Source organism: Anas platyrhynchos, chromosome 1 (assembly GCF_047663525.1).
Source record: "Anas platyrhynchos isolate ZD024472 breed Pekin duck chromosome 1, IASCAAS_PekinDuck_T2T, whole genome shotgun sequence".
Lineage (NCBI taxonomy): Eukaryota > Metazoa > Chordata > Aves > Anseriformes > Anatidae > Anas > Anas platyrhynchos.
This window is the reverse complement of record NC_092587.1, coordinates 55,102,700-55,387,753: the sequence shown is the minus strand read 5'-3', so window position 1 is coordinate 55,387,753 and position 285,054 is coordinate 55,102,700. Positions and strand designations below refer to the sequence as shown.

Below are 285,054 nucleotides of genomic sequence, written 5' to 3'. Positions count from 1 at the left end.
TCTCTGCCCCTGGTGACTGGGAAGGCCGTGGGAAATTCCCACTTTTCCCAAAACTGGGATATTCTCGCTCCTTTGTACTCGTGCTCCCGAAGCACCGCAGTACACAGGGCTCCCTGAAGCTGAACCCGCCCTGCCCCTAAATAAAGAGCTCTGAAGGAAACTGGGACAAATTTCTGCTCGGTGCCTTCCCTGCTCCGTAATTACAGGCATATGCACCAGCTGCCTTCCCGCCTGGGCAACCCACCTGGGGCTCATTCCTCCCCATTAGCATCCAGCCTCCTGCTCCTAAACCAAAGCTCTCGCAAACAGCAGCTCAGGCTGGTGAGCAGCCTTGCCTGCCTGCCCTGCGGTGATTTTTTGGTACAGAATGAAGAAAAAAAGGGGGGAGGAAGTGAAGGTGCAGGCTGTGCCTTGGCCAGCATCTACAATAAGCTCCTTCCCACCCTGAATATTTTCTAAAAAAAAACACCAGTAAGGGTGAATTTCCCCCATAAGGGGCTGCAGCATCCCCGATGTCCTGGGTCAGCCTCCAAACCCCCGGGGCAGCCAAAGCGGGGGCCCCACAAACGCTGACTCGCCCTTTCCCCCATATGGGCGTTCTGCTGAGTCAGGGTCACACCAGGCCACGGTATCGCTGAGTAATGCTTTCGGGCAGCGGTGGGGGGGGGCTCTTTTTGCTGAGTCACGGTGCAGCGGGGCCACGTGTGGCCGGATATCGGGAGGGCGGCTTCAGGCCGACGTGCTGAGGTTGCAGCCGCTGTTCTTGGCCCCGCGCCCTTTCCTCGGGACGCCTGGAGAAATCTCCAGAAAGAAAAGCCCCGGCTGGCCGCGGCGGAGGATGTGCAGCTCCCGTACCCCGGGGGAAAGGGGGATGGAAGCCCAGGGGGGGCAAAGGGGGGCTCCCTCTGTCTGTGTAGGGCTCGGTTCCTGGTTCACCTCCTCCCCTCCCCTGAGAAAGGCGTGCGAGCTGCGGTGCAAAGTCCTGCTCGGTGCCTACGTGCGGTTTTTCAACCCCAGCTCCTTGCTGCTTGTCCCGTCCCGAGCAGGGCGTGCTTTGCTTTCTGCAGGGCTGTAGCACGGCCACGATGGAGGCGGCTCGGTATCTATGTGCCGTGGCATGCGTGTTTCCATGCAAATACCTACATTTCAAGTAGGTATTATAATCTGTGCTTCCCGTTTCCACCCAGCTGCTTCGTTTATGCCCGAGAAATGCACGTGCACATCCTTCTCCCTCCACCTCTGTCCCTGTTTTTTCAGTGCAGAACTGCACTGTCCGTCTGCAGGACCCTCCTGAAGGCACACCCCCCCCCACACACACACACACCCCATGGGGATTTTCAGTGCCTTGGGGTCACAGCCTCCGTGTTTCCACCTGCATCTCTGATCTCGGCTCGGATTGTTCCGTGCTGACGGCAGCGAGCACAATCAGTTCTGCCAGGGCCGGGCAGCCTCCCTCTAGTAAACACCAACCCACCCACAGCACGTCCCATACCCTCCGGCAGCGACTCCCCCCGCCGGGAAGCCAATTTAAGCGGATATTGCAACTTCATGTGTTGTTTTGTTTTTTTTTTTTTTTTTTTCTTGTTCCTTTCCCCTTTGCACAGCAAGTTCTGGGTGCTGAGTCAGCCTCCCCTTCCTTGTCAGGCACTGCAGATTTCTGCTGTGTCACGGTCTCAGGATGCCCATGCTCCCCCCCTGGCCAGCCGAGCCTGGCTGTCACCAGCCGGCCCCTCCTCGTCCCCCTGGGGACCAGGGGCCAGGGGCAAGCAGGGCTCAGGGCTTCCAGCGCGGGGCTGTGAGCTCTGCTCTCTGCACAAGCGAAGTTTCTGCCTGCAAAATCCACAAGGAAAATCTCCCCACCTCACCTCCCTGCCCCTGAAAAAAATCACTGATTCCTCAACAACTCCTTGTTGTTAACTCCTCATCTAACTGATCCCCTGACTGAAATATTTTCTCAGGGGCTGGGACAGGCAGACAGAGGCTTTCAAGCCCAGCAGGAGCTGTTACACATACCTGCCTCGGGCTACCCGATTCAGCTTTGCCACAAACCTCCAGGGCAATCTCAGCAGTGCCCAGGCACATCACAGCCCTGGCACCACCCGCCCGCTGCTTGCTGGCAGGGTAGGAGATGAGGGATGGGACTTTTGGCAGCTGTGGGGGACACCACAGGGGGACACTGCCATGAGGTCCAAGCAAAATGCACTAGTGCCCTGGGTGAGGGTGGCTCACTGTACCCTGAGTGTGCTGCTCCAGGGGCTGGTTTGCTTATTTCCACAAAAAGCACACGTCTTTTTCCCCATCCATCATTCGTCAGCATCCATTTATGAGGTTTTCTTCTAGGAAGAGCAAACCTCTGCCAGCACACGGGCACACACAGTGCCCTTAAAGCTTCCCTGCACTGCACAGCAACAGCAGAGGGGAAGCAATACAAGTCCGCGCTGCTGAGCACTGGATGAGGCCAGAAAAGCCCCAGGCAAGTGGCTGCAAACTGATGAGAGCCCACTTTCAGTTCTCCTTCCATCCTGCTGCAGGGCCTCTGGGCCTTTCCGGAGAGCGGGGCCCAGTTTCACAGCCCCTTTATCCCGAATAACCCCGATACCAAATAACCCCTGCTTCTGGGGTGCAGCTTGCTACCCTGCACCTCTGGAAAAGCTCACAGCAGAGGGGAGCTGCAGGAGGGACCTTGTCTCCTGTGACCAGCCCAGGAGAAGGTGAAGCCCCCAGATTCAGGAGATGCACTTGGGGCAACTCGGAGCAAAAAGCTGAGGCTGTCCTGGGACAGCGTGGTGGTGAACCAGGACTTCTTCTTGGCAAGAAGTACCCTACCTGGAATGGCAGTGACATGGCTGGGTACCCTCTCTCATCCCCTCAGTGTCTCACATCCACATCTACATCAACTCTGGAAGATGGGGAAGGAAGAGGACTTCTTGGATGCACCCCCAAAGTGCTTTTAAGCACACCACTTTGGGAGAGCAGGCAGGGGACAAAAGCACTCCTCTAAATGCAACTGGAAAGCCCTTGGGGAGGAATAGGACACACTACCAGAGCTGCAGGACAGAGGTGTAAGGAGGAATAGGGCTTGGGGGTGTTTTGTTTGTTTTTATTTCTTCCCCATATCATTTCTTATTCATAAAATTAATATTATTATTCGTTTTCACATATTTTCTTCTTCCCACCAGCAGAACTGCAGGCTCAATCTGTGCTCCAGCTCAGGAGCTGTTTTGTGTCAAAACAGGACTCACTGAAAACTGCACATGAGCTTCTAGAAAGTGATGTCAGTGGAAAAAATCTCATTTTGGGGCCAGTCCAGTGACAAAAAAAGCATCAACATCTTCAGGCAACGCTGGCCATGCTGCCCTGTGCTCCCTGCTCTGCCAGCGGACATGTGGGGCTCTATCACACTTCTTTCGAAGTTTTGGACATCACAATACATTTATTTTATAGGAAAATAAGCAGGCCAGCAGCAAAGTCATGTGAGAGGGTGTAGGAGAGGAGCTGCCAGTTTTTGCTAGAATGCTCTGCTGCTTTAACGAGAGGAGCCCTACAGGAAAAGCCTGGCTGAGTCAGGGTGGAAGCGCTGAGTAATCCTTCCTGAGAGCGTACCAGATGTCTGCCCCGGTCCCAAAACAGGCGTGGGGGCACGTTTCCTCTGGGACAGCTCTCTAGTCCCCCAGTAACGAGCCCAGCTGGGGTGTAGGTGCAGGGACAAGGCAGCACGTGAGGTGCACGGCTTGGCTGGCAGCGCCTGCCTCTGCAGCGCCGGCTTTGAGTGCCCCACTCTTTTGGCTTGAAGGCAAAATTTGTGTTTTCCCAAAGCACAGCTGCACAGAATCTTCCATCCCGGCTAGCTGTGCTTCCAGCAGAGCTGCAGATGGAAAAGAAGGGCCCCACTTCATCTGCTGGCCGCCTCCTCGACCACCGAACCAGACAAAACAGCAGAGCCGCCAGCTGCTGGCAGCGGCGCCTTGACCAACTCTCTTTTGCTAAATCAGAAATGATTTGCCTTTGCAAATCTCTGCACGCTTCCTCAGAGTTTACCCCAAGTCTCACAGCAGCTATTTCCAGCCATCTGGGTGTGGAGGAGATGGAGCATTACCCTCCCGAAACGTCCTGCACATGGCTGCCACACAAACAGGGTATTTTTGCCATCCTACCAGAGCACAGAAAGGATTTCTCCATGCGTTGGTGCTGGCTCTGTACAAGGAGACAAGGCGAATTCAGCAGGGTCTGGTGCTGTGCAAGTGTATTTGTGGCACTTGCAGACCCAGCAAGGGGTCTTTGCAGAGGGATGAGGAGCAAGGGGGCTTTGCAAGGGGAGCTTGCAGAGCTCCTCATCCCATGGCCAGCAAGTTCCCTGAGAGGCTCTACGATGCTCGCTGCCAGGGGAAATAAAACATTTGCAATTGAGTCTTGCAAGAGCGGATTAGGACAGATGTTGTATGATCTCCAGAGGCGGAACACAGCTGGGACACAGCTGGGTGTAGGGAGAGGCAGCTCCCCACCCTACCACGGGCATCACCCCCATAAACCCACCCTTCCTTGCCCAACCCCGCTGCCCCAACACCAGGAGCCCCCCGGGGAAGGAGAAGTGGCCGGGCATCTTCTCGTTTGTGCTGAGCTGTCACGAAGCATGGGGCGACTTCCTCCTGCCTTCCGAGGCTGGCCTCCTTTTGGGGGGGAGAGGCAGCAGGGCAGGGCGACAGCCACGCTGGGAAGGGAAGTGCAGGCGCGTGTTGCAAGAAGTTTGTGCTCACACTGAGGTCAGCCGTTCGGCTGCTCACGTGGCTCCTCAGTATAAAGCTGGATGCGGGAGCTGGGCTGCCCAGCTCAGACGCTTCGCCGTCCTGGGAGGAGAAGGGAAGGAGGAGCACAAGCAGGAAAAACAACAAGCGCCAAACAGAAAAACGACGTGGAGAAAACATGGAAACTTCCCAGAAACACGGCTCTGAAAGGTGAGAGCGGGGCAAGGGAGAAAGGGTACATTTTAGTCAAAAAAGTAGTGCATTGCTCCTCCTGCTTTTAGGCACGCTGTTCCTGTTTGCTCTGCAGGGAGCAGCTTGCTCCTCCTCTCCCCTCTGGATGGAGTCTGTCAGTATTCCCCGCTTGGGACAGCGACTGGGATGCTGGTACCCCAGGCTCTCGGGATCTCTCTGCTCCTTTTCCTGCCGTCCCAGTCCCCCTGCTTTTCCTAGACAGCTGGAGGGGAGCCACAGCTCTGATGCCTGTCCCGCTGCTTTTCCCCAGCATGTCTCAGGACCTGTCGGAGCTCCTGAAGGAAGCCACCAAGGAGGTGCACGAGCAGGCGGAGAACACACCCTTCATGAAGAACTTCCAGAAGGGGCAGGTGTCCCTCCACGAGTTTAAGGTATGATAATAACATCAGAGCAGCATGGCTTGGGTGCAGGATTTCCTCACCAGGAAGCAGGCTGGTGGATGGGGCAGGATGTGTGGGGACTAAAGGGCGGAGGACGGGGGCAGCATCAGCATCTCCTGTGCAAAACAAACCACAGCACCCTCCTATCCTGCCTTTGCTATGCCTTTCGGGATGGGCAGCCAAGTTGAAGCAGGAGAAAAAAAAAAAAAAAAGACAGTAAAATTGAAGGGATTAACCTAACTGCGTTTATCTGCCTTCATAAATGCCTGCATGTTAATTAGCGGCAAAGGCAATTAATGGAGACGTAACAATGCGCAGATACGTGAGTGGCTGAAGTGTCACGAGTGGAGCGGGCTAAATTTAGAGCACCCTAAGCAGTTACAGCTAGAAATAATGGTGGGATAGCGATAAAGTGAGGCTGTGAGATCACGTCTGGCACCAAACCTTGCAGGGGTTTAGCTGTCACTTGGGTTATAGCAGGCTGAGATCAGGAACAATTGCTCAAAGGCAGACTGAACTTGGGCAAGCGGTATCTGCTGCTAGCAGGTAGGAGCCTGTTGCTTTTCTTGATATATTAAGAGTTATTTGCAGTTACTAGTCTGTGCCTAACCTGGCTATAGGGGATGCCTGGGATCTGAGCTACATAACAAAGCCATGAGCAAAACCAAGGCAAACACCTGGGCTAGAAATTCCCGGCAGGCCAGAGGAACTGACGCATGGGTTTGCAAATAACAGCCAGTAATCTGACCTGTGGCTTAATTATTTTGTTGTTGAATCGCTCCTTGATAAATAAATCCACAAGAACAGGCAAAAGACTACTTACTCCTGACAGGTTGTATTCATGATACTTAGTGAAGCATGAATTCAATCGCAGGTGCTGGCTTCCTGCTGTTAGGGACGGGGCATTTGTTAGCCAGTGAATTTGAGACAGGCTGGCATTAACAAAAAAAAAAAAAAAAAAGGCCAGAAATAGGCCTCTAAGATTCAGGAGCACAGCTCGGTTTCCCAGAAACTGTTTACACACTGTCAGGGGGAGTGAGAGGTGACTCTGGGCTTTAAAAAGTAATGATGATTTTTTCCAAAGCCACGTTTCCCACTGACCCACTGGCTGCCACCAAAAACAACGGGTCAGGTTAAATTTTCTTAATTTGTTAGGCAACGTTCCTGTATGTGATTTCTTTTCCAGTAAGCTGGAAAATGGGTTATCATTTAAAAACCTCTTTTTTTTTTTTTTTTTTCTGTTTACCCTCCTGGCAAACCCATGCATCAGCCCCGATGCACAACTCCCTAGGATCTGAATATCTGTTTCCCCAACCAAGTCACTGCCTGTGTGTATATCAAAGTCCTGTTTGCTGACACAGGGGCGTAAAGTTGAAACGGCACCTCCTGTCCTGCAGAACCGATAGCTTTGTGGGAGAGTAAGCTGCTTTCTCTCCTGACATCGGTGTAATCCCTCTTCAGACCTGACTCACCTGTACTATGATACCTGTGTGTTTTACCCCTTGCTGTCAATAAGGGATTTCAGTGTAAGCAAGAGGTGTTGTAGGTGTAAATACGAATACAGCTTCTGCAAACAGAATCCCCGGGGAAGGGAAGAACACAGCTAGATTGTCTTATGCCACGTGGAAAAGTTGGCAGACAGAAGAAAATATCGCGTAAGCTGGGAAAAAACAACAATAACAATGGTTTCAAAACAGAGGGATGAGCACATAGCCTCTCAGTGATCCTTCACAAAGGCGTTTGTTTTTCAGAGGCGGGCTGTGCCTCCAGCCCCCTTTTAGCTTGTGTCCTCAGGGTAACCAAGAGGCAACGCCATTTCCAAGACCAAAAGAGAGAGACGGGGTGCCTCCACTCCTGGGCTGGTGGGCTGCCAGCTGAACAAATAGGTTGCAAAATTAGCAGGGTGGGTCGTCATCTCACAGGGCCCCACAAAAGAAAGCCACATCTTGAAGCATTCAGGCTGTAACAATGCACCAAGCAATGTACCCTTGGGAATACTCTCCATATTAGCTGGGGGAATGAAGAGAATAGACCATTGAGTGATTTCATAAGGCTCTAGTTTCCATTGTGTCAAGCTGCAAGAACTTTAACTTGAAGGTGAAAGCAGCAGCTTTTAAGGGCAGGTAAGACCAGTACCTGCTGGAAATGGCTTAGGCCTTACCTAAAAAAGCAGGCCTTACCTAAAAGCAGGCCCTACCTGCTGCCTAAAGAAGGGGAAGGGCTAGATTGGTGTCTCACTGTCCCTTGCAACTCTGTTTGCCACATAGGAAACCTGTACCATAACAGATGTGCGTGATTAATACTGGGTGTGCGCATGAGTAACCTTTTTCTTGGTGGGATTTGTCCCAAAACCCTGAAGAGGACAGCCAGATGCACCTGTACCTCATCCCCTTCCTTCTGTTTCAGCTCGTTACAGCATCCTTGTACTTCATCTACTCTGCTCTGGAGGAAGAGATTGAACGTAACAAGGACAACCCAGTTTATGCCCCTGTTTATTTTCCGGCGGAGCTGCACCGGAAAGCTGCCCTGGAGGAAGACTTGAAGTACTTCTACGGCAAGAACTGGAGGGAAGAGATCCCATGTCCTGAGGCTACTCAGAAATACGTTGAAAGGCTCCACTACGTCGGCAGGAACCACCCAGAGCTCCTGGTGGCCCATGCCTACACTCGCTATCTGGGAGACCTGTCTGGGGGGCAGGTGTTGAAGAAAATCGCCCAAAAGGCTCTCCAGCTGCCCAGCACTGGGGAAGGGCTGGCTTTCTTCACCTTCGACGGAGTCTCCAACGCCACCAAGTTCAAACAGCTCTATCGGTCCCGCATGAATGCCCTTGAGATGGACCTTGCTACTAAGAAACGAGTCTTGGAGGAGGCCAAGAAAGCATTCCTGTTAAATATACAGGTGAGTAACAACCAGCCAGCCCTGTCTGCCCACACCCTCTCTCAAATAAGATAACAGCTTCAAGGGAATGGCAAAGCCGGTATTTCTGCTGTGGAGCCTAAAGGAAGTTGTGGGTTATGGCAACCTAGTCGGAGTTGGATGGCTATGCTTGTCCAGACTGGGAGCCTAGCAAGCAACTGGTCTCTGAGGGGCTCTTCTCCCTCCTCTGGGGTTTCAGGCTCTTCCATGTGCCATTATTCAGATATGAATGTGTGCTTATACCGGGAGTAGAGATCACCACCTTTCTGTCATTCCTCTTTAGTGCAGCTTGATAGGTCTGTGGATTTTGACCAGCTGCACTGTACACCTTGCTTTCCTTCCCACCAGAACATGGATGGTAACCTTCACCTGAGCTGGAAGCTTCAGGGGAAACCTGTAAAGTGAACAGGCAGACCCCACAGGCAGACTGTTCTGGGCAAAAAGTGGCAAAAAGAGACTTGGGTTGGAAGCTTGTAGGTTCCTTTTGTTCCTAAAGTGCCTGGGGCAGGGGCAAAGGGGGCAGTGAAAGCCAAAGAGCAGAGGCCACATAATGAGACACTGTTCCTTCTTCTCAGGTGTTTGAGGCGCTGCAGGAGCTGGTGTCAAAGAGCCAGGAGAACGGTCACCTTGTGCAGCCAAAGGCAGATCTTCGTGCTAGGAGCGTTAACAAATCATATGAGCACGGTAAGACATTTCTAAAGGCTGTTGTTTAGCATTGCCCCTTGTAGTTTTGCTATCCTCCCTTCCTCTGCTGTTGTTTGTAAAAGTCACTGAGAAATATGTGTGATATCCTTGCCCCGTCTCTTCACCAGCAATCAGTACTTAGTGCAAAGGCAGGCACTGATATGGGGAAAACTTCTTCTAGACATGACAGAGCATGAATGACATACATGGGCTCTCCAGAAACAGTGTCAGTGAAAGAGCTGTACAAGAAGACACTCTGATCTCATTCTCTTAAGTTTTAGTAACTCATTAGCCACATGAGTTTCAACCACAAGGAAACCCGGCCTTAAGGTCACAGAAACAAAGACTACAATTTGGGGCCCAGCATATCAACTGCGATGCTGAAGGAGAGCTCTTCCACACACTCAGCCTTGCCCAATGGCCTGTCCTTTCGGACAAAATCTTTCTCTGATCATTTTCCTGCCTTTCAGTTTATTATGCCCTCAACTTTTTGTTCAAAACACTTCCTGAAAGTGCAAGGGGTTTATAATGAGCATGGTTCTGGATGGTAAATAGTAACCAGCTCAGACCTGGTGAAAACAGGCTGCCACTCAGTTTTGCAAAAAAAAAAGCTCCATCTACTGGCAAGTGCTGATCATGAACTGGGTATAGCCCGAGCAACCGAGGCTATCCCTTTTTATGCAGATTTGCTGACTGAAGTAGGAGTAGGCTCAGATGTTTACAGAAGAGACTGGTTTCCCTGATAATGTGTGCTTCCCATAAGAAAGCCCTTATGACCTACCCATTTTGGAACCAAAAGGGAGATTTTTTTCAGTGCATACTGGATTGAAGCAGTTTTCCCATGGCAAAGAATGAAAAGCATCCTGGTCTTGCGCATCACCAGACAATGAACCTTAGAGCAAGTTCTCAGAGAAGGGCAGTAAAATGTCCCTGTGAATCTTTGCTGCTCCTTCTCCAATTGACCCACAGAGATAAGATTTTCAAAAGTGCTTGGTGTTGGATGAGGAATCCCATTCTGAGGTTGTACTGGGACAATTATTTGTCTGGTGTGCTAAGGACTACCTGTTTAAGGCCATAAAATGCTTAACAAATGGGAAACAGGAGACAAAATGCCTTTTAAATTCCGGTCTTAATTTTTTTATTTGGCTGTCTTCTGCACACATCAGGGGTCTGAAGGAGTCCCTTGAGGAGCCAGGCAAAGCACTTACAAGTCAGAGAGGAGGCAAGGGAAGAAAGAGGCCAGTCTCCAAGCACAATCAGAGGGGTTGTGAGCCTTGTGATACCCAAGTCAAGTCATTTGCTTCCCTGGCTCACCTGCCCTGAGAGAGCAGAACCTGCTGCCGCTGTTTCCCCCAGCCTCACAGGGCTCTGGGCCCTCTCCTCCTTTCCCTTGATGGCTCCAGCAGGGTCTGCCCCAGCACACCAGCATCAACTTGCCTGAGCCCATCCTCATCCGTGTTATTTTCCCTGCTTGCTCTAGGTCCAGCGCCTGGGAAAGAAAGCGAGAGGACAAGCAGGAGTCAGACAGACCTGGTGGGCACCTCTCCCCTCGTGCGGTGGATCCTCGCGCTCGGCTTCATAGTCACGACAGTCGCCGTGGGCTTGTTTGCTATGTGAACAAGCAGGACCTTCACCTTCTCTTTGTGCCTTCCCTCACCCTGAACTAATCCATCTTCCCCAGTCCCTTGAGAGAAATTCCCCTCGACTGGGTACTGTGATCTTGGCTCTGCCACTAATATTTGGAGACCTTTCTCCACAGAAAGCAGAGAGTGCTGCACGGGGGTTCAGGCAAAGTCTTTCCTGTGCTTGGTGTGAGCTCTCCTTGGAGACTATATCACCAGAACCAAGGGCAGGAAAGGTCTAAAAACAATGGCCAAGAATTGTGGTTGCTTTACAGCGTATCTGCAAAAATCCTACAGGATCGGGATCAGAAATGTAGCTTTGACACCTGTCTTGCCTCAGAAATAAGCAGTTCCCCGGAGCTCTGTTTGCTCAATATTTCATACTGCTAGATAATACTGTGATCACTGTTTCTGCGGAGCCGCGCAGCTCCCGTGGGTTATAGACTGTTTTATATGACACTATCAGGTCTTTGTTAAATCTTTTTCCAATCATTTTTTTTCCCTTTTTTTTTCTTTTTTTTTTTTAAACAGACGATGCTTGTTGAAGATACAGTGTTGTTCTTTTGTCTGATTATATAATTTATATACAGAATAAAATTTGACGTAAAGTCTTTGAGCCTGATGTTTCGTATTGTTAAAGCCTTGCCTGGGAAGAAAGGAGGTGTCTTTCCTTCCTCCCCGTTTTATGTCTTTTGGAGCTGCTGCCTCCACAGACGTGGCAACAGAGGAAGGTGGGAGTTGTCAGAGCCAGCCTCTGTTCCCACTCAGTTCTAACAATAACCTGTCGTACAAGCTGGGGCAGGTTTCTTCAGCTCCTACACGCTGGTCTCCATTTCTAGAAATGGAACAAAATTCTGCAGTTGTACAAAGCATCTTTAAGGGGTGGCCACTGGGTGTCAGAGCTGGCTGCAGTCCTATTAAGAGAAAAATGTGATGAGACCTTCAGCTGGTCCCAAAAAGGACAGCTCTCCCTGGCTGTGGCCAGCTGAGGGTTTCATTAACTAGACTGCGTTTGTGAGAACTTCCCCATGAATCAGAAAAGCACTTGGAAATCAAATGCATGCTAGGCTTTGACCGTACCTGACAGCTAAATGGGGAACAAGCATGCAACAGCATGCCCTCACCTAGGTGAAGTCACACCAGCCCAAATCACTCCCGGAATTTGGCACACGTGAGGTGATGCTAAAGACAGTCCAGCTAGGTGGCACTGCTGGAGCAGCCTGTGCACAGCTCTTTTCGCTTCCCTTTTGCCATATGAGGTCTGAAGACTTGGGCTGGGGGCCAGCCATCGTCCTGCCTGCTTAGGAGGGTCTTCAACTCCAGGAGTCACTGCAGGAGGGGCTGTTTTTCAGACCCAGCGTGGCCATAACCTCTCAGCTCAGTCCTTTCCTCTGCTCCGGCAGTGACTGTAATCCCAAGAGCAGAACCGTGACAGGGAGCAGGAACCAGAGGGCAGGTCCTGCTGAGGAGCACCAGCGGGACAGGGAGTGATGCTGTCCTCACCCACCCCATACCCTTCCAAAATCCCCATTAATACTTCTTCTCTCCTAATTAATAATACCCGTTTGCCAACTTCTGGTAAGAAAACTAATGGGTAATTCTTCAAACAGGTAGCCAAATATTTGAAAAGCAAGAACATGAGACACAACGGATACTCAAATATAGCCATTTATTGAAATTCATGCAGAGTTCCACCTATCCAGTGCTCCAAGGCATCCCATATACATCACTGTGGTCCCACCAGCCCTAAGGAAGCCTTTGGAGGCTGCAGCTTTGTCCTTCTTTATGGCTAACCCCCCCCCCACCGCCATTACACGCCCCCTGCCCGAGATGGTTTCACCCGTTCCCCCCCCCCCCCCCAGCGGGGCCAATGGTCCCGCCCGTCCGCCATTTCGCCTTCCCCCCTCTCCTCTCCCCCAGCCTCTCGCGCCAAAACCTCTCCCGGCACCCGCGGCCAATCGCTGCCCGCCGAGGGCGGGGCGGGAGGGCGGCTCGGACCAATAGGACGGCGGCGCGCCACGGGCTGGCCAATGGGGAGGCCGGGGGCGTGTTCCCGCCAGCTCTCCGCGGCGCGCGCTTTTTTTTTTTTGCCGCGAAACAGCCGCGGCGCGGGGGTACCGCGGGGCGCGGGGGTTTCGGGGCGGGTGGGCGCCATGTCGGGCTTCGACGAGCCCGGCATCTACTACAGCGACAGCTTCGGCGGCGAGCCGGCGTCCGACGAGGGGCAGGTGCGGAAATCCCAGCTGCAGCGGCGCTTCAAGGAGTTCCTGCGGCAGTACCGCGTGGGCACGGACCGGACGGGCTTCACCTTCAAATACAGGTGCTGGCGGCACCCCTGGCGCTCCCCTATAATTATAATTATTCCATATATGTATGCTTTTTGTAAAAATATTTGGCTTTTTTTAATCAATCAGCGTTATATCTCACAGTGTCACTGCGAGTGCTGCTGTCCCTGCTTTACTCCCACATTTTAAAGCCTTTAGGGTGCAAGGTTTCCCCAAATCCCTGCAGGATTCCCTTAATTCTCCCCCTATTTTCCCCATCTCCCCTCCGAGCCTCTTAGCAGAGCCTGCCTGCTCTGCACCCAAAGTCCTTGTGGGTTCCTGGTGCTTCCTGCCCTGCAAACCTTCCCCCCTTGCTGCCTCACAGGGATGAGCTCAAGCGGCACTACAACCTGGGACAGTACTGGGTGGAGGTGGAGATGGAGGACCTGGCCAGCTTCGATGAAGATCTCGCTGACTACCTGTACAAGCAGCCCGCGGAGCACCTGCAGCTGGTAAGGATGGAGGGGCTGGGTGGCTTGGTGCACTGACATCGTCGTGCCGTTACACCCTCCTAATAGCTGAGCTGTTCTGTTCCTAGCTGGAAGAAGCAGCAAAAGAGGTTGCAGATGAGGTCACCCGTCCTCGTCCTTCAGGGGAGGAAGCCCTCCAGGATGTCCAGGTCATGCTCAGATCCGATGCCAACGCAGCCAGCATCCGCAGCCTGAAGGTGAGGTGGTCCGCTGCTGCCTGGGTGGCAGGGCTCACCCCTGTGTGATTGCAGGGGAAGCCTTTGATGCTTAATTGCGTAATTCAGGATGTGGGTTGCATGCTAACTTACAAGCCAAGGGTACTTTTGCAGCTTAAATCTGGCTGCAAGGGACTGGTACCCCTGGTTCCTGCTATGGGGACATCAATGCTGTTAGTGATAGTCTGCATATAGTGAGTGTCCTTTCATGTCCTGGTTTAAAACAAACACAATTTAAGTCATGCACCCACATCCTACTACTATACAGCCAGATATGCTGTCAAGAAGCACAGGCTATTTTATTCTGGTACTATAGTCCCATAAACGTGGGGAGTGTATCCAAGAAAAAAATGCTTCCTTGACGTCTTGACTCTCCTATCCATCTTCCAAGTGTTTTTCTCACCTCCCCTTCACCTTTTTCCCTTACAGTCCGACCAGATGTCCCACCTTGTGAAGATCCCCGGGATCGTAATTGCGGCAACCCCCGTGCGAGCCAAAGCCACCAAAATAGCCATCCAGTGCCGCAGCTGCCGGAACACCATCAACAACATCGCCGTGCGCCCGGGCCTCGAGGGGTATTCTCTCCCTAGGAAATGCAACACGTAAGGACTGACCCGGGGCTGTGTGTGGCAGGGTGGTGGGGGAAAAGTCAGGAGGAAAGGACTCCAAGAGGTCTTTAGTCCAGCCTCCTGCTCAAAGTGGGACCAGCTCTGAGACCAGAGTGGTTGCTCAGGGCTTGCTGTCCCAGCACAACTGGTCTCCAAGCACAACTTCCTAATCGATCATATTCCTATAAAATCACCCAGAGCCTGAAAATAGAGGTTCAATAAATCCCTCGGTAGGTTGTTCCAAAGCATCCTATGAGGGCTTCCACATGCAGTAATGCAGAGGGTGCCTCTGCTGCCTCACATGAGTGTAAATCTCACTTCAGCACACTGCTAAAGCTGCATCTCTTCCTCCAGCTCCTTTTGCACAGGGTTTTGCTCCTGTTTTGCAGGAGACAAGATCCTTTATATACCTGTATTTCCTGTGCATCCAGCATCCCTGTTGCTACAGACAGAGAAGCTTGCTTTCGGCTTTCCTTCTTGACCTCTCCCTCACCCTTTTCACTCTCACACTTTCATCTCTTCCATTAACAAACAAGATGAACGAAAACCCTTTCTGCTTGTCAGGCTCCTGTGCTGGCTTCTGCTTATCACAGGCTTACTGAAGCAGCTTTGGTGGCTGTTGGGAGGTCCCCCTTCCACATTTCATAGTGGCTTTGTCTTTGCTCTCCGCTGAGGCTGGCTGTGCTAAAATCTCCTGTGACGGGGATTGTTTGTTATCACTCCCTAAGCCATCTGCTGCCTAACTTCGCTTTCCCCTATTGCCCTTTGTACCTAAAGGTTCATTCCTGCCTCGAGTTGCCCCATCATACTGCTTTAAGCTCCTGTCCTGGCTTCCTTAGTAAGTTTTTTATCTTACTCAAACTCCTTGCTTCCACGTTCCCCCTCCCTGGTGGGCTTTTCATCACCTTCTGTAAGGACGCTCCGCCACTAACTCCCAAATCCTGCTTCACAGCTTCTGATGCCTGCGTGAACCGCGAGCATTAGGCTGCCGCTGTGCTGCAGCTCTCACGCTAGCTGAGCCTGACGGATTGTGCCTTTGAACTCGTGCCTGCCAGTATTTATTTCCTTTGCCTTATCTCTGACACAGCCTGAGCGGTCTTTGGGATAGGCATCACTCCTGGCTCCCCATCCTTGGCTGCACGAGTTGGTCGGCACAGCTCTGGTGCAGCGGGGCTGACGCTCATCAGGCTTTTCCTCCTTTGTCTCATCCCTCCAAAAAGCCCTGCTGCTGCCTGCCTGGAGTCAGGCAGTGACTGCAGCGTGCTGAGGAGCCAGCAGGATGCAGAGGTGCTCCTCGTCCCCGGGAGCCTGTAGCCTCACAAGGCAGCTACGCCGAGCTGGCGTCTCGAGAGACTCCGGGGTTGACAGCAGCCTTGTCACGCTGCTAATTGCTTTCTCACCAGGAACCACTTAACGTTTGCCTCGCGTGCGAGGTTATAAAGAAATATGTCCTGTCAAGTCATTGAGTCTATGCTGTTATCTCCTGCGTAATTAGTGAATTAGCTCCCTCCTTGCTTGTAGCTAGCAGGGGAGAGGGAGGTGGCTGGGAGAGTGTGCAGGGGAAGCGTCACCGTGTCTTTGGCTTGTTGTGGTGCTCTGACCTCAGTGCCTGATTTTGGCAGCTGCAGGAGGTGAGACAGAGGGTTTGGTGAGCCTTTGCTCTGGTGACGGTGTCTTTCTGACCTGGCAGAGGTGGGCTGCTCTCGGCTGTGACCGCTGTCCCTTCTACAAGTGCCAGCCCCCAGCTGACTCTCCTGATTGATCTCTCCACACAGAGAACAGGCCGGCCGCCCAAAGTGCCCGCTGGACCCTTATTTCATCATGCCAGATAAGTGCAAGTGCGTGGACTTCCAGGTCCTGAAGCTGCAGGAGTCCCCCGACGCTGTGCCACACGGAGAGATGCCCCGGCACCTGCAGCTGTACTGCGACAGGTACCAGCAGGGGCTCTGCGAGGGCTGTGGCCGTGCTGGTGATGCTCTTGGGGTGATTTTTGGTGGTTGGTGGTGAGGAAAAGGATGGCCCCACCAACATCTTTTGCTTTCACCTTTCTTCTCTTAGGTACCTGTGTGACAAAGTTGTCCCAGGGAACAGAGTCACCATCATGGGCATTTACTCCATCAAGAAGTCTGCCCTGATCAAGAACAAGGGTCGGGACAACGTTGGTGTGGGCATCCGAAGCGCTTACATCCGCGTGGTGGGCATCCAGGTGGACACGGAGGGCTCAGGTGAGGGCTGCTTTTGGCACCTGTCTGGTCTTTGGGGATAGCCTGGTGTTGGGAGAACCCCCTTCGTGAACAGGGCAGTCCCTCAGTGAGATGTGTACGAAATCACAGCCTAGGCTCTTTTGCTTACGCAGTGAAAGGTTCAGCCCTGTCTGGGAGGTCTGAGGTCTGGCTTACCCTGGGTGCTGTAAACTCGAGTGTCCTGTGTGACTTTGTTTCAGAGATATTAAATGAGGAGGCTTCAGCCTGAGTCCTCCAGGGTATTTAAGTACTTCCATCTTATTGATCTCAGTGGGAATTCACTAAGCCATCCCTGAGGATCTGGGCTGAAGTCAATGGTTAAAATTGAGCTATGCATTTACAACGTGCTCCTGACTCTAATTTCTCCCTCTGGTTCCTCCGAACCTTGCTTTTCTTCTTTTCCTTCTCCTTCCTTCATCCAGCCTGGAAGCACAGAGCACGCCTTGCTGGGATAGCAAATTGCTCCTTCCACCCTTCAGACCTGGTGGCATTTGGCGTGATACAAGAAGGGCTTTTGGTCGCAGTGGATGGGGTGAGGGGAATAGCATCCCTTTCTTCACAGCATCCATCTGTTCACCGTCATTCTGTCCTGCCCCACGTAGGACACAGTTTTGCTGGCTCGGTGACCCCTCAGGAAGAGGAGGAGCTCCGTTGCCTCGCTGCCATGCCCAACATCTACGAGACGATAGCCAAGAGCATCGCGCCCTCCATCTACGGCAGCGCCGACATCAAGAAGGCCATTGCTTGCCTCTTGTTTGGAGGCTCTCGCAAGAGGTGGGGAGAAAAAAATCATTTCAGTGCCACCAGCATCTCGCGATTTGTCGCAGTGTGTTGGCACTGAAATAAAGGCTCACCATGTCTCCTCTGTATCTTTGCACCCTGCTGCTCTAGGCTCCCGGATGGGCTGACCCGCCGAGGAGACATCAACTTGCTGATGCTGGGTGACCCTGGCACGGCCAAATCCCAGCTGCTGAAGTTCGTAGAGAAGTGTTCGCCCATTGGGGTAGGTGATTTGAGGTCTCTGCTTACGGTGCAGCTCATTTTTTCCTACTCCTCCCTGCGTAGCACTGCAGACCGTGGTCCCAGCAGATACCTGTCAGTGCATCCCCAGCTAGAGCAGCTGGTGGAGGTGCAAACTACAGCTTCTGGTGCTAGCAGAAGGTGGGGTACAGGACAGGAGGCAAGAGAGGGAAGGGGAAACAGGTAGTGCCTTTCATTATGATGTGAGCCAGGCCCTTTGCAGTATCCAAAGACATGACCAATGCTGCTGTTTGGTTTTGAGCCTCAATCAGCAGAGAGGCTGGCTGGCCAGGACAAATGAAGCCGCCTGCATCTCAGGCACGGAGCTCCAGCCTGAGCCCAGGCATGAAATTATATTTTCAGCTGTGTTTTCTTGTAACCTCCATTAAAGTCAGCCTCTGACTGCGTTGTTTTCTCGGGGGGGAAAACAAAGCGAATGCAGCAGCCCACCAAACAATGAATCACGCTGTGCTCTGTGCTTAATACCTGTGTTTGTGTGTCTACAAGCCCTTGGGTACGTCACAACTGCTTCGTCCGAGGCTTGGGACTGCACAGTAATCCTGTTCTGCGTGCTTTTGGCATGTGCTGAGGGGTTTTCCCCCAGGGCTTTGCCCTTCCTCCAGCACCTCTGGCTATGGTGCGGAGCTGTCTCGCTCCCCAGTGGTGGCCGTGGGCTCCCGGGTCGTGCAGTGGCTGATGTGCTGTCCCCTTCCTCGTCCCACACACCCAGGTATACACCTCGGGGAAAGGCAGCAGCGCTGCTGGCCTGACAGCCTCGGTCATCCGCGACCCATCCTCAAGGAGCTTCTTCATGGAGGGGGGAGCCATGGTGCTGGCAGACGGCGGAGTGGTGTGCATCGATGAGTTTGACAAGGTAACGTGGGGTGTGTGGGGCCCAGCGCTCAGCTGAAAGCCACCGGAGGTAACTGACAGCAGCTCTTATTTATTTTCTTTCCCCCCACCTCATTTGCCACCTTGTGTGAAAAGATGCGGGAGGATGACCGCGTGGCCATCCACGAAGCCATGGAGCAGCAGACCATCTCCATTGCCAAGGTGAGAAGCCTTCTACAGAAATTGCCTGGCATCCTGGTGCCAGACCTTCTCTTAAATTGGGGTTTCAATTCTTTTCCACTGTCCAACTTCTATTTTTGCAGCTTCCCTCCCTCCTCATCCCTCTGGCTCACTCCTGAGCTGTGCACTCACTTGTAGTAGAACAGCCACCACAACTTGTCCTTGCTGGTCATGCTTACTTGCCCCTCCTAACCTGTAAAACCACAAAGAGGTGTTCAGCTGCATATATCCATCCACCCCATCCATCAGATCTTCTTCTGCCTTCCCTTTGTGAGACCCTGGGCACTGTTCCTCAGCACCCAGGAGCACTTAACCTCAGTTTCTGGCTCCACTTGCAAACTTGAGGGTAGCCTTGTATGTCTACCCTTGATGTGAGGTTTTAAATGAAGTTATTCAGTGCTCGAGTCTCAGCCAGTCTTTCTCCAGATGGATGCATGGGTCCAGCCCCGTGCAGCTCCTGTGGTCACCCTCTCCAATGTCGGAATCATTGCAGAGCAATTGGGTGCCGCTTAAGAGGGCTTTATCTAAATGCTTGAGGATGAGCCCTTGCAAACTGCTCTGGAGCTCTTCCTATGAGTTAATAGCCTCCTAGCCCTGCTGTTTTGTGGATGTGACCTTGACCCTGTCCGTTTCTCTTTCCCTGCAGGCAGGCATCACAACCACACTGAACTCCCGCTGCTCGGTGCTTGCAGCTGCCAACTCCGTCTTCGGGCGTTGGGATGAGACCAAAGGCGAGGAGAACATTGACTTTATGCCTACCATCCTGTCCCGATTCGACATGATCTTCATCGTCAAGGATGAGCACAACGAGGAGCGAGACGTGGTGGGTTGGGGCGTGCTGGCTCTTGCGGTGTCGTCAGTGTAATGGGAGCAGCAGCAGGGCAAATACCTGGGAACTTAAATAGCTGTAGTGTGGGGATGAGTGTAGTGTTGAGCCAAGCCCAGCTGCCACCCTGTTTTTTGGGAGGGTGGCATGCCGTGGTCAGGTCAGAGGGAGGATTTCTGCTATCTGACCGCCCCCCGCTCTCCTAGACGTTGGCCAAGCACGTGATGTCCTTACACGTGAGCGCCTTGACGCAGACCCAGGCCGTGGAGGGCGAGATCGAACTGAACAAGCTGAAGAAGCTCATCTCCTTCTGCCGCACGTGAGTGCCTGGGTCACGCCGTGCTGCTCAGGCCATGCCTCGCAGCGGGGCAGCTGAGCTCCTGGCTCTGGGCACACGAGGGACACCCTGCCAGGGGCACCTTCCTGGCAGTGCCATGTCCCCTGTCCCTTCCTGCAGGAAATGTGGCCCCCGGCTGTCGGCGGCAGCGGCGGAGAAGCTGAAGAACCGCTACATCCTGATGCGGAGCGGCAGCCGCCAGCACGAGCAGGAGAGCGACCGCCGCTCCAGCATCCCCATCACCGTCCGGTGAGCACCCCGGGGCCTGGCTCTACCCGGGGCTGCCGTCATCCACCCAAACCTATGGGGTTGGGATCAAGTCCTTGTGTCACTTGGGATAACGCTAGGGGGTTAGTGGGGTGCTCAGGAGAGCCCCTTGTGAATGGGGCAGCACTGGGGGTGCCTTGAGGGGTGAGTGGTGGTGGGAAGGTGACCCCCTGGAGCCCCAGTGGAAAGCAAGGAGCATCCCCCTCATCTTGCAGGCAGCTGGAGGCCATCGTGCGCATTGCGGAGTCCCTCAGCAAGATGAAGCTGCAGCCCTTTGCCACCGAGGCAGATGTTGAGGAGGCCCTGAGGCTCTTCCAGGTGTCCACGCTGGATGCAGCCATGTCGGGCAGCCTGTCAGGTGAGCATGGGTGGTGCTGCATTTATTTACAGTTTCCCTAAAGATCTCTGGGATGTGCATGTGTGGTAGGTGATATGGGATAAGGGAGCTCACACAACCTCTCCCCCCAGGGGCAGAAGGCTTCACGACGCAGGAGGACCAAGAGATGCTGTCCCGCATCGAAAAGCAGCTCAAGCGCCGCTTCGCCATCGGCTCGCAGGTGTCAGAGCACAGCATCGTCCAGGACTTCATGCGGCAGGTGCGATGGGGTTGGACCATGAAACCAGGCTCCCTAGGCTGCTTAGCCATTGTGGCAGATCCCTGCTGGGCTGCGGTGGGCTTTTCCCTGCCAGTTTCTCTCACCCTGCTCTCTTCTTCTCCAGAAATACCCTGAGCACGCCATCTACAAGGTGCTGCAGCTGATGATGAGGCGGGGGGAGATCCAGCACCGCATGCAGCGCAAGGTCCTCTACCGCATCAAGTGACCTGACCCCAAGTCCCACCAGCAGCAGGGAAGAGATGGTGGTGGCTGCCTGGCAAGAGCCCTGGTGCCTGGAAGATTTTCCTTGGGGATCCAAACAGCCTCGGGCCCCTTTAACCACTGTTTGGGGCAGCCAGGCTTCCCCTTGGATGCTTCACTGTTGTGTCATTTCAGTGTTTCTTTAATCTCTAAAAGCTTTTAGTTTGTATAAAAATAAAACCTGGTCTTGGTACCCTTGCTTTGTTGCCTGGAGGGAGAGAGAAAATAAATGTATCCTCCCTGTGTGGGAGGTGTGGGATGGGGGTTGGAGGGTTTATGAGCTGCTCTTTTGAGCTTCGAAGCTGCAGTTTGCTCATCCCTCCTTCCTCTCTAATGCATTTCGCCTCCTGAAACACTTATTCTGCAGTGGGGACTTGCACAGCCCTTTAGACTGGAGAGGGGAAAAAAAAAATCCAACCCAGGAGCACACAACGCAGGCTTCCTTAGTGGAATAAGTGTTCAGAACCAGCAGAGGGAACTCGAGCCTTGAGGATGCTGGGCTGCACCCTCCAGGGCCTCAACAGCATCCTTGTGTTTTTTGGTGTCTGTGTTGGGAGAGGCACATCGTGTGCTTGGGCTGGGGCCAGCGCTGGCTGGGGAGTTGGGGTGTCCCTTCTGAGGCTGCACTGGCCTTTGTGGGGCTGGCTGTCCACCGGAGCAACAGTCTTCTGCTCTCTATCTGCTGTTTTTTCAGACTTCTGACTCCTGCAGAGGATGGGAGAGGAGAGGAGGGTGTCCTAAAGGCTCCACACAGTGATGGGTCCCAGGCTGTCCCAATTCCTTGCTGTAGGGCCATGGGGTGTGCAATGCTCCCAGCCACCTTTGTTTTACCTTACTTTGCATCCTTATAGGGAAGAAATCCTGATCTTCAGTCCCTCAGGGAGGAAGAACTGGGAATAACAGGGCTGCATCCTCCCCTGGAGCCCAACATCCCCCAAATTGCCAATGTCCAACTGAAAGCACTCTGCCTCCCTCACAAGCTCTCATGGCCCTGTTCAAGCACTGTGTCCCCTCAAATACCCAACACAGCCCCCAAAAAACCATAGTATTATGGTTATTTTCCAGCCACGTGCTGTATGTAGCCCACACAGCACCGTAGCAGGTGTGCCCTACACATCCTGCAGCCCCTGCCACCCCTCCCCAGTACCACCGCCACTTCTTTGGTGGTGGCAGGTGTGGAGGTTGATCACATATAATTTTTTTTTGTTGTTTCTTTTTGGTTGTTTTCATGACATGATACGGAGCGGGAGAGTATTTCTGTGACGGGGATCAGAATGATTGATCTCTTCGTGCTACGAAATGTGTTGATTATATGGTACGAGGTTATGTAAGTGTACATACAGCTCGAAACAACGCTATTTAGCAATTAATGCATGCAGCTCCATCACAAGAAGCGGAGCTGGGCTACGCACAACTTTGACATTATCTTCAAACTCAGCATTGCTGATTAGTAAAGGCTTGTTTTGAATTCACGCCGCAGATGGAAATTTGGGGGGGGGGAATACCAGTTCTCATTTAGGTAGAGGGGTAATTCGTGGGAGTATCTACCCTCATAAGGGTTCAGTGGTCCCCCTGGTGAAGAAGACCAGACCTTTCCTCAGCTTCTAGCCACTTGATAAGGACAGGTGATGTTCCTGGTGAAGGTGATTCTTCTCAGCCATCACTGATGTTCTGGTGCTCTGAGACTTGGGACAAAATCATCGGGTGTCCTTGGATGCCCAAAACCCCTGCTCTTCACTCCAAGGCCAACAGAACAAGTGAAACCAGACAAGCTTAGCCACCTCGTGTCTCAGCAGTGCAGCGTTCCTTCGCCTAGCCTACAGAGCTGACTTTGTCCCCTTTGTCCCCCTCTTTGGGCCAGAGGAGCTGTGCCCTAACAGCATTTGTTCCCTCTCCGCTGACTGTGAGAGGAGGCCAGGGCAACCAGCTCGGGTGGGTGTTTCTGCATCATAGGCACCAAACAGGAGGTGTGCAGATCCTCCCTCTCCTGTGCTGCAATGCGGTATTGGAGGAGAAGGGCTTTGTTGAAGGCTTGCGTTGGGCTCCTGGCCCTGAGGCAGCTTCGCTAGGCTCAATTCCCTGTTGTCCTGCACTAAGCTAACCAGAAGGTTTCTGGGGAAATGTCGGTGGAGCTCCACTACCGCAAAATCCAGCACAGCTGAGTCATCACATCTGCACCACTCGGATCTGCTCCGTCTCCGCGTGAGATGAGAGCTGTTGCAATGCAGCCACATAACCTCTGAGCGTGTTGTGAGTGTCACTTCCTCCGCAAAATAAAACAAAACCCAACTGCAGAGCCCTAGGGGCCATTGCTCAGGGATGCAAGATAAACAGTGGCAAGCACAATATGCTGATATGGGCAACGTGAGAAGCAACCTGACGTGGTCTACCAGGCACTGACCTCAGACAAGCAAAGACCCCATAGAAAGGCACAGACGTGTTGTAGCTTGGGGTGCCTGCAACGTGGTCTGCTGGGGAGTGTATCGTGCTGAGTTTCCGTCCCTTTTGGAGGTCTGAGTAAGTCTGTGATCCCCTAATGCTGGGCTGGGTTCCCTCAAAATCCCAAACCATTCATCGTCCCACAGCCATGAAGTACAAGTGCCTGCTACTGCACTTCATCCCATTTTGCCTATCCATTTGCAACATATTCCCCACCGCTTCCTGCACACCTCTGCTCTGAGTCTCTCCCAGCAATGCCAGTTACCCCGTTTTCTCCTTCTCCACCCCACCTCATGCCTCATGCTTGCTCTCTTTTCCCCTCCATGGCCATCCCCCCATTCACCTTCCTGGCCATTGTAATGTGTCCCTGGCCACCTTGTAGAGCTCCCAGTGCATCTCCTGCTTCTGTTTTCAGGCCTGCCAGCTTCAAAGGCAGGCAGGACACTGGGGTAATAATGTCCTGGATCAGCTCTCAGGGCGTTCTGGTAGAAATGGGACACCAAGGGACATGCATCAGAGAATGTCCCCTGGACCATCTGCTGCTTCTTGGCCATTGCTTTCCTCCTGCCCTTCAGCTTTCATCTGGCCAAACTGTTCCATGTCCTCTCCCTGGTCTTTACCTCACTTCACCAGCCCTTTTGTTAGTAATCTTTTTTTTTTTTTTTCTCTTTTTTCTTTTCTCTGACTGCTGCATGGGAAATCTGGCAAGAAAGCACAAATCTCTAGGCAAAATGGCCAGGAAATACCTGATTTATGTGCCTTTTGTACCACAGTTTTGGGCTCTCAGAATTATCTGCCTGTTTTGATCAAAGTACCAATGAAATACTTGCTCAGTGGAAAGCAGGTCTATCCACAGCTGGCCACATGCTGTGCGCTCATCAGCAACCAGTACCTCTGCGGTATAAATAGACACCTATAAATAGATGTGTAGGCATCTTTCCTGTCTGGAAACCTTCACCTGATGGAATCTGTCAAGTCTCAAGCTGCACCTGGTGCTTTGTGGGCTTCGACTGATCTTGAAGTTGAACTTCATAGAATGAAGTTTTATTGACTAAAGAGTTCTTTGTCAATATTCTCTCTATCAAATCCTTAGTCAATAGAAGTAAGGAGTTAAATGCACACTGCTTGAGATATTTTTCATTTTTTTAGAGGGACTGTTGATGGGTCATCTAGCATACAGGCAATATCACCATCCTAGACCATCATGTCAGAATAAGGAGCACAGTCAAGATTCAGTTACCACCTACTTGTGTTTCATGTTGAGGAGGTGTCTGATGGTCTGACCAGGATGCTGTGCCCAAATGGAGTGCAAGAGGCTGTCACCAGTCTGGAGGTTTGCTTTGCCATCTGTAGGGGCCCAGACGGTGAAGGGTGATGGCCTGGGCTGGGGAGAACTGAAGGTTATGAAGGGAGAACAGCTTGCCTAGTGCCACATGGCTCTCACAGGCTGGTCTGTGGCAGAGTCTTGCATGCCAGATCTTTTGGCAGTAGAGCTGTTGTTACACAATGCCCGAATACCTGGCTTCTCCTGAATCAGGCAATTAAAATATCATGGTTTCCACAGCAACATTGCTACTGCCACGCTGCACCAACATTTTACTGCACTGTGTTGGGGTGCTGATGCAAGTTACAGTAATAGATGTATCACAGGGAAAGAGGGTGAAGCTTCCCCAGTATTGAGACGAACTGAAACTTGAGGTGTTGAGGGTCGAAGGCTCCTTTAGGCCCAGCTCACCTGACCTCCTGCAAGACACAGGCCCCAGAGGTCTGGCCAAGGAGTCCAGTAACTTCAGGGCACCCCATGGGCAAAAATTCTCACTGGCTGCCTTCATCTAATGTACTGCCTTCTTAGTTTGCTTTCTAGAAGGGTGAAAAATAAATACTCTGAAGTGGCCAATAAAGGTTGATGACAACAGAGCTTGAAGTTTTTCCTGATGAGCATCACCAATTGGCAGGGAGGCGAAGCGCAGAAGTCTGCCTATTTGTGGACAGGTCACCACAACACAGCCGCGTGTGGTCCTGCAGAATCAGACAAGGCAGATCCACATCTGTATTTCATGTGACCTGGCAAGCATGTTGCTGCAGTGATTCTCCATGGCATGCTATCCAATCTCAGTGGGGAAACCAGGACGTCTGCTCTTTTGTCTTTTGCACTGGACAAAAGGGTAGGATTAGGTCAGAGGACCAGCTCAGAGGGAGAAGCCCAGCATTTAACTCCCTGTTCTATGAGAAAAAACAGAAAACCTATTTGTTTGTAGCTCTTGCTGCATGCCCCAAACCCAGAGACACACGATTTACAGTTGTGACCCCTTCACCTTTCTTGTTCCCCAGAGGATAAAATAGTTTCCTGTTTATTCCAATGGGCAGATGTTGTATCCACAGGGGAGAGCAGCATTCATGGTTAACATGGCTTAGGTCCAGATACATTTTACACAAGTTGCTTGGTTTTATTTCTGGGCCATCCAGCAGCTGAATGTCATGCCTTTGGGAACAGGAGAGTCCCAGGCAATTCTCAGATGCTTGAATATGGGAGAGGACTCGATCCCCCCATGCTGGCATGGGCAAGCAGGGAAGATGTCCTGAAGGTTTCCTCAGCCCCTACAGCAAATATTATGTGTTGGAGCTAAAGGGTCTCCCCCTCCTTCTGCATCTGGTGCAGCTGTGCTCCAGGGATGTTCTGCATCACCCAAGGGAGAGCACAGTGCACTGTCCCAGGATCTCATAACCTTGGCCAAAGCTTCTAGTAGTGAGCTGAGATGCCCAAAGAAGTGGGACATCCAGAACTGGTGAGGAAAACCCCCCGTAGTCAAGTTCTCTTGTGCCTGGACAAGAGAAGTCTGTGGAAAAAAGCAATCCCTGGAAATCATCAGAGAAATATTATCACCATGGGAGTCCCTCCACAAGCTGCTTTTGTGGTCACTTGGAAGAAGAAAGTGTCCCAGGATGCAGAGGATACAGCCCCTGGGGAGATCCTTGCCAGACATATGATGGCCATGGGCCATTTCTGGTCTTCTCTATCAACATGGAAGGGGCAATTAAATTTCAATGCCCTTGGGCAAGGAGCATCAGAGACAAATGCAGGAGAAAGACAAAGCCTTCTGCCTCCTGCGTCTGTATGTTTCTCTTTTGACATCTCATCTTTGCTTACCATTTTTACTTCTGCCTGGCAGGGCTGTGTTGGCTGTTTGTATTTTTAAATGCTACAATGACCCAGATTCGAAAGAGGCAGGTGGTGATCCAGGCAGCAGGTTTCTATTTGTCTCTGCTCATGCAGTCAGCTATGAATTGCTGAAATGGATAGAAATCAAAACCTAATCTCCAGTGACCCATACACGGGCATCAGAGTCATCATTAGGCTGGAAATGGGGCACTGAGACACGGGCTGCAAAGTGGAGACATGGCGAGCGAGCCCAATGAATCAGCCATGCCCTCTGGAAAAGCCATAGCTGGTACTAACCCTGATTGCACTCGCTGGTTTTGCTTTCCAGCAGCACCTACAGTGTGAATCTGCAGGTCAGGGAAGATGCTGGCTCACAGGCAGTGCATGAACTAAGGGCTTGGGAGAACCCCTATTGAAGTGATGATTTGTTTTTAGCATGTAAGCCAGCTGCTGGTAAGTAAGAAAGGATGTAAAGGGTTCTGTTCTGGGCCCCACAGCAAGAGGTGGGTGAATTCTCTACAGCAAAGATTACTTGTAAGGTCTTCTCTCTTAAAGATGCTCTGAAGAGTTTTGCCTGGCTGATCTGCATTTGCTGCGGCTTCAATTACGTCTTCTGATGAAATTAAAGCTACTTCTGCTTGTGCCATTGATACCGGTTTGTGACAGTGTGGTGTCCCAGATACAACTTTCAGTCCCTGTATCAGCTATGCACTCCTCCCGTGCTGTTGTCCTATTGCCACTTCTGGTCTGCTTTCATCACTTCTTGCACCCTGTATGCTGCCTCCAATCCCATGGCACATGCACGGCCTTATCCCATACATGTCCTCATCATTGAACCACCTAGCCACCCCCTTTGGGGCCTCCTCCACTACTTGTTTTTCAGTTTCAGGGAGAGTGTGGATCGGGGCCCTGCTGCCTGGAAAGAAAGGAGGAGTCCCTGCTTCGGTGCATTTCAGGCCAAATACGTTGACAAATAGCAGAGGTGAGGACTGTGATGTGTTAGCTAGAGAAAAAGTGATTGCAGTGCTTCTCTGCAGAAGGTAAATGGGTTTCTATTTAAGCGTAAGTTAAATATCAGAGGAATGATGATCTTACAAATGAAACACAACACCTCCAGGGGCTTATTCCTATATGAGCCACTAATTTACTGTGTGACCTTCAACAGTTCATCCAAACTCTCTCTGCCTCAGTCGCTTCTTGTGTCAAACCATCCCCGTGACAGATTCCTTCCTTGGGGAGGTCTTGTGAGGACTATGCATCTCCACAAGATCCTCGAGGGATACATCAGAGACAAAGCGTTACCTCGCTGGGACCGCATTTAATATTCCCCCTGATGTAATGTGGCACATCAGCTCGCCTGTGCTAAGCCTGGAGCCTCCCACTCAGAGCCCGTCCCACCTGCCTCATGCGAAGGCGTGTGTTGCCCCTTTGTAGCCACTTCTCAGCACCACTGCTTCCTCTTGCCCTGCTTTTCCCGGTATCTTTTTAGCCTCCCTAACACCTCCTCTCTTTCTATAGCCTGCCGGTCTTCAAAGAACAGCCCTTGCCTTGGCACAGAGGGGCACAGCCTATCACTTCCCTTCAAAAAGAGATGTTGCCTCAGCAACCAAAGTTTTGAAGTCAGGCAAAGTTCTGGAAAAAAAAAAATGTACACCAAAAAACAACAATTGCGATGGGAAATGACACTCAGGAACAAATGTACGACGTTGCCATGGCAGCCTGAATACTTGCATGGAACTTGGTGTTTTGAAAATATAAAAAGACTGTGCTTCAAGTGAGTCCAAGTAACTTAATGCCTTTGTCAGGTAGCTGCACAATGCCAAGTGTCTGGTGTTTATATTTTATACCTGGCGTGCGAATGACTCTAGTGCTTCTGAAATGGGAGCGACTTCTGCTCTCAATTCGATGGAGGACTATTTCAGACTGCAGGCTTTGCTGGGTTGCCTGGCCTGGTATTGATCTGTTGGGGTTATTTCTGTCGTTTGAAGTCCGTCGGTTCTTGGTTGTCTTGGTTTCCATGTCTGTGTTTTATCTGTTATTTCATTTGATGCACTTATCCGACAACGTCTGGGAAAAAAAACAAAACAAAAAAAAAAAAACAGTAGGTGAATTGTTCAGAAACATGGATTTTCTTCCTAGTCCCACAATAATCCATGCCTTGCCTCTGAGCCATGAAGTGCATGAGAGGCTTTCAGGGGGCACAAACTGCTTCATCCAGCTCCTAGAGCAGAACCAGAAGTGATTTTTCTCTGTCGGATAGGTTTCTTCCCCTAACTGCAGTGAGGAAGAGGAATAAGTAGCCTAGGCTGTATTCCAGTGCCTGTTTTATGGATGGTCTTTGCAAACCCGAAGGAGGGAACCAAGGCCACCTGAAGTTCTGCAAGTCTAGAGGACCAATAATCTGGAGCTCATCACCTATCTCTAGATAGGCTTGAATCTCCTGGCATTTGACATCTATTTGGTAGGGCTTTCTGTGGCCTTGAAGGGCACAAAGAGAGAAGGAAACCAGGTTTTAGTGACCTCTTGCTATTATCCTTCACCATCTCAGGGAGACAGCCCTCTGGTAAAAGCAGTGCAGCTAGGAAAAGGTCTGTGTGATGCAGAACCAGAAAAGGGCTGATATTATGTGGACCAGCCACTAATCCAGTGCTGAGAAGTTTAAATCCTACATGATTGACAGGAAAGGGAGGGGTTCTCAGCACCTAACTGAGAAACAAGCTGGGACCCCAACACTGCAATCTGTTCCTTTTTGGTAGACTCTTACTGAGAGGTGAGCACGGGGATAGTTCTCCCAGCAGGGCAGATGCCTTTGGCAGAGCCAACCCACTGCTGTTGGGTGGAAAACAGCCTGGCTGAGGACTCACGATGCTGTGAGTGCCAAGAGGCCAGCAATGGCCCACTGCGTGCCATCCCGGGTTGGGTACGTGCACAGAGAACCGTGCCATGGGGACTTCCCACTCCAGGCTGGACCACAGCTCAGAGGTCACGTTCCACCATCATCAGTGAACTCTTTGTTTTCTCTTGTCTACTGGAGAGTACGTTTCTATTGCCCAATCCGTCCTCGCCTTGCATCATCTCTGGTTCTGCTTTATCTGTGCTGGCCTCCTCCCCGTTGCCCTGGGTGGTCTGGTGTTGGCTGCTCTCACTTGCAGGCTGTGCGGGAGGGGTCTAATTTGGAGAGGGAGCAGGGATTTCTGTGCATCTTGGCAGGAGCTCAAGCCATGTGCCCAAAGCCTGCATCTCCCGGGCTCTCTTCCCCGGGCCACCACACTGAAATTCCCACTCCCCTGGTCCACACGCACACCTCACCCCGCGCTGCTCCTCTCCAATTAGAGCATTAAGAAGATAGTTTATGTCAAGCACTTTGGAAAGGACGTCTCTGTTCTTAACTTAATTATTTGGCGTTACAAAGGTTTCTAGCCTCTCTCTCCCCCTTGACAGTTTTATTATGGAAATATTTTTTACTCTGGGCTCTCTCCTTTGTGTTTCTCTATGGCGTTTACAATAGGGGCTTCTCAGTGCTTGTTTTCAAGTAGCTCAAACGAGAGATCAGTTTCAGACAAAACACGCAGCTGGCTCTGAGGAGAGGAACGGAGAAATGCTGACTGTTTCACAGAGACATGCTGTGCTCAGCTCCAGCACCCCAGCATCCAGTCCCCACACCTTCCCTTTCTTCTCTTGGCCTTGATGCCTGCAGCAGACTCAAGGGAGAGGACCAGCCTCGTGCTCTGTGCCAGGTCTCTCTTCACAGCTATGCCCTCCCAATGTTATTTGGGACCATGGGGCTATGAGCTTCATCCCTCATGGGAATGCCCTGCGGGTATGAGTCTGGATCTGAGCCCTAAAGGCTTCTCCAGAGCCATACCCACAAGCACTGCAGTACGCTGAGCCTCCTCCTAGCAATGCCTGGCTTCTGGCAGGAAGGACATATCAGCTTTTGGAGCTGTGCTGCTCTGCCTAGATTCTGCTTCTTGCCTACGGTGTGTGCAGAGCCATGCAAATGGGCAGAAAGATGTGGTACTGACCAGGCAGATGAAGATGGGTTCCAGGGAAGGGTGAGAGAAGAAATGGAAAGTGAGGTCACTTTAAATGTTTACTTGAAATGGAGCCCTTGATCTGAGCTTGTTTGATGTCCATGGCAGTTTTCCTGGAGATTAATTCCACAGTTACACCATAAAAACTGTATAAAATCCATAATCACCAGCACATTTGGGATTGTGCCACTTTACAAGAAGAGCACTTGCTTATGCTCAAGCCTACAGTAATTCCACTCAGGAGACATATTTTGTGCCATAAGGGTGAAATATGTTTCTGAGACCCATACTTTACAGATTTAGAGGGACAGAAACCACTTCTCAATCTACAGAAAAAAAAAAAATAATAATAATAAAAAAAAAACAACTACTTTTGGCAAACATCATTTACTGAAATTAAAGTATCACCCTTCCCACTGCTTTTTGTTATTTTACATACAACAGGTTTGTAAAAGAGCATCACAGTTTGAAGGACAGTATGAAGGACGGGGCGTTAAAAGATGATGGTATGGACCATGGCCTGAGCAGGTCATCCTGCCCCAGCAGTGAAAGCTTGCAGGGAGCAGAATTCATGCAGGGCTTTCAGATAAGGAGTGAAGGTCGATTTCATGTTGGTGTTTTTCCTGAGGTTGTAGTTTCTGTCTGGATTAAAAGGGATGAGTAAATCTGAATTGGTGGGAATGAAGCAGAAACAGTTTCCTAGAAAAGTCCCAGTGGATCCATGGTGGTTACTTTGCTAATATTTTATTGCTCAGGGTTGACTCATTCTGTCCAGAGTGGACCTGATCGGCAGTGACAGAGTCTGCCTTGCAGGACAGAGCCTGGTGACGTGGGTTTTTCTGGGATGATGGAGATGGCCATGTGCCATTGCCTTCAGCAGTTCCTCACAGGACCTGGAAGTAAGGCTGCTGCAGGTAGGAGGTGTTGTGTTACTAAGCAGCTGCCTGCAGTTTTGGTGCATTGGTTCATTGGTTGTGGTTTGATGCATCTAGCATGCGCAAATGTGCGTGCATGTGCATGCTTGCACTCATCTTTAAGTCATAAATCACCATGCCCCTCAGCCAAAGGAAACTGTCATTCCCAAATACCCCAGAGAACTGCCAGCTGAAAACACTACCAGCATAAATAACCATGGAGACTTTCAGTTTCCCACATCCCAACATAGGGATATGGCTACAATTTCTCACCATCCTTAATTTTAATTTTAATTTTAATCTTTTTTATTATTATTAAAAAAGAGCACCCATGGCTGAATTAAACCCTGCTTTCTGGTCTCAGCAGCTGGCACAAACATTTATTTATAGTGTGTATAGAGATGTGCAGAACCAGCTGTCAGCCAGCCCACAGGCTCTTGCAACTCCTGGATTGCTGCTAAGCTGGAGCTGTAGAAATTAACTGTAAAGTCATGGAAGGCAGAGAGGGAGGCTGAAGGTCACACCAGACCTTGGCACCAGAGGGGAGAGTGGCATCGCTGATAGTGCCAAAAAGAAGGAAGGGTGGACGAGGGAGGAGACATTAGGTGTTTGTTAGTGGTTGCCAAAAATTATGCAGGAGGAAATATGAGAAAGGTCATAGGAAACCTAAGTCAAGAAGGAAGATTGGGAAAAGGACACTGCAGAGATGTCAGAGCAAAGGTGGTAGATGAGGGGACAAGACCAGGGTTGTAGTGGTGGAAGCAGCCAATGCAGGTTTTGGATGAGGAGTGAGGCAGGTCCAGCAGACTAAGGCAGGGCTCATTACCATGTGCCCTCAGGCTAGTGTAGGGTTGTCCCAGCTGTGGACAGCACAGCAGTCCTAGGACAAACATCAGGACATAGGACCAGTGCAGGCAAGCGTATATTTGGAGCCATGGGTCACAGACCACCTTGGATCAGCAGGCTGTATCTGGTAGGACTTGGTGTCCAGGCTGGGGAGGTAAAACTAGAAGACACGAGCAGTGACAGAGCAGTGTGAGCAGGGTTGGGTTGGGGCCAAACACAGCTTGCAACCATTATAAGAAATGCTGCTGCATGCTCATGCTAAACAGATGCCAGCTTTTGGCCAGCCACATGGATGGCTGAGTTAGAACAAGTGCCAGCACACACCATAATAAGCACACCACGGAACAGCACGCTTAGTCCCTGGCCTCCTCTACATCACTGGGGCCATTAGTCCTTAAATGTAGGGACACTGGTTACCAGGATATATGGGGTCCCACTGGACATTTGCTCTCCATCTAAATCTTATCTATCCTCCAGCAAGGCAGGATACAATACCATGAGGTAGTAGGGCTACATACAGAACAGCTCCTTGCATCCAGGGCACAGCCTTTACGGGTTGGACCAGGTGATCTTGGAGGTCTTTTCCAACCTTAATGATTCTATGATTCCTGCTTCTTGCTTATGTTCCTGAGGGCCTCTCATCTGGCACTGCACTGGTCTGTGCTTCATTTGCAACCATATGTTAATGGCCAGTGTGAAATGCAATGGTAAAGTGGGGTTTCCAGCTACGATTTCCTCAAGAGCTCTCATCCCAGAAGACAAGCCAATGTCTACTCTTGGGACTGGTTTGCATCCAGCACTGAGCCCAAAAACACTGTGCAGAGGTGGTGGCACCATAGCTCTCCACATCCAGGAGAACTTGTGGAACATGGCAGGAAAAGACTGAAGTGTGCTGATGAAGATAACATAAAGGAAGACCTGAAATCAGAAAGGAGGAGGGAAGCATTATTGCTAAGTACCTAAGCCATCAGGATGGACCTGGAGTACAGCAGAGTGGAACAAGTTACGGCAGGTATACTAAAATAAATGACTCAGAAAAAGGTCAGTCATACTTGATTTGCCAGAGCCAATTTGTAGGCTGTGACACGCAGCAGTGACCACTTTCAGATGATTCGTTTTGAGGCAACTGTGAATTTATTGTCTTGGGAACCATTGCCCTGAGAGGCTTTCAGGCAGTGACGTCTAACTGTGAGGAGAGTGAATTTCAGTACAAATGGGGTGAAGGGAGCACAGGCAGAGGCCTTTGCATTGTTGGTAGATGACCCTGGTCAGCAAATGAAAAATTTCACTGAATTTTAAAAGATTTTTTTTTCCCCAGAACCTTCACATTCCTAATCTTTACTTCGTACCAGAGAAGAGAAATATGCTAGGACTTCAGAAAACAAAACAGAATGAAAGAAAACAAAAAAACAACAACCCTTTGTAATTTTCAATATCACATTTTCCACCAAAACCAGGAATGAAAATTGGTGAAGATGGCTATCCATCTTGGCAGGAAGAAAACAGCTCATCTCTAAACATTTTAAAGGAAATTCAGATGGCTTTTCACAGCAGTGTTTTACCATGCCGTGTCCCACATCTCTCATCTTGCACAAAGGGTCATTCCAAGAAGACCCACTTAGGACACCCTTTGGTAACAACATCCTCCCAGTAGGGTCTTCCTAGGACAGCCCAGATAACAGAACAAAACATTTCTTCTAAAAACAGCTCTCAGACAGTCTCTGGGCACTCTCCGCCTGGTTATATAAGTGGCTTTTGAGTACAAAATGTGGTTTGGTCATTGCAAACTCCCATCCTTAAAAAAAAAAAAAAAAAAAAATTACGTTGGTGCTTCATGGGGAGTGTTTACTCCTGCTTCCCTGAGTTCCAGCCGTCAAACAAATGGGTTTTGCTTAATGAAAAGCACTCTGCAGAACAGCTCCCTTAGCTGGGAGATGGGGGGCGAGGAAAGGAAATAAATAGGGAAAGAAGAGATGTATTTCTTCTTCTCTTTGAACTGCAGATTTGTAGCAGCATCCCCCATTCTGCAAATTTGTTATACATGGAGTTGTTTGACTGCAGAGTTAAAATCCATAAAACAAACTAATTCATTTTAAGCTTCTCACATGGATCTCAAAAAGAACAAGATATTCCTTGTGTACTGCAGCACAACGGGGAGCCTTTTGTTATTTAATTTATTTATTTATTTATTTTTAATTCTTACCCTGGCTGGGTGGGATGCATTTCTGAAGCTAACTGTACCCCTTTCTTGTCTGATCAGGACTCTTTGCTTCATTGTAGAGAGTAAGTCCAGTTGAGCGGAGCTGGGAACTTTAGGGAAAAGGGTCGTGTTGCCAGACAGCAGAAAACACAGACTTAGCAGAGGGATGGTTAACATCAGCCCTGACCCTCTAAATGAATGTTCTCAAATATAAATATCAAAGATTTAAAAAAACACAGATCTTGACTATTAAATGGAGTCAGACTGTTTAGGAACTGTTCTGAAGATTGATGCCGGTGTTGTAGCAGCCTTCAGACAATGGTTCCCAGCCCTTTTTGCTCTTCCACTGTGCTTGCTCTGGCTCTATGAATGGTACTGCTCACACAACAGTCTCAGCACAGCCATACTCCACATAGTGTTCTCCGAGATCCTACATACTGAAGGAATGGGAGCAATTACTGAATAAAACTACATAAACTGATAAAGAGTGGTTGCATTCAAAGAAGTGAGCTGCAAGATGAAAAGAACACCATTTAGCAGATCCATTCTTCTCCCTCTATGCATCCAGTGTGGTGACAGAAATCAGAGCCAGGATTTCCAAAGCAAGTTAATGTTATTTGTATTAGAAGAGTTGATGTAAATGTAAGATCACACCAACAGCCATAGTGGTGCAAACCGAAGACCCAACTTTCCTTTGTCTTTACCATTGGGCAATTTTACATGCATAGGAAAGAGTAGAAAATGAGTATATCACGAGCGCTCTTGCACAAGGAGAACCCTGCCAAAAAACAGTGGTTATGGGAAATCCTGAGCTGAGAGGTGCTTCTGGGTGACTACGTTTAATAATCACTGGAGAACCCTATAGCTTCCACAACACCTCAGCAAGAAGTTCCACTGTGAAATAACGAGCACTTTTTGCCAAGATTCAGAATATTTTTGCTGACGTCATTTTAACTATGATTTTATACTTGACAGTCTTGAAAACATTGTAAAACTATAGGAGAGCAAACTGGATGCTGTTCTGCATGTGTCGGATTGTGAACTGAAATCAGGGTTCCAGCTTAGACACTTTATTGCTAGAGACAAAAATATGTCAGGCTGAGTTACCACCCAGAAGCCTGGTGATGAGCAAAAAAGCCTCCCAAACATCGAGGGGACAGAGAAAGCAAATAACTCCAAATCCTGTTATTGTTACTCATAAATTAGAATATTTCCTAAGATAGAAATAGAATATTAGAATATTTCTAAGAAACAATATGCAAAGATATTTTCATAGAGTGTTTTTGCACAGCACATCAGTCCTCAAATTTATTACCAAAAAAGGTGTTTCTTGGTGCTTTTGAAATGTTTTTTCCCAAATCCGGGTAACACAGGATTTTCAGGTGGTCATAAATATTTATTTGGCCAGTGAGTGCATGGGATGCCAGTGTTATGGAGCCAAATGACATTCCTACAGCTGGTACTGAGCTTAGCCATGCATGCAGGTGAAGGCAGCTGTGGAGCTTTCATCTTATGAAAATGTTCCTAGAGAGATGGAAGAAGGAGAGCTTTAAACAATGTTGAGGAAAGAGGGTCATGTGGGAATGAAATGTTTCACACGATAAGCAAAATCAAAATAATAAACCAAATGTTAGAAATGAACAAAGCAACAGAAAGAAAAACAAGAAATATTTTGAAATAAGTAAGTGCATCCTCATGGAGATGCCCTTTACACAACCTAGAGCCATGGGTTTTGCTCTTTGCTCACCATTTAAGGAGCTCTTTGCATTATCTGTGCATCATTGCAACATTGATCCTAGTATGCAATGAGTAATTTTGTTTGCTTTCAGTGAAAAGCTCCAGCCCCCTAGCTTGGTTACTACAGCCTTGTTCTTGTAACCACTCTTGAGATGGTGCCTGATATTGTTCCACTTATTCATTAATAACATGTGTTGTGGCTTCTTCTGATGTAAACATTAGCAAAGCTTTCATGAAGTTTTTAATAAACTTATCCACCACTGCATGCATTAAAATGAAAAATTATCGATGACCCCTTTTGCAAGCCATTAATGATGACATGCAATTTAGCTGATGAATCACAAGTTTGCTGTAGATTTAGGCTATGTTTGTGTCCGTCTCAGTGGAGTCTGTCCCCTACTTCTCCATGGTAACTGCGCCGTCTTTGACATCACTAGCCAAAATAGAGCATGGAGGTTATAAAATCCTGAGGGGGTGTGGGAAGGGGAATGGTAGAGGCAGAATGAAAATACAATTCAATAAAGGAAACTTCTTAATGCTTAAGGCACTGGACTATGTCAGGCAAGGGATGTCTGAAATCTGAGAAATGGGGACATCAGCATTACAGGGCTAGAAGTTTGAGTACGGTTATTGAGACTAACATGGAAAGCAAAATAATCTGTGACTCCTTTTGGAGAGAGTCATGATTCATTCAATACATATGATTTTCTTTTTTGGCATGAGAAATCCTCTCCATCACAATGAGGGTAGAGGGCCCCATGTTGGGAGTCAAGAAAGCTCTTTGGCAACTCAAGACAAGACAAGCCCAAAAATCTTAGAAAAAGTGCCCTAAAGCAGATACCAGTACTGCTCAATCATTATCATGAATCTTGTGGTCTGGGATGCTGCTTTTCTAAAATGTATACCCCTAGAAACCAGGAGCTAGATGACCATCACAACTTCAATTAAAAAAAAAAAAAAGATGGAGTTTTGTGTCAGATAGGAGAGACAAATCTGACAAAGACCAACTTACTTGGCAGTTCAAAATCATAAAGAGAAGAAAATGAACCCAAAGTTGTTTTGTTTCAAAGTTGGTACTGCAATTTGGATGCTGTTGGGCAACAAATGAGCTTAGAAGATGTGATGTGGGGTGGAGGAGACAGTGGGCATGGGAAAGGGCCGAGAGGATGGGTAGATGTTGAGGCTCATCTCTGTTCACTTTAACAAGGCTGTCAGTCTGGGGAGGGTTAAATGTTTCCAGGGGAATGGAAACTCAGCTCCAGCCTTGTCAGAGCTCTGACGTGTCAACACATATAAAATAAACAGACGTGGAGCGCTAAGATAATGCACATGCACCAGGTCTGTGCAATGTCGGGATCATTTTGGTTCACTTCACAAAACTATTATCCCTTTTTGACTTGCACAGTAAGCCAATTTTAAATGTCCTGTGGACTGTTTCATTTAGGAGAAATAAAGCTGATAATGGAGCCCTGTATTTCCTTACTGTAGCCCTGCTTTATTTACAATGAAGGTACATGAAACCCTGTGTCCTTGGACAAAGCAGGAATGAAACAGCAAGAAACGGCTCCTTTGTTCACAATTGCGAGTTAGCATTTAGTCTGAAATCTTTTTCTCTTATGTTCTTTCATTCTTGTCTTTTCCCTTAGCACTATGTGTTTTTTCATAAACCAGATGAAAGTAGAAGTTTTGTTTACTTTTACTTAAAAACAAAAATATCTTCTAGGAAACTTAGGAAGCAAGCTGTACTATGAACAGCAGAAGGAATGTAATGAGAGTTCCTATAAATTTGTACCCACTGTCCCCATAGTTATTTCCACTCAGAGCCCAGACAACACAGACACTGAACATCTGGCTGATATCCGCTCGCAGTTTGATGTGATGGTATACCAAACTGGATAAAAAGCTGTTAAATGCACACTGCGACATTTTCCTCAGCAAGTTCCTAGCTTGGATGCCTTTGTTTGGTCACTGATTTTCATGAAACTTGGAAGAATTTGTTGTCTTTGTGACTTTCACTGTATAAAGTAAAGAGACTGCTGGACAGAAAACCTTGTCTCATGTCTTATTTCCTTAGGAAAGCAAGATGAAAATGGATGAATAAAAAATAAAACCACCTTTCTTTTTTATTAATATTATTTAAATCAGCTAAAGAAACAAAGAAACAATAGAAGGAGGAAGAGAGAAAGGGAGGCAAAAATACAGGAAATGAAGGAAAAACTACATTTGAAGCCAACTTGAGAAGAGAAAGAAAAAAGCAACAGAGGAGAAATCAAGATGAATAATCAAAAATAATCTACAGATATAAATTAGGTAAAAGAATTTTACTCTGCTTATTTTATAAAATGAATTAAAGCTGCCTTGCAAATAGCAGTGCAATTAAATCACATTTTTCTGTTGAAGTCAAACATAAAAGAATAATAAAATTTAGTTGTGCCATCTGCAGAAACAGCTGTCAAATGTCTGCTATCTCTGTTTATTTTGGTAGAAATGAGCGAGTTGGGGCCATTGTCTGTAAGTACAACATATATATAATTAGATTAAGAGGCAAGGTGTCATGATACCATCCTTTCTAGAGCCTGTTTTTGCCAGGTGCTTAAATGTTCATGTTCCAAAAGGGTTTTGGCTGAAAAGATGCATCTCACGCTGTGGTCAAAGACCCAGTGTCGAGGTTTGCAGCAGGGCTGAGGGCAGCGGCTTTTCCAGGAGCTGTCAGAGAGAGGCATCGGGTCCAGCCCAGGTTCTCAGCTCAGCCCCAGCCTGATGGGCTGCAGGGCCAAGGGATCTCCAGTCACCTCTGTGCTCCATCTTACTTCTCTGAGATCAAGGCCTGCCATGTCCTCCAGAGTATCTGCTGCCACAGGGCTTGGGATTCAAGAGAGGGAGTGCCACAACTGCTCCGTGGGGTCACAGAAAGCAGCACCTAACTGAGTAACGTGGCACACCAGTACCTGAAAACCAGGTAGACTTCTAGACTGATCATTGAATGTTGCTGCCCATCTCAAAGGAGAACAGAAGGCTTGTAGCTCATTGGGGTCAGCTGTCTTGTTTCTCTTCAGCGTGGGCTTGACATAAAGCACTCCTGAGGACACCTGGTTTCTTGCTGTCGTGGTTGGTTCACTCATTGCTGAGTTGCCCAGAGATCTGACCAGCTTCATCGTGTCCCCATGTCCCATAGCAGCCTCAGCAGAAGGAGCTTCCAACTGCTGTTGCCTGAAGTGGTGAAGTCCCCCTTGTCCTGGGTGAAGATGCAGTTATCTCAAGTGATGAACGTGGGTGTGCTCCTGTCATGTGATGGTGAATAAACCCTGGCTGTATGATTCACATTGCTCAGATGCTGTGAGATGAGTGCTGGGATGCAGGGGCTGCTGCGTAGGTCAGAAGAAAGTGGGAGAACCTGCAAAGTAGTATCCTCCCTGTCAGGTCAGGAGAAGGGTGCTGATTAAAAGATGTTTGATTTCTCAAGCCTGGTGGTTTTCTCCTTCTCAATTTCTGTGCCCCCAGGTTTGTGATCTGCTTCATGAGATGTGCGTTGGTCCAGGTTTCACAGCGTTATTGCTTGATTTCGTCAGTGAGTGCCAGGCACACGCTGGTGAGGAAGGTGGGGTGGGATTTGACCGAGTCCTACGTGAACAGCAGAGTTAGACACAAACAAGGAAATTACAAAGAAGACAGTGAAATGATCTTAACTGTGGCGCTTATGGATTCCCTGGTGATTTTTGTCATCTGTGCTCAATATTCCCCTGAGGCAAAAGCCACGTTTCTGAGCATGGGGTGGAAAGGCTGCTGCTGCCTGGCTGGGAGGAAGGCTCTGCGGCTGCTGAGGGCCAGATGCTGCAGCTTGGTTGTGGAGAAGGTGCTTTGGGAAGCAGAGGATGCCCACGAGCTGGTAGGCAGAGGAGGATGTGATATAATAGCGTGGCTCTCCGCCATTGGACCCAAGTTGTAGCAATTACTGCAGATAATTACAGGTGTTGCAGTTTTATCACTATGCTTCTTCCAGAACTGTATATCTTAGCACATTTCAGAAGAAGCAAGCAACCCACAATCAGCATGCTAATTAGCAGGGAGTGATGATAAGAAACACTGAAGAGGAGCTGGAGAAAAAAGAATAAAATGCTGCAAATCGCTCACAGGACTGGGCATCACTGTTCTCAGCCAAACCCAGGTGCTGCGGTTGGTCTCTGGGCTTTTTGGGGTGAGGTTTCTAGTTTTTGAAGTAACATTTTCTCTTGACATCCTCGTGTGCTTGCAGATGCCCCCACGCTGCAATCTCTGATGTGGCAGAAATGGCTGCAGATGGGCTCACACAAGCCATACCTGTGACAGAGCAGAGCCCCACAGTGCTGCTGTAGCTGTGCTGCTGGCCTTTCAGAGTAGCTTTGGGCAAGCCAGGCCAGGCACACAAGACAGGTTCCCGTTGGAAACCTGTCTCCTGGGAATGCCAGGAGGCTCCTGGCTGGTGGACAAGGAACCTCACTTTGGAAATGATTCACAGTTCATTTTCCCATAAACCACACAAATCTTGCCCTTTCTTTTAATTTCTTCTGTTTCCTGGGCTCTCTCCCAAATGCTTCCTCAGAATTTCCATGAAAACTAACTCACAGCATAATGGAAATAAAATTAAAAAGTACATTATATCTTTCACCTCTCTCCTCCCCCCACCCTCCTAAAAATCTAGAGGAATTTTTTTGCTCACTGCATTTTTTTAAGGTAAAAATGTCATGATGAATGAATGGGGAAGTTCATTTTCATTTTAATATTAAACTGCAATGGAGTGGGGCTCCCACTTTTTTCTTTGAATGAGCCACCATTTGCTGAAAGCTGTTGTCTGTAGGTATGCCTGTACTAAGTGCATTGAACTAACTTCAAATCTATTCGTGGTATAACTAAACTTCTACCAATCTCTAAGGGTGCCTACTGGGTGGATTTGCAAAGTCTAATGTTAGACTAGCAAAGACAATCCCTCTCAAGGAACTGCCCTTATAGCCAAAGGACAAAGGCTCTGTTTAAAATGGTGGAAATCAAGGCTCTGACAGGGACTGGGTGAAAAAAACATCCTTCTTAATGTACCCTTTCAGTGAGAAAAGTACTGACTTTTCACATCATTAAGGAGGAGGAGAAGTAAAGAGAATTGTCTGGGCCAAACTGAAGGAGAAAGTTTTACATACATTTTTCTTAACAAACAAGATGATTGTTAAACAAGATTAAAGATGGTGTTTCAGATCATCCTGAAGCCTTTCTGCTGAGCCCTGGAGGAAACACTTCACTTTTGTGTTGTGTGTCTTCTGAAACTCTTCCTCTTTCTTTTTTCTTTCTTCTTCTTTTTTAATTTTTTTTTATTTTTACTTTTTGTAGTTAACAGAGAAGCGAGTCAACAATTCAATCAAAAACAGCTTTGAAATTCAATGGCTGGAATGTTATTTGAATGTCTGAAGTCAGTCTAAAAAATGTTGATGCAATTTAGACTTTTCCAAAATGGAACATCTCATTTTTCACATATCTAAGTGACATCGCCTGACATTTTCAAAATTCCTCCTTCTCTTCACGCTTTTCCTTTCCCAGCCAAACTTATTTGCTGGATTTGACCCAAATTTGCAAGCATTTCCATTTAGTATTTGCCAGAATTTTTCCAGATGATCTGGTTGTTCTAGGGACCAGAAGAAGCCATGGGTTGGAATAACGAGGGCTGTGTGAGAAAGGATGAGCAACCTGGGTGGTTGACCAAGGGCTGACCATTGCTAAGGGCCCTGGCCACCGTCCTCACTGTGGGTGCTCAATTTTAGCCAAAGGTGTGTCACAGCAAGGACACCTTTTGGGGACAAAGAGCTGGGAGGAGAACCTGGAGGGCAGAAAGTGCCTGGGGAAGAAATGAGGGAAAATAGAGTGAGCTAACCAGGAACAACCAAAACAAACAGCAAGTGTATTCTCCAGTAACAGTAAAGCTGTGATAATTTGTCCCAGCTTGGTAACGAACTGAATGCAACAGAATTGATCTAAAGCAGACTCAAGGTCTATTAAGAGGGTTCACACAAAGGGTTAGGCTCAGCCTGTGGAAGAGTATCTTCACCTGAGCTAGCCCAAATGGGAAGGGGGACAGGGTGAAGTCCAAATTGCAGGCTCAGGGATGCTCAGGGATGCAGACCAATGCAGGCAATGAGAAAAGCCTTGTTCTCCTTGTGGTGCCAGAAGAAGACATGCAGATAGCACTGCTCAGATCTGCCTCCCCTCAGATAACACCAAGCTTCCTGAAGATAAAGCTCCTTTATTCAGATGCCAGATGGGTTCCTTCTGACCCTGGGTCTTGGGCCAGCCTCCTGCAGTGAGTAGGCAGAGCCAGCCCCATGGCATGCAGCAGAGCAGGCTCACGGAGGACAAGAACAGCTGCTTTTGCTGGTGGTAAAGGAAACAGGAGCAGGACACCTGAAAAATGTAGAGTAGAAAATCTAGGAAAGAGTTCCAGGAAAAGGTATCTTAAAGAATAAGCAGTGAGTTTCACTCTCTTCTATTTTTTCTGGCCACTCATCCATCTAAGCCTGCTGTCCAGCTGAAGGGTCAGGATGGGAGCATCTGCTGGGGCTACATGGTGCTGGGATGTCACAGCAGCTAGAGACGGGCAAGTCCTCTAGGCCCATGGGGACCTGTCCTCCCTCCTCTTATTTATGCATTGGGCTGGCTTCCATGGTAAATGACCGAATCTGTTTCTCTTCACATCTGTGTTCTGTGATATTTAAGCAGAAGAGATTTATCCATGGGAAAAAGGACTTAGCCACAGGGCAGGGGGAAGCCCACATATTTTAAGTATTCCTCAAGGATACAGAAGATATCCAGGGATAAAGGAAGCCTGGCAGCTTCAGATTTGTATGAGAGGAGGTGGAGAAAAGCAGGTCACCAAAGTCCTGCAACCAATATGAAATTCACAGTTGCCTCACTTTCCCTTGCTGCAGGCCAAGTATCTCATGTACCATGCATAGGGCATGACACTGGCTTCTCCTTCATCACATCCCCCTTTGTGTTAAATGGAACTGGACATCTTGGGTAGCTTCTGATCCATGGTGCTGAGGATGGGAGGGACAGTGCAGTGCAACACTGCTGCAGGGAGTACAGCATCTTCACAGCCCCCTCCCCATCCTCCTTGATACACTCGATATGTGCCTAATCACACAACGTGATCCATCAAGCATTACACAGGATGATGCTTAAGAGATCTGGGCAAGGAAGATAGAGCTTTTACTGAATGGAGGGGAAAAATGCTATTTGTCTCTTCAGGGTTAATTGGAGAGAGTTTTTGCAAGCTATAGTTTCCTCTCCGTGTAGAGGAATAATGGGGCAGATCCTCAGCTGGAGTGAATCAGCATTGCCACACAGCCAAATGAGCATCCCGCACCATGTACAGCGAGTTGTTTTCATGCAGAGCCTCCTCTGCCAGTAAACCCAAAGCACCCCTCTCAGTTCAACATACAATTAAATCTCTAAATCCCCGATGATGCCATTGCTCCAGCAGCTCCATATGGTATCCATATGTCCTATGTACAATGTCCTCATTTCCCTGGTCCTCACGGGTCACTTTTCATTATATGAAAGCCTTTCCAGTGAAAACAGCAAAACAAGTAAACAAAGAGCTCTCGGGCATGCTCAGAAGGGAAGGATGACCCCATGGCAAGGGCTACAGTTTGGCCACACCACACTTAAGTTTCTGCTATAAACTCCCCAGGCAAATTCCCCAGCTTTTATTCCAACAAAATAACCTCCTGAAAAACAGCAGCTGGAAGCACAAAAGCCCAATGCTGTGGTACACTGAAGAGTCTCAACTCAGTTGAGACTCAACTCAGTTGCCACCTCATCCTACAAGTATTTAAGTGCTGTTCTGCCCTGGCTGCATGGTGCTTCATCCACAGGTAAAGGCAATGCACCTTCTGGAGCCTCTCATCAGCACCAGCTGGAACAAAGAGCTAGGCTGTGCAGAGATTCATGTTGCACAATGCTCATCTCTTAAGGAGGAGATGCTTGGCCATATGCTTGGCTTAGGGTGAGCACAGAACACGATGGCCTCAGTAAGAGAAAGAGACAGTAGAGAGCCCAACCTGAGCTACAATTGTCTGGAAATGTAGAATTGAAGAAGGACTAAATCATGCTGTATTTGCTTTCTGTATTTATGAGCAGGGAATGCCAGGGGGAAAAAAATGGTAGAAATACGTCAAGGTTAAAATGAAATACCTGACTGATGTGTTTGTAAACAAAGTACAAAGTACAGAGATCTGGTGAAAAAGGTAGAAAAGTTTTATTTCTGAAAAAGCAATGCTGCAATCCAAGCTAGCTAATTGCCTAGGCAGATCCCTTTGGTTAAATTCACAAAAGCATTTTCTGTCATGACAGCAGCTACAGGCACACAAGCCCAGCACTGTGATGTGGTGTAACCAGGGAATGCCTTCCACTGAGGGGGAAGTCACGATCCTCTGCAGCCTGTCCCATACTGTTCTGGCATGCACTGAAATTCCTGGTTTGCTAATCTGACTCACTAAATTGGCAGAAAATTGGTTCAGCCACAAAATACAAATGGTCAATCTGCTGCTGAAGTTCTATACAGGACCTTCATCTGTATGAAGGACATAAATTCAGTGCTCCCTTCCCATCCAGCACAAGTCCACTGCTGTCCTTCACACATGCCTTTCTCCTCAGGCTGCAGAACATGGCTTCAGGCCATTCTGCCTGGCTTGGTCATGTCCCCTCCTTGTCATGCTGGGGTATTTCTCTCAGTAAGGTTACTGGCGAGCATTAAGCCCTATTCTCTCTGGCAGACTGGGAGGATTCTTCTGTCAGTCCCAAGCTGCCCATGTGTAGTTGACTTGAGACCTTGACCTGGTGCTTCCCATTCATCACGCTCGTGCATCTCCTTGACAGCCTCACTTTCCTTGGAGTAACAAAGAGGTGCTTCTCCCCCGCCTATTGCGTAGAGCCACCAGGACAAAGGCTCTCGAACAGAAATGCCCTTAGAGCAGTTACACAAGCTTTTAAACACAAGGAACACCCTTCCTTTCTGAAAGGGCTCCAAGGACATCTTATGCTGTGTGCTGCCACAGTGGTTTTCAGTCACGATCCAGGAACAATTAAACCATTAGAATTGCTTCTGTTAGTTTTGTTTAGTCCAGCTCTATGTGTATTTTCCAGCTCCTACAGTGGGAGAATGGTGAGGGGGAGGAGGTTAGAAAATAAGGTGTTTTGCAGTCATTTCCCTGGCCACAGTCTGGTCTTTCTCAAGTACCAAGATGGTACCATCTACCATCTCCTCTCCCCTCCTCAGAGGGACTGGGGCTCATCTCATCCTTCAGTATGCTGGATTAGAGAACAAAAGCAGTGGATATACATATATATATATATATATATATATTTATGTATATATATAGATTTTTTTTTTTTTCAAAATGCTGAACTGCTAGTCTCTCACGTTTGCCAGAAACTGCTGAGGTTCCCTGACATCTTTCTTCCCTCTCTATATATATTCAGCAAAAACAGTCATATTAAAACTGAAGATTTGTCTTTTGAGAACAATAATAATCAAACCCTCAACAATGCAAGAGATTACAGGTTTAAGAGAACCCTTACAGAAAAAAAGGATTGAATTTGGGGAGTGCTAATACTTTCCTCTGCCAGCCACTCATTCAAACCCAGCCTTGGTCATTAGCAACTGGAACTGGTTCCTGTCTGAGGGATTTTTCATCAAGCTACATAAAAAGAGGTGGAATGGAGAGGATCCTTAGCCCGATGGCCAGATGCCAACATCACAGCCCCTGGTACTGTCTTCAGCAGAGCTGAATAGATCAAATGGATTATGAACGGCACCTTTTCCACTCGGTCTAAACATTTTCCTTCAGGGTCCTCTCCTGGTGGTGAGTAGCTTGCCTCACTGCTACTGCAGCTGTAGCTTTTTTTTGTGGATAAATGGAGGATTTCACTCTTCTGGGCTGCCAATTAGGTGGTTTTTGCTAACAGCTAGAGCCAGAGGAACGCTTAAAATGAAGTGCAGCCTTTTGTCCTGTTCTTTGCAAAAGGAACAAGCAGCCATTCAGTGTGAGACTAGAGACTTCTCCCTGCAAACTGAATGATGGAATAGAATAACTTTCAAAATGTTAGAGATATATATTGATTTTTCACAATTCTTGTCTCCCATTTAAAGAAACTGCTTCTCTTTTTTGTATGACCCCTGGCATTTTTATTTGACTGTTTTGCCTTCCTCCTGTACCTCCACTCACAGTATTAGCACAGTTTTAGCCTAGCTCTAACCCACAAAACAGTCATTTCCTGCTACTCAGTGTAAATGTACAATTTTCTGTTCTCAGAAAGGCAATGATATCTTAAATCGGAAACTGACGTTCCGGTATCAAAAGACCTTCTAAATCCTGACCAGACAAAAAAAAAAAAAAAAAAAAAAAAGTATTTATGGTCATTTACAAACAAAAAGCACTTTCTCAAAGAGTAGCTGCCTGCTCATATCCTGACCAGATCCCGGTCTGGTAAGCTTGAATTACAGCTTGGGCTGGAATATTCTTTTTCACTCCCAACCCTAAAGCTTTCTGCAGGCTGTGAAACAGATGCCACATTTCATACCAGATGTGAATTTCCTCAAGTAATTCCTGCTGTATACAGGGAGGCTGAATCTAAAGCCTTTGAAGTAAATAGTAAGACCTGCTGTTGACTTTGGAGCACATAACTATGGGCTGTAATAAGAAGACCACATAGATGCTGAACATTGCCACAGGCCTGTAGAAGAGTCTGTGATTCATTTAAAATGAGAATCTCCTGCCTGGTCTCCTCAACGGGAGATATATTTCAGACTAAATCTGGAGAGTACGTGTAGTTTTCCACCCTGAAAAGTTTTTGGAGTTGCAAGTGTTCTTCTCCTGCACTGATACAAATCAAAGGAGTTTCAAAGGCTTCTGAGGAGAACGTGTATGTCCCAATGTGAGGGACAGCCGAACAGGAGCCCCTTTGCCAACACACAAGCTTTTCTGCCGTGCTTTTCCTGATAAATCTGGTGCCAGAGCCAGCAGGACATAGTATCAACAACAAACATTCATCAAGGAGCTGGACACCTAACCCACCACAAGGACAGTTTCATCCCAAACAGCATATTCCTGCAACAATTCCCTCATTTCACTGAATGGACAAGGCAAGATAAAAAGACAAATGCTTTTTTGGAAAATTCCTGACCAGAAGTTTTGTTTACAGACAGTTCTGAATAGAAGCGACTACTGAGAAGGAGACTCAGAGGTATTTGGCTCCTGCTAGGCATTGTTTCTCAGTTTGATTAAGCTCTTAATCTTGTGTTTCCTCCGTGGGTATCAAGCTCCAGGAAACTGCCTTATGATAAAGGATTCGGATGCCTAAAGGGAAATAAAATTCAACTTCAAACAAACAATAATCACCGCTCCATTTTTGATCGTAATCTAGGGGGAAATGTATCATGAAGCACCGCGGTTCAATACCTCCAAAAATCAACTTTGGGAGTCAGAATTTAAGAATCTGTCAAAGCTAATCACTTCAAATAATGCTGCAATAGAAAATCGGACTCGCCACAAGAAGCAATTGCAGCAGGAGATAAAAAGATTACATGCTGAATGATCTGATGTGAATAGGAAAGATGCTATTCTTAAAGCCCGGAGCTCCCATGATGCATTATTTCAGCTTTGGGCTGAAATGGTAAAGCTAAAGTAGAGCTGTGCACTGATAACGTCAGAGCAATCAGCCGCTGGGATGGGAGGAGAATTCCTACTTCGAAAGCATTTTTTGTTGAATTGGGATTATTAGTATTTAAAACACAGCAGCAACTGGAGTCACTGAATCCAAGCTACACTGTGCCAGGCTTTATTCCATACATTATAATGCACAGCCATCGCCCCAAGGAGCAGGGGTGTGTAAACAGAGAAAGCAGACATATGGTTGGAGGGGACACGGAGAAGAGATGATCTGCCTAATGCTTCATAACAAATCAGTGTCAGGGCCAAAAACGCGATACCGGGTCCTAGTGTTCCACCTGCTCCAGCCAAGCCTCTCCCAAAGCTGTCTCCCAGCGAGCATTCACATTTTACATAAAAGGGATCTCATCATGATGAGACTTAACCTTGGCAGAAAAGGGGAGGGAAATGGCAGCCGCCGTGATAAGGTAAATCCCCCCGATTAATTACATGTGAGGCTTTCACCTCTGAAATGAAAAGCCTCTTGGAACAAAAGGCACTCCTAAGGGAATAGGGTTTGAGTCCAAGCCATCCTAGCATATATGTGGGCATCTCTTCAGGAAATTAAAATTGCATTGCAGATGCTCAAACAGCTGAAGGGCGGTGGGTATCAGCTGTGGTGAAACCGGAGCTGGCAGGCTGCATGCAACCCTAGTCAAGCCATGTTCAGGAAAGATGAATTCAACATGTATAGAGAAGAGTTCTGGGGGAAGGCTAGGGAAATGGAAATCCTGTCATGTCAGAAGAGAGCAGGAGAGATCTGTTTAGCCTGGTTCTAGCTAAACACAGCAGGAGGAAAGTGCCGGGTTGGGAGAGCAGCTGTTAGAGCTGCCGGATAATGTTAACAAAGCAGCAAGTGAGTAGAAGTTTTCCACTAATGAGTTTAACCTTATAGCCATACCTACTGACAGGACTAGTAGGGCCAAAGCTGCTACTGCTTTTAAAATGGAGCTAGGAGAGCCTGTGAAATGGGTATTTGATGTGCTTTCCGTGGAAAAGGAGACGGAGCTAGCTGGCCCTCCCAGGCCTTTGTTTCTTAGAAGATGTTACCTTTCTTCGAAAGGTGTGTCTGATATATCTGGGAGCATCTGATAAAGTCTTTGAGAGGCTCTTGTGATCATGAAGACAGTTAGTCTTTTTTTTTTTTTTTGTCTTTTTTATTTTTTTCTCAGCTAGACCTTTCATATTGTCAAGAATTATACTTTTAAATCCTGAATCCTTTTGGCCAAAAAAAGAACACCAACTTTTCCCCAAATGCAGGCAACTGAAAGAACAACTATCCCCAACTGAAAAGCAAGCTGGTGAACCACAGTTATCCCAGAGCTTGTAATAGGCATATTTATAGCAATCTTTTGACCCCCCCTCAAGATGATTCATTTTTTTTGGAGAAAGTTTTAAGCCTGCCTTTAAAGGATATTTTCACTACTGCATACACCCATTTCTGTTGCCTCTCAAAGAAAAAAACACACCTCTATAATACAATGTGTTATATTGGTATATTAATCACATGTATGTGATGATTATTCTTGGTAATACAGCTTAACAATACAATGCAGCATTAAGGTAGGGGTCTGATTACTTGTCATTCAGCAAGGGTTGAGCCACTATATTTAGATGCTGACTAATTTGCGTGTATCTGTGTTCCTGAGGGATTTCTGTAGCTCCCCTTTCTGAGGCATCTGAAGACTTGATGGTCTCCTGGGGGTTTCGCTCCCAGTGCTCCTGCACAGATGGGAGATGCTGACCTCCCCAGCCTCAAACCTGCCTCCTAGGGCTCCTTGCCTCCACAACTTGCACGTATCACCCCTTTTCTTGACTTTCCCGGGAGTGACAAAGCCCTGAATGCTTTGTCCTCACTCACAGGTGTCATCTGGATGCTGCTCTGAGGGCTGAACTGAAGGGCACATCCAAGAAAGCTGTGTCTGTGGTATTGCAGATCTATTTCCCTGCTAGGGCATCGCCCAGAGGTATGCTTGTACTGTATGTCCTAAAATACTGGGTTGACTTAACTAAGTCTGATTCTCGGCACTTTACTTTTCTCCAGCAGCGTGTGTAGGAGGGGAGGACTAGAGAGCTCTTGAGTGGGTGTAAATGCTTCCATTTACATTCCCTTCACAGTGCCCCAAAGTGTATGTATTTCCAGCCTAGGGCTCTGTGTCTATCTGCAAAGTACCTGTAAGGAGGCAACCTTACAGATCATGAGGTCCCCATGTCCATGCTGCTGCTGAGATAGGTTTGCTGGGGGCTGACAAAACCGCTGGTCTTGGAGATGAGGAGCCAGGGCTGCAGTCGCTCAACTCAAGCAGTTGCTTCCTCAGCCTGAAATATCTCCATGCTTGGGACAGACCCAGGGACTTGTAGCCAAGACCTTTTTAGGAGCCCGTGAGCTGACCATGCAGGCAGACCCATCAGCAGGCAAAGCTGGAGGAGGCAGCAAGAGGTCGGCAGGCAGGTTGACACGGAGAGGCTGCGGGAGGGGAGCTAGACCAGGAGAGCCAGGATCCGCTCATCACTCTGCCCAGAGCTATAGCAACGCGGAGAGACAAGACAATCAATCTTTCTAACTTACTTGGCTACACGATCGAGGAACATTAAGCACCACATCATAAGGTTGCTGTACTTGGAAAGGTATTTCAAGTCCACGGTGTTACTGAGCAAGGCTGGGTGGGAGATTATCGACTGCTTCTTACAGAGGCAGCTACCTCCTCGGTGCAGCAAGAAAGGACCACACATAAAGATCACGCATACGACCTATGCAGCTCTTATGCCCGTTTAATCATGCTGCAGGCAGTGAAACACATCCGAGTTTCTCTGGCAAGAACGCGATACCACAGAGCCCAAAGACAGCCTGGTGCACACAAGGTTAGAGATGGCTGAGCCAGAGGACACGGGAACTCAATCTCGCTTCAGCACAAGGACCTGTCTGTCCCTGCTTTGTAACAGGTGGAAGACCAAATAACAGGATCATATTTGACAGCTACCCACAGAAATGTCAGGTCGCCACTCACAAGGGCAACTGGGTGAAAATGAGCGTGATTTTCAAATCACCACCTTTAGCTGGGATTGAAGCTAGCAAACAAAAATATGTAATTTATTATTATTACTATTAGTTGTGTGGTTTTTTGCTTTTTTTTGCTGTTAAATTGCTCCTCTGGAAAAAAGAAATTCCTTCCCTTTGGCTACTAGACAGTCAGATTTGCAGCTGATTACAGCCAGGAGAATAAACAAGATACTTACTTTTGCTAATCAAGAGAATAACCTGTATGCATGTTTAAACATGTTAATATATTGGAACTGCCCTTCACAATTATCCGAATAGGTTGTTGTTGTTGTTGTTGTTGTTGTTGTTGTTGTTTTAATTTGTAATCTATGTAAAGATCATTTGGGATAAAGACTAAGAAACAGCTGAGAATCCAAAAAACGAACATTTAAACAGATATTATTAGCTAAGTCAAATGGCATTGCATGTACTATATAAAAGTCACTTATCAAAATATTTTACATTAAAACATACGGTTTGTTCTGCAAAGGAAACATGCTAATGAGAATCAGCTTCCTCTTGAGTTTCACCAGGGCTGTAGAATTGGTAGATTGCAGTCTGGTTGTTGGTCCTAGCTTGGAAGGAAAAGCAAACTCCCTTTTTCTGATGTCTGTACTCTGTCTTACCTTCGACAGCACTGACTGTTGGACTGAAGTAAACTGGAAACAAAACAGAGAAAATGTTAGTCAGCTGCAAAAGGGATCTCAGTTGTTGAAGTGATCCACCACCTCGGTAAATTCTCATTCCTGGCAGTCAGCCAGTTCAGCTATTTTATTTTATTTTTTTTAAGTTAGAGCTGCTCATATCCCTTGACAACTACCATTTTTAAACCTTGGCCCATCACCCCTCTTAGCCCCCAGAGCAAACAGCCCAGGTCTCCCAGGCCAACAGCAGCCTTCACAGCCCATCCCATCCACATCCCCTATGCATTGCTGGCACCTCTTGTGCAGGCAGAGGGGAGGGGAAGGAGGAAGAAGATGCTATGGGCAGATGCTGTAGGAGAGGAGGGGACAGCTGCCCACCCAGCCCACCCTGAGTGTGATTCCTAAGCAATTCATTGGGAGAATTAAGGCCTGCAATGTTTCCTCATAGAATGAGCAAAATAGTGCCTGAACTAGCCCATACGTGCTTGAAAATTGAGGTATGGATAAATCCAACCCCAACAAACAAAACATCAGATGTTTTGCTGACAAAGGGGCTGGTGAAGTGCTGCGAAGATCAAGGTGCTCAAATTCCACTGCAAGAAGCAGACATGGCCTCACTGCATTCTAAAACGTGTACGTAACCATGACTTATTTTTGTTCTGAAAGCAACTTATGTTCTTCCCATATGGGTGTTTTTGAACACAGCCCCAAAATAACAACCTCCAGTTGGTTGGAAGTGAGAGTATGAGCGGAACAAGCAAAGATGCAAGCAGCCAAATTCTCCAGGAACATAAGTGGCAGTTAGGAGGTCCTACTCAGAGGCTACTTCAGGTCTTTACAGGCACTATTAGACTCCTACAGGAGGAAGTTTGGCTTGGGAGCTCCCCCGTCTCTGTGATTTCCTCTGGCAAGTAAATCTCAAGTGCAAATTACATGGTGTCTCACCACCGAGCCTCGGATACTGGGAGAACACTGGCTGTCAGCTGCTGAGGACATCGGATCAAAAGCAGCTCCTGCAGATTTGGAAGGTGCATAAAGCTGCTATGGGGACTGGTAAGAGTGCCCATGGATCACCCCCAGGCTCATAGCAAATGCTCGACTCTCTGGCCAGAGAAAGGGAGCTGCCCATATGAGAGTGGCCTGGCTGCATCTACATGGCATAGCACTTAGCCTCAAGCATCCTCAGGCACCCATGTGCATTAAAGACACGGTTATTACTCCTCTTGTGTTCCCTCTTCCCCAGCCAACCCCTGAGCTTTGGAGTCTGAAATTATACGAGAGCTGTGCTGCATCCCACCACAGTTTTTTCTTTTTCTTTTTTTTTTTTTTTTTTTTATAGCTCCATGCTGGTTGCATATGTTGCATGCCTTGGAAATGAGGATAAGGGACATGTAAGCACGTAGCGCCTGTGGGGACAATGCCCTTGAGGAAGCCAAGTGTGGTGCAGACTCCACCACGCTGCCTGAAGGGCAGAGCTAAATGTCCTTAGAAGGACACCCAGCTTTTGCCTCAGAAGCAGCTGGTTTATCCATTGCAAAAGAGAGGCCAGGAGCGAGCTAACGTACGTGCGGTGTGGAGGATCCCATGGCCAGGACGCTGAAGCAAAGCTGGGAGCTGAGTTACTGCCAGTACAGACACACTCTCTGATGTCCTGTCCTACAAGTTGGAGGGACCTGACACAGAATCACACCAGTCCTGTCCCACAGCTGCTCTGTGCTGCAAAAGGGTTGATGGCCAAAGCAGCAGACGGTTTCTCTGTTCAGATCTTGCAGCCTCCTGAAATGCAGCTTAATATTAAATCTTAAATCTTAATATTAAACCTTAAATCTCTCCCAGGAAAGCTGAAGCACCCTCTGCACAACGCCAATTGGGAGATGTCAAATCCTGTCTCCCTGCACACCCATAGGCAGTGCTCAGAGCCACGCCAGCGCCAAGCAGAGCTGTTCTATCCATCAGCCCCACGTATTTATTTTCATCTGTCAGAAAACATATCTGAGCCTGAAGGCTCCCAGGAAGATCCTGGAATCCGGATCCAGGCTGTGATCAGGAGTAGAACTCACAGGTATTTATATTAGCATGCACGGCTTTGTGCATGTGGAAAACATTTTAAGGAAGCCAGAAGTATCAGACATCCAGCAGTTTTTTTCTGTATCTTTAGTGTTTAACTCTGCATTTGTGTTCAAGTTCAGGCTATTTAATGTGCTTTTTTTTTTTTTTTTTTTTTGGTCCTGGTGTTAGAAAAGGCCCTTTCAGTGAAAAAAGGGGAAAAACAAACAAACAAACAACAAAAAAAAAACTGTTCAGAAAGAATAGTCTGGTCTATTAGTGATGAATACAGAGAGAAGGAATTACAGCTAACAGGCTTTACCAGTGAGGAAGAGATACAAACTGGGGAGGACCGCCTGATCCCCATGTCCTGTTTAGGACTGGTGGCAGGATTCAATCACCTCCAAATTCAAAGTGTACAAGGTAGCCTACCAGAAAGGACTCCAACAAGTATTTCCATGTATCTGTGATATGTCTCTTCCCAAAAGCTTTTGCTTTAATCCTCCCTTTTGCAAAATACGGTATACATGTAGTATTTTCCTGGACTGTACCAATGCACAGACCACTGATGAGCCAGGCTCTGTCAGTGATGCTAGGCTACAAGGTTCATACAAGGCTTGGGTCATGGACATGGCTTGTCCTGATGGAAGTCACAGCAATCTTTCACCAGTGGGCAGCTAATTCCCCACAGTATATTGGGATGTCTCACAGGTACTTTTGAGGTCAGAACTGGCTTCTGTACATAAACAGTGTCAGTCCGTGCATAAGTCCTGCATCCTGACTCTAAGAGTAAAATGAAAGCCTCTTAGTCCCTTGCAATTAACATCTAGTGTAAACTGTGAATTACAAGACTGCATATGTCTTCCAGGGTAGATTAGCAGGCTCTGACTCTACCTTCTTCTAATTCAGATGGGGATTTGCAGCTGTGTAAATGAAATGAGAACTGCATCCATATCTGTGCCAAGAAAATGTGCTAAATATACAAATAGGCTGAATTGAATATGATTTAATCTTCAAAGCAGACACATTTTGAAGGATTTGATTTCCTTTCCTTTCTAAAAGTCAGACTCTCGCTCTGAGCCTGCTTCTACAGAAGGAGGCTGTTTGCAGGGACCCTTTAGCCCCCCTTTGGCTTAGGGAGCATGAAAACCCACACCAGCCAGAGAACAGAGCAGTCTCTGTCTCAAGGACCTAATAAAGAATGGGAGGATCTCAGAGGAGCTTGTTGGGCAATTTTATTCCATATTTCACTAAGTATTTACCCAGGGCCAGGAGCAGAAACCAGATTCACCTCCAGCTAAGGAAAGACACCTAGCAGTAGGCTGTAATAAGGTTCCCTCTTTCTGGTCATGATGGAAAAAACTATGGCATTGCAGTAGTACATATGCTGTGTTAACAGATGAGCATGTACAGATTTATTTTTTAATAACATTCAGCTAGCCCTATTGCTCCCCTATGGATCACAGAGGCAGTATTGGCACATCTGCTGCCCAGATAGCAAAAATCAAAGAGGGAAGAGTCCTTGATGTTGAGTTGAGGAGGACCTTTTCTGATACAGAAGGGACAGGTGGAGGTGTGAACAGCAGATAAGTTGGCAGCCTAGCCTCTCAGGGGCAGACAGGAGATGAGAAGGGATAAATTGTGTGGGAAGGGTGATTTGGGATTTTGGAGGCAGTGACCATTAACTTGGACAAACTATCACAGAGAATGGGAGGACCAGCAGCAAGACCTCAAGATCCAGACCCTGGACCTCAGCTAGAGTTGGAGGTAAAAGGGATGGTATTACTGGGTTGAGTATAATGCAGAACAGACTGTGATTATTTAAAACACTGTCTTTGAGCAGCTTTCAAAGGAAGAACCTACTCCGCTAGGCTCTCCAGCCTGCTGTACTAGACAACTTGCTACTGCCTACCCCAACAGTGATGAAGGAAAATCAGAGGGAGATGGTGTCAGAGGAGGAAAAGGAAGAGGCCTGAGACTGTTCATAAGAAGATGCATACCCAGGGGTAAATTGACAGCTGCCTGCTATCAAATATTGATCTGTAACATAAAAATCCACCAGGGTGGGATGAGAGACAAAAATCCTTTCAGCAGGTTGCAGAGTGCAAAGAGATGTTGCCAGTTTGGAAGTGAACCTGTGACCAAAAGCTCACAAGATATAATTTCTCAAATGAATCACACAAAGGGAGGTTTAGGACAGGTGTCACACGCCCAGCCTGGATTAGCTCTGGTACAAGGATGCCTGTTTCTCTGTATCACGGTGTTTCATTTTCTAGAAGCCGAGGAGGCCGCGGCTCGGTCAGCCATGCTCTCGTGCCCTTTCTAGAGACACATCAGAGCTGGGCTTGTGGCCATTCTGGCAGTGTTGGTGGCTTGAGTTAAATCCGCCTGTTTATTAAGGTGACATTTGCCTAAACATCCTCCAGAGCTCTGCCACCCCTGTCTGCATGAATGGTCTCTTAGCATTTCTGCATTTTCGCTGTCTAACAGAGATTTTTGTTTGAGGATGTCCCCATTTGGTTGGAGAAGCGGGTGGGTGGGCAGGAGAGGGCTGTCACCCACCCACCGAAGTGGATAGGAGGCATTTAGGGGAGTTTCTGCTGCATCTGTGTGAACGCTGCTTATGCCTGATAAAGCTTTTAGCTGCGAAATGTCACATTTCTCAAAGCCCAATCAGCCGGTCATGCTCTAGGCTTTAACAGCTGTAACTCTAATTGGACCATGAAAATTAATTGATCTGCAGCACAAAAACACAAGACTGCAAAAAAAAAGAAAACAAACCAACCCTAACTGAGTTTGCATGGTGGGATGATGTGTGCCACGTGGGTGCTGTCTGTCCCCACTTCACTGCCAAGCTGGCCTCGCCAGCCTCCCCTGCTGATAGCCCGCTCTGCCTCCCAAATACCCCAGCCCCTGAGATGCAACAGGCACACCAAGCTGCCCCATAAATATATGCAGTTTGATTTACTGCTCTCAGCCAGCTGGTGAGCAGCAGGACAGCCAGCTTGGCCAGGATGATTCGCCTTCCTGCTGCTGGAAGGGCACGAGGTCAGTGTCATCGAGGGACACAAATGTTGGCTGACTCCTTCCCACCCTCACCTGGCTGCTGCCTCCTTCCCGGGGAGAAGGGCACGCACTCCGTGTCCATGCTGACAGCATCGCACGTCATCACTCAGCAAAACTCATCCTCCTGCAATATTCATCTCATGGCACCAACGAGAATAGCTGCAGACCTCGGAGTGGGGAGGGAGCTGCACAGGGTCAGGTTTTAGAAGCAAAGAAAATTCTTCCAGGAGACAGATGGGCAGCCTTCCATTTTGAGCTGCACATTCCTTATTTATTTGTCCTTGCCACCATGGACCAAACCTGGAAATTTGCATGGAGATCCACCCTCAGTGCTGCGTCTGAGGGCTGAGGTGTGCTGCAGGCTGCCCTGGGAGATCTGCTGGGTCCCCATCATGGGGCTGTCCATCAGAGGCAGAGCCGTGTATGCTCTCTGGTTGTCTAGGGGTCAGGAATGAGTTCATGGCGATGGCATGTTCTTTCAGAGTCCTAGAGATGGAAGAGGTGCAGAGATGGTAACTCCTTGCCAGAAGAGGACTGTATGTCCCAGTATCTCAGTCAGTTGAAATGCAAAAGTGACAAAAAGCGATTTGTCTCTCGCCACTTCCCCTAGAGATTAGTCCAAAGCCAGCCAGCTCCCAGCTCCCAGAGACTGTCATAACATCAGACTAAATGTCCTGCTTTCAGATTCATGGCAAACAGTTCTCATTTTTCCCTGATGTCTGCATTCTTGGGGTGTTTTTGGACTGTGGTTATATCCTCTGTTAATCTGTCTCTCTCAGACACGTCCCATGTGTGAAGGTCTTGCCACTTACAAAGGGACAGATTTACAGCTGTTATCCCTCTTGAATCAACGGGGCTGGTTAATCTGGCACCAGGCATAGAAATTGTTAATGCAATCAAGGCTTTTTGACACAGTCCTGTATGTTTACCAACAAGGTATGAAAACCTGCTTCTGCACCCACAGCAGGCATCATCAGATGGGTGAGGAGAGCTTCTTTCCTCCTGGGTCCAAAAAATCTTTTAAAGAGAACGTAACACAGAAGCCTCTTTCTCCAGGCTTTCTTCAGGGCCATTCTCCCCTCCATTTGTTTAGGTTAATGCCTTCAGATATTGCTGCCTGTTTTTCACAGGCATGCAGACTTGCACAAAACAGTAACAGTCAAAAGCCTCCCTGCTGGCATCTGTCTTTGATTTGGACAGAAGCACCTATCTGTATCTGAGGTAGTGGATGCTCTTTTTTTAATTACTGACTTCATAAAGGAGCTTATCTACTATCTTATAGGCTTTATGGGTGCCTCATACATAAAGCTGCATAATTCCTTGGTTTGCTGAGGTATCACAAAGACCTTCATTGGATCCACATGAGCAGCTCAAGAGCTGGCTAGAGAGAAAAGGAAAAGGAATTGCTCCAGGGTCTGCTGAAGAGCTGCTCTGCTCTCAGCAGCAACAGCTTTTTCAGAGAGCTGGACTTTCAGAGAGCTTCAGCAGGACCCAGGGGTCTTCAACTCCTGAATTGTTAGGATGTGAAAGCCCAGTTCAGTCTGTGCTCTAAACAGAGCAAAATGGGGATCTTGAAAGCAAGTTTCTCCCTTTGCAGCTTCTTGTGGTGGATTCTGGCAGGGTGTAGCAGAGAGGACAAGGAGATGTGGCCATCTGTGAGAAGAGGGTGATCTCAGCTGGGTTCTAGGCAAGGAGTCACAAGGCACTCCATCATTCCCCAGGACCTGTTTGGTAAAGGAAAGACCACACATGAGCTCATTTTTCCAATGGATGGCCAGAGTCATGTAAAGAGAAAGTATTGCCTTTCAAGGCTGTGACAGAAACCAATGTAGGCCAAATTGTTTGTGTTTTGTTTTCTGGCTGACATACATGGCCTGCATAGCCAAGATCAATTTGCTGCCCTTTATTTCTCTCAAGTGGCTCTTTAGCCACTGATGCCTCACATTTTTATCTCCCAGGGCTCATCTATGCTTTTTGCTGCTTCCAAGAGCTAGCATTTTACACAACGTGATCTTACTGTCCTCTCTTACCTATACCTCCCCTCTCTAGGCTGCTGATGTAACCGTGGCTGATGCTTTCGAACCTGGATCGGTGTGCACATCCCGGGGCTACTTGTGACTGCAGGCTGGGCTTCAGAATCAAGTGCTTTGTTGGGGTCCTTTCTGAGAACTGGAGGAGGGCCAGGTGTGTCCACTTCACCGTGCAGCCATCCATCTCCCCGGAGTTTCATAATAATACCCATCTGTTCTTTAGCTTGCTTACGAGAAAAGGATCGTGGGGTTACAGTGGTACCAATTAGCACATCTTGTTGAGGCTGTGTTTAAAAATATTCGCTGCCCATCTGTGTGGAGACAAAAATCCATTTCTGTTAATGAGGTTGTTTTTCTTCTGATGCTTGCTGTCTGCAAGTACTGAACTTGGTACAATGAGTCTTGGGAGAAAAGGGGAGCCTTGCACCAAGAGAACCAGTGCCTACCTTTGAACAAGACTGGCCAGAGCCAGCTCCGGGACATAAGAGGAAAGTTTTGGGGGAAGGAAAGTGGCAGAAGAGCATGAATTAGGGCAAATATTTGTGATTTTCCCCCTCCTCACCTCCAAATCCCACTGGAGACAAAACCTAGAAAGGTACGGTGCTGTGCTTGGGGTGTACTATCAAACTGTTAATCGCACGCTCACTCACATCCCGCTGACAATAGAGGGACTATGAAGAGTGGTTTAGTGGTTTTCCACAACACAAATGCCACCCAGACCACAGATTAGGATCTGCGTGTCTTACAGAGGCCCTTAAAGGTCTCGTGGCAGGAATGCCAGCCATTCCCCACATCCACTGACTCCAGCTCCGTCGTGTTTGGGCGCTGAATGTATGACCGTCTTTTACTCCCCCTGACAATGGCAGGCTACAGAAAGCAGCAGAGATGTGAAGGAATTTGGCCGTCCTCTCATCTGAGGGCAGCCTTGGCAATCAGGCTAGGCTCAAGAAAATGGCTGGCACGGAGCGCTTGTAAACCACAGCGCGAGCAGAGAGGCCTCAGGGAGAGCAGAACAATGAGCCCCATGGCTCCGGTGCCTTCCCCCCTCTAGGAGCTATTTGTCCTTTTTTAGATTTATCCACTGATGGCTTCTTCCTCAGGGCTGGAGCTCTCTCTCCAGCGGCAATGAAGCACTGTGAAGGCACCGGCAGGGCCTCCTGTAACACCTCTGAATGCCTGGGATTTGGCTTTCTAGTCGCAAACCAGGTTTGGCTGCGTGGTCCGTGTCTGCCAGCCAGAAAACTAAATGTAAACCTGGCCAACGTTATGCATCAGTGCCTGTCACAGCCCCATGAAAAGCCACAGCTCCTCTTTACAAGAGTCTGTCCCGGATGTCTCCATCGCCATACAGGTGATATTCCAGTGGGAGAGTTAGGGAATGCAAAATGTGTAGCTTAAGCAAGAGTTAAAAACTGGGTTGCTACATATTTCTTGGCTATTTATGACTTGTGTGATCTCAGGGGAGTTGGGAGTGACGTGCTTCAGCCTTAGGTCTGCTTAGCTTCCTTCAGCAACAAGCAGAGGGGAGGTGACAGTGCCTGCCGTCTCACTCTCATGCCTCTCTGCAGTTTTCATCTTTGTGTCATAACACGGGCTTGATCAAAAGAGTAAGCTGAATGAAGCTTACAGACCCAAACTACTGAATCTGAGGACCATTTGGTGCAGGCTGGCCCTGTGCAGGCTGGCTGGGAGACAGGAGCTGGGCAGAGTGTGTCCCAGGGCCTGGAGCATCTTGCTTTTGTGAGACAAGAGATTGGCTCCAGCCCATCACACCAACCTATTTGTGATAGTCTTCCTTGCATTGCATCTCAAGAGCCTCTTCAGCTGAAATCTCTGCTGGATTCGTGGTCTGCATTTCTGACAGCTGTTAAAGGACATTTGAGGTAGCTTGTATAACTGTTCCCCTTCCACAGGCTCATATGGATTTATACTGCCAGGATAGCTGGGATGAGCTTGCCGATTCCTTCTGTCACCTCTCCCTGCTCCCTCCTTTCCAAAGGATGAGAAATGCCTAGACATGCCACACAAAACAAGTGTATGCACTAGCTTTACACCACCAACCATCTAACATATGCCCTGAAGCTCAGTGTCTGGAGTGCTAGAAAACTGCACGCCAGCTGCAGGTAATTTCCATAAAGAAAAAAGCTGTCCAGCCAGAGAGCAGGTAGAGAGCAGGCTAAGCTTTGCCCTGCCAAACGCCCCTCACGCCCTCTGATGATCCACTGCTGAAAGAAGCTCAGCCAGGTTCATTGCAAAGTGTAGCAGGGCATGTCTGGCAGGCAATGGCACCGAGGGATAACAAAACAGCACTATCTGAGCAGCCAAGTCTTTATGCTTATGTGGTGGCTATGTAGGAAGTCCTAGCACCTCTGACTAGGTGTTAATGGGACACGGAGGGTGTCTGCAGCCACGTTGGTACTGCCTTGCCAAGCATTTTGAAGCATGAGTCACCTCTCCCAGAATCACGAGACTGGCTTGCAAGTTATTAATATTTATTTTCTAATTGAGAACTAGAAGAACCTATCTTTAATTCCAAATGGTTGAGTTTGTGGGGTTAACTGAAATGACACTTGACAGAGTGATGTTTCTGTAAGCACGGAGACTTTGGTTTGTTGTCTTTGTGTTGCTTTTCCTGCTTTAAATGAAAACTGAGATTTCTCTTTCTCATCACATGGACCCAAATCTGGGAGGACTTGTATCGCATCAGCTGTTAGGAGATTTACCATAAAATCACAGGGATTTGCACTGGTTATTGAGCAGCCATATGCTAGGCTCAGTGCAGTGCCCTTTTGCACCTCTGGCCAAGCTGCCTGTCTGTCCACTTTAAGCCTTTCCCTGCTGGCAAGGGTTTACACTAGTTCAGACAGGGTGAGGACATCAGATCTATTCTGCATGTGCCCTTTTCAGTATTCTGAAATAAGCATGATAGATACAGTTGCTAGTGGTGCCTAAAAAACTCATAACTGAGGTTGCAATGAGCAAAGGCAGTTGATGAAAGATCTCCAATCAAGCCCAGAAACAGCTATATGATGGAAGAGCCACTCGGCAATTCATTCCACAAATAAAAGCCCTGGCTTATTGCCACCTTTCGTACGTGGGAGGAGAGAAAAGGTTTTTAGCTCTTCACCTGCAAATGCTTAGTGCCTAAAACCTCCGTGCTTCCTATAGGCCACGAGAGCAAAAAGCTGTCATGAACACTCTTCATCTTTGCACATACACCCTTGGAGCTGCAAAATTGAATTTGGGGGTGGAAATTGGAGTGCTGGGATTTGTAAGGGTGGGTGTGCCGTGGCCCACCAAGCACTGCAGCAGAGCAGTCGGGTTCCTGTCATAAGTCCTATTTAGGAGTGCCCTGTGCATCTGAAGCACCCTCAGTGGGTTGCTGGAAGTGGGTAAGAGCAGCAAGCTGGTAACAAAAGTTTCCCAGGTCTGGCTGGGCTCTGGATGGGTGATAGGTGGCCTGAAAGGGGCTTTGGCAGTTCCTGATGTTGCCCAAAATCTTGTGAAGCCCACAGAAGAAAACGCACAGCAAGGGCAAGACTTTTGGGGAAGCACAAAGCCCTGGCAGGTTGCTGATACCCACTTAGCTGCCCAGGATGTGAAGCACTGGCTAACGAAGCTCACCTTCCCAACCTGCACACGGTTGCACAAGGCTGAAACCACAGAGCCTGAGGTTGCCATGCCAACTGGCGTCCCGAATTCCTCCCATCCATCTCCCCATCTGAAGGAGCAGGTGCCCACTCTGGAATGATCCAGACACCTTGCCCCATGGGTGGGACAGGACCTGGGAGGTGTGTGTCCCTGTCGAGGCCAGCTGGCAGCAGTTCTGCTTCGTTATCCCCAAGTGTCTCACCTGTGCTGCCGAACTGAGTTTTCCGTCCTCGCTGGCAGCGCTGTGCTGTCGCTCACCAAAAGAATCACAAGCACGGCATGCATCCGTGTGCCTGGTTTCCTTTCTGCGGCATTAAAATAGCGTAAAGTGTCTATCAGAGACAACAAGACGGAGGCATTGCTATTTTGGGGTGCTTATGTAAACCGTCTTCAAGTGAGAAAATGAAAAAAAAAAAAAAAATCAAGCTCCTTATGTTCTTCCCCTGCCCCCCTCCCTTACGAGGGGAACTTACAGAATTTTACTGTATGTTAAAAGAGTCAAACCCTCGAGACAGAACAAAAACGCAAGGTGGCTTAGGTCTGTACTGCACGGAAGAAGCTGGAGGATGAAGCAGCTCTGAGGTTTTGCATCCGATCCTAATTAGCAGTGATTTCCAGCAGTGAACGAATTCTTGTAGTTATCCCCTTCCCTTCCCTGGCTTTGTTCAGCCTGCCACATAAATCACAAGCCATTCTCTTTGCACTCCGGCACTATCAGGAGTGGGAATCCTGATGGGTGAGTTTGCCAGTAATTAAATTTGTCCCTTCTGTTCGTTTCACAGATGTAGTTGCCCTCTGCTTTGAAGCAAAGTGCAGGTCAGAGCCGATGGGAGCCTTTAATAATCCGGTCGTCTGATCCGGTGCTGAAGGCGGAAAGTTTTCTTGCTAATTGGATTGTTGTGCGATTATCTGAGGAGGAACAAGCTCCTCTGGACAGAGGAAGGCTGGGAGCATACAGAGTTGTGGTGAAGGTAATGGGCATATTTATACTCCTGCACACGTCCTCGGAGCCCTCAGCCAGAACAAACACATAGAAAATGCCTTGGGCCTGATTTCCTATGCCTCAGCAGCTTGCTTAGTCATTTGCACCGGAGTAAAAGCGACTTTGATAGGCTTCCATGTCAAAACGATAGCTTTTTACATCACTAAAAGCAGCGTGCCAGAGGGTCTGCAGCCCGAGCGTGCTTGTGGCAAGGCCAGGCTGGTGCCATTGAGACCCCCGTGAAAATACTCAAGTTTAGTCCGAGCTCTGATTTTTTAGTTAAAAAGTAAGATACTGCTCCTTTCTGCTGCAGAGAAAACCCTGACCCTGCAGCACCCTGAGGGCTTCGTTCCTCTTCTTCAGTTTGTTTTAATCTTGCAGTTTTTCAGTCCGTTTCCTGGTTTTGAGGACCTGATATACATTCATGACGAGCTCGCAGAAGGCAACGCTGCCTTCTAAAAGCCGGGCCAAAGCAGCTTTTTTGCTCCAAGGGCACGGACGAGGTTATCGATGCATCCATTAACCACACTTCCCGGGGAGGTTTTGGTGCTCCGCAGCCAGCGCTGGCTATGCACAAGTCCCTGTGTGCCATGCCACCTCCCGGCCCTCGTGCTGGTGCCCAGGAGGAGCAGATGAGGGCTCTATTTCCAGCCTGGAGGCTGTTATCCGCATGGCCCTTTGTAGACAGCTACAACTCATTCTGCTCATGCTCCGGGCTGGCCCAAAGCCATGCGGTCTCTCAGCAGAGCTGATTAGGCTCAGCAGCTCATTAACGGTGGCTGCTCGGTTTCCAGCTCCTTCGGAGTGTGGGTAGAGGGAGCTCACGGCTGGAGATGCTCACCTGAGTCACCTGGGACTCGCTGCTAAAATCCTGCATGCACGTTCAGTTTTCTCATCTGTTAACTGCTGAAATATTTATGCTCCAGCTCCACGGGAGGGACGGAGCCTCGCTTCCTTGGTATTTGCAGAGTGTGCGGAGGTATTAGCAGAACTTACACCAAGAGTACATAGTATTAGCATTATTATTATTATAATGGATTTCACTTCGGATCTTGAGTACATGATTGCAGTCCTCTGAGAGAGGAAAACTGAACAAGAACAAAAAGAAATATAAAAGAACAACCTGTCATTCTCACCTGTTCTTCACTATGGAATTATTCTCATTCACTGGCTTCCTTTGATTATAAATAAAGGTGTATAATATCTCTTAGATCAAAGGGATAAGACATTTTTCAATCCCCCAAACTTCCTTTTTTTATTATTTTTTTAATGAAAGCAGTAGTAAAAAAAAGAATGACTACTGTAATTGCTCAGCACAGGACTGGCCTGATAGGTGGAGGAGGGCACAGCAACAATTAATTTTGTACGGGGTACACAGTGCCCAAATTCATACTGGTCATAAGCAGGTTGCTGTTATTCTTCTGCAAGTAGCCCCAGCGAAGCCCAGAGCCAAAAAAAACCTGCACAGGAGATATAAAGCTGCTTCCCCCATGAAGCTCCATGGGAGGTGACCAAAGAAGACCTCTTTGTACTTGCACAGTTTGGAAGCACATCCCCACAGTCCCCACAGTTCCTCAAGGGGCAGGTGTAGATGGAGGGGATGGTGCAACATGAACAGACGTAAGAAACCAAATCCTTAGTGAAGTGATTTTTTTTTTTTTTTGCGTGCCACAGCTTGCAAGGTGAGGAGGGCTTCTGAATAGCAGTGTTTGTCTAGACCCAGTTGATCCCAGGTATAGGGGTGAGAGCCAGACTTGTAAATGCCAGTTCTGAATGGAGACCAAAACAGAATAACTGCTCACAGGTAGCACCACGTGCGCTGTAGAGGGCTCAGGCTTGTCGGTCTCCATTTCATGCATTTTTCATGCATCTCCTCTTGTTTCTGTGCCATTTGTTTTGTCCTTGTTTTCAGCTGTATCTAATAAGCCTTCGCTGTGCTTCTGATCAGAGGGTTTGCTGCGAAGGCATGCAAGGCTCTCCTCCCCGGGCCTCTTCATCTTCCCCAGCTCCTCCTTCCCCTCTGCTCTCTTTTGTAGTTTGTATTCCCACTGCAGGTAAAAGTCTTCTGGAGACAGTCATCAGCCCTGGTAAGAGGATCAGGACAGACGAGGGAGAAATAAGGGCGTTTCTCAGGGTGCCAAGTAGCAGCAGTGAGGGCACAGCCATAGAAAAGTCCCCCAAAGGATCTTTTCTCTATATATTTTGGAAGCACGGTGGTGGTGTCATCCAGAGGAGAGCCTTGGGAGCCTGCTGAATGACCCCTTCCTACTAACATAGTTCAGAGGAGAGACGTGGTTGGGCTGGCTCCCAGCTGTGCTGTTATCTACCCGGACACAGGGTCTGGCAGCACCCTGTGAGATGGGATGCAGAGCGGGGACTGACATTGTGATTTCTCCCTGCGCCCACTGCTTCCTAAAAGACTGACACAGCACCCTGTAGTCATCGTCAGGTGAGTGTGTGACTTGTCCTCCAGCATGGGCAGATGTGGTGGGGTGGCTCTTCCTCCAGCTGGCCATGGGAGACTGCACACCAACCCCCGTGGTACTCACCGAGCACATAGTAATGAATTATTATATGCATCATTATTTTTCCCTGTGTTACAGACAATATTGAATCCTATTTTGTGTTTTGTTTTGTTTTGTTTTGTTTTGTTTTTCCAGCTTTAATCTTGCTTTTTTAAAGCTTTAAAAATATTTTTTTTTAGTTTCTTAAAGATGGGGAAAGTGTTAAAAAGTTTCAATGGCAGAATGAAATTGAAAGGGTGTGTGCATGTCTGGTGAGCAACTCTGGACGTGCTGGGTCCTTAGTGGCAAAAGGAAAGAAGGGAGCCCAGAAGTCTTTTCTGAAAAATATTTCATTAAAATGTAATTAAAAAAATGATTCATAGCGAATGCAGCAAATAAGAGGTGACTTGGATGTCACCAGCTAAGCCATGCTTTTCCATTTTGCAGGGATCTCAGTAAATATTATTAACCCATTTTGCACCCTGGGATGCTGAGAAATTACAGAGTCAAACACAAATGCTGTGAAGGGAACAATAATACTAGCCAGACCACCATTTTCTCAAATGTGTGCCTCCTCCAGCTGTATTCTCCTAAGTGTTACTGCTCTCACTCACAACTGATGATCATTACTTATTTTCCTTGTCCCCATAATTCCCCCGGAGAGCACTTTGCTGAGTTTAAATGCCCAGGGGGTACAGGTAATGCAGGGGCAGGAGTATTTGTGTCTGCCCATCTACGTGCTGTTCAGAATATGACTTGGTACCTGCAGCTTACAGGCTCCTGAACGCTAACTTTCCAGCATCTCTTGAAGGGAGGGGCACCACGCAGGAGAAATGAATGTGGGAGGGAGGGAGGGAAGGTGAGGGGGTGGAAAAATGAGCCTGCATTACTGAATAATGAGCAGCGTGAAAATGAATGGGAAAAGAGAGAGAAAAGCTGGTTTAAATATTTAATCTCTGTTGCGTTTGCTTTTGAAGAGGAGACAAAAGCCGGAGAACATCTTTTGTCTTGAACTAATTCTGACCAGAGCCAAACGGCATGTGCTTGTCACTTCTGTCATTTTCCTTAAGGTGGAGAGAAACAGATTGGTCCTGCTGCATCAGCCCATCACAGCAGCCTCCGCCGCCAGCTGCGGCCAGCACCTGGAGCTGCAGAAGTTGTAAATGACTCCAGATGGTGACATCTCAGCCCCAGGAGCCCACGCTGCCCCAGGTCCTGGTGCTGGGGTGGGTCAGCGTGTGTGCCCCCAGGAGCTCACTTCTCAGAGGGGAGGGAGCTGTTGCTGCACCAAGGCCATTTGCTTTGAGTTATTCTATGATATCCAGTTGACATAACTCATCTGCTACACTTTCTGCTTCTCTTGCCCATCACCCAGATGGGAGGACCACAGCATTTCCATGCCCAGTGCCACCCAGCCAGTCAGGCGTAGCCCCTGGGAGTCGTGGTGGTTCTCCACAGCCACAGCCTGCAACTCTCTGAGATGGCATTAGCCGCATAAAAAAAAACTCATTTAGGCTTTCTTTCTGTACTGGAGGTGTAGGAGGGAGAAATGCCTCCAGAGCATAATTCATTGTGTGCCTGACTTTTAAATTGGTAAATATCTGCAAGCCCTAAGAAAGGCTGATGGTCCCTGACTAACCAGAGAAAAACCGCTGAGATTGGGAACTTTTTCTCTTGTTTTGGCAATGGCTTTGACACTGATTCATTTGTTCCCTTTACTACCCTAGAAGCAATGAGCTGCTGCCATCCCTGCTTCCCCAGTGGGGGCAGGTACAGAGAATTAGCCTGACTTCTCCACCAGGGACCCTCAGGAAGTCATGGGAAAAGCGTGGATTTTTGAGCCCCAAAGGAAGTCCTGGCCTTTTGTCAGTTCCTGAGCACAGCAGGAAGAAAAAAAAAGTACCCAACAACAAAGCTACAGCAACATCTCGAGCCTCTGAAGGCTCATAGTAAGCAATTATCTTTCAAAGGCTTACTTCAAAAGTAATTTACTATGTCACTAGCCGATTGCTGAGAGATCAAATAAAGCCAAGGTGCCGAGGTAAGAATGTTCCCATTCTTTTTTGATATAATTTGAGGAAATCAACTGGCTAGTTTAAATGCTGGAGAAGACAGCTGAGTGGGCGTATGGGCTTGGTGAAGCCAGCTAGGCAAGAGTTTTGCATTTGGTTTACAAAAGAGCTTGAGTAGGCTGAGATTCCAGGCTGATGAGATGGTCTCTAGGATGACTACTCTTCTTTCTTTTTGGCAGAGAACTCTTACATTTGTGTAAGCTATAGGGATGAAAGAGTATTTTCTGTAACACTACAGGATTTGACTTCTCTGTTAATTTTGCCAGCAGCAATTCCTCCCATGGCAAAGATATCAGCACGCTGATCATTTCACTTGGATCTGAGCTACACAAACTGTTGACCAGCCACCAAAGATGACAGGTTTTGGTCCAGGTTTGATGTGAACAAATGACTTAGGGATGAAAAGCATCATATTTTACTTCAAAAAAATGCCTGAGCCATAAAAATGCTCCTCTACTTTGTGCCAAAGAGAAAAGACTCAGGAGCTGACTAAAGAGTCCTGGTGCTGTGGTCTAAGAGCTGAGTTCAGGTCATGCCCCGTTACCAGTTCACTGCCTCTTGGAAGAAGCCAGCAATATTTCAGCCACGCTATGCCAAGCTGTGCTCTTCCTTCCCAAATTTAAAGCTGTCTATATGAGGAGGAATCCAGGAGCTTCTGCTTCCAAAAAGCAAAGAATCTAAAGAATTCCTCCAAAACTACAGGAATTCTTGTGGTGGGGGGTCTTAAGAAAAAAATAGACAGTGTAGTTGGAGATTTATTTTTCTTCAAAGAACAAATTTGCTTAAAGAAAAAGCAAGAGAGAATTTTGAGAGACTTGAAATTATATTCAGATTTGGGAGATCATGTATCCCTTCTGTGTTTCTTTTTTTTTTGTTTTTGTTTTTTATTGTCAAAATATCTCAAATCTTAGTGTGGTTTTCTTTTTCTTTTTCTTTTCTTTTTCTTTTCTTTTTCTTTTCTTTTTCTTTTCTTTTTCTTTTCTTTTTCTTTTCTTTTTCTTTTCTTTTCTGATTAGGAGTTTTAAGTGGGCAATGCAAAACTACTTCATTTCAAATCTTTCTGAAATCTTTTGAATCAGACTTGTAAATCTAAAAAAGGTGAAAAACTAGAGTCAATGAATGATCAAATAAATTGCAAACACCATTTTTCACTGAGGGTAGAGCAAACTGCCTGAATTCAACCTATCTTTTCTTTGTTTCTCTTGTTTGTCTGCCTCAGCCCCCCACACTTTCAGTGTGCTTGACCTTTTTTTTTTTTTTTTTTACATTTTTATTAGCCACAGCTTATTTAAATATTAATGAAAGAGCAGCAGTTGCACATTATCCCTATTTCTTAATCAAATCCACCAGCAATCCCAACACAACATCATCAAGGTTGAGGGAACAGGGGACCGTATTCCATACGGCAAAATAATTACAGGAATGCTGGACAGAAAGCCCCTACTTGGGAAATGAGTCAGTCCACTTCTGCCTAGCAGAAAATATTGGCTCTGAAGTATAGAAGCAGCCTTTAGAAACAGCTTATGAATTTACAGCTTGCAAAGTAACTGAAGTCTGTGCCTCTCGTACACGTACGCTGACTCTCTCCCCACACATGCATACGTACAGGTCTCTGGTGGGAAGAAGGGGAATGTGCAGTCTGGAATGCATGCGAACTTTCTGCTGAAAGAAGGAAAAAAAAAAGAAAAGAAAGATTTTTTTCAATAGGCACAAAATCCCACCCCCTCAGCACCCCTCCTTCCCCTGTGTCTGACACTGACTTCAAGGGAGGAGTTGAGCCAATTATCTGTGAGTCCTACAGAAGGAAAATCTGCAATTTGCCAGTAGTTGCGAGAGCCAGGGAGAGACAGGCAGGGAGGGAAGAGGGAAGACTTTAATTGGCAAACGTAAAGAAAAGCCCCTTCTGTCCTGGAAAGAGAACGTTGTAAAAGCTGATCTCAGGTCAGAAGAAAAGAAGCTCCTGGGGGGGGAGAGGGGTTGTGCCAGGCAAGACCTGGGGAAACGTAGGCTCACCATAGACGACTTCCCTGCCCTCATTCATTTTCCCCATAGGGTCAGAGGTGGCATCACGGCAGGGTGAGCCGGGTGGATGCCCCACACCCCTGCATGATCAAGTGTCTCTCCAGAGACCTCCTGCCCCCAGCAGAGCCTGCGAAGCACACCTGGCCAGAAGAGCTGGTGGGAGAGGGAGAGACCCTGCCTCTCCTTCTCCTCAACTGAGGCTGGGAGGAGAAGAGCTCATCTCAGCAAGGGGAAAAGCTGCCACTGCTTTAGAGACACTTCTTTAGTCCTCGCCGGTCGCCTGATCTAGTCATTGCCATCCATGGGGGGACGTCCTCTGGAGCCCTGCGGTCCCTCCCATTCCTGCTAAGTTCCCAGGAAATACTGGTGAAGAACTGAGCCCCGAGCAAGCGACGTGGGATCCAGAGAACCGCAGCCTCTTAGAGCAGCAGCCGCCTCTGATCAAAATTATCAACTTCACCGGACTTCACCAAGACCCAGGACTGCTCCTCCAAGGAACGAGAGGTAAGAAAGCAGCACGGAGTTTGGGATGAAAGTAGGAAACATCCCGCAGGAGTGATTTTGGTGTGCATGAGAACCGAGGGGGTACTAGGAGTGACTAACAAGTGGCAGGTCTGTTATGCACGATGCAGCTTGCATCTGCCTGTGTTCTTTTTAGCTGGATGCAGTGAATTATATTTGGATGGCAAACAGAAACACAGACCGTAGCTAAAGACCACGGAGTGCAAGAGAGGTACTTGGGAAGTCTGTTCATGGACGGGGAGTTGTAGGAAGGATAACCAGGTGTCATGCATCCCCTGATGGGAGGCTGGAGAGCTAAAGGTGGGAAAGCTGTAGGCAGGTTGAATGAAGACTGTCTTCCTCAGATAGCCCTCTCCAGGTGCTCAGGACCAAATCTGTCAGCGCCTCGCTGGAATTCAGACAAGCGCTCTTCAGAGCATGCAAACGCAGGTGCCTTGTCATTTGTTCCGATGTGTGCCCACGAAACAGGCAGCAGTGGTGAGCAGGTAGAAGAAGATACAGGGAGTCCAAAGAAACGGGGTTTAATGCTGATATTGGACAGCTGTTTCAGCTCTCCATGGGCGTATGAGCCTTTCCCTTTATTAAGTGGAGATAACGCTGCCTGCATTTCTATGACGTTTTGAAATCCCTGTGCTCTGTACCACTATAAAATACTAATGCAAAGTTTCTGCCGTCAAGCCAGTGCATAAAGCAAAAGGTACCACTGGGAATTAATCTATGCTTAAGCATTTAATAAACTGGAAGGAAAAGATGTAGATTAAAGCCAGCTGGAGGTTGTTTGTCTCTTCATTCTCTTCTGATTGATTTTGCTTTATTTAGTACATGAACATGTGGTCCCTTTCTATTTCCTTGCTTGTGTCTTTAATCTTTTTCAATATATGAGTGCCTGTGCTGGGAGTGAGGGCTGAAGTTTCTTTCCTGAGGAGGAAAGAAGAAAGATTGCACTGAACCAGGCAGAAAGCGGAGTGGGGGGATAAGAAGAGAGCACGAAACACAAACATAAGCTCCCGGCTCAACAGCATGCTCTGAGTCAGATTTGCAGCAGAGGGGCTGAGATGAGTAGAAACTCCAAGAATCAAAGTGCTGAAAAGCATCTTTCGACTCCGTGTGAAACAAAAGGCAGACAGGAAATTACAGGAGTCCTCTTGACTGAATACCTTGACAGGCAGAGTGAGGACAGCATAGAGTGACTATTTAATCATTCAAATCTGCGTGTTCTTACACCTCATCCTCCTCCTTGGTACGTACACATCCTTGGGGCAGAGCGTCCTGAAACGAGTGAGTCTGCAGTTAGGGTTTTGCCTTTGATGCGGGAGGGAGGCAGTGTGATTTAGGGGCCAGAGATGCCATGGTGACAATCCCTCCTCCAAGGCATTTGGTGTCCAGTGGCATTAACTGAGGTCCAAGGCAGTGGTGTTCATTTCCAGGAGGCGGACAGAAGTGTGTTTTGCCCTCAAAGTGACAAACCAGCCCTCTGCGTAGCCGCAGGGACCCAGTTCCCGCTCCCTTGCTGCACGACAGGAGTTTCTCCCACTGCCAGCAGCTCAGTGGTTACCCGTCAGACAGGAGGGATTCAGACAGGATCAGGTCCCCCAGTGTGCACATCTGGATGTGGAAGGCACTTGCCTAAAAGGCAAGACCACGCTCAGCCCTGCTGCTTCCCCACGATGCTGGGCACGATGTCTCCTAGCAGGTGTGACCCACCACAGCCTGCCTGCCCTCCTGCAGCCGCACCAGTTCACCCCGGTCCAAGGAGCTGACTCCTTTCTAAGTCCTGAACCCGGGCTGTAGAGAGCTTTGTGGTTTTTCCCACAAAATCCATCTCCTTGCTTTTCTCTGTCAGCTAAATATAGCCTGAGAGGGTGAAAGGGATTGTCCCAAAGCAGTTCTGTTGCCATTTGTCTGGCAAATGGATGCAGGACAGTGTTGGACCACTGTGTAGGGGAGGACAGAGCCGCTGTATGTGGCACCATTGTTTCAGAGATGAAAGGTGGTGTTCCTGCAATATTGGAGATGGGTCCTGTTCTAAAGAAAAGTCTGGTTCAAAACAGTGTGCTCCTTGCTGTCACTTGTTCCACAGCGATCCCAACAGCTCTATAACTCTCTGTGTGTGTGTCTGCCCATCCAAAGCGATAATCTGACATTACTGTCTGCCTCTAACATTGTCCATCCTTGCCCTCTGTATATAATTCAGCCTAAGACGCTCTGAGGAAAGCACTGTGTTTTCCTCCGTGCTTTATATAGGGATGAATGTGCTGTTAGCGTGCAGCAAATGAGAGCAATAATAATAAATAGTCATGTTTTGCTGTTGCCTCGGGCTATAACGCAGAGCTTGTAATGATGCTGGATCCGAATTCCAGAGACTTCTTTATTTAGCAGTGGCCGTATCTTCACTTCTGCTTTGGTGCTTAGTGCATGTTAAACAAAGTAAAAGATTTTAAGTCTTGACTGAGATAAGTGTCAGCTGCATAAAAGCTTGGGAGATAAAATTCACTCAGGGGAAAGATAGGAATCCAGATCTGGACTCAGAAATGATCTTTCAGTGTACATAAAGTACTCAAATTGTAATATTAAATAAACAGCACCTAAGTTAAATAAACGGCACAGTGGGAACTTGATTATTCTTTAATAAGATCCTAGTAACCAAAATAAACTCTGTCCAAAATGTGCTTTCTTTGCTTTAATGGCTAGCTTTCCCCACATTGGGGTTGTATTTTTCCTTTCAGCGCACAATGTTTTTGAACTGGTACATGTAAAATGTCTGTGCAACCCTATTTTTTTTTTCCTATCAAAGTTTCTTGCATCTGGGTGCTATGTCAAAATGGGATCGCCAAGGTCTCGAGATTCATTTTACTTGTCAGGGGTTGGAAATCCTGTCAGATAGTTATTTAAGATGGCTGTCCTTCGTCCTTTCCCCAGGCTGTGCTTACATCCTCGATGACTGTGATACCCATAACAGCTGTGTTTGTGCAAAACTCCCACGAAATTTCTGTATTTCTGCAACTTTTCTCCATTTCTTCAACTCTGTCCATTGCTGGCCATCCTGCTGCAAAGTAGTGATAACTGCAGTGCTGATAGCTTGTTGGTAGGGAGTTCACACACCACCAGTCCAACTAGCTAGAATAAATTCTGGTTTCTAAAAGGTCACCGAAGGCACAGATCTTAGAATTTATCACTACTCGAAGCTATTTTGTAGCACAAACTCCCTGCATCAGCACTGTAGGCTGTATGGGACCAGCTATTTAAAATTACTGAGATGTCTGGCTTCCATGGATGTCAAGCACGGTTCCTGTTTCTCTCTGACTTTTGGTTGATCTCAGAAAATGAATACTGTGAAATGCTCCTATTTAGGCAACCAAATGAAGTGGTCTAAATCCTAACTGATAGCTGCAATGGACACAGTATATTGGGAAGTCTGATGGTAGCCTCAGTGGGTGCAGTATATTGGGAAATCTGACCTCTGATCTCTATGTTTATGCATCTGACAGAGAACCAAGCTCTGCTGAAAAATCTGGTAATGTGTAAGTGACGCAGATGGGGTGGGAAGGAACCTGGTGTCCAAGTTGAAGTACAGCTGACAAAATTAGCCCTTAATGTTTAAGTGAAATAGCAAATTACAGTTCAGAAATATGCTATCTGCGGTATAAATGCCTTCTTTTTGATATGACTTTAAAAGTAAAAAAATAAAAATCACTCTCTGGAAATGAGACTGAAGAAATGGAGCCATTTTCAGTGAGAAGATTTCTGTTCAGGCTGTTGATGTGCTAGCCAGGACCAGATATTCTGCTTTACATCACAGACTCACCCAGAGCATTCTGACCAACCTGTGGCACAGAGCTGTGTTTCACCATCCTTTGTCTAGTTTCTGGTCTTTCCTCCAACTCTGCCATTCCCTCTTCCAGGTCCAAGCAATGATGAAGACCATGTCCACTGGAAACTGCACCCTAAATGTGCCAGCCAAGAACTCGTACCGCATGGTAGTGCTGGGAGCCTCCAGGGTGGGGAAAAGCTCCATCGTCTCACGCTTTCTCAATGGCCGGTTTGAGGACCAGTACACTCCCACCATTGAGGATTTTCACCGCAAGGTCTACAACATCCGGGGAGATATGTACCAGCTGGACATCCTGGACACCTCTGGGAATCACCCTTTCCCTGCTATGAGGAGGCTTTCCATCCTGACAGGTGAGAAAGTCGTGAGGGAAAGTTTGCAGAGAAGGAACGGTGGGTGAAAGATCATCATGACAGGCAGTAGCTTGAAAACTGTAGCCTGGATTTGACAGTTTCTCAGGGATAAGATGCATTTGGGAGGTAGCTAAATGGGCTGTGGGGTTTTATTGCAGGATGCACTTCTCTGGAGAGATATTTCCTGGATGGCATGCTTCTTACGCTATAGGGAGTGCATTAGCCACAGAGGAGAACCCTACTGGGTGAAGGTCTGAAATCAAGATTTCCCCCTAGTTTATTTCTCTCCTCTGCTACCTACCCCTCCTACAACATATTTTCTTACTGCAGTCACAAATGAATGGTTGAATAAAACCTCGTGGGCAATAAAGAGCAGCAAGGGACAAAATAAGCATGTCATTATAAGACACAAGCGGTGAACAGCAAATGTAAAATGTACAGGCAGGGAATTCAAACCAAGAAAAGCTCTTTCTTTTTTTTTTTTTCTTTTTTTTTTTCTTTTTTTTTTTTTCCCTAAAAGTTCCAGCCTGATTTTCTTGATTTGATATTCCAGTAAAAAATTGTTCTTACCCTTTCTTCTAAGTCTATGGTTAATCAAATGAGTTAAAGAGGGAAAATGGTGGACTCACTTTGTACATCCTCATTGTCAAGCAGTTCCATTTGTGAGCTAAGATGTGTTCTTAACCTATGAAAGTGACAGTGGAGAAATATTCAGCCACAGCTCACAATAAACCTACTTTCTGGATCTGCTGTATCGCCTTCTAGCTAGCCAGTGAAACATGATGTTTACATCAGACCAGGCTAGTATTTGCATTTGCTGAGGTCCTAGGGCCAGTTTCAGGGATGCAGATGTGAGCTTTTGTCCCTCAAATCTCTCTTAGCACTTTTGACATGACTGTCATGCAACAGGCAATGATTTGTGTTATTTTATATTTTGCAAAAGGAATTTTAAGTCAGGAAATGTCAAAAGGAAATGCCAGGGGATCTGTGTCATTTATATATTTCTTTTTTTTTTTTTTTCCATGGTCTATTTCTCTTGTGCAAATGAAATGGCAGCAGAATAGTGAACACTGGGAAACCTCTCATTCCTCTCTCAGTCGTTTGGGACTGAGTAGCTATAAATCTTCTGTTCAGGTGTTGCTTCCTGTATTGTATAATCAAAAGGCCAAGGTTGAGTGGTTACTAGTTCTCCACTCTTCCTGGTGTCAGAAAAGGATGTGTTTTACACATATAGACGAAAGGAAGAAAAAGGAAAGCAATGCAGCAGAGCTGGACAGAAACTTGTTTACAAAAGAGAGTACAAATGGGCAATAACCTGCAAGTCCAGTGGAACCAAGGATCACATAATCAGATATGGCTGAAGTAACATCAAAGCCATAAGCCTTTTCCATAGCACTACAGAAAGGAGTGGGGATTTGGGTTAGAAGAACTGGAACTAAAGTACGGCAGAGTGAACAGATTGAAAAGGACTGCACAAGAAAAAAAAATACAGGGAGAAGATGACAAATAAACCTACTGCTTTTTTAAAATCTTCTCCTCCAACACAGGTTATGATGAACAAATATTTACATTTTCATTTTTCAATTGCAGGGGATGTTTTCATCCTGGTATTCAGCTTGGATAACAGGGAATCCTTTGATGAGGTCAAGAGACTCCAGAAACAGATCCTTGAGGTGAAATCCTGCCTGAAGAACAAGACTAAGGAATCAGCTGACCTCCCCATGGTGATCTGTGGCAACAAAAATGACCACAGTGAAATCTACCGCAAAGTGCGCTCGGATGAAGGTGAGAACCTGGTCTCCAGCGATGAAAACTGTGCTTACTTTGAAGTTTCAGCCAAGAAGAACACCAACGTGGATGAGATGTTCTACGTTCTCTTCAGCATGGCCAAGCTACCTCATGAGATGAGCCCTGCCCTGCACAGGAAAATCTCCATCCAGTATGGTGACACCTTCCAACAGAAGTCCTTCCGGATGCGACGAGTCAAGGACATGGATGCCTATGGTATGATCTCTCCCTTTGCTCGCCGGCCAAGTGTCAACAGCGACCTGAAGTACATCAAATCAAAAGTTCTCAGGGAAGGCCAGTCAAGGGAGAGGGAGAAATGCACTATCCAGTGAAGAGGGTTTGCCCCTTCTGGCAGAAGTCATCATCCGCATGCAGTGCCTTAAAGAAAATGGTCTGTGGAAGCACAGGATGGGCTCGCTGGGCTCATGGAGAACACCCAACACAGAACAAGGACAACACTTCCTGTGGATTCTGCTGAGTCACGAATGTAAATAACATCGTCCTTGTAAACAACTGGGGAAAAAAACATATGTCTGAGGGTGCATTTCTCCATCTTTGTGATGTAGTTCATCCGCATTCCCCTTTTTGTCTAAAGAACAGAGACTTGAAAAGTAAAGAAATGTCATCCTCATCTTTGCAAAGGAAGTAGGTCCAAAATGCACGGAAGGCATTAGCAGTTACCCAGTGTGCAGCACTTGCTAAGAGAAAGGAGGTTATGTCTGTGTGTGTATGTTTGTGTGTGTGTGTGTCTGTGTGCATGCATGTGAGGAGCACTCCTTTTAAAAATGGGACTTGCATTTCAAAGGACAACAGTCTTACTGAGGTTTCCCAGATTGGGAGTGGACTCTGTGTATGGACACTTGACTCTACCGTGCTTCTGAGGGGACCTGCATTAAGAGGGTCTTGATTTGACGTTTGCTGGGACAGCTACCATTTGACATTGACATGAATGTTGTTTTTGTATTATAGATTTTATTTGGGATTTGCTTTTTTATTGTCTGGGGGTGGGTTCTTGGCAAAATCAGATGGCACGTGTGCTTGATATCAAAACAGTGTCTACTTTTTAGAAGTGAAAGTTGTTTCCCATCTGTAAAGCTATGTAATCTGTACATTGATTGAAAGTGAAATTGTTCTGCAAAAGCCAATACATTTGACTGCTTTGAAAGCCTGGTGTGATAGTTTCTCAAGGCAGCCACACCGACTCTGAGTATCATAGTACAGATGGCACTCTTTGCCTGCTGGCCACCAGAGCAATGACTCCTTCCCTCTGCCTGTATCAGCCAAGAGTGACCAGATCCATATGTTGGCTTATACCACTTTAGAGGCAGGACTTGGTTTTCCTCCAGAATTAAGAACTGAATGGTTGTAGGCTCTTGATCATGGACCAGCTCCATCACATTTCTTCTCTTAACACACCTCTAATCATTTTGTTCATTGTTTTTCCCTGCTGTCTGATAAAGGTTGCTTTGATGGAAACCTTTGCACTGCAGAAGTCCTCCAGAAATGAAGCTTTGTGTTGGCTGTCCAAGCAGGGCTGAACTGGATAAATCTGGGGCCATCATTCACTTCTTGCCTTCCTCAGATCAGTCCAAGCTTCCATGTCTTCAGCTCTCTCTCTGTCCTGCTTCTGGCTTTGTTGTTTGTTGTGCTTCTGTATGCCCTCATAGCCACCTGTATCCCTTAGACATAAGCCTGCCACTCTCGCTGACTGGAACAAGAGGTGTGCATGCATAACTGTGGGCAAACATGGCCCCAAGAGTATACACAACAGCAGAGTATGCATGGTTTGTATACCTCAGAATCGCCTTCAGGTACCTTGTCGTTCCCTCCCCCTTAAATTCTGTTCTTGGCTGTTTCTGCCTTGCTGTGCCCTGGTCAGAGCTGTGAGCTAGTTCATGCTGTAATTTGACAGGAAACCAGGAATGATGGTTGTCTGTGAAAATTAGCCGCTGGGACTTAAAATCCCATATTCATTTATCAGCCCCACCCTTCACTGGTACTGTACATCAAGTGGTAAAATGCACTGTTCTTTTATCCCCAGTGCCAGGGCAGCAACTTTCTGACCATGTCTTCCCCACATCTATAAATATGTACAACGTTTATGATTAAACCTGTTTTATTTATTAGCTGTGTCCCAGACCATTTTTACTTTCACCAAGAACGAGGGAGGCCCTATTTTTTGTCTTGTGCAGGTGCAGCTGAGCAAGTGAGGTGTGGGTTGAGAGCCCTGACGAGATCTCCAGTAAGTTCTGGAGGAGCCTTTTACATCCTCCACCTCCACCACCAGGGGAATGACAACAGTTTGTCTGGAACAGATCTGCATCTATATCTATTTTCTTTTTCTTATCTACTTACTTTCTTTTCTTCCTTTCTTCCTTTCTTTCTATCTCTCATCCTCACCATCAACATCTGTATACAGATATCCCCTCAGGCAAAAGCAGTCTTCCCAGTGCAGCACTAGAGCACACTCTTTTTCATGCATGGAGCTGGCATGCTCATCCCTGGTGTGATTTAACGTGGTCTCTGCAGAGACATCACCTTTTCTCCCAGCAGTTTCCCCATTTCACCATCTGCATCCCTCCACTGTATGAGTCTAAGGCCCCCTGAGCACTTGCCTGCCTCCCTGCAGTCTCTCAAGGGCATGACTACTGCACATGATCAAGCTCTGGGACTGATGAGCTGCAGAGACATGGGGAGAGGGTTGAAGATGGAGTGGGAAAGGCATGAGCACTAGAAACTGGCTGGGACTCCAGGAAAATAGAGAATACCTGGGACTATAGCCCATGTGCTGTGTTACTGAGCCTACGTCTGTTCTCCCTCACCTGCTGGATAAAGCTGGGTTTTGTAAGTGCCTTCACAATCATCAAGTCTCTGCCCCTGTCTTACTATTTTCCCTACTGTCTTTCTGCCTTCGCAAAGACCCCTGCTTTTCTAACTCTTTCATGTCTTCCCATCTCTGTCTTTTCTGGAATATTTATGAAGCCACTGGGTGTGAAAAAAATATTGTGGGGACAGCAAAAGCACAAGGGTAAGGGAGGCCAAAGGCCAAGGAGTGGCAGCTGGCAGAGATATGCTGGATCCCACAGGATGGCTAGAGAACCCCAGTTTCAGTGTCCAGCTTGGTCTGCCAATGCTCAGAGTGAGAATCATCTCTGAAACTCGTTGGGAATGAAGGTGAAACTGCATTACACTCACCAACTGAAATGAATGACAAAAATCAGGTAATCTTATTAAAGTAATCCCAGTCTTCCCTCTGCATTTTGTTACTGATGGTAATTGCTTTTGAAGTTAGATTATCATGCTCCTGAGGACATTTATTGTTTTGCTTTTATTATATCATTACAGTCATTCTATTAATATTCATATATTATTTGGGCTCTAGAAGTGCTTACTGCCCCTAAGACAGGCAGAATGTGTCTCAGTTGTTTATTCACAGTTAGCAGCCATTATGTTCTGGGAAAAGGGCTGGGGCTGGGCAGAGGGCACGAGTAAGGCACAAAGAGGAAAGGCAGATTGTTTCGTCCATGCTAGCTGTTTGTACCTGGCTGTAAGACACATATTGGGAGCTCTATTAAGTACGTGCAGAGACTGTGAGAGCCAGGAATTAGCAAAGAACAAACCCACAGCCAGGTCTTGAAGGCATTTAAAAGGCAGATGATTTTTTTCCCCTTGGGATTCAGGAAACCTGCGTACAACTTAGAGTAACCCAAGAAGTCACCAAATGCACTGGACTAAATGCAACTCTAGAGGAAGAGGTCCATCCTGCAAAGATGCTGCAAGCACGTGGAGAAGTTTGTTCATAAACCATCTGTCCCTAATTGGTCTCACCTAGCATAATTCAGCTGCTTTATTTCAACGCCTACCTTGTTCTACATCGCAGTCTGTAAAAACCAGCATTAGTGATCCAAAACCTCGCTGATGCTTTTTTTGTGTGCTCACTTTCAGGGCAAGGAGCAGGGCCATATACCTGACTTAGGATCAATCACAGCCCTGGAACGAGACAGGACTGAGATTTATTTTGTACATTGCTCTTCACAGCAAGAAAGTCCTTGTCCTGAAGAAATTACAACTCCATGCATTATAGGAGCTCCCATAAATAATGAGGAAAATCTAATTAAGCTACAGGGTCAGCACAAATCAGGAAGGAAATAGTGGCCATGGTGAATTAAGTAAAAAATAAATTGAGGGTTGGAAGGGCAGAGTGAAAGCCTGTTTTGACATCCAGAGGGCTAAATTAGGCTTCTGTTCTGAAGGATCCCCAGGAGAACTGCTGCCACCAGGCCAGCCTGGTGCTACAGAAAGGCTTTCAGGGTGCAGTCTCACAAACAGCTTAATCTTCTAAAGACCCCGGGATGGAAATAGGAGGCTGGGTAAGTAAGAAGAGAAAAGTTAGGCTGTATGCTACGAAATACAGCTTTTACCTTTATTTCATCTTTCTCTGCACAAAAATGAAACCTGAAGAAATTTTACTTAGTTTTGTCCTTCCCCATCATGTAGGACACGCAGCCCCACCTCCCATCACACCTTTTGCTGCCTTAGGTTCATCCTCCTGTTATGTTCCATACCTCAGACAATCTTGCCAGCCCTGTCCCAGTGTCTTGGCTAGGGTAGAGGGTTATGGGCAGAAGTGTTTTTGAAATAAGTGATGATGATTGCATTTTATTTCATGTCATTGCTGCTGCTTTTAGGGTTTTTATTAGCATTATTGTTTCTGCAAAAATACACGGTGGCAGGCTCAGATTAAAGGGTCTCCTTGGAACAAGATATAAAACGTGATAAAATGTACATTTTCCCCACTGGTTTCTATAGCAACAGTCTTCTCTCTGCACTCAGAAAGATCAGAGAATTTGCAGGGGGGAGATGAGTAGCAGCAGAGCTGCCCTAGATCCTTCTCTCCTCCACCTCTGAGTCCCCACAGGAAGTTCTCCTCCCTTCAGTTTCTGTGATGTGGAGAAACAAAAACCACCAGCCAGACCCACACTGTAGGCCACTCGTCACGCCTGGTAAAGCTGGGGGGTGGATATGCTACCACAGTTAAGTAATTTCCGTGGAATTATTGCAAACTGGAGCATTGCTTACGATACAGTACCTGACGTGGGGAATACACATCGCTAACTGCTATAAACCCACCTTCTGTACTCAGCTTTGGTGGGAGCTATGAGCCTTGCTCAACTTTTCTCTTTCCCGTGTCTTTACAGCCTGCCATCTGGTAGAGTCAGAGCCTGAGACTTTCCAGAGAAATATTTCCTTCTGCTCTCATGACAACATCAGCCAAAGACCTTTCCCTGCCCCGACCATCATCAGCCATCCTCAGCATGCAGAGCTGCCCTGAGTCCCAGGCACCACGTTCCTAGAAAGTTATCAACTGTTTGGCAGGAGGCCAAGGACCAGCAAGAAAAAGCATTTTATGAGCCTAGAGGGATCGACTCGAGTAAGCCTCAAGGATAAGTCTGAAATTCTGCGCCACGTAGGTAAACAAAGTCTGAGGGAGGCTGGCTGGAGACCCCGAGATGTGCTGGGAAGGTGGAGATGACAACAGAGACAGCACGATGTTTAGAGCTGGACAGAGGGATATCTCAGTGGGAACGAGAGTATTAAGTGGGAAGTCACAGACGAAAGAGCAGGGCAGACTTCAGAGCAGTGGAATCTATTGGCAAATTTTCTAAGGGATGTCATGGAAGTCCCATTAGGAAAACACTGGGAGAAAAAACACTGAAATCTGCATAGTCAATGTGGGTAGCTTGGTGTTGTCCGTGGGATGGACTGGCTGAGCTAGAAGATTATTTTGATCCCCACAATTCACTTCTGTAATGGCGCTAGGTCCAAAGCCTGCTTCAAAGCAATTTCCCCAGCCTGCCCATCCTCACTGCACTCTCCCGACCCCCCAAGTGGAGGGTGGGTAGGTCGCTGGTCCCCGCCAGCCAGACCACTAACAATAGGGACAGGGCTTTTTACGTCAGACCTGACTTTTTAGACCGTTTCCACAAAGACCCTGAGCTGCTTGCAGCAAAGAGCTCCTTCGGCATATTATCCCTGAACGGTTTCTCGTGCGCTTGTTTATTGTTCAGATGTGTTTGATGCATGATTTATGCAAACGTGTGCTGTGCTGTGGCTGGGGTGGATAACTGAGATTAGCTCAGATTAAACACGGAAACAAGGAGAAATGAAATCACTGGGTTTCGGGACATTTTGTAGCAAAATAAAAGAATAGAAATGAAAAAAAAAAATCCAACTGGAATATGTGTCTTCACATCACTTTGACCTAGAGGGAAGCAAGCTTCCTTTCTACCCCATTCTTCCTCCCTTCCAGGCTCTTGAAGGAGGGATTTCACAGGGAGCATAATTATTCAAGAGTGTCCTCTCACACGCTTTTGACTTTCAGCAGTTAATATAAAACAGCTCACAGCTGAGAGCACTGAATATTTTAGATTGATTTCAGCAATATGTCGAGCCCATATTTTTATATTAAAATTAAAAAAAAAAAAAAAAAAAGGAAATTTCTGGCTCCAAGAAACAATTCCTTCACACACTGAGAGCTTATCTGTAGAAAACCATGCAATTGTATTGAACTGGGACCGGTGGTCTTTCTGGGTTAGACTGGGAACCAAAGCAACACAGAAACACAAGGCACACGCTCCCAGCAGTGGGGCCAGAGCTTGCGTTTCAGATCCCATTACAATCAAAGCTGTGACAGATCCCACCTAGTTCCTCAAAGTCTTTGCAAAGCTCTCCAAAGCTCCAGTGTTAAATAAGCTCAAGTTGCTCAAATACCTGGGTGTTACGTACCGAGGGTTTGTGCTCTGCTCTTTGGGCCAGAGACCTAACAGCCCAGAGGAACAGCCCGACCGATTTCCAATCTCTTTACACAGTTCAGCATCTTGGTTTCCCATCCCTGACACGGGGCCAACGGCACTCGTGGGAGAGCTGAGAGAGGATAAACGCCTTCTAGATTGCGAGGCACTTGGGTACTGCAGTGGTGGATAAACACGTTAAAGGCTGAAGAGGCAGACCGGAAACAAATATCACCTCAATCAGGAGCTGAGCCGTGGCAGCGCCAGCTACACAGGGGAGCAATTACGTTTTGCATAATCCCTGATTTCTGCGCTACCTACGGTCTTGTTCTGCTCAGCATCCACTGAGCCGGCGAGTCCCGGCAGCCTCAGGATTAAAATCACACACTGGCCACCCCCTGCTCTTCAATCACTTCCCACCTGTGTGCTCAACAGTAGCGTGCTGCAGAAATGCTTCGGCTGGGGGAGCCTTGGAGGGATGCACGGCATAAACTCCCCTTTCACCCTCTCGCTGCTGGAGAAATGAGTGCCTCAGGGACACGCAGCCTTGTTAAATACAGCCTGGGGGGTTAGAGGACAGCACAGGGAAGATCAGTGGCATTGCTTTTGGCTGGTCCAGGGCAGAGTGTCTCATCTTTTCTGCCACAAAACAGTTTGTTCCTTGCCGGGTGGCTCGCTGCCAAGGTAATAAATACAAGATTCTAAAAAGAAATAAAATAAAAAGGAAAAATAAACACAGAGCAACGACTTGTTCTGCAAATTGACAGGAGACCTGCCTGAGGCAATGGATAAGGGGTGACAGGGACGAACAGCTCTCTTGCGGAGCCTTATTAGAGAGCGGACCAGAGCTCTTCACAGATACTCTTTATGAGATGCTGCCATCTGGGAGAAATCCAGATTGGCAATTATCAGAGAGAACAATTCCAGCTGGTCACAACACTGCCAAAGCAGAAATTATCCCCTTACACAATGGCACTGACTCAGACTGCTTGCAACTTTCATCAAGTTTGGGGCAGTTACACAAGGTCTGTCATTAGTCACGGTGGTATTTATTGGTGTTACGGAGCCCTGCCCACAGGACAGGACCCAATTATGCCAGACAACACACAAACACACAACAAAAAGAAAGTCCTGATGTACACAAAAGCACTGTTTCCAAAATGTTCAAGGGATGGGAAGATTCTTCATTATTCTTGCACTAAGAGGTGATTCTTTGACATCCTGGTGAGGAGAGATGTCTTAGGTGGAGGCAGTCATGGCAAAGGTCTACGGGCAGCCCTGTCCTTTAGTGACCAGGTGATGCTTTACGAAACATCTGCTTCTCTCCTGCCTGTGAGCTACTCTAGGACTTCTGATAACTCTCAGAAGAAATAAATGGATCATATACTCCTAGGAGCAGGGTATCTACCCACGTCTGAAATACAAAGTGATTTATAGCCTGTAAAACAGGAGAGATTTTTAGCCACTCGTGAGTTTTAGAGTTGAAAGCAATGAAAAAGCATGGAGAGGATGGAGAGGATGGAGAGGATGGCCACTTTCTACTGCTGTAGCCCACACAAGAGCATTTACTTGCCCTTCATATCTAAGACAGCAATAACTCTGGCATAGGCTTTGGCAAAACATTTTAAAGTATCCTAAAACATCCTTTCCTCCCTCTGTAGCATGGTGGCTGGAGAAAGATTTGCTCTCAAAAGGATGGTAAAACCCTTCCAAAAAATACAAAGCCATGCTGATGGAGAGGACCCCTGCTGTAGCAGGACACTCTCCTGTTCTAGGCAGTGAGCAGATGAAAAGAAGTGAACACCCTTAATAGTGGGAACAGCCTTAAGGACGGTTTTATCCCTTCTTCGTGGGACTGGAGACGTCTTCCACACTGCATTTTCTCTTGTCAGACAAGAATTCTGCCAAAGAAGAAGATTTATGAAAGCACCTCATTAATTAAGGAGTCTTGAGTTTTGCTGAATTTTCATGAGGCTTTAGACTCTGAATTGACTGTTGAAAATGAGATAAGCTTAGGCTCACTTAAGCTCTTTCTCAACTTTGTCCAAATTGGTTGCCTGAAGAGGGATCATTTAAGGTCTGAGATGTATCAGGAGGAAGCGTTGTTCTGAACCAAAATTCCACTGAAAGAAAACTGAAAAGACAAGTAATTTCGCATGAGAGGTGCTTGAATTGGGAAGGTTTCCTAAGTAAAACAAGAACTGTCTGAGAGGCCCTTCTGCTTTCCCACTAATTTGCATTAGAAAAAAGAGGAATTTGATGTTTCTTAAAAGAACTGAGAAAAGGAACGTATTCCAGTGATGTACTGCCACATAGTGAAATGTTTTTGCAGCTTTTTTTTTTTCCCATGGTATTGCAGAATCACAGAATGGCTGAGGCCAGAAGGGACCTCTGGAGGCCGCCTGGTCCAACCTCCCTGCTCAAGCAGGGACACCCAGAGCAGGCTGCCCCAGACCATCTTCAGGTGAATTTTGAAGATCTCCAGGGAGAGAGACTTCATAAGTTCTTTGGGCAACCTGGGCCAGTGTTCAGTCACCTGCACAGTAAGAAAGTGTTCAAGTTTGTGCCCTTTGCCTCTTGTCCTGGCACTGGGCACCATCAAGAAGAGCCTGGCTCTGTCCTCTCTGCATCCTCGGCCTTTCCCTCACTGGCTAAAGGCAATTTTGAAGCAAGAACAGATAAAAGAGCTGGTTTGTTTTTGACTAAAGGTGTGTGGTGGGCTCCAAGAATTCCAGGCAGTAGGAAGAACAGCATTACTAATTGGGTGGCAAAAATTGTCCAAGCTCTAAGTCCTTGCTATTCTCCTCTAGAAATGGTCTTGTTGTCTTGTGCCCTCCTCCAGCCTTTCAGAGAAAGTCCAAACAGGGAAATAAAGTATCTGCTGTTTCTAGCCCTCCAAAACTTCAGATGAAAATTTGCCGTTCCTTGCCTTTACGCAGAGCCAACCAAAAAATAAAAATAAAAAAAATGTCTCTTCTGAGTTGTGTCTATACTGCCAGATATTCCCCATGTTGCACATCAGCCCCCATCCTCTGACTGTTGTCAAAACCTGCAAAAATGCAGTGCCATGTTGGTGCCTTCTTGATGGCTTTTAGCACAAGATCTCATTCAAGGCTTCTACCAGAGGCTGCATGGACGTAGTTTCCAGAGCCTATTCCCTTCTGGCACCTCTAGGAAAATGGCTGTGGTGACAAAGACTTTTTGTCTCCACAAGTAGGGCACAGTGACTCCTATTGTCACTCTCACTCTTCTCTGCAACCTATTGTGTCCCATCTCACAATGCCATCAAATGTCATTTCACTCCACGACAGCTAAACACAGAATGACAAAAGATTGCCTGAACTGAGTTTCTTGCCCTGGTTTTCCTCCTTCACCTATGCAAGTACTGGTGACAGGCAAAGCATTAGAAACAGTACTGTAAAGATGTAAATTGAGATTACAGGAGTCTTTCTGAATTTCCATGCCAAGGTGTTTCTCCTATCTGTGTCCCATCTCCACATCAGGCACGTGCCAGTCATCCAGACTGTGTTGGTCTGCAGAGACAGGAGACCTGTGAGAATACCCTAAAAGGGATTTGTAGTACACTTCAAGGGATGCTTGCTGTGTCCAACATGTGTGTTATGAGCCGCAGCCCATCCCACAAATAAATGCACAACCAGCCAGAATGACCTCACTTTCAGAAACGAGAAGTCAAAATGAGAGCAACGTGGAAGCTTTGCAGTGCTGTGTGAGGTCTGTTATGCAAGGCTCACTGAATAAATTGCGCCGCATTCAAACAGCTTGATCCCGGGGTGCTTACAGAAAAGCCCAGCTGAATCCAGAGCTCGGGGTCAGTAGCCTCAGAGACAACAAAGCGTGTTGGCACCACACTATGAAGCTAGCAAGGTGACTTTAGGGACACGCTGCTGTCTGCGTTGGCTCGCTGGAGGGAGACATCCAGTGACCTCGCACAGTCCCGTTCTTTGATACCACGCCAGCAAGCCAGCAACCTCACAGAGGCCCGACGTTTGATAACCCGTCCAGCAGATGTCTGCTGTGACAGGAGACGTCGAAGTGGCCTATGGCTTGACATGACTCCAGCTGAACATGGGCACTTAGCCAGACGCTGCTCTGTGGTGGGACGTGCTTGCAAGCTTGCCAAGAGGGCCAGAGGGGAACTGGAGGATTATATTAAACAAGGTAAAGCCAAGGGATGGCAGGAGTCAGTCTCTAGGTTCCCCCAAAACACATAGAGTCCATGTATATTCTGCAGCCTGGAAGGGGCAGAGAAGAGATATTTGAAGGAACAAGCAAAAACAAGAAAAGACAGGGCCGTCATCGGGTGAAGTCTGTCCTGTGGACAGGAAATGTTCCTTTGAGATTGTTTTAAAAGTTTCATTTTCTGCCTCTGCTCCAGAGGCCAGAGACAAGGAGCCTGACTATTTTTAAAGATAAGCCTGACGCACTAGGAAAGAGCTTGTGTGACATGATAGGCTGCTATAGTCAGGAAATGGACACCCTGACCCAGGGGAGGCATTCCAGCGCTGCGCTCCTGAGCTTGGACTCTGGCCGTCTGCAGGCTTCAATGCTTCTTTTCAGGAGGAAATAGGAAAAAAAAAGAAAGAAAAGAAAGCCTTTAGTTTCAACCCAGCCTCACTCCTGAGGAAACCAGGAGGCCTGGGGAAGCAAACCCAGATTAACAAAGTGTCAGAAGAGATGAGGATGTCAGATGTCTCCTTTAACTGACTGACTGGTACTGCTATTCCTGACACTTGGGAGTTGACACCCTGCCAGCAGTAGTAGTTGGGCACCCGTGACTTATGACTTGCTGGGTTGACATGAAAGCAACAGCCCACGCTAAGTATCACAGAAGCCTGCGCCTCCAAACTAGCTGTAAGAACGCGTTGACAAGGTGAGCCCATACTAGCATGTAATATGATGCAAGCCCAAAAAGCTGGAGGTAGTGATCTTTGAGTGTCAACCAAAGACACTGGAAACTAACACTCCAATGAATAGCTCTTTTATATCTGATCAAAAAAAAAATAAATTAAAAAAAAATAATAAAGAGAGTAATGGTTAAAGTGACACATTAATTGTTTGAAGTACAGGTCTCAGCATCAGCTAGATGTCTTGACTTCTCCCCCTAGCCTGGAGAGCACAGCTTCCCAGCTCCTGCCTCCCCACAGGAACAGTAAATGCACCTTCACAAAGGAGGAGACTAAGAAAGAGAAGCCACAAAGAAAGCTGGAGAGGTTCCCACATGGGCAGTTGCAGTCTCTTGAGTGTCTTCCTGCAAGGAGGTGAAGCAACACAAGCCTCAGAATGGCAGATGGGGACCAACTGTTTGGGAGATTCCTGGCTGCTGATGGTTTTTGCTGCCCTCCAGCAGGGCATATACTGCCTCCATCTTCCTTCTTCCCAGGTCCACTGTCACCTCTCACCCCAACGCAGGGGTTTGAGGAGGAGATTTTGTTAGCAGGTTTGCAAAATCAAACGCTCAAAGGCAAGAGGCACCTTGGACATGACTATTTTAATAAATGAAATGGTTCCTAGGTTCTGGAACTGAATCTCCCATTCTGTTAAACTGTAAATTCACTGTCACAGTTTTGGCCCACAACAAGAGGGTTCCCCCAGACAATTCCCTCAAGCCATCTGGAGTTTAGCCCAGGCAAGGAACAATTCTTAATAAGGAGCTTGGAGGCAGCCACCCACTTCTGGAGGGTAATGAGGTTTAACAGAGTGTCTGCAGACCTTTCCATTCCAGTTGGTTTCACTGCCAGAGAAAGAGCAAGTCTGTAAATACCTCTGCTGTAATCTGCCCATCATGTGAAACATCATCATCCTTCTTGTCTCTTCAACAGAGCTGTGGATGCTTTCTTCAGCTCTACCTCTCTACAAAATGGTCCACTGACAAATTCACAGGAAAAACAAAACAAAACAAAAAACCTAGAATAGGCATGAAACTCATCCTTTTGGAAGGGACTGCGGAGAAACAGCAAGTACATTTCTACATCTAGGTCTCTTGACTGGGAAAAGAAGTGGTAAGGAGGAGGGAAGGAAGAATGCTTAAAAAGAAAACAAGGAGTGAAGGACTAGGCTGCTTCAAGGGTCTCATGCCAATTCACATTACCCTGCTGATGCTACACAAGACGACTAAATGTAGTTGAACAAGTCAAGTTACAAACTTTCAGCTCCATTCATCTTTTGCATCAGAAGTACTTGAAGCACAACAGCAATAAATTAGTGCCAACCCTCCTGCTGAGATAATTCAAAGTATCTTTCCCTGCCCAGCAGGGCCTGATATTTCATGTCGATTACATATTGTTAATAATATGGAGGCATTTGCTTGGGGAGGGAGGCTGACACAACTAAAACCCTCACCAAATAGGGCTTTGGGGGAAAATTTTTCCTTGTTTATTCCTCTCCACTCAGTGAACCACTAATTTCAACGAAGAACTGCAGCCAGCAATAGGCAGTGATACAAAGAGATTGATAGAACCACTTTATTTCACCCTCACATACCTATTGGGGTACGTGTAAATTCTGAGTGAGGCTTGTCAATCCCCTTCGATGCTTGATATTGTCCCTACCTCCCACACTGCTGATTAGTGTCACTCACCGAATGAGCAGGAAGGGCGCGGAGGCAGATTCTGCCAGCAGTAAGAAACTTACTTCAAATCGAGTCTGCGAAATACAGCCTGAGATTTCGTGCCATGTAGGTGGAGGTGGGGGGAGGAGAGGGAAACATCTTATACTCATAGCTGCTTATATTGCTTGTAAAAAAGAAAGGGTCTAATTTACTAAAGGGAAAGAGAGAATATAGGATGACTTTAGGAGTGCTGTGTGATGTCTTGGCAATGAAATGGTTCAGGATCAGGGGTGGGGATATATACTGGGAAATTATGTTACTTGTGGGGGGGTCCACGTGAAGGGAGGTGATCAATATCAGTCTGGCAGAGAGAGCTTGATTGTCTTTATGGGATTAGCTCCATGTGGCAGGAGCCCAAGAGACTCTGCAGTAGGACAGTGAGGCAGGGAAGGAAGGAGGAGGGAGAGGGGAGGCTGATTTTCATGTCTGCATGTTGACAGCCAACATCTTGGAAGCTCAATGCAAGAAGGTTTTGCTAAAAGTTGGTCTAAGAAGAGGTGACATCCCTTGGCTAGAAATGGTGCTGAGCTGCAAAGATCTGGACTAGAATCTCTCCAAAACTTGAGTATGCCTGGGAATTGGAGCTCTGGTCACTGTCTTGTGAAAGGGCTTATTTAGTTATTGTAGAGTTGGAAGGTGAGCTGTGGGAAGTCCCAAATGAAACCTGGTTGAAGACAAAAAACAGCATTTTATGTCTCAGGCTACGGTGTTACAGAAACATCTGTGTTGCTTAGTGGTTATTCAGTGCACTGGAGACAGGACTTTTGCAGCAAGTGAGGGAACGTCCTGTCTGCAATAGGACAGAGATCAATAGTATGGTATGAGTTCCATCTTCTGCAAAACTAGGCTATTAATACTGCTGAGATAGTCACTGAAAGGCTTAGGAATGCTTACAAAAGTGTACAGGGGATCCCAAGTGCCAGTCCCAAAAGATACCTAGATATTAGACAACAGGTGTTATGTTTCATGTTGACAACCCTATGATTGTGTTGGACTGGGCTTTTAAAAGATCCCTGTCACTATTTCAGCCTCCTGAGCTTTGCCATCTGTGGCATGGGTTACCTGGACATGGTCAATCTTACTGTGGAAAGGGAAGAGTTAAGGAGAGACGTTGTGAAATGAGAAGGAAGGTGGGGAGAGAGAGCTCTTAAGGGTTGGGGCAGATGTTCCTGCAGTCAGTCAGGGGAAAAGAAGAAAAAAGAAAAAGAAAAAAGAGAAAAGAGAAAAGAGAAAAGAGAAAAGAGAAAAGAGAAAAGAGAAAAGAGAAAAGAGAAAAGAGAAAAGAGAAAAGAGAAAAGAGAAAAGAGAAAAGAGAAAAGAAAAGAAAAGAAAAGAAAAGAAAAGAAAAGAAAAGAAAAGAAAAGAAAAGAAAAGAAAAGAAAAGAAAAGAAAAGAAAAGAAAAGAAAAGAAAAGAAAAGAAAAGAAAAGAAAAGAAAAGAAAAGAAAAGAAAAGAAAAGAAAAGAAAAGAAAAGAAAAGAAAAGAAAAAGGCAGTAAGGCAGGAGCTCCTCTTCCTACCATTAGTCATCATCCCCCACTTCAAATTTTGTGGGAGACTCAGCCAGCCTCACCCCCACAGTCAGCAGCAGAGGTGGTGTTGCCTGACATCTCTTCATCAGACCACTGCTCAAGGCAGCTCTGTTATGCCTGTACGCAGATCCACCTCAACTTGCCTTTCCTGTAACACCTGTAAAAGCAACAGATCCCGTGCTATAGATCCCTTCACAGCACCTGACACGTGGGAGTCCCCCCCTCCTTGGGGTTCTCACTACAACCCACAAAACCTCTGCCACCATTAAAAGGCTATTATCTGATGACACAGAATTAAGCATTACAACAGAGATTACATCTTCACGCTCTGAAATTGCTGACAAAGCCTTGCTAGGGCAGGAGTCCTTTTCAAAGCTGTGATGAGGCTCTCCCACGTGAGATTCACACTTTGAGGAACTGATCATTTCACTGTCAAACAAAAGCCATATGGCTGGATGCTGTACACAAATGACTCCATGCAGAAATAGATGTCCAATTAAGGGAAAATATGTTTCCAAAATCTTTTTGTCTCCTGCAGTTTATAAAGTGTTGTTTGTTGTTTTTTTTTATTGACTTTTTCTGTCAGTCAATTGTTTTATTCTTAACTGAATTAGTAAACTCCTATGCACCAAAGCCTCTACTTAGAAAGAGCAGTCTCCACTATTTGGTTTTGTTGCTTTTAGTAGCAGAAAAGCTACCTTTTTTTTTCTTTTTTTTTTTTTTCCTACTCTGTATTTTGCCCCAAAGCCTTTTGTGCTATTGTAATTCAGTGGATGTAAGATCTATTTTTAAGGAAACCTGCAGAGGTTCAGAAAACCTCAAAAGCAGGCCCTGCAAGCTTTCCAGTGCTGTTAAGGATGCTAAAGATAAGCCAAAAGTTTTAAGATGAGATAAGCAAGAATTATAAGATAGGAGGAGATAGTGCAATGATGTAATTTATACCACTTAGAAAGTACAGTCCCTGCATCAAATTTAAATGACTTCTAATGAGGAAAAAAAAAAAAAGCTGAGTTTGCAAAGCAGATCTTTTTTCCCAGCAGAGATACCCATATACCTCATACATAAGCATTACTTAGAGGTTGTAAAGGCAGCATGATGCATGGAGAGAGGAAGGGAAAAGTGCTGGGAGCAGATGCGTGCTGGGCAGGTCTGGATGGCTGGGGTGTTTGGGTGTCACATCGTTCTTCTGGGCTTGTCCATCCCAAATACCTCAGTGTTACCATTCTGCAGTGGGTGCTGAAGTAAAGATCCCCATCCTTCCTAGCCCTCGAGCAGGACGTGCCACATTTAGGCAGCTGCAACTGACTGGGGTGAGAGGGGCAGGGACTTTAGCTCATTTTCTCCCAAACACCATGCCCTGTTGCACAAGGAAACGCGACATTATTTCACTACAGGACATCACACAGTCAAGGCAGCTTTATGCCGCTCAGAAGCATCACCACTGCTGCAGAAACAAGGAGGAGACCCAGCCACAGGGCAGCGTGTGGCAGGACAGGAGCTTCAGTGCAGCTTCACCAAGCCGAATATCAGCGTGGCAGCTCAGATGCCATCTCTCACAGTCTGCCTCTGGAAAAAAAGATAAAAATAAAAAATAAAAATGTGGTGACAGGTCGAGGTCCCGCCCGGTCCCGCTGCAAGCCCACCCGAGGCCGCCATTGCTCCCCCCTCGGCAGCTGTGGCGGGCGGCGAGGCGGCAGGACGCCATCTTGCGGCGCCTCCCCACCTCGGGCCGTCTCGTCCTTCTCCCTCCTCGTTTGTTTCAAATTCTTAAGGAAAGGCAAATTCCCTCCTCTCTATCTGTTCCTCAGGTTGTGCTGCTGTTTCTATCGAAGAAAATACTACCTTGCTCTGGAAAGCAGCTTGCTATCAAAGCAACATCCAAGTCTGGGTTTGCATCAGTGCAAATGTATCCTGGACAAGTCTTGGTAGGATCTTTTATACAAACTTGTGCTCTGTGCTGCACAGTGGACATACACACACCTTCTGGCATAGCATGTCTTAGTATATCACATCTCTTTGGACATGTTTCTTTTCGTATATCTCACATCTCATAATCACATTTTCATGTTTTGAAAACATAAGGAGCTGCTCCACATACCCTGCTTTGTCTGCATCCAGTCCTTTATCCCCTTTAGGATAACTCAAACGACAGTCACTGTAAGTGCTATAGTGGCACTTCGTGTCTTAAACTAGAACAAACAGGTTGTTTTGTTTTGTTTTGCTTGCTTTAGAAAGCAGTAGAGATCATCTGTAAAGTCTGAGGTCATCTTGTCTGTCCTTGAGTACAGTGTGGCTAAAGAATTTTCCTCTACAAACATCGAGTTGAGCCCTTAATAAACTAATGTCCAATGTGCTATGATTTTTTTTTCTTCTTCTTTTTTTTAAATCAGCAACTGAATTACTGTATTCAGTGTTATTGCATTCTTCACCTCCCCTCTCTGGCTGCTTCTTCTAACCACTTCAGGCTGCCTCTTCTGACACCTTCTACCTAGCTTAATCAGTCTTTGAAGTCCTTTGTGTTATGGTGCCTATACCTACAGCTACTGTTGTCTTTTATGACCACTCAAAGGAGTTGCATGAAGAACAGGCAGATCCATTTGAGTGTATTTTGTGTCTGAATGGTGTTGCTTCTGTACAGTTTAAAGCAATGACGAGTATATGTGGTAATGTAATGAAATAGAGCCACATTACCTTGAGCAACAGGACATAGATAGCATTTGGAAGCAAATGAGCCAAAGCCTGTCTGTTGCTGAGGTGAATGGCCTTTCCTGGAGCACATTACACCTACAAGAGAAATGGTGGAAACCATTTCAGTTTTGTCCATGCAAAAGTGAATGCCCAGCAGAAAGCAGAAGGATAGCTTATGGAATGACAGTCATGCTCATCACATTTAATTTTACCTTTTTTCTCGCTCATGTGGAGTGAAGCCCCTGGAACATTACTAGCGGATTGCTCTTACCTCACTGGGAAAAGGTCATGGTGCAGGCCTCACTGGCAAGAACAAGCTGGCTCAACAAAGTTGTCTTGGTCTCTGTGGAGCAGGGACTGTTTACCCTTTGTGTTTTGTACCTTGTCCAAACACACTGTCAGCCCTCCACTAATTGTATATGATAAAAGCAATTCTTCAAGCAAATCGAAGGCCCTTCATTGAGGAGGGATGATGTTTCCTTCCTTGACAGACAAATGACGCCTTGTGGGAGGCTAGGGAAGATGCTGTATAATGAAATTATTCAGCCAGTCATCTGAATGCAGACCTGCATAGCCCTCTGCTATGTCTGTGGTCAAGGAGCAGGTTGAAATGGAAGATCTGAACTTCCTTCCCCTCACCCCACTTCTTATTCCAGTGTAAGTTCTGTTTTGATGTTTTTGGGCTAGCAGCTGGCTCGGGACATTGGACAGTAACAGTGGGAGAAAGAATATGAACCACGAGTCCCATCTTGATAGCTGTCTTGGTTTGAAAATGACTTTGGGATTTACTTTGGGGGTTGGGAGCAAGAGGTCCCTTGTACTTAGACCAAGCAGTATCTCCTCCAGTAATGCAGCGGACAACATCCCAAAGAAACAGAGAAGAAAGGAGATTTCGCTGCCAGAGTTTCTCTCTATTTTCATTTATCCTTGCGTAGTGTCCCAGAGGACTGCTTCTTGAGTCAGCTGTGCTGTGGTGCCAGGTGTGACTCAAACTGCTACTTGACTAATATTTGGTACATCATTCATAAGCTTTCTCTAAAGCTTGGGTGGGCAAATATGTTTCCCATTCCTGTCTCTGTCATAGACCAAATCCCAATTATTCAGATATATTCTGGGGGGGGAGGGGGAAACAAAAACAAACAAAAATAAAAAACACAACAACAAACAAGTGATGCCATGACAACTAGTTTAGGCTGCACTGAGGCTTTGTATTAATTACTCAGTAAAAAGGAATTTTCTTAGGAGACAACAGTCTGCAACTCAAGAAGTGGAGCAACACTGGGCATTGTATGACCTCAGCCACCCCTCTGAGCACACCACGATGTTAACCTGTTTGGCAACTGCATGGTCCCCTCTACCACCACGGTGGGCATCATATCCTACAACGTGGCTGCAAGGGGAAAGCTGGCCTGGGGTGGCACTTCAATCTGGTTGCATCATACTAACAGGAGCTTATATCTCCAGGCATTAGCCTGATAAAGCTTGGTAAAAGACTGCAGAAGTCACTTCGGACTAGCAAAACCCAGATACAGAATATACCCTGGGAGGAAAATAGCTATACTTCTTCCCTGTCGCCTACACCTCTCCAAACAAAAATACCCTGCTGTTGCTATGGGCTTAAATAGTTGATTCTCAGCCACATTTTTTTTTCCCTTTGAAAATGTAAAAAGGTCTTCATGGGGTGGATGTGCCTTTCAGGAACCTTTTCTTAGCGAGCATAAATTTTGTTTGTTTTTGTAACAGCCATGTCGCTATGCGGTCTACAGGAACAAGACTGCAGCCGTGATGCGGTGATGCTTTATAGTAGTGTGTATGGTGCTGTAATTCTTTATTTCTTGTTTCCTGTTTGAGAGTGAGATCAGTTCATTCATGCAGGCCCTGGTAAGGTGGGCAAAGTAGAAAAGCAGAGCGACAAGACAGTGGGGAGAGGAGACACGGTAAGGACAAACCACTGAGGACACCACTGTGCCTTCACAGAGCACATACCTAGTGCCACTTTTGCTCTTTCCTCCCTTTGCTCCATTCCCACCCCAATGAGAAAAGCTTAGCAGGCAACAATTCTGATGAACATGAGCCTTGGTTTAAACAGGAATTCGTAGCCAAGCCTTTACTATCCAAAGTTCTTAATAGCTCTCCATGGTATTCTGCCAGGCTATTGTCCAAGCAGAGAAACCCTGCACTTGGCCAGCTCTGACACCGATCAGTCTAGTGCAGAGGACCAAAGTTAACAGAATGGTTGGTAAAGAAAAAAAAAACAACAATGAAACGTCTCAGCAGTTTCTCCTATAAAAGGATCTGTCTGAGGCCCTTGGTTTCCTGCAGTATTTACCCACCCGTGCAGCTTTAAAGTTCGTGTTTAAGGACCAACTGCTGAGCTGAGAATGAGTTTGCTGGTGTTAACTTCAGGCTGAGGCTGGCAGTCATGCCACGTGGATTTAGCCATGATGTCTCCGAGGATGCAGAGATAGGTCACAAGACCAGAAGCGTCTCCTTCTCCTTGGATGCCCTCTAAGGGGAAGAAATGAAAGAGCGGATGAATATGAAGCAGGGAATATAAATTGCAGCATAAGTTCCCCAAGAGACCTTCCCTCCCTCCCTCCAAGCCCCAAACCACTGAAAAAGGAACCAAACCCCGTCTTCAAGTGCCAGGAGCTGGGTATTTGTCAGTGATTGCGATGAAGCCTGGCCTTTGAGCATCAGGACGAGTTCATTTTGCCTCCCCTCCGTGGGTATCTGCTTCTACTACATCTGCTGCAGGGGACTGCAGTGTGAAGGCTTAGCCCTTTAAATAGATCGCAGCTATCGCCACAAAAGGCAGCAATAAAAGGGGTTCATACTGCAGCTGATGAATAAATGCAGAGCCGGTTTCCAACTTCCTCCTGCATCATGAGCAGAATGAAATGAGTGGTCCCAAGCCTGTGGCAAAGAATTTGCTGTTAGCATCCTGCTCTCTGAAAGGTCTCACACCCACTGAAATTAATGAATGCTGAGAGGCTGTGTACCTTTGGGGCTGCAGAACAAAACATTTAGTTCCGTGTGCTAACTATAGGCTCTGTGCTGTACATACACACAAACACCCCCACACGCACTCTCTCGACACAGAATTAATTGTAAGCTAAGCACTCCCAACAGGAATAAAATCAAATGTCCGAAGAAAGATTATACTTTAAATTTATTTCTAAGATGCTCTGCCCTCAAGATACAAGAGATGTATGCTCTCTCTCTCTCTCTCTTAATATATACTCTCAAGTAAATATTATCTCTTATCTCACCAACTCCAGTGCTTGAAAGGATGATGTACTCTGCAGCACTCGCTTACTCTGTTTTGGTCTATTTCTAATGTTGAGAGGCTCTAACACACTTTTTTTTTTTCCTTTTTTTTTCTTTTTTTTTTTTTTTCCACAGACATAATTAACCCCTTTACTGCTGGCATGGCTGCAATATCAAGACAAAAGGTTTGTCTGTCTCCAAGCTCACTGTAGGTGGAAAAGAAAAAAGCACTACTTCCACTTCCATCTGTTTTTCCCTACTGCATGCTGCCAGCAGAATTGGTAGTGAAATTGTCTCTGTTCTGAGCCACGGTGTGAATGAACGTGGGCACGGTGACGTTAGGAGAGGAAATGTTTCTTGACCATTGTGCACGAGATCTGTGACTTCCTTCCAGGCAGGCACAGCTGTGAGCAAGGCTCCGAACAAAGCAGTAAGGAAAGCAAACACTCTTCTCCTGTTGCTCTCATCCACAGAGAATCATGAGTGCGGGTAGATCCAGATGTTACTGTCAATAAGGTAGGAGGAGAAGCTGTAATCATAGCTCAAACAAACAAAACCTCTCCGAAGTCAACTCCCTCAGAGCCTGAGCATCCCTGGGCTGGGATTCAACCTGCTCTCCTGAAGGCAAGCCCTTTCCAACACTGACTGTGAGGCACAGCTCATTCTGAAAAGACCAGAGCTGGCAGAGTGCTCTAAGCTTTTTTTTGGAGGTCAGATGTGGGCAAGGTATGCGTGGATTCTGCTAGATTAGGCAGAGGAAGATCACATCTGAGGATCTGAGGGACTGGTTTAGCCCCACCCAAGCTGGTAGAAGATCGGGACATAGCAGAAGCAGAATGTCAGAAACCCACAGGGTTTTTACTGATGAAAATGTAAGCATGTAAAGAATTATGTGGGAGGATTTAAGGTTCATACACTTGGATTTAGGGGCCTCATTTCTGCCAGTAGCCTGTTTCAGATATTTCGTTCCTTTATGATCTCGGTCCAGGGCCTTTTGCCGTGGAAGTGAGAAGATTAGCAGTGCCCCAAGTGGCACCGTAGCGCGTTAATCTCCAGAGCACTTCATTCCAAGTTCAGCCCAAAGGTCTTTACACTGCTTTGCTTTGTATACAGCATCTGTAATCTATCTGGGCGTTTGCACCACACCACCGCTTCAGCTGAACATCTACATACAGGATGTCCTTTGTCAGCTGCTGAAAAGACACCACATCAAAGCAAGGACTGCTTTCTGGCACATGGCACAACTTCACGTCCCTTCCTACACAAGAAGCTCACCAACATCCTGCCTTGTAGTCTGCAGCCTGGCCTAAAGGACAGCTGAATGACCAAAGCATGAAATAGGGGATGTGCTGGTGCCCAGCTCTGCCTCAGTTTACCCTCTGTAAAATGGGGATAATTGCACAGCGCTGTAGATGGGAAGCACAGGTGGGTCTCTGTCTAAAGCCTAGGGTGAAGTCAGTATAGAAAATAACACCGACATATTGTTAGAAGAGTGTTCTTTCACGCAGGACATTTTATAGAGTGATAGTTTTAAATTGGATCAAACAGTTCTTAATTAGCATTGCACATCGGAACAGAGTTTGTCCCGGATGACACTCACAAACAGCCAACAAGTTTCTGATCTAAAACAGACAAGGAAGATACAGGACAGCTGAACTAGAAAAAAAAAAAAAAAAAAAAAAAGAACATGGGAGGAAATATGTTGAAGATTATTTTCTAATCATTCATGTTGTTAAGAGCTTGCAATTTGTGCCTGTTACAAAGAACTCCATTATGGGAGAGAGGATTTCAACTGGAAAGGAATGGTTTTGTGCACTGAGAGATCATTTCGGCTGTAGAGGGAACATGCCAGAAGACACAGGGACAAAAGCTTAAACGTGACATGCTGAAATTAGCCGGGGGATTAGCTGGGTTAGCAATACGTGCCATTATCACGGCAAAAACAAAGTGCTCAAGAAGTTTCTTCCCCATGATTTATGGGCCGGCTTTGAGAAAGCATCCTGCGCCAGCACCATGAGAAAACTGTGAGCCCCTCTTTCTTCCCATACAGAAACACACCATTACCAGCTCGTGTGAGGAAACTCCCTCCATCCCATTTCAGCAGAGGGGCTGTCAGAGCGATGCTATTACTCTTCCTAAGGCACTGACAGCCACAAGCAGCCTTTGGGCTTTGGTGTCTGGGCAGGGGGTTGTGCCTCCATCTTCCCACCTGCGTTTCATTTGCCATTCCTCCTTGCAGACCCCGCAGACCCGTCTGCCCATGGAGAGGAGTGGCACATGCTGCACGCTGCCTGCTTTGCCTCTGTCGCTGCACAGCTTGCCTGAGCGTGCCTGGCACAAGCCCTTAGCTCAGTGCAGGCTCTCCTACAGATTCTGCAGGGACACTGGATGGCTGGTTTGTTTGTGTTTGTGTTTTTTTTTTTTCCCTCCTTTCTCCCCAACCAACTCACAGTTAATCCATGACACACTACATCCCTCAAAGGGCACCAGACTATTCCTGTATGTGTGTATCCAGCTGAGAGGTGAGTGAGAAGAGGCAGACCCGCTTCGACACCCTATCAGTTATCTCTCCAGATAACCCCAAAGCTCACCAAGAGTCAAGAGGACAAGGCTGCTGTCATGCAAGCCCTGGGCAGAGCAATGCCAGATCATAGTGAGGGTATCAGCTCCAGGAATTTTCCACCATTTTGGTGAGAGTTTGGGTGATGGAATTTGGCTCGAGGACAGAAACAGATGGGCACGTTGGGGGAAGACAGAAAAACTTCAGTGAATTAAAGCACCATTACTTACACACGCTGAAAAACCACGGGAGGTCCACAAGCTAAGCATGGAGATGCAGACAATTAAATGCTAGCAATCTAGAAGCTCTTCCAGCCAAAGCTATTCTATCACTGGAACATTTGAACCTGCTGTAAGGAGAATCTAAAATAGGATCAGGCACTCAGAGGCTGCATTCATACCAAGCTTCCCCTACAGAAGAGGAACAGGCTTCATCTTCTTTATGCTGTGCCCCAGACATAAGGCTGCAGCTATGATACACATGCCAGGATCAGCTTTAAAGAAGCCGTCCTGGATACTAATAACAGCCCAGCTATGTGGTCACAGCCTCCTTCTCAGCCCTATAGCTGGGGGAAATTCACAGATTCCTAGACAAGGCTGTATGTGTTGCACTCATTTTTAATACCTTTAGGTAGTTAAAACAGACACGGGGTCACGTCTGCTGCTGGGTCGAAGGGCAGCGGTACTGGCAACATCCTCTTCTCACCAAATTCAGCAGGCCAGCCCCACAGCCCCATGGCCCTTACCCGAGCCAGGGCCTGAGATAAAGTGGAATAGCTTTGCACCTAGGCTGGCCCCACTGACCTCAAAGCAATTGTGTTTGGGCAGGCATAACCCAAGTGGCCCTACAGGCAGCTCAGGGCCACCGAACTGCTGCTTGTCTCAGCACGAGGGGCTTTTCTGGGGGCATGGCAGAAAGGACAGGCACTCCAATACCCTCCCCATCCCAAATACACGTTGCCTTGTCCACCCAGCTTCCAGCCAGGCTGGTATGCCCTGGAGCAGGGTCTTCCTTGCCCAAGAGAGCCCCCAAGGTGCCCCCATCTGCCACAGCTTCCCACAGATGGGCTCTGCGGGGCTGGGGGTAAGGCGGAGGCTGTCTCTCCTCTCTGTTTGTTTACGGGGGATGGAAGCCAAGCTGGGAAAGGACCTCGGTACAGTGCAGCCAAGTGACTATAAAATAGCGCTTTAAAAAGCCACAAGGTCACCTTTCCTGACATTTGGATAAGGATTTTATAGAAGTCACAGGACTGGAGATGGACTTGTCGTGCCGCTGAGCACAGGGGAGGGAGGGAGCCGTGTGCTGGCTGAGGAGGTTGCATTGTTGTGACTGTCGTCTTCATTAGTGCTCATTTATTAGTTTCTTGGATATAAGGGGCTGATGGGGATTTCTCTTCTCTTTTACTTAGTTCCAGCTGGCTTCCCTGACTTTGCCAGCACACCTGCATGAAATTTAACAGCCCCCCCCACTTACCTGTGCTCTCCAGGTGCCGTGCCCTTGCACAGTCTGTCTTCTCACTTTTCTTGCTCACACCTTAGCAAACCTCGGTCTTGCTGCCATATTTCATTTAAGCACAAGGTGGGAGCTAACATATATCATCCCCTTAAACGAAGAACCGGTGCACAAGCACGCAGGCATCTGAAGGATTTGGCCAGAGGATCTTTGCTGACGATGTGTGTTGTGATCCTGGTGCTTGTGTAGAGATGTGTGTGTGTGTCTGTGCATGTGTGTGCTCAGTCCGAAAAGCAGCACAGACTGTGAGCACTGAGCCCTGCACAGCCCAAACGATCAAGGATGCAACCTTGAGCAAAGCTGAAATCAATGAGTCCAGGAAGGAGGAGGACATGCTCGGATCCCATGCACCTTCAGGAAAAAAGGACGTTATAAGGCAGGCAAGGCCACGTCAAAGAAACACTGCCTCCACTGCTTTCTATTCTTCATAACCTACAGGACAGGTTTTGGTTAGCTGGTAGAATAAATGGGACTCGTGACAAAAATACCCCTGGTCTGAAAGCATGTGCTGTGACTATTTGAGTCTCCTTATTAAGCTACACTGCCACGCAGACATGACATCCTTAAGATGCTGTCTGTGCTCCAGCCAGTCCCCAGAAAGCAGAGGTATCTGCTCCGTGACCATGAGAGGACTGGAAATTTCCTGGGCCTTTCCTCGTGTTAGCCCCACAAGGAGATGCAAGCATGAAGAATGCCACAAACTTCATGTGAACGTGCTAAATATTTAACACAATTTGCCACTGGACTCTCAGCACAGCCACAGTGCTGCTGCAGCCCATTTGGGGCAGGCTGACCCGTTTGTGAGGTCCTGCTCCCTGAAGCCCTGTTGTGTCTCCGGTGTCTGACACCATGGCCCGAGATAGCTCAGGTCACTGGCTGGGTGCCACGGGGAGCTGTGCCTGGCGATGAAAACGCACTGGGAGAAGGATGGCTTGTCGAGCGCAAAGCCACAGGGATGTTTTTCAACCCAGGGGTGGGCGTGTAGCACGTTTACCACCAGAAACAGCATTATTAGTATAAAAGAAATGGTGGGAGCGCATGGAAAGTGTAGGACTGCCACCAGGCCGACCTGGCTGCAGTGGATGTGTACGTGCCGGGGCAGGGAGGCTGGCAGCCATACAATCTGCAGCCCGTCCTGTGACCAGGAATGTGTATGTGACACCACGGGGTGCGAACGGGGAGGGGGCTGGGAAAAAAGCCCCTGGACCCGTCCTCCTCCTGTGAAGCTATTCCTGGAAAGGAGGCAATTTCTGAGCTTACGCTGATATGGTTTATCTCCACTGAGGGGCTTTGTCCCACACATGAAGCAGAAATCCTACATTTCCTTGGGAATGTAGCATTTGGAAAGGGTGACTCCAGCACAGACACTCAGAAGATCTCCATCAAACCCTTTTTCCTAGGAAGCTTCCCCTGCCCCTAAAGCTGGGGCTGTGCAGGAGCTTTGCAGACTGGCTGTATACACGTACCTATATCTCTGCGTGATGCCAGGCGTGCAGCCGTGGGCACGCTCAGGACCCCAAGCAGCAAAGGTGCAGGTGCCTGGATTTCACTGCAAGCATCCCAACCTTATCTCCTGCCAGCGATAAGCTGGGCTTGTTCAGCCAGCATACAGCTTTGCACGGATTTTAGACCCGTGGTTACTGTTATCTGAACTTGCTGGTTCATCTTTACGGGGCCGTAGGCACAAGACATCAGGCCCCAGCACAAGTTTTGGGATGGTCCCTAGCAGGCTGGCAGAGTGGGCAAGGCAGACTGAGCAAAGGGTCAGGGCTCCCAAAGGCCCAGCAAACATTCCGGGTACCAAATAACCCGTAGCTAGGCACAACATGTGTGCAAATCCTCCCTCCTCCTCCACGCTGCCCTACATAAAAATATCTGGAGATGTCTACGGTCCCGCTCGGACTGACAGAGGCAGCTGCCACAGCAGAGCTTTTAATCCCAAAGCAGAGCCTGTTGTCACTGGCAGGAAATCTTATTGTGTTGGACAGGCAATCCTAGACCTTAATTAAATAGGTTGCCCTTCCTGCGAAGCCAGACGGGCTAGACTGGAGTCAGAAGGAGCGAGTTGCTTAAGCCAGGGACCACCTGGCTGTAACTTCATCTATGTGACACCGTATGCTTTTGTGACCCGCTCGGAAAGGTTGAAACCCCAAGCAAGCTCCCAGAGGTAAAGTGAGGATTTATAAAGAGCAAGAAATCAGAGATGCTCTGTTCTGGGAAGGAATTCGTTCCTCCTCCTTTCAGAGACTGAAATTTTGTGGCCTTTGCCCTGACCAAAGACCCAGCGGATCACGCTGGTTCAGGATTGATTTTTCAGGGAGCTGGCGGCTCCTGCTCTGCCTCCAATGCACGCAGACCAGCGGGGAATGCTTTGAACCAGACCCTGCTGGTAGCTCCTCGTTTGGAGCACCTCATTTTTCTTTCTCATGCTTGCCCTCACGCTGTCTCTGTGAGATAAACCACATTATCTCCACAGCAGAGAAGAGCAGCGGTGTCAACCCCATGCATTTCCCCTAGCCAGGACCCAGCTGCTCGCCTCTGCAGCATCCCATAACAGTACAGAGACCCAAGCTTGGATCTTAAGGGCACCCACTCCTTCTGCAAGCTTCCCCCCCAGGCTAAGCAACCCTATTGCTTCTTATCTCCTGCAGAGAGCAGCGCACGGTGCTGTGGCTGGGACCTGAGGCTGCTTGCATGTGCAACCCCCCCCCGTAAGGAGCAGGGCGCAGCAACCGGCTCCCTGCTGCACACAGAAAAAAGGCAGAGCACACAGCTGGCCAGGGGCCATCCCCTCCACGTCCCCTCCGCTCAGCAGCGGCCACAGCCTCGAGTCAGGGAACGCTTCTCGTGCAGAATGAGGATGCTCTTTTGGCACCCTGAAGTCCAGGAACCAGGTCGTGACCCCGTGGTGACACACGTGTACCCGCCCGCTGGCGGCCGTGTGCGTACACAAAACACCTCCTCCTCTTCCTCCATCTCCCCAATTCTTGCTGGGGCTCCTATGGAGCAAGGAGCGAACACAGGACACCAGTGCGGGAATTTTTTATTTTCTGAGAAACGCATACTTCACTTCCCAGTGCAACACAGCCTCACATGCATAGCGGCAGCTGCCAGAAACCTACGGCTCACAGGGTGTACTACTCGTTATAGTTTTGCTAATGTGAGTTCAGCGAGTTGCCAAGCTGGCAGACCCCAGAGACTGACATGCTCTCACCCCCACGAAACAAGCTAACACCAGTGACGGCGCGGAAAGCTCTCCACCATAACCTGCTAACAGTCTCACCTGGGGGAGGAAAGGGATGTGGTGTCCCCACTTCCCACCCTGACATCCCTTTTGCACCACTTGAGTCATTCCTTCACCCTCCTGTTCACTGCACTCCTCAACACACCCCTTGTTCCTCCACATCCCTTCGTGTCCTGCCATGACATTCTCCTCTCAGATGAGACTGGGTTTTGGGGAGGGGGGAAGAAAAAGGGCATAGGGATAGGCAGAAGCTGACAGATAACCCCTTATATTATTTTTCCTATGAAAACAGATTATTTCTCTTGTATACGTGAAGCCAGGAAAGGACAATGGTTTATCATGGACATCACTCTGAGTGCCTCTGCTCTGCCTGTGGTGACTCTCGGCCTCTTGTCAAAGCGTTCCCACACGTCTTGGATGGTCGATCGTGAGATGTCCAAAACAGTGCTGGGGAAGCTTCTCTAAGATGCACGGCCAGGCCTCCGTCGTGGTGTCCCTCTGTGCGGATATGCTAACCCTGGAAACCGAACTCCTTGTACTTGCTGGCCATGTCATTTCGGAACAGCTCCAGGGCCTTCTTCATCGCAGCCTGGGAATCAGCCCCAAAGTCTGCAGAGTGCTTTTCAGCAATGACCTTGATAATGACTTCAGAAATGAACTGTGAGGAAGGAGAGAGAGAAAGAAAAAAAAAAAAAAGAAAAAGAAAAAAAAAACAGAAAGGACGCTCAGGGTTTATTTTCAGAAAATCCAGACTAAGAAATAGGTTGCAGAGCCTGGAAATATCTCCGAGCTAATTCAGTAGCCCTTCCCGCAGTCTCTGGAGAGACACTGTGGTCTAGCATGCAAGGAGCCTGGGCTGGGCAGAAGAACTGGGCTCTGTTCCTAGCTCGGACACTGATCTGCTTTGTGACCTTGAGTAGACCGTGGCCCTTCCCACTCTTTGCCTGCCTTGTCCATTGAGGCCCAAATTCATGCCTGTGTTTGTGCAACACTTAGTTCTGTGGGGTTTGGTCTCCAGTGGATTCTCCAGGGCTTACTCTAAAATTGTACATCCCTCGTGTCCAGCCGCTGGCAGTTCTTATGTCGTGTAGTTTCCCAGGCATGCAGGGGCTGGTTTATTATTGTCAAGAGCGTCTCAGACTGCATATGGCATTTGGAATGGGAAATCTAAACTTGGAGATTCACATACCATGAGCTGAGCCCTTTCTGTGCCTCTTCTTGTCTGTACACAGAGGCCTTGGACTTGAGAGTTAACTGAAGTCCAACTAGAAATCACTAACTAAAAGCGCAGGACACAGCTGTCCTGCACACATCCATTACACATCAGACACCAAGATTCCCTGCCCTTTTCCATACCTCCAGATATTTGACTGGGATTTTGTGCTTTGTGGCATGGGTTTGAGCCAGGGGCTTCAACTCTGCTTCATGATTACCCTTCTGCTTCAGGATTTTGCCCAGCTGGGTGAGGACGGTAACTCCGTGCTTCTTCAGATCTTCGGAGCCCTTCATCTGATCAGGGGTCTTCAGGCCTTTGAACTTTTCAAAGCGATCCAAGGTCTCAGGGTGGTCCTGAAAGAGCCTGTGGACAGAAGCAGAGGGACTTGTGAGACTTGACAGAGCTGTCATCCAGAACAGAGCTGAGGTCCAGCCACTCCAGGTGTATATGGACAGGAAAATGTATCAGAAACTGCTTCCCTCCACAGAGAAAGCTCTTGGCTAGTCCCTGCTGGAAGCGGCTGCTTTCACCTGGCAATTATGATGCCAGGTGAAAGCATGCCAGGTGAATTAAGACCCTTTCCAAATTGTCACCACTCACAGTCGCTCCATTTAGCGTGTATGGAAAGCCAGGAAAGCAGCTGACCCTATTCTAAATCTGTGTAGGTTGTTCTTCCTCTGGTGGGTTGCTCCACAGACAGATGACACTCTGTGTGCAGAAGCTTCTTTTACCACCTCTTTTGTCCAGGCTGATTTTTATCATTAGCAAATGATAAAATGCCTCTTGTCTTTGGAGGGCAGAAGCTGCTGATGTACCTCCCTTTGAATATTGGATCTACTTTAATCCCATCCTTTTACACATGTCCTAAGGTGATCAACCCATCTCTTTTCCATTCCTTCTGGCTGAGACAGAGACACTACCCTAACCAAGTCCAACTGGCATCAAAAAAAATATCCTTTTAAAAATTATTTTTATTTTATTTTATTTTATTTTATTATTTTATTTTATTTTATTTTATTTTATTTTATTTTATTTTATTTTATTTTATTTTATTTTATTTTATTTTATTTTATTTTATTTTATTTTATTTTATTTTATTATTTTTATAGCTGTGCTAACCCTTTGCACCAGTCCCTGGGGTATGCCAACTGTCCTAGGACAGACACAAGAGCCAAGGCTGGTCGTGGCACTGAGAGCTGTGTTCTTGCATTCACCTGAAGGCAAAACAAAACCAAACAAAAATACCTGTCCACCCTGGCTCACTCTCTCGGAGCTAGCCTGTATTTCCCCCATCCTGTCTCCCTGCGAGGTACTGTAGACCTGAGCCCATCTCTGCAATGACCAGGAAAGAGGCCCCAGCCTCACGTCCCTCACCTTCAGGCTCAGGTGTGCTTGAACATCAGCTCAGTGGGAGACCTTACAGTGCCCCCACCCTGTGAACACAGACAGAGGGTTTGAGTTTCTGCCCTTTTCCCTCATGCCCCAGCCCAGCCTGGAGCTGGCAGTGTGGCTGCTCCACCTGGAAGCACGGCACCCCTGAGAGTCCTCGGGAGCAAGTGGGTAAGAAGAGCACGGGGCATCAGGCACTCGGCGGTGCCCTGCCACTCCGTGCTATACATAGGCGCGCTGATCCCAAAATGGAAATGAAATCAGGAAGGCAGACGGGTGGCTAAAAGCCAGGCTAGTGCTGTCCCCCATTTCCTCCCTGCCGCATTTCCTGGGAGACAGGATGCTGACACCACTGGCAACCAAACTGGTAGGAAATTTCATTCTTTTCCCTGCCAGAGTCCTAGAGCCAGGGTGAAAGGGGGACGCTGGCTGTCCTGGTTATTAGGAGCTGTCTAATAATGAGGTGTTGAGAGACACCGGCTCCCCTGCACAGGTTTATTTTCAGGTATTTTGCGCTCTGATGGGCATAACCCAAGCAGCTGAAGCAGCAGAAGGGCAGTGGCTCGCATCCATGAGGTGGCTCACTCAGGCTGCCCGCTGCAGGGTCTGGACCCTTGGCCCAGGGCTTGCAGCCACCAAACCAGCCTCCTTTTGCAGGACAGTGGTTACTCACTTGCTCTGCCCTTGGGAAGGTGCTGGTCCTGTGATTTCCTAGGGATTGGTCCCCTCTGGAACTAAACATGCCTCCTGTTAAGTGGCCATTTGGGTGAGGGCCAGGCTCTCTGACATCTCATGTAAGCATAGGTTAGGCTACATTAACAAATACCTCAGCCACATGGAAAACAGAAGCTGTCCTGCTGCAAAAAGCTTCTATAAATGAGTGATCGGTCTTTGCCAACATTTCCCTCCAAACATTTCCAAAGGACTTCTGTACTCTACCAAGTGCTGAGCACGATGCACGCCTTCTCTCTTTTTTTTTTTTTTTCCCTGTATCTTTCTATGACAAGGGTTGTCTCTCACCCAGGGAGATGAGGTTGCCCTATGCAATGGGATGGAGTTATTTCCAAAAACCTCCCTCCATCGTGTCTGGCTAGGGCTGAATCACGCCAAGGGCAAGATACTCCTGAGACCTTTGAATATTCTTCCGAGGAATATTTTGTTTGTTTGTTTCCTTTGGAAAACATCCACTTGGATCGGTATTTTCCTAAACATATTCCAGGATATGTCATCTACCTAAGAAGCCTTTAACAAGGCAAAAGCAGGCACATTTCTAAACTGAGAGACACCTGGGCTTCCCCTGTCTCTCCCCTCCTTCAGAAACCCCTTGAAGGAGCAAGAAATGACCTGCATGTGTGCCGATGAGCACCGAGTCACACGTCACACGGGAGGGGGGTATCACCTTTAATGCCATGGATTGGCATTTAATGCAAATGCTCAGCCTTCGGTACCTGGAGGAAAAGCAGCATTACCTGTGCAGTTTGGGAACTGCTTTTGTTGTCTCGTGGCACTTTCAGAGCCACCTCACAGAGGTGGTCAGGTGGGGAGGGCTCAGCCTTCTGCTGCCCAGCACCCCAGTATACCTGCTCTGGATCACATCAGCCGAACTGGTCAGAATAAATAAAACACCCCTCTGGTTTGGCTCACCTTTGGAAAAGTTTTGAATGGACTGTGGATTTGACCATCAGTGTGGGGTCCTCCCTTTAGCTGTGCTTGAGATGGGAAACCCCCCCATGTGAGAGCCACATCCCCACTGCTGTCCACAGCGTCCATACCCTCCTAGCATACAGTGCTGAGCACAAGCTGAGGGGACATCTGGAGAGGGTCTCCTTGACATCTCCATCCCTTCTGGTCTTTAGGGACAGGGTAGGATACGATGCTGTTTCCCCCTCCACAGCCCTGAGACCCCCTGCAGGCTGCATTTCTGTGATTTGCTTCTGTTTCCCGGGGTGTTCCTCTCTTGGGGGGCAGGAGTGCAAGGACAGTGTAGGGACGGGGGTCCTCTCATATGGGGACCTCACGAGAATGCCTTCTCTGACCTTGGAAGAACAGGGATGTGCCTCATTTGACACCCAGACCCCAAATTCATCAGCAGGGAGTGGACAAGTTTTACTGCCTGGATTTCTGGGGGGTCTGGCCAAAAAGCAGGATGGGGTGACATCAGGGTAGAGGGAGGGAAACAGGTAATTTATACTCAATTTTACCAAAATCAGAGATTTCAAGAGAACTGCCAGAGCTGATTTTCTTCCCCTCTCCATCCCTTCCTCCCCACGCCCTTGCTGCAGAGCACCCGAAGGCCCAGGGCACACAGTTTGCTCCAGCATTTCACACATCAGTGCCTGGGCAGTGAGCATCCAAGGCAGAGCTTCGCCTGCGGGTCAGGTAGAGGGAGCAACAAAGTGCCTCCATCCTTCAAAAGCAGTGCAGGCCTCCTCCTTCCCTCACAGGTAGAAAGACAAAATCTCAGCCCCTTCACACAGTGAGCCATAATTTTTTTTAGCCAGAAACCATAGCCGTGGAACGCCACCACCCTACACGAAGAGAAATCAGCCTGCTGAAACGCACAGTGCTGAACACGAGTCCCCGTACGCAGCGTTCCTCAGTCTCTCAGCTTTGCTCTTAGGACCAACGCTTCTTGCCTACCTCATCAAAACTGCATGCCCGTGGCCGGCGAGGTCGGCCTCCACTTTCCCCCAGATGGTGAGGACCTGCTGCCATTCCTGGTCGCTGAGCCCCATGGTTCACCGGAGGCAGGGGAAGATGGGGGCGGACGGGTCCCGAGCGCTGCCTGCAGTGGTTGCCTTTCCCCAAAAGGGTGGCTGGAGAGCTCACCCGCGGGATTTATAGTCCCTCCTCACAGACCTACACCTGTTAATCGTCAGCTGGACATCTTGCTCTCTTTCAGGCTTGTCTAACCTAATCAGCCTCTCTCTTTTTTTTTTTCTAGGAAGCTATTTTGGGTCGGGTGCTATTGTGGGTGCCACTGATGGCATCATTTCTGCTTTTCGTATTGGACTGGCACACGGCCCGCTCTCGACAGAAAGGGCACTGCCCAAACGCACTGCCAGGAGCCTGTCCCGGCTTCCCAAGGACCCAGCAACGGTGTCAAGCTGTGCAGCAGGAGATTCCTGAAGAGCACTGTCATCCGCAAGGCCAGCCCGCCTCCCACGCCCCTGCCTGCCAAAGGCAGGGAGAAGCAAGGCCAGGATGGCTGCTGGCATCGCTCCTCCCCTCCAGAGGCCTCTCCTTTCCCCTGCAGGGGTTGAGGTCTCTCATGCCAAGTGTCAGCATCAGGAGGAAAAGCCACCACGAGCCACCGTGGATATGATTTTGGACACCTCCCAGGCTATCTCCTCAGCCTCCCTCAGGACCGATAGCAGCCTGGCGTACCAGCGGGATGATTAATCCCTTCCAAGGGCTGAGTGCAGGCAGAGCAGGGCCCGATAACGAAGCCCAGCCAGCACCCTGCAGCCTTTCCGAAGGGTAGGAAGGGTGGCCAGAGGCAGGTGGAGGTGTCGGCTGGTCACCAAGCCTAAAGGCAGGAGAATTTCTCCCGCTGTGCTTAGCAAGTGCCTGTCAGCCAAGCCAACCTGCGGTCCTCTGCTTCTCTCCTCTATGCACCACTTTGCCTCACACCCCAAAACCCGCCTCCTAAACGCTTCCAGGCCAAGATTTCATCCTGATTTCCCCATGCAATCACCGGGGCACTATCAGTTGCCCAAACTAGGCTAAAGTGATGGAGGAGCGCTTGGGAGCCCTCCAGCAGAGATCACATCCCCGCAGCCTCGCTCCTCGAGTCCTTATCACACCAGACAAGCATTTGCGCCGCCCCACGCTCAGCCTTGGGTAGGATCCTGAATGCTGACCTTACAGGCTTACATGCACTTCAGACACGAGAGAAATGTGTGCTCCTGGTACACGAGAGACGGCTGCTTATGCATCAAGCTCCGTTGCATTCCTCATGCTGAAACTGCTTGGTCACCACAATAACCTCATTCGAGTTTGGTTGCCCCATGGCCGTGAAGCCAACAGTCTCTGTACAGACATTAAATGGACAAAGGCCTTCAAAAGGGCAGCCATAGTGTTTTTTCTACAAGTGAAACGGCAATGAAATGAAATCGTAAGCTCTTCCCCATGGAGCATAAATAAATTTGGCCTGCAGAATGACTGCAAGCCCTACAGCACACCACGGCCATGCGGACGCGTGCCTCGGCCCTCTGGTCATCCCCGTGGGCAAGGCCTATGGCTGGCACCACCATCTGGGCAAACACCAAGTGCCGAGGGCCGAGGGCTGACCTGTCGGTCGTCACCTTCACGTGGGCGATCAGGTGGCCTTTTCATATGGCCACACCACACCTGCATGCCTGTGGTCGTCCATAAAGCGCTCTTGTTAAACGAGCATTAAATCATTAATATTTTGGGGCACAGTGAAGCGAAGCACCAGCAGCCGACGTGCCACCATCACCAAGGGTCTCGCAAGGCTCTGGCCGTGCTGTGAGGTCCCCAAAGGGGATGATGGAGATGATCAGGCCCAGACCCCAAAACCCCCCGGTGCTGCTGCTGGGGAAGCCCTGGTCGAGCTGCAGCAGCCTGGAGCTGTCGGCCAGGGCTTGCTACCATCTAGTGGCCACGGGCGACAGAGCCATGCAGAGGGGAGGCCACATCCCTGTCCCCATGCAGGATCCGCAGGCTGGAGGGGGGCTGTGGCCTTTCCTAGGGGCTGCAGGGGCTGGTGTCTATCCAAAAGGTGCTTAGGAAAGGATCCCCCCTCCCTGAAGGGCAGGGGAAGAGTCTCTTCTGGCAAAACAGCTCCTTCCTTGACGGACAGCAAACCTTGCCATAGGTATCAGTGCATTTAGACCTTGCAGCATCCCTGCAAAGGGGAAAGCTGCTTGTTTCCCCACTTGTAAGCAATCAGAGAGGTTCAGCCCCTGGGATAGCCAGGGGAAGAACGAGGTCTGGCTGCAGGGCACGGCACTAGGAGCAGCAGCCGGTGCCAGTTCCTAACACGGGGCACAGGCAGGGCTGGAGTGCCCCGGTGGGAATTGCATGCCGGCAGCAGGGATGCACCAGTTCCCTTTTTTTTTTTTTTTTGGCCAAATTCAGTTTTTCTTAGAGTATCGCTGTTGCAGAGAGAGAGAAAGCCATCCATGGGCTGTAAAACGAGTGCCAGAGAGCCCAGCAGTGCCCCACGCTGCCTTGGCAGGTTAATGTAGCAATGCTGCAATAATTTCCAGCTCTGTCTTCTCTGCAGCCAGGGCTGCTGCAAAGAGGGAAATGCGTGCCTGAGAGACAGGCACTGGTAGGAATCACAGTGATGGTTATTTTCATTTTAAATACGCTTATGAAATGCACTTTCCAGCAGGAGGGAGCGAAGGATGCTCCAAAACCATTCAATTTTAACACCCCAAACCATCTGTGTTTGCACAGCAAAGCAACTCAGAGAGGTGAACAAGGGTTTTTGCAACAACCAACCCCCCCCCCCCTTTTTTTTTTTTTTCCTTTTCAATGAACCTTTTTCCCCATGCTGCAATTAAAAATAAAAACCCCCACCTGGGAGCAGGGGACGGCTCGGGGTGACGGCTGCAGCCCCGGCTGTGTCGTGCCCCCGTGCTGCCTGGTGCCAGCCTGGCACGTGCTGCTCTGCCAGGGGAGCAGCCATAGGGGAGGCCGGCACGCCGAAGAAGCCGGGCGCCTTATGCAACTCCAAATTACATAATTGGGTATTGCATAATGCTGGGGGAAAGGCCTCCTGCAGCCCAGCTTCGGTTTCTATGGCATTCTGCTGATCCATGGCTTCTTCGAGGACCGTGCGTCTGCGCTTTGCTTTCGGAGCCTGCGGCGCAGGCTGTGCAGACAGACGGACGGACAGACAGGTGGCACACTGCACTCCCGGCAGCACTAGCCAGGGAGAGAAGGGGAATAGCAAATCCTATAGCCACAGCAAGGCAAGAGCATTGTTTGCTTTATTTTCAGGCTCAGAAGGCTGTCAGAGAAAGGCGCTGCATGCATTGCATGTCCTCTGCCTCTTGCAGGAGACCTGGTGGGGGCTGACTTGTGCTGGCAGCAGCCAAATCTTTTCCAGGCTCTCTCCTCTCTCCATCTCACCCTTAAGCTCTATTCTTAGCAGTGCCTCCAGGCAGGGCTCCCGCACACTGATGGATTTCAGCAGCTGGGAGGTGACCCCAGCGCCTGCTTGCAAGGAAGAGGAATGATTAGGAGGAGATGGCAGCACCAGGGCAAGGTCTGGGCTGCGGGTCTGCAGAGCTGTGCTGTGCGTGGAGCATCTCAGTATGGGGTCAGGCCCTGTACAAGCCAGAGGGAGCTTTACCCTCACTTCAGTACGCACAGGATCTGACCTCTGGTGACTGTCAGACACGACTCAGTCATTTTCTGCCCTCGGAGGGAGCGCAGGATGGGACAGAGCCATGACACAACTGATCCACAGCTCCCAGGCCCTCGGCTAGGCAGTGCCTGGATGGACCATTGAGCTGGGCTAAGCGGGGTGCTCATTGCAGGCTGGCACTTGGATCTGGTGGAAGAGTGAGCAAGAAAGCAGCAGGGCAGTCCAGGACCAGAATATTTGGGCTGTGAAGTAGGAGCTGACAGGGGAAGTGACCTCTGCTCCTGTGGAGCTGCAAGGCTCTCCTTTGGGGCTGGGATACCAGAGCCCAAAAGGGCTGAGGATGTCTGTGGGAAAACGCAGGTGCCATTAAAGGAAGGAGGAGGAGGGTTAGAAGGCAACAAGCAGCTTGTAAAGCATTGCCCATCCCAGGAGCAAAGGGAAGAAATGTTTGTTTGTTTTTTTTTTTAGGTAAGAGCATGGGTTATACCAGCAGGAGCCTGGAGACCTCTAGGAATCAGGTGGATTAAAACTCATAACACCATCGTGGCACCCAGGGATTTCTGTACTATGTACTATGTACAGACATAATAAAGCAAGAGGGGAATTCTTTGCTCTTATCTGCCGACACTCAGCACCGTACTGGCAGCTGCAGCCTGCTGAGGGACAGCTGGAAAAGGCAAGGGCCAGAGAACATGTGCGAGGGCACCTTGGGGGGTGCCTCACCTTGCACGAGGGCTCAGGCACCTGCAAATGAGCGAAATGGTGAAAACTTCCAACGCCAGAGCTGCCTCTTGAGGTAGGGGAACTAACCAGGATACAGCATAGGTTGTAGGAGAAATCAGACCCACGTCTTCATTCCCCTTGCCTCTAATCCCCTGAGCACGGGGCTTCTGCAAGATGAGAGGCCACGGGGAAGCCCAGATGCACGTTTTTGTGCTGATGCTTGCACTTGCCTTTTAACGAGCCCTTGCTTCCAGCTGCCCTTGGCCACTTCCAGAATTGATGCCCCGTTCTGCATTGTCATTCCCACATGAGGAGAGCGACCACAAGATCTTTGTCCCTTCTTGGGAAGAGCACCGATGTAGGCAGTCCCTAATCCAGCAGTGCTTTCTGCGATCCAGTACTCTTACAGGGGGGAACCGATCCCTCTGCAGAAAATCCTGGGCAAAAAAATGAATGTTTTCTTCAAGCAGATCAACACCGGGTGGCAGTGAACACCCTGAGCACTGCACTGGTGGCCTGGCTGCAGGAGCAGGGCATTTCCCTCTGGATTTGGGATGGGATTTGTTCTGCATCTTCTCCCTGTTGTTGTCATTCCTGCAGTTTCACCTCATCTTCATTTCCTGCAGATATTTTGAGACAGCTCAGCTCTTTGGGGTCACTGATGGGTGTCCCAGGCTTTTGGAAAACCCACCTGTAAGCATCTGACACACACAGGATCTCTGGACAGCTAAAAGCTCATCTCGCCTCTTCCCCCAACAACATCCAGAGGCAGAGGCAGAGTGTAAGGAGCAGGAACAGCCCTACTCCATCGCAGCAACCCGAGACTAAGGGACTTCCCAAGGCTGTATTTGCATCCCAGTGTTCAACAGCCTTAGGCAGAATTCTCCATGGGTTTATAATTTTTTAATCCTCTTATATGTGCTCCCCCAAAATGTATTTCAGACGTGGTCGCAGCCCTACTGGGAGAAGGTGTTAAAAACCACCAGAGACTTGGTGACTCTGCAACAGGTTAGCCAACGCGCAAGCCCCCAAATTCACTAATTGCTTTCCAACCCTTCACAAACAGTTTCAAGGCAAGCCCATTTCAAAAGGAATAATGAAAATGGAAAGAGAAAAAAAAAAAAAAAAGAAAGAAAAAAGAAAAGAAAAAGAAAAGGAAAGAGGAAAAGGAAAAGGAAAAGGAAAAGGAAAAGGAAAAGGAAAAGGAAAAGGAAAAGGAAAAGGAAAAGGAAAAGGAAAAGGAAAAGGTGAATTCCCCATGCACCAGGCTTTCATCATTCTCCTTCATCCACGTGCCCTGGTGCTGGTGACTCAGTGATCAGATCCAGCTGGTCTGCAGCAGGATCTGCCTGGAGATTGCTCATCGAAGCCTGGGTCCTTTTCGTTCCTTCCCCGTTGGGTGCAGCAGAGGTCTCACCAGATGTGGCACCTCTCTACTCCCAGGCAACCTGTGCTCCTCTGGGTTTGGCACTGGCATCTTCCAGGGCTTTCTGGTGAATCCAGGAGTTCTGGAGAGCCCGCACATCCCACCAGCCCACCACAGCCTGCCATGAAGCCATCGGGGGCTGAGGGCTGCTCACCGTGCAGGGGAATGTCCACAAGAGGGAGAGTTGGTGCCAGCCTCGGCCCTGATCCCACGGAATCGGCCCTTGGCCTCCTGAGCATGGCAGAGCCATACCTCGTGCTTCGTTTCCCCCAGCAGAAGTACGTCCTTCCCCTCACAATTTTTTTTATCGTGTTCCCCTGTGGTCCATAAGCAATTCAGAGGGCAGCATCACCTTTATCCAAAAGGAGCCCAAGCAGCAAGTGATCCCTTTCTGGAGCTGCTCCCATTTTCTCTTCATCCAATTTTTTCCCAAAGCTATCCTGGTCAAACATCCATGGTTAGGAATATTTTGTGGTCTCAGCCTCAGATCAAGTAGAACGGGTCATTTTCAATAATTAAAAAATGTTGTGCTCTGAGGCAGAGCTCCCCTAGCACCAAGTTGAGGTCCACGTGGAAGCTCGCACTCATAGAGGCTCCCAAAACCAAATCCCCAAACTTCAGCGCATTTTCCCCAGCAGCTCAGCTACCCGCCATGCCCTTTGAAGTAATATTTTAGACTTTAATTTAAATCCTAATCCTCCTTTCTTACCTTTAGTGTCTCCCACTATCCACGCAGCTACGACTGCCCGCCCTGTCGGTTTGTGACCACCCTGCTCCATCTCTCCCCGCACACCACCAAGTGCCCAGTTTCACCAGTTGCCATCCCAGTGCCCGTCCCACCCAGCTGGGGGCAAAGGGACCCCCCCCCCGTTGTGCCACCAGGATGCTGCCTGCTGGCTCGCTGCCTGCCCACACCTCTCATTTAGGGAGCAAAGGGTCGGGGGAGTTTTGGCTTTCCAGGAGCCAAAAAGAAATGCTTTCAGGCTGAATGAGATTGACACCAATGTTTTATTTCTCTCTCTCTCAATTTTTTTTTTCCACCTATGAACTCACAAGCAAACCAGAAGCTGCAGTTTTTGCCATGTCTGCTCAGGAGTGAAATTACAACAACAGTAAATGCTTTTCAAGTGCCTCAGTGAAGTATGAAACTTGCTCCTTCCTTTCTATCTTTGCCCACGCGTGCATGTACCAGCCTCCCTCCGTCCCTGCCAGAGCGTGACTTCGGGCGCCCTGGTGGCAGAAAAGCATTAACCCACATTTGCCCCAGACCTCCAGCATTTTCCACAGCTGTGAGGACCAGGGCTGTGCTAAAGGGATGCTTGGGCAGTGTCCCAGTTGTACCAAGTTGAGGGGACCTGGATGGGGATGGATGGCTCCGCGTGGCCGGACACCACACGGGGTCTGCGCGGCGAGGAGGACACAGCGCTGAGCAGCCCGGCCACGGAGGGCTGAAGTTTTTCCCTCACCTCCGTGCACACAGCTGCAATATCCCAGCACATCCTGGCTTGGAAATGGATGGAGATGGTTGTCACAGCGAGAGAAGAAAAGAAGAGAGGGCATTTTGTGAAGGCCAGCTACCCTCACCAGCTCCGCAGACACGGTTTGCTCACCACCCGTGTGGTCCCACCATGCTTAGGCAGCCAAACACTGCCTTCTTGTTCATAAATGAGAAATAAATAAATAAATAAACGGCATTTTGAAACGAAACAATCTAATTACGGAATAAATATTTAGCTTGAGATGAGCAGACAGACATTCAAAGCCACTTTCTGACATGACAGATGAGCCGCGCGGAGCCGCGCCGCGGGCACTGCACGCTGCTCAAACCCGATTTACAAACACACGGCGTAGCAGCAAAAATAGACACGACCCGCAAACATCGCCTCTCAGACAAACATCTCCTTTAAAACGCCGTCGGGGATTTGGGTGGCAGCCGGACCTGGGAACAGCGTCCCCAGCTCCGTGATGGACCCGTGCCAATGGCACCGCAACAGCACCCGCTGGTGGGGCTGGGGAATTCGGTAACTGAGCATCAAATGACCCCCGCGTTTTGATATCAGAAATAGGTAAAACCACAGCGATGGCAGGGAAAATGTGAATGTGAATGGCTCCTTGCAGAAGCAATCTCTGGAGCACAAATATCGCTGAAGCTGACTTCCAGCGTGCGGTACTAGCCGTGCTTTTCAGGTTTAGGTGAGGAGCAGGAGGCACCATGCGGGGTTGTGGGCAGGAGGTGATGTCCCCAAACAGAGCCCACAGCCCATCAGACCTCCCAGCAGAGGGGACCCAGGTGCCTCCCCAGTGCCGTGCTGCCATGCTGCACCATCCCTGTATCTTTCAGTCACCTTCTGAGTCTACTTTTAGAGTTAGGACCACCTCCAGGCCCCCAGATTTCCCACCTGAGGGCTTGTTCTCTTTGCACGAAGCAGCTGTGACCAGGCCACCAGCAGCCAGGTCTTAGCCCTGTTCCTCAGGTTGGTGCTCGGTGGCTCTTGCAAGGCTGAGGAGGAGAAGCAGGTCCCGTTCCCGGTATAACCACAGGCCCTCAGCGGGGCAGCACAGCTCTGGCTGTGGAAATGGCCATCCTGCACCTGGAGAGCCAGGAGATCCTGGGATACCACAGCCCCAGGCACCTTACCGTGATCTGGAGAGATGAGGGCTGGTAACACCAAGCTCTGGGACCTCTCCAAGACATTTGCAGGAACACCGTTTAAAGAAGAGACCATTCAAACACCACCAAAATCTGCCTTTCTGCTGCTCCTACCTCGGATCGCCAGCTCTTCCCAAGCCGCATCGTTCTCATGGGTCATTCCTTTTGGGCACACTCATGGTGTGCACTTTCTCCGTCTTGGATGTGAAATAACCTTTAAAAGCAGGTCTGGAGTGAAGTCGGGGCCAGAACGAAGCTGATGAAAACACCGCTGATGGCTCTGGGCATGACAGGACTGTGTCCCGTGGGGACAGCCTGGCTGCTGGAGGGTGCAGGTGGAGGTTTGGCAAGGACAACTCCCCCCCGCAGCCCCGAGCAGTCAGGGCAACGAAGCAGAGCTGGGAAATTGGGAAATGACTGTGGGCAGTGCACAGGAGAGGAGATTCACCCCTCACCTCTGCTGTCCCCACGGCAAATGTCCTTGTGTTTTGGGCAGGGATGCTCAGAGCGGGGTAATTGAGAACTACAGGGCCCCGGGGGAGCTGTGCAGGCACGGCTGCGGGGAGGCAAGGGGGTGGCTGCACGTGGGCACTTTGGGGCCTCTCGGGATCCCTGCTAAAAGCAGAAGGGCACACGGAGCCACACGAATCCACAGGGCTTGCAAGCAGGACATGGAGGCACACACATACACCCCACTGACAGCAAAGAAGGGTCTCCGTGTGCCAAGGGGGGATTCACCACTGCTGGGAGAAACCCTCCCTGCTCCCCGCTGCAGGGGAACACCCCTGAGACCCTCACCCCTGCATTGCCCAATTTGGCCCTCAGGACACCTCCAGGCTCCTCTCCCCAGCACCACTCACACCATGGCATGAACAGCACGGTGCCTCCCACCTCCTGAGGGTTGGGATCAGGCCAGGTTTTCCCTTTCCTTGGGTGCACTGAGGGGGAAAAGCAAAGCCCTGGTGCTTGCACCGTGCGGAGAGGTTCCCCAGCCTGCGGGGCGGGGAGGACGGGGGCACCCTTGGTAAATAATGGAGGAGGGCAGTGCTCTGGCTCCGTGGCATGAGGGCTCCGGCTGGGCACGAAGGCTATTTTAGCAGCGATGGAAACACGCAGGGGCTGCTGCTGCTGCTGCTGCAGGGCTCCGTGAAATCAGTGATTTCTGAGCCAAGTTCAGCTGGAGAGCGCCGCTGCTATAAAAAGCAAAGTGACTTTGCGCTTTGACGCTTCCTCCCGGCACACACACACACACACACACACACAAAGTGATTTGTGATTCAAAAGCTGAGGAATTTATCATCAAAAAGAGCCGGGGCAGAGCTGGGTGTTTACACATGGAAGAACAAGACAGGCACCGAGAGCAGATGTATTTATATCCATCCATTAATAAAGAGAAGGGAAAAAAAAAAAAAAAGAAAAAAAAAAAAGCCAAGTCAACCATACCTTTGTGCTAAAGTTAGAGCACGGCACTCGGCATGTCCTTAAAAAGGCAAGAAAAGTTTCCGCAAAGTGGGACAGCTGCTCCGGGTGCCCGCGGGCTGCAGCGAGGGAGCCGAGCGCCGAGGGGCTGCGAGGAGCCAGGCGAGGGCTCGCTGGGTGCAGCATGCCAAGGCCGGGCTGGGTTTGTGGGGCTGCCTCCACCAGACAGCAGAAAAAGGACCGGCAGCACCCCGGGGTTGGGGCTGGAGGCTCCCTGCGAGCCCAGGGTGAAGGGCTGGAGCTGGAGCCAGGCCCGTGGGTGGTGCACCCGCAGTGAAGGTCGAGGCTGGGCAGCCTGAGGCACCGGAGCTCGCGGGGCTGGGTGACATTTAGGAATTCCTCAGCAATAACTCACTGCAGCCAAGTCCCTCCGTCCGCCCGCGGCGCGTAGGGCTGGAGTTTTTCTCGCCTCGAGGCCCGAACGCCAGGGTGTGTTACAGCCCTAGGAAAAGCCAGATCTCTGCGCCTTGTAAGGTGCTTCCAGAGAGCAGTGAGTGATCCTTCTTTTGGGGGAATAAACAGATAGGTAGCTCTTTTTATAAGGACAGAAAGGAAGCGTGCAGGCAACGCTCCCTCCCACAGCAGCTGCTGAGGTCTTCCCATCAGAGGGATGCTCGGGCTCTCAGCCCCGCGGCAGTGCGGGCAACAGGAGGCCAGCAGCAAACCCCTGAGCACAGGTCGGCTCTGCTGCTGGTCAGGGCTTCTCCCTGCATTAGGATTTGGGGTTTAAATCTTTTCACTGAGCAGTTTTGGGACCGCCGGGACTGTGGTACCTCCAGCCTTTGCAGAAGCTGCCCACGCACGCCGAAACGCGCGCTGCGGCTGGGGCTCAGCCACAACCGCCTCGTGAATCATCCATTATTTATTGTTATTTACACTTGCAGAAGGGAAACGCTTTAAGCCGGCAGCACTCTTTTCCTCAACCAACCCGCAGTCTGTTCAAAGAACCGGTGTCAGCTTCCTTGGGCGAGCTCCGCTCCCGATGAGCCCGCCTTGAGCAATGCGACACCTTTAAGGGCTTGTTAGCCCATTCCAGGATCAGCCATTTTATTGCTTTGCCTTGAAATGAAGGCAGGTTGATACGTACAACACCTTTACTTCACTTTTTAAGATCACCCCTGCCTTCCACCTTTGTCCCGGCACGGAGGGGGCTTCGTTTCGAGACCCCTCCCGGCTCCCCCAAACCAGCTCCTCGGTGACAATCACCCAGCCCTGACTTCCAGGCGTCTAATTTTAGCAGTTTCTGCTGAACATCCTCCCGGGTTATTGTTAGAACGAAATGAGCATCATCTGACAGGAACACACTGCAGCTCCTCGGTAAACACCGCGGAGGAATGCTCCGGGAGCGCGCTCCTCCCCGCAGCGCTACCCACGGCCCCGCCGCCCGGGGGCACCCCGAACCCCCTTCCCTTTGCGCCCGGAGTCCTGCAGCTCCAAAAAAAATAAAATAAAAATAAAAATAAATAACCGTGTGCTGCCCTCAACTGTATTCGGCCTGCTCCGCTGTATCATTTCACTCGGCTGTGTTTCCATAATTACTTGCAAATTGCCCACTGGGATTTATTATTTGTTATTTTTAGGATCGTTTCAGCGGAAAAGGCATCTGATTATTTGTGTATATATCTGCACGGCATCTCTCACTTGAGGATCTCGGAGCGCTCCACGGAATATGAATGAAGCTCCCCTCGTCCGCCGCGATGCTCCTTTTGCAGGCAGGACAACGGGAGCGGTGATTAAAAGCCGGGGCCGAGCTCCCGGCGGAGATTTCTGCCCGACACAAGCGTGGCGGCTTCCAGCCGGGCGCGTTAACGATCAAACCCGCGCTAACGCCAGCAGCGGGAGCCCGGCTACACAGGCATGAAAGAAAAAACACCGATACTGCCACTGGAAACGGCCACGTGGCCTTCCAAGCTGACGGGTTCAAACACAGATTAGGTTTGGGGGGGGGGGAAAAAAGGCTCCCTATCGCTCGGCAAACACCCGGCGCTTTCTGCTAACGGGCAGCGGGGAAAAGAGTGGGGTTGCTTGGAGCACGAGCACACCAGGCTGAGGTTTTGCTGGTGAAGCTTGCCAAGGCTTCGCCCTTTCTTGGTGCTACGACATCTCCAGGCTCGTTCTTCCAAGCAGCTCCCCCCTTTCTTCACGTGGTGGCCGGCGGGGAGATGGATGGCACCAGCGCACCTCACCTGGGGCACAGCAAAACAGAGAAGAGGCAGGAGGCAGCAGGGTGGTGTTTCTCTCTTTTATTTAAAAACAGTGCTTCATTACCATTTGCAAAGGGTTAGGAAGGGTTTCCCCCCTTGCTTAGAGTTTATAAAAGCCAGCAACATGATCAATAATTTATACACATGGATAGTAATACAAAAAAAAGGAATAAAAGCTAAAGATCTAACTACTCCGACCTTCACAATTCCAGCTACTTGATAATAATAGGAATAACCCAATGAATACTGTATGGTCTGAAAGCTACTATACAATATGATACTTAACGAGGGGGGGGCGGGAAGTTAGAGGCTGTCACAAAGCCCTGGGATGCAGATACTGCTTCTCCAGAGTCGGCAGGGAAATGGGACCCTGGGCAAGCGGCTCGGGAGTCCTAGGAAATGATCCAGGGGGAAGGGACCGCGTCCCGCGGGGGGACACGTCCTGCTCCCCGGCGGTACCTGGCAATGGGAGGTGCTGGGGAGGCCGCGTGAAGGGGCGAGTCGGTCGCTGCCTTTGGAGGTGCTGCGGCATCTCAGCCTGGCACGGAAAATCTCCAAGTCTCAAGTAGATCAGCCTGTGAGGTCAGTAAAATGCTCCGCCAGCTCCACGGCGCTCTACGGCCCTGCCCTGGCTCTCCTTCGCTGTCAGCCCCAGGTTTTAGCTCCAGCTATGTACAAGCAGGATTTATCAGATTTAAAAAAAAAAAAAAAAAAGGAAAAAAAAAAGAAAAAGGAAAAAAAAAAAAAAAAGAAACCAAAACAAATCGTATCCCCTGGGGTAAGAGAGGATTATTTCGTCACTTGATAGCGCAGCCGAACCAAGCTGCCAAAACTACACCATGCGTGCGCACACAAAATAACAGAAAAATAATAAAAAAAAAAAAAAACAGAAAAATAAAAAAAAAAAAAAAACATGAGCAAACCGAGACTGCTCCGGTGGGAGGCCTGATTTCTGGCTTCTGTAAGGAACTGGCTCCTGGGGGAAACAACGAGCCCCTCCAGCGGCGGAGAGCTGGCAATCTGGCAGGAGACTTATTACTGACCCACTTCAGGGAAGGAAAAAAAAAATTAAAAATTAAAAATTAAAAAAAAAAAATCAAGATGAACTGGCATTTTGCTGACTGCCAGCCAAAAAATGACTGTTGGGGTGGACGGCTTCGGACACCAGCCATCTCCTGGTGAGATGGGGCGAGGCTTTTGGCTGGAGTGCCCTTGTCCCACCACGTGCCAAGAGGCTGCAGGGGACGCGGGTGCCGGGCCCTGCAGGCGCTCAGCCCCGTGCCCCGAGGGCAATCGCTGCCAGAGCTTTCCAACACCCCAAAAAATTGCCTTCCAGGGTCAGCAGCAGCAACGGAGCCGGGAGGTGGGTGTCCCCACGTCCCGCTGGGTCTGCTGCTGCTGCTGTGTGCGCTGCAGAGGGCCGGGGGCTGTCCTGCAAACTCCTGGCTAGGGGAACGCGTACCAGGGAGAAACCCCAGAGCCTGCTTGGGAAGGGCCCCATTTCGCACTCCGGCCATCGGCCTCCTGCTTGCCTGGGTGACTGGAGTTTTCCTTGCAGAAGAGGAGTTTTACCGGGGTGGAGAGGGTGGAGAGGGCAACCGGTAAGGTGGGGGGGAGGGAAGAGGCTTTTCAGACATTAACATCACCAAAAATAGTGTTTTATGCAACAAAGAATCAAGTCTCACTGGTGTATACTACAAAAATGTTGGACATTTTTTTCCAAGAGCATGACAAAATAAAAACAGAGAAGTCTACATCGGATGTTCATCGCGTTCACTAGGTTGGGTTGCTGCTTCTTGTTGGTTTTCTCCCCCCCCACCCACCCCCCCACAGCCCCATCCTATATTAAAACAGTGCAAACAGGTAACACGCTTCACACATCGCCCCTCCGAAACCGGGGACAGCATCCCCCGACCCCACGGGCATCCTTCCCCTTTGGAGCCAGACCCAGAGCTCGCCCCTGCTTTTCCCTTTAGTCGATTTCTAAGTGCTCCCCTAGGCGTGATCTCCTCTGCTCTCAGGGCTGGGACAGGACGATGTGAACGGGGACGGGCTGGGGATGAACTGGGTAAGGGCTGGGAGGCTCTGCCTGGTGCCCGAGACTCTTTCCAGAAGGAAAAGGCTGGGTGACGACTCGGTGTCACAGCCGCCTCACGTTTGAGCCTGCTGTTCAGACAGCCCCCCTCAGCCCTCGCCGTGCACTTCGCACCCACAGATCTCAGACCAGGAGCCAAGCGGCTGCCCTCTCGCTTTAGGGACGGGGAAACAGACCTGGAGGAGCGCCCCGACTGCTCCCACATCGTCCTTGATGACCACCGACAGAGCCCTGAGCATCCCGCAGCTCCCCAGCAAGCCCTCGCTGCGCCCAGCCCGCAGCTCTCGGGCACTTCAGCAGCCGAGAAACACGGCTTTGTCTGCCCGAGCTCACCTCACGGGATCTGCACGACTGCTTCGCCTGCCGGAGCGCTGCAGGAGGCTCACACCGGGCTCCCTGCTGGCTCCAGGTCCCAAACCCCACGGGGCAGCCTGCCCAGCACGGGGACGGTCACATCGGGGTGCAGGAGCGCTGCGAGGCGTTCCCAGCAGGGCACGTGCTACGCCAGTAAGAGCTCACCTTTGTACCAGCACAACTCTATATCCACACGGACAGACGGACCAGCAGGTTTCAAAAGAAAAAATAATAATTAAAAAATAAAAAAATTAGCACTTCAATCCAAAATTATACCGGTATTAATATGCTGTGCTGGCCAGACCTACTGCAAGACAGTACAGACAGCAACACTTCGAGGAACGTCTCGTCCTCCACACCAAGAGGAATCCCGGTGCCACCGGGCAAGGTGGCAAGCAGCAAGCTCTTTGCCAGCCCGCCTCGTGCAGGTTTTCCCTTTGAAAGCCAAGCCCTGGGGACTCGCGCCTGCAGATCCATCTCCGGGACAAGCACTCGCTGCTGTCTGGGCCCGGGGTTAACTCATGAAGAGTCAATCATTTTGCATAGGGAGATATAGGCTTTGTCCTCGCTTCTCCAAAAGATGGGTACATAACCAAGGCTTGGCTGCCCTGAACCCATCTCAAGCCAGCTCGCTGCGCCTCCGAGCGAACCCGGAGCTGCTGTTTGCCAAGAAGAAAGCGCGGCGCTGCCGCCGTGGCACAGCATCTCCTCCAGAAACCTCGCTGCAAAGCCTCAAGCTGGCGGGGAAGCTTTTGGGAGGCGCGGCGCTCCGCAGAGCCAGCCGCCTCCAGCGCTCCAGGCACCACGAGCGGGTGGCCGGGGACGCGGTGACAAATTAACTCCGGGGCACGAGGGGAGCTGGCCGGGCTCGGGGAGGCCCCAGGCTGGCTGGCGTGGAGCAGGCATCACTCGGAGATCCTACAGCAGAGGACTGACTGCGGCCCCGCAAAGGGTGGGCGCTTCCGCACGCAAGCCCTCCGACTCTCAGGAGCCGCGGGGTGGGCTGAAGCCGCCGTGCATAGACTGCGCCGGGAGGCAGGAAGGGGCCGAGAGAGAGGCAGAGCTGGGGACGGGGACGATTGCACCGCCAGGGGCAAGGGAGGGCACGCGGGGAGGGCGAGCCCAGCTTTTTGGGGAGCCGCAGTCAGAACCAGCTGAACTGAACCGCAGGACGGGGGGCGGGGAGGGCGAGCGCGGCCGTTCCTACCCCCGCCTCCTCCCTCAGCTCAGCCAAAGCCCCCCGCGTGCCCCCCGCTTCCCCTCGTTTCCTAGGTTTTGTGAAAGCCCCCGACCGCCCTGTTCCCCCCTTCCCCGTTTTCAATCTAACTAAAATATTTATATACAAACAACAAAAAAAATTGTCATAACAGCAACAAACCAAACTTTGGCTTGGAAAAAAAAAAATTAATAAAAACCAACAACAAAACCAGGAAAAAAAAAAAAAACAAAAACAACAACAACAAAAGGTGGCCAACAGGCTGGCAGTTTGGTGTCCCCTTTTTCTAGCTATTCCTCCAGAGAATCAATAGCTTTAGGGTCGCTAGCTTAACTCATGGCTTCCCCATCCTTCTCCTTTCGGTGCCTCCTCTCTGCTGCGCCCAGAGAGGCTGCGTGTTTCGCTGGGGAAGAGGAAAAAAAACGCGTGGTTGTGCATGGCTGGGCCAGGACACCTCCTCGGGGAGCTCTGCTGGCTGACACCGCTTAGTGTTAAATGCAGGAGGTTTCCTATTCTGGTATCAGCTGGGGGTGGAGAAGAAGGCGTGCGGCAGGAGCTGGGAGAGGCTCCACCAACCAACCCGTGCTCCAAGCAGCCCTTCTGGGGGTGAAACGCTCACCCCAGTACCAAGTGAGAGAGTTGAGGCAGAGAAGTGCAGGTTTTTTTAGGCTAACACAGGGTCAGAGAGAGCACAAGAGCACCTGCCTCTGAGCATCGGGGTTGCTGGGAGCGCTCGGGGCCAGCGGCTGAGCGGGGAGGGCTGGAGAGCGGCAGCTCCCCGCCGCAGCACTGCTCCTGCCGTCAGCTAAAAAGCCAGCTCTGTCCTCCCCTGAACGGTCTCTCCTCTTCCAAATCTTATCATATGTAGTGTCAATACGGACCCGGCAGCCCAGGGGCGTCAGCTTTCTATGGCAGGCTGAGCAAAACGGCCCCGGGGTTTGCAACGTGGCTCTGTGAGGGCCCTGGATACAGCTTGTGGTGGGACGTTCCTATGAATTCAGAGCTTGTGCAAGCCGCTTCTGCCTCCCCTCAAACTCCGGACCTAAACAAATCTACCTCAGGATCACGCTTGGATGTACACAACGCTCTTCCCCCGCCACGAACCCACATGCGTGACCCTCACCTCAGCAGCTTATACATGACTCGTTTGTCTCGCTCGTGTTATTTGGAACAGGTCACTTGCAGTAGTGCCTGAGCAGCTCAGGATGAGCAGGAGGAGAGAGACCTCGCGGGCTGGACCTCGGCGTGCCCGAGCACGGCTCTGCTGCTTGAGTCTTCAGCCTCAGTTTCTTCGTCATCGAGGCCTCACCGCCGCCTTGTCGCCGCTCGCTGTCCGCAGCAGAGGTGCTCTGTGGGGTGGTGCATTGCGTCTGCCACTCCTCGAGGAAGAGAGGGAGGAAGGGGACAGCAAGGGAGAAAGATCTTGAAAAGGAGGATGTGAAACTAAGGTAATTACAGCCACCAGCAACGGACAACAATCAGCTAGAGTAAGTTGTGTGTAGGGGGAAGATCATCCTCCGCAAAAAAACTCCTTTCAAAGTCTCGTCCCCTATACAGCGGGTAACAGCCAAAGTCTTTGGGCAGGTTGAGGAAATCTTCTCTTGCCAAGTCTAAAGTCCTGACACTGCTGCAACTGTCCCAAACCTGTGCGCGTCAGATGGTGATAAAAAACGAGGAAAGTCTCTGCATTTCCCCCTTTTTCCGCGTGTAAATGACTATTTCCCACCAGCATTTAGGTCCCAGCCACAGCCAGGGAGTGCTTCCTTCTGCAGACCAGAAACACAGCAGGTGGAGACTTCTCCCTCACGTCCTCCTGTCTCCCAGGCACCAAGCACCAGACCCAGGGAAGTAACTCTGTCTGTGTGTTCCTGATTAATTGCATGATATTCGGTTTCTAACAGCTTTCCTTAACGCTAATCGCCTTTTCCGTGATTGGTAGGATAAGCTATGCACCAACATACAGACACGGAAATGCATTATTTTTACCACAGTTAAAAAAAAAAATAAAAGGAAAACAAACAAAAAAAAAATAAAACAACCAAAAAAAAAAAAAAGCACAATCTTTGGAACAAAAGAATTAAAGGCAGAAATTTAAAGGAAAAAAAATACATATTCAAAGAACATAGTGAGGTATAAAAAAGTATTTTCTCTTTTGTTTTTTGTTTTTCCTCCTCATCTTGCTATAGAGTTCCTCTACTAGTAAATATTGCAATAGCCAGGCCTCATGAACTGGGGGGGCTGTCCCACTTGCAGGGGGCTCACGTCACTTCAGTAGGGGGCAAATCGGCTGTAGCCACCTCGGTATAAACTCGCCTGTAGAAATTAAAGGAGAAGAGAAGAGGTTGTTAGGTAGCGAACCTGGAAGAAACCTTCCGGGGCAGTGCCCAAACGCTCTCAGAAGGATTAATGGAAGTGTCCTGGCACTGACCCGCAACCATCAGTCCCCCTAAGGAGTAAGAGAGGAGAACTCTGCCTGCAAAAACCAAAAAACATAGCTCTGGAGGACGTGCTCACAGCTGGAGGCGAACTTTGGCAAGCCCAAGTCACAGGGAGTTCAGTACCAGAGGCGGGACTCACAGGTCATAACCTCTGAGCCAGCTGTCTAGACTGACTTTTTGGATAGCAGCCACACACTTCCAGGATGCTCTCCACCTCACCTTAAGGTGGAGATCTAAAACAGACACGATGACCTGGTATCCTAGAAATCCCTGCTTTTCCTCCACTGACCCTAACGGGAACCCGCGTAATGCGCTGAGCCCAAAGGGAGGTGCTCCACTGCAGCCAGCTGCATGTGGGTGTCTTTTCCTCCTCGCACATTTGCGTTGCAGCCTTTGCAGCACCACAGCTCCTGCCCTGGCTGGAAGCAGATGGGCAAGCACGTGTTTTCAGCAAGCTGTGCTGCTCCTGTCCTCTGCCAATATACCTCATCCCTGCCCTTGTGTAACTCCTGCTGGCAGGCAGGACGCCGCATCCTTCCGCCGGTGGAAGAGGGAACCAAGTGGAGCAGCTTTGCTGCAAGATGTCACAAGAACAACTTATTCCCTCGCTTTCCCTTGGGCTGATTTCTCCTCGTGCAACAGAGCTCTAAAAAGCTCTTAATTAAGTTAATGAAAAAGGCAAGAAAGGATGTCCGGCATCTCCAGCCACTGCTGGTTCTTGCTCTATCCATCTCCTTGATATGGTTATACTGAGTCAGCAACGACATTCTGGCTCCTGATGTTTTTGGTCATCCTTCAACCTCCTCCTTTGTACAGGACTAAGTGGTATCTGGTCTCCTATAACCTGGCTCCTTTCCTAGAGCACACAGACAGACACAGGAATGCAGAATGGGGAGCCAGCACCGCAGCTAAGGACCTCCTCCCTCAGTGCACAGGTATTTCTGGATAGAGTTTCGGTCCCTGACACACACCGTGAGCAGCTGATGCCCGTGCTAGGAATGAGAAACAGCACAAGGAAGAAAACCTCACTTACCACAGCTCCAACTCCGTAGCTAGCGGCAGGGGCAAGGGCATGGTAAGGATCTGCTGTGTACACCCTGCCATAACTGAAGAGAGGGAGAAAACATGAGAGAGAAAAAAAAAAAAAAAAGTCACTTTGGAGGGGCAGAGAAACAGCCTTCTGACCACGGGCGATGGAGGAAGCAGCATGCCCTTCTACACACATGTATGCAGACATGCACACACATGCACACAGGTGGCCCCTCTCCGCAGAGAGCCGATGGGCATGCTGCCATGCACCGTATGAGATGGGCAGGGACCGGCCTGCGAGGAGGAAGGTGGCAGAAGCCGTGAGCTCAACCTGTAGGAAAGAGGTCAGCGCCTTGACGAGACGGTTAGTGCATCCCTTACCTCGAGCGATGCAATTTGGGAGGAGGGCGGCTGCTGGTGCTAGTGCTACTGGCACGGTAGCAGCTGCTAAGTGGAGAGCAGCAAAGGGTTCTCCAGCATGAGGAGGGAGCATGAACTTTAAATGCTCTGACATGCGCAGATTAAAGATTAAAACACAGCCTTACTGCACGGGAGATGACAAATCTTAAGGCAAGCACTGATGCTGATAACCCTCTGCATTTACACAGGACCACGTGTTAAAGCGCCCGAGAGTACTGGACGAGCTGAACCCTTCTTACTTCATGGATGGGGAGAGAAATGCACCCAGCGATGGAACGACCTGCTCAGAGTCACAGAGCAAGGAGCCAGCGATGCAAACCAGGTCTCTAAACTCTGAGGCCGTAAGCACACTGCCTCCTGCGCCCAGAGAACCACCAGGATAAAGGAAGAGGCCAGGATTTGTGCCAGCCCACGCACACCGGAGGGCAACAGTGCCCCAGGAGCAGAGAGGGACAAGTCGTGCACTCAGATCTTTCACGTTGGGTTGTGCATGCAAGTGTGCACGTGCGAGTGCAAGTAAGACACAGAAACGGGGAGAGTAGAAGTACTGTAATGGATCAATGCTCCTCGAACCTCCAAGCACAGCAAGCCAGCCCCCGGGGATGCCTCCCCCTTACATACCCATCGCTGTAAGCTGCTGCAGCGGCTGCAGCGGCCGTGGCTGCTGTTGCAGTAGCAGGCTGTGCATATCTGTAGGCTGCGTATCCACCCTGCAGGAGAGAAGAGAACTGACTTTACAGATACCTGTCCACCCACGCAGAGCCAAAAAAAAATAAAAAATTGAAAAAAATAAAAAAAAGAAAGAAAAAAAAAAGGAATCACACACATCACAAGGAGAGGAAGTGTTTCAAACTGCATCAGCTCCCATGTCTTATCTAGCACAAGCATCGCCCATTAACTCCTATCTCCCCTTGCTCAGAAGGACTAAGGAGGCTCTTCCATTTCCCAGTTTAGCAGAAGGAATAAACTGAAGTGAGCCTGGGCATGGTGATATCCCTGTAGGAAACTAAATTTGGCACGGAGGAACGGAAAATCAGAAGAGAGCTGAAATACTGTATGCAATGCAATTTCTATGTCCCCTTCCTCTTACGCTGGGGAAATCAGAGGTGGGCACTTTCTGTGAAGCATGTATTTTAGAAAGGGCATCATTCAGAGGAGCTCCTGCTTTTTTTCTCCTTTGTCTCTTTTCTAAGCCTGGGAGACCCCAAAGGCTAGAATTTCTTTTGGTTCAGATGCATAAAAGCATCAATAGCCAGAGAAGCCAAAAAGCAATCAGTAAAAGAAGGTCAGAAGTCAATCTCTGGTGGTCTAAAGGGCTGCCAACAAGCAAATTGACACAGATACCAACCGGAGCATTCTCCTCTCCCTCAGAGTAAGAAAGAAACAGGTTGGGGGAAATTACGTCTGAACAGACCGTACTGCTGCTGCATTTACACCTCCGTTACACATCTGTAGTAAAGCTCTTTAAAATGCTTGCACCGGGAAGAGGTAGATCCTAAATATGTAGTTACAGCTGAGCTGGCAAAACATAAATCCTGGCCCAGAGGAAGGCTTGCAAGTGTCCTACCAGAATTCCCACCAACAGAGGAAGCCCAGGCTCAGCCCCACGGCTCCGTGCACCTCGCAGTAACGAGGGACGGATGCCTGCCACCTCTCAGACCGGGAGCTAAGGCTGCATGGCAGGCACGACAGGGCTCTGAAGCCCAGGTTAGATCTTTCCTGACTGTATGCTTCTGAGCACGTTTCTGTAAACTCTATGGGGGAGCAATGGTAAATGAAGCGTGGCTTTGATTTGCCAGAAACACAATGAGCCATAAATAACATCAGAAAACTCCAGATTGCTTCTGGCTTTTTTTTTTTTCCCTTTTAAGTGACATTTCAAGAGTCGGAAGGACCAGAAGGCAGGCTTATGCTCTTTACCTCCAGAATCAGCTCAAAATATCTCCACCGCTTTTTCCCCTATAAATCTTATGGCTGTATGTAACTAAGAGGACAAGATCAGCTCCACTGCAGGGCAGACTTTGTCTTGGCTCAGCAGTGCTGTTTGGGTCTAGACAGCCTTTAAAATAGAAGTCATGATTTTAACTTCATTTTGGTTGCCCTTGTGGGACTGCAAACCCCATGATGGTTTATACGCTACCCCAAACATACCTGGGGACGGTTTCTTACTCTGGAGGAGAGGGACTTGCAGAGCTTTTAATCTCCTAGTTAACAGTAAGGCAAATAATCACCTGTGAAACATCATCACATTGCTTGAAAGGAACGTTGTGTCATGGTTTTGTCCCCCTTACCTAGTGGTTTCAATCCCTGCCCTTCAGATTGATGTTCTGTGGAGGTTTTGGCTTCTTTCTGGCACGCTATCGCTGTGCCACCACTACCTCCGCCTCCAAAAGATGACAGAGACAAGGGGAACAAGGGGGCAATCCAAATGAAACCTTCACCGACCTCACCAAATTAGGAGCTTGTGGCGTTTCCTTAAGCTCGTGACCTTCCTGAACTCTTGGTGTGGCCTGTCACTTGGGCACGGCGTGGAAGACGTTTTCCCTTGGTGCTGTCCTTCGGCAGGGCAGGCTGCTGCAGCCCCCCCATAATTCCCACCCTCCTTCCCACCTACCAGCCACATTTCACATCCAAAGCCGTTCCAAAACGTGACTGGCACAGGCCCTACACATGGCAGCGAGATGCAGTTTGAGACCAGAAAAGGGTTATCATGTAATTCTCGTTTAACTCACGTCTCTTGTAAAGGAAAACAAAACCAAAACAAAAGAAAAAAGGAAAAAAAAAAAAAGAAAAAGAAAAAAAAGAAAAGGGTTGGAATCAGGTGTGGGAAGAGGGGGAGGGATGGCGTAACATTTATTAATCAAAATTAAAAACTAAGCATGCTGACATCTGGAGCTAGAACAACCAGCAAAGTCACCACGTTCAGACTCATATTGGCTAGTTTCTATCCATCCCAGCATTCTCTTGGGACAGCAGTTCGCCCTAGGCTCTACCACAAGCTCAGTGAAGTACACAGCCTCAAGTACTAGAGCGTGCAGCCACAACAACCTGCTATTACGGAAACAGTCAGTCACCACTGGAGTTAACATTCCAACCTCGACGACTCCCCGCAGCCTCCCGCCCTCGCCAACCCCCCCCCCCGGAATGGCTCCCACCCTAGCCCTGTCCCACACCACGATGTTAATAATTATAACAAGCAATAACCCATCTGTTATATCAGAGAAGGGAACAGAGACTCCACTGAGAGATTTAGAGCGGGATGTTAACATTTCTTCAAGTCGACTGCACAACAAAGGAAAAAAAAGAAAAAGAAAAAAAAGAAAAACAGAAAAAATAAATAAAAAACAAAAAACAGGAGAAATAATTCATTGGAGAAATGAAGTTAAGAAATAGCTGACATGTGTATTGCTTTTTTAACCATGCACTGATGCAAAATTGAAGCTACTGTTAATTTAAAAAAAATGTCAGGGGGTAGGGGTACACACTCCCGGGCAGGGCCGCTCGGCTCTAAGCGGCCCGCAAAGCCTACTCGTGTGTACTCCAAATAAAACCAAAAATGGGGATTATAATGGCCATGGTACGTTCCTGTCACAGGAGCAATGAGTGCGGACAGCTGGGGGATTTCGGAGACGGGAAATGTGTTTAGCGTGACCAGCAGGTCCACCGAAACAGGGGGAAGGCCGGAGGAGGGCAGCTGCCTCGAGCACTCCTCCTGAGTCCACCAACACTTTCGCCAGGCTGTGCAGGTCACCTCACCCAGCTGATGCTCCTGTTCTCCTTCACCCGGGACCCAGGTGGACTTCCCTCAATGCATCTCCAGCCCTACTCAGCTTGCCCAACGCCCCAGGTGCTTTCTCCTGCCCTCCCTGCTCACACAAAACTAACTGGTAGGCAAAGCTCATCTGTCACCTCAGCTACAAGGTCCTACCGCCCCTGGTGATTTCTGCTGCCACTCACTCCAGGTACTCTCGTTAAGTATGAACTGTATCAGAGTAGAGCATCCTCACCAAACATATTGTGTTTCCCAATAACAGAAGAAATAATTTTTAAAAGGCCCTTGGCTAGCTGCACCACGCTCCTCCAGACTGCAGCAGAAGACACCATTGAGTGGCATTGTGCAAGAAACCCAGGACAGCTGCGCAACCTCCCCACTCCATCTATTTAAGTGAAGCCATCCCACAGGGACAGGTTCACCCGTCTAGGCTCAGTCTAAAATCTTTAGCCTTGTCTCAAAGGAGATGGATGTGTCTGAGCTTCTTGCGAAGACGTTAGCTCAGAGACATTTCTGTCAATGGGGACAGTTTAAAAACAGCCTTATGCATTTTTACTGGGCCAGTCGACAACCAAAAGGACTGTCTCAAACAAGACGGCCTCCTTCTGGTACAGTCTTTTGGATTGTGTGGGGAGCAGGTGAGAGAGGTGAACCAACTCTAAGTGCTGCGTATCCTAATTTAAGTTCTCCTTCTCTTGTTATCCTGCCAGTGTGGCTGGGGCTGTGCTGAACCCCTTTTCCCATGAGAACGTGTAGAGAGCCCGAGCCTATAGATCTCAATTGGCAAACAACCAGATTTGCTCAGGTGTTCACAACAGCCCAAATTTCAAATGACTCTTCTGTGATATTATCATCCTCGGCTCATCAGTGAAGCAAGAAAACATTTTTTTTAATCCCTTCTTTAACATTAGCTGATAGCATTCTCAATAATGCGTTATTTCAGGGAAACAAACCTGGGAAAACAAGCTATATCGGAAGCTGCAATCCCAATTTAGAGCAGCATTCCAATTACTGAACGTGTTAACGCAAACAAATGAGCATGTAAAGGCTGTGCAGTTCAGCACAAAATAAGTCCCATCTTCTCTTCTACTCTTTGTGTCCGTATTATCTGACAACGCAATGGGAACGTGAGGAAATCCAAACCTACAGCTTACTCTGTCGGTGTATCCTATAAGCATAAGCCTCCCTTTTCTTCTTCCCTTGCTGCCTCAGGCAGGTGCACAAAGCGTGTTGCTGGCAACCTTTCCTCGATGCCACGAGCATTCCCATGCCCTCGGAGCAATGTGCAACTCATGGTACCAGTTGGACACATTTGGCCACCTGCCAGTTTAGACGGAGAGCCCGGTTTGGGGATCTTTTAATTTGTCGTGCCTTCTGAGTGTGCCTTCTCCACCCCTACAGTGCCCTAGAGCAGAAGTTAAGAAGCAGAGAGGGCCAGAACCGTTTCCAGTATTTTTGGATTAGAAGGGGTGGCATACGTGCACCAGGAATGAGCATGAATGAATTAAAAGAGGTGACAGGACAACAGCGTCCATTGCAGCAGGTGCTTCTACATGGTAATGGGACAAGCATGACCTTGTTAACCCTTCCGTTGAATTTACGTATATAGAGTTTTCGAATGAAATGCCACTCGGTGTGAAATCTGGACACACGCCGCCCTGCTACGGCGGGGGCTTGGCTCACACGGGAGTCTGCGCTGCCCTAAAAAAGCCTCTGTTCCCATCTCCAATGTGGTGCTGGAATGGTTAGTATAATTCAGTTTTTTCCACTGCAATCCACAATCTGATCGGTTGGCAGGTCACACTGGCACTCCTACCTGAGGTATTTTAGCGCTAATGATTGGTTCCTGTAAGACTATTCTATAACAGAACACAGGAAGAGCAGTTCAAAAAAACACAGCTGTGGAAAGAAACAATCATACAAACAGCCCGCGGCGGGGCTCACCAGCCTTTTCTTTCCGGCGGATGCAAGCACGCTTTTCACAGGCAGGAGTGGTCTTCACACAGGTGGTTTGTTTTGTTTTGTTTTGTTTGTTTTTTTGGTTGTTTTTTTCTTCCCCCCCCCAGCCCCAGATTGACCCCATTGTAGAGGAATGAGAACCCTTCTTAGGATCCGAAATGATGCCCTCTGCGGCCTGGGGCTGGTTGTTTTATGGATTCAGGTGTCCTGCCAGAGTGGGATGCATCCAACAAGAGGTGGAATGCCTTCTTCAGAGAAGGCGCGGCTAGCAGGATGGTTGCCCCAGGACAGAAAAAAGGAGTGAGGAAGAGGAGGAGGAGGAAAACGAGAAATCGGTGCGTAGTACTTATGCAGAAAAAGCAGCCCAAACTCGGGACACGTCCCCTTCGTCTTCCCTACCGCTAACTACTCCTTCCTAGCTCAGGGTCATTTCCACCCTGAAGCCCTAAGGGAACCTCAGTTTAATTTTCCCCCTAAACCAGCCAGGAAGGGCTAAACCTAACAGAAGAGCCCTCTGCCTTCCCTTCCACACGTCCAACCAGATGGACGTAAGCACTGCGGGGATCAGCACTGCACATCAGTGGGGCACGGGGATGCTGCACTCCTTCTACGTGTGCCAATGAGCAAATCGCTTGGAAGGGTAACTTCACATCAGGATTATAATTTTTTTTTTTTTTTTTTTTTTTCTGAGCTCTGTTGGAGGGCAGCAACAACACAGGAAAACACAGCACCACCTCCCTGGATGAGCACCCTGTCCTGCCGTCCTGCTTTCTCACAGTGAGACCTAAACCACTGGAAGCAAAGTCGCCAGAAGGTCACCACGCAGTTTTAACCTGCCTTGGAGGCTCGGCTCTGCGTTACGTGATGCTACCACACGGCAGCACCAAGTTTTCTGGTGGATTATGGGGCTTCTTCACTGCTGAAGTCCCTGTCTTTACAACACGCTAGATAAGCATCTCCTCCCCATCAGCAATGGAAGCTCTGAAGGAGCTTTCTGAGAAGGAACAGGGAGTAACCCCAGCCAGTTTTCCATTTCAACATGACAACCTTTTATATACCATGCTCTGAGGGAAGAGGCACTAGGCAGAAGGTCTTGCTCATTTGCTTGCCTGCTGTAGAAAACTCAGTGGTCTGTCGAGCTAGCGTTCTAGGAGTGAGATGGGAGAACCCAGAACTCTCGTGTAGCCCTTGACAGCATTTAATACAGGAACACTTGATTACGCAGATCAAATTTTGAGGGATGTGCACACACTGGCATACGTAAGAATGAAGAAATGCACCCAAAACGTCTACGTGTAGAGAGTACAGCTTCTGACTGCTGTAAACTATGATGGGCAAAGTGCCTTTATAAGACCTGACCCTCCATATAAGCCAAGAAAATCCAAAAGCTAATTCCATCCATTATCTTCAGTCTAACCCCTCAGGGTCCTCTTCATAAACGTCAGGAGCAGCAACTTCAAAGGAGCAGGGACGTGAAATCCATGCTGACAACCATGCCACTACCTATACAAAGCATCCCCAGCTCCAGAGAGCTATTACCTCTAACTTTGGGAGCTTTGCCAGAGCCGGACGAGGCCACAGGTTGTGATGGCAGTAGTGGACCTGAATATTTTGGCTATGAAGGGCACGCTCCTATCCCAGCTGCTCTGCAACAGCTCTCCATCGGAGAGGAAACCGCTTTTCTTACTGGCCAGAGTCCCTCGACCCACGACGGCCACAACCCAGCTTTGTATACAGATGCCCTGGAGATCTGCAACACCGACTGGCTGGGTAGGACAAAGGCAATGACAGACAACGCCTCCTGGGGTATCAGAGCTAATTCCCAAACAGGAGGAGGCTGCTGACTTCTCTAACCGAACATCTCCATGTATTTGTACTTCACCTCTTCAGGGAATTGTAAAGAGAATCTAGCCTATTTAGGTACCATTTTGACTAGCAAAATGAGATGTCAGTTTTCACTCTAGCATCTCGGTCTCCATTTTTAATCAGTCCCAGTGCCTTCCCCAAAGGGATAGTCTCCACATCCCAGTGGCACAGGAACGTTTTTAAACATACAGCTTGCACTGTTTCGTGTGGGCTGCACAAATCAAACCTGAAAGGGCCCCAAGAGGGGAGAGAAAGGGGAGGGTGGAGGGGGAGAAGGAAAGGGAAGGTCTGAGGCTAAACCAGTCCTGTTATTTTTATATCCGAATTATGTAAACGAGAGAAGTGTTGAGAGAAATTTTAATTCGCTAATCATCTCTCAGGTTGATTAGTAGCAGTGTGCATGTGGGGGAGAGGACACCCAGTAAACTGACCCTGGCAATGATCAGGAAACCCAAAGGCTTAGGTCTTGCACCCAGGGGCAAGCGCAGTGACAGAGAAGCATGCTTGCATTCCTAAATATATAAATATATATATCCACAAGGAAGAAGAAAATTAAAGTAAATGATATTTAAAAAAAAAAACAAACCAAACCAAACCAAACCAAACAAACCAAAAAAAAAAAAAAAAAAAAAAGGCTGGCTTGTCAGGGGTTGGGGATGAGAAGGCTCCGGTGTGTGTACTTACATAGAGGTCAGCACCGTAAAATCCGTCCTGGTAAACCACACTGCAGAAAATCCACACAAAAACAAAAAAACAAAAAACAAAAAACAAAAGAACAGAAAACACATTCCGGTTATTGAGGACGGCAGCATGCACATGCGTTTTACACAGGCAGGTGATGTATGAATCCACAACCTGGGCTTTTGGCAGGAGCAAAATCAGCAAGAGAATGTGTGTGCGCACGCACGCTAGACGGCTCCAAGTCATCTTCCATGGCATGCAAAGGGGAAGGGGCGGGCAGAGGGGGAGACAGTATGCGAAGGAGAGAGGGAGGGGAACAACCATGTTGTACAATAAAAATAGACTCGAAAAGATCTGATGTCCTGAAGAAGAGAAACAAGGGTTTAGAAACCTCCACTCTTTTTTTGTTGTTGTTGTTTTGTATTTTGTTTTTGTTTTTTTTTTTTTCTCCTGGAATTGTTTTAAGTTACCCCCTACACACATGGAGACATGGGCTTCGTGAAGTGGGCTTGGAAATCGAGAAGCCCCTCAGAAGGCATCCCACAGGGGCCAGAATCACCTATGTCGGAAGCACGTTTCAGAGAGTTGGGTACGATTGTTTGTTTGAGCTCCACGGGGCTGCTTGGCTTTGTTTCTGACATCCATACATCACCTGCTTTTTTACCCTGCACATTAGACATGCGATAAGATTCGGCTGATCACACAAGCATGCAAAGTATTATTATTCAGCATCTTAAAGAACCGATGCAACACCTCCGGAAAACAAGTCAATCAATTCTGATCAAAGTAAACACAGAGAAATGTAATTGAAAAGAAAAAACCAAAAATACCCACAATGCATTGCTTTCACAAGCAGAGATAATGAGCCAAAAAGGTTAGGTGACTGGTCCAAGGTCCGAGAATTGGAAGGTGCAGTGGGAGTCCCTGCTAAGTCACGGCATTTTCCAGAGCAGAGAGGAGCGACTGGGAGGGTTTCCATGGGATGGTGCCTTTTCTGGTTTAAGCCATTTGTTTGTTTGTTTGTTTGTTTTCTTTCTCTCAGAACTTCAAGCAGCAAAATCGATAAACCAGAGCCCAGAGAGCCACCCTTACCAGAGCGTTTGCTGGCATAGGACTACGCAGCTTGCCTTGGGGACAGGGGTTGGGGAAGGATGAGGAAGGAAGACAGGGTACGCCCCCCACCCGTGTGCGTTCAAGCGTGTCCTTGGTACTGAGGGATTTCCTCTTGCTTTGTCCTCTGAACAGCTCCGCACAAACTCACTCAAGGCTTTAAAAAGCATCAGCCCCGCCATCTGCGATATTCGTGGACCTAATGTGCATGACTTACCAACCAGAAGCATTAAGGAAAAAAGAAGGCATGGAGTGCTAGCTTTTCTTTTCATTATTTTTTTTTTTTTACTCATCAGATGGAATGTGAAATGCTGCCAAGAGCCTGCCACCCTCAGACACCCACCTATTGTAAGGCACGCACGCACAAAAAAAAAGCCCAGCGTATCTTGCCAAAATTCTGCATGCTATTACTAAAAAAATAAATAAATAAGTAAATAAAAATAAATCTGTTGCAGAGTTAGCTACTGCTTGAATAATTCAGTCTCGCTGTCTTCCCCAGGAAAAGTACACTCCATTCCCAATGGACAGAGCTATTGTTGTCTCCGAGAGCGCTGGGAGCAGATATGTAGATAGAGACCCTTGTTAGAGGAAGAGGGGAGCCACTTCAGCAGGGAGAAGCAGGCCATGAGATCATGTTTGTCGAAGCTAAATTTTGACAACCACATAACAAAGAATTTGGCTCCTGGGGCAGTGACTTACATTGCTGGGTTCTCTATCTAGGATCTGGAGTGTTTTAGCAGTGATACTCCACCTGCTCCTGCAGGAAAGGCAAATGCATGACAGAGGAAGTGACTTGGTTTATGAACAGGTTAGCAGTTTTAACAGTTATTCCAAACACAACCAGTTGGATTAATAAAAGCATTACCACATTGGATCAGGCCACTGTTCGTGTAACTTAGAATCCTGTCAGCAAGAGATGCTAGCATCAGCTCTCCAGAGAAAACTGCAAGGAACACTAGTAACATGTAAGAGGAAGGCTTCCTAAGTTCAAGCAACCAGGCACACATGCATCCTCTCTCCTTCAGTTGGGACCTAACTGATACCAACTGCCAGCGCTGAAATTCAGCAAGGTTTCTTTACATGCTAAAACATCCACATTTGTGATTCGTAACGTTGGCAGAAGCTTCGCTTGAGAACCACAGAGACCATTCTGGTTACGTAGACTGACCAGAAGCGTAAAGCAGCCCCATCGAATCTCAGTGGCATCTGTGAAAAGCCCAATAGATGAGCTAAAAGACATCCACAAGAACCAGGCATATGCTGATTTTGTAAAGCAGCCATCATATCATTAATCGAGCTGTACCAACATTCGACTGTATTGTAAAAGGAACCAAAACCAACCAAACAAAGCAAAACAAAAGAACAAACAAACAAACAAAAAAACACAAAAATCACTACTGCCTTATGTCTAGTCTGACTTTTATCTACTTCTTTCAGTCAGAGAATCTTCTACACATTTACACTCCTAGACTAAATGACACTTTACTCTAACAAGCCTGCTCTTCATAGATGCACCTAATGAACATGAACAAGCCAATGCCTAACCTACAGTTTGAGAAATAAAATTGATTGAGCTTACTTAGTTGGGAGAATTTTACAGTAGGCTTTTTTTTTTTAAGGTTTTAATTTAATTCTTACAGCCTTTGGTCTGAAGTGCAATTTGTCAGCTTTCGTTTAGAAAGCACAGCCACTGCAGATCAGGGCAATATTCCTGCACTGGCTTTAGTCACGCTGTAGACTAGAAGTTATAAAGCCTCCATCCTAGTACTGAATGCTGCCTCAGTTATACACTGAAGGGTGCATTTTGTGTTCTGAGGTCAGGCTTGGGTGACTATCTAAATGGTCTGAGCAATTGCTTTCTACCGTATGAATAACCTTCCCTGGATAAACATCCATGTCCGTACATAGCCGTACGTACCTTTTACATATGTATTAGTAAATCTTTGCTTTAGATCCTGAAAAAAGTGTGTATTAAGAATGATACCATTTCTTGCACCTTCCTCTGGAGCATCTAGCACTGCAGATGCTGTCAAATATTATCCACTAACCTGAACAGCCCTCAGGTCTGATCCAGCATGGCAATTCCAACCAGCTTTTATTATTCTACATTCTGTATTTTTTGAATTCTGCTAAGCTCACACATTCAGGGGTACTGTTAAGTTTTAAAATGTATTGAAGTATTAAAACATATTTTTAAAGTTTTGTGAAAATCAGCTCCTTCTACCAGGTTTGAGTTCACCTGCAGCTTACTTTACTGTCTTCTTCCACAAGACTCTAAACCTCGATCATTCATGTGCTGCTGACAGATCTTACGGTGTCAGCTTCCCACTGGCCAGGAAGAAAGCAACTGATGCAGGGTAAGGTGTCAGGAATGTGTGACTGCCCTGACTCAGGGGAGGTCAGCAGTGCCCACACAGAGCTGTGGCTGTCCTACAGGTTACTGCGACACAGAGCTGAATAGCACAATTTGCATCATTCCCTAAGGAATCAAATTCCATCTACAAAACAGCACGTAGAGACTCCGACTGATGACAATGAACACCAGAATTAGTTAATTGCATCCCAGCGGTTGGGATGAGGGGCAGCTCTGGGCCATTTCTGAAGGCAATTTGTTTACTGCTGTCCCGCAAGTATTTACTGGATAGCACACTGCCCATGAAGACATGAAATCGGTCAGCAGCATCAGACAAACCCAACAGAATCTAAGTAAATAGAGTCATGAGACAGTATTTGGAAGGGACAACCATTGGATCCTGGCCTATATTCCAAACAGAAATAAACCCTTTACAGGGGACTCAGGCTGGGTTTAAATCAAAGACAGGGCTCGAGTCCCTCCCGGTGCAGCCCTGCTGACAGCCTCTCCTAGGCATGATCTAGCTGCTATGCCCCGAGTGAAGCACGTGCCCCCCCTCCCCGGTGCAAGCGCTGCGTATCCTCCTAGACGGCAGCACTCAGCTTTGCTTCTCTGTTTCACCGTGGAGCGTTTCCCAATCAAACAGGGCTGGGTCATTTTTAGAGCAACAGACAGACAAGCTGCAGGTCAGAGGCTATGGTTAGAGGACGTACGATATGAACTAAGAGCAGCGGTACAGAGAGGTGGATCTACAAGTCCAGAAGAACCGCTCCGTTCTGAAGGCCTGTGTGCTCAGCCAGGAGGTTTCATTTTAAGTCTCTGGGTGAATTAAATACAAACATTGCCAGATTTGTCTGAGAGCAAAGCTAGACAGATACGTGACCGCTGCAGCTTGCTTCCTTCAGCTTCACTTTAAATATCAACTGGACTCTAACAAGAAAGGGCTGCAGAAGCTCTCCCTGCTTCATCTGCTACAGAAGGCATTGCAAGCTTATCCGGCATCCATCAGGCCAGATCCTTACATCCTGTGTGGCTTCCTCCTCTCTTTTTATTAAAAGATTTGTCATTTATTTTCTTCCCTTTTGGGGATAGTCTAAGGGGGGGAAATAAAAGGGTCAATCCATTTTTCCCTGTTGGAGGATTCGTCCCTACTCCTACTCTTTCTGAGAAACTTGCCTGGAAAACATGGCAAACAAAATTCCAGAGACAGGCAATATGAATAAATCATCAAAATCAAAAAAAAATAAAGAAAAAAAAAAAGAAAAAGGAAGGGATTTGCCAATGTATTTGTCACTCCATCACACTTAAACAAACAAAAATCCCCAAACAAAACCCACGTACAAACCTGGTTCCCTGTACTCTGAAGAGCAGAATACTCTTTTGTAACAGAACCTATTCCACTGCATTACTAGCAAAAAGTCAGAGGGCAGAGAAGTGTGCTGAGGCCACGCATTCACCACCGCTTCATACAACAGTTAGAAGAATGCTGCACTTTCATTCTCCCTGTAACCCAAACACTCCCAACTTCAAATTAATGGACTTGATTAATCTTTGTTTTAAACCTTTTTAAACTGTCTCCAACAAAGAAAGCAAATCCATTGTGGGTAACTGGCTCTTCTGTATCCTACTGTCAGATGGTGAGGCATGAAGGTAATGGATAATATTCCTCATTCCTGGGTAAGAAAACCACAAAGGGAGGGCAGAGAGTATGAACTTTTCAGAAATCTTACACCTCTCTTTGCATCCTTCTCAGTAGCACTACCATGTATTGGGCCAATGGATGACAAATACCAGGCAGACGAATTGAGGAATTATGAGAAGGAGTACATCAGCACTTTAGGCTGCTGCAAGAACTGAGAATTGTTTCAGGCAAAATTTAGATTTGCCCCCGTTGGGTGCCGTTGTGTGCAGAACGCTCTTGCACTTGCAATATCCCGCCTCTCACCATCCAGACAATTTTCGTTAGGTTTTTGTTAGCCAATTAGCTATTTGACACGGTTGTGCAGAGCACTCTGCTCTTGTGACCAGTGCTTACCCTGGGTAGGCAGGGATGGCTGTGGGAGGTACTGCCCGGACTGCCCCATAAACCGTCCTTCCTCGGCCCCTCAGGTGGGCTCCCCGAAACGCGGCTGCTGTGGTGGCTGCAGTTGGATAGGGGAAGCCTGGAACTGGAAAGACAGACAAGGTGGAGGGTGAAAAGGATCCGAGCTCCTGCCCAGGGAACAACCGCCTGCTTCAAACAAGGTGACACAATAGCTCCACAGCGGTGGGACGTTTTGCATCAATCCTGCAGAGGGGCATGCTTCTATCCCAGCAAGCATCGGATACATACGTCCTGCTACACCATGGCCTTCAGGGGAAGAGGGGTTGCAGAGAGGTTTGGCATGCAAGAGGTTAATGCTTCGGCATGCCTTGCCCACCACAAACAGGGTACAAATCCCCCCCTTCTGACACCGCCATGCAGTCTGGTTAGAGTCCGAGAAGCGCAGAGAGTTACTATCAATACAGCAGGCGGCTCTTCCAAAACTGCAGAGGCTCTTTAAAATAATTTGTCAAGAGGCCCTTAAAGTCAATCAACTTACATCAGTCTCTTCCCTCCTTTCCCCTCCCACTCTTTGCCACCCAATCCTCTGTATGTTCATTTTAAAGCCTGAAAGACAAGATAGCCCATATAACAGCAGCAGAAACTTCCCATCAAGTGCCAGCTTTCCGAGAGCCCCTCTTCACTTAAAAAAAAAGCGTGACCAGGACCCGGCCCCACGCCTAGCGGGGCCTGCTTCATTACTCTTTAACGCTGGCGTGAACTGGCTCACGAGGAAACGATGGAAAGCCCTCGAGGCATCTGCAAATACTGTAAGGAGCAGATGCCCAGAAGGGAGCGAGTCGCCAGGCACGAACCCAACCCAGCGCGCGCCCAGGTGCATGCCACCGGGGGCCCTGCAGGCTGGTGGTTTAACAGCGTGTATAATATGTACTTTGTAGGGATTTGTCCCTTGGGTTTCTTTCATTTCCAAGGGGCCGGGGTTGGGGGGGTGGGGGGGGAAGGGGGGGAAATCAAGGGAATGGCCTATTCCTCGCACACACCCTCCCCTTGTTCTGCAGCCTCCTCATCGCTCAGAGCCCCATTCACCAGCACAGAAACACACTGCGGATGAACAAGTTACGGCCACTGCACGGTATAGGCTTGGGCTAGAGGTAAACTCCTTCCCAGCGAGACCCATCCTTTCAAGTATATATTATACAGACTGGAGAGAAGGGAAACAGGTCATAGTTAACTCAAGCACAGCAACAATACAGGGGGCCAATGGGGGCTACTTACTGATTAAAGGAATGTAAGTGTTAATACCCCCCCTTCCTGACAGGGGCACTGCGGCGTCATTGCCCAGCGAGACATCTGCTTGAAAGCTGGACGCTAATTTAATTTTAGAAAGAATAAAAAAAAAAAAAAAAAAAAGAAAAAAAGAAAAAAAAAAAAGAACGTAAAAAAGGTTATAAAGAAACAGCAAATTGAGAACATAAACAAACACCACTGCAGTTAAATGGCAGAAGTGGAAGTGTCTACTTAAGCTCTACCTGCATATAACTCAGGGCCGTACACCGCTCCAACCACAGGACTCAACTTCCAACCTGCAACAACAAAGACTGCAGTGAATGCCAAAATCTACACCAAGAGAAGGAGCAGGCAGCGTGGGGACGGGGGACAGTCTCTTGCATGCTCCCCAGCAGCTTCACATGCAGCAGCAGCAGCTCTTTCCCAATTTCGGCTTCACCTCAATCCCCCTTGGTGTAGATGGAGGCCAACTGCCTTTTTCTAATGTCAGGTTCTAGGGACGGGTCGCTGTGCTGGAGGGAACAGCCAAACGTCAGCTGATCCTCAGCAGGGCAAGCACGCCGTTGAGGGAATGCCAACTACCTTATAAGCATGTTTGCCACGAGCACCGTGCGACCCTGAAATTCTCGGCCTGACCCTTGCTGTCAGCTCCTCCACGCGCCCAGGGGAACGCCGTGGAGCCAAAGCCTCTCTCTAAAGCCAGCGGCCCAGCCTCTCGTCCCAGGGAGGTCAATTCACACCCTTAAATCCTCAAATCACCGTTCTGCCCTGTTTGCTAGAGACCTAAAAAAGCGCCGGTGATTGAGATTTCCTCGCTAACTGAACTACACAACTGTATCGCACAGAAGCAATTCACTCTGTTCCTCTCACGTTTGTTCCTCTCCGTGTTATTTTAGCGTTTCCTGCCTTCTTTGTGCTTCATCTTTTCAGATGAAAGCCTTCCCAGAGAATCGGTTTTAATATCATCTGGATAATTGGCAAGAACTGAAAATCACCAACACAAAATATCCAAGAGAGAACCCTTCAGGTCATCACTGGCCTGCCACTATAGAAGGGGTCTGAGGAGAAATACGTTCCCCAGTCAGATCTAGAGACCTGTTATCTCCCCCACCTTTCTCTCTGGGGAGAGGAGATGGGTGTCAAGCTAACAACTTGATCTGGGCTGGCCTCCACAGAGCATGGAGAGGGACGGAGAGACCTCATCTGTTCAGCGAGCCATCACACAGGCATTTCTACTGAAATAAATCCATCCCCTTCCTCTCTGTCTTGATTTAGGAGTCCTGACACACTCGCTGCACTTTTACCACCCCTACCCAGCCCAGAAACCACAAGAACACCATTGTGAGCTGCAGCCCATCAGCACCACCCCTTCACAGGCTGGCAGAGCATCACCGAGAGATGCAGCATGCTCCTCCACACGACTGGGCATGCTGCCCTGTACTGCCACCTCCGTGGCAAAATACTGATGCAATGGTGGCAATGACAGGACTGGGATCAAACCATCAATTTAGCAGCGATTGTACCACTGCTTATCAGTGTGCCTTAGGCCTGGCCTAATACCTAGTGCCGTTACGTAGTTTTAAAGCAGACACTGTTGGCTGATAAAGCAAAATACTCCTGCCTGCTATCATGTATCACCAGTCATTTGTTGACACCAATTTGTACACGTTTCTGTCCTTGCTTTCAAGACAATGTAATATGGCCGTGTTACCTTTTACTGCCGAATTTCCCAACTTCGCTCAAACACTAAAACTCAGAATCCCAGTCTTTCTGCTTGTCCCTATCCCTATTTTGTCCCTATCCCTAATTCCCCAGTTCTGTAACCAAAAAACGATTACATGATTTGTCAAGAGCCACACAAGTCAGCAGCAGAGCCACAAATAAAATTTGTATCTTCTGATTTCTGAGTCTTAGGTGGAATCAAAACAAATTCTTGCACCAGCAACTACCTATGCTTAGCTTCCTGCGTTGCTCTAGCTGTTCAGGAACATTTTCAGGCCAAGAAGAAATTTTCCTGCCTGGTTCAGGACAAAGACTCAAATTTAAAATGTGTATCAAAGCAGCATTCAGTTCTGTCAGCAGAAGAATGATTTTTTTATGCTACATGCGTCTATGCCATAGAAGTACTGCACAGACAGAAGAACCTAGATATCCCAGTGAAACAGGATTCTTCATTAACCAAACAACTTGGTCTTTCTCTATTGAGGTTCACTGGAAAATGGCTGAATACCAGACACGGCCTGTAACAACAAGTGAACACACAAACGGTCCAAGGCCTCTGCTTTCCCAGCTGCTTGGGGACAGTTGTACTTTTACTGCTAGAACCTAAGCTGAGATATATCCAGCTCTTTGGATTATAAACCATTTGTATTTAGGTATTTAGGTGACGGCCATCCCTCTGCAGACTGGCGCAGCATCACCTTGCGGCGGTGGCAGGTGACACATCAGACCTTGGGCTCCTTTTCTAGCTTGGTCACAGTGGGCACGTCACTACCCCTCTCTGCCCCAACTTCTCCACCTGAAAAATGGTAATCCTCCATAAACTCTTAGCTATACTGAACCCTAATGGTGTACATTAGGGCTTGGGAGTTGTTTCTTGATTTTGGTGGGGGCTTTTTGTTTTGTTTTTTCTTCCCTTGAGGAGGTCCTGATGAAACACTACAACATTCCCTTCACCAGGAAGCTTTTGTCTTCCTTCCAACCTTTCAGCACATCACCAGTCCCAACAGTCTCTCTTACCATTTGCGTATGGTGTGACCATCTTCTTGTTGGTCATCACTCGCGCTGTGGCATTGTTAACCTAAAAGCAAGAAAGGGGAAGGGGAGGAGAGGGAAGGAAGCAAAGGACATTAGGGAAAATGATGGAAAACTCTCAGCTATCTCACACACACACACACACACACTATACTTCTCTGAGCAAAAAAAATTAAATAACTAATTTTACAAAAATGCAGTTATTTTAAATTACTTTTAACAATTGCCATTTTAATTTTTAACCATTACAGCTAAACATGGCATTTAAAAATTATGCATTAAACAAAAGGCCAACAAGAGTAACGTGCAGATTCTCAGACACCCTGCCACCCTTTGGCGCCTGCGGTTATTCCCAGCTCACCCATCTCAAGGGCAAAACCTTGGTGATTTCTGTCTAGGCTCTGTTCGAGTGGCAGCGACCACATTTGCAGCCCAGGACAGGGAAACTGAAGCAGGTGCTGCACAAGCTGACCTGTTCCTTGAGCTCACTGCTGGGCTGGGGCTCACAGGTCGTATGCAGGTTGACTGCTTAGACAGGAAACCTGGAGTCCATCAGCTTTAGATTGGAACTGCCAAGGTTTGAGGAGGTTTTAGGAATGCCCCCAAAATGTTTGGACAGTCCTCGTTCACCAATTTCCTCCCTATCACTCTCAGATCTTTTTCCAAATTGTTTTATCCCCCCCGAGACACAAATCTCTGGGAGCAAAGAGAAGAAATGCATAGTGGAAGAGCTGAGTCTGTTGTTGTTGTTGTTGTTTTATGGTGCCCTCCACCCTCTTTACAGAGCTCTGCATCGTTCCAAGCGGTTTGATTGCTCAAGCAAGTGGGGTGTTACCACAGAGATGGTGCTGATAAAGAAAAGATGGACCAGTTCGGAAGCCAAGTTACTGCAGCCCCGTGTCAGACAGCCTCAAAGTTCTTGCAAGGAGGGTGAAGTTTTATCCAACATCAATAATTTATCAAAGCACATGCCAAATGGGAACTCAGGCTAGGGTTAAGAAGAAAAAAAAAAGAATACTATAAAAATCAAAGCTGCTCTAGGCCCTTGAGGCTTATGGAAAGGTGAGCGTACGCGGGGTGGGGAATCTGGAACTACATTTACTCTTGCTTCAGCCCCAAAACGATAGAAACATTACACATTTAAAAAAGAAAGAATGGGAAACAACAATGATGAGACTGAGAGCATGCAGTTAAACACACACAGATAAAAGAAAGAAAAAAAAAAAAACACAATTGATTCGGGGGTGGGGAGGGAGGAGGGAGGAGATAGGGTCTCACAGACAATCATTAAGATGGAGCGAGTGCCTGAAATCAGCTGCTACAGCAAAGTGCAACACAAGCACTTAAAGGAAAAATTGCCAGAACCGATCAGAAACCACCAGTCAGCAAAGAGACCAACAGCTGCATTTAACCGAGTAAAGAAAAAAAAACGGGGAGGGGAGGGAGAGAGAAAGAAAGAAAGGAAAGGAGCGGTAACAGCTACAAACAGGTCTCAGAAAGAGAGCGGCAGAAAGAAGGGGCAGGAGAGAGAGGGGAGGAAATGGGTGCATTAATAAAAACCAGCCAAACTGGAGTTCAGTAACTCTGAGTAAGATGTGCAAGGGGAAATCACCATGAAGTCAGTAATCAAACAGCTCAGACTGCTACAAAACGATATGTACATCCAAAGTCCAGGCGGCATTACTCAACAGCATTGAAAATAAAAGGGGGAGAGGGAGGAAGGAGGCGGGTGGGGACAACAAGTCAAATCACATTTTGTAGTGTTAATGTGAGATGGCAGATGGATTTTTTTCTTTCTTATTTAATTTCGTTCTTTTTTTTTTTTCGTAATTTTAAGAAAAATTAAAAAAGAAAAAATAAAAAAAAGCTTCTTCTCTAGCGCTTTCGTTTCACTTACCGCCAACTCGTACCATCGCCAGCATTGTGTATAGTTACCATGGAAAGAGTGAGTCAAGTGGAGGGCCCTAAACCCTAAACCATCGAAAAGGGAAATAAAAAGAAAAAAAACAAAAAAGAAAACAAAAAAAAAGCAAAATATGCAGACATCTTACTCAAAACGGCGGCTTTTTTTTTTTCCGTAATTTTCATATTCGATCAATATTTGCACTTTTTTTTTTGTTGTTGTTGTTCGTTTGTTTCAAGAGAGAGGGGAGAGAGGGAAGGGCCAGTTAGCCTTCACCACAGTGGAACACCAAACTGGCCAACGCCACCCCTTTAGGACCAAAGCGAGAGCTAGAAACGTTTAAAGACCGGCTCCCACCGTGACCGGGAGCCCTTCTGCCCCGCCGCCCTCCCCGCCCGCCGCGGGCATCGTCTCACACTTGCGTGGAGGAGAACTGGCCTCGGAGGAAAGAGAGGAGACTGGCTGGCCCCCTGCTTTCTGTGCGGACACAGAGTTAGAAGTCGGACAGTACTCTTTCGGTTAGTGTCGTTCAGGCCTGCTAACAGGAGATCGGAGCCTCGCAAACTGAAGCAAAGGAAAAAATCAAGACAGCAGAAGGGCAAAAATTTGGAGTGGGTGGGAAAAAAAGAAAAACAAAAAACAAAAAAGAAAAACAAAAAACACAACTCAATAAAAGGAAACGGAAAAGAAAAAAAATATACCCAAAACAACAATAAAAATATTTCGTAAAGGGGGGTAAACTTTTATACATTTCAGTGCGGGGAGGTGAAGGACACAGACACAAACACACACGCACACACGAGACTGGGATCCAAATGTGAAATAAGTGAGGCAAGACACAAAAAGAAATCAAAAGAATAAATATAAAGAAGAAATTGAATTACTGAAGACATGCACCTCGATTTTACGGCCCTCTACCACGGTGCCGTGTAATTTCTCCCTGGCCCTGTCTGCATCAGCACTATTCTCGAAAGTTACGAACCCGAATCCCTGCATGCAGCGGGAGAAGGGGGGAAAACATGCACATCGTTATATATTGAAATACTGATCTCTAGGTAAATAGAGAAAAAATATCACAGTATGAAATCGACATCAGCACAACTCAGCAATAACCTCCTAGAGTCACATTGTTGGTTCATGCATGTTTCGTAAATGAAGGAAATCAAAATTCAATAAAATAAAGGAACTGTAATCATAATAAGAATAATAAGAGTAATTAAAAAAAAAAAAAAAAGAAAACATAAAAGCAATTGAGGCCAGACCAAAAAAGAAGTACAAAGTTACTCGAGACAAATTTTTTTAAAATTTTTTTTTTCTTTCTTTTTTTTTTTTTTTTTTTACTTTTTCAAGCTGGTTCGGCCCACGCGGGGCTCCTGCCCTCTCTCTCCCTGACCATGAAGACGCACGCGGTGCCGACCCCACCAACCCCCCGGCCACGGTACAGGCCATCGGCACTGAGCAGCACTTGGTCCTCTTGAGCAGCCGCTGCAAGAGAGAGCAGCGAGCTGAGCTGAGTTCAGGCCCGGCACCGGGAATCCTGCGAAGCTTTGGGCAAATCAAAGCCTGAACCTTGCTTTTCCCACCTGTAAAACGGAGACAATAATAATTACCTACCTTGGAGAACGGCTGGGAGGAAGGGCTGTTTGTAAAGCATCCCTTGCAAGCTCTTCAGGGAACAGTTCATGGCTACTCCTAAACCTGTAACCTCCCTAATAACGCATGGGGAGGGCTTCTGGGTAGCACCAGATGAACATCACCCAAGGTGAAGATTTACAGTACTATGCAGTGGTCTAGTTTCAAAATTTGCCTACCTGTAAGCACCATGCTGGTCTTGAGGGTTAATCTAAACACCTAAATATGGATCTATTGGAAAAAGACTTTTTTTTTTCTGGTGTTTCTGCCCTACTCCTCCCTCAGAGCCTGCCACCCATCCCGCTTGGCTTTGTTCTGAGATGGCAACCTCTGCGCTGTGGATGACGAATCTCTGCCTAGAAACGCTATGAAGGCTGCAAAAAAAACCAACGTGCCCTGCTGGGTGCAGCCACAAAAGCTTGGGGACTACCAAAACGTCCTTTATTAGAGGGATTTAGGTTTGCTGAGCCCACGGTGGCACATGCAATGCTCCCGTCCCACATGCTGCCATCAGTTCATGCGGTCACATAGGAGGGCAGGGGAAGAGATCATGCTCACTTCCACAGAAGGGGAGCAGTGATGGTCAAGCAGAGCCAACAAGACCGAGGGAAGTAGGAATTAGCTGGTAGCAAAATGTATTTTACTACAGACAGCCACGAGGAGATACTCTTCATGCCACTGCAGGGAGCGGAGCCAAGCGAAAACTCAGCGACAGTCTGTGTTTAGGGTACCTTGAGAACAGGAGGAGGAGAACTGGCTCCTGGCTACAAGGCAAATACCACTCTAATGCACAGGCAGCAAGCTCTGCTGGCGCAGGAGGAGGGAGAACAAAGCCTGCATCTGATGCAATGGAAACTCCTGATGTTAAGCAGAGCACCAGGTAAGGCGAGCGACCCAAAGCACTGGCATGCTAGCCTGCATGCAGCTCAGGGTTGGCATGCGTGGACCCCCAAAAACCAGCATCTGGATTTCCAGGCACCGTTAGCAACGAGACACAAGCAAGCTGTCATTCTTTAAGTGCTTTTTTAAGGTCTGTACAATAGTAATCTTGGAAAGCCCCTTTGTGCATGCTGGCCTTTATCATCCACAGCTAGGTCTCCAGCACAAAACTATTATGTATTTGTAAAATGTAGGGGGTTTTTATTATTATTATTATTATCCTCTAGAATCAGCAATAACAAAAAATCCCTAGCTAAGCATTGTCTCATATTGAAATCAACAAGAACTCTCCTTTGGGCACCAGCCCCCTAATCTAAAATTTGGGATAATTTCATTTTGTCAGCTTAAAACATAAAGGCTATACAAATAACAAACCATTGCCTTGTTCTGAACAACATATATGTTTTCAGCAGAAATCAATTAAAATGGGAGCTACAAGAGATCAGGGCTAATAAATCAGCCCAACCGCATGCAGCTGTCAAGCAGGTTGCATGGAACTGATGGGGGGGAGTGTAATAGCCAAGCTGATTATGAAGGGACAGTGTATTTTATCTGCTTCAAAGAACCCCTACAGAGAAAGGGAAGACTGAGAAATAGAGTAACACGTTTCCCTCTGTTCGATATAATGGGGAAAAAGCATCTTGAAAAAGGTTTGGGGAGGAGGGGAGGTTCAGACTGCAGCAGCAATCTCTATTTCCCTCTTCTCTTTTGACATTAAAATTTCTGTTTGTTCTAGTCAATCCTGTAGAGCCTGAATGAGATTTATGTCTTCTGTGATGCTGTGAACTGAAAGCTGGAGAGCAGAGGGAAGGTAATTTTTTAGACATTAGCCTGCGCAGACTAGAACCAAACTAAGACTATTTTAATTCACATTTGTTTGTAATGAATGAAGTCTGTATGGGATTTTAAGAACAGATTATCATCAAACACCTTTAAACTGATTTTGAATTTTCTGTGTTTTTAATACGTTAAATCAAGAAAGGCTACAATCCGCATGCAGACTATCCAGGAATAATTAACAATGTGAACTAAAACGGAGTTAACTTGATTCTGAACAACTTAACTAATTAACCAGAAGTTTTGGTGTACTGACAGATCGGTCCTTGGCTTATGCAATGCTTTGTTGAAAACCATTTCATGTCAACGCTGAATTAACACTTCACATAGCTGACTACGGTAAGAGTCAATATTTGTGTCCGCTTGGTTAGTCTTCTTAATGCAACCCTTTGACATTCAAATTTTCAATCAGGAAAAATAGGTGAGCCACGCTTGACATTTCTATTATTTCTAAGTTTAAAAGCTAGCAATTAAATACACATATTTTTGATGTGGGAGAGAAAACAACACATACATATATTTTTAATTCCTTCTCACAGATGACCTGCAAAGAATAGGGATTAATTTGTACCCAAATACATATACAACAAGCAATTCTCAGTTTTCCCTCCCAAGGTTGGCTTGCCCTTAAAGAAAAATAAATTAAAAAGGAGGCAGATAACCAATATTTGCTAGCTCAGGTCTACAGCAAGCACTGGTTTGCCCCACAGTACTAGATATGGAGCCAGAGGAAGGGAAGATACAATCCTGGGTTAAGAAAAAAAGACTTAACGTTTCTAGAGTTTAGTTTATACAAATAACTCATGTTTAATAAGACTGTTATGATAACAAGGCTGAATTTTTCAACATTTCCCCCTCCACCGACTGCCAGGAACTTCTCCCAGGCAGAAAATAAATTTAAACCTCAACATACCCCACAAACACTAAATAAACCCTGCAAAAAAAATTTAGGACTTATGAGTAATTTGCAGGGCCAGACTAACCCCCTTTTTACCCAAAGGGCCTGAAGAGACCGAGTAACTGTCACCCTTTTAGTCTGGCCTCAGACTCTGCAATAAATAACAAGCAACATGATGAGCAGTGTAAAAAATAAATAAATAAATGTATATAGAGAGAGTATTTGAACGTTTCCATCTCTGAAGAATGAGAAAGAAAATTTACCATGTAACCGTAAAGGGAGAAATCAAAAGCAGACGGTTCTCCTGGGTGTGGCCAGAACACAGAAATTAAACAAAAAAAAACAACAAAAATATAAAATAAAATAAAATAAAACAAAAAACAGAAAATAAAAACAAAGGAAACTAAACAGAGCCCCTTGAAATCCATGCATTGTTAACCCTTTGTTTGTCATGGAGTTTAGACAGTCACCTCAGCAGCAGCGTCTTTGCCTTGTACCCCTAGAGCACGCAGCCAGCAATGGGCTTTGCCTTCCTCTACTGCTGTGCTCTTGAGTTGTTGGGTTGTGGGTTTTTTTTAATTTATTCCCCCCACCTTTGCTTATAAACAAACTTTCAGGAGCCTGAAAAAATACGGCCAAGGGGCAGAAGTTTAGGCTACCTGTTTCCAAGGCGTTTGAGAGAGGAGGAAGGTTTCAGCTATAATCCACCTGAGATGAGCAGGACTGGGTGCACCGATGGGAACGCTGCCCGAAATTCAGAAGCACAAGGTATCAGAGTCACACACTCACTTCATACTGGTGTAAATTAAATAGTGTAAACTGAGGCTGCCATCGTTTCAGCTGCCCTTCCAGCTTCCCTGTGCTGCTCTGGGGGCATCAGGCACGGATGCACAAAGCATCCACCCAGCTGCCTACCTGTGCCGTCTAGTGAAACAGATGCAGGAATTACTCTGGCTAAAGAAATGCAAATAAATAAATAAATACATCATTTAAAAAAAAAAAAAAATCCAAAGAAAAAAAATCAACAGCGGGGCTATTTTTAAGCTGGATCACTTCCCCGATCCAGCTTGTTGCGCCGCTCCACTGCCAATCCCTCCTGCAAAAACCGAGAAGGGGGCAGAGGACGGGGCTGAATGGTGGGATTGCAGCCAGGGCTGCGAGCGCTGGCGGCTCTGGATCAGCTCCAGCCAACTCGGAGCAGAGGTCGTGCAGCCCCACAATTTGCTGGTTGTGTGCTCCTCCTCCTCCTCCTCCCCCCCTTCATCTGACAGGGAGTTCACCTTGCTGTGTGGTCAGCAAGTTCAACATGCTAAACCAGCAGAAGATGAGCTCTTGCTTCTACTTCTCTCTCCCTGCTGGATTTTTATTTTTTTTTCCTTTTTTTCCTTTTTATTTTTTTTTCTTTTTGCTAATTTGGCACCCTGAATTCAAGTCCCTGCACGGTGACATGAGCACCACGAGGAAGGTGCCCCTTCCCACAAGGAGCACCAAATCGGCTTACGCTATCACTCCATCAACCTCAGCCTTAAATACTCAAATTCAAGTAAACCAGCTCACCGTGTATGGACAAATTTAACTCGTTAATTTATTAGTATCACTGAGTTGAAGGTGACCAAGGCAATTCACCGTTCTTAACTAAACTAGGACAAAAGGTCAGGTCTCCTGCAAACCGTGAGCATTATGAAGGGATTTGGTGACCTGAGAAAGTGACACTGCTTTATGCCTAATTTGTTATTAAGCCTCTTTGTGTTAATAACTTTATGTGAATTTCTGGCTCAACTGATGATATCTGAACAAAATTACAAAAATAGAATTAAAGTGAAAACGAGCCCTCTGGAACAAGGAAAGGTACTTGTTTCCCTGAGTAGAAACTAAATTCAGGACAGCGTGGCTCTCTCAAAGCACCTAATCCACTCCAAGAAGACATAAATGCACATGGCAAGCATACGGTCTTTTAGGCAGAGTTATTCAAACCTAAATGAGTATTATTAACCTGCAGTTAACTGCAAACATGAAGACTTAAGTGCTTCCATACAGCTTTCTGCACAGGTTTTTAGTTACTTCACGTTTCTTGATGGACCTCCACTCACTAATGGATGGAATTTCCTTGTGAAGACTGGACATAAGCCTCTACACAACCAATTTGTCAAGCAAACATGAAGCACTTCTAGATGCTTCAGTCCTGCACAAAAACCTGGAGACCAACCTCCTTTTTAAGGATCTGGGCTTCCAAATTGGAAAGCAGAGGGGAAAAACTTACGCTGACCTGAAACCTCGAGCTTGTAATCTGCACCTGCATGACCTCTTACCATTTAGCAATCTACAACGTGCTCCCTCCTCAGCCACTGCTTTGCTGTGTGCTTACGCTTTCTTGGTCTCTGAATGTCACCAAGGGCACATCTCAGAATGCCAGCTGGCACGCGGCTGGCGAGCAGAGAGCTTGGATTCCCTTCCCCTGCAGCTTCATGAATGTCACAGGCTTCTCGTTTAAAGTGCAACACGAGCAGACCGCAGGAATTCTGCAAATGTGTCTGCCCGGTCAGTTCAGCACAACCGTGTCAAAACCTGCATCTGCAGGATGCTTCTCCGCTGACGAGGGGAGCAGGAATCCTATCCCTCGACTTCCTCTGGAGGTGTTTTATTCAGGGTTCAGCAAAGTGGATGGTGAGCTGCAGCCGTGAGCAGGATGTTATTTAAAGGCCTTTATTTACATGGGTCAGAGCTCGAATTGTTACGGTAAACAGGACAACTGCAGCAAACAGCTAGCTTCCAGGAAGCAAGCAAAAAATAGTAAATAAATCAGGGGAAGGCTGATGTCGTTCTGTCATACAAGCTAAAGAATAAAACGAAATGAAATTCAAGGGATGTTTGAGGTTTACACCTTGTTTTTCATACGGAGCAAAGCAGTATCAGTGTGAAGTCTACCGAGGTCCACCTAATCCTACTAAACAGATTGAATCTGGGCAGAAACTGAGTTAGGAAACAAGAACTCACACTGCTTTCAGAGGAGGATCAGCAAAACTCATTACTACCTGCCTCCTCCTCTGCTGTGATGCAGGAAGCCAACAAACACCACTTCCTAAGCCAAGCACTAGAACCTGCGGTGCGAGGCGGCCGCGACGTACGCACGCAGCTCGTCCTTTGGCCACCAAACTTCCTAAAAGCGTGGAGATCCCAAACACGTAGCCTGTCCTCTACAGTTCCCTCGGGTGCAGCGTCAGGGCCTGGTCATCTCAGGTGGATTCGAAAGGAAGGACGCAAACCACAGGTTTCCTCCAGGCCCTCCTGCCCGCCAGCGCTGGAGCGCTTCCAGCAGAAGCTCCTGCCCCAGCCGGGCAGGGACAAAGCGCTGCTCGACCCCATCGTCCGCTGGGTGGGGGCAGACCCAGGGCAGCGTGGGATTCACCGCTGTAACCTTTTAAATGTTTTCAAAACATATAGAGAAAACTCTACACCCTCAGGAACCCAGGGGAGGGAAGGGAGCATTGAGAACACAGCACAAGGCAGGCAGCAGGAGCATCTGCTTTCGGATTCCCAAAAGAGAGGAGGAGGAGAAGAAGAGAGAGAGGTTTCATATCATTAGATTAGAATGGAAACCACAGGGCAGGAAAATGCATTCAGATTTATTTTATTTTTTTTTCCTAAGGTGGAGGAAGAACCCAAGAGTGAGTGAGTGGCCTCCAGAAAGATCCGTTTCCTTTGCTTCACCATCAGATCACCAAACTGTTTGTCCATTGTTACGTGAATACCAGGTGCTTCGTGCAGCTACACCCCACTCAAACACTGGGGCCTCCCATTTTCATGCTAAGCAGGAGTAATCTTGCATTCTTTTTTTTTAAAAACATTAATTCTTTTGGGTAGAGAAGGATGCAAGGATACCACAAAATTATTCGTTGGGCGTTTTCTCATTCTGTTCAGATTCTGCCCCATCCCTCACATCGGCTACCAGTTCTGCAACTGCTTTTTGCTCTAAGATGACAAAAAAGCAGCAGAAAACTGCACGGTCAAGGACTCGAAGAATATCTCTTTGGATTGCTTTCGTTTTTCATATGTTTATCAAGGGTTCAGGACGAGATTGATCAAGGAACTCTTCAGCAACAATTTCTGCTTTAACTGAAAACCAGAAGCCTTGGGCTTTAACAACTGCAGAAGAAAACAGTTTTCATAGTCCTAAATCAAGTCTTCACAGAAAGCCTCCTATGTTAGTGTTGCCCAGAAGGAAAAGGGCAGCCGTGGGCGTTTAATATAGGGCTGTATGGATGGAAAAGTGAGGGTGAAGTTCGTGTATGGAGAAGAAAACGCTGTGCTGGAAAGCACAAGCAGAGGGAGATGGAGGATAGAGCTCACTGCTTTGTCAGGACAGTTATTTTTGCCCTTTCTTTTGCAATTACATCCAAAAAAGTAGAGATCTGATAGAGGCCAGAGGCTATTCCCAAAGCCAAATAGAAATGACTAAAACCGGGTCTAATTCGCAGACAGCTCTGGCCTATAAATATCAGAAGAACAGCAGAGAGCAGAATAAATATTTACAAACTCAGCATAGCTGATTGTTTTGGTAAAGCGTATAGATTTTTATCCACAAGGCAAGTACAGCTCTCTAAGCCACATAGCCATTTACTCGTTCAGACTGTTTTATTAAAAAACAAAACAAAACAAGAAAAACCATGCTTGTAAGCCCAAACTAAGGATGGGGAAAGGGCTAAATCTCCTTTGTTTTGTACACAGGTCAGCTGCTTTCTGGTTTCCAGATAACGCAGAGACTGAAGAAGTTCCCAATGCGTCTTGGTGAGCACATGTTGAAATTTGCAGAGGGCTCTGAACATGAACAGACCCCAGGACACATGTTGAAGCAAAGAGGCCACCTTAAGGTCGTGAACCTCAAATTCAGGAGAAAGACATACAGGCTCTACACGGAAACTGCTTAGCTGAATTGCAACTTCAAAATCTCTTGTGTGCATGCACACATGTGCACACACGTGTGTGGGGGGAGTAGGGAAATTTTGTTTTAATTGAAAATGGGAATCTTAGCATTGATTAAGTCAAGCAGAGTATAGACATGCACTGTGCAAGCTTCCCCCATAGAGCTTTGGCAATGCACCTCGCTCCTGACCTGCACAACTCCCTGCTATTCCAGTGCTGAACCTCCTGGGCAGAGAGAGAATCACATCAATTTGTCATTGTGGTGATACTGGTTACGTGATGAGAACCAATTGCCAATTAGGACAAAGATCACTGAATCTCTCTGCAACTGACCTAAGCAACATCTGAAATCTCATCTCCAGAGAAACAAATTACCATTAGCTCTCAACGAAACCTCCCTCTTAACACGTTTTGGAGATGAAGATAGGTGTGCGAATGCAAATTCAGTGGGGGGAGGTCCACGGGGGTAGGGCAAGGGGAATGAGGATGCTTTTACGAAGCATCAGATATCTCAAACGTGAAAGGTCAGAATCTCAGAAATACCAGGCAAGTCTGCAAAAGAGAGTAAACAAAATCCTTCCACATTTGAGATATTACACTTTTTTTCTCTGGAAGTATTTTAATGCAATGAAGATGGGGGGTGAGGGGAGTGGGGCTATTATGCTTTGTTTTTACCAGCTCCCGTCACATGGAGTTGTTTTTACCTTATTCTGCCTTCCCCACAGGGCACCCATTGCTAGTGCAATGAGAAGGGGTTGGTATGAAGGCTCAGCTGACTCCCTGTTTGCTCAAAAGGCTGGGGAACCTGATCCCACGTTACAGACAGGAGCGTCTAGGAGCATTCGTACATGCTGCCCAGAAATGACCATGCTCAGAGTCTGGAGTCAGAGGGAACAGGAGACAGTCCTCAAAATAGGTTTTCCCTTCCCCCATCACGCTAATTCCTGCTGATCTCTACAGAGTATATTCTCTAGGCAATGAACTGCCTTTTACTCTGTGCAATCAAAACAAGAGAAGCAGGTACAGGAACAGGACTTACCTTGGAGCCGCGCTCATTAAAGATTATCTCTACATCAAGGATTTTGCCGAATTGCTGCAGAGACAAGGGGAAAGAAGAAAAAAAAAAGATTTATTTTTGGCAATCAATTTTTTGTACCTTTTAGGTGCTGGCTTAACACAAGAAGGGAGGTGAGAATATTTCCATTTCCAGCATACAAGCAAAAGCATAAAATCCCAGTGACATGACCCAGTTCTCTCAGGTTAGGACACACAAAACCTCTTGGTCACAGACCCCAGGTTTTCTCATGAAAGTCTGAAGGAAGAAAAACAGTCTCTACAAGAGTTTTAGGGATTTCAGCTGGTTTCCCCCTGCTGGCTTCCCCCTCACCTCTTTTAATCTAAACAGCTCTTTCTTTCCTCATTCCACTATTTTATCTAAGACATGGTTAAATGATTTCATCTAAGACTTCTAACAACAGTCCTCAAACGTAATTCAGCATTTCATCTTCCTCCTGAAGTGGCTATCACAAAGAAACTGAACAGTGAGGATGTTTCTCTGGAGGGGATAGTCACAAAAGACTCCCGGCCCTAGAAATTCCAAAAACTCTAAATCCCCTCGTTTTCCTCCTTTACTTTTGGAAACTCAGCCTTCAAAAGAATTAAGGGAAGATTCAGAAACTGAACACGGCCAAATCACAACAGGTCTTTTTTGTTTGTTTTCAAAAAAGATCATTCACTTCAACCTGTGACATACAGGAAGCTGCTGAAAACCCATGTAACTTTGTCATGTATGATGATCCCGATTTCTGCCTTAGCCTGGAGACCCCAGGGGAGAACAGTGCCCCGCTGCTCTGTGCTGTTTCAACAACTGGCTCCAAAGATCTCACCACTTAGCACAGAACAGAAAGTGGGAAATGAGGGCTACAAGCTAGCAAGGCAATTTGCCACACCGAGGAACCATGTATTGATCACATCCCTTGCCTGGGAACATATTTTAGTATTTATATTGATCTGGCCAGATTCAAACCAGTATTCTGTACATAAAGGTATTAGCACTTCAGCAGAGCCCCACAATACTCTGTCAGCTAGAAATATCAGTGCTGTAGTTATTTCCAAATGGGAGGTTTACTCTCCAGAAAGACAGCTCCAAGATCTCATTCTCAGGAACACACACACGTGGAGCCTTCATTCCAGAAATACCTATTGCTTTCAAATCAAATACGTACCCCATCCTTTACCAAAGCTCTCAGCAACACGGTTTTCATCTTACTGCCTGCAGAAGTTTTAAAGGAGGTAGGAAATGAAGGAAGAGGCAACAGGAGAAGAAAGAGTGGCTTAAGACTAAGGAAAGATGGTGAACACAACCTCTGGGCATTGAAATTCTACTTTGCCACAGTGCTCTTAATACAATATTTGCCAGTTGTTTTTTTTTTCAGTCAACCTTTCCATATGTAGTCGAGTAGGTATAATGCTTATTTTCTGGGCGCTCTGCTTGAAAGACTTGTCTCCAGATTTGCAACTGTGGAACATTTGCAACAGCAAGCTATGATGACTACAGAGAAGCTTTGAATATGTAAAGCAGTAAAAAGCTATTAAGTCCCTTCAATCGTCTTTATGCAAACCGAATACTTCCAACAATTTTAGCCGTAGTTTCTGTCTGCTCCCATCTTCCATTCTTAAAAAGGAGATGGTTGTATTCTTTTACAAATGCTGGATCACAGATGTTGTTTTTACTGTTCTATTGTTTAAGGACAATACTTGATCTCCTATTCATCTCAAAACAATTGAATTCACAATATCCTACGTTACCCGAAGTTTGAATAATGCTAATGTAAACGTGAACAGTGACTGCATCTTCCCTGAAACCTCAACATCTCAACAGCTTCAGCTTGATCCATGCTGGATCCTCTTTTGACCACTGCTGTGCCAATCACAGCGAAAATACATTTTCTATTTCTATCCCACGCTTGGTGTGGGCTTGTCTATAAAGGAGATTAGCCGTTGATTGCTTTTTGTTGTCTTTGTTGTTTGGGCACTGCCATGAAAGAAATCAGTCATGATTGCTTTCTTGGTAGACTATTTCAGTGTAGTTACACGACAGGGGCTGAACCAATTTAACAGCTCACGGCTGCCAAAGGGCTGTCCCTGCTCCTTCGTCCTTCCTGCATGGGCTCCCCAGCTTCCTAAAGCTGGCCCCCGTTCTCATTCTCACCCGCAGATAAACTGATACAGCTCATCAATCCCACCAAAAAAAAAAAAAAAAAGCCCAAGAAATGGAATAAATAAGACATTTTTGATGCTTTACTGGTTCAAAGGGTCAGGAGAGTGTTAGGGCTCTGGGAAGCAAGGGAGGATGGAAAGCTGCACACTCAGCCCAAGAACAGGATCTGTCCCTGCCAGATCAGCTCAGCTGCCGAGCCCTGCCACGCGCGCTGAAACAGCCGGGCTCTTGATAGATGCAAATGCCAAAATTATTTTCAGAATCTTCAGAGCCATCAAAAATCACCGGTTTCTTCTTCATTAGAATCATCTTCAAAGAGAACAAACTGTGCAGCTTCTGGTGCACAATTATGCCTTGCCATCTTCCCCTTTCTCCACACCCAGCTGGGCCTGGGTACTCGGGTATCACTGCCAGAGCTGTTTGCCAGCCCTGTTCGGCCAAGCTCACTGCTCAGGGTTTCCACACCAACAGGAAATCCTGCCTTGTATGTTTAATTCCTCGGGAGCAGTAAAAAGCTGGTGGTAATTCTGAATGCAAGCCGTCTGACCCAACTCCGAGACAGGTGGTAGGGCTGTCTCTGTGCCTCGAAGATGAAGGAGATATATATGTTGTTTCCTCAATTATAATTAAGATCATCAAATCCTACTGCTGCAGCAAGCACCATGTGAAGCCTGCTGCAAGGGGCTACAGCCACCTGTGCAATCTGCCCCCATCTCTGTTCCACCTAAAAACTGCGAAGAAGGAGGGAAGAAACTTTTGGGGACAGAAGGGACAACAGCAGCTAACTGCTGAACTGAGGTTTGCTTGCTGGGGAGGGGTTTCCTGCTCTGTGAAATTCCCTGGAAGAAAGGAGTGTGGCTGCGAGGCAGGAGGACGAGTGCTGGGCTCTCCAGGACTCTGCCACAGCTGCTCTGGCAGCTCTGAACATCATGGCTCTTGTCCTTAACTGCTGCAATGGTTACAGCAGGTCCAGGACTGGAGGCACTGTTTTGTGTTTTTTTTTTTTTTGGTAGCAGGCCAGAATTTTCCTGAAGAACGAAAGCAGGGGGAAAAAAAAAAAAAAAAAAGAACTAGTTCATTTTAGCGGTTTATATCTCCTTCAAAGCTGAATCTAATTTAGAGGAACATAAAAAGGCACTTTGTTCTCCGATGGTGCTTCCCCTACCAAATGTCAACAGCTTACGGCAAACAATGGAAGTTTTAAGAGCTCCTTTGCAAGAGGTTACAAATTTTGTATGGAAAATGCTAGGCCGTGTAAATAAAAGGGTCAACACCAAATGCCCTCCTAGTAATTTTTTAAAATCATGTATACAGGCATGTTTGTGTTTTACAGCAGACAGAGGGTCTGGCCAAATAAAACAAGATCCATGCTTAGGTCATCCATGATGGGGACTAACCCTCTAATCTCTAACCTTGAAGACATGAATCACTGTGCTCACAGACCTGCCTCTTTCACTCAGTGATTACCATGAACATCTATTTACAACGCGGCACAGCAGCAGTGGAAAAAAAAAAAAAAAATCCTGACCAGAGTTCACAGCCTCTGAAGAAAGCATTGTGGAGTTACACATCTCAAATGCTCCCCACCGTGACTTCAACAGCTTGCTGTGTGACCAAGGAGCCAGCACGTCCCGCTACACGTCAGGTTGTGCAAGAAGCCTCCTCTGTGAATTGGTCGTGCAGCAGAACCATATCAATCATACGGCAGGTGGGGACGTATGTGTGGTTTTTTGTTGTTTTGTTTTGTTTTCCGTAAAGCAGGTAAATGAGAATCATCTCCTATACGACAGCAGCAGGGGCTGTTGGAAATAACAGTTTTAAGGAGCATAAATGTATTAAGAGACCTCAGCTATGAACAGGACACAATTTTCTTGCTTGAACTTTTCGTACCTTATAATAGACGCGAGGGCATTGTGCAAGGAAGAGCATGCACTCTTTGTGTTTCTTTCTACCCAGATGACACGAAGGCAGCAGATTTTTCCAGCAGAGGCCATAACTACATTACATATAATAAATTTGAGAGATCTGGCACCAGAGAGCTTTTGCCTTCCAAGGCACTGACAGTTTCATAGGGCCCCTCCTGTCTGCTCTGTTCCAGCTGGCCCTACCTCCTCTCTGTCTAGAGCTTTCAAAAATCAGCTCTAAAACGTGCCAGACAAATAACTTAACCCTAAAGATGCCGGTAACAGTAAGTAAAGGTGAATTCTATAGAAATTATGGAACAATAAAAGGTAATGTAAGCCACCATCTGACAACCTCATATCCCTGCAACAGAACTTTGTATGCCCAAGCAGCTTTGCAGTGGCCCTACACAATTCACTTAGAGGCGAGTGCAGTGAGCTACCTAAACCTAGAAGATACATAACAGTCCTTTTTCAAAGAGGGTTTAAATTCCACTAGAAATTCAAGATTGCCAAGAAACAAATTGCCTATGCAAGAAATAATTTCAGGACCTCAGGCTTGAGGTGCGTGAGCAATGGTGCTCTGCCTGCAGGACAGGTCCCAGCTGCACAGAGTGCCCCTACAACCCCAGCTCCCTGCTCCATGGGCTGTCTTTCATCTGGGACCAGCTGTCTCCATCATAGGACGTATTAGTCAGTGCTTAGTTATGACAGTCTGGAGTCTGCCAGAGCTGAACCGCTATCAAGGCATGAACTTCCTCACCTAAAGCTGGGTCATTGCTCTTCAAAACAGTGGGGCCAAGCCTGCTGTGCCTTCAGCCAAACTGCACCAGTATGCTCGGCTGACAGGAAGATAAAAGCAACAAAGATTTGTAAACCAAAGCTCTACCATAGTTTAGCAGCTGAATAGATGGTAAACAAGCACCACCAAGCCCTTATTAGGGTTGACCTGTTGCCCAACACACGTTTTCTAAGAAACCAGCCTTTAAAAGGAAGCCACACAAAGAGCACAGATTTCTAACAGGATTTACAGACCGCAGCCAGTGCGGCAAACAAAGTGACAAGGAGTATGGTTTCCTCAGTCATTCATTTTGGTCTGACTCACAAAAGATTTTCACACAAAAACAGCGAGATGCAGGTAAACAGTACCACAGGGTACCGCTCCAGAGATCTTAACGGCGGGCTGGCTTCCAGAGTACATTTCCAGCTACTTTTCCCTGCCTTGTGCCATCCCTGGAGACGTGCCTGTGCCTCAGCCTGGTGCTGCTGCCACGTGAGAGGTGCTTGGAGCCGTGCCCACAGACATGGCATAAACTCGAAGCTCGGTTTGGGAGGACTCCACACAACCCTCAGGAGACAGAGGGTCCAACAGCTGGTGACAGCTGAAGTGACACATGTACCTTTGCAGAGAAATGCCACGGTCCCCAGCTATTCAGACAAAAGCAAGGCTGCTCAAGCAGCACAGAGTCACAGAAGGTGAAACATCTGGAAAAAACAGCATTGCCTCTTCTGAGGCTACTCGACAGCATCAGCAGGGACAAAGTCCTGCCCTGTGACAGGGCCGGAGCTCTCCCCTACCACAGGAAGAGCGAGGGGACAGGAGTCCTCACAAAGAGCACACCTCGTGCCACAAGTTTTGTTCCCCTATTTTTGTTCCCTACACGGTGCTGTGTAGGACTGGCTACATGTGATCAGTGGTCAATGCTAGTCAAAGACTAAAGAAGCTAAAACACGTCCTGCTATACAGAAGATAGATTTCCTCCTTCAGATGTCCAATCCAGTCGAAGAGCAGACTCCCCTTCCACAACTTTCCTACTATTCTCGGCCTGTTTGCCTGTTTACTTAAATACCTAATGAATAGTTTTCTGACATTTCCCATAGTTGTGTATCACAAATTACTTGTGGATTTGCATTCATTTATTGGCAAATACAGGCTTAAAATCCTACCAAAATCTTAGTAGGAAGAGCTGCAGTCTAGTCTGCTATTGCTTCAGCCTCAAAGTGTAGGCCTCACAGAGGTGTTCGGTACTCTTTGACACCAGAAAGAAATTAGGTGAGAAATTATATCCACTGATATATTTTAAGAAATGCAATGTACCAAATTGTTTCCCCAGAAGCCAAGACCTTCAGGTTACGAGACTTCCCGAGAATATCTATTATGGAGCTCCCAGAGCTGAATTGTTTGGATCACACAAAGCAGTGGTCTACCACAAACATGAAGAGTCTTGCAGCAGAGATATGAATTATGCTCAGAGAAGGAAAATTATAGCATTGCCTTCCTTAAAATCTTTTATTTAAAAAGAATAGTCACTGCTCTGTCACCTTTAATAGGTAAAATCATTAATAACTTAATTAACTGAAGTTAAAAGTGACAAAATGGTCACTTTTATATAAAACTGCTATGCATTATTGCTGCTGTAGCTGATAACGCACAAAACTCCTTTATCATCGGGGCTAATGATGCTCCCCACCAGAAGCAACTAACAGTCTAAAGGTAGTAGCCATGAAATGATATACATGAAATGTTGCTAAAAAAAATTAAATTTATAAACCAAATTCTTCTGGCCTCCTTTTGAAGCCAGAACCTGAGAAGTTTCCCATCTTCTGCACTGCTATCCTACCTTCATCTACAATCTTCCTCAATATATTCCTTGTTTTTGTCTTATACTTTCTCCTGTTTTAAAAATAAGAGAAGATTTGTAAGCACTTGAGAGTGTTTCACCAAGGTAAATTCAGAGAAAAATCAATTCTGACTACTTGTGCTGTTGCTCTCACAACAGATAAGTAGGATTTAGTACACAGTTGTCCATATGAACCACCAAAGCAAAACTTTGATTGTTTTTGTGGAGGTAATTCATGATTCTGCCTGCAAATAGACAGATTTTCCTTTCGCAGGCAGTCCAACCCAGCCTCCATCTTCCTCAGGAGACTCTGAAGGCCATCAGAACTGACCATATTAACTCAGCCAGTTTTATAGTGGAAGGCAAATTGCTTCCTGAGGCCTAAGAGTGAAGGCATCAGTCATGAGATACAACCACAGACACCAGCACAGCACAAAGCTGAAAGGACTGGGAACACACTGAGGGGAATGAGCTTTTCTCCTCCATACATTGTCCATTAAGGAAGGAAGGCAGCCTACCAGCAGTTAAGGAGAAGATGCTACCATCATGTGAGAAGCCTTATACAGGTTGTAGAATGTCCCTCAAAAACTGGATAAGATTTTGAAAAGATGGACTAACTTGTTTTTAACTCTGAGAGCACTCTTTCACTCCCCCATAAGATCCTTCATTATTTAAAATTAGCTTAAATGACTACGACTTTTACCTTTTAAGTTAATTGTGAAAATTCTCAGTTTCCAACTGGAAAATCTTGTTATGAGTGTAAACAAGATTTAAATCCCTATTAGAAAAAAACCCTTATCATCCATGCATAAGCACATGGACAGCACGGACTAGTCATCTCCCAACCTCTCTTTGAGAAGCTGAATAAATGAACCCAACACCTTACACACCTAAAGAGCCACTCATCTTCAAAGCTGCAGATTATCTGTATGGTCCTAAACTGAACTCAGGACTGAACAAAACTATGCAATCTTTCCAACTTTGAGCACAAGACACATCTCTCTCCTTCAACCCAATATTGCCCTTTGCATTGCTGAAGCAACTATCTTCATTGATCACCAGTACTCTCCCAAATCAGTGTTTTCCAAATAAAATCTTCTAGCCTACAAGCACAGCTTGTTCCCAGATTCACAGTACTCTGCACTTACCTATATCAAACACAGTTTTGTTGGTGAACTGATGATAAATCCAATCATCTCAAGTCATTCTCTAACACTAACCTAATCTTCCTCCTCAGTTTGTGTTTTTCTTTTTTTTCTTCCCCCCCCCCCCCCCCCTTTTTTCCTGCAAACCTTACTGGCAAGATTTTAATAGCACTGTTTCCATGAGTTGATGTAGATAGTCACTGAGACTGAAACAGATCCCTGGGGAAATCTACACTAGAAGAAATCTTGATCACTAATGTCTCATCAATAAATACTATTTTTCATGATCCATCCTTAAAGAGATATTTAATAAAATAATAGATATTTTTCTAAAAAAAAAAACAAACAAAATTCAAATAAACAGAACACATTAATAGGCCACACGAACTAACTCAGTTGGTTAAGTAATTGGTTAAATAATGTTCAACTTTCCCAGCACAACTTTGTACAATCTTGTCAAAATAGACAAAATATGTTTGAAAGATGTATTAACTTAACACAAAATCATACTGTATGGCACTGAACTCTTTCTTCAGATTCTGATGTTTTTTAAAACTTTCCAAAATTATTTTTATCTTGAATCTGCTTACGGGTAATTACTCTGTAGCTCTTTGGGTCATTCCCCACCAGCACCAATACTGCATCCTGGTGGGCGGCATTCCAGTCATACCCCAATTCCCATAGCTTATATAAATTGGCTAAAAATTAACATTAATGAATAAAGAAGCTCCTTAGTTTGGCTGTTATCCTTGGGCATATCTTATCTAGATCCGCTGGTTATTTGTTTTTTGTTTTAATATTAGCAAGCACTGCCTCATCCTCCTTTGTTATAAATTACATGCAAAACCATATGGTACAAATACCTTCTGTTACATCAGAAACACAGCAAGTACTAAACAAATATTTGAGGTTTGCTTGGTTTTTGTGCTTTGTTTTTTTTCAATGCAATTTTGAACACTATTTTATATTGGACCTAAGCCTATATAGGACCTTTTATCTTTGCATGGAAATAATTGACACCTTCTCCTCTGGATTTTCATCATCAATATCTCAGTGATTTAGTACATTTCCTTTCTTGCCTGCTTCTTTGCTTAAGTTTGTAATTACACCCACTGCCATTTACTTCATCCTCCCTGCCTGGTGTGCAGCTTGCTTTGTGTTTTATTAACACACTTTCTGCAAGTGTGGAATCATGCCTTTTGGACCATCGGTATGATTTTGTCAAATACTTCATAACTTCCATTAACACTTCCCCTTCTAAATGTACCTTCCTGGTTGGTCATCCTTCCAATTGTTTAAACTTGAAGAAACAGGCTCTTCTAAAGCTCCTTGCTTTACGGACTGATGCCATATTCTGTTTGCACAAAGTAAATACAGACAAATAACAATCACTGGTACCTAGGCAACCGTGGGATTTCAGGTCAGCTATTAACTCTTCTTTATCTGCTAGAACAAGGTCAACTATTGATTTATTCCACCGTGGGTGCAGAACTGTGTGCATTAAAAAATGACCTATTCCTTCCAGAAGCTTTCTTGAAGTCTTTTTATTGGCATCATGAAATGTCAGGTAAATATTACATGTTTTAAGCAGCCTATTTTATTTGCCACCCTATAAGAAGCATATACATAAGGAAATGTTTGTTCCACGGCTGAGGATATTTCAGGGACCTGTTAGAAACACGTGACAGGTGAGAGATAACTTGAAACCCGAATAACTTGAATTCATCAGGAAATCCTTATGTCTGCAGCTCTGCTGGATGGCGATGGTTTGAAAAGCGTTATGTAATTTCCACTTAATCACACACACAACAACACATCTGAAGTCCACCTCTATTCAATGCAGGATGAAAGCATCAGCTAATGTCCTGCGCCCCAGGCCTGGGCTGACCTCTCGCATGCTGTCGAGTCCTCAAGGGACTTCTTTACTCCCTCCCCACCATCACATTTATTTCTTCCTCCTCTGCTGCTTTGCTGTCTACCCAATTTCTCTCATTGTACAGTAGTTGGGGAAAATCACTCCAGGCAAGGATTTTGAGTCTCTCAGATATGACGTTGAGAGAGATGTGACCTGACACACAGAAGGGAAAGGGAGACGATGGGGGTTACAGGCCAGCCACAGCTGAAGACTCAGACAACCATGAGTCCCCTGTAGGAGAAAAGGTTGGTTTCAGTGAGTCACCCAAGGGAAAGCATCCTGATCCTGGAAGAGAAATAGGAGCAAGGGGGAATTCAGATAGAAACGCTCTCCTGCTTGAGGCTCTGAACATGCTGAGAGAAGCAGCACCGAGAAAAACAGAGATCTGCAAGAACTACCGATTTTTTCCTTGGCAAAGCAACAAAGTTTTCCCTTACAGGAAAATGGCACTTATTTTTTTAATGCCCCAAAAGATGAATGATCTTCTGGTACACAGAATTCTCAGCAAAGACAGTGGTAGGTGAACTAGCAAAAGGTTTTACAGGAAATATACCATTTACCTAAGATAAAATCACATCACTGTGGTAGAACTCAAAATGATGATTAGACAAAAAGTAAAGCTACAACAGGTAACTTGGGCAACAATGGCAACTCACTCGTTTAGTGTACAGATGGGGATGGGGAAATGCATTAGTGGCAACGTTTGGGTCACAGAAAAGAGTGGGAAACCTTAATGTAAGCAGTTAGGCTCTATTTTCTACATATCCCATCTCAGGATGGGAGTTCACTCATAATGCCTGGGTCTCTCCATCTGCAAAGCAGACATAAAATTCACCAGGAGAGGGATGTTCTTGCCATTTCCACCTCATTCCTGTCCCCACACCAGGAGCACAGGGAAGAACGGTGTCAGTATGAATGAGTGTGAAAGGGTCCAGTTGTCAAGCGCCGGTCCCAAGGGAAGGGGCAGCAGCACCGTGGAACACTTTATGTAAGTGCTGCAGCTCCCAGGAGAGGGGAGCAGCAGCAGCAAAGAGCAGGGTGTGCTAAATACAGACTGTAGCAGGTGGTCCAAGAACTGGCTGTGATTTCAGCAAGCGGTTTATCCAAACCGGACGGAACTGCCTACCGCACGGCCCTGCAACAGCAAAAAGCAAGCTAAAAAACACAAGCGGAACAGGCAACTGGAGATTCAGCAATCACAGATTGCCAGGAGATGAGTTTCGCCCTGAAAACATTCCCACAGATGTCAAAAGTGCAGCAATCTAATGCATGAACGACAAGAAATGCAAACCCAGGCCTCCAGCAACAGAGTCACAGAAGCCTAATTTTGGCTGGGACCTATTTCCAGAGGTCATTTAGTTCAACACCTGCTCAGAGCAGGTCTAATGAGATCAGTTGGGCTGGGATGTATGCAGCCAAGTGTTAAACGCCTCCAAAGATGGAGGTGTCTGAAGACCTGCTAAGGTCCCTCCGAACATCAACCCTGCCCTCTGGTATTTTGACAGCTTCTCCGTTTTGGTCTCATCCACAGAACGGCTTCTTATGGACAAAAACAAACAACCAAAAAAATTTTTCAAGAACAAGAAGCAAAGACATCTCTCAATATATATACAATTTAGACTCCTGCTGAAGACAATTAGTGAAAGTTTTAACATCTCTGCACACTTTTTTCACTTCATATTGTTCAAATAATGAATAGATAATCCCAATTCTTTTTCTTTTATTTTAAATTTAATCTTGAAGTCCATGAATTTGACACATTTACGCACTGTAACACTACTCTCCACATGCACAGGTGCGTGCATAGACACACACAAATGTCTAAAGAGATGCAACTGTTGAAACTACAAAATAGTGCAGAATCTGAGGGAGCAGATGGCTATGCATGTAGGACCAAGGTATACAAAGCAGCAGGGTTCAAGGATACTTGACTTTAGTCTTTCCTGACTTGATTGCTCTGCACTGTATCTTAAACAGGCAGCAACATTTTAAGTCGTTTATACAGAAGAAATATTTATAAAGGCTATAAAACACATCATCTGCCAAGGACACTAGCTTCATACCAACAAGTCACAGGTTCCTGACGATGATACACAGCCAACTTCACCTGAAGGTTAGGTCATGAAGTACCCAGCTCATCTCTGTGTCCATATGGAACAAGTCACCATCTACACTCATGTGAACCAACTCTTCGGGGAAGAGTTTATAAATTGAGGAGCACACAAAGGTTACTATTAGGGGAGACAAACTATTCAGTCAAAAGAAACAAAATATATATCACACACCATGCAAAATGCCATCTGACTTGCACCAGCTTTTCCATATGCAATTACTAGTTGGCCAATTCCTTGCAGCAATTTTTCATCACAACAGTGGATCATGAGGAAAGACATAAATATTTCAGCAAGTTTCTAAGCAACTGAAAAACAGTGCTTTGCAAGGGATATATTAAGTCACTGTTTAATCCTAGTCTTCGCTGGGAAATAAGGTGAAGTTTTGTTTCGTTTTTTTTTCCAAGCCAATCGTTAGCTTACCCCAACGTCTTGATATGAACAACACAATTACAGTTTTCATGTGTATTTACCAACTGAGGTAAACACTACTAATTGCCGTACTTCTGCAAATGTTTTACAGTGTGCTGAGCAAATTGGGGAAGAGGCAAAAGAAGGAGAAGGGCCTTTCCTCCCCAGGAATACACCAGCACCACGCGTTCCTCCTGCGGTGAAGGAGAGTTGCCATGCTTTGAATGGCTCCGGGAACTTACCCCAAACATCTGTCGAAGGTCCGGATCTCGAAAGCGGAAGGGAATGTTGGACACATGGAGCCGTTTTGGAGTGGATTTGCTCTCGGTGTTCTCACTGCTCTGTGTCTGTGATTGCTGTCCATCTGTCTGTGCCCCTCCTTCTGTCTGCTGAAATCAGAAAGACAAAGTTGTGTTTGTGAACAGAAACCATTCAAATTCCTTTCACAGGCTTTGCCCATCTCTTTTCATGTATTAGCACTACATTTGTGATCGCGGTATCTGAACACTTGACAATTACTTTGATAAAGCCAGTAACGCTTCACAATCGATCTGTTGTTCTTCCCCTCTCCTTCCATGAGTAAACACTAACGAGATCTCAGCTTCCCTCCCCTCGTATCACCTTTTTAGCTTAGCAGATTTGCCTTTGGTTTTCTTAAATTGCTCTCTTTTCCCCTGCTCTTCCTCACTTCAGCTGCCACCATATGAAAGCTCTAATGAAGAGGCGGATCTTCCGTATCCTGAAGCTGGGAGGTAGTACCGCCACTCTAATCTCATGTGGCAGGATGTTCATGCAATCATCAAAATCCCACAGCTGAAGTGGCAGCTCTTCACCAGGCCAATACCAGAAATGCATCCCCAGGCAAAATGGCATCTGCTCTGTCAAGTTCCCTTCAGAGGAGCACTACCCCAGAAGGTCTGTAATTAAATGGGAAAAATCCACATAGCAACAGCTTACGGATGTCTTTGATTAACTTTTCTAGCACGCTTAAAAGTCAGCCCAGGGACAGGAAGCAGTCATTTCCACCGCTGGGTTTATAAAACCTCCAAGTGCTACTTTCTGCTACCAGCTCCACAACCAAAAGGAGGGAATTCATTCCCACATTCCTTAGCACTGACTGGCACGGCAAAGCCGGGGCGAGGTGTGGGCTTTGGGGCACTTGTGCACAGCAAACACACAGCAAGAAGGTGTGTCAGTGGGCCAGAACAGAGAAAATGGGCAGGGAAGAAGAAAGGGAGAGAGCCTCAGCCACCCATGCTGGGCTTAGAGTAAGAAGTGCTAGTAATTGCTAGTCAGCTTTTTCAGGCACCTTCAAGAACACTTGCAGGCCTTAAAACTCATGATTGAAGAGTAGGGGGGTTGATTTTGTTTGGGGGGTGCTCTTTTTATTTGTTATATACATAATTTGTCTCCCAAAGTCAGAAAAAAAGTCTCAGGGGAGCTGCCCACGCTGGGTATGGCCAGCCCCTGACCATTTGATACACACTTAGTGGATGTTTGGAAAGAAACCTCCCTCCACAGATAAACTGAACCAGCAACAACAAGAGCTCCTTCTGGCCAGAAACATCCCTTAAGAGCTACGACCTTGAACTTGCACGCTGCTTATAAAGGACTGACAAGAGCAAGCTCGCAGTAAGCACCAGGGCCTTGTCGTGCTGAGCAAAGCAGTGGCAGCTTTCCATTTTATTTTAGTAGGGCAGCGCAGGCAGCACAAAACATGTTTGATCTGATTAATATAAATTAAGCTGTGATAGGGAGAATGGAGATACTGCCCTGCAATTATCTCTACTCCCCAGAGCCACTCAAGTCTCGGGAGAAGCGTAGCAGGATGAAGATTTTTTATTTGGCTTAGACTCACCCCCCCCAGATACTGAATTGTCAAGAACCACCTCACAAACTTCCCTTTGATCGTATCAAAAAAAAGTTGCCCCCCCTCCCTAAATTCCCTGTCTTCTTTCTAGCCTCACCCCGATGACAAAATGCGTCTCCAAACACACAGAGTGCACCCTAGGGGAAGAATCGATGCAGCTGGCTTGTGATTAAATCACACCATGCTATTCGGTGGTTTTATTTTTATTACTCCATCAGAGTCCTTTGCTCCTCAGGGCAAATCCGTCCAAGCAGGACAAAACACAGGGGTAGCCCATCCATCACTGCACACAATGCCTGCCTTGGAGCGAGCGCTCCAAAACAACTCCCCAAAATCATCAACTCTCCTGCTCCAAGGGAACTCTTCCCCGTCCCATTTTCAGGCACATCCCGGAGCTGTGTGAGAGCCGTTTGCCAAATCCTGCCTTTCCTACGGCCACAGTGGGGAAGTGCAAGTGGGCAAATGCCCACAGGTGAGTCCTTAAACACACCAGCGCGTCTCTGGCTGGAATTAGGGAAGGCTGAGATTCGGCACTGACACGTTTTTGTTGTCACCGTTCAGAAATTCAAATACAGGCTGCACAGGACTGGATCTGCTGCTTCCACGGGAGACAAAGGCTCGTGCTCCTCTCCCTGCCATTTGCTCGCGAGCAGAGGGCAGAGCTCCTTTCTTTCCAAGGGTGCAATATATCATGTACAGTGGCCTGCTCAAAAATGCTCACAGCTGTTCCTGCATATGGCAGCGTGCTGCCGCCACACGGGAGTCGGTTTTCCAGCACGTGAGACGTGTACAATAAGACAAAGGCTTCAAAACTGGGGAAGCAAGAGAAAAGAACAGGGGGGCTCAGCCCGATCTTACCTTGCTGACTACGCTAACACTCCCTGGATCTTGCGCGGCCTCCCACATCTCCTGATTTTTCAGCAGTAGTTGAGCATGAAATGCCTCCTGTCTCCCTGGATGCTGCAGCTCCCTCGTTTCCAGCACCCAGGGCCCTACGGTGAGCTCTGAACTTTCAGCCCCTATAACACGAGCTCAGTACGTTTGTCCGCTGCCACACATAAACGATAGAAATAGTCTCTTCAGATCTCGCTGCCTTTTTTTTTTTTTTCCCCTTTTCCTTTTATAGTTATTCCTTGTCTTAACTCATTAGGAAGGAGATGAAAGGAAGGGCCTGGAGCCTGTTCTCCGGCAGCACATAATGGAGACTGGCAAAGCGCTGCCCTGCCCGAGCCCGATGATAAAAGCCGGCGATTCACCGCGCACCCGCTCCTCACCCCGACCCCATCATCCCCTCCCCTGCACTGCTTCCAGCTCCTTCCTTCTGGCCTCACGTCAGCACCTGGCAGCTCGGGGCCGACCTCTTCCCTTCGCCACGACAGCACAGAAAGGAGCTGACGGCTGTCCCCTGGGTCTCGCTGCTTGCCACGGGGCAAAGACCCCGCGTCTGAAAACAGCCTCGGCTCCCCGCTACCTCCTCGCCGTAGCCCGGGTAACACACACTTCTGCGGCGATAACGCCATCCACGCCTGCACACACAAGCTCTGAGCTGTTCAAGGTCACCGGGAGATGGATCGGAGCTCAGCGCACGCAGGGTATTTGCTTCACTCAACCACTTGCTCCCCGTGCCCCCCTGCCACTTGCCTGCACCCGCCAGCAGCGAAGAAACGCCACGCGACGAGGGGTGGCTGTAAAAGGAGGCGTGCACGTGTACCTGTGCAGAGAAACTACAGCAAAACACACGATAAAACAACCCCCTTGTCCTCCTCCCCCACAGCCCAGGTGGTCCGTAAGGCTGTGAATCACAGCGAGGGGGGTAAGACCCGTAAGTCACCGCAATACAAAATATTTACAGGCTGTAACTAGCAGCTCGATTTAAAAGGGGACCTGGGCAGTTCATAGCATCTGGGAGACAGGCTGTGCTCCCTGCTTCTGGAGTCTCAGGTCCATTAAAAAAAAAAAAAAAGGAAAAAGCAACCCTGATCGGATCAAGACCTTGAGGATCTGTGTGGAAATAAGGGCTGGAAACTAGGGCTGGCAGAAGGCACCCTGCCCACTGCCAAGGAGTGCAGCGATAACAGAAGATCTGTGCACTTTCCAGTGAAGAGCCTGTGTCAAAACAACCAGTCACCCATCAATAGATACCCACTAAGCAGGTCTGGTGGAAAAACGAGTGAAGAATTGGATTCTGGACACTAAACTCCTCTCCTGCCTCACCAGAGAAGCAGAGCTGCACACCTGAAAGCAAAGGGCACAGGAGCTTGCGCTTGCTTCGGGGATAATAATCACCTTTCAACAGCAGCAAATTTTATTTTAGCATTGTATCCATTTTTCAGAGATGCCAAGCATGGTTATATAAAAAAACTGGGCTACGGTACAGGCACAACTAACAATGTGCCCAAGTGCTTTGTATGCCAAAAGCTTCACAAAAAAAAATAATGGCTAAGGATGTACCAAACCACTTCCCTGGGCTTTTAACCATTTCCAGCAGCTAGATTAATTTAGGGCGTATTTCTTCTGATTGCTAAGTACCTGTTTTCAGACACACTAAAGCTTAGTCTTTTTGCCCCCTTTCCTTATTAAAGACAAACGCCACCTGGCCAAACAGGGCAAATGCTCGGTGATGCTCCTCCAGCCTCCCAGCCTCCAGAAAACTGAGCTGGTTCATGTCCTCCTCAGAGCTGCTCACTGGCAATGAATCTATTGCCCGTGAAATGTTTAGTGAGTTTTATGAGCCTGTTTATACTCTCAACTTCTAAAGCATCCTGTGAACAAGATTTCCCCAGTTAAAATCTTCATTACATGGAAGGAAAAAAAACAAACAACCACCAACAAAATGGTTTTGTGTTTTGGGGTTGCGTTTTTTTTGGTTTTGTTTTGATGCATGCCACTTATTCCCTGTTTGCATCCTAGTCAGTGAAAATGGGAGAGTTCCCTATTTGGTTTCCCATACCTCTCCATACTCTGTATAGCTCACACTCCCTCGTTCATCTGTCAGCTCTTCTCCTGTGAAGATTTCATTTCTTCTCGTAAAGAACCTGCTATATCCTTTTCATCATCGCTATTATCCTTCTCTGTACTACTTCAAGATCTACTCTAACCTTTGAGAGAAATGCAGAACTACCACAGCTGTATACTCTAACACAATGATATTTTCTGATTTACTCCCTATTTCTCTTTTGAAATCATTTTCAAACCTGCCTCACCAGACACGAGTCTGGAAGTGCCGACAAGCAAAATAATCTGCCTCATCCTCAAAGCAAATTTCTGATGTTAGATGTCAGAGTTTGCTACCTCAAGACAGTGATTTCCAAGCTGCTGTGTCTAAACAATCAGCAGCTAGGTAACTTATTTGGAGCTGGTGCCTCCTCACATCTACTTGCTCAGTGGTATCAAAAGATAAGCGAGGATATTCATTAAACATAGTCCTCACCTGAAATACCTTACGTGAGCAAATGCTTTAATTACCGAAGTGATGAAAAATAATTACAGAGGAAAATTCTGCTAATCTCAGACCAGGCAAAGAAATACCCAAGGGAAAGTCATCCTTATAACATCATCCATGCATTACAAAAGGAAGTTGAGGAAGCCCTGTGGTGCTGTTGGCTCCCTTCCTTCTAAACCCTTATTAGATGCCTGGGCCACGGCCAGAGGACCCAGCAGCTTCCCCCTCCTGCCCCTGAACGTGATAAGCAGGGGTCCCCCACCGCAGATGTGCCTTCTTTAAGGAATCTGGAAGCCTATAGCCCTTTACGGTGCAGCAGATGAGTTAAATATGCTTCGGTATGGCACGTCAAAACGCCTAGAGACACGCTGCTCTGTAATTAAATAATGCTTTATATTGGTTCACGACAACATAACACCAAGGCGACAGCACCTGCCATTTTCGTGCAAAGTAATTTACATAAACTTACTCCTCGACTTCCAGAGCTCCAGCTGCATTTGGTAATTTATATAGACACACAAATTCTTCCCTCTGACATTAACAAGAGAAACGAGTTGAATAATCAGCTCCCAGTATTAAGTGCAGTGCATTTACTATCAAGCAAGCTTTTTTTTTTTTAGTTCAGCGGATGATTAATCTCCCCTCTGTGGGTAGAGCACAGGGAGCTGCAGCGAGCTGACAATTGCTCTCGGCTCCCGGCCACGCGCTCCGGGCGCTTACCTTGGGACAACAGCATTTGCTGGAGTCCTCCAAGAGCGCCCCTAATTCATTAACCCAGCAGAAGAAACAGACAGCTTTCTGCCAGGTGAGTGAATTGAAGTGGCTCACGGAAGGAATGCCAGAAAATAGGAGTGCTCAGAGCCAGATCTTTCTGACAGCAGTGCACCTTCAGAGCAGCTCAGCTGGCGGAGGAACCGCAGCCCCATCGGCAGCTCCATCAGGGAGAAGCATGCTGATGTAAGCCAAAAAGGGGTAAACCCTTCTTGTAAACCAAGTAAAAAACCATGTAAACCAAGCCAGGCGACCCGGCACTATAAAAAGTGAAATGCAGAGCGTCAACGGCTTCAGAGACGGCCCGCAACGGGCAGAGGGAGTAGGCCAAATATGGCCCGCTACACCTCCGTCTATTTTTAAGGCAGGTCTTTCAGCTGTGCTTTGGGACAGTATCAAGAGAAAGGACAGATGCTCCGAGACGATGAGCGGGAGACCCACATGCCAGGCGAGAAACAAAGCCCCGCGGATGAGGTCTGATCCTAAAATAAAAAAAGATTCCAAATTATGCAGCTGTTTGCATTACGCCACCTATGTGCCCGTTCCTTTTCCGTGCCCCAGCCCCGAGAGCTCCGAATGCTTTCCAGCACTCTCGGCTCCAGCACCGAGCTCACCCAAAGCTGACGACACCAACCAGCCATTCCCCTCCGCCCGGGGGTTTTACAAAGCCCGGGGGAGCATCGAGGAAAGCATGGACTTTGACTCCCAAGGCTTTATTTTACTTCAGTTCCCTGCTGGTGTTTGACCTCAGCCTTCCAGATGGCTGGGTATTAACTCGGCCAACACCACTGATAAGCTCAAGCCATTCAGTCCTCACTTTTCCATGGGGTCCTGCCAAGTTCCTAGGAAAAGGAGCTCCCACCCTGTGTTAGGGACCCCACTGCAGACCCCATTAGGCCGCTGCATAACCTGATACCAGCCAGAAGAAATTCCCCTTTCCACGAGGGATTTTGAAGCCACCTCATATCCTGTTTCTTCTGCAGTTCCCCCAAACGCTTACCAAGCCTGGGAAGGCAGCAGCCCACGCCACCTGAGCACAGCTTTTGCTATCTCACTCTCTCCTGCCAGCCGGGCGGCAGCAGAGGCCTCGTTCTTAAATGCCAGGAGGGACCGAAGCCGCCTGGCTGAAGGAATTTCTGAGCTATCCCACGGGAGCACAGGCTTCAAGTCAGCAGCTAAAAAATCCCCCAGCTATGCAGTCTGGGGTATCGCCTTCGCACACATGACAGCAGCTGCGCCTGTCAGTCGCAGCGAGGGGAGGGGAGGATCACGTATCACCTTGCAACGAGCTTTTACTGCGTTCAAGTCAGCGCTGCCATTTGAGCGAGGCAACAAAATGGTGAAGGGGAAAGGCGCCTTAAAGCGGAGCAGCCTTGCTCGCGTGGATGGGATGTGTGTGTGTCACACGAGCAAGAACCAGCGTACGGGACAGCCGAGGTGCTTGGCGTTGGTGTGCAAGATGAAGCAGCCAACCTGCGCGGCGGTGTGTTAACAGCTTGAGCCACTGCTGAGCCTTCTTCCTTCCCCTAGTTACTGCATCATTAATCAGCGTGCCGAGGAAGAGAAGTTGCGAGCAATTACATCCCAAGGCACCCCACGGCATCAAAGTAACTCGATACAGTAGGATTCCTGGACAGAACAGATAAAGGGACACGGAAGATCCAAAACCTGATGCGTGTAAAGCGTGGGAATGCCCATGCGAGGCGCCTTGCCTCTCCCCCTGGACATCTTCACATGCCAGCATGCGGGATGCTCTCAGTCCCAGCCGTAGCAGCAACAGCCGGGCTGCACCCTGACCCTTTCACAGCTGTGGTCTGAGCCCACTTTTGCGCCCTTCACACCCTGAGCCGTGTTAAGCCCTCGGACCCACCGTGCCCATCCACTCCCGGCAGCCAGCAGGCCGGCTGCGCGCTCCCCTGCCTGTTTCTCGCATAACCTCTCCCAGTCACGCTCCCTCCTGGCAACGCCACCTTCTCCCTGCAGTCTCCCAGCAACCCTCCCTCCTCCCACGCACGCGGGCTGCTCTTCTCCCTTCCCCGGGAGCTGAGCTGAGCCGTGCCGTGATGCACAGCGCCGGGATGCGCCGCGCCGTGCCACCCTGCCCTGCATTGCCCTGCACACACAGCGGGCTCCGCGGAGCCGGCACGCACTGATGAAAGGCAGAGCTCGGCCCTGCAGCGCCCCGGGGATGGCTCCTAATAAGGAAGAGCACAGGGAGCTTTGGCAAGAGCTTTCGGCTAGGGTCAGGGCTCGCAGCGCTGCCGTTAAAAAAGAAATGCTCCTCGAGCTCTGGGCAAAGATGGGAGCAGCAAAAATATGCAGCGGGGAAAGCTGTCGCCGTGTTTTGCTCCCCGTTTCCATCCTAGCTGCTGGCTGGAGACAGCCCAGATCTTAAAGGCTGGGAGGACACAGCCTGGTACTGAAATGATGACTTTCATTTCTGCACGCTGCATCAGCTTTAAGTTTTATTTCCAGCCTGATCTCTCCCTCTCTACATTTACATTTGCCTCAGGCTGAAGAAGTTACTTTTATGCGCTGCCAACGTGCTTTCCTGGGCTTGGACTCTTTTCTTCCCCGAGACGTGGAAGTTGTGGCGTTGCCAGGATAAACTCAAAGGGACCTTATCAAAGCCATAACCTGCGTTGTCAACCGTGCAGCCACCGTCCAGTGCAGAAAGAGCAGAGCCACACGCTGGGAACCGTGCACACTTGAGCTGGCACTATCACTTCTTCCCATCGCTGGCACTAAATTCACTCTGTACTTACCGGGGGAAAAATAATCTCTGCGAGCCAAACACCCAACTACAAGCAAAACTGAAAGCATTAACAGATTAAATCCGCCCCTGAGCACCGAAGGCTCTCACCATAAGGCTCTTTATTAGGAAGTTAAGTCTTAACAAGTGGCTTAAGGGGTGGATAAAGCTTTTCCTGGGATAATCTGCCAGCATGTTGCCCAGTGCCAGTTCCAGGCCATGGGAAGAAGAAAGCAAAAAAAACTAAGAAGGTGAAAATCTTCGTTTGGTAAATGGATGCCTAGTAGCTGAGAGGTCCTCTCCTATCTTTGCCCCTGGAACTTCCTGCCATCTTCAGAAAGTCAAAGAGAAGTGTTTTTCTACTCTGTTAGCTTCCCGAAAGCAGAAACGCATTGGGATTACACCTACAATACATGCGCTCTCCCTAATCCTCTGTACTGTCAACCTTCCAGAACTTGCCACCATCACGTTCACTTGAACCACTTGCCAGTTGACTCAAGGTAACTAATCCTTCTAGAAAGGAGCGTCCTTGGGCAACGCCACCGTGGTGAAAAACCACGGTTCTCAGGTATGGCTCCTCTTCCCAGAGACCTATTTACAGGAGAACATGCACAAGAACGTAGCAATGGATCATCAGAACCTCCGGCCTTTTGCGATCCTCTCATTTTCAGATCTCCCACTGATGTGCTGCATACTTCAGAAGGAGTCAGCCACCTGCTCCGTGGCTGCCTCTTCCAGAAGCAGCTCCCTGGCCGGAGAGCCCAGCGACCCTGCCCCAGACACTTACTGCGAGAGATCCGTTCTGCGTGCTGGCCGTGGTCGTGCTCTGCTCTCCATGCGGCTGCGTGCTCCCGTAGAGCGTCAGATTGTGCTCGCTGGTCTGGCCTGCATAGTCCTGAGTGTGTGGCACCCCGTACTCTGTGGGAATCCCGTTCTGTGGGGGTGGCGGAAATGGGATTGTGGTGAATGGCTGCACCATTGCATCAGGAGTTGCTGCTGGCTCCTGGTTACCCTGGAGAAAGGAGAAAGCAGAAGGCAGCTTTACTACACCGCGGCAGGCAGATGGAAACATCACCCGGAGAAGTTATCCACAAACAGTCCGTGTCAACATCCCACCCACCGCCGCTGTAATACTGCACCGTCTGCTGTTATCTTCTCTATCAAAAGGAGCACGCCTCGCTCCTCCGAACTATGACACCGGTTTTTAATCTCTTTTGGGCAACTTTCTCGCTGCTGGGTGGCATACGGAGAACAAGCTATCAGGCGTGCAGTTTGCTTGCTAAGGAAAACACAGATACCGATTGCTACGGACGCAGAGATAGAAGAACAAGGTGCTAGCTTTCAAGATCCCTTCAAAGCTAGGAAAAGGGGGGAGCTGGGGAGACCTCCCCGAGCCCCCTGGGGTGCAGGAGCACAGCCTTGGCATTGAAACCCAACCCTAGGAGGCCCAGCCCGCAGCACTGCTCCTACCGCTTTCACCGCCGCCGCAGCGAAATCCACGGAGAAGATTTATGATAGCAAGGCTGTTTGATTTATGTGCGTGTCAACAGACTAATCCTGATTTTAAATTTTGGCTGCTGTTCCAGCCCCGGGTCCTCCCCCACAAAGCCCAGAGGTACTTGAGCCTATTCTGACACCAGCATGCTTCAATCAACGGAGGAAAAGGGGGAAAGGAGCTTGTCCTGCAGGCGGGGAATTACAGAGCAGCCTTCAGCAGGGAGCACGCCGGGGCTGCAGGGCCCCCGCTGCAGCTGGACAAACCTCCCAGTCCCTTTATCAGGCTACCTGGGACTTTCCCTTCCCGGCAAAGGGCACGATGACAGCATGCATGCAGCCAGCACCAGCTCATTCAGATGCCATCCGAGTCCCAAATCTGCTCGGACGTCGGCGTACCCAGGCCTCGTGGCAGCCTGGCTTTGTCTCCCTCGGGTGAGGCTGCAGAGCGCAGCCCTCACGCAAAGTGATGACTCTTTGCCCCAAAACGAGGATGGCTCCCTGTGCTTGTGCTCACTCCCAGCGTTATGGTGTGGGGCTGCCGACAGCCTCAACCCCGCTGGAGATCCGTGGGGCGAGCTCCAGCTCCACGTCACCGTCTTTCCAAGCTCTCTGCTGCTGACCACGTTTTGTTACATCCAGCCTCCCGCCTGTTTCCATACAGCTCACGTTGCCAGCCCATTTCTTTTGTTAAACATTAAGAGCTAAATATGAAACCGATCTTTTTTTTTTTTTTTTTAATCTCAAAAATCGGTAAGATAACCCCAGGAAAGATGCCGCAGCAGAAACTATTTCTAATTTTCTTCGAACAAACCAGATTCGTAAGCTGGTGGGATCCCTGATAGGAGGATGGGAATGCTAATTAGCCACCAACAAAACCTATTATGCCATCTTCTCAACAGTGCAGAGTTGCTCCCTGAAGGACATACTCCAGCGTTTTGTTTAATCTCACTCCTCGGCTACTTAAAATGCCAGCCCAGAAACCTTGTATCATCTTATTCTCAACGTTTCCCCCCCCCCCCCTCAGTTAATACTGCTCCTTCTGGTTTAAATGCATTGCAACCTTTTAAATATTTTCTCTCCTTTCTTCAATTATCTACAACTGTTTGAAGGATGAAAAATGCTATCTCTCTCTCTCGTGGTGTTTTGATGATACATATTTATTCGGAGCTTAATCACATCTCACAAGCCAAAATAACCTGGCAACTTTATTTATTACTTCTCTCTGACCTTCCTAAGATCTTTATATAAGGAATTTTTGGTACAGAATGCAATGTTTTAATACCACTGTCACTTCGGTTTTTAGCAATCTTACTAACACATGCAGAAATCATATTTTTTTATTACAAATGTATCTTTAATTTAATGTCTCAGGTTATCTGTAGATCTACCACTATTATGCTTGTCCAGGTTTCATCATCCGAGGGAGTATCTGGATCTCAAATTATTTTCTCTTGATATGATTAGGTACACGTTTCCCATCTGATTATTATTTTTTTTATATATATAATTTTAATTTCCTTCAGTGCTGTGGAATTACTTGTCCTGTCTCCACTGCTGTCTACAAAGAAGAACTCCTGAGGTGTTCTCCGCAGGTTTCGTGGCAGACCGATATCCTCCCCTCCCGTTACTCTACCTAATTTCAACATTTACCCAACACTTCATATTTTCAAGAACTAACAAAAAAAAAAAAAATCCCATTTATCTTCAAACACAGAACCTGAACTCCATTCCCTACCTCCAACCCTCCAGGGCAAGCCCTGCAGTCAGGAGCGTTGCTTTTCCCACTTCCCAGGAGGTCTAACGAGCAGCGAGAAAACCCTTGCTGGAGGTATGCAGAGGGGGGGGGATGCAACCAGAAGGGCTGAGCTGCAACTATTTGGTCTGTCCTGTCTCGACAACATACCTCACCGCATCGCCAGTGCTGCCTGGTTTAACTCGTGAGGTTCCCCACGTCAGGGCTTGACAGGGACAGACTGAGGTGGCCACGCCAAAGAGTGGTCACCCTTGCCAAACGCGTGCACAGATGCCAGGATCGCAGGATGGAGAAAGCCCAGCGACGCTCCCCCATCGACTGCTGCTGCTAGCGACGTGTGTGATGGGATGAAATGAACCTAATTAGCGCTCAGGAGCAGACAGCCCCTTCCTTCAGCTGCGAGGTAGATGGCGGCCGCAGCTCCCCCGCTCCCACAGCAAGCGCTTATTTATCTGCGGGGCTCGGAGCAGCTCCCTGGGGCCGAGCTCCGACACCTGCCCCATCAGCTCACACCACCAGGGCACCAAAGGGACAGAGGACACAGATACCAGACCAGGTTCCCAGATTCGGGCCCTGCTCTCAGCCCTACAGAGCCAAGGCCTTGTCCTCGAGCTGCCAGCTTCCCGTCTCTGGGTCGGGGTTTGGCCTACGGAGCTCAGCCCACGTTTTATTCAAAAACCCATTTTAAGGCAGTGAGAAACCCCAAACGGGGACACAGCTCCATGAGGCGATGTGGCGGTAACTTAATTAACAAAAGCTGGGCAGACGAGCCTTCAGCAAACCCGTGTGGCAGCACCTCACAGAGGGTGGGGGGAAGCCTCCACCAGAAGCACCGTGGCTCTGCGGAGGGGATTTAGGGTGAATTCTGTCAGCAGACAGCAGGTGGTGATCCAAGATCGCGGCACCGAGCGCCAGGGCCGCAACCACACACACAAAGGCCTCCCGCTCCCGTAAAGCTGTCAGCTAACAAAAAGCTCGGTGTATTTTGCCAGGGGCCGCTTTTGGGAAGCGCCACAACTTGGGTGTTGCCCGGTAGCTTATGAAGAGCCACGAGCTTCGGAGAAAGGCTCAAGGAAATGTTACAGCTCGTAAACGTGAGCCTCTTCAAGGCACCTTTCACTGCTGGTAAGCCCCAAAACATCGGGCTAGACGTGAGCAGATGCCTGCTGAGGGCACGGGGAGGGCCAGCCCCGCTGCTGACAGACAAGCCTCTGCCGTGCCTGTGTTACTGAGGCTGGAAGGAGCTGCCTCCCGGCTAGCTGAAGGCAATTAAGGTGTTTGTGACGACTGGTGTGTTCCCAGCTACGGCTGTTTGCTCTCCGTGCCAGCCCTAATCCCTTTCGTCAACAGCAAAAAGTGCTCGGAGCTCGGATCTGCAGAGCCCAACGAGATAGGGATGAGGGAACGGCGCTGTCCCCCTCTGAGCAAGTCACAGAGGCCCCTGGGGAGGCAAATGTGCCACGTGGCTCCCGCAGAAGAGGCCTCGTGTGGCTCCTCGTGGAGCAGACAAGGGCCACCCTGCAACCCTGCTGTAGCAGACCAAGAGAGAAGTGAGAGAAAACACAGGCTGCTTTCTCCCCCTTCTCACCGTGAACGCAAATTAAGCCTGCTGCAGTGGGCTCACCTTCCCAGCCCTCCCAAAACAGCCTCCTGGGGCCCCGTGGGTGCTACGGCTCCAAGTGGAGCCGCCGCCCTCTTACATACTAAGAGTACTAAGAAGTACTTTTTATTATCAGGTTAGTTTTGTTCCCAGTTAAGAGTGCTGAAGCGGCTTGGCAGAGAGCAAGAGGAGAACGGGAGCCAGATGGGGGGGAGCAAAGGGCTGGGGCACCCGCAGTGGGATGAGCTGGGGCGAGCCGCAGCACACATTAACCCTCTCCCAGGCCATCCCCAAATTGCCCCCTGATGATAACAAGCATATTAGGGAGCAATCTAAATTATGCCTTGCTCTTTAGGGTCAGTTTGTGTTGAAGACAGTCAAACACAAGCCGAAGTGATGCATGGGATGGTGCAGCCATGTGTTTCCATCACCCCCATCCTGCTGAAACTCAGCCACACGAACCCTTCTGGGATCTGGGAACATCATACAAGCTCTTTACCCCAAAACACAGTAATAACACTTTCCACGTCATCGCCATTTCATTATTGACCAGCTTCTGAATGGGAAGAGCTTTACAACTTCTAACTTTTACTCTAAATCAGTCCTTTAGCACCCGACCCCATAGGTACAAAGCCTATGGAAAGAAAGGTTCGGAATGAAAAGGCCATACAAAGCTAAAAGGAAGGGGGAAGACACAAGGGAAGGAGAACAAAAAGAGAAAAATGCCAAAAATACATGTGGACAACACGCCTTCCCAGCAAGCGTTACTGATTACAAGACCTAGGACAGCACAAGGTAACTTCTGAGCACAGTGACTACATCACCAGCCCCTGGCAATCTTCACCTCTGCCCAAACCTTCCCTGGACCGGCCTGGGTGCATGACCCCAACCCGACACCCACACCTGCAGCGAGCACTACAAAGGCATTGCTGAGACTCCAGAGAGCGAGGCCAGCATGTCTGTCTGTCTGTCTGGCGACCCAGACTGATAAAATCAACTTTTTTTTTTTCCTTGATGTTGGTCGATCATAAAAGCACCTTGAGGAGGATCACAAAATGAGGGGGGTTGGGATTTCACCTCCATGCCTGGAGCTTGCTTTTCATTAGATTTATGACACAGTGGGGATTTTTGACTCTGCTACCGTAGACACAACAGCAATGCCTCCTGAACCCCTGAAAAGTTTTGCAAGAATTTGGAGTTTTATGCCAGATTTGTTAAGGCAAAGTTTAGAGGCGCAGTTTTTTATTGTTACTTACATTGGATGCAATCATTTGAGGACATGCTTTTTCAATTGGCTTAGCTTAAGCCTAAATAAGCTACCCTTCCACCAAAATAGATGCCCAGGCACAGACCCGCACCTCGCTCACCATTTAAAGGCATGTTTTCTTCAACTTCCCGGTGCGAGCTTCCACTAGATTATCTAATCTTGTCCTTCCTTCTCCTCGATATGTAAAGCAAGGGAAGAACAAGTTATCTTCCAATATGCGCTCTATCACTCCAGGCCACCAAAAACTGTTTGGTAAAAGAAAGCAGCTGGCTTTTTTTTTTTTTTTTTAAATAAAAAAATAAAAAAATGGAGAAGTTCAAGCCCCTCTGTTGTAGGAAAGGAAGAAAGACAATTGTAGTCTTATCTTACCCTTCTACACAGGAAGCACTCACTCATCCCCACACTGTCATTATTTCCAGGACTGGCCAAGGTTTGCTCCATCCCTACGTGCAGATGTGGGCTCTCGGTGCTGAACGTGCGCTCCTGTAATTAAGAAGCCCCTGGGCAACCTGCAGAGAGGCTCCCGGCTGGATACGGCCAAAGCCTGAGAGTAGCACATCAGCAAGGTCCAGAGCCACAGCCTGAAACGTACCTGCCCACCTTGAGATTTTAAGAACACGGATTTCCTCCGCCTAAAATCTACATTATTCCCCTTTCCCCAAAAAAAATAAATAAAAAGAAAAAAAGAAGCAGAAGTTAAATGTTACTGGCAATTAAGGCGTCCCAACAAATGCTTTCAATCAATTCACGCTCTCTGGGGTTGATTAGAAAGAGAATTGTGCTTCACAAGACTCCATCAAGGCTCCAACATCTGTTTCTATTCCATACTAGGAATGAAACTACTTCTGAAAATTATTGGGGTAGAAAGGGGGTTGGGAACAAAGGAAAAAGTCCCCAGGATGGATGCTTCCTAAGCAAGAAAAGCCAGCATGAATGAAAGGCCAGGCTCAGATTCCTGTTTGAAACCAATCTTTAGCACCTACCCTGGCGGTGTTCTCAGCTCCACGTGAACATTTTCCACGTTGCATTCATAGTCAAATGTTCTTGGGAGAGAGATTTCCATAAGACAGCTAGCTTCTACCAAACTGCTATGAAAATAAAGCCTCAAAATACGGTGAATCTAGTCACACACTGATCCAACAGGCACCCAGAGTGGCAGAAGCATCCCCCGGACGAGTGAGATGACTTCACCGCTGGGCGAAGAGGGTTAAGTTTCCTCTTCTGGACCAGAATTCAAATGAATCACAGCTAAGAGACAGTGCACTGCAGATGTGTCACGTATGTTTAATCCAAGCTAACCACGATTAGCTTTTCGGGCAGATTAGCAAACCGATCACACTCACAGTCGCACGAGTGCGGATTCCCATGCAGGGAGGCAGCAGGATCCAGAGGCCAGCAGCAGGGAAGGAGCAGGGTGATGGCTCGTCTGGGGGCAGTCCGTGGCTGCATCAGATCAAGCCCACCCTCATACCTGGGTACATACGCAACTGCAGAGGACCTGCCTGCACTGCTTCTCTGCCTGAGTTGACCACTAACCTGCAGATCCCTGGTGCTGCTCAGTACAAGAAGGGCCGCAGGACAAAGGGAGGAAAATCCCCGGTAGCTCTCTGGGAAAGCTACGTGGGAAAAACCCATGGTAGCTCTCTGCCGGGATGGCAGGGGATTGGCACAGCTCAGCCATCCCAGCCAGGTCTGCAGGCAGATCGCTCGCTTCAGGCGGCTTTGTTTCAAGGCCGATGCAATGGCAGCTTTCCAGGTGATGCTGTATTTCTAAAAACCAGCATCTGCCTCTTCAAACCCAACCAGGAACCTGAGCTGGACCAGGAAGCGGTTCTTCATCCCCTGCTCTGGGAACGGGCTGTCTCCTCGTAGCTGCAAGCACATCACCAAGCCGCACTGTGGGGCAGGTCATCCCTGCAGCCCCAGGAATTCAGGCTTCTTTCCTGAGGGTTAAACCCTCTGGATTTTCATTCAGCCCCTTCGAAAGATCCAAATCTACTTTAGTCCCAGGAATTTCTCCAAGCCCTTCCTGCATGACATACCCATATGTGACAGACTCCTCCGGATCTCTCTCTGTACCTGGTGCTCTCCTAGGAAGGATTTTGAAGATGCCTTTTGGCACACAGCTTCCCTGCACCCCTCTCCCCTGCTGCCAGCAGCGTGAGCTGCATGGGGGTGCTGCTCTGAGCTGGCTTGGTTACTTGATGAGGGCCAACTAGTGAGAAAAAGAAAACCTCAAAGCCCAGACAGCTTCATTTGTATCGTACTCACGCAGGCCCCTTTGATCCCCCTGATCTCCCTGGCCAGCAAGAAGCCCTCCCTCCTGCCCGTACTGATTCCAGCACCTCGCACGGAAAAGCAGCCCTGCCTCCTCTGCCAGCTGAGGAGGAGGAAGGGAGAAAAACGCCGGGCAGGCGAGCACATCTGGAATCAATTGGGAAGGCTCTGAATGCCTCGGAAAGAACTGCAGAGCTGGCAGAAAGCAGAGCGCGGAGCTGCGCCTTCGGACGTGACTACGGAGCAAAGGTGGGGGACGAGACGGATGCAGCATACCGAAACACAGCACCAGAGCTCCTCCTGAGGATCTCTTTTGTGCTGTTGGCTGTTTTTTTGTGTGTTTTGTTGTTTCAATGCAGGCAGTTACAGCTCCCGGCCCTGTCACATCCTCACCGTGGGTACGGCCACAATGCAGCGCCGAACAGACGGGCTCGGATGCACGCGGCCCCAGCCAAGGCAAACGAGACTCATCTGTGACTCAAGTGCCAGGACTCGATAACAAAGCAACAATATTATAATCAAGCTGCTCTCGGGGTGCGGGGTGGAGGAAATCTGTGACTTGGCATATGCTCGAGAACAGAATTTTGACAGTTTAAAAAATGCAGATTTCTTCCCACAATGACTTTCCATTCCAGCAACGCGTTCCCCTATCTCGTTATTCATTTGTTCCAAGATGAGTTTTCCATTTTCAAGAAAGCCTTCGTTCTGTATCCTGGAAAGCAGGGATGCTGGAAAGGAATAGAGGGCCACAGAGAAGCAACTCACCAGAGCAACAGCCTGGTAAAAAAAGCATGAGTAAAATCATCTGGATATATTACCAAGAAGAAAACGAGAGCAATATTACTTCAGTGTGTGGCCTTGGCTAGATGAAAAATCAGATACGTGCTTTCACATATGCATTTTAAAAGGGGAATTAACTCAAAAGGGAACAGGAAAGAGCCACAAAGTGACCACAAAACTGGGAGGGTGGTGGGGAGACACAAAACATGGCTGTATACCAAAAAACTTGAGAACCCCAACCTAGCTTGCTTATCATTAAAAAAAAAAATTAAGTGCCAACTCATTATTCTGTGAAAGTACATTAATGGTTAGGAAAAAAAAACACTGGGCACTAATAATATTTAATCAAATGAGCAAAAGCATCAAGAAAACCAATAGCCAGGAGCTGAGTCTGATGAATTCAGCTCTGGTAAGAGGCACCATTTTATTTTGTTTGCTGATTTTCTAAATGACAGTCATTAAGTCAGCTACTGGGAAGGATTCGGTCCCTTCCTTCGTGCCTTTACGCTGTGAATGTTACACAGTTCAGAAGAGAGGTGTCAGGGTGAGACATACCGGCCCGCAATGCGCGTAGAGGTGGATCTATAGGGCAATACTCTAGAAAGCCACGAGAAGCTGGTGGAAGTCGATGAACAGCACGGAAAGCAGATTACACCAAGCAGCAGACGCGTTTATAAGCGGAATGACCTAATCTTATGGAGAGAAACAAGCGATTGAGGAGTGACACGGACCAGCTAATGCGATAAACCACCAAGCGGCCTCGGAAGAGGCAATTCTGCTGCCTCCCCTGGCTGTTGCGAGACCTCGTTATGCCACGGCCACAGCCAGAACATGAATCCAAACAATACTCCTCTGTTCGGTCCCAAACCCAGCCGTCTCGCCCGCTATCTGCCCCAGCAGGGCGGCATATGGCCAGGGCAGGCAGGCGAGGGGAACCATCCTCCTTGCAGCAGCCTGCAGTCGTGCTAGGTTAAGCACAACGTGAAAACACACCTGAGAGCAGCCTCAGCCCCAAAAAAGAGGCTACATGGAGATTGAACAGATGTTATTGCCACAACCCTGCTCCGCTCGTGCCCAACTTTTAGAGCGTCCCCACGTAAGCTGGCGCAATAGCGGCTTACACGTGATGGACGTCAGGTACCAAACACGCATCAAACTTCTGTTAAAAACCAGACTTTTAACACCAAGATGCACGCCTGGCTGCTCCTGTCAATCCTGCAGTAGGGGAATGCCCGATTATTTATTTTTTTTTCCACGTATATATATATTTATCGTCTTACTGAGAGGAAATGCCAAGGACTGCTGCAGCCCCTGTCCCTCGAGGCTCTGCTGCTGCCATCCGGCTGCGCTGCCTTTGCAGCGATGAATATTTAAAGAGGGCAATAAATATTTCAGAGCACATTCATCCCGATGAGAAGTCTATTAGAATAAGAGAGGAGACACAAACACGCAGGGCCGCGGCTGCTCCCTGCTCTGCCCCTCCTGCCCCGACCACCTCCCACCCCTCCAGCCCTCGACAGGCACCTGAGCACCTCAAATATTCATGAGCACAGCTCCAGTTACCATCCAAACAGGCAGAAACACCACAAAAAAAGTTAAAAAGGTGCTCTACTTTCCAGCGAGGTGTGCTTTTACCTCTTCTGGGGCCGCTGGCTTTGGGGCGTAGTGATGAGGGAAAGAGAATTTGCTTACAGCCCCCGCAGAAATGAGGCCACTTCAGAGCAAACCTTGAAAGAGGAACAAAACCAAAACCACCAAACCCAAAAGCTCACTGCCTGGTCGAGCAGGAACCCGTGAAAGCCCATCTTTTTTTCCCCTGCAGCTCCTCTCCTTCATTTAAGCAGTACATGCACGCGGGTGCTCCTCCGTCACTAGCAGCTCTGCTTGGCTCTCCCTGGGATGCTGACAGATGCACAGAACTTGGCCAGCATTGGCATGGAGAAAACTGGCTAGAAAACAGGTTTAGGACATAACAGAAAGTGCTTTCATTTAATCAGCTGTCATTTGCATGCCATTCATGGTAAGGGGGGCGATTTTAACCACCACGGTGCTAAAAGCTTGCTTTTCTTTTTTTTTTTTTTCCTCTTAATTGCACCTATAAAGGAACTTTAACAAAAAAAACTTGGGGGAGGAACAAAAATTTTGCAGTGGATTTTGAAGGAAATCAGACTCCCTTAAGGTACTTGTTCAGGATCATTCTTACAAGGCCATAAAATCCACGGCCATGCTCAAAACTGGGCTCTCGTGCCAGCCTCCACCACTTACCTCACCGGACTCAGAGGACATAAAACATCCACTGGTCACACAGGGCAGGGAAGCCTTCAGAAAACCCAGGGGTTGGAACCAGGTGGGATTTGAGGTCCTTTCCAACCCAAACCATTCCCTGAGGGTGGTTGGGTCTTACCTACGCAGGGAAGGCCTTGATAGGTATCAGGAACAAGCTTCCTACTGCAAGCTGCTGGAAGAGCAGCAGCAATACCTCCAAAAATACACATTTTATATCAAAAATAGAAAATAGCAATCACAGCAGCCTAGCTCAGACAGGGCCACCAATCCTGCTGCCCTGCAAGCAGCGAGTGCCGGGATTTTCCATCCCCGCTCCCAACCACCACAACCCTCAACAACATCACTAAGAAGGATCCGCTCAGAAGTCAGGCTCAGCCTGGCCCCAAAAAAAAACACCTCGTGCTTTTTCTATCCTATTAAGAGACCTCCTGCACAGCGCAAGCAGCATATCCTGGAAGACGAGCAATTACCTCACCGAGTCATTTAGGGCAGGAGCCACCATTTTGCAGCAGACATCAAAATAATGAGTGCTCCTCCGCTGACAGAGCAGCTGCCGATTATTCCCGTGATGGGCCCTGTGCCCACCAGCACGCTAATGTGGAAAAAAAAAAAAAAAAGAAAAGGCATCTGATCCCAGGCAAGAAAAGATAAAAAGTTCGTTAGAAGACAAAAGGAAAAGTGTTAGGAAGGAAAACAACACCGAACCTCGTGGCTCCCGCAGACCTCTCATGACTCAGAAAGTAAATGTAAACAGCTGAAGAAGTTAATTTGGATCATATCAGCCCTAATGGCACGCAAATGGCAGAGCAGGCACCCTGGGGAGAGGGAGGGAGGGGTTTGCCAGAGATCGGGTTACTATCACTGACAGCTGACCGAAAACACCACAAGATTTCAGCTGCCCCTGCCAGTTTTTCCGAATTTCAGAGGTGCGACGTGTGAAATGCATAGCACTGACTGAGGACAGGGAGGAAGGAGATCCTGGAGCACGAGTGGTCAAGATGCTGATCCTTCAACGAGCTGAAAGCAAGAAATGCACTGGTTTGAATTGTTTCTTTGAAGATGGAGAAGTTTTGAGATCTTCCAGGGCTAGCCAGGCGCTCAGCAGATCCACTCAAGATCCGCTGAAGAGATCGTACCCAAATACGAGCCCAGGAGGCTCAGCACAGCTCTGCACGTCAATCTAACACGGGTCTTTCCCACCACCAACTTCTTTTTGCTGAGATTTACGCCAAAGAGCATCTCAGAAAAAATCGTATAGCAATGCAGCGAGCCTCACAGCTAACCTGGAGCCCTGGGAGGATTTGGAGACCACTGTGCTCCTCTCCAAAATGCACTCTCCTGGATGGTTCACCTTCCTTTACACTCCCCCAAAATATTAAGAAATTCCGATTGCTTGGCTCGAGCTGTTCCTCTTCCCTTCCGTGTGACAGACCAAGTCGCTCAGAGTTTCCTACCCACCCTCTGGCCTTCTGGATACTTCTGCTTTCAGCAGAGGACCGGCCGGGAGCCGCATTTCTGCCCGTGTGGTTCCCCACCAGGCACGGACCTTCCCAGGCGAGCTGCAGCCCGCAGCCTCCGGCACAGCTTTCTCCTTCCTTCCCTCTGCACCACGCTCGCTGCAACTCCCGCAGCTCGTTGTCAGAGCTAATTAAGAGCATTGCTAACAGGAAAAAAAAAAAAAAAAAAAAGCCTTAAGAAATCACGTTTGAGCCGCAAGCCAAGAGGGACGGGAACGTCACCACCTCCGCGCAGAGGGGCTGATTTCAGGAGCCTCTTCGTTTCGGCCAAGTCGCCACCAGGCTGCCTAAAGCTACAAGTTCAGAACAGATAAAAAACACAGCTCAGGGACCCTTAATCTGATTTAACCTGCTCTGTTTAGATTCGTCTCAGTGAATAAGACAAAGCACACAGAAGTCCCGCTTTCTGACGGAGCATCAAGACCTCAGCAGCAATTCTTTTTCCCTACCTTTCTGAAGTTCACATTACCAGACAAACTCATTCTCGCAATATTTTAACCAACAACAGCTTTAAAGACTTAAAAGACCCTCCAAAAATTACCTCTTGGGATGCAGGTTCACAGCTGGCTTGGATGAGCAAAGTTTCTGCCACCACGAGGGTCGGGCAGTCCCCCAGCATCATTCCTCAAGGGCAGCGATCTAGCTGGGAACTGACCCTGCCACAACCAAACTACAAAGTCTGTGAGCTGAGCGGCCCAGGAGCAGCACCAGCACACGGGAACGGGTAGCAGGGAGCACGGAGAGAGCCACTTTTCAGCAAAGTTTACAGTCAACTTGAGCTAATCCTCAAATTTTCTTTTTTTCTGAATTCCTGAAGATGGGACCCGATGCTGAGCTCAGCGCCAAGCACACATTACTCTTAAAACACCTCTTCCTCAGTCACTTTTACCATACACTCATGCACAATCTCTTCCCCAGGTCCCCGTGAAGGACACCTGGAACACAGAAGTCTCCCAAGGTCCCACCACAGCCTCCAGTCACAACCCCCACAGCTCCCAGTTCCCTCCACACCAAGCCCTTTAACTCAACACAGGCTCCACCGTGCAGGTCTAAACTAAGCCAGCCCCAGCACCAAAACACAATCCTCCAAACCAACCCGAAGAGGGATTTTCCTAGAAGTACTTTCCCTCCCTTTGGTGATGCTTTGAAACAGCTTCAGCCTGCAACGAGGTCAGGGGCTGCTCGGGGAATGATTCAGCATACTAATATCCTGCCCAAATTTAACAGCTCCTTCGTGCACACAAAGGAAAGCAAGGGCAAAGTTAAAGCAAACTAAGTGTTAAGTATTTGAGCACCAAGCTAACACACCACAATGCCTCGCAGTCCAACCAACAGTTAACAAATTGGCTAATTCACTAATTCCTCCAAATTGCCCTGCTCTGTTCCTCTCTGCCTCCCGATCCAGGCTGGAAGGATCCTTTGCAGGATAACACAGATTTAAAACTCTGCCTATTGAAACGCTCCAGTCCTTTCCCCCGCTGCCCTATTTATCTAAATGACGTTTCCCAGAGCTGGAAGGGACACAGGCTGGAAAACAAAAGCCTTTCTTACTCCCCGCTCCCTAATATTGCAAAGCCCCTTGCACGCTGGTCGAGTTTTGATAACCTTCCTTTCTGTGCCACGCTGAACAGTAGAAGAAAAAAAAAAAAAAAAACAAGGAAAGCTACAAATTAAATGAAGGGTTTCTCCATCCGTCGAGGGTACGTGTGACAAAGGAGGACTAACGCTATCCAAGAAATCAGACCTCCTCTCCGGGGCGTTTTTACGTCTGGCTTTTTCAGGAATTTAAAGCAGATCTTGCTCTGAGGACTGGAGGGAGAAGGGAGCCTCGGTAAGACCCCACGAGGTGAACGAAGGTCTGTACACCACGCAGGTCACCCTCTGATTATCTAAACCTTGGTTAATCAGGAGCGATTATGTGAAAGTCAGACAGCTCGGGGAGCCCAGGACTTACACAGCAGGCAGAAAGCCTGCGCTCCCCAGGACCACAACTGCAGAGCCCGTGAATTTTAAGCAGGGTAACCCAGGAGGACAGTTCAGAGGGTTTTAACCATCCTCGAGCCTCCCAGCCTGAGGGCAGCCTTCAGAGGCAGCTGGATGATTACCCTCGCAATTACTGGGACATTTTTGGTGTCTCCTTGCACCCTCAGATTACAGGCTACTTGGAGCGCAATTCCACTTGGGTATTTAGAGCCCGACTGCTCAGGGAGAGAGTCTCCATTACAGGCAGGGCCAGTCGTGCCACCTATTATTAAGGCTGGCTGATACTTCCCACTCTAAGACCCTGTTTGCAGTTGTTTACCATCCTGAGAAAACATCCGGACCCTTTTATTCATGCTATCTGGATTTTAGTTGGCGGTCGGTGACTTTCTTTGCTGCAGTTAATTTCAGCCACATCAATCCAACCTGAGAAAGAAGCAGGGAGAATGTTTTGTCTTATGATGGGGTGGGGAAAAAAAAAAAGAACAAGCCTGCTTGAAAACCCTGCTAGGACTTCATATTTAGCAGAAAAACCTTCATTTCAGGGATCTACACTGAGCAATGATGCCAAAAAGGTACCAAAATCTGACTGATGCTAAAACAGAACTATAGAAAACTACATTTTATTACGTACATTTGCTACCAGAGCTATATTTGAAGGTCCAAGGATAGGGCACAGCAGTTACCCATCTCGAAGGCAAAAAGTAAAATAACCAAGAAACCAATCTGTGGGTGTAATAGAGGGAAAGTAATTTGGGACAAGGAGCCTGAAAGCCAAGAGGACGAGGTTACTGGGGGAGAAAGGGATAGATCAGGAAAGTTTGACTGCAACAGGGGCAGAAAAAGGCAGGTGGGAGGAAAGGAGACAGGGACAGCACAAACTACTGGCTGGACATCGTGAGGAGGAGGAGGAGGAGATCAGCCTCACCTCAGCCATCCGCTTTGGGTGGATGGGACAGGTCAGGGAAGGACAGAAGAGAAGGGAAACCGTGCCCGTTGGCAAACGCTCCCCAAACCTAAAAGCGAACCTAACGTTGCAAAAAGTCACCACTCCTCTGCTGTCAGCAAATACACGAAACCAACTGGCAAACACACGCCGAACACGCCGGCTAATTACACACCCAGCGCGAGCAGCAGAGGTCTGTGGGATGCAGCTGGGGTGGGCAGCCCTGCTAGCGATCCTCGCAGAGGTCACCGTGGTGCCACACGGACCGGAGTCGATGGGGATGGGAGGGTTTTTTCTTTCCTTTTTTGTGGGGGAAAAAAAAAATAGCAGGCGATTGCATGATTAAAGACTACCGTGGAAATACAGAGAAGAAGCAGAGGTCTCCTTCCCGAGCTAAAATATAGAAGTGCCCCAGAACTGAAGGGCATGAGCGTCTCGATACTCTCGGTTCAGTTCATGAATAACGTTGCTGGATTGTATCAATGGATGGTATTGCAAAGCCATATAAATAAATATTGCAAATAAATCACTGCTGAACAGGCCCAGCATTTGTCCTGGTTTCTTTTCCATATTCAAAGCACACTTTTTTTTATTATTGTTATTTTTGAAAAAGTTTTCCATTCAGCATTAATTGTTCTGGCTTTGGTGAACCCTACAAGAGGAGCCTACCCACCTCCAGCCTCTGCTGGTCACAGCACAGCCACCCCGAGCAGCCCCACAAAAACCATCCTGCACAGCACGGGATCACTCCTGGCTCTGCCGGAGCAAACCAGGATTTGGTAGGACAGTAACATTTCTCTGCTCAGATTCCAGGGAACACGTCAGATAGGGACAGTAGCTGACTACAACCTTTCAAATCCCATTTGAGCCCATACTGAGGCAAATTAACCACTTCCTCGAGACTCCTCGGAGGGATACCCTTTAGGCAATCCTGGGATTTTGCAGCTAGGAGGCAAACGGGTCAAGCATTTTACCTGAATCCAGCAAGAAGGCCAAAAAGACCCTTATTTATTAAAATAAAGAATTAAATCCCCTCTCACCCCCGCTCCCCTTTGCACTGGCGTTCATTTTATAGTAAAGGGCCGGTCATTACTAATTAAATGCAAGGGAGCCATCAGAACCGAGCAACTTGCAGGGAAAGACACCGCCGGTATTAAGGGCTCCCCATCCTTCAAAACCTCCAGCTGATAATATTTCTGGTAGCTCACGACAACCCTTTGCACTGATCTGGATAGTTCACAAATTAATAGCTCTTAAAATAGCGCCGGAACGGTATTTTTACATTTATGTGTGTTTTTTTTTTTTTTTTTTCCAGCTGAGGATGACAGCGCGAACCCTGGCATCCTCATTTCTCCCCTCCCGGGTACCTGGGATTCGTTACCTAGTCACCTGCAGGAGAAAGGCACCGAGGAGCAGCGAGGTTATTTCTAGGACAGGGACTTAAGGAAATGGCCCTGCTGTATCGGGTTCCCTTTCACATCGCCATCCTGCCTAGGCAACGGCAAACGCAGCTCCTGCCATCCCGAGGCTGCCCTGAGAGTTTGCTTCTACCCCGAGGCGTCCGAAAGCACTCAGGAAAGGTGGTAAAGAGGGGAAAAAAAAGCACATTTAAGGAAAAAAAATAAAAAAAACACTCAGTGGGCTCTGACAGGCCCCATTGATTTTTAAGCCCTTAAGAATAAGCCCTTCTCAGGCAGCAGTTAAATCCCTGGGTATCATAACAAGTTACAGACACAATCCATAGGCCCACATCAAACAAACATGTCCTTACATCAGGGCAAGCGAGCTGCAGATCCATCCTTCAATCTCCGGGGGAGATTCTCCTGGAAAAGGGCCTGGCCAGGACTCCTCTCACACAAACCTCTGCTGCTGACATGGTGCCCGCAGCCCTAAAACGAGGTCCTACGACAAACAGCAGAAGGGAAGCAAGAACTAGGGGATACACACAGAGGCAGAAAAGTCAAGTAACGCGTCAGCGAGCACCACTTTCGGAGCGGCAAAGAAAGGGAAAAAAAAAAAAAAAAAAAAAAAAAGAGCACGAGGCCGTGGATGGAGAACAGAGCAATCCCCCTCAGACAGCTCATGCAAGTTTGCAGGGTGACACCAAACCACAGAGCAAACAGCGAGGACGCCTGGCCAAAAGGAAAAGGGAGCTGCAATCCTCGAAGCAAGGGAAGGGGACGGGGAATCGTGGTAGCTCCGGAGAGAATCCCTCAATGCGCCAAAAAAAAAAAAAAAAAAAAAGAAAAAGCTTTAATTTTGGGGAGGGGATGGTAGGGGGAAGGTGGAAGAGATCCTGGAGCACCCAGGGGAGGTGGAAGAGACCCTAAAGGAGACCTACGGGATGGGAGGAGGCGGCTGTCCTGGCACTCGGGCTCGCTTGCAGACAGTTCAGACAAAGGAGGACGCTCTGCTACAGCGGGATGCGTCGTACAGCTTCAGCTAGCACAAGGTAGCCGCCGTGACGGGGCTCCCCCTCTCCTGTCCCCGCATATCCCCAAATACACAGCCCCCCCTCCGGGTCCCAGCGTGGGGGGCAGACAAAAATCCATTACTGTCACTGGGTATGAAGGAAGATAAGGGAAGGGAACGAGGCTGGGGAAAGAAACGGAGACAGGGAGGGCCTTTAGTGAGTCAGCCGCTGCTCTGATTTAAATAAGATCTCCATTTAAGGAGCTCTGCATGTTGGTTTTTTTTTTGTAATTTGCTTTTTGTTTTATTTTTTTAAAGCACTGCCCGAGCGAGCGGCAACTTTGGGCTGCACACGGTCGCCTCCCGGCCGCACGCTGGCCCTGGCAGGGAAAGGGTTATGGAAGGGGGGAAGGGGAAGGGAAGAAAACCTCTGGAAAAAATGAGGCCGCTCGCTGGTTCGTTTTAACAAGGACATAAATTAGTCTCCAAGCCACAAACGCCATCACCTCCCCGAGCCCCGGGCAGAGCGTAGCGAGGCAAACACGTGCCAAGATAAACGGTGCTGGCTGCAGCCGCCGGGGGTGCCGGGGGGCCGAGAGGGGGCAGGCTGGCAGGCAGGATGGTGCCGCAAAATGGAGCCCGGTGAGCCCAGGGCCGCACAAAAGGGGACCTTCAGATGCTCCTGCCTACACCCGCATCCAAAGGAGAGAAGGGAGAGGGAGAGGGGGAAAGCGGGGTGCCTGAAATGAGCGGCTCTCCGTGGTCTGGCTTTCATTACCGCCAGCAGCCCTTCCTCCTCCTCCTCCTCCTCCTCTTCCCGTCTTGGAAGAAGGCCGGCGAGCAGGCAGCAGCCCAGGTGAAAGGCTCCATCGGGCAGGCACGGCAGCAGGGAGGGGAGCAGACAATGGCGGGGTGATTCATTACAAAGGCACACGCACAGCCACACACGGGCACGCACGCAGGCTCCAGCGCCGCTGCTGCTGCTGCTGCCGGCTGCCACATGGGCTGGCGGGACTCCTTAAGGAGGCAGCGGCTCCCTTCCCACTCTGCGAGATGCTCGACACCTTCCCCCCTTCTCCCAGCCCTGATGGGAAACAGATTCGGGAGGAAAACGCCAGCAAGGCACTGGGCTGTCCAAGAAAGGGAGGGCTTTGTGCTCCACGCAAGCCAGCAAGCTCCCCGCGCCGAGAGAAAGCCTTTTACCGTATAATTCCCATCCACCCAAGACTTTTCTCTTTTATCTGCAATTAGCACATGATGTACCGGGCCCCGTTGAACGCTCGTCTTCCCTGATTTAGGATTAAGGGGGATCAGAGCAGGGTACTTGCTGGTAATGAAGCTGAGCTCTAGCTCTCATTAGCAATTTTGGTTTCCTATTTTCAAGCACGTTTCCCCCTTCCAGCACCTCCCGTCTCTCCCCATCGCTATTTCTGGTCTTCCCCCCATCTATTTTGGTTCACCAGCCCTCAGGTCTATAGGGCAGCTAGCCTCCCAGGTTCCCAAAGACAACGGGCGAGCTCACTCCCTAAAATACCACAGAACTCAGCCAAGGCAGACAACGACATCCAGAGCTCGAAGCAAACCGAGCGAGATCCTGCCGACAGCACCTCGCTCCGTTCGGTTCAGCGGTGCTGAACCCTTTCAGCAGCAATTACCAGCTGAAGATACCAGCAATGTCTACTTCCCATACACGAAACAGAGCCCCGGTGAACCAGGTCTGCAGGCGCTGAGCGAGGCCAGGGCACTGCCCCCAGCAGCACTGCGGAGTGAGGGCACGGTGCCGGCCGTGCCTCTCTCCCCGGAGGCCCCCAGTGAGAAGCAGAGCTGCGGTGGAGCTCACCATCACCATCCTCCTCATCTCCCACTATGGGGCCATCAGCCGCTCACCCCAAAACCCTGAGCCGAGGGCAAGCTGAGCTCTCCTCCCCTACTGCTCTGCGTGAAGCTGCAACATCAGCACGCGAATACGCAGCGCAAACCCCAAAAACCTACCCTGGGCAGCACGCGCTTTTAAGGCACTTATAATTCAAGGTCAAGCAACGCTAACAACGCGTGCTCCTACGAGGGTATCCCCAACCTTTACGTGAGCTTGTGCCCTCCTGTGTCTCACCCAGCGCCCCAGCAGCTGGGCATCCCGTCCTCCCCGGCTCTATGTGGCCCCAAAGCAGCTCGTGCTTTGGGGTGCTGGGTCTTGGGGACGCACCAGCTACGCACCCCCTGTGTGCTGAGGGCTCGGGCTCCCTTCTGCAGCGCACAGGCAGGGATTATGCGCAGAGAGGTGGTGGCGGGGAGCTTCCAGCACGCACACGAAGCTGCGTGGAGGAACTCCGAAACGTGCACGCGCCCGGCCGCGGCTCGGGGGCATCCACCTCCGTCCACCCGGGCGCATCCCCAGCGAGGCAGCGCCAGATAAATGGACCCCGCCTGCAAGCAAAGCCCCGGCTTTTCGAGCATCACTCACGGCACTAAATATAGGTACCGAGCGCCTCGGGAGGTTTCCGCAGAGCTCTTCTGTCTCCAAACGGAAAGCCTTGGGCCGGGCGAAAAGGAACGGGTAATGGAAGGGACTAAATAGCAGGAGCAGAAGGTGGGGCTTGGGAGCAGGGGAAGACACCTCGCGGTGGACAGGGAGCTTATTTTTCAGGAGCTGACAAGTCGATGCGGGATGAGGGACGGCAAGGGTCAAAGCGGGTGTCGCTTCTGGCAGCAGCGGGACATGCAGCACCTCGGCGCGGGCAGGCGAGGGAAGCCAAGGCTGGTGTGCGGGCATCCCTTGGAGAAACGATGCAAAGCTCCGCGGAAGGGGAAGGATTGGAGTTGGGGTGGGGGGGGGAGGGAAGAGCTTGGATCAACCCAGATTTGAAGAAAAGTTCCCTCCGAGAGCCTTGGGAATAGCCCCCCGAAAGGCTCGCCGCTCCGCAAGGCACTGCGGGGCGTTATATAATGCCTGGCTCCCAAGGCTCCCAGCTCGCCGATGCCGCTTTCCCTCCTCCTCCCTTGCAGATACCAAACCCCACCGAGGCAAAGAACCCCCAAAAACCGTGCAGAGACCTCAACAAACCCACCGCTACCCTCCCCAAACCCTGACCCGGGGGAAGGGGGGGGCTCACCCCCGGCTCTGCCAGCCCCCCGCTTACCTTTGTGCGGGGCCGGGGCCGGGCAGCCCGGTTTGGGAAGGGGCCGCCCGCTGCCCTGCTCTCCCTAGAGGGCACTGCGAGCCCCCAGCCTTCCCTCCGGGCTCCTCCCGGCCCAGGTGAGCGGTACCGAGCCGGGGGGAGGCTGTGGGGTGGTCCCGGTCCCGGCTCGGCTCGGTCTCTCCCCCCCCCCCCCCCTCCTTCCCGGCCCCAAAGCTCCGGAGCTTCCCCCGCGCAGACAAAGCAGCCTTACCTGAGTTACCATTTTCTTTTTCTCCATAAACCAAAATGGGGGAAAGCCCGGCCGCGGGGAGGTGGGGAAAAAAAAAAATAATAAAATAATAAAAAATAAAATAATCAAATAGCGACGATTTATATTAAAAAAAAAAAAAAATGGGGGGGAAAAAAAAAAAAAGAAAAAACCACCCGCGGCTCCGAGGAGGCGGGTGCCTGCGCTGCGCTGCCTCGCCGGCGCGGTGCCCCCCGAGCCCTTAATTATTATTTTTTTATTTTTTTTATTATTATTTTTTTAATATATATTTTTTTTTTCCTCCCTTTCTTCTCCTCCTCCCGTGTTCCTCCCTTTCTTCCCCCTTCCTCCCGCCGCCCCCCCCCGGCTCGGCCAGATGGCTGCGGGAAGCGCCGCCCCGCCCGGCCGCGGTAATTAATGCGAGCCGGGACCGCCCCCCCCCCCCCCTCACCTCCCCCTTCCCTTAGCCCGCCCCGCCCGGCTCGGCTCAAAAAAAAAAAGGAAAAAAAGAAAAAAAAAAAACCCTCCCCCCACCCCAAAAAGCGGTGCCCCCCCCCCCCTCCCCGGTGGGGAGCTGCCGGCCGGGCTCCGGCTGCCACAAAGGGGAGCGGGCGGCACGGTCCGAGCCCTCACCCGGAAGCACTACAGCGCCTGGAGCCGCGGCTCCCTCATAATAGAGAGGGAAAAGGGCCGGGAGATTTCCCCTCTTGGTGTTTTTTTTGCCTCAAAATGTAAATAGGGGGGTGGCCGAGCGGTGCTGGAGCTGGGAAAATGGCCGGCAGCGCTGCTGGGCGCAGCGGGCGTCGTGCCCACGAAGCCCACCTCAGGCTGTGGGGGCTCTGACACGAGGAGGAGAGCGGCCCCTCTGACACCTCTTTTTGGCACCTGGTAACCCAGAGACCCGCCAGGTTTTGTGGCAGAGGAGCCAAGTGACACCACAACATCCCCATGCGCTCTCCTTTGCGTTGCCCCCAAACCCTCAGCAATAATTGCCACAAAAAAACACCACAGGTATCGCACCAAGCAGCCTGCGCTGGCCCCCAGTGCTCCCCAATTTCACTGCAAACTTAGATCTGACCCTCCCATCTCCACCAATTCAGCCAGAGCTCGTTGCTCCTTCCACGTGAGAAGCCCAAGACCAAAGCCCCAGCGAGCCATGATGTCCCACCAGAGCAGAGCCCACATTTTCCCCCATTAATGCATCCTCTCCGCTAACCCGCTCCTTATGACACTACACAGGTCTGCCAGCAGTATTGCACAAGCAAGGAAAGAATTGGGTTTATTTTTTTTTTTCCCCTATTACAAACCTGCGATTCTGGAGCACGATTCTGGGTCAAGTGTGAGCTCCGTTTCAAAGCGGCAGAAAACACGGTGACCTCCTTATACCTTTGCCACGGCAAAGCACCAGGCTGGAGCTACGTGCATCTCATTCACCAGACCTCTGCAAATCACTCAGCGTAATTCAGCTTAAGTTAATGGAGATTAACTGTTGCATTCACCCAGTCTCTACGGCATATGGTGGCAATTTCTTGTCCCTGATCAAAGGGCACAGCACAGACCTTTAGGGTAGAGAAATGGCCTGCCACATTCATCCCACCACTGCTCACCCAGTGTTATTTTCTAACCCACTCTGGCCTTCACCTCAGGAACCTCTAGGAATACCGGCCGCCACCAAGGAGCCCTCTAAGGGAAGAGAGGAAGGTGTAAGCACCTACCCATCTGCACCAACCCACTGCTACAGCTGCTTTGCTCACATGCCAGAAGAGTGGGAATTCCCATCGGTATGATCTCCTGCTGGTCACCCTCTTTCACCGTGTACGGAGGAAGCATCTCCTCCCTTTTGCTTGGAATTCACCCACCTTTGCTCCTGCTTAGCCAAAGAAGCCCCCCAGTTTCTAATGGATGCGCTCAGGCAACAAGAAACACGGGTCTGCAAGAGCTCTGGTCGCCCTGAACACATCTGACATGAACACCCGATACGAAGATTCAAAAGTTTCAAGAATACCATGGAGAACAAGACCAGACTTGATAGCACAACTCGTCTTGGGCTCCACCGGAGCCAACAAAGCAACACCTGATGATGAACAAGACCGATAAAATTAACTGGCTGATCTGCACGACTCACCTTTCCCCCTGGGGGCTGGGGGAATTGTCCGGCGGTCAAGTGAAATAAATTTGGTGGGCCTCCACCTAGTGTCACCTGTGTGCCCGTCACGGAACCACCACGCAATTTAGCATCATGGCTTGCCACCCTTCACCCAGGAGAGCCCAAGCCCCAAACTGCAGAGCAGGCTGCTGAACGCGACAGGGACACAGAGGCAGAGCCGAGCACGGGAAGCCTGAGGAACACAGCTCAGAGCCATGAGATCATCCCTTCCTACTGACTGCGTTTGATCAAAAAGCGACACATTCAGAACAGATCTAGATGCCAGGACTCGGGAGTTGCCATGATTTTTTGTGCATCACAGGCACAAATGCAGTGAAACTTCCTTCCTGTGCTGTGGAAGCAGCATTAGGAAGTAAGTCAGGGAGAATTAACCTCGTCTGCCTCTGCAGAGCCAGGGCAGATCTCATCATCCTCACCAAGCCAGGTGAGGCTTGTTGCTCACACCTGAGCACTTCAGCACCTCCGCTACATTCTCTTCTGTGCTCACCCAGACACGCTTGATGGTGTTTGTTAGTTCCTATCATTCATATCCTACTGGAAAACAAGCTGGAGAAGGCTTCTCAAGCAGCAGGTGATGGGGCAAGGCCGCTGAAATCACGTTGGTGAGAGCACAAATGAAGAACTAACCCGCAGTTGGATTAAGTGGTCTACACTTCCACTTCCATATGCTTGGGTTAGTTCAATGCTCGTAAGGCTGGTAGAAATGGGAAGAGAAGAGAAAGCCACAAACACTCGGCTTTAAGCAAGTTTCAGGACTTTTTCTTTCGCCATGCCTCTAATTCCCCTGTGCTGCTAGGGCAGAAAGAAAGGCCAGCCTTCGATTTTAACATCCCATTACCTGCATTTCTGTGCTGGCTCAAGTTGAGATGGAGCAAACCTGCCAGCTGGATCAAGGCCAGAGGGAGGGAAAAAAAAAAAAAAAAAAAAAAAAAAAAGGTTCAAGTGCAAAGAACCAATTTATCAGGAACAAATCTTAACAACCAAAAGACACACTTCTGGTGGTGGAGTCTATTCATGTACGTAATCAAAAACCCGGTACAAGGTAACCTAACAAAATACTCTTTAGTGGCTATCTGAAGTATCTCAGGGTAGATAATCCTCAACTGTTAAGTCTGCCTTTCACGTTTTCTGGATGAATTTGGTGCCTCTGAGGACAAGGAATGCTGACACTGAATAGTCAAGGATTGCGCAGAGAACATCATCTTTCACTTGGCTCCGAAAGTATTTGAGCCTGACCCAGAGCCCCTGGCTTCTCCAAGGCCACACGACAGGCCAGGAAAGCTCACGTGTGCTCCAAATATAGCCCCCTCCCCAGCCAGGGCTGCAACGCGCCCTGCCTTAGGCAAAGCCCTGCTCCGAAACCCACCCTTGCCCGTCGCCCTACTGGATCTCCAAGAGCAAAAAAGTGACGGGGGAGACTTTTAGGGGCGTTGTGGCTGGTTTCAGAGGAGGGAGGAGGAAAATGGGTGATGGGGTGGCTCACCACCCCCGAGGGACAAGCCGCAGTCACACAAGTCACATGCCCCGGGCAAAGCAGCAAGGCACTCGACAACACAGCAGTTTGCAGAGCGCGGCATTGCTGTCAACTCAACCCCCCTAAAAAAATAATAAATAAATAAATTAAAAAATAAAAAGCCAGAAATGCAAACGCACACGGGTCTCAAACAAGGCAAGTCCGGGGAGTTAAAGCGTCAGACAGGGCCACTCGCATGCGGGGAGGCTCAAAGCCCTCGGCGGAGCCTCTGGGGAGCCCAGGCCTGGCACACGCCGAGCGCGGTGGCAGCGGTGTCCTACGGGACCAGCACCCAGGGCTCCAGCCCGCCCGAAGCAAACAGCACGCTTCTGTCGAGTCGCCGCTCTCCTCTCGCTTACCTGGACGACTGGGTATTGATAATCCATACAATACACACCATACATAGCCAAAGATCCTCCAGGTAGAGGCCAAGAGGACGCAGGAGCGGAGGCTTCAGACCCGAGCCTCCGTCTTTCAGCCTGGTGGGAAGGACTCTGGCAGCCCTGCGCAGTGCTTGGCTCAGGCCTCTGGGGCCACTCAGGTTGACACTGGCTCAGCTGAAAATAAAAAGGAGCTGCCTGGCTCGGCTCGGCTCAGCCCCTCTCTTCTGGGATCCGGCGAGGCAGCGCTCGACCATACGCAGCGGAGGCTCCTAAAATTAGAAATCCCGTCCGGAGAGCGGCCCTAGGAGCCTCGAGCGCCGAGCGGGGCCGGCAGGATCCTCGCCGCAGCCGCCGGGGACGGGAGGAAGCAAACAGCATTTCGGATCTGAAGGGAGCATATGTTCCGGGCTCTAGGTGCGTCAGAGGGAACGCTCCCAATCCAGGACAGCGAAAAACATATGGGACCGCTCCTCCCCCACCCCCGTACCCTTTCTTGCCGTCCTAGGCAGGGACAGGTGCTGGGATTAGCGTCGCAAAAAACCCTTTGGTGCTGTGGAGAGGGGAGGGGGGTGGGGGGGTGAGGCAGGCAGCCACGTCGATGCCTCGAGCCGAAGGGATCTCTTTCGGGACGGGGTATGCGGCCGTATCGGCTGACGCCTCGCCCTCCCTGCTGCCGGGGGGGAGCCGGGCCTGGGGACCCCCAGGTCGCCCGCTCTCAGCTGTCCCACAGCACCCGGGGGGGGATTAACGCTGCCCCCAAGGCCGGGGGGCTGTAGGGTGAGGGGGGCAGAGCCAGTTGTTCTCCCCCTTTTGGGAAGCGCCCCCCTCCCCGGCACTTTCTCCTCTGTCCCAGGCGCGTTCCCAGGGAGGGATAACCGACGGGGACAGATGCCGAGCTGCTCTGACACGGGGCGGAGGGTTCACCCGGCCCGGCCCCACATGCCAGACGTGTTCCCGAAAGCCGAGAGCCCACGGGTGATTCTTAGAAGACAAAACACGGCCGGGGGGCGACCGCCCGCGGCAAGGCGCGTGGGCTCGCAGACCCCCGGGCACACGAAATGCCGGCCTCCAGAGGGACAGGCCTGCCACAGCCTCGCTCTGGGGCTTCAAAAGTGAGATTGCTACGGTGATCCAAACCAAGGCAGGCTACCCAAATCCCCCCGACTGCTTCAAACGCGTCTTGGGAGGGGGATCATCGCTTTGTGTCCTCTTCTTTGAACATTTCTGATCTTTAGTTTCCACACAGCGTGGCTGGGCGCTGCTAACCTGCTCTGGGGTGGGCAGCTGGAGCCATTCCTGTATGATGGAGCAGCATCGCCACAAGAAAGCCGTTTTCCCTTTTCCTCTTCTTTGCCCCCTCATGTTTTCCTGCGGCACCTCCATTTTCCTTCAGACACCACAATAATAATATAATAAAAAAGAACTGACATCTATCAGCTTTGCATTTGGCACGCAGATTAGGTCCCTTCAAAAAGAATCAAGTTAACTTTTTCATTCTCCCCCAAAGGTTAAATGCATGGATCGTGTCTCTGGCACCCTTTCCTTGGTAATCCACGATTCAGGGAAGGGGAACCCGCAGCCCATGACCTATCCACAGGGCAGGTCAGCTCTTGGCTTCTCCCCTGCTCTGACCGCCCCTTCTGGCCGAGCTGCCTCGGAAAAGGACAGCGAGGAGCCGGGTGAGCAGCTGCCACCCACTCTCATCATCTTTCCTAGGGCCACTCCTGCCTTACAAAAGGAGCCCGGCCAATTTGGGGAGTATAAAGCGTGCCATTTTCTGCTCCTTAAACGCGAGCAGCAAAAAACGTTTCTATAGCCATTGTTTCTGCGTGAAGATTTGCGCAGACAACAGAGAAGCTAATTGCCCATAAATGGGAAAGCAGCTATGCCTCTAAACCTCTTTGCCACAGAAAAAAAAAAAAAAAAAGGATGATTCCCAAAATAAACTTCCATCTTCTTCTGCCTTCGTCCAGTTGACTTCACCCCAGACTCAGCCCGGCTTTCTGGAGCTCGCGCCGTGCCTCTTCCTCACCTCCAGAAGATTGCGTGGCTTCCCCTCCTCGCCCTCCCCGCAAGCCCCGCCGTAGGGCACAGATTGTATCTGGTTTCCTCCGAACAGACAACAATGCTTATTTATTTATTTTTCCCCTTTCTGCAACTGCACGTTCAATAGGTGTCTGCCCTTCATTCTTCTGCATAGCTCGTTATTATGCACTCGGGCAATTTAGTATCTCCAATAACATCTGTTTATGAAAAGGCATTAATTTATAAAAACCTGAAGTCTTTTCCACTGCTTGTTTTTTGCTTCTTCATATTACCGCCCCAGGTTTTAAAACCAAATCCCTAACTAAGTTAAAAACCTTACATTTATTTCACAATCCGATTTTTTGTTGTTTTCCACCAGGCCTCCGGGGAATAAAGCATTTCCAAATCCTCGTGCAGATATCGTACTATCTATAAATAACTGTCAAACGGGCAAAACAAAACAAGGAGGGGGAGCGGGGAGGATCACCCAACCTCTCCCTTGCTTTAGCTATAGCAGATAGATCCGGATAGAGCCGTGATGTTTTCAAGTTGTTGATGCAGATTGAAGTACTTTGCCTTAAACTTTGCCTTGGGATACGCGGGTGACGCTTCAGTAAGGAAGCATCACACCTCCTGTGCCCCATGGAAAGTTTAATTACACAAAGTACTTGTAAAGTTGCGTGTGCCAGGATGGACACAGCAGGACTCGACGTACTTTATTGACCAGTAATCAACACCTGAGTTGTCTACGGTGAAAATTCACTGCTACAGGGGCTGTCTGTAGTGGCTGGTCTACGACTGCACGTTGACTTGCAAGGAATATTAGTCCAATACATGAAGGCTGCGCTCCAGAATTGTATTTGGAGATAAATGCCCGACTACATTACCATATAACCTGCTCTGCACACGCATTTCCAGTAACACAAGTTGGGTAACTGCTATAAAACCATAGCCGTGTTCCTGCAAATGCTCACACATACCAGAAAGTTTAAAATTACAGCAATATGAAGTCTCGATCTGATTCCTTGTGTCGGAAAGTCTCTTCAACTGCTGTCATACAAGGCAATCTGATCTTTTCAGAACTTTTACCTTAGGACCGGGTCCTGCAGCTACGCTCCCCTGGCCTGCTCTAGAACAGCGCCCGCCAGCAGCTGGGAGCTCTGCACATCTCCAGCTTCCTGAGCAATTTCTGCTTGTTCTTTGTTCTTGTGCCAGTGCTGTCCTCTGGCTTAAAGGTTTCTTCTCGTTCCCTAACAATTAACCTCCCTGATGTAGGCCCCCTCTACCCACTTAAACAAGCAGCTGTTCCAGCCTTTTCTCACAACCATCTTCCTAGTCCCCAGTCTCCAGAAGCCTTCTTCCACCTGATCTAGCCTGTGTTCCTCTTTTCTAAATAAAATGAAAAATAGAATTTAAATACACATATAGCAGCCAGAACAAGATGGTTGCTCCCAATCCGTTTCCCAGTTCCAGCACTGAACTGCATCTTCTCCAGCCTCATTTGCACCTTCCTCTGCTGTGCCACATCAGATGCTGTAGGACCTGTGCTACAGCAAGATGTGCCAACCTGTTAAGAAAAATGCACGTTGGCGAGAAAAGGAAAAGATAAAATTGTTGAAGATAGGCTGACCTGACACAATGCTATTCTGATGAATTTGCGTTGCGTTTTATCCCCTTTTTCATTTGCGTCTGAGCCTTTAATTGCTGTTTTCATCTCCGATTTTGCACCCAACGGAGGCTGGCCCAACAGGTCTGCACTTAGGTCATGCCCCATCATCGAGAGGGCTATGACGCTTCCAGTTCTCCGAGCAAACGATACCACTCCTGATCTGATAGATTTATCAGAAGTTGCATTAGATGTGCAGTTTCATGAGGCAGTTCTGCTTTCAGAAACGCAAACATCATTCCCCAGGCAACCTGCTTCCCAGCCCTGCTTCCCACTGCACACACTGTGGTCTTTGAAATGTCTAACTTGGTTGCTTCCACAGCAATTTCATGCCTGTTACCATCCTGCCTTCATGCCCATGATCAAATCCACTTACAACAAGGATTTGTTCAATTCTGCCACCACAACAGGAGCATCCTCATCAACTATCCTATCCCCAACACTCCGTGGCCCCACATCCTTCCTTCTCTGCAATAGGATTCTGAGAAGCTGTCACCCATTTTCTTAGTAACATTTGCAAGGTTTAACTCAGCCTGATTTTTGCCAGTTCCCCCCTTTTATCCCCACATTTCCTGACCTTAAAGGCACAGCAATCTCTGCTGATGCCTTATTCTACCCCTTGGAGATTCTCTTTTTGCACCTAGCATCCTTTATGAGGCGATTATGCCTCTGCTTAGGATGATGTTTTTCCTTCCAAGCTTTTTCCCTTTCACTTCCATCATCAGGAATCTGCACCCGAAGCATCTCTGTCAATCCAAAAAAAAAAAAAAAGGAAAGAAAAAACCCACCATGCACACCCCAGCGTCCGAGTTTTCAATCCAGTTCACCGCCTTCGCTAAATACATTGCTTGTTGTATCAAAGGTTGTATCACCATCACCACCCAGCACAAAGCTGAGGGCATGGAGGCTTCTGAGCAGCTCCTTTTCCTGCACTAGTCGTATCGGCTGCGATACGTGCCCCGTCTCAACAACAGACAATGCTACAGTGGAGAAGTCTTTTGACCCTATTATTATTAGCAGCATTTGGTCTCCAAGCTGTATCTGAGAAATTAAAGTTTCTCATACTAATATTTATCTCTGTAATGGTGCTGGGAATAATATCATTTCAGAGACTCAGGTTTGTATCTGAATCCAATCCTATGAGAGATTACAGCAGACTCACGGAGCTCCCTCTGGGACCCCTTTTACCATTCCTCCCCACAGCAAATTTGACCAGAAATAGATCCTGCGTTATCGGTATTGCTCTTTTTTTTTTTCTTCTTCTTTACAGTCTACTGCATACAATACAGCCTATCTCCTTTCACATCTACCCTATCTGAACCACACATAATCTTGAATACATGTTAAAGTCAAGATTACCATTCTCGCAGATTGATATTATCCCTATAATACCCAGTTTCATGTTCTGCACCACTAGCTCTGGTTCCCCTACTTGCTATTTCTAACGCCAGGAGCCTAAAAAAAAAAAAAAAAAAAAAAAGCAGTGCGTTTGCATATTTACCGATCACACAGCACACAGCTCCCTCAACTACCTCAACTAACGCTATCACCCATCTAGTTACTGCTGGATTTTATTATTCATTCTATAAGATTGAATTTTATTATTTTCCATCTCCTACCAACCCATCACTTTGCCTGGAGACACTGTTTTACATGCCACTCTCGCAGCATTTACCTAATTCTCCTCTTTCTGTGTACGAGGCACGGCGATTACACAAGTTTTTTTCCCAACGTTCTCCAAACCCAGGATTTTACTTCACATGCACGGCTCTCTTTGATGTCTGCAGACTGAGGAGCACTTTTGGAAAACGCAAGACCACAGCCCTGGGCTTTGCTTTGCCTGCTTAGAGCAAGCGTGCTAAGTCCCAATTACAAGTACAGCTCCACGAGCAGAAGCTAGCTGTAGCCTCCCCACGCTTGAAGTGCTTCCCTGGTAGCTGCAGACATTTCCCAAGGACATTTTTTTTTTTTAAATTGATAAAAAACGTAGTGCTGTGGGGCTACAGCCATGTAGCATGGAGCCTGAGATATCTCCATGCTGCACAGTTGTTACACCACACTGATCTTTACTAAGGAAATTACACCAACAGCTTCATTTTATAAACTGAATTTATAAAATCTTTAGCATAATTCCCTGTTCTCCAGACAAATTAATCCAAGCCTTATCTAGTTACTCCCACTAAAGAGCTCTTACCTCCGCTGATTCTAACTCTTCATCTCTAGAAGCCTGGCTGATGCTCTTCCTCTCACCCACCAAAAATGGCATCTTTAACAATTAGCCAATCACTACATCTGCTAAACTGGGTCATCAGGGATCTGATGAGCAGCTCACAATATGTCTCTGCTTTTTAAAGACTGATGTAAATGTAGGAAACACGCCAGCAAGCAAGGATGCATTTTCTGGCTGGGTATGTACTGATTTCCATAGCAGCTAAATAGATCAAGCAGCTCAGCCAGCTCGTACCGGTGTTAGACAAACAGCGCACGGTACCCAGATTACATCTTGGAAGCTGCAAGAGATTCGCGTTTTGCACCAAAGCAAGTCCCGCATCTTGAGCACAAAGGTGCCTTTTGCTCACTCCAGGTGAGAATTATTTTGGAAAGCCATCGCTCCTGTGCAGGGCTTCATTTTCCAGTCTGTATTTCTTATTCGGTTGCTGTGAAGAGGTATAACTTTATTTCAAAAAGCTGCACTTTTCTTTTTTTTTCTTTCTTCCAGTTTTTAATATAACCAACAACTAGAACAAAGAGCTGGTGACGGATCAGCTATTCAGGAGAGTGAGCAGCTCAGCACCAAGCCTTTTTTTTTTTTTTTTTTGCCAGTGAAACACGCTAAGCATGCTAATGCTGGAGATCAGGATGGAGATGCAGCAAGCAGGAACGCAACCAGCAGGTCTGGGAGATGAGGGGTGGCAGCAGAAGCAAAGAGGAGTGTGCTGGATTAGCGTAATGAGGGCATCACAGGCAGGAATTTGAATGTGCTGGTAAAGCCATAGGAACCACTGCTTCCCTGAACCTGGTCTGATTAGTTAGTGCTACTGATCCCTCACATTCATTAGGATTAATGTTCCTAAACCACATTAGCACAAATGAAATTACCAAAAATACACTTTGAATCCAAGGAAATTAAGATCCCTCTGTCAGAAGAGCTAAGAAGCCCACGGCTAAAGAAAGAAAGAGGCGAATATCAGGTTACTGGTAGCGGGGAAGACAGCCCCGTCACACACACGCTGCTTCTGCCAAGGAAGGATCGCAGGCAGACAATGGGACCTCAGTCACCACCTCCTCCAGCTTTCATGGACACAATTCAAGATTTCAAGAGAATATGAAAGAGAAAAATGCCAAAGACCTTATTTAATAAAATGGGAGCTCTGAAGTAGTTCCTGTTCATTTCCTTTCCCCTCCAAGCACTGGAGATTTCCCTTTTCAATCACCTTCTGCTACACATTCTCCATTCACAAGGCAAGGCGCCTGAGCAAGTGTTACGTTCAACTTTCGGCTTCCCTCACAATACCGACGTTAATATCTGTGCCTCGTTTTTAAAACTCATAAAAACCCACTTTCCCTATAACCTCAGACTGCAGACACTTAAAAGAAAAAAGATGGGAAAAGCATTTTCCCACCACTGTGCTCCGTGGGCCCTTTGTGGACACGTTCAGCAGCCGTTCCTCGGTGGCTGGAAGCAACTTGCTGCTGCCTACCTCTGTAAATCATCTTCTGAATCGTTCAGGCATCCTCATTTCTACCATTACACGGGAGGCGAGGTGAGGAGAGCACAAATTCTGCTCCTGCAGCTGGCGCAGCATCTTTCCTCAAGGCACGGCATCTGCACGCAGGTCAGAGAGCTCAGGAGACTCGGGTGTCTTATGAGGCCAAGAAAGTACTGGGCAGATTCAAGCCAAGGTTTGATGGATGGTAAGAGACATTTACTTACACATGATGGAGTTGGTTTGCCTCTGCCACTCCCAACCGAAGCTTTGTGCTCCTGAAACTGATGTAAAGGAGCTGAACAGCCTGGCAAGGTGCACGCCCTGAGCTGTGGACATAAGATACCTGCATCTTGTTACTGTCTTCAGCTCTTCCCTTCATCAGCTACGCTCAGCTATTAAATATTAATGGTTTGTCTAGACTGGAAAACTCGCACAGTTCTAAAACGCAATTACACACAGCACGAAAGGACAGGTCAGGATTGAAAATTATTCCTTAAGCACCACTTCTTTTCAAAGCCTAAACAAACTCTGCTGTAGGGAAGGACATGGAAAAAGGAGGCAGAGCCAGGATACCGCGTGGGTCTGCTAAAGCAGCAAATTGTGAGACCTCTGCCTGCTGGACTACTGGCTTGTTTGTTCTGGAGAGCTTTCTTGCTGCCTGCCAGTGGAACAGCAGCGTGAGCAAACTCCAGAAACCTACAAACTAAAACAGGACTCGTGAAAACGCTTGGATCATCCTCAGTTAGGAAGGAGGATTTCTGCAAACCCAATCTACGCAGGCACGGTTGTCAAGACAGACAAAGCTCTTGGTGAAGATGCAGAGAGTCTCTGGAGAGATCCTGAAGTTAGATCTGTGTGGGCAGAACCTTCCTGAAGTTGGTGAGACCCCATCTGAGTACAGATCCTCCCCATGCAACCTCAGCTGCCAAACAGGGACTCGCAGTCTATTCAGGCAGAATTCAGATTGCCCAAAGTCTGCCTCTGAAATGATTACAAAGGATAAAATGTAAGGCAGTGATGAATGCCCAGGTGAAGTTTGAAAAAATCCTCCGCCAGAAGACTGTGCTCCCAAAACTTACATTTCATGCATCACGCTAGCTAACGGAGCCAGCTCCCAAGGAAAGCAGCTTGAGCAGAACAATAACTCACAAAAATATAATTAGTGATTAAATTGCAAAGCAAAGCTGACAGCAGTCTGGATATACCAGCAGCATACAGAAGGCAACTTCGACTTTCATTCCTCCCCCAACCCGCTGCTTTACGCACCTCACAGAACAGTTTGTAATTATGCTATCTGGAGAAAACACCAGCACACCTGAGCATGACACGCGACAAGCCCTAAAGGGGCTTCAAAAACCAGACAGACTCCATCACCTCCGTTATTACCAGAGGCACAGCATAAAGGGGGAAAAAAAAGAAAATATACACATATTTTCCAGAAAAAAAAAATAAAAATACCCGTGTGTTGGGCCCGGGCCTCTTTTTCAAGGAGAACTCTAAGTGCTTGGCATTGCTTCAGGAAGAAAATAAGTGTGCTTTTGGGCTAAGCCATTTGGCAAAGAAGGTGCTCATAGCACAGCTTTCTGTAGGGACCACTTGTGTGTGCACTGATCTTGGGAATGCTAGATGTCCGTCAAAACGCTTTTTGCCTGTTACATGAGAAACAAAAGGCTTCCAGATGCAGGATTTCAACATCAAAGAAGGGAAGGGGCTTTCTCCTGCTGGTTCAGACATTACAGGACAGCTACGCTGCCTTTCTGTATTCCTCAGGGCAGGGGAAAAAAGGGGAAACAGAGAAAGGACACAGCAAAGAGGTTTTCTTCGTTGTAGAGGCGTGTTAAATCTACCGGCTAGCTCCAGAGAACAGAGAAAAGTGTGGATTTGCCAAAAAAATCCATCCTCCCACTTGGATTTTCCCTTAGCAGGCAGCAGCAGCTCAGTTCGATCATCCTTCAAGGGACAACGTTGACCTGTGCGGTAAGAGAGAGATCCAGCAGAGAAAGACCTCGCCCTCCTACAAAAGCAAAGCTTAAGCCGGAGCGTTTCTCCAGCTCTATGCTAAGCCTAGAGAAATTAAGGTTAATTCCTTAATTAAAGAACTACCTTCCTAAGAATAAATATTATTAAAAGTCACCAGATGGTAATAGTGGAGCTGCTCTCGCCGAGTATTTTTAATTGAGTGAATCACAAACTGGGGCTGGGCTACGCTGGAGGCTCCTCAGGCGCTGCCCCCTTCCCAGTAGCCAGGGGCATCCCGGCTCAACCTCCACCTTCCTCGGCGGGCTGGAGCCAACACGTCCCACCTCGCCTGTGCCTGGGGCGAAGGCAGCACACGATGGGTTATCGCTGAGCGTTTCAGTGCTCGTAGCGCCCTAATGGAGAGGGCTCGGGGACGGAGAGGGGTTTGGGGACGGGCGGTCCTCCCCCCGCCACCTCCCGGCTTATCGAGCGGCTCCCACGTGAGAAACTAAAATAGAAGAAGGTGGTGGTGTCAAAAACAACGAGCGTCCGGAGATCAGCACGGCTTCCCTGCTGTGTGCACCCAGCCAGGATTTGGGGGAAAGGTTTTCCCAGGCAGCGCTTTGTTCTTTTTCTGGAGGAGCAAAGGCATTCCCTACCCAAATTGGTTCAACCAGAATAGAAGAGCAGCTGCCCACACGCCGCAACCACGCAAGCAGAAGACAAAACATGTCAAAAATATTACTTAAGCTCGGCTCTTAATTGAGTGGAAGTAGAAAGAGAAATAAAAAAAGACAGGCAGCACGGTCTCCGTGAGATACTGGGGAGGGGGGGGTGAGGAATCGGAGAGCGCCGCGCGGGCAGGTCCTTCAGCTGCTGAAACAGCAGGTCCCGAGTAAATCTCCGAAAATCGTTTGGAAACGGTTCCAGCATGGCAGCATATAGAATATGACACCTTCAGCATAATCTGCAAAGACAATTTCAGGAGAGAGGAATTACAGCTGTCCATTAATTTCTGACAGCCCCTATTTAAAATCTTGCTCGACGGCTCAGCCCCTGACGAATCCTGCTTTTTCTCCCTTCCCATTAAAAAAAGGTGAAAAAAAAAAAAAAACAAAAACCAACCTCTTCAAACTTGCAGCCAGCTTAGAAGAGATTGGAGAGCAAAACACCAGAAGTGCTGCAGTTAAGAGTTCGGTGCATTTGCTGAGTGCACAGAAAGGATCCCGAAATAGCACGCAAAGCCGAGGTTTGGCAAGAACGACGCAGTTTACCCTGAAAGAGGAAAGTCAGACTTGCTAAATGAATGGTGACAGCAGCAAGCCCTGCCTTAATGCAGGGAGTCACCCCCGGGACTGCTCTTCTCGGGCAGAGGTGCTAGTTACTGCTGTGGATGTTGTGTCCCCGCTCTGCTGGTTTCACTCGAGAAGCAGAGAGCTGCGGCGAGGAGAAGAGGTACGCTGAGGCCACGGCAGCACACGGGCAAGGAGCAGTCTCTACATCACCTTCTGCCTCCAAGACAAAAATAGCAGAAGGCAGCGAGGCCTAGATTTTGCCTGTTTGTTTGGGAAACCTACTTACTCCGGAGAAAGCAGGAACCATCACAACCCAAAATTCTGGATATCTTCTTTTCTCAAAATGCCCCGAGACATGGGCTCAGCGGTCTTCTTTTGGTGCATAAGGCGGTGGCTCCACGCACTCCTCCCACAAGAAGCGAGAGGACGGAAGGCAGCCTGATGCCCCTCAGCCCAAAACACTTCCCCGTGGGCTGGCTCTGCCTTCTAGGAACCTCAAAAACAAGCCAAAGCATCTGAAGTCCCCACACAACTACCACCGAGGGCCTTCCCTGGCTGCACCATGTAGACACAACCTCCTCTGCAGCTCCCCATGACCTATATGACCATTCTCACACGTTCACTCACCCAGATTTGCCATCGTTTTTTTGCCACTCCCCAAAAAGCCAGAAGGCACAGGGATGTTCTCCTGGCTCACGGGAAAACCCTCACCTCTGTTTTCTGTCACTCTCAAGAAATCTTCGCCAAAGACCTGGCCCGTGCTCTCCGCACGCCTCCCCAGTGACGCTGCAGCGGGGCCGCTCGTGCCTCGCGGAAATTAACCCCATGGCCCCACCGTGTTATCAGCCTGGGTATCGGCAGCGCTCAGCCTGCAGCCCTGCGGGTCTCTCAGCTCGAATTTAAGAGAAGCACTTATCTCGAGCTCGAGATTTGTGCGCGGGCCAGCGTCAAACTAGGGCAACACTTAAGCTGCATCTCCAGCTCACGCTGTAATGAAGCGAAAGCTGCAACTTCAGGCTCTTAAGGGGCACAGCAGGCACACCTCCTGCCACTGCTCAGAGCCAGATAGCTTCAGAGAAACGTGTGTGAATCTTCAAAATCTAATGCAGCTTCAGCAGGCAGGCTGAGCTGCAGCATCCTTTTTTGTCTACATTGCCTGGTCCTCAGTGCAGCCCTGTAAACGAGACCCTTTTCCACGGAAGGGGAGCGTGGTGGACACACAAACCCTAAAGGAAGGGAATTTCAGAATGGATGGAAGCGTGGCCACCGTAAGATGCAAAAAAAATGATGGTTAAATGAAAAAATAAAATATTTTTTTTTAAAAACAGGCTATCTGAGTGCTCTGTTCCCAACCTACCTTCCCTACAAGCACAGGGCAGGTCCTGTAACAGCCCCTACAAATCCAGCTGTCGCACCATGGTAGTTCAGGCGATGCCCACCGAGATCCTATTACCTCGGCCAGCCCGTACGTGCCCAAAAAGCTGGCACGGGCAGGGCAGGGCCTTTCCAGAGGTCTTGGAGTAGCGGAGGCGAGAGCGCCGCCGTGCCGCTCGGATGGGGCTTGGAGCCGCGCAACAAGGTCACAGCGCAGGGACGAGGCGGCGGCAAACATCTGCTCCAGAGCTGGAGACAACAGGATGCCGAGAAACCTCGGAAAATAATTAAACCGACTAATGAGCCGTAGCTGGCAAAGGAGCCACGGGTCAAGGAAGATACAAGTCCTGGGTGGGGGGAGAGGCTCTCCCGTTTCGAGGCAGAAGGGGACCCGGTTACAAGCTCCCCGGTGGAGCTGTGACAAGGGGAGGGAGAAAGGGCCACACGAGGAGGATTTATTCTGGAGCTTCAGGGCTGGAACAGGAGGCAGAGGATGAACAAAAGGGAACGGCCGTGGTGGAGCCGAACAGGGGCCGGGGCTGGGCCGGCAAAGCCAGCGGGTTTGTTTTGTGATTGTTTCGCTTTGTTTGGTTTAGAAGGAAGTTAACAGGGAAACGGCGGCAGCTTCAGAGGCTCCCAAGCGCCCAGCTCCTCCGAGATCGTGGCGAGGAGAAGGGCTGCTGGGCATCCTCCAGCCCTCCTACCCTCACCCGCGGCCGGGGGCGAGGGGGTTCCCGTATCAGCGCCTCGGCAGCACGGAGCTCCCTGCCCCGGCACCAGCCGCCCGCCCAATTCAGCCCTGTAATCTCCCTCGACTTTGATTTAATGCGGCAATTACTGGTAATGTGGTTTGAAGGAGATAAATGCCCAGTACAGGGCTGGCTGGCACTGACGCTCATTCCGCTCATGATGCGAGAACAGTTTTAATTAAAATCCCCTTTATGATAAAGGAGCTGCTTGACTGGATGTTTCTGTGCAGCCCTGATACGGAGCCTCCTCCAAAGCGGATTAGAAATCAAAGTTTCCCCCCTTCTCGCTACTGGCAACACGCAGAAATATGGCACACAGGCACCGTGTCACCCTCCTGCGATTCCCTTAACCCTCCGGCTGCTGGGCGAACGCCCGCCTCTGCTTAAAGACGACGGCCACCTCTCGGCACGGCTCTGAGGGGTTGCCAAAAACCAAGCACCGGGGGAGAGAGCTCACCCCCCGCGGTGCTTGGGCGAGAGGGGAGGAAGCCGGGAGCTGGCCGAAAAGGGTGGAAAAAGCAGATTTTGCTGTGTGAGGCAGAGCAGGGCTGTGAGAGAAAGGGAGGAAATCTGGCGGGGTGGTCACCATCCCAGCGCGGGCACGTCCCGGCGATGAGCCGTCGGCTCTCCATCGAGTTAGGACAAACGGAGGTGCGATTTGGGGTCAGTTTTCGTTTTTGCAGCCTAGGAAATACCGGTGATGAACACATTCGGGGCAGGCAGCTTCTCTGAGCACGGGTGCCAGGAGCAGATTGTCACAGCGAGGAATTGGCCGCGTGTTAACGCAGAAAAGGCAGCGCCGGGTTCGGAGGCCTGCAGGGACATCATCCTGCTCCTGGAGCCACCGAACCCCCGTGCAGATAAAAAGGGCCGATTTAAGCTGCTGAAGTCCTCCTTGACCCTCGGAATAGATCTGGAGGCCGCGAGACCGCCTTGTCCCAAGACAACCACCCCCCAGGACCTTTGCCTCAGCCCCCCAGGATTGCTCTACATTCCCGAAATTTCCTTCTCCCCAAAGCCCTCGGTGCCAGTTAACGGTATTCTGCTCAGGGAAACCTTTCCCCTTCCATTTTTTTAGACGCTAAAGTGGCTCTCGTGTTCCACAGCTGCCCCTCTCCTTCAGACGGCACTAGATCAAAAACAGATGGGGCCAAAAAAAAATAAAAATAAATAAATCCTGATGGGAAGCAGGAAGGATTCGGCGCAACACGGTGAGCACCTCGCTTCGCGGGAGCCCGAAGCAGCGAGCAGCAGCCCCCAACGTGCTGATGTGGCACAGCTGCGATGGTGAAATCAGCCATCAGCTCCTCAACGGGGCTGGCAAAGGGTGAAAACACCAGGTCAGGGGTGGAAAATGTGGAGTAAAATGCGGTTTCGCTGGCCCACATGGGGAAAAAAAATGAAACCAAAGAAGGCCTGGTGTAATTAACAAGATTAAAGGGGGATTTAGGATCAGGACAGAAAAGCAACGGGCCAGATTGATCCTTACAGGATTAAAGCTGGAATCCTACTAAGAGTCCAGTGGTTGAGAGATCAACGTAATGTAATGGGATTAAATCAGCATCAGCTTTTGTTTTTGCACAACTCAGCCCCAGCGCCCGGACTTTTACTGCTCTGGGTAAGGAGCAAAAGGGCTGACCAGGATCCCCGGGCCATCAGCGTGCAGCTCGGCCGGGCACCTCCCTGCTCCAGCTTCAAGAAATAAGAGGTGAGAACCTCAGCGTGCCATGAATGGTCCAAATGGTCTGAAAAAGGGTGAGGATTTACCAAGCCAGGGCTCTGGCCAGAGGGGAAAGCCAAGAGGCCGGTCCCAGCTGCACCCAGACACGCCGCAGACGGGCGATGGGGTTTTGATACCGTCTCCTGCCCAAGAGGAACAAAGGGAGCAGTATGCTCGGCGGGACGTACCAGCACACACACATTTCGAGACAAATCGTCGCCCGTCCCCACTGCCCAACAATATCCAAGACTTACAAAAGTGAGAAAAGCCTCTTTCAGAACGTATCATTTGCATTACAGCTGGTGCAACACATGCGGGCCAGCTGCACCTCCAGCCCACCGCCCCGAAGTTTCCAACGCTCGCCGGTAATTTGAGTGGGTAGCCGGGGGGGTGGGGGGGGGAGGGAAGGAGGGAGACAGGACAAGGCACTCGGTTCTTTCTAGACACGTGTGCTATTTTTGAAGTCCTTCTTCTCGCAGGAGAGGAAAACCACGTATGTTTAAATCAGGCGGCATCCATCACCACCCCGCTCGGCTGAAGAGGGAAGGGGTGTTTATCACACACCTGTTCCCAACAGCTGCATGGGAGAGCCATGCCCCACACGCAAGGAAAAAGCATTACAGCATCTCGGATTTCTCCAGCGCTGCTGAGGCCTGAAGATGTTTAAAACCAGTAGTTATACGCACGCTATATACGCTCCAGCAAAGCCTGTCCGCTTTGTGCCGGACTCTGTGCTCCATCTGAAGAGAAATGTGAGTTACCGAGATGGTCCTGGTGGAGCTACGCACCCGACCTGGGCTGCCCAAGAGGCTTTGCCACCTTCCCAGGAGAAGCTTTTACAGCACGGATTGAAGCAGACATCACGGTGACTGAGGACGGACTAGAAGGGAGGCTGTCGTGACAGAAATTAAAAGTTAAAAAAAAACCAGCAGCAGGCAGATCACACTGCTCGCATTTTCTACTTTCGAGCCACGTATACATAGCTGAACTTCAGCATTTTTATGCATTTAAACTCCGTTTCAACACTAGATGATTTATAAATTATAAAAAAAAAATGTACAGAGGAGTGTTCCAGTATCATCCAATGCCAGCTCCTTAAATCACGATGAATAATAAACCCCAAGAATCTCTAAAAAAAAAAATAATTGTCATCTGGTCAAAATATTTTCACATTATCGTTGTCTTAATGTCCAAGACTCAATTAGAGCATTGTGTGGGGGACAGCATGCTTCACTCGGGTAGGAGAAAAAACGAACTGCCTTTGCCCTGGATTCAGCTACAGACCCAAGAACCATCTGGTAAAAAATCATCAACAGCATTGTGCAGGCAGCATATTAGTCATGAGACGTAGGCCTCTGAGAACAATGAAACCTAAATTTGAGGGACAGACAAGGGAAACTTAATTACTTGCTTAAGCTTCTTCACAGCTTTGAGGAATCCTTAACACTTTCAGCAGAAGAATTTAGCACCAGAGGACACAATGCAAACGCTCGACTGATTTCTTAATTTTGGGCAAACCTGTTTTTCGCTTCCAGCGTGGAGCTATCTGCACTGGTCCATCCACGCAGCCACACAGCCAGCTTCCGCAGGGTGTACCAGGACTGCGCCTTGGGGCAGGGCTCCCCAAAGAAAATATTTCTTCTGACCCTACAGCCTGGCTCAGACTCCTGCTGCACCAAGAAGCCCTCGCTGGAAGAGTGTGGTATCTCCTCCAGCTAACCCCACAAGTCATATTTTTGGGGGAGCGTACACGCACACGCAGCTGACACCCACATGGACTGCTTGGGACTTTGCAAAAATGTCATCCGAATCTAGATCCACCCAAAGACCATCACCGTAACCTTGGCGGTTAGGACAGGGGTGAAGTTCTGGTGCTGCAAGAATTAAGACTTGCAAATAAGCACCATGGGAAGTGCAAGGAGCACAGATGTTCAGTCTCAAGTCGCTATTATCTGTGCTTTTCCTCAGGCCTTCAGCTGGGAACTCGAAGGCTGAGGTTTATTCTCTTCAGGTTTCCTCTCTTCCTTCCAAGATAAACAGGCTGTTTGTGGAAAACTAACTCGCACAGAACTCAGTCCCTGTCGGTCTCACAAGACCTGGGCAGTTTTACAGCACAGCCCCCCGTGCTCTTCGCTGTTTGGACAGGAGGGAAGGGAGCAGACAGGCAGAAGAGCTGCAGGAGAAATTCCCAGCGGCTCGGCCAGCCTACATCCCTGCCATTCTTTTGGCTAGACTCATCAAGGAAGCACATTCCTGAATGCGCTGGCAATGTGACATTTTTACCTGGTTTTAATATTAATCAGGTGTAGCGTGCAGAACGCCATCATCACGATTCCTAAGCTCCCTTCTCTGAAGCCGGTGGCTTAATGTGAAATGCCTCCTCTCCCTGAGCTGCGCTGGGCTTTCTTGTCTCAGCAGTGACCTTGGCATCTTCTGGGACTGCAGGCCTGCAGGAACACTGAACTGGAAAAGATCGCCCGGATTATCAACTCCAGTCCCCTAATAACACCGGATAACGTGACCGCCTGCCTCTTTCCTCCAGTCTTCTCTCTCCCTTTCTCAGATCCCCAAAGCCTGCATAAAACCCTCGATGCAAACAGACGCAGGCTGCTTTGTCACACCACGTCCCGGGGGGCACGCAGCGCCGCCGTCCCCAAAGAAGCCGTGCAGAGAGCAGCTCGGCGCTGGAAGCCGTACGGGCTCGTTCACGAGGTGCTGCACCAAAGCTAATAAACCTTATCGAGCCGCAGAACTCATTATCTCGCTTGCAGTGCTGGACAAACACAACTATATTACTTCTGGCTTCAAGCTGCTCCATATGCATGCCACGGTACGGCACCGCCGGGACTTGCAGGCTGGGGAATCGGCTTACCAGCTTCTAGCTCGGGGATCTTTGCATGAGCTCCAATTTAGGATTTTCCAGGGCTTCCCTGCTCTGGAGCTGGAATCCAAAACTGGCATTTGAATGAACAAGAAGTGCTTTTTGCCACCTTGACAGAAATCCACCCGGATCTGACCCCTGAAGAGCGCAGCACACCGGGAAAGCTCCATGCAGCCTCCTGGAGGCCACCACGTCTTCACCTCTCCAGGCTGACCACGCTGCACGTTCTCCAGCCCTTCCTGGCTTCATTTACAGCCGGAGCGTTTGTTTGCCATTCCTACCCAACAGGTTCCAGCCAAAAACCCACAGGCACAGCCAGACTTCCCTCCTAATAGCTGCCCCAGGCTTGGCAGCAGAACAGAGCAGGCAGGACATTTTCCCCAGATAGCCACTTGCTCTGCTGCTATCAAACGCATGCTTTGAAAGCCACGGCATAATGACCCGACTCCTCACCGGCAGCCTCTAGCTCGTATGAAACAGCAAATAATAATAATAATAATAACAACAACAACAGAAAGACGTGGCGTGAGGAAGAGCACGTTGCTAAGACCCAGGCTTGGCGGCAAGGTTGGGTTTCCAGTCCCTTGGTGGTAAAGCTGATGAGCTCGGAGCCTAGAGGGAAAATTTATGCCAGTGAATGCAAAGGGAGGCTTTCAAGTGACAGAACGGCAAGGAAAAGGCAGGTCAGGAAGAAAACCAACAAAAATCATTCGAAATGAGCTTGGCAAGGCTGCTAGCCCTATTCTTGCGCGTACAGTAGATAATTAGTAGGTCTAGGTAAGATCTTCGCTTTCACAGGGCTCTGGAGAAAGAAATCATTTCTGGTTGCAATAGGCAGGCAGCCCTCTCATGAGCACTCAGCATGTACTCTGGGCACGGCTGTGAGAAACGAGGAAATTATCTATAGCCACTATAATCTGAGATCAGAGGGACGACTCCAGCGCTTTCCTATCAGAAGCCTAGCAACAGCGTGGACCTCCCCTACCTTGGTCCCTCCTGGCTTTGATGGTTTCAGCAGCCTTTGAGCAGGGGAGAAGGATGGTTGATAAATTGCTTGCTAGGGCTGCTGCCCCTTCCTTTTAACCTTCCTTGTAACAACAGACCTCCAGCAAGGCAACATTCAGCCATGCGACTCTCCGAACACATCATGCTCTTTAGAAAACACTCGGAATGAAATGACTCGAGATTGTATCTGATGACTCACAGTACACAAAGATTCATCTGCTCACAAATGAAAAAGAAAAAAAAGAAGAAAAAAAAAAGGGCTTTCTTATCCACGGAAGGGCTGAATGCTTTTTCCCACACCCAAACCAGCCTGCTCCAGCACAACGCCTGCCCCTGCCTCATCAGGATGGCAGCGAGGGCCCTCTCGCCTTCCCATCCCCGATTACCCCACAGCCCATCCACACAACCGATGAGTTTTTGACGCCTTTTTGAGCAACTCAGGAGCCCAGCCAGCCGCAGGCAAAAGGGGATGAAGGAAGGAAGAGACGCTGGTAGATTTAGGTGGGCCCCTACAACCAAAATGCTCTGCAAAACCAGAGCTGCCGTATGCAAGCAGCTCCCACCCCGAGTTTCGGCAGGGATGACCGAATGGACACACTTGTTTGCAGCATCAGAAAGAGACTCTCATACCGTCTCTGCCTCAGAAAGGCTTCCTACAACTGCATCCCACACGATAAACGTGTTAAGATAAATAGTCTCTCTTGATATTTAATGGCACAGCTAGTCTGCCGCCTTCACTTCCCGCACAATGCCAAGCATTAGGTCACCGCGGCAGATATTTTTAAAGTTTCCCACTCTCCAGGTCTGCACAGCCCACAATCCCCCGGCAGCCTCCGAGGCCCTCATTTAGAGGATCCTGCAACAAGTTTCCCTCGAGGGAATACACTTCAGCAAGCAGGAATGTCAGCCTGAGCCCAGGATGCAAAGCTGCTTCATTTGGGAGAAGGAGCGTTGTAATTAAGGGGCAGGTAAGTCTGTGCTTTCAGGTCGAGTCGCCACAAGGTGCTCCAGCTGCAAAGAAAGGCACATTCTCCTTTTTATTGTCTGCTTTGTCACACGTGACAGCCTTCGGTATCGCACGGTCTCTTCGAGGAGGATAATTCTGTACCGTGCACCCCCTAAGCCGGGGGGGAGAAGCAGTTCGGTTGCTGTGGGAACCTTAATTCTGGATTTCAGGACTTGCATATTTAAAACCTCAAATTTAACGTTGCGTTAATGTCGCTTCATGCCTTGAATTAGGGAATGACTCAGTACAAATCTCCGTGCATCTGCCGAAGTCCTGACGGCCCAAGGGCAAGGGGCTGGGAGCAGGAACCTGTGAGCACGGGGAGCAAGGAAGGAGCACAGCCGAGGCACGGCAAACCCCACACCAGGCCAGATACACCACTCGGGGCTCCTTGTTCTCACCACGAAAGGTTACGTGGCCCATTGGGACAAAAAGAGCTTAAAGCAGAGACACAAACGGGCACAGAGGAAAAGGTTCCTGAAAAGAGCTGGGAGAAGCAGGTTTCCCCGAAAGTATCAGGATAACTTGTGCTGGGAAGAGAAAGATCTTACCCAGATAGCACGAATTTACTAATTTTTTTTAATTATCATGGCACAGTGCCCAGATGATGCCCTTTAAACCCGCTCAGCTGTTCTAGCATTTAACACTTATTTTCCCCACTCCCCTGGAAGTTTAACTGCAACGCGAGCAAGGCAAAAAGTGCTGCCCAAAGTCTAGGGGGGTTGGAAAGTGCCCCAAAACCCGATTGAAGAATCAGGACAGCACTTCATCTTTTGCATTGGAGAGGGTCTCTGCTGGCTGACCCCTCTGCTTCATAGCAGGGCTCTCGCACCCCCTTGCCAGCAGTAGGAGGAAGGACACCCGGCCGGCATCCTCCGCCTCTCAGCCCGGTGAGGAACACCTCTGCTTAGCTCAAATCAGCAGCAGCGTGGCTGAATTACTCCTCTTCTCACCCCTCCCCACTGCACGAAGCATGAATCCCAGTGGGCCTGGATAAAAACCCAAATCCAAAGCTGGGGTCCTGCCTGCAAGGCTTTGGGGGGGGGGGGGGGAAAGAGTTGAAGAGGCGACGTGCCTGCCAGCAGGGCTGCTGTACACGAACAAGCAACTGTGCATACCCCGGCGCAGAGTCAAGTTACCCTGCAACAAAGATAGAGTGTGTGCACGCAAAGGGGGGAAGCAAAAATCCCTCTGCCTGCGCTCCCCAGGGCTCGTTTTGTTGTTAAAATAAACCCCTGGTTGTTCCTGGGAGGTGGCGGGGGGGGGCAGGCTCTGCGAGCAGCAGCTATCAGAGCCTCCAGCTTGGGAGTTATGGGCAGGTTAAAAAAAAAAAAAGAAAAAAAAGAAAAAGAAAAAACTTTGGAATTGCTTAGTCGTAACCCCGTGTATCTAGGTGAGGAGCCCAAGGGCAAACTACTGATCTCAAGGGTGCCCAGGAGCAGACAAAGCTCGGCGCAGGAGCCTGCCGGAGCAGCCTACCAGCTGGCTGCTCCAGAGGAAATTCCAGCCCTTGCTCAAAGGCTGAAAACCCATCTGCTCCCATGTATGCTTTGCCTTCGCTCGCTGGATCTATCGAACATTTCACACATGTTTTTCCTGACATTATTTTCCGTATCCCACCAGAAACTCCAGCAAACGTGCCACTTCTGGAAAAACAACCTGGCGTCCAACTTCTGTCAAAACGGCTTCTCCCTCCGCCCCCGGGGCCCCCGGCTCCCAAAAGTAGCCGTGCCCCGCTCCTCTCCTCGCACCCGGCCATCCCACAGCCCCTCCGGCGGGGCTCTTCTTCAACCTGGGATGTCTCCCAGCAGCACCAAAAGCCCCGAAAGCAGAGGCGTATGGGTGCAGAGTCTCATGCACTGGGGAAAAAAAAAAAAAAATACATACAGGTCTCGGGTGGTAGCCAGTGAGCAGCATTATACAGAGAATTTTGTCTGTGGGGCACCTGCCCAAAGCTGTTCTCTCCAGAGGAACTTACTGCAGGAGAAGCCTGCTCAGCGCCCGGTTAGCAGCAGGCGCTATTTATTTTTTATTTTTTTTTAAAGGGGAAACCAAAGCCCGCTGTGTGTAGAGGCTGGGGAGAGCTCGGCTGAAGGGAGAAGGCCGCTCGTGTTCGCGCGGAGCCCTTCAGCTTTCCATTCCTTATATGTGCAAAGTGTGCAAGCCCGCACACACAGCTCTCTACTCACCCAGAGGTACATCATGTTAGCCTGGGTCGCTCAAACCCAGCAGTGAGATGATCCGGGAAGGCGAGAGGCACTTCAGGAAAACTGTCGAGACTGAGATTTAGGGAAAAAAAAAAATAATAAAAAAAAAAATCCGAACGGCTCAGTTTGAGGCTTAGAAAGCGTCTCGCCTCCTCCTCCTCCCCCCCTCCTCCAGCTCTGGCTGCTCTGCGCCGCGCTCTCGCACTTAATCTCTCCCTGGGAGTTCCCAGCCCGTGTGTCTGCACTGGCGTGCACAGCACACACTCTGCATTTGCCTCCAGGGGATTTCTCTCTCTGTCATTCTACTTCTGAAAACACGATCTCGGCCTCGCAAGATTCTTGCAAGAGGCAGGGATGGGTGGGGTTAGCAATAAATGCAGCCCGGCTCCCGGCGCCCCAGCGCGCTTCTCCCTTTAGGACAGGGCTCCCGAAACGTCAAGGAGGCAGAAAGGTGGCGGGGAGCAGACCTCGTCCCCACGCTCACGCTTCTCCGAGCCCTGTCCCTAAACCTGGGCACCACGTGCAGCCACGGTACGGGGCTGCTGCACGTCTTCACCTGCACCCAGTGCTCGGTCACGCTTCAGCGAGGCGCTCCTGGCACTGAGGGGAAGGCCGAAGGGAACGCCATCGGGGGGAGAAGCAGCTCTGGGATAAAGGGGTTAACCTGTAGGAGTTTTACAGGCTCCCCACCGCCGGAGGGAAAGCAGCAGCTGGCTCCGGTCCCCTCGAACATATCGAGTGTTGGTGGCTGGGAGAGCTCCCCCCAGGCAGCACCCCCTCACCGCAGCCTGCTCCCACTCTTCTCCTTCCCACCCCTTTTCCCCTTTCGGCTCTGCCAGCCAGAGGAGCTCCTGCCCCATCCAACAAGGCCCGACAGGCCCAGTCCTGCACCCGTGAAGCCTTCAGCCCAGCACCGAGGGACAAGCGTCGCCTCTCGTCCCCTTCGTCAGCCACACGGCTCTGCCACGCTCAGGGAACGGGTTTCGTGCCCCCCCTCCCTCCCCGCCTCGAAATGAAGAATCGACTTCCCTCGCTGGGCTCTGAATGCGAAGTTAAAATTGGCCTCTCCTCAAGTGGGGAAGAGAAAAAGAAAAAAAATATATATATCGTGTTTTCATTGAGGCACTGGTCTCCTTGGAAATGAACGTCGAAGCAATATTTTTATCTCTGGTGAGGAGAGAGAAAGGGTGCTCCTCCACGTCTCACCTCCACTCCTTTTGCTCCTGGATGACATGATGGCAGTGAGCAGAGGGGGCAGCAACACGGCCGGCCGACTTTGGCCCCACGAGGTGGGGAACAAGTGGGCTCCACTGGGCTCCACGGCCACAAGCAGGCGATGCCGGCATCTCCCAGGCCTCCCCATCTGCTCTCACCTCTCAGCACAGCGGTTCGGGTCGGGAAGGTGAAAAGCAATGTTCCCCAAAATCACTTACTGCACCAAAGCTGATGCACAGTCTCCAAAGAGCGACGCATGTGGCCAATGTGTCTTTTCTTAAATGCTCCAAAAGGAGCAAAACAGCAGCAGGGCTGGTGTTCACGCCACGACTAGACGCTTCAGTTAATGTTTCTGCAGGCACTTCTGCACCCAATATACTCAATGAGATTTTCAAGATTTTCTACTGAACCAGGATCCTGATTCAAAAATGATCTTACTATCATTTTAAGGAAAGCTGAGATTCCTCGTGTGCAGAGAAGGAAGTGAGAAGACACAGGGACTAGGCAAGCAAACCCAAATTAATCTTACTTCATGTGCATTTCCATAAAAGACTTGAAAAAGATGAGTGCTTAAAACTGAACTGAAGAGTGGGCAACAAGCTCCCTAGCGCACACACACAGTCCTCCCCCTTCCTGCCATCCTTCAGGCTCTTCCAAGGGGGGGGGAAAGAGAAAGAACAGCCTTACTCTGAAAGCTCAGTTTCAGCTTCAGGGACTGGTTAGAAATCATCCCAGCTGCTCCACGGCTGGCCAGGTTGCACTCAGGCTCCAACGTGAAGCCAGGGTTATGAACTCTCCTCGAATCATCCAAATACCGGCTGGGAACTCACCTGCCACCACTGCTGGTGAGCCATCACCTCTCCATGGAAGCTACGGGAGAAGATTACTGAGAGCAGCAGACTCCTGGTGATGAAATAACCCCGGACCCGGGGCACTTTTGGATGAACTGCAAGAGCAGGTTTCTCAACACTCAATATGCTCAAGCAATGAGAGGGGAGCGCCCAGTCGGGAAATCAAGCTGCAGGATGGATGCCGCCAGCGGCACCGCTGCTCTGATTCAGCCGAGCGCTGCCCAGATGCTCAGAGCAATGCCTAGGAGCACGGAGGGCACTCCCAAAGCTTCTTTTTTTTTTTTTTTTTTCCCCCAGAGTATACTGAATTTCAACTATATTACCTGGTCTGTGAGAGACATCCACTGAAAACTTTTTTTTTCCTAGAAAATTTATACTAAGACACAAAATATTCTGTAAGGAGCAAGGGACAACACGATGTTAATGAGTCTAATTCCAGAAAAACACAAAGCAAGACATCACTAAGACAGGCTTCTGAAACAGGTAGCTAGGATCCTTGGCAAATGCTTTGTCTTAATCCCAACGACAGCGCTTTACAGGATGTATATGCCAGAGAACTTGGAAGGCTGCTGTCTGTGGAAATACGCATGATCTCTTGGGGATCTTCCCTATCTCAGGAAGGATTAAAAAGAGAAGGAAAAACATTTTTAAATTAATATAGACTGAGCTAAGAGAAAAATGTTCAGAGAGAGCTTTAGCCTAATGAAACACGTGCCCATCTCTGAGGGAAGGCTGCTGTGTAAATCAAAGTGAAAGGGGGAAACACAGCCTGCAAAGACACTAATGCCTGCTGGAGAGGTAGGGAAGGTATTAGCAAATAACAAAAGGGAAGAGAGAAAGGGAGCAAGTAACCAGGCATTTAATATTACAGTATTTGGCAAAATAAGAGGCACTGGTAAAACAGCAACAACAAATCTACCTCCATCTGTATGAAAAGTCCTGACTATACAGAAGAATTGTGGCTGCTCAGTTACGTGCATATATTCAACCCCAAAATACTGCTGATATAGAAATTTCAAAATGCCAAATGTTAAAAAAAAATAATAATAATTTCAAGAAGTTCTAACCCATTTAGGAACAATCTGAGTGGGCCAACGGGGAGCAGGTATGGCACCGTTTCAAGCTGACATTATCTGTTTCTAGCTGATTGTGTCTCAGAGGCATACGATTTCAAATGCTTGTGGATTAACATTCTAGCAGATAAAGCTGGAGACAGGGTAGGAGCTAGTGCGCCTGCTACACACTACTGAAATCACATTAGATAGCAAGCAGGATGAGTGGCTAGCTAAGCGCCTCTTCATAACGGAGGGAAAAAAAAAAAAACAAAACACACGATCACCAAGAATTTCAAATGGAATGACACACGCAGGAGGCGTCACGGAGCTAATGCCAAAGAACACCCTTGAAATTTCTAAATTATAGAAAACAATTTCTTAGTTCAAGAAGTGTTACATTCAAAATGAGCAATTCCGCATTAGGTTTCATCTTGACAGAAAAGAGCAATCAATTGTAAAAATAGAAATTAGTGCTAGCTTAGGTAAAAATGATTGTGACAATCACGTTTTGATATATGGAAGGAGAATAAAGACCAAGCCAGTGCATCTACTTACATACTTGGCATTCGAGTGGGACCAGAGGTACATGGCCATGCTTTTTCCTGGACAAACAGATCACTTATTGAGGTTCCCAGTCACATCCCCACACTTGACCACTGCTACTTATTCTAACAAGTGATTAAAAAAAAAGAAAAGCTGAGACAAGGAAACAGAAAGGAAACTAGGAAGGGCAAGAAAAAAAAAAAAAACTGACAAGGGAGCCGTGAAGACAGGAGGAGGAATTCACAGCCAGAGCTGAAGGACAATAACAAGTTCGTCAAGGGTTCTCAGGAGCCGCAACCCCAGCGATCAGCTTGACCTGCTGCTATGGGAAAAAGGTAGAAACATCACCAATACTGAAGGAAGAGCGAAAGCATTCAATACGTTTTTCTGCTCTATATTTGGAAAAGAAGTCAGCTGTGGTGGCCCTGTGATAACAGAATGCTTTCCATTCCAGCAGTAACTAGGGAAGATGTTCCAACAGCTTCCCAACAAACAGCGCCGTTGTCCTCTTATCTCACTGGAGCTTACGAACAGGAGGAATGTAACCAGATAACAAGTGGGTTTCAACCAAACTACAGCTGTGAGCATATTCAGGTGTGGACACTTCGGAAGGCCTGCAGTCTGCGTCTCGTTGCTTGCTCTGCATTCCCAGCACTAACAAGCCCTAGCTCTGGTACTAACGCTGACCTTGCTGTAAGGCCAAAAGCACAAGCATGATGCAATGACATCCCCCAACGTTTGTGTTTGTTGGAAACTATATCAAGAAAGCCCTGCTGCAGTTAGCTGAGCCTGGCCAAAAGATTACTCCTGTGTCATCTCCTGAACACTACATCAGGGAAGCAGTGCTACTGCTGAAGTCACCAATACAAATTTTCGCAGCATCTGAGTTTCCCTAGGAGTATCCAGTCGGGAACTCTTCCTCTGATGAGATCTCAAATAACATCCCAGTGCAGAGCAAAGCCAAAAATACACCAACGTGGGGGCTGATAGTGGGAGTTTCACAGAACAAAGATGCAGGCTGAAGGCCTGTGCACCTGAACACATCTAGGAGAGCGTTCGGGTACATGAATGAAGAATAGTGATCATAAAAATATCTACTCCTGAAGTTTAATGTGTCTTCTGGCAACCTGTCCCATAAAACAGAACTGTGAAAGAGCTTTTAAAAACAGCCTGAACTCTAAGATAAGATGCAGTTCTTTTATGATCAATAAGTGCTACTGAGTGCATGTGCTCCTCTTCATCGTGCAGCTCTCCTTGGCTAAAAAGCGGGAGGGGAGGTGTTCGGAGGTGGGAACAGGCTGAGGAAGGAAATTTCATTTCAAACCAAAGGAAAACAGTTGTTTTCAGCCAAAAGCCAAACTGGGCATTCATGTTGTATGCAGAAGCTGAATCAGATTGAGGATGAAGACTCGCTCGCTGTCCCACCACGATAAAATCTTCAAGGGCTACCCACAAAGGTCTGACTAGAGATGGGAAGGGAGACGCACTCTGCGATGCTCAAAGGCAGATTGCTCTGACTAAATGGCTTATTTAGTCTTATCTGACTCTGGCAGAACGTCCCAGCAAGAGAATATGGGAACCTGACTCCTGCTATTTGTGGGGTTTGGGCATGCCTCGTGTTTGGGTTTTTTGTTTGTTTGTTTTAAAGAAGATTAGAGATGGGGCTGGGAACTACCCGGGGAGAGGCACAGAAGGCTGCTCTGGGCACACTTGCAGTTCCTATGGAGATAAGAGGATCCTCTTTGAGGCTGGTTTCCTCCTTTGGGTGCTGCTGGAGACTACCCTTGTGACAGACTACTGCGGGTTTGTGAAGCTTCCCTCCGCTCAGGATCCTGGCATTATCTCCGATTATCAGAACTGCTGAACCACAAGGTAGATTTCCTCTCAAAGTCCATAAGGACTCCAGGAAGCCTCTTCCTGCATTACCCTGTTTGTGAAAGGAAGTAACACAAATACAAAATGCATACAATAAATCACCCACAAAAACACCACAGTCCCTTTTAGATGTTTTGCCAAGCAAATAAACCCAACACTGGCATATTACAAGAAGGAAAAAAAAGCCATTTTGTTACAGAGCAACTCACTTAATTACTGGAAAACTGGATTCCCTATTCCATCTCCAGCAGGTATGGTTTGGCTATGCTCAAAGAGGCTCCTGAAAAGAGATTACTTATTTAAAAGCAAACGATCAAGTGTTAGTTTATCTTACACACACACACACAAAATAAATAAATAAAAATATAAAAAAATATATAAGCAGAAAGCCTGAAGCAGTAAAACACCTTGACACGCAAACAAAACCAATGATTCTCAGCGACTGTCCTGCTGCTGACTTCACGTAGTAATTAAATTTAAGTCATTAAACAAACTTCAGAAGGTCTTAATTCACAGGCAAGTAATTCACAGGCAGAGAAAAAGGCAATGGGTACCAAGAAAAGCGTTCTAGTCTTTGTTTGGGATTTTCCTCTTCTCACAAGTATGTTCAAGAGCCCTATTCTGGAAGGCACTGTCAATCCTTCACGAGAAGCCCTATGAGCTCAGTAACTATAAAAAGTATTTCGCTAAGGATGTGTTCCCACATAAAAATATGCTTTTAAATTAAAACAAAGAACACCCACATCAACAAAACTAAGCCACAAAGCCAGAGAATTCAAAGTTAAACGTTCAAGACCATGCAAAACTCTGGGATGTAAGAAAGCTGTGGTATACTGGTTTGGACATTCATCTGCAGAAACGAAGTCGTGATGCAATTGCTCCCAGGATACAGCAATCATGAGTTTGGGCAGCCACTTGGGAATTTCCATGAATTACACCTGTCGGTCTTACCATGGAGGAGCAGGATCCAAATTTGCAATCCTCCATCACCTTCTGAAGAAAAACTAGCAAGCTTAAGGTCTGCATCTCTAAAGCCAAGGGTGACAGCTGTATTTTCAAGCCCCTTCTCTCATAGCTGGATATAGTCTGAGGTTCATATTGAATTGGCATTAGGCAAATATATTCAGGCAATCTTAAGAGGGAATCACAATAAGCTCCAACACTTACTTAATCTTAAGTTTAGTCAAGTAAACCTTAACCCTAACGTTTAATACCTTCACTAGTAATGTCCAGAAAACAAAGATCCACAACCCTTTGGTTTCTCCAGCCAGTATGAGGTAGCACAAAGTATTAAGCATTATCAAACTCTGAAAAAGTCCTTTTTTAGTGTCAAAGCGTGAGTACAACATCCCATTGAACTGATAAAGAGCAGAAAGATTCTTTGTGCCCCAGACTTCTGTGTCAGTGCCAAGTAGGATACCTCTTGGTTGTGGGTTTTGAAGAGGAAGCCATAATTAAAAGCCTGAACTCAGCTCCTACCTCAACGCGTTTCACAGTGGTAGTTACACCAAAGGATGAGCTGATGGCATCCAAGTGTTATCCTATTCAAAGGATAAGGCTCCAAGTAACAAGAAAAACTGCTTCAAGTATCTCATCAATGGAGCTGCAGCATTGTTACGCCATTTTTTGCCTCTGTGCTTACCGTGTCAAGTGGCTGCACCACGTGAGCGATCCATCAGCACTGCAACAATCCGGCAAATTGAGAAACAATACGAAGGTGAGAGCATTGCAACAGTGGGAGAAGGAGAAGACGGGGCACAGCTCCCTTCCCTAGACCACACAGGGGCTTATTAATATGCTGAAACTTTGGTTTAGGCTTGCTGCTGATAATGGGAAATGCAAACCAAGGACAAAACCCTGCAGTTCCTCGCAGAAAGGGACTCCTTTGGGCTTGTTTGTGCAAAGGAAGGTTAACAATATTAGCGAGTTATTCAGGAAGTAATGGATACTCTCTTGCCCTGAGCAAATTCCTTTTCAATAACAGTAGTAATTTCCTAGACAATGCAGCTATATCAAGGTATAATGGCTACTATATTTATCTACATAGGCCCTGTACTGCTGGGATCTAATTTACTACAGCTTAGAAAGCAGTTTACAAATCCTAGGATAGTAAAATTGCTAGAGACCTGAAGAATGAAATTCTCTCTTGTATCACTTGGGTTGAAGACAAGATTTTAACATCCTTTTTTTTTTTTTTTTTTTCCTGAAGAGTATAAAATGCATTCTCTCCAACTCAGAAAAACTGGAAGACTAATAAACCCCGCAAGGAGACTGCGAATACACCTATGAGAGTGAAGGAATCAGCTTAACAAATTAGACATCGTGCATTTTTTTTTAATCTTGTCATCACAGGAGCTTTATTTCTTCTTTTATTCAAAGAACATTATTCCAGTTGACACCGTGAGAAGAAAAACAATCCTTAACATTACATAGGAGCCTTATGCACCTAATGAAGATAAAATATTTTAAATTTATGATGTTTTTGTTAGCTGAGTGCCTGAAGTACAGTCTCGGTACGAGAAATGGCACAAGCATATCATCAGCAAAGAGGAGAGGAATGGCTCCAGCTAATGAAGAGGTAACACTGATAAACACTGAAAGGCATCTCCTGAGAAACAACAAAACTGAATTGCTGAAAGACTTTGGTGGAACACAGCATCAGCGAGATAAATAAGGGTGGGTGGAAAGAGACCAAACACACGTGTCAGGGGACTGCAGCTACTTCCATTACATAACGGCAGTACGGAAATCCAGGCGAAATCGCCATTAACAGGACTAAAAGCAAAATATTTCAGCGGGAGTATTGGCAGTTGTCAAACCACATACAGGAACGGCAGGCTGTTCAAATGTAAAAGGCATTAATAAGGCATAAGACAAAAGGCTTAAATAGGTATAAAACACAGAGGAAGATTTCTAGAGGACAGAAATGCTACTGGGGAAAAAAAATGTTATAGAATAGAATATCCCAAACTTCAATTCAGAATGATCAGCAAAGGTCAGCTGTCAGAAAAGCAATTCTGCTTCTGATCTCATCCTGAGCAAAGCAGTCCTTAACAATACCTCTGCCACCACCACCGAGCCGGATTATTCTAATGGCTGCAGAAAGCAGCTCCCGCCATCCGCCTGGCTCCTCGCTGCACGATGAGCATAAGAAGATTTAGAAATCTGAGTGTGCATGTGTAAAGGCTAACTACGTTACTTGGTTCCTGATAAGATTTTTTTTTAATAAGTCTTTTTAGTGTATAGATTTAATATGGGAGGCTTCCAAAAAGACACTTGGCTAGGCGTCTAGATGTATCTTTTAAGAGGACATTGTGCCATTCTGCAGATTTCACAGACCCTGGGTGCTTGAAACACCCAGAACTGGTAACACAGGATATTCCATGGGATATTCAAATACACAGCTGACACAAGTGCCAAGAAAATGTACTTGCATCAGGAGGCTGTTGGCTCTCGTATGAGCAGACTGATCTGGTCTTCAGCATCACTGCAGTCTGTGGGGGTACAAACATACCGGGACTCTCAAACACTTCCAGCTGAGCTCATATTAAGGTTGTTCCACCTTCCCCTTTTCCCCACCCCCTACCATTAAAAAAAAAGTACCGTAAATTCCATTCTGCTGCCTTTTCTGTTGAAATCCTGGCAAAATTAGACTCTACCATTGCAGATTGATTACAACTTCCCTACTCTTCTAATCCCTTTTTAAGGCAGACAAATTGCAAGAGTAGCAGCTCCCTCACGTTCAGTCCAGATGAGATGAATGGTGTGAAGTGACTATGACCAGTCAACGCATGGAATTGTTGTGCCAAAGGTCCTACACAATAGATCCTCAACTTATCTTAATCCAAATTTAAGCTTTGAAGTGTAGACATAGCCTCTGACAACTCCTGTACCGTCCACAGAAACCATTTGCTTTGTTATCAAAGCCACCAGCAACAAGAGAATACCAAATTCCTCTCTGCTCCCAAATTCCCAGAGAGCAACACTGACCAGAACAATCTTTTTTTCATCCTTGTGTGACCTGAAGAATGCATGTTTCCTCTCAGATAAAGGCCTCGCTATGGTTATCTAATGCTAATGTCACTACAAACTGGATTAGAGACGCCCAGAAACCTCGAAATATCTACATGGATAGTCAGCTGTATCCTAATTCTACGTCTGAAGGAAATCAAATGCTCCAAATTGTGCCTAATGTAGTTAACTTTGCCCTTTAGGTAGGATAGACCAGTAAGAACATATTACACAGTGATTAGATTAATTCTTGAGTGAAATTCAGAGGGCTGGCTCTATCTGTCTATTGTGCCAGTATATTTCAAATTATTTCAGAGACTACCAGCACTCTTCCCCTGCTCTGCTCCACAGCAACAGCTGCTGAAGAAACACAGCAGTTCTCTGTCTGGGGCGAAGTTGGCAGCAACTGGGGACAACGCTGCTGTCAGAGTTCAGCTCCCAGTTCTGAAATGCCATTCTACTGGAAATACCAGAGAGCCTAAATCCGGCTCCATATACCGCGGGACGTAAAATATCTCTATCTCAGCTTTCAGCAGAAAGCTCCGGAGGCTCATGACATTTACTCCTTTGGCCCCGTCAGTCTTTCTGCAGACCCTGCAGAGGATTGGAGCTGGTTGCCATAAATGGTTGGAAAACAACATGTTCTCCGAGCACTTGAAATTGAGGAGCACTGTTTTAGCTTAGGGAAACAGTGGCAAGGAGCCAGGGTGACAGGTGCCCCAGAAATGGAGATGATGATGAAGCTGTTGCCAACATGAGCCGCTGCCGTCCTGTTGACCTGTGAGAAAGGGCAGCCCGTGCTCCCCAGGTGTATCGGGGAAATGACGGACCAGAAAAGGACAGGATGCGTTTGCTGGCAGTAATTCAAGCCTCTCCTCATTAAAACCCGGCCGTGAAGGAATTTAATGGGTCTCATCAGGAACAATGCTACCAGTAAAACTTTATTAGGCATCGCGGCAAGCGCAGCTCGGGGCTGCCGTGACACGGCAGAGCGGCTCGTCGCAGCCCGCAGGCAGCAGAAGAGTTAAAAACGCAGATTCCTGCTAAAACTGCCAAGAGCTACAAACCTTCTCCTGTGTGGGCGGCAGCAGCAACTAAATCCACTCCCCAACAATTGGCTGGCCTGCGGAAAGAGAGGCGGGGAAGAGACAGGTCATGGGGGAGCCCCCCCCCCCCACCACCACCCCCAAGTAAATAGCTGCACAGCATCTGCTCAGGTTTTCGGCTGAAAACTGTCAGTCGGGTCCCTTCGTTTCACCACCAGCCTCTGCAGACAGCAGCCTCTGACCTTTATCAGGAAGAGCACCCTTGTCCTCTAATCACAGACTTCCTGGAAAACGCAATCTAGCCGGCAATTAATACAACATGAAAAAGAAAAAAAAAAAAAAGAAAAGGCTCCGTATCATGGTATTAGCACTGCAACGTTTTTAAATACACCCCCCCCACCACCACCAAAATGGCAGAAGAATTCAAGCATGTTCTCACAAGCCGTCTCACTCCCACTAGCATTACCTAACAGGACTCGTTCAAAACATTCTCCCTCACCTTTCCCCCCGCCGCCAAGCCTGCCCTTCCCGCAAAGCCTTCTCGTGCAGATGTCGCCTGCAGCAGCGCAGCTCCTCGCTGTGCAAGCTCCAACACAGGTGTGCAGAGCGTGACCTGGGCAGAATTACATGTGCCATTTTCCACTGGGAAATCTACGAGACTTATTAAGCCAGGACAGTGCCGATTAATCTACTAATGGAATGAATCAGAAGTGTGTTCCTGGCCCTTCTCCTTTCACATCCCAAAGCCTCCGGGGAGCTGAAACCATCTGGCAAATGCCTGCTCCGAGCGACGTTACGCTGGAAACACCTCTCCCTTCACATCGAGGAAGAACGAAACCATCTTCCCTCCAAGCAGCTATTCCGGGGAGTATCTGCTAAGCTTGCTGAGGAAGCCTGCAGCATCCTTCAGCAGCGAAGGCAGAGCTGCTCACTCACCGTGCAGGAGAAGCGGGCAGAAGAGCGAGCGATCCCATTCATTGACTCGGGGTCCCGCTGAAGCACGAGCCGGGCAGCGAAGCAGTTAACGCAGAGGCTGCCCTCCCACAGACACTTCCCGACAGCAGGAAGGCTCCTGCCCAAATCTCTCGGTCCTCTTTCGGTGCAGCGGGAGCTGCAGGTAGGCTAGCGAGAAGGTGTTTATGTAAAGAAAACAGGAAAGCTCTAAGCACCGGAGAAGGAGAGCTGGCCAGGGAACTTAAAGAGAAATCAAGATAGCAAACAGCTCTGAGGTTCATACGCGATGCGTGTTATTACAGCGAGGCAGAGGGAAGGACTGACTCAGAGATGCTGAACATCCTGCACCCTTTGAGTAATAGGCGAGAGGAGGAAGAAACAGAGCTATGAGACAGCTGTCACAGAGAACGGACCTCTGGCACTCGTAAGATCATACAGCAGCACAGAAGATTCCTTATTTTACAATTTAGACCCCCACACAAATAAAAGAGAAAGGTCCAAGATAACAGCAGTCACACAGCTGTGGAATTCTGCATGTGGTAACAACTGCTGTGTGTTTTTTTTTACTGTCACAGAATAATATGAGTAGTACAGGGCAGGGGAGACGAGAGGTCCTCTCTGCTCAGAGGCAATGCAGAGCATGTTTAGACAAGCATCCATCAGGAATTGCCTAACTTGTTATTACAGACTCCAAGAAGCAGCAACCCTGGTCCCCTAAAATTACCCTGCCTCAGTGCTTCACTACACTGAAACAGAAAATGTTTCACCCCGTAATACACAATTTAGGTCTTCTTTGATGCAAACTATGCTGTCTTTAATGGACACAGTAAATAATCATCCCCCATCCTCCATACTTTTCTGTTCTTTTTTCTTTTTATTTTTTTCCTGCTTTTAAAGAAATGTTTTCCTCATATATCACGCAACTGAAGCCTCCTTTTTTTTTTGTTTGTTTCCCTGGACTTTTTCCAAACCCTGCCTGCATCTTTCCTGAAGCACCTATAACCAGGTACAGTGCTCCACTCACCGTGCTGAGCTCTGAAGAATAATTACCTTCCCTCGTTACTTGACACACCTGGAAATCCATTCCAAATTCTTAAGACCACAAAAACCAGCGCCGCGTACTCAGTTTGTTATCTCCTGTTACCCCAGATGTTTCCTTCAGTACTACTGCTTAGCCAGCTACTCTCCATTTCACATTGGGAATTCAGCTCCCTTCATTAATACAGCTTGGTTTTGTTGAATTTCAAACCATTTCCTCAATTTACCGGGATCTTTTTGACACCTACCGCTGCCTTCCAAAGGCTGCCAGTGCGCACACACACATATATTCATTCACTGAATTACCCTGATGTTCGATGAGAAGCACGGGAGGGCACAGCAGCCAGGACAGACCATGTTAAGACTCCAGATACCACACACACAGAGCAAAGCATGACATAATTACTCCAGACATAGTTTTCCAATGAGGTGCTCAGGCGCTTCTTCATTTCACCTTTCATTTGCCTAGTTTATGTAAAGGTCAGGCCGGACTAGATCCGAAGCCAGTAGCTTTCTCCATCTGCCAGGCCTGCTGCCATGTCAAAGGAGAAAATTAAATTCATCTGACATGATTGGTCCTTAAAAATTAGCAATCTCTGTCTGCTGTTGCCTTAATTTCCTTTGGTAAAGCATCTTGACTGTAAGCATCCGATCTTTTTCAACATCTTCCTCGGTCCTGTAACTACACTGACTGGTTTTATTCCTTGAGCTCTCCCTTTAAAAAAATAAAAGACAGAAAAAAGGATGGAGAAATAGTGTTTATGTATTTATTCACACACGTACATCCTTCATTTCCCTGAAGGCTCTGAGACTGAGCAGCTTGCCCTGAGAGGCTGTGGACTCTCTCCTTGCTTGGTGACCTCCAAAAGCCACCTGGACGTGGTCCTGGGCAGCCTGCTCCGGGTGACCCTGCTGTGGCAGGCCTTGGAGCAGGGGGCCACCACGTCGCTTCCCACCTCAGCCATCCCGTGGTTCTGTCAGATTTCCTGCTCTGCAGAACACAGACAGCCTCCAGGGAACCTGGAGAGGCCAAAACCAAGCTGGACACGGGGCACCGAATCGCCCTCCCCTGCTCTCCCTGAAGCACGAGGTGCTCCTGCTTCACGGCAAGGGTCGGAAACCAAGAGATAACCCCAAAGGCACGCTCTGGAAAACGAGCGGAGGCAGGAGAAAGGCGCTGGCTGAGCGCTGGGTGCCCTCTTCTGGCAGCCCACAGCCCGAGCCGCAGGGCCAGCCCCAACCCGGGCACCCCAAGGCCCTGGGCCCAGCCGGGCTGCCCAGGTATCGGGGCACCCTCCCTGCTCCTCCAGGGCCCTCCACAGAGCCCCAAATCCCATCGCTCACCGCCACACCATGCTGCACTGGGACGCTTCAGGAACCCGGCCTGTCCTTCCTCAGCACGTACACCTGCCTGGGGGAACCCGGGAGTCGCTTTTGCAAAAGCAGTGCAGCCTTTCAGGAAGAAAAAGGTGTTAAATACACATGAACTACTCACATTTTCTTTCTACTCTCTGTTGTGATTTCTTTTCCCCCCAGTTAGGAAGAAAATCCTAACCCATACGTGTCAGTGCAGCTGTGGATGCGCTAGGAACTGAGGCCTTGAGCCCGCAGGTTGTTCCTGTCCCACCCCTGACAGCTCCCAAAACAGCTCAGTTTTAAGTTAGCTGTGCACAGAAGGACTTTTTTTTTTCCCCCTCCCTCATAAAATATACCTAAAGTGCAGGACTCGTCACCACAGGATGTTGTGGATGCCAAAGACTTAGACAGCCTCAGCAAGCATTTAAACGAGTTCAATAAAGAAAAATCTATCACAGGTGACCTTAAAAATAATAATAATAAAAAAAAAGAATCTATGGCCAGGAAATCCCAAAGCCACCAGACTGCTTAAAGAGTACCTAGCAGGGGAAGTATCGCCGAATCTTGGCGCTGCTCCCTGTGCTTTAAGTACCTGCCATTAGACACTGTCAAAGACACGACGCTGGAGCACAGAGACCTTCTGCCCGGCCCAGAATAGCCACGTTTATGCTCTTCAGTGTGATCTAATACCCACAAACAAGCTGTTTTCTCTACACCATTGGGTTTTACCCTGCACTCCTCCAACCGATCATTTTATTGACTGCTTCTAATACACAAGCCATAGTCTCTTGCACTTCCAAAACCATTCGGAAGGGGAAATCTGACCAAAATGCTGCCCCTCTAGCCCAAATACCTCAAGGGGTTGGAGTCTCCAAGGCTCTTGCATTGCATTGGGTAAGACTTAACGGTCAGAAAGTACATCAGAGAACAAAAAAGTGGTCTCCTGGTCCTCTCCCAAGAAGGATGACTCACAGCTCCTCTCTTTAACCCCGAGAAGAGATGAGAAATCGCTTGAATCGGACAACTCAAACATGAAAGGAATTTATATTACATCATCCAGCCCATTTCCTGCCAACGCCTTGCAGCCCCAGAACTTGGCCGGACTATTCATCAGCAAGGTAATCGTTACTTCCCTTGAGAGACTGCTTATAGGGCTCCGGGATCTTATTGTCAGGAAGTCTTCCCATGTATTCCAATTAGATGCACTCTTCTCCCTCATTTCATCGTCTCATATAACTTTTCTCCTTTTTTTTGTCGTTGTTTTTTTGTTTTGCTATTGAGTAACAGTGAGGCACGCGTTGATATGGAGCTTGCTGAAGGAGTTTGTGAAAGATATTCAGTGTTCTCCAAGAAGAGGATTCCCTGCCTTGTATTCAGAGGCTAGGAAAGCAGCAGACACGAGGGAAAAGGGAAATAAACACATTTAGATCCATTTACAGGACTTGCCAACTGCACAACAGTATGCTTCATGTGCTACTTAACCCTTTGGATGGGTCTTGATAGCAGGAGATCAGCTACACAGAAAGGAGAGGAGAGATCTAGGGAATGTGGCCATCATGCCTCAGTTCAGAATATAATTTTAGAAAGCAGTTTTGTAACACCCGCAGTGCTTGGCGGTGTACACACTATAGCTTTTTCTACTCCCAACTCCTGCATCTTTCCTGCAGTTTCTTATAGGGATATAGCTGGGGCTTCAGAAAATGAGGAGTCACCAGACAAGTGTTTTCCCGAGATGGTTCTGAATTTGGAGGAGAAAGGTTACTGGAGTGGTCTTGGAGCTCATCCTTCCTCTTCCAAGTCATCGGTGACTGGATCTGCTTGAACTTCAGTCTGTAACCAACCTCTCCTTCAACTTTGCTTCCACTCTGCTTTTTTTCCTACCCCAGTATCTCAATTTACGTTGCTTTTCACTAAATTCTTCCCATCATCAACATTTTCCCCTCTGAACACTGCAAGTTAGAGTTGGATGCCATCCTGTAAAAGATGTCCCAGCAAGTCCTCCCCTGCTGCAGTGGTAACCGTATTTCTGTAACACACCTTAAACTGTCCCCACCCTGCTTACTGCCTAGGTGCTAAGCTGTAACCCCACGCAGTTACCCCACTACACACCACCAGACCCCTCCGTGTGCAACTGCTTCACAGACGCTTCCCACCTCTTGATTATCTTAGAGCTTTTTGCTCAGACTGCATTCTCTAAAATGAAGCTTGTTATCTTTTATGGGACATCGCAGCCAGTAACAGAACATCCCATAAGTCCTGTGTAGTACAGAGAGGAAATATTTTACTGCTTGCCTGAAGGGAGGTTGTGGAAGCCAGGAAGCAGCAGATTTGGCAGTCTTACCCCCTAATTCACCCAATCTTAGACATAAGGAAGATGTTTAGAGCAGTCCCCCCTCATTAGCTTGGGTCTATCCCAAGCCTTGCATCGCTTACTTTCAGGCAAAGAAATACTCCCCTACAGTACCATGAATACCAAACCTTCCCCATTTTACACAGAGGACCTCAGATACTTCCTGATCTTTGTCCTGGCCCTTTGCTCAAAGAGAACAGTTTTGAACTTTTATTCAAGGCCTTTCTCCCTCTCTCTGTCACTCAGTTTAAGGATTTGCATTAAATATACTTCATTCAAACCAGAAGTGTAAATAAGGTGGCAAACAAACCAAAAACCCACAAACATAAACCCTCCCTTCCAGCTCCCTAATAACACCACTTCTGCTGCCACAATCTTACTCATTTACCCAGCAAGTTAGCATACTCACTAGAGGGTGTATTTCCCTGGTCAGTTACAAGAAGGGAAACAAATTAAAAACCCAAATGCTTTTCAGGAATACTACTTAAAGGTTTAAACTCTTGAGACACGCAGCCTTTATAACTGGAGAGATTTTGGCTGGTGCAACCATGGTACAAATAAGAACAGAGAAGTAACCAAGACATTTTCTTCCTGAAGGTCACTACTTCATGGCGAGAGCAGCTTGGTATGGTAACACTGAACTAAACCAAGAGGTTTTTGTGGATACCCTAATCCATGCTGAACTTCCAAGCTGCTAACCAAGTCGAGGCAACATCCCCAAATTCACGCTTCATCCATGTGATGGAGAGGAGGGAGACAGGCAAAGGAGACCCAGACCACCCTGGGCTTCCTCTCCCAGCTCCCTGCACAAGGAAAATAAACAGAAAGAAAGCAAGAGGGGAGGCTTCCTGTTCTCACAGCCTGCAAGCACAACTCGCCCAGAGCAGCCCCACAGCCACGGGGAGGGAGCGCGCACAGCTTGCCTGCGATGCTCCAGCAGATAGCCCCAAGCAGCAAGCGAGCAGCAGCCCAGGGGATCAGGCTGACAATTGGAGAGGATTTAACAGCATCTCACCTCAAGCCTGAACTCAAACTGAGGGGCTCGTGATAAAGCTGTTCCCAGCAGTTGCCATGGGCACTCAGGCTACCCTGGGCTGCAGGCTCATCTACAGAGACGAGAACAACAGGTCAGGCCCGGTGAGCGCTTGGGTGGCAAACCAGCCACCCAAATTACACTGAAGGAGGTGTCATTTGTGACAGGTAATGCCATTTCCACCACATTAGTACCGAGCCAATGGCCCAGTTTAATTTAAGAATGGCACTCGCGGAAGTATAAGCTTTAAAAAGAGGCTTCAAACCAGCATCCTAACCTGTTATGATAGCTGAGGATCACTCTCCAGAACAGGAGAGGTGTAACAGCTCTAACATCCTGACCCAGTTCTGGCGTGTGCAATTACCTCCTGCTTGCATAAACTCTCTCCTCTCCTCTCGTCCCTTCAGTGGGAGCCGAACAAGGTGTTCTTGCTCATTTCGTTTCCTGTTAGAGAACGTTATTTATTTTGTGCAGCTGCCAAACGCTGCCACAGAAGTGCCAGCATTCAGCAGCAATTCACATGAATTTTAGATACCACTTCTAATACACATGAAAAGCACTAGAGCAATGCGACACAGACCTTGGCTATATATAAAACAAGCTGGCATGGTTAGCACGGAATAACTTTCCAGAGCCAGAGTATTTATTCTCGACGAGTTTGTATATAAAAGTTGTGTCAGAAGAGCTGTACTGGCCATTTTCCACACGGAGACAAACTCCTAGGATCTCAGAGCTGTTTGTCACGGCTCGGGAAATGAAGCAAAGAAGTCTTGGTTCAGTGCATTTCAGGCAGGCGCTCATGTTACAAAAAAAGAAACACCATTTTGCTAGCAGGCCCGACGGAGGGATCAAGCCTCCAGAGAATAAGCTCTCCTCACCAAAAGCCTCACTTCTCATCTCGGTTAACAGCCTTCCCGTATCCTCCCTTTGTGGAGGGCTTCATTTGTGCCGTCAGCCCTAGCACTGCAGAAAGGCAGGGGCATCCTGCTGTGCCTGCATGGGCTTTAGGGATCCGCAGAGCAAACCTCGAGTCCTTGAGAAGAGCCCCAGAGAGCTCTGCAGCTCCCTACACAGCTGTACCAGCCCCAGCAGTGCCGCGCTAACAGCAGCAGAAAAAAACTCTGGTTTTAGGCAAAGGGTTACGACACTGATTTAGCACCCGTGCTCCTCGAACCCTGCCACCACAGAAAGCCCAGCAGGACAGCACTCTGGCAGCACGGGCAAGGAACAGGGGGGCTGTGCTGTGCGTTATCATAAAGCAATCACACAACCAAATGAAGAGAAATACAGCCTCGACATGAGCTCATCTCCCTTGCCTCAGTGCTGCTGCCCAGAACACTTAAATATTTGGGAGAGGACACGAGATAAACTTTGGATTGTAGATGTAAGCGCTCCCCAACGGCCAACGCAAGGACTCAAACCAATCCCATATCCCCACTGGCAGAAAGAAAACTGCAATAATCTGGAACATCTGGGTACGCTTTAACCACTAGAGGGTGTAAAAACAGCACAGTGAAAGGTTTGCAGCCAGCAATTAGTGGCAAAGAGAGCTGGAAGGAGCGAGAAGGACTTGCAAATAAATGAAGGAGTAGGATGCTAAGTAAGGTGAAAGGCAGGGTGGGTTATATCCTGAGAACTTCTAGTGGGACTGCTGTGGTCAAACGATGAGGTGCCTGGAAATAAACCTCTGCTCTGCTACTTCTGCTAAGGAAAACATTGTGGTAAAAAGCACTGTACAGGGATTTGCAATAAATAAGTGCAATGGCAAAGAGCAAGATACGCAGATTTACACTCTCCAACTCAAATCCATCTCCTAATCTGATGAAAAGGAGAAATCTGACACAATTGCTCCTGCATCTCGTAATTAACTTTGTTACAGGGTCAGGATTACTGCACACAATCCCACACCACTTCCTTCCTCCCTCCCCAGTGCGGAAAAGCAGGTGATGCATCAGGCAGTGCTCTCTCCCTCACACCAGCCCATCTGCAGCAACAGAGGGCTCTTTTCTACTGCTATCATGTTAGAGGCTCCCAATCAGATTAGCTAAAAGCCTTGAAACCTCATTAGTGAAAACCAGACCTGAATTTAATCCATTTCAGGGCCAAAAGCAAGAAGGAAGGAAAAAACCTTTACCACAGATCAAGATGTCACCAAGAAGAGATTTGATTCTTTATTTCAAACAGCTCTTTGCTAAAATGAAAACACCCACGTGTTGCTGCTGCTGTTTGCCCACTGGGACATCTCTGTGAAGCTACGGTCCACCTGAAATACATCGGCACACTGGCTAATGTTCATCCCTTCCTGCTCACCCATCCAGAGCCCCCCGGGGCTGCCCAGTCCATAGCACAGCTTCCCGAGCCCGTCGCCGCTGCTCTGGTGACCCGTCAGCAACAGCAGCTCTGGACTTTCACATCAGAAGAGTTATTAAGGGATGAAAAAGAGGAAACTTGTGAAGCAGGACATCAGAATGAAACACCGAGACAACCCCAAACCAGCCCAAAATGGGAACAGTGAAACACAAAATACGGTGCAGACGGTGCTACCAGAATGGAAAAGCTGAAAGCAGACAGGGATGTCTTTAAGGATCCAGGCTCTCAAAAGTTGTGTTTTTTACTTAGCCAGGATATAGTAGGAACCCAACTCCCATAGCACATATCACATATTATCTATTTCTGCTGGTTAACAGTTTGATATATCCCAATACACATTCTGAGCAACTCCCTCCTATACAGAAATTCATACACACATTGCAAGCACCAGAGGCTTAAGCTCTTCAGCTGCTGATGCTGCAGTATGCTGCCCCACCTTCATAAAAACAGGCCTCACCAAGACGGAATGAAAATCCCTTTCTTCAGACAGGAGTACCTGAGAGTATTAGAGAATGTGATTTTAGCTTTGCTATTTGTTCATTACTGAAACGTGACGCATTATTGATTTTCTGTGCATATTAATCTCGTCTTACACTGGCTCATACTTGGCTTCGCAGGAGCAGTGCATAAAACTGGAGAAAAAAATACCTCCATTCCAAGAAGGGAGATCTAATGTGTGACAGTTGTATCTCATAATCCATTAAATTTCATTTGTTCCAAAGCATCTCCTCCTTCCTTTGCACAAATCCATCAGCTGGGATTTCTCTGTCTTCTGTTAGGACGCGAGAGAATGCTTACAGATGCAATGCACCAAGCAGTGCAATTTTGTACTGCTGTAGAGTGAGAACATCCTGGATAAGAGCAAGGGGCAGGGGCCCTGAAGGACTTGGAAGGAAGGCAAGAGAAGTTCACAGACGCTAGGAACAACCCAACGGGGCACGTCGTTCCCCACCGCACTGGCAAAGCTAGCAACGCAGGCTCGCACAAAAAGTAAATGTTGTTTTGCTCCCCAGATACTCGGATTACCGCAATAAAACAGGGCCAAGCATGCACTGGCACTGAGCATCTACATTCATTAACGCTGAGGAGATATAGTGGGAGCTTAGGACGGGGATTTGAAGTTACAAGAGTTTTTTAAGAATAAAGAATCTCCTGAGCCGTTGGTAATGTGGAACATTTTTAACCCCTTTCTAGGCACATTGCCACATAGTGCTGGAGGCCATAAAAAACCATCCCGCTCACCATATAGATCTCCACAAGCATTGCACAACAGAACAGAATTTCCACTCCTTAACAAGATGGTCAGGAAGCCATCGGACAAAACACCCCTAAGCGTACAGAGACACGCAGGCACATTCACTGCAATCAGACTCTTACTTGATTGTCTCGTGCTGGGTATCCATGATAACCTGAAGTCAGAGGCTCGTTCTGCAAGACAAGAAAACAAAGATTGAATGTAGTGGTTACACGGAATGGAGAGCAAGGAATTACAGGTCTGTCTTAACTCGGCCAAAAAGAAGAACCTGCATGAAATGGGGGAAGAAAGAGCCACGAAAAAGCATTCTGCTAACTTCCTACCATCCGTGTAAGCCGATACACCTAAGATTTATTTTCACCTTCGTACGCCAAGTTGTACAGAAGGAAAAGAAAAAAAGAAATCAGAGACATAAAATAAGCATAAACTAATCCTATCTCACCCCCTATAATTTCAGTTGTGTATAATTCTTGTAATTTTCCGACGAATTTTTTACATGCAAACATCATTTACCATCGTGAAAACTGAACAAAATAGAACAAGAAATTACAGAAGTTGCTGCCCACCTCGCCTGGTCCTGACAAAATGTTTCCCTAAACACTAGCCATAAAAGTGTTAATTTTCCCCTTTTCAAAACCAGACTAATAGTTTAACGTGAACTTAAAAAGCAGTCAGCGTAACTTCAATTACCCTGGCAAGCCCGAACAGTACCTCACACGATAGCAATCCAATCCTTTAGAGTTTCTTCCTCCACCCCAGAAGGGACCCTAAGCCTATGCTCCTGGCAGCCCTGTCACCCTGCTCCTTGGGGCACGTGAACCTCCAGCACTTCTGGAATTTCTCCACAAAATCCCCAGATTCTCCTCTATTTTAGCAGTGCACTGGGGATTAAGATAACACAGCTCCTAATAACTTCTAAACATTCATTTCTATTTATTTCTTTGTCTTAATTTCTTCTCTGTTTCTCTCCCTTCAAGGCTTCCTTTTCAAAACAGGGAGAGGGCACTCAGGTGCCCCATGCACCCTCCTCCCTGGGTAAAGATTAAACTAAACCAGACAAATCTTATTTCAGTCCCACCCTGGTACCCCCTCCTCGCCCACGAGCACCTCCCTGCAGAGGGCTAGGACGAAAGGAGGCCAGCAGTCCCCCGCAATCAGTTTTTAAGTCCGTTCCTATCTCTTGTTATGGCTGACAAGGAGGAACTCCTAAGCCAGCCCTGCGCTTTCTCCGGCAGCTCTTGCAGAAGGGAGAGACCCTGACAAAACACAGCAAAACAATCCCAAATGGTCAAAAGTGAAGGTTCTGCTTTTACTGGCACTGGGCTATTCAGCTCAACGTGGCCAGCTCCTACCAGAGAGAAATCTTCTGCAGGGCATACGACTGCGGGGATAATTTCAGTTTACACACGAGCAGTGCAACTTCTGCTAAAAAGCAAGATGCAAACAATCCAATATAGGGCCTCGCAATGCTATTTGAAATTCGTGTTTGTCCTCCCCTCTCTTCTTTTTTTACCTCAGACCTGCCCAGGGGATTCTCTGCGGAAACTTGCCAGGAAACATCAAACTCCATCTCCAGGCTCTCCCGCTAAGCCCAGGTAGCGCAGGCAGGATGAGAGCTTCAAGGACAGCACAAGTGCTGGCAGCCGGTTTGGGGGATTAACAGTAATTAAGCTGACCACCCTGCGAGTACATTCTTCTCAAGCACTGACAGCCAACAAGCAGGTAAAGCACGAAACTCCACAAATACAGAAGAGCAGAAAGCACGCTCAGGCTGGAAGAAGCCAGTGGAGACTGACAGCTGCGGTGCTGGAGTGTAACCCAGCTTCTGAGTTTTACCCGTGAACCTAATTAAAACTCAAGCAACATCACGATGGAAATGCACAGCTATTACTCCCCCCGCATCCTCAGTGTAAGTACACATTGTAAGAAAACACTTTGATTGCTGTTCCTCCCACACACAACAGTTTACCAACCTAAATGAGTGCAATAAACGTCCACCTCCTATTTCTCTTCTCCTGCTAGATCATTCCAGGTCTGGCTTGAACGGCACGTTGGACACGTGTGTGCAAGGTCAGTGCCTTAAACGTGCTCGTGTGGCAGCAATCTCTTTCAACAACACCTTGGAAACCAGGAAGGTTTCCACACGGTGAATAAGGAATAAATGGAGAAGGTACCACTGCAGATGCTGAAGATATGGACGGCGAACATAAGCGGAAAGTAATAATGAAGAAAGGAAAAAAGAAATAGTTATTTTGGGGATGATGTTCTTCATCACATCAGGGACTAAGGAAAGGACCTGTCACCACAAAGCAGTGGCTGAAAAGGGACAAAACCAAAACCTTTGTGGGTTTCCTGAAATCAAAGGTGCTGGATGCACAGAAATCACCCCCAGAAACAGAATGGTTTTATAAGTAGAAGCAAATCACAAGAGTGTGCGAAGGAAGAGAAAGATGACTGGAGAGATGTATGGATGGCCCACAGCACATAAGAAAAGAAACGTCTGAAAGAAACAAGAAGAAAAAAAAAAATAAGTGGAAGAAAGAAAACACAGCTGGCAAACCCCAGTTTGCTTTTTGGAGAACAAAAAACCCACAAATTGCAACTAAAAATGTTTGAGGGACGCTGTTTCAATAGAAGGTAAAGGGACGGGTGACAGAAGGTTACTTCATGAAGCAAGAGCTTGGAAAAAGTGGAGGTTAGGAAGAGGGTAGCAGCTGGAGCAGTAAGGTCACTCAAGGGCCAAAGATATCTCTGCCTTTCGTACCGCAATGCTGCCACGAAGCAGAGCTATTTGCGAAATCCCTGCTGTGCGTATCATTGCTCTAATTGAACTTCGCTCTCCAAGAGAAGGCAGCGAGCGCCCAGGGAAACCGTCTCCTGCCAATAATCTCCAGCGCTGCCAATTTTACAGGTCACTAATGGTGAATCCGGGGCCTGCTGCATGCTTATGGCATACGGGGCGTGCTTTTGTTGCAATCCAAACGGAGCAAGAAGGGAAGGAGTTAAACTCACGGCTGGAACAGGACAGTCCAACACGTCCAGAGAGAAAGGGGATCTGGGGCAGCAGAGACGGGGGATACAGCAGCATCTCCTCCACCTGCACGCACACAAACCTCATCTCACAAAATGGAAGCGAAAAGAGAAGGGGGGAACATTTATCACAGATAAATACCCTGCCCTCAAGCGCGCAGGGACACCCCCTTCCCCTAATGGCCTGGTGGGAGAGGGAAGCCCCAGCTAACTCCGCTTCTCCCAGCAATTACTTTCCTCTTTCGCTACCAACATGCAACCAGACGTTCATAAAGAAATCGAGTTAGGCAGCGCTAGCCTGCCAAATCAAATCAAGCTGCCACCGGGATGTTTCATTACTTTGTTTACCACTGAAAGGCATTTCTCAGGTACTTGCAATTTGCTTTGGAGCGAGGAGAGAAAAATAGACGATAATACAGCAGATCAGATTTCTGCAGCTCACGTTGAGATTTTATTCAAAGCGTACTGACAACCTCACATGCGCTTCCACACCTCCCTCGGACATGTGAGCATCGCTGCTGTACTGTGCTAACAGTCTCTGGCTGTCCAAGGGGATTTAACAGGAATAAAAGTCGCAATTCAGTCAGGTCCAATAAGTCCTAAATGCTCTCTTCACCCCAAATATTCCCCAACTTTGAATATCCCAGCCTTGTTAGCACAAATTCAATCCCAATTTGCAATGGTAGGGTCTGCCACAAAGCATGAGCCCCTGGGTCACAAATAAGATCAGCAGGGCCAACTGCAGATCACTCAAGAGCAAAGGAGATGATCCTGCACTGCAGAGCACCCGGGCTTTGATGCTCTTAGGGTTTGGCTTTTGTTGTGGGTGGGTTTTGTTTTACTTGATTATTTTTTCTTATTTTTGTTTGTTTGGGGTTTTTTGGACAACGGCTGTTTTTTTTTTCTGTCAACTTAAGAAATTTTAGAAATCACTGAACTCAACAATACTTGAAAACAGATGGGGTTTTCCATCAGCCAGGACAGCAGTAAGAAATGACTGGCTCTGCACGTTCTGCTGGCTTATGAAAGGCCACAGAGGACCGGAGCACAGTCAATCATCTAGAAGAAATGTCATAGCTGGAATGGATAATGAGAGGTCTAAAAGTCTCCTCACCCTTTCCTTAAAAATAAAGCTAAAATTTAGCTTAAAGAGGAAATAATTCTCTTTGACCTAACTTGACCCCAGAACAAATTAATTTTACATCTCAGAGTCATTTTGCTAGACTCAATCAGAGAAGCCTGATTAGCAAGTGTTTCTTGACTGCCAAACTAAGCCTAAAGCCTGCAGGTTAAAATTGCACTACTAGGAACCATTAGCTCAGTAAATTCATCCATATTTCTCCAGCCAGAGAATCAATGCCTGTTGAATCCCAACTTCAACTTGAAGCACTGAGCCCTCTTGGTTGCAAAGACAGCCTCAGAAACGAGACCAAGTGATCTCTCTTCGCTGGGTTTGCAGGATGCCTGGCTTCATGACAGCGCTGAGAAAAACTTCAGAGTGAAGTTAATGCAATTTTTTTCAAGTTTCACAACCACCTCCCAGGGTCTGGGCGATGACAGCAGTAGATGAGAACAGCTCATTCCCCTCTGCTCCGGCTGCCCCCAGGAGTTACCACCAGCACAGCAGCCTGGTGGCTTGGACAGACACAGAGAGGGAGAGCTCTGGGAAGCCAGAAATCTCAGAGCTACACAGAGCAGCGAAATAAAGGTGACAAAAAGTTACTTGTTCCTCCTGAAAGCAAAATGGGATTTTGAAGTGGTGAGATAGCACAAGCTACACATTTATCAGAGACTTGAGCTAGACAAACAGAAGCCACTTTTCCAGAACACCGAGAATAAGATGTTTACAAAAAGAGGCTGCAAAAAAAAAAAAAAAAAAACTGGCAACTAAGCTATTAATCTGAAAGTGACAGCTGCGAAAAAAAAAGTAAAGCTTGTGAGCCAGGCAGAAATCCCAGCACTGCTCTCCGCAGCTCAGTGGTTTCACTGTCCTTTTTGCTATACGTCTCACACAGCACAAAAGACAGCAAATCTGGGCTTTGAGGGGGGTGAGCTCTAAAAAGGCATTTTAGTACTTCACCTGTGGCAGTGCACTAGTAGAACTGTAAATACCTTGACCTTATTACCGGCTCCTGGGAAAACAGGTATGTCTTCATTAGGCCCTTCCTTGTACAGATCGCTGCGTATCGGCAAACAGAAAATCGCTGTTTCTTTGCCCAAGTGCATCTGATGCAGTCAGTTTGCCTTCGATTTGTTTGCGCCGTCTCCCTACCTCAAATTATCTGTGGATAAAATTAATGGGAAAAGCGGCATCTACGTCTGAACTACCGATTATTAATGAAAAAAAACTGAACTAAAGTAGTTTTTAAATGGATCTTAATGTCACCCTTCTCCCTTGATACTTACCCTAATTTGATATATAGCTCTCGCTAATCACTCTGCAGTTCCAATAACTGCATCTATAGTGTGGGACGCTTCCCTTCAGCTGTCTTCACTTTCAATTAAATTTGGTTCTCGGCTTTGGCCGGGCTCCAACCAGGCAGACGTCACCCAGCAGAGGACTTCCATTTATCCACTTCCTCGTTAGCGTCCCGACATCAACAACCCGTGCTGATGGGGATGCGAGCAACAGGACTTTAGACTTTACTCCTTGCTCATCCCCTTTTATTCTGGAGCGTGTTTGGGGGCTCAAAGCGATTCTGGCGAAAAGATTTTGATAAAAGGCACCCCGCCAAGTAGGCTGCGCGGTGCCGTCCTTGTGATCGCTCGGAGAACTCGTGCTGGTTGGCATGGCCCCATCTTTCCACGCCCAAATTACCGAGGCCGTGCCTCTAGGGACAGACGGACATCACGGGGCACCCTGGAGGGACAGACGGACTGGCAGCGCCATGCTCCAGCCGCGAGGGCCCGGAGCCCGGCCTTGCGTCCCCAGGGCCTGGAGGCCGGAGGCCCATCCGGGCTCTCTTCCTTCCTGGAATTCTGGCCCCGTTGCCATGGCGACAGCAGCCTCTGGCTGGCCAAACCCCTTGCAAGGTTTCCCCTTTTCCTAAAAATACGGCATTTTCAGGAGGAGCCAGAGAGGGTGGGACGGGAGAGCAGGCAGCGAGGCTGCCCAGCTCTCCTGCCTCCTTACAACACCATGGCTTCCTTGGGGAGCAGCACTGGGGTCTTCCACTTTTCACCAGGCTTTTTTCGAGATTGCCAAAACAGCCTGAAAAGGTGTTTGGCCTTCCCTCTGCTTCCCCAGGCACTCGGCTGGGAAGCGGCGCCATGCGGGCCATGCATTTCCCCCGCGTGGCGGCCGTCTCGCCACACACTTCCCACCGAGACACAGCTCAATCCATGCTGAAGGTGGTAGGCTGAGACACGCAGCCAGGAAAAATAGAGAAAATAAAATAAAATAAAATAAAATAAAAACAGGCAGCCCCAGCCACTCACCTCCCCCCCCTTGGTTCCCTTGTGCCAGTACAAGCACTCACTTTCCCTGAGCGCTGAGCTGGGTCAGGCAACTGAGGCAGATTATAGAGAAAAAAAATAATAACCATGTAGGTTTCTGCCTGTGTGCTTTCAGCTGAACCTGCTCCTCATCCTGGCTGACTGTATGGCCATGGGGACAGCCGGTGGACACGGCCAGAGGCATGAGGAGGAGACAGTCCCTGTTGCAGACCCACATGGTACAGCAGCTATAAGCCCACCTCTGTGATCACTGTACAACCACCCAGAGATCCCCTGCATCCCATAACTCGCCGTGGGGCTCGCAAGCTCCCTTCTCGGCCATAATCAGCAGGCAGGACATGAGTCAGGGCCAGCAGAAGGGAGCCTGGTCCCGCCAGGGCTCCCCGAGCAGGAAGCAGGCTAAGAAGCAGCACGCCAAGAGACACGCGCTCTCCGAGGCAGAGCCCCAGCCCGAGGTTGTTTTGCTACCCAGTGACATAGCGGAGACGAGAAAGGAAGGTGATGTCAGATTAATAAAAATAGCCTTCTGCCCTGATCAGAATTTGAATAGTTTGGAGGAATTAGCCCAGCAAGTCTGTGAGGTAGACAGTAAGACAAAACAGGGTGAGTTTCGGGGGAGGTTGCGTCCCTGTCAAACAAAGCAACGGTGAAGTCACTCGAAATTGGTGCAATTTTCTGGCCAGAAGGAGGCATTACCACATCTTTACTATTCCTTGCTTTACCACAGCATTTCCTCCTGTCTTCCTAGCTTCCCTTACCAAATCCTACAGCTACAGAAGGCTCCCAAACAAAAGTAAAAGCTTAACTCCCCCACCGCTCCCCCACCCCCAAAAAAGCTCCATGATTTCTGCTTCTTAAAGTCATGCTTTTAATCATGCTCATTCAAAATATTTATCTTCTTAACTCCAAGCTTGGGGCACTTCTGATTGGAGAAATCCTGCACATACTAAGGAACTGCAATTAGCTGGTAGAGCAGAAGCTGCAGAACTGAAAGCACACAAATATGTTTGATCAAACCACGCATAAAGACAGCATTTAAACTTCTGAGTCTTAAAAACGCAGTATTCAAGAAGTTTACAAATACACATGCAGGTTTGAAGCTGACAGCATCTATATGACATTACAATACAGCCACCCATAATTCTGCAGAATGGAGACTTTCATACACAGAAAGCACTTCCACAGCTGAAATGGAAGAGCTAAAATCGAAGCGTATTACTGAGATTTATAACAATGCAGATTCTCCTCTGACTTTTCATTTTTTCTTTTTGAATAATCGAAGCGGCTTTCCGAAGGTTAGAATCAGCTTTCCACCAACCAGGTTTTCATTTTCCAGATCAGCCAAGGGGTTGTTTTCACCTTCTCAAAGAGATGAGATTTCATTAATTTAATGTAATTTAAAGTAATTTGAATGTTGAAAGCGTACACTTCTTTGGATGACATAAGGCAGCATCTTCGTACTGCTCCGGGCATAAAGGAAATAGAGCCTGCCTCTGCTGCTCCATGACCTATGCTGGCAACAATAGATCCAGCACAAGTTAAAGCCCCTGGGAATACTGTGCACAGCGTGACGTCTATGATCCAGCAAATACAAGGACAATCTGCATGCACAGAAGTCAATAGCACAGAATATTGATTTCCTTCATTTAGTAGGCAGAAGCATTTTAAAATGGCAGCTCATCTTCCCTTCCACTCTTACTCAACAGGAACCGAACAGGGCTCCTAGTAAGGCTTTAAAATCCAGCGGTGGGGGCACCTTTGCATGCCACGATTACCACACGCAGCTGAGGAAGCATTTCACACATGCTAAGCCGCTCATTAGAGGGCAACATGCTCATGGCATGAAAATCCAGCTTGCTCAAACACGACAGCTGTAAGCTTTTGCAAGAAAAGAGAACGAAAAAGTTCTGCCTTAGCAGACAGCTTCACTGCCTATGCTTTCTCAGAAACACAGGATGGAAAATATGGAAGTGAACAGAGCAAGGGAGAAGACAAATCTCAGATGCAGAAGGGAAGCCAGTGGATCACAAACTTGTTGGTTGATTTTGCAGATATCCAGAGGCTGTTGCTCAGAGGCTAAAAGGAAAGAAGTCTACTCTTACTTTGCAGAAATACATTATAGTTGTTATATTACCTTCAGAAGAGAAGGCTGAAACTAATTTTTTGGTTGGCTGTGAAGAGGCTGCAGCATAAAATTAAATCTGCCTTACTTCTAGGGAAATTGGCACGAAGAAGAGTGGCACAACAGCACACGATTCGGCCAAAATGATGCTGTACATCAAAAGTCCTGGAGGCAAAATAGGTGCAAGATAAGTTTTCTGTGCCCTGGACATCCTGACCTGATTGCATAAGCTGCCCTAGATAGCTACAGAAATGATTTTCCCAGGTTTGCTTTACAAACCGGCTTCCCTTCCCCATACACATCATTGCTTTAGGATTGCCCAGGCAATCACAGCTCCATCTCCCGGGTACTAGGCGGACACCGGTCAGCCTAGGAGAAGGGCAGAAGCCAGGAGGGCCGGGGCTGGAATGGCGAGGGGTTAAAAAAAAAGCCCTGGGGATGCAGGCAGCGGGACTCAGGGTGAAGAAAAGGCGGGCTTCATCCGAGCCCCGCGGCCACGGCTGGTTCTGATTAAGCCTGCACGATTGTGGAGCTGCACAGGAAGCGCTGGGGGTGGGGGGGTCTCAGTCATCGCCATCCCAAACACACTGGTAATCTTTGTGTTCCAGCAGCACCATCTGGAAACAGTTAGAGAGAAACAACTCCCAGGCCTTCCCTCCAAAAAAAAAAAAAAAAAAAAAATCGGGAAAAAAAAAATCACTCTTAAGACCATTAAGCCTGGCCCCTTCATCCCCCTCCTGGAAAGCTCCTCTCCCTGCAACAGCAGCGAACAAAAGGGCATCCGTGGCGGAGCAGGAAACCCAGAGACACGCAGCAGCTCTCCCTGCTCACGATAGGTGTCCCATGGTGTCTCAGCACACGCTCTGGAGACAAAGATGTTGTCTGTAGCCTAAATGACATGTGCTGGTATCTTAAAAGGGAAAAGGAGAGGTCAGGATTGTTGAATTTGACCAGAGTAGATCACCCAGGAAGGGTTTGTTTATTACAGAGGTTCTCCCCTGCACGCAGCTTGCAGCGGCCGCCACCTCCACAACCAAGTGAAGCCCGCAGGGCTCCTACCCTTCCTTCCTTGCCTTTACCTTTATTCGCCTCTCTCCCACACATCAGCATTTTTCAGGGTTTTTTTCCTCTAATTAGACACCCAAGCGCCGCACGCTTGCCTACAAAAACGCAGAAACATATCAAAACAAAATCAAAGCTAACCTTTCAACATCCCAATTAAGCAATTACACACGAGGAGTAACATGACTGATGCCTGCTACACCACAACGCCGTTGCACTTACAGAAAACACGGCTGTGCTTTTCGCCTCGCATCCACCCTCTAACCCAGTGCCATCTCTTTACGGGCCGCAGGCAGGCTGGACGAGACGTGGCCACCCGCCAAGGCCCTCTATAATCAGAGGACAATTCATAAAAATAAAAAAAAAGTCTTAAAATAACAGGTTTTCGCAACCGTTAACCGAGGACTCCTTGGAATCCGCTTCTTTTATACAAACCTCCTCGCTGCTGCTGCAAAGCTCACTAACACAGCTAAACACAGCTGCCCTGAGACGCCAGCATGGTAGCTGTGGCCATGCCTCTCTGCCAAGTACACGAAAGAGAGAAATCCTGCCTAGGCCACCAGAAACACCCGTCCCGGACAAGTTGCCCAGTGTGGCAGGCTAGAGCCAACGCCCCAGCCCAGCTTGTCCTTGTTTTAAGGGACGAAGGAAGCGTCCCAGTGCAGACAATGGTCAGAGGGAGAAAGGGGTTAAAATAAGGAGGAAGGGCGCATTAAGCCGCGAGCCTCCTTCCCTCCCAGAAGGACACCTCCTCTGAGAGGAGTTTCAGCAGATGCTTTGTTTCGAAACTTGAAGAGAAAGGAAGAAAAAACGACCTGCCCTTCATCTGGAAGGCCGCGTCCCAGACGTTTGGAGAGCGCTCTGCAAAGAAAGGAAGATGAAAAACAAAAACAAAACAAAACCCGGCCCCGCTAGAGGGACAAAACGAGGCATTTACAGTAAGCTGTTGTTCCCATTTCGTTGCAGGCAGACACGAGGCGAGCCGCTCTGAAGGCGCTCCTAGGCTCGTGTTACTGCCCAGAGCACAGCTCTCCAGCGAGGTGTCTGAAAGCGGTGCGAACTCTTACGTTTGGCCCAGATCGGAGCACGAGTCCTGCTTATAAGGGAAAAGCTGCTGCTCATATTCCAGCCCGAAAGGCCAAGAACCTTATGTATTAGTGGAAAAATGAAGTGAGAGACTGCCAGCAGTCTCAGGCACTGGATATTCTTATACCGTTATCATACAACCCGAGTTTAAACGCAGCCAGCAGCCACAAAAATAAGACTGCAATTAAACAAGAGGTCATAGGAATAAATCAAGCCCTGCAAAGGCCAAGGCAGGTGTCAGAGGCCTTTGTGGCCATGGCAGCGCTGAAACACCAGGCACCCTGCGAGGCCTACGCCTGCTGACCAGGCAGGACACGGACACAGCTCTTGCCTGCAGCACCCCGCAATCCTGCAGTGGTTCCTCAATCATTTTAAGAGCTTAGAGGTCTGTTAGAGCCCAGAAAGGCCTCAGAAACAGCGGGCAGCCTCCTCACAGAGCCTCAGCTCCACCCTACTGCCTCTGCAGATCGCCTAAAGCCACTGGAAAGAGACACGCACCCCCCCCCAGAGGTCTCAACGCCCCGGCACCACGCATTCCTGCGAGCACCACACAAAGGCATCAAAGCCCCATCCGCTCCCTGCCTGCCAGACAATGCCATAAACCAGCTGCTTGGCCAGCAGAGGAGCTAACCCAAACTAGTTCCTCACAGACCCATGCCCCTGGACCAACCCAGCCTCCTGGAGCAGTAACCACAGCCCCTGGCACATCCCATGCGGGAGCCCCACCAGGAGCATAACCCATTACCCTGACCGCCTTTCCCTCAGGGTCTCCCTGACCCCATCTCCATTAATTTTTTTTTTTTTTTTTTTTTACAAAGCCTTTAGGAGTGCGGCAGCATTGCAATTCTACCAACTTGTAAATGCAATGGAAATTACCACTTGGTTCGTAAGCGTGCACGCGTGGGAAGGGATTATCACGGCACATTCACGTAAATCTTGTTTCCTTCACAATTTAGTCTAAAAACCTCTTCCGTGTGCAGTCCCGGGAGGCTTATTTGCATTAAGAAGTTCCATCTCCCTCCCCAAGTCTACAGATGAAATGCAGAACAGCAGAGATCTGAAAACACTCAGCTCCCGAAATTACCGCATCGCATTTCTTCCGATGCAGCACGTCCGTGTGAAGGAAACAAAAAAAGGGAGCTGCCCTCCCACCACACGCAAACATCTTAAATTAGGTAGAGAAAAGTGTCAGCGCAGCAGCCTCCTGAACCAGAGCAGACCAAAGGAACCACGACAAGAAGCAGACAGGAGGGCTAGTCGAAGTTTTAAACCCTGCCAAAGCACCATTGCCTTTTTTGTCCTGTTTTGTCAAGGTTTCTTCGTAAACACAGCCAACATTTGTAGTCAGCGCTCTCGTTGCAGCCCCGTAAATTCAGCTCTACCCGTTCCTTCTTGCTGCGCTCTTGGTTAACAACTGCTCGGCCCAGGTGTAAAGAGATTAAGCCTCGGCCCTCTTGAGCTACACAGTGATATGAAACACCTTCTTCTAAGAGCACGGTTTTTAGAGCCAGATTAAGCCAACCTCGAGACGGCTGCCAGGAAAAGGGATCGCCCTGTTTTTCTCCTCCTGCTCTCAAGCGCGCATCCGCACTTCATCTCTTGCATGCGTGATACAGGCCACGGAAGAATACAGCAGATCAGATCAGCCTGCACGTCCTCCTGGTCTCTAATCCCTCAAAAAGGAAAAGGATTAGCTTCATGGACAAAGGTGGTCGCTAAAGGCCACGTAATCCCTCAGAGCGGACGCAGAAGGTTGTAGGTCCACATGGTTGGAGACAGGGGGAAGGCAGGGCTCCTCTTTCAGTGACAGAAGCATCGTCTTGGGCCAGGTTAAGCCAGTAATGAAACTGCAACGAAATGAGCCTTGCCTGCAAGCTGCCTCCTTATGAAGAATCCATCCTGACCTCCATGCATTTCAGTCTCACACACAGGCATCTTTAACAGCCCTGTAAGACTCAGAGGCTTTATGCTAATGAAGAGCTGATCATGAGCAACATCAAGCACTCATCCGAAGCAGCAGCAGAAAGTCTGATTTCAGGTCACACTTCACAGCTTCTCTTCCAGATGCCAAAACGTCCCTGGTGCTGTACAACCTAACTAGATATGGGTGATGTTTGCTCACTCACACTCTTCTCCTGCCTTCATCCCTCTGAAGGAGGCAGCAACTCCAGTTTGCTGCCATTCTACCGAGGAGTGGAGGCATTTCAATGACTCTTTCATGAGCAAAGGGGTGCTACATAGAGAGTAGCAACAGGTATGAAAAGCCAAGCCATCGTGCTCATTCCAGCAGGTATTGATAAAGCAGGGAGAATCCAGGAGAAAAAAAGGCATTTCTGTCAACTACATCCATCCCCGCTTGGTAGCTAGTTTTTAGATCAGTAATTACTACGGACATATAGAAACAGATGCTAATTTTTCCCCCGTGTTGTATTTAGAAAAAACGTGCATAAACCCCTTTATTTTTTTAAGGGCTTTTATTTGTGACTTTCAGATGAAAGTCATTGCTCTTCACGGCAGGCAAACACGGTACTGTCACAAAGAGGTGCCACGGATTTGACGAGCCCAACAGCAGAAGCACTGACCGACTGGGGAGGATATTGATAGTTGGGTGAGGCACGTTGCAGATTTCACTATTAAGCACTCTGAAAGTGCACATCTCCAGTCACCAGAGCAATCCTTGTAAGTATTCCCACATCTCTTGCTGGTGCCACAGCCTCCAATAACAAGATCTGCGACATCCAAGAGCCGCACGCATCCTAGAGCTGAGAGACTTTACCTCAGCACAGAATACGACCTGGCTTCAATTATTAATGCTTTCATTACCTCCCAGCTGGACTACATACAGCGTGGTGACACAGTGACAGCACGAGGCTTCAGCTTTTAGGAAACTCCAAATCTCACAGGAACTGGAGCTGACAGCTTCGTCCCCTGGCACGCTGCGGTTCTCCATGCAAATGGCTGGGTGCATCTCAGTGTGAGCTTTCACACAGTTCGTGGTACAAAACATGCTACTCTCGAAGCCCAGGAGCATCGCACCCTTCATCGCTTTCCAGGAGTGGTAGTCACCTACAGATTTCACATCCTCTAACAGAAAGATGTAGTGAAACCTCGAGTTTACATCCTAAAAAGTGAACAGAAGTTCTTCAAAAACACAGCTTGAAAGAACATACACTGCTTTTCCTAGAGAGGAGAGGAAACCACAAACACCTTCTCATGGTATTAGCCACATCACTTAATGCATTACAAGAAAATACCCAAACTCTGACTGCAGAACACGTGTGTGTGCGTCAAATATATATGTGCACACCCATATTGAGTATATCTGCAAATAAACGTGGCCAAAACTGAAACATGACAGATCCATGAACCTTCTGGGCAACATCCAACACCAGTGGGGATTTGCAGCTAAAGCTGTCACAGAAAAGAAGAGAGGCCTAGAAAAGCTGCCCGATTTACAGAGCATCTTCCCAGTGCCAGGAATCGAGTACTGAAGCACCAACACTACCACTTGCAGCATATAAATGTTTGTGTCAAAATGAAGCTTGTAATCCTCCCGGGTGAAACACCAAACCTCCCAAATCCCAACCAACACGAAGACAGCATTGCATCAGTCTGAGTCTATTGAAAGGCAGCGCTGGTGCCTGGAGGATTACTTGCAGCTTTAAAGCAGCGACAGCGGGAAGAAAAAAAAATTAGAAGATGCTGGAATGTCACACAGATGCTGCTGCTGCTGCATGGGAAAGCTGTTGTCAGCTGCAGAGAAAGGCACTATACATATTTGGGACAGAAGGGTTCAACACATGCAAATCACAGATTGACTGAGCTTGCTTTGCACTCCCATTGCTCTTCAGTCAGATCAGGAGCACAAGGGAAGGAGCTGGAAATCTGCTGCTTTCTGCAAACAGGCAAAAATCTCCTGGGGAGAAAAAAAAAATAGGGAAGGAAGAAGAAAAGATCTGTTTCTCTCACTGCTGTTATCAAAGTCAGAAATGGATATAAATGAGAAGTCCCAAAACTTTAAATCTCTACTAACGGGAAGATAACATAAAAGCACCTGGACCCAAATGGGGGATGGCAAATTCTAGCTCTTAACCCATTATACCTAGGCCTTGCCATCCAGGAGTCCCAGTCCACCCCTTTTTGTGTTTGCCTCTGGATGGACTGAATGCTTTTGGCCTCAGCAAAACCACACGTCCATGCCCTGCGTGCTAACGGGGAAGCACAGCCCCACATCACCTCCTGTCAGCTGCTGCACAGCCACCACCACAGGCTTCACGGAGCCTTTGCAGCTTGCTGTCTCCCTTCCACTCGCCCAGCGTTAAAAGTACTTGGAGGAAGCTTGCTTCACGCATTTCCCTCCCCTCTTGCTCTTCCCTGTTGGCAGGGAACACATCGCCTCGCTGGCTGTGTGAAGGACAGAAAGGGCATCACCACCCTCTGCTCCCTGGCTTCCAGCCTTTTTCAGTCGATCACCGGTCAATGCTCACCCCCACACGCGATGATCCAGGCTTTCCTGGGGTCTGCGATCTGCTCCTCGCTTCCCCCAGACCACGGAAAGGCTCCCCGCAAGCACCCAGCATCCGCGCTGGTGTGAAAGGAGCAGGTTTCTCCCTGGGAGGGAGCTCCGTTTTCCCTAGCATCTGTCAGGCCCAAGGGACCCCAAGGCACTTTATAAAACGCTAAAATCCCAGCAGGCTGAAACAGCACAGGATTTAAAAAAAAAAAAATGCATCTGCCATCATTTATCACCTCTACTACATAAGTCAGTCTTTGAGGGATGTTATTGCTACAACTCTGTACTCCTATTTTGCTCTCATCGGATACACTAGCTTTTAAATATCCACAAAACTACGAGGGGAAAAATAAAAAAAAGATGCTGATTTATTCAGCAAAATCACCAGAAGGAGATTCTGGACAAAGAGGAAGAGAGAAAGGAAGGGCTGATTTACATGATCCAATTAGAGGTGAAAAAACATTGCTCCGTGCAGCCAGGAGGATGACCTGAAACTCCATCCCAGCACCATCAGCCAGGACCAAAGAGCGCTCTGGTCACAGAAAGCTTCCCCAGGGACCGGCCACCTGCTGTAATTGTTAGGGGAAAAATAAAAAATAAAAAGACCAATGCAGGGCTGGGATAAACCGCTGAAGGTGGTGGTAGCAAACAAGCTACCTTAAGTTGGATGTAAAAAAATAAGGACGTGGTTTACAGTGAAACCCACGCCACACAGGCAAAATATAGGCAGGACAGCAAATGCTACACGCAGAGAGGGCAGAAAATGATTACAACGTGGGAATCCATGCAGGTTTCCGAAGGACTGGAGCACGAAGGTGGATGGGAAGCGAAGCAAAGCTGCCGACAGCTGTTTAAACAGCAAAAAGGCCACAGATGGACAGACCGTGGGGGGACTCACGGCCACAAGGCTCGCAGACGCCCCAGGGCACACACAGCCCTAGGGAACTCGATACCCAGAGCAGTGAATAATTCAGGCCCCGATCACCTACAGCGAGCTAAGGAGAGGCAAAGCCACCCCGCGGGTGCCACACAGGGTCGCTTGTTCCTGCACACAGCTCCCTGGGTGCCGCTAGGACCACCATGTGCTCGCCAGCAGCCCAGCCCTGGGTTGATGCTGATGAGGAGGATTCGAGGAGATTTTCCTGCAGCCTCGTCTTCTGTAGGAGCGGCCGGCGGGAGATTATCAGGAATGGGAAAAGCTGGGGAGGAGGAGGGGGAAAAGGATAACAAAAGACAACACGAAAGTGCTTGGGGACATGAAAAACGTTAGCCTTCAAAGAGCCGCGGCTGTTGACTCAACGTTGTGTCATGCATCAGAGGAAACAGCTTTTGGAAAAAATCCTCTGTGCTGGTCAGCAGCGCCTACAGATGACCAGAGGCACGCAGACGGCAGGGCCAGCCCTCCGTCTTCTCCACCCAGGCCGAGAAAAGACACTGATAAAAACTCAGAAACACCTTTACTCTCACCACCACTAGGAACGGAGAGACCTCAAACATCTCTTCAGACTCCCCCAGCCCCCCCCAAAAAAACACGTTAACGTCGAAACGGCTGCGCTAGGCTGTGATCCTCAAGGCTAGAGAAGCCCTGGCAGACCCACCCGGCGAGCTGGGTGCTCCTATTTTTAAGGCATGCCTCCCGCAGCACAGGCTGCAACTCGACCAAGGTGCCTCGGGCACACCACCAGAGCTCCCTCCTACCCCAGCCCGGCGGCCAGATGTGCTCTGACAATGGGTACCCCACATAACCACGCCGGCTGAACAAAAGCGTGCCAAAACGGCCAGGGCACGAGCAGACAGCAGTTGCAGCAGCCGACGGCAAGAAGCAGAGCCTCAGCACATCCCGGGCAGCTGATAACAGCTCTGAGTCAGCCGGCACCCGGCACGGTTCCTTCTACCACCACCACCGCTCGTGTGTGCTCCCAAGGACTTCCCAGCTGTCTGAGCCGGGGCTGGGTGCTGAAACCACAGCGGCAGCATCCCCATCCCTGTGAGATGGACCTCCCGGGGCTCTGGTCCACGCTGTGGTACCACACAAGTGCTGCTGGACAGGCACGTGGAAGCATATAGACCAGGGGGTGAGTGGAAAAAGAAATAAAACAAGGTATCTCACTCACTAGCTCTCTTTTTGCTGCAGGGGCAGACGGACAGGGCGAGGCATCTTCTGCACAGATGTCTGTCCCGTTACGGATCTCCCTGGGGCCCGCCAGGGCTCAGACTGCGGCTCAGCAGACAAAGAATCCCAAACCCAACGCGAAGCCGCAAGGAAATCCCTGCGAGCCGGGGCTCCGGCAGCAGCTTCATTATCCTCACTGCTTTTCTTATTGTAATTTTTGCACGCTGCTGACTGTCGCAAGCGTAAGGCTTGAAATGTACAAATCCATTCCAAAAAATAAAATTTGGCAGATGGAAAACATTAACTGTATTTTAGCTGAATACCAACTTGGTTCAGGGCGTGTTTAGACCAAGCTTTTTGACACTTCAGAGGGCACTGCACCAACATAAGCACCCCAATGGCTCTTCCTTTGTAAAAAGGTGGGAAGAGAGAGAGGGGAAAAGAATACGCAGCCTCACTTAGCCTCAATCACTCGTCCTTTTTAACAAACAAGAATTACTGCCTCATTAGATTTGGCGGCAGTACTTAAAAACAAATCAGATTTGGTGAGAGGAAAACAAAGCGATTGACTCCTGACATTTGCAACCTGGAGTATATTATACCGGCTCCTCCATTTATATTTAGTAGGACAGCAAAGCAAGCAGCGGTCCCTAATTAAACGGGGGCAGAATAATCTTTAGCGAGGGATCAAACACATCCGTGCCTGGGCTCCCTGGGACGCCAGGCTCCCGTGTGCTGCGGAAGCCACTGGGTGAGTCACTGTCACCGCCAGCAGCTGGAAAAAGCTGCTGAGATCAACCCAAAGGGGCAGAGGTGTTTAGACAAGATCCTGAAGTCGCTCACCCAGACGGCTGGTTTACCCCTCTCACTTCAGCAGGACCTCCCTGCACCCCCAGCATCATCTCCCCATCAAAGGGGACTGAAGGCCACGTTTGAGCTCGGCTGGCGGTTCCCAAAGCTGGGAGAAGCTGAAGCAACGTGCTCATGCTGGATGGGGTCACATCCCATTATATAGGGAAAGGAAAGACACGCAGACTGGAAGGGACGACGGGATGCCATCTGGGCACACACGCCTCGGTATCCCTGAGTTTTAACATAAGCAGGGGACTCAGAGCTCTCACCAGGCTCCTGACTCAAACCTTTCAAGGAATTTATTGATTTCCTACCAGCTCTTCACTATATGATTTTCCCCAGGCTTGCATTGTGTTTGCGTTGTGCTGTTTGCACTGGCTGTACTTTAGCACACGCTACCTGATTGAGCAGAAAAAGATGAAGGACGCGGCTTTCCTTTAGCTTCAGAGGCACCGTGAAAAGCGCAAGAAACCAGCATCTGCTGCCTTCATCACACCCCGACACCTGCAGATCCACGGAGGTCTGCACACGAGGCAGCAATCATAAGGTTTTGGCCTTCTGCTAGCGCAGGAACACCGAGGAAGAATGAAATGAGCGTCCTGATGCTGAGCCAGCCTCCCTTTCCGTCACCATCCCTCTTTGCTCCAAGCAAACAGGAGTTATTTCACACCGCGACCTTCAGCCTGCAGGAAACGGCAAGGTAAGAGTGGGGAAGGAATATTTACAGAGAGGAAGCAGCTGGCGAGAGGCCAGAGGAGTTTCTTTAACGGGTAGGAAGTTCTCCAGCTCCCAGTTTCGGTTTCTGGGACAGCTCAGAGCCACCACGCAGACTGCTGCTGCCTTCAGCTGCGAACATCAGTCTAAGACGAGACACCTCCCCGGACAATCAAAGGAAGGGTGTGAATCCCTGGACGAGCCTGCCCAGGAGGTGGAAACCCGGCGTGTTCGGCCAAGCCCTCTTACAAGCCATCTCTGGCCTCTCTCCCCCCAGCCCCACACCCCCCTGCGCCAGGCCGAGTAATTGCCTTTCCCCTTCGCCCATCAGCTGCCATGGCAACTGGGGATGATTTTCCTAAGTTTGGGCCATTTTCAAGGGTTCAAGACTTATATATAATAAGACTTATTTTATATATCTTAGAACTATTCCCCCTCGTTCTGTCGTTATCTCATTAAGCGAAGAGTCGCTCTCCATCTCTTTTACAAGCCCCCTCTAAGTCCTGAAAGGCCCCAGTGAGGTCACCCTGGAGCCTTCTCCAGGCTGAACACCCCCAGTTCTCTCAGCTTTTCTTCACAGGAGAGGTGCTCCAGCCCTCCGATCATCTTCGTGGCCCTCCTTTGGACCTCTTCTACCAGCTCCACGTCCTCCTCCACATTATCCTCTTGGCAATTAAGCGGGGAGGCCATCTAGGTCAAACCAGAGGAAGGAGGACCCACTGTACCTGTGCTCCAAAATCCTCTCCAAACGGCCCAGCAGAGTTGTTCCGTCCCTCTGTGCGTGATCTCTCCCCATAATTTCTCCTCCTCGCATTGGTGTTACATGATTACATGCACAAGGACTTAGGAAGGGCTCAGTTCTATGATAACGGAGGCCAGGCTAAAGAATACAGGGATGTTTAACTGCTAAAAACAAAGGATTAAATCTATGGACAGGAACCAAGAGATCTGCTTTGATTCCCGTAAAGCGATCTGCCTTGAATAAACTCTGTGGATGCATTAGTCTCCGTCTAGCAATACACGACAAAAACAACTCAGGCCACCTACTGTCTGACCACCCTGCAAGCAGTGGAGGAAAAGGAGCTGTTGGAAATGTCCTGTTCCCTTTTCCCCGACATCCCAGCTGTGACTGAACCTCTCCCTCAAGCAACGACGCTGCTTGGCTTTGCTGTACATCCTCCCCTTCCGAGCAGCACGTGAAAATGATGCTGCATCCTTGCCAGATTCATTGCTGCCCAGGGGGTTAAATACAGCAACGATGAATTGACCGGCCTTCTTAATTTAATTCAGCTACGTGGGAAATCTGTAAACAGAAGCAGAAGCCATGACAATACTATCAGAGGGCTCTGAACACCCCATTGTACAATTTGCTTTTGGTTACTGCTGCCAACTGCGCAAGGAAGAGGCAATTTTCCTGCCGGATGTTTTACTTTTTTTACTGTTTAAGCTCCTCCAGGTGAGAGGAAAGTATCCCACAGGCACATCAGGTGCTCTACCCAGTCAATTTTATTCATGTAAGACGCTGAATTAACATTCCACAAGATGACTTCCAGCGACTCCTGACCCAGGCATAATTCAACAGAGGGGGAAGTCGCCGCTGAGGCCCCCGGGGAAGCAGCACCTCTTCTGCTGGAACAGAGATCAGAGGTGCCCATCACATCCTTGCTTCCCAGTGCAGCCTTATTTCCACACAGCAGCTCTTCAAACGCAGCCTGTACGAAAATCACTGCATTTTCCAGCAGTAACTTGGTGCAGAGTTGTCGCCACGATGAGCACTGCGCAGTAACCACGTAGAAAAAGACCTTCCCGAGGGGGAAACTGCTCACCCAACAGCTTCTGCACCCCAGAAGCACCCTTAGGAGACAGAATGATACTCACCTAGCAATTCAAGTTGAGCAGTGGCCTATTAGAAAGTTCTCCACTACTTAGTGTGACCGTATTCATCATCCAAATCCTGCCCAGGAAGTCAGCGCCAGAGCCAGCCTTACAATGGTAGGAATTCACCCCTAGCAGGGGAACAATGCCACATGTTTACTCTTGCTCAAAGGGCCCAGAAGATTCAGGGACGGTCTTTAAAATCCCTTTCTGGGAACAAAAGCAAAAATTGCTAATCCTGGAACGAAGCAGAGGGATCACACAAGCCCTCAGTCTTCATTGCAACATCTCAGCAATCAAACCGGCAACGTGGAATAAGAAACTGCTCAGTAGGATGGCCACATGAAGCACATTTCAGACAAACCCTGACGATCAAGGAAAGCACACAAACCAAATAAAAACACTTGATCCCACTGTGCCATCAAGGCTGGTCAATTCCTCCACTGCACTACGCCTTTTTCAGAGTATTTGCACCATGTCCTTACCAAGCATCAAATCCAAGAGAAGAAACCCCACGTGCTACCTTACAATAGGATCCCAAGCACAGAGGTTTTCCGTTTATTTAGAGACAAACACACTGCGGAGATCACAGAAGAGCTTGCTCAGACCTTGTCAGCGACAACAATGAAAAGGCAGAGGCTTGGCATCCTGGAAAAACTGAGCACATGCTGGAGCTGAGAGCCCTGAAAGCACACACCTCGTGTAACGCCTGCTCCCGGGGACCGGTGCTGCTTCGGGCAGCAGATTGTCACCACATCCACTGCTCTTCCAGAGGATCCTCGCTCCGCGGGGACAGGACCACCACCACTCGACAGCAACGCCCACACCGACAGCGACTGGAAGCCGACAGGAACGAGAGCTTTTTTGCTATAGGATGATAAAAAAGACCTAGCGAAGCGCTACGCATTCCCCACCCCCGTGTTAAAATCTGGGCAGGCTAGGCTTTTCCTTTGACGTCGATTTTCGGATGCCAGCGTGAAAAGGCAAGAGAACCGGATGACCAAAGGTGAAAATTAGCTGCTGGTGCGGGAAGGATGAGCGGACACACTATAGAAAGCTGCACTGCAAAGCAAGCTGATCCCCCCACCAAGCTCCAAGAGAGCTGCCAAGCCCTGTCCCATGAGGCTACCAGGACTGGAAGTTACTTCTCCTATGGTAAGTGCCTGCAGTAATCACAAATTCCAAAAATGAAACAAACGCCAAGCTCCAAAAAAAAAAAAAAAGGCAAAAACCATCTTCCTGTTTTCACTGGAAAGGTCATGCCTATTTAAGGAAACCTTCCCAAGCACCATGGACGTGCTCCATCGACATCCATCAGCTAACAGCCCCGAGTTAACTGCAGTCACTCATCAAAAAATTCCCGGTCCTTAAAACAGTCGTGGTCCGAGCTCTGAATCCAACCCGTGCTCCTGGCAAGCAAAGCAGTCAGGAATAGCTGATACTACTCAGCATCAACATGGCAACTCACTGACCACTGGAGGAGGAGAAATCCTTACTTACCCCCTTCAGCCCTGAGTAATAGGAGGGGGAAAAAAAAAAAGAAAAAAAAAAAACACAGAAAAAGCCTCACAGTGCCTCCATCTATTCTAGTCAACGCCTTCCCCATGGAGAACACCCATCCCTGAGAGCATCTGCACATCAGTCACAAAGCCTGATTTAAAGAAGGCTCAGATATGTTCCCAAGCCAGCAGACAGAGAGGTTTCAGGCCAAAACATAAAGCACCAACAATTTTTAGTGATGTAACTTGGTGATTTATCAACAGACGAGGAGGATTTATTATTCCGAATCTGCAAGATTTAGCACGACCTCGTGACACCCCTGTCGCACTTGAAAGAAGACAGAAGAGATGGGAAGATGGTGGTGAAAGGCAAGAATTCCTTTCTGGAAGGATGCAGTCAGCAGATAGTGACACACCGACAGCACAGCCCTAATTATAAGCATTATTTCAACTTCCTGGCATGATCCACACACACGTCTCATAAATGGATAACTGGATCACACGCTCAAATGTTAGCCTCGGTCTCGTTCACCGCATCCAAGCCCATCACAACAGCCCAGTTCTTGGACAAGACTCATTTCTAGGTCAGGAGTGGGCACTGGAAGGATGGATGGAGAGTTGGGAACGTTCAGACAAGTTAAATCACGCTATAACCTTCTTCATTTAAAAAAAATAAAATCAAAATTGACTTTGGCAATGGTGGAAGCTGTAGAGAGCTGTAGATCAAGCGTTTAAGCATCACCAGAAACCCATCAGCTACAGTAAAAACAAATAAAAATAGGAATGGAAAAAATCAGGTCGCAGGCGTCAATGGGATTTTTGCAAAACTGGCCGCATTACCAGTACCTCAGCTCCTCATTTCCCACAATAAAAGATAATGCACCTTTCCTACCTCTGAGGAAAACAGCAAAAATAAGATCATTAGTATCTCTGAAGCGCCCACACTACAGCAGTGAGTGCCACAGAAAAGACCATTAAAAATTAATCGTTCTGTATGCAGCGCATGGTTTAGATTATCCGCAGTAAATACGGTTTGGGGTCACGCATTAGATGAAAAGAAGCAATGAAATATTGAGCAGCTCTCCATCCAGAGCCTCAGCTCACACCCATTCTAAGTGCTAACGAAACTCCTGCTAGATTTAATAGCGCTTTCGGGGAGTGCTATCCATCTGAAGCCCTCGGAGATGAAGTCATCTACAAAAACCTACAGCGCACGACCGCACGACTCAGACCCCACAAGGTGCCCTCTTGTCGCATCGCCGGGGACGTTCAGATCTCGGTGGACCAGCAGAAGGGAGGTCAGGCCGTGTTGCACCGCCTCAGTTTCCCCACACCCAGCTTCACTCCACGGCTACGCAGGGCTTTGGCCTGGAAGCAGACACAGGGAAGCGGCCTCTTGGAGAGAATTTTAATCTGGGAGAGGATAAAATAAGAAAGGAAACGGAGAAGCCCTTTAACGCACGCTCTTCCCTTCATTTCTTCTTCCCACGAGAAGGATGCAAAGCCACAAGAGAAACAAAAAAAAAATCAAATCGGGACAGGGACTGCTCAGAAGCACCCTCCCATGTGCTGCCTACAAAACCCAGGGCTGGAGGGCGAAGGCGCCCCGCAGAGCCCAGCTCTCCCAGCGCCTCGGCGCCCCGCAGAGCCCAGCTCTCCCAGCGCCTCGCCAGCAACCTCCAGCAGCAAATTATAGGCCCGGGATCGCAGCTCCAGCCCCTTCCCAGCCCACGCAGCACTAAATCAGGCCTGGCACGCGAAGCCTTGGTGGGATTTCACCCCCGGGCATCGCACCCCACGGCGAGGATCCCCCCCCTCCGGCAGCAGCAGGGGCTGAGCTCCGCGGAAAGCCGCGGCGCAAAGGAGGGCGCTGCAAGAAACCTGAGCTGCATCCAGATCCCAGGGCCTCAAAGCCTCAGGGGAGAATATTTTGATATTTGCAACACGCAGGAACACCACATAAGGTTGCTTCTTTAGCCTCGCTATTAAAGGAAATTTAGCTCCATGCAGCCACAGGGTAAAAAAGCGCCACCGCCTTTTTATTTTATTTTTTTTCCTCTCCTTCCCCACCCCTTAAATGGCGCGTGTTTTTCCCCATTTCTATGCTAAGTAATACTTAGCGTTATTGCCGAGGTAATTACGAGCAGATAAAACCCAGGAAAGTCATAAAGAAAAAAGCAACGACCGCTTGTAGCCCACACTCTTTGAAGCAAGCATCCAATTTCCCTCCACGGCGAGCTCTCCTAGACAAAGGCAGCGACGAGCAACGGCAACGGGAAGGCGCAGCCACTTCACCAGCATCCCACTGCCCTACACAAGAGAGACGAGCACGAGATCTCACAACCCCTTCTCTGATTGCTACAAATCACTGGCCCACGCCCCGAAGGTTAGGAGGTGGCAATGGCCGGGCTGCTCTGCCCAAAAAGATGCTGGACCAGGCTCAACTTCAGCTGCTGTCCCTCATTAAACAACGGGATTGTTGCTGCGGGTGCAAATGGGACCAGGAACGGCTCACGAGCGACTTCCCAAATATCCAGGCATCATCCAGAAGTGAGAACTCCCCCTGGAAATGTCAAGATGTGATGGTCCCTCCTCACAGAAACCAGGGGCATCGTCCTGGAGGTATCCCAGCAGGGTTTTGCGGCACAGCACAGCGATGGTGTGACAAGGGGCACTGCGGGCCAGGATGGCCATACAGCCCAAACCCCGCAAGGATCAAGGCCTGGCGGGTTGCAGCCTTTCCAAAACATCCTGTAGGGATGGAGGCTTGCTCTTGAGAGAGAAACAGGGGAATGCGGGAGCATCCTGGGGAAGAAGACGTGATATTCTTTCAGAGTACGAGATCTCTCTCAAAATAGCACTTCCCTGAGTTTAGAAAAGACTGCAGGCAAAATTAAATTTACTGGAGAGCAAAGGCAGCGAGGGCCCGAAACGCGGTCAAGCAGCTCTAATCCCTAAACATCGGGATTATCTCATGACAGCTACACTCCAGCCTCCATTCAACGGCACTGCAAAATGTAGATCAACAGGATGCTTCAATGAGCTGGAACTCGTTACCTCTAATTGCTTCTCTCACTTCACTTCTGGACGTCCCTCTGATCCCCTAGCCACGTCGTTTCAAAAAGCGCACACGGAGAGGTCAAGGAATACCCAAATTCAGGCAAATTAAATAGCAGGTTTCCAGTCGGCCAAAACGCCGGCCCTCCTCTTTCACTTCGTACAAAACTTTGGGCTTGCCCCGCGTCATGAGACAAGCCAGGAGCACAAACCGAGGGGTTTTAGAGCACTTCCAACCGGTGTGACCCCAAACACCCTCCCAGGGGGCAGCGATTTTGCAAGCTACCAGCGCCCCGTCCTTCGGCTGCCATCCCTTGGGGGGCCCGGACCACACGCAGAGCCCAGCTCCAGTATCGCTTCCACACGTCTCCCACCACTGCTCAACCTGGCTTTGGCTTCCCCCCCACTACTGCAAAAGATGCAGTTAATTTTTTTTCATTATTTTATATTATTTTTTATTACCGCTGCCTCCTTTGCCTCTCCTGCACCCTGGTTTTCCCGCTGCCACCGGGCTCCCTGCAGGAAAGCTGCTGGCAGCCCTCGGCGCAGCCACCACGTGGCACCCTGAAAGCAGAGGTGTGAACCCCAAATGCCAAAGGAGGAGGTGGGAGCCCTGCTGGTGAGGTCTCTGGGTGGAAAAGACGACGGAGAGTACTTCATGGCACGCCAATCTGAGCTCAGCTGCGACCGCGAGGTGGGCAGCCCCAGCAGAAAGGGCAGGGAGAGCCCAGGCTTTCTGCAAAACACCAGCACGCTCGTGTTTCTCAATGGGAACCCTGAAAAGGACAAATTAACCAGCATATGTGTACAGCTGGTACTCGCGCTCAGAAGGAAACCATCTCCTGTAGAGCCAGAGCTCTGTTCGGCTTCCAGCCTCTCAACTCCGGCCATCACCTTTGAACACAAACCTCTGAAACCCAAAGAGAAAACACCGACAGAGCCTGTAGGGGTACTAAAGTATCCTGAATACTTTCCTCGAGCTTTCCATTTTCCTGAGTGTGGCAGGAAAGGAGCCAACTTTAAAGTGCTCTCAGCATCTCTGTAATCCCGACTCCGAGCCTGCGCGCCAAAAAAGTTTTCTTTGAACTGGAGGTTTTCTAAAGTCTTCCCAGACCGTGTCAGGTAACTCCTAACACTCCAATCTTTAGGAAAAATAAAATAAGTAAGACAAAAGCAAACAGAGAAGCAACAACAAACTAGGAGGTGATTCATTATGCCTCAGCCCCCTGGCAATAGTCTGTCCAAGCAGCATCCCAGGAAACCTCATCCTGGGCCCGAGGCAGGGGTCAGCTTTTAAAGGCTGGAGCTGCATTTCTTTTCTGAAACGTGGCTCCACATCTCTTTAGGAGAATGGCCACACTGTGAACAATAAGAGGGAGGAAAAACTAACCTGACGGCACGGCGTTTCCGTGATTTACTGGAGCTAGATGTTCTCCTCCACGAGATTTAGAAATACAGATTTCCACAGGGTCACTCGCAGTGCAAAAGCTGTTATTCACAGCCCCCTTCTGCTTTATGGCCCCCGTCAGCCCTCCTGCTTGTAAAACCCAAACCCATCTTTGGAAACTAGTAGCAGGTTTGTTTCTTGCCCTCCTCTGAAGCACCATTAAAGGGCCGTAGCTTGAACTGGGACACCGAGGGGAGCGTGCTGGTGCTCTTGCTCGTATTGATATCCCTCCTGGGTATGTAGCTAGTGTGCTTTGCTTGAGGTTAAGCAGACGGCTAGGTTTCAGACCAAACAGGAATTTTCTCCCCAGTCAAATTGGCAATAGCTGCTGGATCCCTGCCCTCTCCCTCTGTAGGAGCCTTCACTTTCATCCTGGGATCAACCAGGGATCTCCATCTCCCCAACCTCCTACCACAGCACCGGCAATGCCCCTGCTCCTCCCTTCAGTCCAAGGTGTCCCGCCTTCATCCTAGAGGGATTCGAGCTGGTAGAGGGTGTTAAAGAGCATCTTCTGGCTCACAGCAGGAGGAAAAGCAGCGTGGATTTTCTTGCAGAGCGAAGACTTATGGTCTATTGCATCATTATTTACAGTCGCGGGGCACTGATCTCAGCAACACCAGGCATTTTGATGAACCCTACGCAGACATGCCTGAACGGCACCACAAAGTCACCCGTCACTGCCTGGAGAAGTTGACAGGGGCTAGATAAAGTAAAGCTGCACTAACAGCCTTCCCTGACCAGCCACATTTACCACTGACCTGCTCACACTTTGCACCTCAGTCCTGCCACACTGCTCTCAGGCACAGCTCAATGCGCCAACCAGACTAGACCTCATAACACAGCCAAATCAAAATTCACCCTGGGTACCAAATGGTCAGTTGATCAACTCGTTCAGCCTTGTGCGATACAACCAGAAAATAATTCAATAACAACTCCCTACAGCAGCACGAGCCGGCTGGTACGCTTCCAGCACCCTGATGGGGAAGGTGAACGCTGCGCCGAGGCGTGACACCCTCATCTGCAGCTCCAAAGAGAAAGAAGGGACCCGTCCCAGCTAACCACAACATTTCCCTCCTCCTCTAAATCTCCTCCTCCTCCAAGAGGCTTTCGAAGACAAGATCATCGCACTGGTCCTTTCTCTTCCATCTGTGCAGCAGTCGACCTCTTCCGAAAAGCAGCAAACACAGCTGCATCAACAACTGCATTTGGGTGCAGTGACTTCAGCCAATATAAAACTTTTTTTCCTCTCTCTTAGGGTCTATTTTTACCCAGACCAGCAAGCTGATCCAAATGATCCAACTCATCCAAGTCAGCAAACGGAGCCAGCTCCTTGCTAGTATCTAAACGGTTAAGAAGCAGCGGTACCTTTGGGGCTGTTCTTTTCCAAAGCTTACAAACACATCCGAATACTTCCAGGAGACATTCCTGGCTGGTGGTATTTCGTTTTTGCCACTTAGGGACCTCAGGGAGCTAAAAAGCAGCAGCTAGCGCTGGACCTATTCCTCCCACGCCGCGATTAACTAAAATATGTCCCAGAAGCAGATAGCAGCCATGATCCGATTTGTCCCAATCCCAACTCAAGCAGCTTTACACCACCCTCCTAACGAGATCAGCACTGGCCAAGCACCGTTTATCCAGCCTGATCAGAGATGGATTAGATAATGAAACCCTAACTGCATAAGCTGTCTGAGCACGCTCGCCTGAGACAGCAGAAAACAAGCAGCCCCAAAAAAAAAAAATTTAAGGGATACTTCAAGCTAAAAAGCACGCTTTGCTCCAAGATCTTAGTAACCAGCTACTATCTTGTCTCCCTGCGGGCTACGTTTGGTATTTCATGTTAACAGCCCCAAAAAAAAAACACACAAGACACCGCTATTAGTCTTACGGTTGCATCGCTAATTGCTATAGCTAAACGATTTCTCTCAGCAACAGAAGCCGTACACATGTCCTGAGCCATCAGTGTGTACGAGCTGTGTACGGAAGGCACCGCAGCAAGCACAGCACCCCGGGATCCCTCCCAATCAGCCTCGAAACACGAGGTCACGGAGTTTACGCAGCAGCAGCAGCCTGTGGCTCTGGAGCAGGAAGTAGAAAATTGACAGGATCTGCAGGAAAAACAAGGTACAACAGTTGCTGGTGTTATTTCCAGCTTCCAGAAAGCCTCTAGTACATACGAAAAAAAAAAAAAAGGAAGAAAAAGAATAGGCTCTTTATTCCTCTCGTAAGCATTACGTACAGTTAAACGTAGAGAATTTGCTACAAGAGAACCCGTTATTTTCCAAAAAAGTGCTTCTAAAGTCAACACTATCTGAACAGAAATCCTCGTGAAAGGCCACCCCATGTTATGCTTCAACTTTCAGGTACAAAGATATAGGATTTCAAAACATTCGAGCACACGTCTTCCTGGCGCAGAAATCATTTGTACGACTGGCTTCGACTTTGGCGTTGTGTGCTTACAACCCGGACCCGATCCTCCAAACAAACCAACCACTCTCCTCAGCCCTAAAAAACGTCAAGGGAAACTTCTGGCCAAAACAGAGCGCGTGGATGCTCCATTGCCTACGTACACGTACATATGAAGATGTTCATCCTTTATATTGAAAAGATTGAAGAATCTTTTCATATGTGTGTATACAGAAAGACGAAAATCACACCAAGAACATCAAGTAACTACAGCAGGGGGCCCCTGGGCTTGAGACCAGTCATATTGGCCGTAAATGTTTCACCCTAAACCTGGACTATTCATTGCGTTTCTCTGCGTAATTTCTCTGCTGTTTGCCAGCGTTTGACACGGAAACCCAGCCTGATGCTCTGCTCGGAGCCACGCTCAATCCCTGCTCCTGCTGACGGGGCTGCTGTGTGTGTCCCACGTCTGCACGCCGCGATCCTACTACCGCGTAGCAAGTCCTGAGCGCTTTCAGAACCGAGCAGAGCATTTGCTGGGTGTAGAAACCGTGCTAAAAAATAATAATTATGATTTTAAGACTGGTCTTTGTAGGGATCTCCAGTGGCGGTGCCGGCCTGTGTGGGTGTAGCACCAGCTGCAACAAATGGGTGCACGACCTGCGGGTGCTGACCCTAATCCCCAATTTCACGAGGTGTGGGTGCTCCTGGGGGTCTTTTTGGGAGCGGGCTGGTGGCGAAACCCCGACTCCAGCGATGTTGGAGCTGGCTGCGATGCCATGAGGGGGGCACCCCCTCGGGGTGCTTGGATCCCCCAAGAAGCTCCCCCCAGCGAGCCAAGCACCCCAAAAGCGAACAAAGGGGCCCCCCCTGGGGGTGCCCCCACCCCCCCTTTTTACCTGCATGCCGCCACCCTCGGCCTCCGCCTCGGTGCGCAGCCTCTTGCTGTGGCCGCCCTCGGCTCCGTCCCCGCCGGGCATGGGCTGCTCGGGCTCCGGCTCCCGCTTCACGCCGCGGGCGGCCAGGAGCTGCGGCTGCTGCTGCTGCTGCTGCTGCTGCGGGGGCTGGCTGCCCTCCGCCATCCGCACCGCCGGAGCCCCGGCCGCCCCCCGCCTCGGTGGCCCCGCTGTCAGCACGGAGGACGACGATGATGATGAGGAGGAAGATTGAAGGGGGGGGGCGGGGGGGGGGCGCCGCGGCCCCTGAGGCGGCGCGGGCGCGGCGGGGCTCGGAGCCACCCGAGCGGCTCCGGGAGGGAGGGGAGGGAGGGGCCGAAGCCCCTCGGCAATCTCCGGAAGCCGCCGGCCCGGGAGCCGAAGAGGCGCGACCCCCGCTCGGCAACCTTCGGAGGGAGGGGGGAGGGGAGGGGCTATGAGGGGAGGGGGAGGGGTTAAGGGGAAAGGGGCGGGGCCGCCGCGGGGAGAGGGGAGGCCGGGAAAATGGCCGCCGGGGGGTGGCTGCGGGCACGGCCCTGAGGAGGGGGCGGGGGGTGGTGGGTCCCAGCGTGGTGCTCGCTGTTAAAAAGCGCCTGGAGAGGGGTGTGCCTGGCACTGGCTGGCAGCACGCACAGGCTCGGTTCCTCCCGTGGCAGGGGGATGTCGTATTTGTGGTACACACTCAGGGCAAAGCGTCCCCATCCTCACCATCTCCTCTCCATCTCCTCTCCATCTCCCCCCTGTGCCCACCGCCAGCCCTGCCTGGAGAGCTGGCGGCCCCACACACAGGTCCCTCAGTGACTGTTTTTGGCTGGTGTTCCCCTCACAGAGCCCCCAGCTCTGCAATGGGGTGCCCACCCCAAGAGAGCTGCCGTGACCCCACAGCCGAGCAGCCCCACGGTTGCTGCACGCCACCGCTTGCCCTCTGACACGACCACCCTGATCCTTCATCTCTTTGTTTTCTCTGGCTCTTTCCACTTAAAAAAATAATAAATAAATAAATAAAGATTAATGAATTAATCTTCACAGTATGCGCGTGGGGTAGGTGTTATCTCCATTGAACAGAAGGGATACGAGGCATTCCTGAAGTCACACACACACAAAAAAAAAAAAGCTTTTGAGCTGGGACCACAAACTTAATCTGTTGGTTTCCTTTAGCACCACCCGGCTGCCTTTCAGGTGTCTGTGACATCTGAGACATCCTAAACAGACCGCTGCCTCTGCCCTTACCCCCTTCCCTCTGCCTTGCACCCCTCTGCCTGCGCCTCCTCCTCGCCATTGCTTCATGCATGAGTTCGCAGAGCCCTCCTCGGTGCCTGGACTTTGGCAGCTCAACGAGAGGCAGCTGTAAGAAATGTTACCTCAGAAGCTGGTGTGAAGAGTGTCTATCTGAACAAATCCGTACCGTTTTAGAATAAAGATGATTTGGGTTGGTTTGCCTTTTTTTTTTCCACAGAAAGACTCCCTGTGAAGGGATTCCTTGAAGGAGCCAGCATGTGCCTGTGGTCCCCCCGGGCCACAGGGAGTTCAGGTGCCATCAGGGCTCGGGGTGTGAAAGGTCGGGGTGTGAAAAGTCCCTGGAGTACCAAGAGCCGTGTCCTCTGCATGCTCTGATGGAGCCGGGGCGGTGACTCACCGGAGCCACGAAATGAGGCACAAACTCAGCTATTAGTCTCCGGCCCACAGGCATAGAAATCATTAGGAGACGGTTCAAAGCAAGCCTCTCCTCCCCGCCACCACAACTGAGGGAGGTTTCTCTGTCTATGCAGCATGCCTCGTCCCGCTGACCGCAGCGGCTCCCTCTCAGCCTTGCAGCCCCCATGCAGCTTTGCCCCTCTCCCTCCCGCTGGGTCTGCCTCTCCGCTGAGCAGGTCGGGGAGATTCAGTGGCTTGCCCAACCCTGCCCATTTCATCTGCTCCTCTCCTGCTAGCCAAGCTTTTGGAGCCACAAGCGGGACTACTTTCAGCCATAGTCCCGCAGGTAACAAAGTGCTGCCAAGGCGCAGCTCCAGCCTGCCCTTTGCTCCTGGCTTCGCAGGAAGCGGTGCTAGAGCTTTCCCCTAGCAGCAAGCGTTTCTCCTTGCTTATCTCTGGGCTGGCCCTTTGGTGCGAAATTTTATTTGCACAGGTTGCCCACACAGGCGTCGTTCAGCAGCTCAGCACCCACGGGGCACCCGGTCTTTTGCCAGGGATGCCGCTTGCACCGAGGACTCCTGGTTTCATCGAGCACCCGGCACCTCAGCGACCTTCGTCCACCGCCAGGAGCTCAGAGCAAAACCTTCCCTGCCTCCTTGTTTTCCTGCCTGCTTCGACTGGGCTGAGCTTCCGTGGGGTGTCATCGTGTGCTAAGCTTGTGTCGTTTTGAGTACACCGATGCTGCTAAAGCTGCACGACACCTGCAGTGCAGATGCAGTTATCGACTTCCACACGGATAACATAAAAATGTCTTCTGCCTGCCCTGCTTCTGCTTGTAAGACGGGGAATAAAGCAGGTGCTCCTGCACCTCTAATACAAAGGGGCCTGATAACTGCTTCCGTGAAAGAGTCACGGGCTCCCTAAAACATATAGGAAGCTGTGTGGGGATCGTGTCAAGGAAACAAAAGACTTTTTGCTTTTGCATTGAGACAGTGGGGCAGCATCGGAGGGGCTCCTGCCCTGCTGCTGGGGTGCTGGGCAGTGTGGGCAAACAAACGGGCAGCGCTAATCAGTCCTTGCAACTGCTCCTTTCCACGTCTGCCGGAGGCTGTGCCGCTGGAGAAGGGCAAGTGCCCAGCCGGAGACAGCCTGCACTGGCAGCGGAGCAGGCAGACAAAGCAAAGGACAAAGCAAAACGCCCATCCTGGGAACAGAAAGGTTTTTATCGTGTTAACTCCTGTTTGTTTTCGGCGAAGCACCCCGTCTGTTAGGGCCCCTTCTCTACAACTCAATTTGCTCCGTGGCTGAGCCGCGGAGCGGAGGCCGCTTCTTCCTCACTAATCGGGTTATTGGAAAGCACCTCGGGGCGCATTGTTGGACACAAAACACCCAGCTAAGCTGCTCCTTAGCAAGGCCGAGCCAGCCAGAGGAGCGATGCCCCGGCACCGAGACGAGCCCACGGATATTTCCTCTTCCCTCTCCGAGGCGTTACGAGGCGGTGTGCGCGCCCTGATGCTTCCCAGCTGTCGGAGCCTTCCCTCGAGGCTGTGCGAATTGCAACAGCACGGATGACGCCTCGGGGACGCGAGCCGTGGCTCCGGGCTTGCTCCAGCTTTTCGCTATTCCAAACATTTCGCAGGGCCCCTCCTCTGCTGCTGCTCAAGTTTTAGCCCTTTGTGCACTCGCGGCGCTCGCAGGCTTTTCCAGTTCCATTCCTCAGATTTTCCTTGGTCTCAACTTTCAACTGAAAGAAATTTCCACGTGTCCAGGCGGGCTTGCTCAACTTTCCAGCTCGCAGCCCGTGCCTTATGGCTGACTCCGCCTGCTGGCTGCTCAGCAGTCCGGCATTGCTACCAGAAGCACCAGATGTATCCCGCACCCTCATCGCAAACCCGTACCCTTTTGCGTGTTTTCTGCAGAAGATTATCAGCTTTCCCTTGAACAGAAAGGAGCCGTGTGAATTTATCATAGCACCGCACCGATACTGTGCTGACACACCAATAAGCACTTGTAATCTGATTTTACCCTTTCATTTATTGCTGGTACAACACACATTTCAAATAAGATTTGAAAACATACTTTTTTTCCCCTTTCTTTTAAACTAGAAATAGTTACTGCCTCTCTGGCTTCGTATCCGAGTCACAAAGCAGTGATAAAACACGATAAATACTCCATATACGAGCCAAAAGGATGTTTTCAAAGTTAGGCAAACCCCTCTTAATAAGGAAAATCCCCTAAACGTGCCACATCTGCACTGATCCTCAGAGTTCGCGTAACAAAACGATGCGTGCATGAGCACGGAGCCAGCTGGGTCAAGAGGACCGACTGTCAGAGCACGGAGAAATCCTTTTCTCGGGATTCAGCATGACATTTAGGTGCCTCCCTAACCCAAGAAACATCATGGCAATCAGTGAGGTTATCGGCAGGCTTCTGGGCAGGGTGGGTGCTTCGATCCTGGGCTGAATCGGGGCTGCGCCTCGCACGCGGTGCCGGGTGGCTTGCAGGCTCTGAGCGTGCCAGCCTGCCCTGCTCTCTTATCTCCAGGAAAACGCAATTATTTCAAATGCGATTTGGAGCCCCCACCGAAGCAGCCTGACCCTCTCTCCCCGAGCTACAGAAAATCCAGACGGCGCATAATCCACTGCAGGAAACGCGAACGCCTAATGCAATTTTATAGGCGGCCGAAGGGTGCCAAGTGTGCTAGCCCAGACAATGGGCTGCGGATTTCTGCAGGGAAAACAAGCCCCAAAAAGGGGCGGGGGGGGGGGGGGGGGGGGGGGAGGGTGCTGGAGCCGCAGCTCCTCTCGGTGCTCCTCAAACCTCGGGAACCTCAAGCTGCGGCTGCTGGCGCCGCGGGCTGCAGAAACCCAGCCATATTTAGGCATGTTTTCCAGCCCCGGCTCCTACTCCTCCTGAGCAGGAGGGCGAGCGAGGCTGTAGCTTCAAACCAGAATAAAACCCTCCTCTCCTGGGCGAAATGCAGTGACAAAACCATAGTGGATTCCCCGACCGCGTGGGGGACACCCGAAACCCGCTGCGGGGCGCAGGGCTGCCCCTGCCCGCTCCCCCTGCGGGTTTTATTAATGCTTTATTAATGTACTTGATACGAGTTACGCTCAGATGGGAGCTAGGCTGGGTTGGGTAACGGGCCAAAATGTGGAACAGGGAAATTGCAACAGCCTCCCAGGCCTGCGCCATAAATTCAGGCAATTTAGGGCGGAGGGGAAGGCCGGCAGCAACCCGGGCGCATTCCTCAGCAGCGGGAGCACGCAGGTAGGGCACCAGCCCATAACCACGTCACACCGAGGGGGTCGCTGCCGTTTCACGCACTGATGATGTTTTTTTTAAAGAGGTTTTCTGCCCCCGGTTTCCATTCTGCAGCCGCCAGCTTGTTTGGGTGCCTCAGCCTCGCGCCCGCCTTCTGGCCTCAGCGCCCCTCCTGCGGTGTTTGCTCAGAGGTTAATCACGGGACCCGCGATGGACTTTGCCCCGGATGATATCCACGCAACGCAAACCGACGTAGACGTGCCTGCACGCACGAATATATCGGTGTATATACACCAGGCAGAGCTGGGCCCAGCTCCGGGCCCACGCTGCTGGGGCCCAACCGAGCCCTCAGGTGCTGCTCACGGGTGGCTGGGGCCCAGGCTCCCTAGAGGCAGCACCCCTCAGCCCTCTGCTCGTTATTTTTCCCTTCCTCCCTTTTCCTGCAGCAGGAGCTTTCCCCCTGGGAGCCATTAAGTAGGAGAAGGGCTATGAGGAGAAATGGGAGCCAGGGGCTCAGCTCGCAACCAGGCACAAATTCACCCCCTCTGCTGCCAGAACCGCACCAAACAGCCCCGCGCTGCTCCTCGGTGCCACAGGAGCCGAAGCAACCCTTTGTGGGGTGCTCCCGCAGAGTGCATGGCCAAAAGCAGGCACGGCAGCTCCATCTTTCCCTTACCAGTGCTCGGATTTGCTCTTTAGATGGGGCTGTGACAGCGAGGAAGAGCGTGTGGATGCCTTCCGCCAGGGCTCTTCCCACGGCTGCGCCTGCTCCAGGCGGTTTCCTTCCTCCGCCCCATGGCCAGGAAAAGCATTGGCCATGATCCAGCGAGCAGGACCATGAAGGATATCTCCAGACAGCGCTGCCTGCTTCCTCTGGGTGCCCCACAACAAGGGCACACGGAGTCAGGGTGGCTGA

General features: G+C 48.7%; 5 protein-coding genes and 1 long non-coding RNA gene across 48 annotated transcripts; 3 read left to right on the top strand and 3 right to left on the bottom strand.

Annotated features, from left to right (window-relative positions):
• The first annotated feature begins 4,757 nt into the window (after positions 1–4,757).
• Positions 4,758–11,207, top strand: HMOX1 (heme oxygenase 1). Its single transcript, XM_005015345.6, has 5 exons — positions 4,758–4,952; positions 5,245–5,365; positions 7,781–8,272; positions 8,866–8,974; positions 10,455–11,207. The coding sequence occupies exons 1-5, from the start codon at positions 4,921–4,923 to the stop codon at positions 10,589–10,591; spliced, it is 891 nt and encodes a 296-aa protein (XP_005015402.4). The 5' UTR covers positions 4,758–4,920; the 3' UTR covers positions 10,592–11,207.
• Positions 11,208–12,675: 1,468 nt separating this feature from the next.
• On the top strand, positions 12,676–21,027 carry MCM5 (minichromosome maintenance complex component 5). The gene is made up of 16 exons (XM_027450019.3): positions 12,676–12,916; positions 13,246–13,372; positions 13,459–13,587; positions 14,035–14,207; positions 15,989–16,144; positions 16,272–16,438; positions 17,059–17,230; positions 17,348–17,459; positions 18,207–18,350; positions 18,464–18,529; positions 19,194–19,370; positions 19,580–19,692; positions 19,831–19,959; positions 20,193–20,335; positions 20,446–20,573; positions 20,698–21,027. Exons 1-16 carry the CDS (start codon positions 12,750–12,752, stop codon positions 20,797–20,799), a joined length of 2,205 nt encoding a protein of 734 aa, XP_027305820.3. The 5' UTR covers positions 12,676–12,749; the 3' UTR covers positions 20,800–21,027.
• A 46,677-nt stretch (positions 21,028–67,704) lies between these two features.
• On the top strand, positions 67,705–78,566 carry RASD2 (RASD family member 2). Of its 2 annotated transcripts, XM_072038142.1 has the most exons (4): positions 67,705–67,897; positions 69,981–70,454; positions 74,375–74,654; positions 76,245–78,566. In XM_072038142.1, the coding sequence occupies exons 3-4, from the start codon at positions 74,384–74,386 to the stop codon at positions 76,772–76,774; spliced, it is 801 nt and encodes a 266-aa protein (XP_071894243.1). In that variant the 5' UTR covers positions 67,705–67,897; positions 69,981–70,454; positions 74,375–74,383; the 3' UTR covers positions 76,775–78,566. The 2 variants fall into 2 exon arrangements, with proteins under 2 accessions (XP_071894243.1, XP_005015401.1); XM_005015344.6 differs by lacking the exon at positions 67,705–67,897 and having other exon boundaries at positions 69,662–70,454.
• A 9,761-nt stretch (positions 78,567–88,327) lies between these two features.
• LOC119715660 (uncharacterized) lies at positions 88,328–99,934 on the bottom strand. Of its 4 annotated transcripts, none has more exons than XR_005262945.2 (4): positions 99,408–99,934; positions 94,351–96,587; positions 94,083–94,175; positions 88,328–90,525 (listed from the first exon to the last, which is right to left on the bottom strand). It is a non-coding gene; the product is annotated as an uncharacterized lncRNA (long non-coding RNA). The 4 variants fall into 4 exon arrangements; XR_005262943.2 differs by having other exon boundaries at positions 99,414–99,934; XR_011809407.1 differs by lacking the exon at positions 88,328–90,525 and adding an exon at positions 92,320–92,957 and having other exon boundaries at positions 99,414–99,934.
• Positions 99,935–104,447: 4,513 nt separating this feature from the next.
• Positions 104,448–110,103, bottom strand: MB (myoglobin). Its single transcript, XM_005015343.6, has 3 exons — positions 109,911–110,103; positions 106,022–106,244; positions 104,448–105,323 (listed from the first exon to the last, which is right to left on the bottom strand). Exons 1-3 carry the CDS (start codon positions 110,003–110,005, stop codon positions 105,177–105,179), a joined length of 465 nt encoding a protein of 154 aa, XP_005015400.1. The 5' UTR covers positions 110,006–110,103; the 3' UTR covers positions 104,448–105,176.
• A 12,016-nt stretch (positions 110,104–122,119) lies between these two features.
• On the bottom strand, positions 122,120–279,627 carry RBFOX2 (RNA binding fox-1 homolog 2). Of its 39 annotated transcripts, none has more exons than XM_027450060.3 (14): positions 279,201–279,626; positions 249,195–249,245; positions 181,549–181,773; positions 172,169–172,315; positions 159,642–159,695; positions 150,274–150,366; positions 147,459–147,519; positions 144,962–145,015; positions 144,708–144,800; positions 143,424–143,556; positions 137,929–137,968; positions 130,269–130,357; positions 129,232–129,304; positions 122,120–128,073 (listed from the first exon to the last, which is right to left on the bottom strand). In XM_027450060.3, the coding sequence occupies exons 1-14, from the start codon at positions 279,381–279,383 to the stop codon at positions 128,029–128,031; spliced, it is 1,341 nt and encodes a 446-aa protein (XP_027305861.2). In that variant the 5' UTR covers positions 279,384–279,626; the 3' UTR covers positions 122,120–128,028. The 39 variants fall into 39 exon arrangements, 29 of the variants coding, with proteins under 29 accessions (XP_027305861.2, XP_038028913.1, XP_071894158.1 ...); XM_038172985.2 differs by lacking the exon at positions 137,929–137,968 and adding an exon at positions 135,236–135,278; XM_072038057.1 differs by lacking the exons at positions 137,929–137,968; positions 279,201–279,626 and adding exons at positions 135,236–135,278; positions 254,215–254,343.
• Between the last annotated feature and the right edge of the window lie 5,427 nt (positions 279,628–285,054).

Bases quoted from the DNA above. Each gene is read 5' to 3' on its own strand.
- HMOX1 (XM_005015345.6), top strand. From the start codon at position 4,921: ATGGAAACTTCCCAGAAACACGGCTCTGAAAG. The intron at 5,366-7,780 runs GTATGATAATAA...CTTCTGTTTCAG, and splicing joins TGTCCCTCCACGAGTTTAAG to CTCGTTACAGCATCCTTGTA. The intron at 8,273-8,865 runs GTGAGTAACAAC...CCTTCTTCTCAG, and splicing joins CATTCCTGTTAAATATACAG to GTGTTTGAGGCGCTGCAGGA.
- MCM5 (XM_027450019.3), top strand. From the start codon at position 12,750: ATGTCGGGCTTCGACGAGCCCGGCATCTACTACAGCGACAGCTTCGGC. The intron at 18,530-19,193 runs GTGAGAAGCCTT...CTTTCCCTGCAG, and splicing joins AGACCATCTCCATTGCCAAG to GCAGGCATCACAACCACACT. The intron at 19,693-19,830 runs GTGAGTGCCTGG...CCCTTCCTGCAG, and splicing joins CTCATCTCCTTCTGCCGCAC to GAAATGTGGCCCCCGGCTGT.
- RASD2 (XM_072038142.1), top strand. From the start codon at position 74,384: ATGATGAAGACCATGTCCACTGGAAACTGCACCCTAAATGTGCCAGCC. The intron at 74,655-76,244 runs GTGAGAAAGTCG...TTTCAATTGCAG, and splicing joins GAGGCTTTCCATCCTGACAG to GGGATGTTTTCATCCTGGTA.
- MB (XM_005015343.6), bottom strand. From the start codon at position 110,005: ATGGGGCTCAGCGACCAGGAATGGCAGCAGGTCCTCACCATCTGGGGG. The intron at 106,245-109,910 runs GTAGGCAAGAAG...TTCTGTCCACAG, and splicing joins GGGCATGCAGTTTTGATGAG to GCTCTTTCAGGACCACCCTG. The intron at 105,324-106,021 runs GTATGGAAAAGG...CCTTCCTCACAG, and splicing joins TCCCAGTCAAATATCTGGAG to TTCATTTCTGAAGTCATTAT.
- RBFOX2 (XM_038172980.2), bottom strand. From the start codon at position 201,846: ATGCCCGCACACCAGCCTTGGCTTCCCTCGCCTGCCCGCGCCGAGGTG. The intron at 147,520-150,273 runs GTGCATGTCTTC...TCTTGCTTTTAG, and splicing joins TAGAGGGCCGTAAAATCGAG to GTTAACAATGCCACAGCGCG. The intron at 130,358-135,235 runs GTAGGAGTGCCA...TCTCTCCTGCAG, and splicing joins TTAGCGCTAAAATACCTCAG to GGTGGATACGCAGCCTACAG.